General features: G+C 50.4%; 6 protein-coding genes and 2 long non-coding RNA genes across 17 annotated transcripts; 5 read left to right on the forward strand and 3 right to left on the reverse strand.

Moving 5' to 3' along the window:
• Positions 1-16952: 16952 nt before the first annotated feature.
• On the forward strand, positions 16953-58869 carry CD6 (CD6 molecule). 6 transcript variants are annotated; one of them, XM_044750202.2, is made up of 13 exons: positions 16953-17181; positions 45798-45866; positions 46845-47195; positions 48264-48575; positions 49319-49624; positions 50785-50850; positions 52909-53049; positions 53370-53468; positions 54547-54669; positions 56317-56388; positions 56589-56843; positions 57131-57235; positions 57772-58869. In XM_044750202.2, the coding sequence occupies exons 1-13, from the start codon at positions 17121-17123 to the stop codon at positions 57831-57833; spliced, it is 2022 nt and encodes a 673-aa protein (XP_044606137.1). In that variant the 5' UTR covers positions 16953-17120; the 3' UTR covers positions 57834-58869. The 6 variants fall into 6 exon arrangements, with proteins under 6 accessions (XP_044606137.1, XP_044606138.1, XP_044606139.1 ...); XM_044750203.2 differs by having other exon boundaries at positions 57134-57235; XM_044750204.2 differs by lacking the exon at positions 54547-54669.
• A 3182-nt stretch (positions 58870-62051) lies between these two features.
• LOC139040797 (uncharacterized) lies at positions 62052-69640 on the forward strand. Its single transcript, XR_011495116.1, has 3 exons — positions 62052-65302; positions 68696-68863; positions 69504-69640. It is a non-coding gene; the product is annotated as an uncharacterized lncRNA (long non-coding RNA).
• On the reverse strand, positions 65313-120558 carry LOC139040796 (uncharacterized). 2 transcript variants are annotated; one of them, XR_011495115.1, is made up of 3 exons: positions 120469-120558; positions 67361-72096; positions 65313-66680 (listed from the first exon to the last, which is right to left on the reverse strand). It is a non-coding gene; the product is annotated as an uncharacterized lncRNA (long non-coding RNA). The 2 variants fall into 2 exon arrangements; XR_011495114.1 differs by lacking the exon at positions 120469-120558 and adding an exon at positions 106267-107092.
• A 2026-nt stretch (positions 120559-122584) lies between these two features.
• On the forward strand, positions 122585-147307 carry CD5 (CD5 molecule). The gene is made up of 11 exons (XM_014861779.3): positions 122585-122880; positions 135277-135315; positions 137852-138175; positions 138669-138731; positions 139001-139333; positions 141431-141721; positions 142378-142503; positions 143341-143394; positions 144011-144130; positions 144676-144767; positions 145192-147307. The coding sequence occupies exons 1-10, from the start codon at positions 122829-122831 to the stop codon at positions 144762-144764; spliced, it is 1491 nt and encodes a 496-aa protein (XP_014717265.2). The 5' UTR covers positions 122585-122828; the 3' UTR covers positions 144765-144767; positions 145192-147307.
• A 1610-nt stretch (positions 147308-148917) lies between these two features.
• On the reverse strand, positions 148918-176387 carry VPS37C (VPS37C subunit of ESCRT-I). 4 transcript variants are annotated; one of them, XM_070487917.1, is made up of 6 exons: positions 176166-176356; positions 175117-175267; positions 156135-156233; positions 152886-153057; positions 152029-152111; positions 148918-151271 (listed from the first exon to the last, which is right to left on the reverse strand). In XM_070487917.1, exons 3-6 carry the CDS (start codon positions 156225-156227, stop codon positions 150549-150551), a joined length of 1071 nt encoding a protein of 356 aa, XP_070344018.1. In that variant the 5' UTR covers positions 156228-156233; positions 175117-175267; positions 176166-176356; the 3' UTR covers positions 148918-150548. The 4 variants fall into 4 exon arrangements, with proteins under 4 accessions (XP_070344018.1, XP_014717263.3, XP_070344019.1 ...); XM_014861777.3 differs by lacking the exon at positions 175117-175267 and having other exon boundaries at positions 176166-176387; XM_070487918.1 differs by lacking the exons at positions 175117-175267; positions 176166-176356 and adding an exon at positions 156325-156441.
• Positions 176388-193109: 16722 nt separating this feature from the next.
• LOC106844376 (pregnancy-associated glycoprotein) lies at positions 193110-202356 on the forward strand. Its single transcript, XM_014861776.3, has 9 exons — positions 193110-193162; positions 194296-194455; positions 195316-195433; positions 195524-195642; positions 196738-196937; positions 199214-199330; positions 200695-200839; positions 200931-201029; positions 202201-202356. The coding sequence occupies exons 1-9, from the start codon at positions 193110-193112 to the stop codon at positions 202354-202356; spliced, it is 1167 nt and encodes a 388-aa protein (XP_014717262.1).
• An 18849-nt stretch (positions 202357-221205) lies between these two features.
• On the forward strand, positions 221206-230474 carry LOC106844371 (pepsin A). The gene is made up of 9 exons (XM_014861773.3): positions 221206-221297; positions 221754-221913; positions 223931-224048; positions 224931-225049; positions 225759-225958; positions 227511-227627; positions 228773-228917; positions 229010-229108; positions 230176-230474. Exons 1-9 carry the CDS (start codon positions 221242-221244, stop codon positions 230323-230325), a joined length of 1164 nt encoding a protein of 387 aa, XP_014717259.3. The 5' UTR covers positions 221206-221241; the 3' UTR covers positions 230326-230474.
• A 32193-nt stretch (positions 230475-262667) lies between these two features.
• On the reverse strand, positions 262668-272243 carry LOC106844372 (pepsin A-like). The gene is made up of 9 exons (XM_014861775.3): positions 272141-272243; positions 271521-271680; positions 269360-269477; positions 268368-268486; positions 267461-267660; positions 265796-265912; positions 264521-264665; positions 264330-264428; positions 262668-262980 (listed from the first exon to the last, which is right to left on the reverse strand). The coding sequence occupies exons 1-9, from the start codon at positions 272194-272196 to the stop codon at positions 262831-262833; spliced, it is 1164 nt and encodes a 387-aa protein (XP_014717261.3). The 5' UTR covers positions 272197-272243; the 3' UTR covers positions 262668-262830.
• Positions 272244-275140: the final 2897 nt, after the last annotated feature.

Consider the following 275140-nt stretch of genomic DNA (forward strand, 5'->3'; position numbering starts at 1 on the left):
CCCGGCCCCCGATCGCCCCCCTGCCTCCCGGCTCGGTCCCCTCTGGCTCTCCCTCCCGGCTCAGCCTCGGTCCAGCGCTCTGCTTCTTGAGAAACTCCGGGCGTCCCTCGCTTCCCCTTTCACCGCTTCTGTGGCCGGCGCATCACATGATGCCTGTGGGGTGTTTAGGAGAAATGAAAGCCTAGGTCACAGGGTCCCTGCCCGCCCAGCTTTCTAAAAACTGCCCTTCTTCACCGCCTACTAACCCACCCCAATCTCCGCCTGTTTTTCCCGGAGCCTGGAAGAATAAATTTCTCTTTCACTTTCATTTCTCCCTCCATCACACTTTTGCTGCATCCTCTGCCAATCACCGTGCAAAGCTAGGCTGGTAGGACTGGAAAGGCATGTGCATTATTTGGTCCCACTTCACGGATGCAGAGACTGAGGCCCAGTGGAGGGGAGGAAAGGCCTGGGGGGGCTGGCTGGTTCATGGTAACTGAACTAGGGGTATACCGCTGCTCGGGCTCCTGAGTAACAGGGGAACCTCTCAAAATGCATTTCAGATTGTGCAAACGCTATGGTGAGGAAGGAAGTGGGGCACCTTCAAGAAGCATGTGGCGCCATAGAGGGCCCACAAGTGAGTCGAGATTGCAAGGGACCTTGGACTAAATCAAAAACAGGCCTCGGCACTTGGCTCGTCAGAGCCCTGCGGAGCACTTGGATTAAGAGCCAGCCCTCACCCTGACCTAAAAGGCCAGCTAGATCTGGCTCCCGCTCTCCTCCAACCTCACTGTGGCCCCATGTCCACTCCAGTCCAGCCACTCCAACCTTCTTTCTGTTCCCCTCACGTGCCGAGCTCCCTCCTGCCCCAGGGCCTTTGTCTCTGCTGCTTCCTCTGCCAGAACTGCTCTTCCTCCCCATCTTTGCGTGGCTGGCCTCTTCTCTTAATTTACATTTCAGCTGAAATGTCTCTTCGTGGCAGAGACCTTCCCAGACCTTCCTAAGTGGATGCCTATTGGATTCTCAGCACCCTCTCTCTGTCACGCTGTCCTCTTTTAATGTCTTCAGAGCACATAATACTAGCTCGGTTATTTGTTTATTGTCTCCCCCAGTAGAATAGAAGTTCCACTGGGTCAAGGGCCTTGTCTAACTTGTTCTTTGTTTAAGACCTTTCTTTTTAGAGCTGTCCTAGGGTTATAACAAAATTGAGAGGAAGGTACGGAGATTTCCCACATTCGCCCTGCCTCCCACACTTGCATAGCCTCCCCCGTTATCCACATCCCTCACCAAAATGAACCTGCATTGACGCGTCATAATCACCCCAAGTCCATAGCTTACCTCAGGGTTCACTCTTGCTGTGGTACGTGCTATAGGTTGGGACGAATGTGCAATGTATATGTATGTATATCCGTCACTATAGTATCATACAGAGTGTTCTCACTGCCCTAAAAACCGTCTGTGCTCTGTCTGTTCCTCTCCCCACCCCCACTCCCAGCCCTGGCAACCGCTGAGCTTTTTACTGTCTCCTTAGAGAGTATGGAGATTTGCCTTTTCCAGAATGTCATACGGTTGGAATTAAACAGTATGTTGCCTTTTCAGACTGACTTCTTTCACTTAGCAATATGCATTTAAAGTTCCTCCATGTCTTTTCATGACTTGATAGCTCTTTTATTTTTTAAAGATTGGCACCTGAGCTAACATCCGTTGCCAATCTTCTTTTTTTCTTCTTCTTCTTCTCGCCAAAGCCCCCAGTACCTAGTTGTCTATTCTAGTTGTAGGTCCTTCTGGCTCTGCTATGTGGGACGCTGCCTCAGCATGGCTTGATGAGTGGTGCTAGGTCCACACCCAGGATCCAAACCGGCGAAACCCTGGTCCGCCAGAGCAGAGCATGCAAACCCAACCGCTTGGCCACAGGGCCAGCCCTATTAGATCATTTTTTTAAAAAGCACTGAATAATATTCCATTGTCTGGATGGATCACTTTATTTATCCATTCACCTACTGAAGAACATCTTGGATGCTTCTAAGTTTTGGCAATTATGAATAAAGCTGCTATAAACATCGATACACAGGTTTTTGTGTGGACACAAATTTTCAGCTCCTTTGGGTAAATACCAAGGAGCATGATTGCTAGATGGTGTGGTAAGAGTATGTCTAGTTTTTTTCTTTTTTTGAAAGATTGGCACCTGAGCTAACAACTGTTGCCAGTCTTCCTTTTTTTTTTCTTCTGCTTTTTCTCCCCCAATCCCCCCAGTACATGGTTGTATATTTTAGTTGTGGGTCCCTCTAGTTGTGGCATGTGGGACGCTGCCTCAATATGGCCTGATGAGTGGTGCCATGTCTGCGACCAGGATCCGAACCGGCAAAACCCTGGGCCCCTGAAGCAGAGCGCGTGAACTTAACCACTTGGCCACAGGGCGGACCCCAAGAATGTCTAGTTTTGTAATAAACTGCCAAACTGATTTCCAAAGTGGCTGTACCATTTTGTGTTCCCAACAGCAACCAATGAGAGCTCCTGTTGTTCCACACCCTCGCCGGCATTTGGTGTCATTGTTTCGGATTTTGGTCATTCTAATAGGTATGTAGCGGTATCTCCTTGTTTTAATTTGCGTTTCCCTAATGACATGTGACGTGGAGCATCTTTTCGCATGCTTATTTGCTGTCTGCATATCTCCTTTGGTCATGTGCCTGTTAAGGTCTTTGGCCCATTTTCTCATCAGGTCGTTTGTTTTCCTATTGTTGAGTTTTAAGAGCTCTTTGTATATTTTGGATAACAGTCCTCTACCAGATGTGTCTTTTGCAAATATTTTCTCCCGGTGTGTGGCTTATCTACTAATTCTCTTGATGTGGTCTTTCACAGAGCAGAAGTTTTTAATTCTACTGCAGTCCGGTTTATCGACGATTTATTTCGTAGATCGTGTCTTTGGTGTTGTATCTAAAAAGTCATCACCACACCCATGGTCATCCAGGTTTGCCCCCACGTTACCTTCTAGGAGTTTCATAGTTTTCTGTTTTACATTTAGGTCTATGATCCATTTTGAGTTAATTTTTGTGAAGGGTTTAAAGTCTGTGTCTAAGAGTCGTCATTTTGCATGTGGATGCCCAGCTGTCCCGCCTCCATTTGTGGAACAGACTTGTCTGACTTTTCACTGTTTTATTCCCACTGAACGCCCAGTGCTTGGCAAACAGTCGGTGCTCAATAAGCGTTGGTTGAATAAATGAATGGAAAGCGTGTCTCAGGCCAAGATTTGTAAGAAAAGCTGGAAAGCCCACTGCAAACTGGGTTGTTAAAATTTTATATCGGGTAGGAAGCCAAGCCATGATGGATGGACAAGCCTATGCAGGGGTCGGACGCCGTGCAGGGTGATGGAGAGAACAGAGCTCTCCGCCCCGGATTCCGTATCAATCACTGCAGTCAGGGACAAGCACGTTGGATGAGCTAGACAGACACTGGGGTCTCCCAGTCTCTCCCAGGTGCTCCCACTAAGCTGCCTCCACCTCTGCTCCTGGAAGCTTGGGATCACAGGGTGTGGTGACCAAGCACACGCCACATCAGACTCAGCTCTGTCCTCTCCTGGTGAGGTCACTAGGGTGGCAGAAATGACAAATGTCATCACAGAGGGCTGAGCCTTGCAAATGAGAGTGCTCAGCTGCCGCCAGTGACCTTCAGGTGACCGATGAAGGGAGGGGCCCCTCAAAACAGTGTGGCCAGCAGAGAAACACCAGAAAAGAAAGGCATCAAAGAAAAGAGAAGCCAAGTTTCGTTCTTTCTGTCCGGTCTCTGTCCCGAGGTTTAGGGGGGCCAAGAACTAGGATGGGGTGACTGGAGAACGTCCCGGGGACCTGCTGAGAGGGAGAGACAGTAGGGACAATTTGCCTCTTGGAGAGGGTGGAAGTAGCATTGTGAAGATAGATGTGACTGTCACCCAGGCACGAGTCAAACATTGAATTACCAGCGTAACGGGGCTGGAGAGTTGAAGTTTAGGGCTGAAGAGACCAGGGCTGGAGACCTCTGACCACAACCCACAGACATATGTGGTTTGGCCCCAAGAGCGTTTGTCCACATGGTGCGACATTTTTGTTCTTGCTTTTGTCATTGTTTTTTAATTTAAAAAATTGTCTAAATTTAGTTGTCTCCTTAAAAAGTCAGAAATGTTCCCATGAAATGTTCCCAGATTTCTGGCTGCTCTTGAAATCAGGGAGGGTCTGGCCACACTGGGCCAGCGTGTTCACAAGGGACAAGCGGCAGCTGCTCCGTTTAGTGCGGTAAGGCGCTGCGTGGCCCCGGGCGTGCCTCGGTTGGAGGCTGGTGAAATGAGCCTTTTCATCCACACCCTGAGCAGCAGCTACAGGTGAGTGTGCGAAACAAAAAGGCTGCACGGTAGAGGGATCCGGCTGGGGATGTTTGGCGGAAGTGACTTCTCCCAGACGCTCCTGACAGCCCTCTGCCAGGCCAGGCAGTGGGAAGTTCCAAAGTGGGGCTTACTGAGCCTCTTAGGCCCCCAGCCCCACCCGTTAAAACCCAGCATGATTACTTTTTCTGGCTGAAAAAAGGAAGCAGCGACACCTAGATCTGACTTCTAGCTTCCAGGTGCATACGGTTTCTTAGTCACCCCAGATCCGTCCGGCTCCATCGCCCACGGGTCCCACAGTCACTGTAAGCATCCTCTGTGCACAGCCGCCCTGCAACTCTGAAGGATGGCCAGGATGTGGCCCACGCAGTGGGGCCAAGCCTGTCTCCCAGGCCTACCCAAGGCCTGCCACACATGTGCAGGACAATTTGGGTTTCTCTGATACCTGGCCAACCGACTTCCTGTACCTGTAGGGGATCCTGGGCTTAAGGATGGACGGAAGCCAAAAAATCAGGCCACCTGGAGGAAAGCATAATAGCCTTGGAGTGAGGAGGGACAGAGCAACAGAAGGACAGTGACAGCGCTGGGCAGTTCCTGGAGTGCTGTGCAGGCGTCCGTCCACAGGGGTGGCCAATCCCAGCGTGTGCTGGTGCGTAGCAGGAATGGCATGCAACCTGCAGCTGAAATGTCCATGCCAGACTCCCATGCTCCATGAGGTGGCAAGAAGCACACGAATGCCATCGATCAGCAAGATAAGGTTGAGAACTGCTGCCTTATTCCACTCCCATGACCACCAGGAGAGCAGGTGCCTTTAAAGGAGTGGAACAGAGCAGACGCTTTTCCACGCCCATCGGGCCAGAATGAATGAGCAGGACATTCTGAGGGCCACGGCTGAAGGTGCGGTGTGGATTGTGGACTGGTGTGTGGAAGGCCGTGGCCCGCAGGGGCAGAAGGCAGTAGAGAATGCATCCTCACATTGTCTTCCCTGTCCACTCAGCCCCCATGAGTGAGAATGACCACAAGTTGGGGTTTGGGTGGGGCGGCAACGTGTCACCAACGATAGTTATTACCTATTATTCTTTTTATTAAATGTCCATTCTCACTAACATTTTAGAAAACTGATTGGCTTGGCATGCCTGCCTTCTCTTTCAGATGTCCCCAAGGATCTTGCTCCCAAGTCCCATTGATTTTGCTTGGCAGCTCTCTTGGGTCCACCCCTGTCTCTCCTATCCCATGGTGCTTGCCTTATTCCGGCAACCCTCCTTCCCTGCTTGGACAATTGCAGTAGCACCATTCAGTTCATATTCAGCACTTCAAGGGCTCCCCACTTGTCCAGATCCCTTAGTCCGACTTTGAGGGCCCTCCAGGGTTAGCCCCTCCCCTTCCAACTCCTGACCTTCATTGCTTGCAGTGCCCTCTCGGTACCCCCTGCCCGCATGCTGCCACTCAGCTAATCAGCTTCCAGTCCTGTCTCTCATCTGGGACTTGGCACACTGTGCTCCCCCAGCCTGGAACCTTGCATGGCTAATAAATCCTGGTCCCTGAGGACTTGACCAAGATGTCACCTCTTCCAGGAAGTCTCTCCTGATTTCCCAAGGTTGGGTTAGCTCTCAGAGCCCCCTGCAGTGACTCATGTCATGACTGCCTGCTTCCTTGCCTGTTTATTCCATTGGAGTAGAGGCTTTTTTTTTTTTTTTTGAGGAAGATTAGCCCTGGGCTAACATCTGCTGCCAATCCTCCTCTTTTTTGTTGAGGAAGACTGGCCCTGAGCTAACATCTGTGTCCATCTTCCACTACTTTATATGTGGGACGCCTGCCACAGCATGGCATGCCAAGCGGTGCGTAGGTCCACACCCGGGGTGTGAATCAGCGAACCCTGGGCTGCTGAAGTGGAATGTGCAAACTTAACTGCTGTGCCATTGGGCTGGCCCCTAGACTAGAGACTTTCTGAGGACAGGGCTTGTGTCTTCTTCATCTCTGTGTTCCAGGGCCTGGCACGTAGGAGGCACAGCCTCTCCAAGGGAGTAAACTCTGGGGTTCGACGTCTGAGAAAAGGCCCTGTCATGACCTCTTAAGAGCTGTGCGATCTTCGGCAAGTTATTGAACCTCTTCAGTTTCTTTGACTGAAAAATGGAGAATAATAATATTCACTTTACAGGTTTTTTGCTGAGTATCAAAATGAGAAAACCCGGCACTGTGGCTGGCATGTAATAAGAGCTCAAGAAAAGTCTGCACTTTAATTAACTGATAAATAAATTAAATAGGTTTAGAGGTTGCTTACTATGTGCTGGGCACTGTGCTAGGTGCTGAGGATGCAACAGTGGACAGATGGACACAAATGTCCCCTCACTGAGCTGACAGCCTAGTGGGTGGAGGAGACAGATGATAAACAAATGAGCAGAAGAGAAGAGAGTAAAATAGACGAGAAGAAGATGTTTTTAATGTCACATGTAACAAAGGCTATAATGAAAAATAAAGATGGATAAAGAGATGGAGGTGACAGTGGAGGCTTTTAGGTAGGGTACAAGATAATAATAATTTATTATAAATCTGGGTTTCTCAACCTTGACACTACTGACACTTTGAACCGGAAGTTCTTTGTTGTGGGGGGCCGTCCTGTGCATTATGGGGTATTTAGCAGAATCTCTGGCCTCCATCAACAAGAGACTAGCTGCACCCCTCCCCCTCAGGTGTGACTACCAAAATGTCTCCAGCCATTACCGAATGTCCCCCGGGGGCAAGATCACCCCTAGTTGAGAACTGTTGCTATAAATAAACGTCTGTTGTAAGGGGTGTAGTGGGCTGAATGGCAACCCCCCAAAAGATACAGCCACTTCCTCATCCCTGGAACCTATGAATATTATCTGATACGGCAAAAGACGTGGTTAACTTAAGGGTCGTGAGAGGAGGCACTTATGCTGGGTTATCCTGGTGGGCCCTAAATGCCATCACAAGTGTCCTTAATAGAGGAAGGCAAGTGCTGGTGAGGAGGTAGAGAAAGGGGACCCCAGCACACTGTCGATGGGCTGTAAATTGGTGCAGCCACTGTGGAAAACAGGATGGAGGGTCCTCAAAAAATTACCACGTGACCCAACAGATGCACTTCTGGATATTTATTTGAAGGAAATAAAACCACGCTGTTGAAGAGATATCTGTACCCCCATGTTCATTGCCACACTATTTATAATAACCGAGACATGGAAACAACCTATGTGTCCATTGATGGATGAATAAATAAGGAAAATGTGGCATATAGATATAGATATATGGATATACACACACATATGTATACACATACACCGTGAGGTATTATTCAGCCATAAAAAGATGGAAATCCTGCCATTTGTGACAACATGGATGGACCGTGAGGGTATTACGCAAAGTGAAATAAGTTAGAGAGAGAAAGACAAATACTACATGATTTCACTTATACGTGGATCTAAAAATACTGAAGTCATAGAAACAGAGAACAAATTGGTGGTTGCCAGAGGTGGGAGAAATGGGTGAAGGTGGTCAATGAGAAAAAAAAGAGAGAAAGGCAGAGGGAGATCAGACAGACCCACATAGAAGAGAAGCACCGTGAAGACAGAAGCAAAGATCGGAGTGATGCGGTCCCACGCCACGGAATGCTGAGGAACTCCTGTCACCACAAGAAGGTGGAAGAAGCAAGAGACAGATCCTTGCCTGGAGCCTCTGGAGGGAGTGTGGCCTTGCCGACACCTTGATGTCAGACTTCTGGCCTCTGGAACTGTGAGAGAATAAATTTCTGTTGTCTAAGTCACCAAATTTGTGGTAATTTGTTACAGAAGCCACAGGAAACTAATACAGAAGAGTTACATCATCAGTGGGTGTGGTTTCACTATTGAATATTATGATCCAAGATTCAGATTCCCATAGGAGAATTTACAAAGCAAACCGTTGACGTGGCTGAGAGTGACCCCATTCGCAGATTACACATAGCTGGATAGGTTCATAAAAACTTTGGCCAATGTACTCCAGACGCCAGAAGATGTCCACAGGGCAGCCCTATATGGATAAAACAGACAGATCTGAAGGTCAGACCTTCTTCTTGGGGCCCTCAGACTCAACTGGAAAGGACCAGGATGACGTGGCTTAGCAGTAGCAGGACAAAATAAGCCTGGGGGATTTTCATTAATGGTAAATTTAGAGTGAGTCAACATTGTTTGGGGCCACCTGAGGCCACAACAGAACAGTGTTTGTCAAGGTGATGAGATTAGAGTGATGTTTTTCTTTTCCTGATTTTCCAGAGTTCCTCTAATGTGGTTCTGAGCCTTCAATTATTACACAAAGCTCAAAGTTGGTATCGGGAGTATCACTCTTGTTGACTCCAGGCCGATCAGAAAGGGTCCCCACGACCCTTCCAGAGACATATGAGGTCAAAACTATTTTCATAATGATATTAAGACATACTTTGCCCTTTTACTGACATAATTTACCTGGTTCACAAGCAATGATGGATAGAACAGCTAGTGCCCTAGTATGGATGAAAACAGGGGCATTAAATTGTATTAGTAGCTGTCGAATTCTTTTTTAATTTTAATTGTATTGAAGTCACAGTGGTTTATAACATTAAGTAAATTTCAGGTGTACATTGTTATATTTCAGTTCCTTTACAGACTGCATTGTGTTCACCACCAAAAGTCTAGTTTCCATCCATCACCATACACATGTGCCCTTTGACCCCTTTTAACCTCCTCCAACCGCTTTCCCCTCTGGTAGCCACCAATCTGTTCTCCTTATCTATGTATTTATCTTCCACATATGAACAGAATCATATGGTGTTTGTCTTTCTCTGTCTGACTTATTTTGCTTAGCCTAATACCCTCAAGGTCCATCCACGTTGTCACAAATGAGATGATTTCATCTTTTTCATGGCCGAGTAGTATTCCATTGTACTTATAGACCATATCTTCTCTATCCATTCATCTATTGATAGGCACTTGGGTTGCTTCCAAATCTTGGCTATTGTGAATAATGCCGCAGTGAACGTGCGGGTGCATCTATCTTTTTGAACTAGTGTTTTCACGTTCTTTCCATAAATACCTGGAAGTGGAGTAGCTGGATCATGTGGTATTTCTATTTTTCGTTTTTTAAGAAATCTCCAAACTGTTTTCCATAGTCCGCCATTGAATTCTTCACCCCCATGCACTCACAGTAAAAATACGAAAAAAAATTGCTGGTTTCACTGAAGTGTGTCCTCAATGAAAGAGTTAAAATTATTAATATTATTAAATCATAGTCCTTGCATACGTGTCTTTTTAATATTCTATGTGACAAAATGAGAAGTATGCACAGAGCACGTCTGCTGAATACCGCAGCACGGCTTGCCTCCGGGCAGGACATTTGGCTATTGTTTGATTTGCCAGCTGAACTAGCTGGGTTGTGTTTTTTTTTTCATGGAACACCATCTTTACTTGAAACTGTGGTTATCCAGACTTGAGGTTTTGGCAGACAGTTTTTGAAAATGAACGACGTGAGCCCGTCACTTCAAAGAAAACAACTAACAGTATTTGCTGCCAATGATGAAACTGAAGCTTTTAAGTGAAAATTTGAACTTTAGAAAGCTCGTGTCTGCCGCCGTGATCTTGACAGCTTCCCATTACTTAAAGTTTTCTGATGAGATCAGAGAGGATATGAATGAATGTCACTTTTTGATATTGTGTAATGAAATATGTCAATATTTGGAAGATCTGCATAACTCCATGAACAAGAATGTTCCAGAATGGCTGATACATGTTGTTATAAAATGATGCACAGATAAGAGATCTATTCAAAGTCCAAGATAGACCAATGAATTTTAACTTAGTGTATTAGAGTTCACTGACGATTTCAGATCCCATATGGTAACTAACCCTTAGAAACTATCACTTGTCAAGCTTCGTTGTGGTATCAGAGAAGAATATCTAAAATTATCTAAAAAGGCTCCTCCTTTTTCAAATTGCATATCACGAGGCCAGATTTTTTCTGTATCCTTCAACTAAAACAACATATCTCAACAGATTGAATGAAGAAGCAGAATAGAGAATCCAAGTGTCTTCTACAAAGCCAGACATGAAAGCGATTTGCAAATGTGTAAAACCATGCTTCTCTTCCCAATCATTTTTTTGGGGTTTGGAATATACAGTAATTTTTCATAAAAAGTATAATTTACTTTGACATGAAATGAGTTTATCGTTGCTGTTTTTAAATGAATTAAATAAATATTTTAAATTTCTCAGTTTAGTTTCTAATATGATAAGCATCGATAGATATAACCCACGTGAACAAAAGTTCTTGGGTCCTTGATAATCTTTAAGAATATGCAGGAGTCTTGAGACCAAAACGGCTGAGAATTGCTGCCCACTATGTGCTAAAAGGCAGGAGACAAACCCCACTAAGATTTAGGTGGCTGCCATCTGGGGGACAATTTTGGGGACCCAAAGGCCTGGGGCATGCTGGGACACTGCATCCAGGGGAAAGAGCGAGCCTTTGCAATTTGCATCCCTTACCACCAAGAACAGGTCACAGTGTGTGTGGGGCCTCTTCGGAGCATATACCATCCTTGGGAATTCTGTTCCGACCCACTGATCGTGTGACTTCGGGGGCTGCCAGTTCTGAGCGGGGCCCAGAGCAAGAGAAGACTCTGTAGCAGGTCCAGGCAGTGGTGCACGCAGCTGTGCCGCCCTAGCCATAAGACCCATGCAGTCGAATCCTGCCAGAGGCACCAAGGTGGATAAGGATGCTGTGTGTGGTCTGCAGGAGGCTCTCATGGGGGAGAATTTGCAGCATAAACTTCTAGGGTCCTGGAGCAGAGCCATGACTCTTGCAACAGGGAACCACTTGTCATTTGAAAATCGTCTCCTGGGGGCCCGCCCCATGGGCAGCGATTAAGTTTGCACATTCCACTTCTTGGCGGCCCGGGGTTCCCTGGTTCGGATCCTGGGTGTGGACATGGCACCACTTGGCAAAAGCCATGCTGTGGTAGGCGTCCCACGTATAAAGGAGAGGAAGATGGGCACAGATGTTAGCTCAGGGCCAGTCTTCCTCAGCAAAAAGAGGAGGATTGGCAATAGTTAGCTAAGGGCTAATCTTCCTCAAAAAAAAAAAAAAGAGAGAAAGAAAAAAGAAAATCGTCTCCTGGGATGCTCCTGGGCCTTGATAGAGACTTGTGCCTGAGGTCACCAATGGCTAGGTGACCTGAGAGCCCGTCATAAGCTGGGTGTTACCGTACATGCCACGTTGTAAGATCTACACAGAGGGCAGCAGCGATTCATTGTACAACAGCTTCAGGCCCAAACGGGCCCAGAAGGTGCCAGTAAGTTGCATGAACAGATGCTCCCCAGCTCCGCTGCATCCCTGCTTCTCTTTTAACTCATACCTCTGGCCTCAAGGGGGCTGCCCTTGTTGAAGGAGGAAACCCTCAGGCCTGGTTCACCAATGGGACAGCATAATAGGTTGTTACTAACTAGAAATGAACAGAAGCTGCATTACAGCCTCACTCAGAGGTGGCCCTAAAGGATAAGAGTGAAGGGAAACCTCCCAGGGTACGGGGATGGGAGAGGACATTTAGGCGTCCACTGTACGTGGAAGGAAAAGTGGCTGGAGATATGGGTACCCATGGACTCCTGGGCAGAAGCCCAGAAGGAGCAAGACTGGGAAATCAGAGACAAGGATATTAGAGGCTGTAGATGCGTCTGTGGGAGTGGGCAGAAAGCAGGCAGCTCTTTCTGTCTTGTATTGGTGCCCATCGGAGAAGGTCGACCGCAGGGAGGCCTGCAACAGTCAAGTGGAAGGATGTGGTTTCCTGTGGGTGTTAGCCGGCTTCTCGCCTTTGGCCCCCCCAGTGCCGGTGCAATGGGTGGCAGGAATGCAGGCTATCCACGGGGTGGACAGTTCTGAGAACTTCATAAGTCTGAGATGGAGCGCGTTGCACACAGTGTGGCCGACTCCAAGATGCATCCTTTACTGACTCTCCTTCTTTCTCTATTTTCCTCTCTCTCTTCTCTGGGACAACATACCTGAATAACATCTGCAAACGGGGCTCTATTTGGGAAGAGTGGGCAGGCTGCGATACCACCCTATTTAAAACTGTAGCACCTTCCTGGCTCTCTTGATCCCCCTTACTCAGCTTTGTTTCTTTTCTCCATGTAATTTACTTCTTTATCACGTCTATTCTTTCTTATGTGACTCTCCCACTAAAACGTGAGCTCTGTTAGAACAGGCAGATTTGTCTGTCTTTGTCCTGTGCTGTGCCCCCAGCGCCCAGAACATGTGATGTTGTGTTCAGTGAGTGACTAAGTGATTAGAGCTAGGGTATGTATATTTCATGCTGAATATTTAGACTGTGTTCGAAAACTCTGGACCTCGGGAAAGACGAGGGTTGGCTGTGGCTGGTTTGGGGATTGTGGTCAGGACTAAGGAGTTTCAAGCAGACTGAGGAGTGGGCTTGACTTGGGCTGGGGGCAGGGCTGGTCCAAAATTTAGAGTCTCATAGAGCCAGAGCCTTTCCTGGCAGAAGTGCTGTGTTTCACCCAAAACCTTTATGCTTCCGCATATTCACCTCTCCGCCCTAAAAGGCTGATTTGCCCGTGGTTAAGAGCTCAGGTCTTGGACCAGACAGGCCTGCATTCAGAGCCTAGCATCACTGCTTCTTAGCTGTGGGTCTCGAGCAAACGCCCTGTCTACCTTCGCTTTCCTTGTCTGCACGCCTGTGTTAAGAATGGTACCTATTTAGTTCGGTTGTTGTGATAACTGAGCGGGGAGAAACCCCACGTAAAGTGTTTGGCATCATAGGGAGCGCTCACTAAGCCTCAGTCAGCACTAAAATTTCCCCTATGCCACACGGCAGGGGGATGCAGTGCGAGGCCCTCCCCTCCTTCCTGTCAGAGAATCGATAATGTTGCTTACGCCACGTGGCTGGGCCAAGGGCAGGAGAGAGAGACAGTCTGCATGACAAATGCCAGGGCTCTCCACAGGATGGGGAAGCACTAGGGGTCTTTGCAAATTGAGTTCAAAAGGGCCTGGCTCCAAGAGTTATAAATAAAGATGAGCTTATTGATTTGGGCGCCCAGCTGGGTATGTCTTCCAGCTTCCTGTTCAGAGCTTCTTGTCCATGAAATGTGGGCTGTTTGCGGTATATCACACCAATGCCCAGGGATGCTCCCACTGTGCTCTCCTGCCTCTACTCACCCTGTGCCCTCTGCCAGGAGCACCCTGCCTGCTGGAACCTACCCATCCTTCAGTTTGTCCTGCCTCTCGTATTTCCCTTCCTTTCCTTTCCTTTCTTAGCTTTATAGCGAGTTTCCCCCTCATTCCATTGCATCGCTCTGCTAGTTTAACATGCACATTTAATTTAACAAAGCTGAGAGTTAGTCAATATTTTGTGCTCCTAACAAATAATAGACCTCTCTGACTCTGATTACTCTTTACCTATTCATTTGTTATTGTTTTCTGGTTCTGTCTTTCGTTCTTTTTTCACTGGCCCTGAGCTAACATCTGTTGCCAATCTTTTTTCTTCTTCTTCTTCTTCTTCTCCTTCTTTTTCTTCTTCTCCCCAAAGCCCCCAGTACATAGTTGTATATTCTAGTTGTGGGTCCTTCTGGTTGTGCTATGTGGGATGCTGCCACAGCATGGCTTGACGAGTGGTGTGTAGGTCCGTGCCTGGGATCCAAACCGTGAACCTCAGACCACGAAAGCGGAGCACGTGAACTTAACCACTATGCCACCCAGCTGGCTGCCAATATCTAGTTTTTCAGGGTGTGAGTCTCCTGGGTACTGCTCTGTGCAATTCTTCCTTAAAGTGCTTTGTTGTGATGGTGAATGGTATGTGTCAACTTGACTGGGTCGTAGGGTGCCCAGATATTTGGTGAAATGTTATTCTGGGTACTTCTGTGTGGGTGTTTCTAGATAAGATTAGCATTTGAATCTGTAAAGCAGATTATGTTCCCCAGTGGGGGAGGGGGGCCTCGTCCAATCCACTGAAGGCCTCAATGGAATAAAAGGCTGAGCAAGAGACAACTGTCTCTCTCTGCCCGTCTTCGAGCTGGGACACTGCTCTTCTCCTGTCTTTGGTCTTGGACTCGAACTAGAACTTAGACCAATGGCTCTCCTGGGTCTCAGGCCTTCGGACTTAGACCAGAACTACACCCCAGCTCTCCTGAGTCTGTAGCTTGCTCACTGACGTCTTGGGACTTCTTAGCCTCCAAAATGATGTGAGCCAATTCCTTATCATAAATCTCTTATATACGTCCTATTAATTCGATTTCTCTGGAGAATCCTGACTAATAAATTGTGTCCTATGTTTCATGATTTTTCTTTTCTTTTTTTTTTTTTTTGGCATGGGAGCTCACGTTCCTGGCAACTTTTTCTATGGGAATTCTTTAAGGCCTGAGTTTATGGCGAGATACCCCAGAGAGGACTTTTGCATTCGTCTCTGCTGAGTGCCTAGGGCATTCCTATCTATTTTTCTTTAAATTCTCCTGTCGTTTTTGTGTTTGTCATTTTTGCTACGCAGCTACTGTGAATTCCACCTGCAGACCCATTCTGGGCTGATTTGTGGTTCGGAGCATTCAGGATTGACTTTCCTTTGTCTTCCACTCTGAGTCAATGCTGAGTCCAGCAAGTTCTGGGTCCCCTCCCTTTGAGAGGTTTTCCTCTGCTTGTTCATATGTTGTGGGGGTTGTTTTTCATTCTTTTGCTTTAGGTGGGCGATTTCTGATTTTTTTTCACTTTGCTCTGGCTTTAGGTTTTGTCAGCGCCCCCTTAAACTGAAGTCCTTGACCACCTGGGGTTGGCAGGTACCTCAGGGAAACCCGTGTTTCTGGTCTCAATTCTCTTTTTGGATTTGCCTTTCTTGTCATTTTGGCCGCTGATAATTATCCTTAGTTTCTTGCCACCCCAGCCATGCATTTCTAAAGATGTTTTTTTTTTTTTTTTTTTTTTTGCAGGGGAAGATTCACCCTTTGCTAACATCTGTTGCCAATCTTCCTCCTTTGTGCTCCCTCCCAAAGCCCCAATACATGGTTGTGTATAGTTTTAAGTCCTTCTAGTTCTTCTATGTGAGCTGCTGCCACAGCATGGCTACTGACAGACGAGTGATGTGGTTCCACACTGGGGAACTGAACCTGAGCCGCTGAAGTGGAGCGTGCTAAACTTTAACCGCTGGGCCATCAAGGCTGGCTCTAGGATGTCTTAGAATATTTTTATCCAGACTTTTTTTTTTGCTGTTCTGTTTTAAGGGAACTTTCAGCATATACCATCTGCCATATGGCCAGAAACAGAAGTCTAGCCATCCTTCCTGGCCCGTTCAGACATGTGTCCCTTAGGACACTGCTCATCTGCAGGAGACCTCTCACCGAGTTCATCTTACCCTGGCCTGTGGCTTGGTTCCTGTGTTTGTGACTACACGCTCCTTGAGGACAGGAATGTGGCTTCCTCTCCTCGCCTTCCACTGAGCCCATTCCAGAATTCCCGCTACTGAAGTCTCTTAAGTGTCATTTGAATGGAACTGAATGTGGGAGCTGGAGGTACCCGTGCGCCACCTGTGCTACCGGCGACCTTCCACAAGAGGGCAGCCTCAGCTGGTGCCAGAGCCCCATCCACCCCTTAGGGCTGGGCGGGTTTCACGGTGGGAGAGGCCTGGCTCCCTGTGGCTCCCAAACCTACGACATCAAATACCCCCTCGGGACTGGGACCCAGCGGAGGCATCCTCCCCATTCCCCAGGTGGGGAAATGAAGACAAGTGGGATGAGGGAAGTGTCAGGCCAGGGCAGGGGAATCTGAGATGGGGTCATATGGGGAAGGACCAGGACGGAACCAGTCTCCTCTGGACTCAATTTCTTCAAGGGTTTTGCTTACACAACCACATTAAATGAACTATTCCTTCGTTCAGTCAACAACATTTGTTCAGCATCGACTGGAGGCCCTGCAGGGAGTCCTTTGGTCAATGAAGCACACTTGGTCCCTGCCTCCTTCCCACAGTGTCCTCTGCAGTCCAGCTGGACAGCTCAGCATCTCCCGAGAAGCCCCGGGCTTCCTGCCTCTTCCCCTCGCTCCTGCTGCTCCTTCTGGTCCAGAGGCCTCCTGCCATCAGCATCTACTGCAGGGCTGCTCATCCGTCTAGACCCAGCCTGGGACCCAGAGGTGGAGGGCTCTGGACCCTCCCGTGCCACCTCAGGGGACGGCTCCAACCTGTAGAAGGAGGTGAGGGACAAACCATAGCTCAGGCCCTGCCCAAGGCTCTTCCCTCTCAAAAGTAGACGACCGTGCCCTCCTTCTTCCCACCCATCATTGCACCCAAAGACCAGGTAGACCTTGGGAGTTAATCCCAGGATTCCACAGAGCAGGACAGACCGTGGGTCACTCATTCACTCGGCAAACATGTATTAATTGAGTATGTACTTTGTGCCAGGTATCTAGAAACGAGGTGTGCCCCTTCTGCTTTCCTTTTTCTTAGGAGACCCTTGAGTGTGTATGCGTGTGTCTTGCTCCGTGACCCTTGGGGTTCAGCCAGGCCTGGGGGGCTTGTGGCAGAGGCAGCTTGGCTCTCCCCAGCAGCCCCCATAATACCAACCTGACTTCCTGGAGACCAAAACCGCAAGTCGAGCACAGAGGCGTGAGAGACACTCGCAGGCTGGGGTTGGTCGCATGCGTGCAAGAGAGAGCAGCGGAGGGAAAGATACAAACAGGAGCAGCAAAGAGCAGAGCGGGCACGGGGGGCACTCTGCGGCCGTGCCCACCTCCTGGCCTTAGGATGTTGCTTCCTGCCGGCAGGCACGCGTAGCAGTCCGAGATGGCTCCAGACATGTGGTTCTTCCTCGTGATCGCTGGATGGCTGATGCCAACCCTCGCAGGTAACCCCTTATCCTGCTTCTCGTGCTGCTGCTGGAGGACCTGGGTCGTGCTCTCTTGGGCCCCTGTCTGGTTCTTTTCTCTCGCTCACCTTTCTGAAGCCTTTTAGCCAAGACTGTACTCGGGTACCAGGCAGGTGCCAGCTGTGCCAACAGCCATTGGGTTTCAGGGAGGGTACAGGAACCATCTTCGGGGGCTGGGGCCCTGCCTGGACAGTGCCAGGAGGACCCCCGAGGGTGAGATGGTGTGGGCAGGATGTGTGGTGTCTTACTAACGGGCTTCCAGGCTCTGAGGATGGTGATGTCTCCCACCCATGGGCTCAGGAACTCCCGCATCCCCATTTCTTGCCAACTCTCAGGAAGGAATGGCTCACCTTCCAGAGAAGTAGGACCATGGGTGATTGTATTTTCAACCCCAAAGCTGAGGTTCTGGGCTTGCCAGGCTTGGACCTGAGACAGAACTCTGGAAGCCAAGGGGAGTGAGGACAGCTGGTCACTGGTGGGTCCGGAAAAACCCGTTGAAGTAGTTTAGGGCACAAATGAACAGGAAGACTCTTGAGGGCCACCTGTCCCCCATCCTGAGCCCCCCTGGGTGCCAGGGCACCCTTGTGACCTGGGCTGGGACATCAGGTGGCCAGAAGTTCTGGACACTGGGTTGCGCTCATCAGATGCTGTTGGCCCCTGCTGAGGGCAGGGTCTAAGCTGGCAGGAGCTGGAGGTTGGGGGGCACCCAGAGATGCAAGAGATTCTGCTGCGGTTGGGCCCTCGCATTTGGGGGATGGAGGGGCTGGTCTGAAAACAGAATTCTTGGCCAGGGGAGTCTGGGTCCACCTGGCAGTGGAGATGCCAAATGCCTTCAGTTTGGTGTGAAGGAGACCCCGGAAGGCCCCATCAGGAGGGGCATCTGAGCCAGCTAGGAGGACTGGGAGCATTGGGGAGCTATACTGGGGCACCTCTTCTCTCTGCCTGGATCTAGAGGCATGTGCTCTGAGCCTCCCGACCTCACCCTGGTGCAGGGAGAGCCAGTTAGCTCCGGAGCAGGGATGCGCGTGCCTCCGGCCCCGTGTGGGTCAGCTTTGCCTCTCTGGCTCTTCCAGGAGCACCTGGAGCTCAGCCAGCTTCTGCGCCTGAGCTGAGACGGACAGATGGTCAGAGACAGGTTCTTTCTCTCCCTGTCCCCATCGCCGCCACCCTCTGTTCTCCACAAGGCCTCGCCACCTGCCTAGGTTCAGAATTCAGTCTGGGGCTGAAAGGTCTGCTGGCCAGCCCCTGGCATGGCAGGCTGCCTGTCCTCCTGCCCCTTCCAGGGCTTCTGATGAGCTGCTTCCATGGCCTCTGGGCAGGAATGAGAGCCAGAGGCTAATCTGGATGCTGGGTGCCCTCGGGGCTAGAGCCGACGCTCAGCCAGCCCAGGGGCTGGGGAACTGACCTTGGATGGTGCCCAAAGGGAGGTAGGAGAACCCAGGGCCTGGACAGAGCTCAGGAAGGTGGAGGGACAGGGCCCTGGAGCCCGGGTCCCTGCACTTCAGTTCTCACGTCGTGCCCTGACACCCCCCCCCGCCCCACTCCACTCCCAGCACGGTTAGCTACTCCGTGTTTTCAAAACTGCATTTATATTTGGTTGACTCACTTGTTCTTAATACAGGTTTAGTTTGAAAGGAAACTTTATGTCACTCTTGCAAATGGAAAACTGACATCCTGTGCCATAAATAAAAGGTAGACGCAGGCTTGAAAAGAAATAGTGGTGAAAACCAGTGTTTAGTACGTGCCAGCAAAAGGGGAAAAGGATGGAAGGGCCCCATGAGCGGGAGCCCCGGCCTGCCCTCCCAAGGACGGGATGCTGAGGGGGGTGATAAAGACCTGCCGGCTCCCCGTTGTTATTTTCTTCTTGACTGAAAACACTTTGAGCAGAGAATGTCTCCTCGCTATGCGATTTAATGGCAGTGAATGTTGCTTCCTTAACCCCTCCTGAGGGTCCCTGGTGGTGTGTGTCCGACCGCTGAGAAATATGGCCTGGCAGGAAGGGTGTTCCAGGCAGAAAGAAATATGAGCCAAAGTCCCCCAGGAGCCAAGGGCGTGGAGGCAGAGCCAGCCTCTCGTGGGGCCAGGCTGTTCCGGGCCTGCCTGAGCAGCTCTCTTTCTCGCCGCCGTGGTCCAGTGGCCCAAACCCCAGCAGGGCGCTCCCCCTGAGAGGGCAAGAGGGACCCAGATCTGTTTGCGGGGTTCTCCCGGGCCAAATCTGTGCACTGAGCAGAACAGGATGGGGAAAGGAGATGAGGGCCTCCAAGGAGAAAAAGAAAAGGAAAGAAAGGAAAACAAGGGGGAGAAACAAGGGAGCGGGGAGAATGAGGCCAGGAGGAAGCTCCAGGGCCTCCATGCCGAGGGCTGCGTGTGAAGCCTGCTGGGGTGACCAGGCGGTGCCCCGGGACCACAGGCGGGTGGAGTCGGGCCTTCCTGGGCCCAGTAGACCCGGCCATGGCTCTTCCGTGCTGGGCAGGCCTCCCTTCTCCTGCTCCCCTGTCCATCCCAGCTCTAGGCTTCCATCCTGGGCCTCACACAGCTGCTTTGCTGGCCCGGGCTCTGAGCTGGCCTCTGGTCAGGGCTTGGTTTGTGTTACTGAAGGACCAGGGCAAAGACTGAAGCTTAGGGACCTATGCTTTCCAGTTCTCTGCTGGTGCTCCCTGGACGTCTGAGTCCACGACCAGTTTGTCCACCTCCTCTGCAGTTCTGTGCCTTGGTTGTCTGATGGGGATGAAGAAGCAGAAAGAAGGAACTAGAAGCCCTTGACTGGGGAGGCTGGGCTGGGGTCGGGAGACGGGAGCATCGTCCGAGCTGGCCTTGAATCCACCATGCGCTCCTCGCCCCCTCTGGACGTCCATTGTCTTGTCCGAGGAACGGGGCGCTTTGGGCAGACCACCCCGAGGGCTCTGTCTGATCTGAAAGGCTGCCTGCGATGCAGTAACCAAGAACCAGGCCTTTCCCGCCAGGGCAGCGCCGAGGTTGCTGGCTCTAACTCCATCTGGACTGTGGTCGGCGAGGTCCTAAGGGCTGCTGCTGTGCACTGATAAAGCTATTTGTGGTTACTTAAAAAAAAAAGTTTCCTAAATTAACAAATTTAAAAAATCTTTTTCTTAACTCGTAAGTTCAATATACACACCTCATTTTCTTTATAAGTCAAGGAATTTTTTACAATGACTCTCAAGGGGTCTTTGATTAATATTTCAACAAATCAGGTTGAACGGAGGGAGTTCCTTAAATGATAAATACCACTTACAAATGTAGTTAATTAAATTCCCTTCGAACTTTGACGTCCAACACAGGAGCTACTAGAATGTGTGTCAGAAATGTGGTAGTCCAACTTGAGATGTGTTGGAAAGGTAAAATACACAGCAGATCTTGAAGATGCATTCAAAAAAAGAATTTAAAATATCTCGTTAATAACTTTTATGTGAATTACATGTCAAAGGATAATATTTGGGATAAGTTGGGTTAAATAAATTTTATTATTACAATTAAGTTTGCCTATTACTTTTGACTTTTTAAAAATATGGCTACTAGAAAATTTAAAATGACATATGTAGCTTGCATTACATTTGGATCAACCTGCCTTAGAATTCTTCACTGCATTTAGAAATTTAATAAATTTGATTTTCTTATAAATGCTTCAAATACCTCTAAGAAACAAAGCCTTCCCAAGGATTTCAAAGAAGGCTTACAGATCTAAAAACCTAAGTTGTAAACAAAGAGAGCATTAAGTTCTCATAAATGGTCTACTAATGTTTAAAGACATTGTCAAATTCTCTTAAATTTTCAACTTAAAATTTCAGCTAAGGTCAATGACTCGCTCACAAACACAAGAAACTCTAGGGGCCAAATGTTCTTAAACCTCACAAATACAGGACTTTATAAACCAACACAGAACTTGACCCATCTTAACGCAAATGTACAAATACTATGGGTTTTTGTTTATTTCATCATCTCTTACTTTTTAAATTCTAATCTTCCTGGGCTTAAAAGCCACGTACCAAGGAGAAAAGAATTGTACCATTGCGAGTAACTTGGGTTATCCAGAGCGGGTCGGATTTCCATCTCCGTGGACTGAGATGAGGTCTGCCTGTTTTTTCTTTTGCCAAAATATAAGATATGGTTTTGTTGTGCTGCTGACCACATGCAGGGCCCTCTTTGGTCGCCCACGGCCTCTGATGGGGCTGGTCCCTCGACCCCCGGCCTCTGGGTCCTAGTCATGCAAACATAATCCTCTGTCTCCTCCCAACCCAGGGGGCTTCCCCACTTGATTAGATTAAATCAAACAAACGCGTTTACTACTCTATTCCTCTTCTTCCTTTTCTTTTTAGATTGGCACCTGAGCTAACATCTGTTGCCAATCTTCTTTTTTTTCCTTCTTCTTTTCCCCAAAGGACCCCCAGTACTTAGTTGCATATTCTAGTTGTGAGCGCCTCTGGTTGTGCTGTGTGGGACGCCGCCTCAGCATGGCCTGATGAGAGGTGCCATGTCCGCCCCCAGGATCCGAACCAGTGAAACCCCGGGCCGTCTAAGTGGAGCGTGAGAACTTAACCACATGGCTACGGGGCTGGCCCTTCCTCTTTTTTCTTTTTTTTCACATTCTTCTTTCCTGGCAAGACTATAACTCATAAGATGTATAAGTAATATACGACAGGCATCTGCATTTTTCTCTTGGCTTAATCTAGCTCCCTGGTCACAGGGCAGTGATTGGAGGGGACATTTAGCATGGCTGTCACCGTAGTGGTCATGTGGGACAAAGCAGCTCCTAGGGCGCTGGGACTGTCATTCACATAGATGATTACAGAGGGATCTAGAAGGAGTGAGAAACGATGCCCACGGCCTCTCTCATTCAGCCTGCGCTTATCAAGGCCGGCTTCGCTCTAGCTTCATTTTCTTATAGGAAAGCTCAGGAATTAAATTGGGCCCCTAGCCGTCAGATTCTGAGGCTGAAGAATCAGCCTTCTCCTTGAGACAAGGAGGAACGTTCAGGTGGCTCCAGCTGAGACTTTGGGACAGGGGCTTAGAGGAAAAGACCCCTCCCACCCCAACCCCGCCTGGACCACAGCCGTGAAACCACCAACTAACTCCCACGCCTGGTGCTCAGCCCTGTGCTGAGCAGACCGCGGTCTGTTTCCCAAGGCCCAGGGTTCCCCAGACCCTCCATCCCACCCTCAGCACCTGTCCACCCCCCAGTCCCCCCCAGCCAGGTCGGGGCAAAGCGAGTTACCCAGAGTTGAACTTCCCAGCATCCCTCATTCCTGTCCCTTCCCAGTGTTTGCTAAAGCTGCCATCTACCTGACAACTGACCGCATCCTCTTTCTAGCTTTTTTTTTTTTTGAGGAAGATTAGCCCTGAGCTAACATCCGTGCCCATCTTCCTCTACTTTATACGTGGGACGCCTACCACAGCATGGCTTGCCAAGCAGTGCCATGTCCGCACCCGCGATCCGAACCTGTGAACCCCAGGTTGCCGAAGCGGAACGTGTGCACTTAATCTCTGCGCCACCGGGCCGGCCCCTCTTAATTGATTTTTTAAAGTGTAAATACATTATTTTTAGAAAAGACTTTATATTGCTCCCTTAAAGGGAAACCATTATAAATCACCGTAATGATAATAATGGTGAAAATAAACCTAATGGAAAGAAAACAATATCATTCCATTCTAGCCCGATGCTCGCTGCTTCCTCTGTGCCCAGATGGGAGGGTTGTAGGTGCGTGAGGACCAGCCCCCTGGGAGATTCCTCCTCCAAGTAATCCAGGAGCCTGAAAGGGGAGTGGAGTGGCACAATTTTTGTCGTGTAACTTGGTGCCATGTCAGTGACCACCTGAGTGGTTTCTCGAACCTTTGGGTGTGTGCTCCACACTCTGGAAACACTGATCCAGAGGGAGGACAATGGGGGTGGACAGTCTGCCCTCCTTACGGGACACAGCTTGGGGAAGCCACCTGCTCCCCTTCTGTGGGGACGACCTGGACCTGAGGGCTGTGTATCAGGCTATCCCCAGGCCCCCTGAGCAGCCCCTGGATTTTCCTGAGCCTTCAAGTCGGGGATGGTGCCCAAACTCATGTCCCCCGCTTCAGCTGTGGGAACGGAGCCCCTGCATTGCGGGCAGGAGAAGGAACCCCGAGGAGAGGCGAGGTGGGGAAGGATTTTCAGGACTCGCTCTGGCTCTAGCTTGCTGGGTGATCTTGGGCAGCGTCTTTCCTTTCTCTGGCCGTCGTTTCTTCACGGGAAAAATGGGCGAATTGAACACTAAAGAGCCAGGCTTTGTCATCTCGGTATGCTCCTCGAGACTTGACTGGTTGTGGTGTGGGACAGCCGGCTGGGAGGAGCCGAGAGCCAGCTGTTAGAAAATAGCCCTGGATGCGCACAACATGGTAACCCAGCTGGTGTCCTGCTGTGTGGAATCATGGACCTTGGCATCAGGCGGACTTGGGTTCCAATCCCGGCTCTGTGTGACCCAGGGCTTGTTTCTCAGCTTCTCTGTGCCTGCATGCTAGAGATAAAAACACCCAGCTCACCAAGTTCTGGAAATTAATTAGACAACGCATCTGAAAATGCCCGAACATAGCAGCGCTCAAAATGTTAGCTTATAAATGTTGCACAGCGAGGACAAAGATCTCGTCTGTGTGAATACAGGATTTCGTGGTTAACATATGGCTGTTTGCACAATGAGCTCGTTTACCCACATGATGACCCCATTGTATAGATGAGAAAACCCAGGGTTAGCAAGGCTGAGAGACCTGTCAAAGTGTGCGGCTAGTTAGTGCCAAGCTTTGAGCTTAGGTCTCCTGACTGGCAGCTCAGTGCTCTTTCTACCAGAAAAAAAGTGGCCTGGCTCGTCTCCTGGCTGGCTGCCCTCGGGGCTCCATTCACACATGGGGCATCTCCAGATGTTACACCCTCTGGGCTTGCAGCCTCACCACTGCCTCCAGGGACGGCTCTGAGGGGCCTCTGGGTCCTGGGGCCGCTGGGAGACTTCTCAGAGACAGAGGGCATTCAATGTGGCCCAGTCTTCATGGGGTTGGCCCTGCACTTACCCTGCCCACCCAGGCTAGGAGTCAACGAGGGTGCAGTTAAAGAGGCCCCATGAGCCACAGAAAAGCTGGCCTGGCAGGGGGCTCCATCTAGTCACATTTATTCAGCACCTGCTGTATGCCAGGCCCTGTGAACAGAGATATGAGACATAAAGGTGAAGAAGGTGGTGAAACCCTACGAGTCAGCCTGGGATGGGCGTGACAACAGATGCAATCTGATGACAACCACAGCCACCATCCATCGCAGGGGACTCGCCATTTGCCGAGCATCAGCTATGCTCATCCTGTCCCACTCCGACATTAGGGCAATTGACCCCATTTTACAGGTGGGGCAACTGAAGCTCTGTATTTTGTCCCAGGCTGGCGGCCGATGCTGAGTGTGAATCCGTATGTGCAGGTCTCCAAAACCCATATTCCCCATCCCTGGGCTGCACTCCCTCTGGAGCTGGGAGTCAAAGGAGAGTGAGCTTGAGTTTCTTGAAGAGGGGGCGTCGCTGTCTCAGAGGGGCTGGACATGGAGGACGAGAGGCTTTGCCTACAGAGAAGGACAGCAGAAACGTCCTAGGCACCAAGACATTTAAAAAAAAATGAGCGTATGCAAAACTGGGAAGATAGTCTACTGGTGATGTGCCCATATCAACTTCCCGGTTTTGGTCATTTACTCTGGTTACATAAGAAGTCACCATCAGGGGAAGCTGGGTGCACGGGACTTCCCTGTGCTATTTTTGCAATTTCTCGTCGTCTATAATTTCCAAATAAAAAGCAAAGGGAAAAAAAAGGCATTTCAGGCAAAAGGACCCATCTGAGCAGAAGTCTGGAGATGAGACAGGCAAGGTGCAAGCCCCAGAGGGGCTGGCTGCCGGGAAGTGCTGACCAGCCATTCCACGCCCGCCCACCCAGGGCATGTTGGGTGGGTGGGGCCACAATTCCCAAAGGAGCTGAGGTCCAGGCTGTTTTCTTTTCCTGACTCATCCAGACTGTGGCATCAGGAGGATTCGAGGAGCTTATAGGAAAATGTCAAGCACAGCAACTGGCCTGAAGAAGGTGTGCACACAAAACATCATTTACAAATGTTAGCTGGGCAGTCACAAGGAGAATGGCCTCCCGGGCAGCACCACGTGAACTCATAAACCTGCCTTTTCCTCATCGCAGCCCTATGAAGTGCAAATTATGACCCCCATTTTCCTGATTGAGCCACTGAGGCTTGGAGAGGCAAAGTGACTTTTCCTAGATTGACCAGCTAATAGACACACAGCTCATAGAGCTCTACTTTGGTCTTAGGAGTCCAAATCCATTGAAAATGGGCAGAGTGTGGACCCCACCCACCTCAAGATTTCTGCAGGAAAGGTCTGCCCATTCTCTGGGAACTTTTCACCTCGCCCATCATCAGCAGGGCTGTCGTGGAACCCGGGGGAAAAAATCTCAAAGGTGCTCCGGGGTCGGAAGCCACTTTCTGCCCAAGCATGCACTCGGAGCCTCAGTTTCCCCAGCTGTAAAGCAGGGTCAATGGTAACCTCCAGAGCCCAGGGTTGGGATGAGGCGCCATGAGATGTTGTCTGTGAAGTACTCGGGGAGATACAGGCCTTCTTAGGGTGCTAAACAGCTCCTTGGCCACAACTACTGCTGGGTTTGGGGCCGAGGCAGGAGCTCACGGGGACAGCAGAAGGAAAAGAAAAGAAACCTAGGCTTCCGCCCGCCATTTTGTGGACTCCTGTGGCCCGACTGCCTTCAGCCTCAAAATGGCAGCTGAGAGAGCCTCCGGGAGGCCATCCTGGGCAGGGAGGCAGGGCTGATGGGCTGAAGAGGAAGCTGTGGTGCCCTTCAGAGATGCTGGACTGAAGCCCCATCTTGGGAAATTGATCTCTTTGCTTTGCCCTGTGACGAGGGTGCCCCTGGGTCTCCACTGTGCACTGGCAGGGCAGGGTAGACGGTCCAACCTATGAATTCCCACGCCACCCCCCCACCCCTCCTCCATGACCTTGAGCCAGGCTGGGCTCTTTGGGCAATGCCAGCAGATGCCCAGGGAGTCTGTGCATGGGGCCGGGGACCAGGGCAGTGTGGGGACACAGGCTGTGTGAGACAGGAGGAGCCTCAGAGCTGGGCGCTTCTCAAGGTGTCTTGGGGATCCCATCTGAGCACTCTGCTCCCAACTTGGAAGTCACCTACTGAGCCCTGAGCCCGGGAGGAGGAAGAGATGAAGTCCCTGTGTCCTCACAGCCCCGCACAGAGCCAGGCATGGCTCTGTCCATTTTACAGAAGGGCAAACTGATGCTCAGAGAGCTTGAGCCGAGCAGCCAGTTGCTGGCAAAACTGAGACCAGAGTCATCTCCTGGTCCAACTCACCCCCACCAGCTGCCTCTTTCTGAATGCAGTTTGGGCGGAGGATTTTATCTACGCTTCAGTATACTCTTTTGCTAAGATGTTCCTGTTCTGGGAACGGTACCTGGAAACTGAGCTTGGCCAGGGACAGAGGTGGGGGTGGGGGGGGGGGCATTCCTTGGATGGGGAGGAGGTCCAGGCACCACTCTGCTCTGTAAGACTTGTTTTCTCTCCTTCCTGTGGCTAAACTAAACTAAACACACTGGCCAAATGAATTAAGCTCCTTGGAGAAATGTGTTGCACTCCCCAGAGAAGATTCTAAAAATATCATGACAGTATTTATCTGATAAATACTGGAAGAAACCGCAGAGAGCTGCTGGTCACCTGCTCCTACTTTTCAGAGGAAGAAACTGAGGTGCAGAGTGGGGAGGGGGATGCCCAAGGTCACAAAGAGGGGTGAGAAGCCGCATCTGCAGACCGTGCCCAGGGTGTCTTTTTGCACGACCCAAAAGGGCGTGGAGGGGCCCCTGTGCAAGCCAGGTGTGTCCTCAGCTCCCCGCAGCAATGGGGAGATGGCAGCGGAGGGCTGTGGTCTGATGTGACCTGAGGTGACCACAGGTGACCCTGATTGGTCTCTGAAATGTCAGCTTAGTGAGAGAAGGAGCTGGCTTCCAGCAGCCACGCTGCCTGCACCGTCTCTGCAGCTCCCGGGTCCTCAGCTGCTGCCTTCCTTTTCTCTGCTTTTTTTTTTTTTTCAACATTTTATTTCAACATCATTTCAGACTTACTGAGAAGTTGCAAGTCCCATATGCTCTTCACTCAGCTTCCCCAATGCTAACAGGTTACCCCAATTGCTGTATCATTTTCTTTGTTTTTCTATTACTTTTTTCCTGAATTGTTTGCAAGTGGGTTGTAGACATAATGTCTCTTTCCTCTAAATACTTCATTGTGTCTTTTTCAAAACACCGAAGGTCATTCTCTTACAGAACCACAGTAGGCTTATCAAAATCAGGTAATTAACACCGACACAATACCATTAGGTAATCTACAGGCCTTTTCCTGATTTTGCCAGTTTCAATAACGTCCTTTAAGGCAAAAGAAAATTCCACTTAGGGGCTGGCCCCGTGGTCGAGTGCCCTGTAGTCGAGTGGTTAAGTTCCCACGCTCCGCTTCGGCGGCCCAGGGTGTCTCCAGTTCGGATCCTGGGCGCGGACGTGGCACCGCTTCTCAGGACATGCTGGAGTGGCGTCCCACATAGAGGAACTAGAAGGAGTACAACTATGTCCTGGGGGGCTTTGGGGAGAAGAAGACAAAAAAAGAAGATTGGCAACAGATGTTAGCTCAGGTGCCAATCTTTGAGAAACAAAAGGCCGGTGGGGTCAGCCTCCCCATCACTAGTGGTCTAACCTTGATTGCTCGGCTAAGGTGATTTTTGCGGGGTAAAGTCACTCTTTCTCTTTTGAATCAATATTTACCTCGGGGGAGATTCTTTGAGAATTTGTAAATATTTTGGTCCCCTTTGAAGCTTTACCCACTAGTTGTAACATTATTGCTGATTCTGGACTCAATCAGTTATATTGACGGGCTCTAATGAGGATGTTAGAACTCCATCGTTCCTCCTACGCCTGTGCTTGCTGACTTGGCTTTCTCTGCCGGCTCAGTGGGTGAGAGCCAGTTGGCTCAGTGCCTGGAATGCTGGGGCTGATGAGGCCGAGGCGGGAGCTCCCTCGGGCTGAGCCTCTGAGGGCCGCCATCTTGCTTCGTCTCAGATGTTGGAGCTTGGTTCAGCTCCTCTCTGCTGCAGGGCCCGTTTTCCCTCTGCCGTGACAGTTCTTGCCATTCATCTGTTGAGCTCCTCCTGCATGTTGGGCACTGTTTTCAGCCACTGAGGATATGAGACCAAGCCCCGGATTTCAAAGAGTTTAGATTCTCATGAGGAAAATAGACAAATGAGTAAATACATTTTTAAAATATCAGAAAGGAATATGTGCAACGAGGGCAATAAAGCAAAGAATACCCAGAGTGACCAGGATGGGGACCCAGGCAGGGCCTCTGAGAGCATCTGAGCCGAGATCTAAATGCCAAGATGATCTGGAAATGCTGAGATCAGGGAAAAGAACATTCCAGGCCAGGGAACAGCAGGTGCAAAGGCCCTGAGGCAGGAATGAGGTTGACCTGCTGGAGGAGATTACCGAGAGAGGGGGAATGTGGAGGAGCTGGAGCTGGAGAGGTTGGCAGTTGTCAGGAAACACAGATCACATAAGGGCTTGGAATTAACCCAAGGGAAATGAGAAATCATCGGAGAGTTTTAAGTATAAAAGGATGTGATCTGATTTGCCCTTTATGCACATATGACTTTTTAACAAATATTTTTTGCAATCAACTCCAGATTTAAACCTAAGTAAGTTTATTTTAACCTAGAAATCGTCTATCACTATCGTATATCTCAAACCAATATTACTTCAATAAATAGCACATATCCATGTAAACGAATAGGACGCTGAGGACAGAGGTGTCACTAACCAGCCAGCCACCCAAGCTGGAGTCAGCTCTCCCCTGGATAAAAAGTGCTAGGTTTTCAAGGCTGAGCAAGGCCACAATGAGACTTGGAATCCCAAGGACGGGAGAATTGGAAAAGGACTAATTTGCTTCCCGAGTGATTCAATGCTGTCTAATCTTGAATCTTAAATTGTCGGGTTTGGGAAACAGTGTGTTAACTGGTGGGAGGATGAGTTGGGGGGGGCAGTGGGCCCAGTGGGGGGCTGTGCCGTGAGGGAGGGAGGCACTGTCTAGCCAGCATCCTAGAAGCAGAGGCGGTCAGAGGCAACGGAGCCCCCCTCTTCCTCTCTGGCAGTCAGACCCCAACTGGCCCAACCCACCCCCTTTACCATGGAGAAACTGAGACCCTAAAAAGGGGCAGGGGCTTACCCAAGGTCATAGTCGTGGCCGGTCTCAATTCTACCATCTCTCTTTGTTCCTCCCACCCGATTCCAGCTGAAAATTCAGACACGATGTAAACATTAGTCATCCTTATCGTAAAAACGTTAGAACGACCACATTAAAAGCCATCTCGCCCGGCACCCTCACACAACACGGCCTTTCATTCTTGAAGGAGGGAGTTTGTGCGTCTCTGGGGTACCACGGGGGTCTAGTCTCATTGGCACGAAGGTGGGTGTGTGGCCGGGCATTGTGTTGGTTTTGGTGAATATTTGTCAGTGCAGCTGGGAGAACGTGGACTTGGGGGTCCGAGGGATCAGCGTTCGCTTCCAGGCTCCAGCACTTCCTGTGCAATCTTGGGCAAGTTCTCGAACCTCTCTGAGGGGAAATGAGTAGGACCCAATTGTCAGCTCCTCAATTCTACCCTCTAGATGGACTCTAAAGCCCTCCATGAAGACCCTTCTAGATAATTTTTAGTCCCCTGCATCTGGTGGGGGTGCTGTCTTTGTTCTAGTCACGTCAACACAGCCTCAAAACTCGGTCCCATGAAGTTAGACTCTGGCAATCTGGATGTGAAGGAAGCGCGTATCCACCATCTTGCGGGTTCCCTTCCTCCCTCCCAGAATTCTCTAGAAGCTCCCGTGGGCTCGCCCCAGCTCTTGCCTCCTGGAGGCACCCTTTGTTGCAAATATGAGTGTGACTTCCTTTCCTCCGGCTGCCATAGCAAAGTACCACAAACGGTTGCACGCTCAACAGAAATTTATCATCTCACAGTTCTGGAGGCGAAGTTCTACATCAAGCTGTCAGTGGAGTTGGTTCCTTCTGAGGGCTGTGAGGAAGCATTTGTTCCGTGCCTCTCTCCCTTCTGGGGGTTTGCTGGCAATCTTTGGTGTTCCTTGGCTGGTAGAAACATCCTCCCCATCTCTGCCTTCCTGTTAACACCGCTTTCTCCTGTGTGCACATGTTTGCGTCCAAATTGCCCCTTTTTACGAGGACACCAGTCCTATTGGATCAGGGCCCACTCTAATGACTTCCTTTTAACCCAACTACCTCTGTAAAGACCCTCTCTCCAAATCAGGTCACATTCTGAGACAGTGGGAGGCTAGGAGTCCAGCATATCGTTTTTGGTGGCACACAGTTCAACCCACACCAATGTGTGTGTGTGTGCGTGTGCGTGATTCAGGAGTGGAATTTCTGGGTCACGACTCTGGAAATATTTTCTAAATTTTTTGGGTCAACTTCCTTCCCCCCAGCAATGCTCAGAGCCCCTGTCGATCCCCATTGGCACCAACACTCAGCATTCCCGCACTTCTTGACTGTCGGCAACGTAGTGGGGGTAGCATAGTATCTCCCTGTGGCCTTTCTTTGCTTTTCTCTAATCACTGTGAGGCTGGATGCTTTTCATACGTTATGGGTCCCGTGTGTTTCCTGCTCTGCGAGGGGCCTGTTCTGGCCTTTCGTCCATAATTCTACCGCTTGTCTTTTCCTTTTTGATTTCTAGAAGAGATTCTTTTCTGAGGAGGGTTTCCATTAGGGACGGTGAGGAGAGAGGAAGATGAAAGGCAGTGTTTCTGGCCTCAGATTTTGAGAACTGGCCCACATACCTACTTCTTCATGGCAAATACAGAAAACCATTTCAGGCCCTTAATCTCTTTCTGGAGTCTGTGGGGCTGGGTGTAATTCAGAAACTGGAATGGTCGGATTTTAGACAGGTGACTTGGCACATATATTGTGTATTGTGTAATGTCTCAGCAGGGGCCTGGTCAGCCCCTGGAATCAAAGTCTTGAACATTTCTGCAGCAAAACATATGATTTTTTGATACCACATGGAATAAACAAAGACCGTGAACAGCCTCATATCAGTTCAGGTCTTGCCACCAACCAAGTTTGAAAACACTTTCAGTTTGGGGGTATCTGGGGCTTCAGAACCACAGTAAGGAATTGTGCAAGGGTGTTGCCAGAATGACTATTGAGAGGCAGGTCCTGTGGTGCTCATTTTCCTTTGCAATCTCCCAAGATCCCCAAGAGGTGGGTATTAACATCACCGTTTCTGTGGACAAAGTCACAGAGGCTCAGAGAGGTTAAGAAATCCAGATCCTGGCACTAAGAGGAAGAGATGAGATTCGAATCCACATCAATCTGATGTCACAGCCCACAGGCTTCCAGCTGTGCCGTGCTGTCCCCAGCCCTAGGGAGGTGGCTTCTTGGCTTCTCTGCTCCCCAGGACTCTGGAGTTTAGAAACAAAGTCACCAGCCTGACAAGTGGATTGAGAGGGTGGGATGAGGCTAGGAGTGAGCAGGTGCAAGGTCAGTTGGTTGAGCCATACTCTCATCCCAGAGCAGTGGGTACTGGTTTCCAGAGCCTGGAATGACCCCCTCAGACCTCTGCAGAACTTCTCAAGGGCCCATCATCCTATGACATTGACCAAACACTCAGCCCCAGTTTGAAGGCCTAAAGACTTGGCACCGTGGGGAGAGGCACTGGCCAGAGATCTTAGCCATCCTGGGGGTTCAGGGGCTGAAAAAGCACCAATGTCTTCCCAGCGTTAAGTCAGAGCTGAAGTATCTTTGCAAAGAAGGCTGGGGAAGCTCTGTGATGCCAGCCCCTGGCAGGGAGAAAGGGGATGTACAGAGAGTGGTAGGTCACTGCCCTGCATGATCTGTCCTCCCAGCCCACTCACCTCCTGAGAAGGTGCAAGTTAGATCTCCTGGGTTGTTTGGCGAAGGCTGGGCTATCGTCTCTCCATCACTTTCTCATCCCAGAGAACTCCTACTCATCCTCTAAAACCCGTCCCAATTGTCCCTTGCTCTTTGGAGTCGGTTATTCCTTCCCACCTCTATTCCTCAGGGTGCTTTGTTCTGACCCCAGGGTTAGCACTTACACCTGATCATAATCACATCTGCATCCTACACTAGGGTGTGGGGCCCGGCTGAGAGTGAGGAGTGAATGAATGACACCGCCTTGACTAAGGGTCAAGATGAGCAGGAACATAAGAGGACTTTGAGCCACCTCAGAAGCACCCTAGATGTGGCCTATGCTGGAGCATATGGGGCAACCATAAGGCCTGATGGCTAAGAATGTGGGCTTGCACTTAGAGAAAGCTGAAGTCACCCAAAATCCTATTCTGGCTCCGCCTCTAAGTCACTGTGACTTTGGGCAAGTCATCTCCTCCCTCTGAGCCTCAGTTTTCTCATCTGGAAAACTGAGACTTCCTGGGCACTGAGGGAGATCAATAAGAGAATGCGTGCTGTGTGTATAAAGCAGGGCAGAGCGTAGGCATTCAGATGCCACTTCTTTTCAAGGGGACCCAAATTTATTTCCTGAACTTGAACCCATGGGTCCAGTTTGTCCAGTTGGCCACGTGGCCATTGGCCGCTGCCAACCTCCAGCTGTTAGTGACACCAGGTGGCCATGGAGAGTCAGGCTGAGCATCCCCAGTGCCTTCCCAGATTCCCCTTTGAACCTGGACTGGGGCCTGGATTTGTTTAAATGGATGAGGTGGGTGGTGGGTGGAGAGGGGACCCTCAGATCGTGGAGCCGATGGGCACAGGGACGTGCCTGGGTGCGTCAGGGCTGTCCCCGCTGCCCCCAGGAGATGTTCTCGTCCCAGCCTGAAGCTTCACCTGCTTGGGAAGGGGGAAGGGCTGTGTTACCTTCCTAAGAGGGATGTGATGACTTCCAACGGCTTCTGGATGCCTGACATCAAGGGGGCCCTTCTCAGAAGGGGGCTTTAGGCCACCTCAGAAAGGTGTCAGCATCGCCCCCAGGGGTCAGGGGGAATTTCATCCCTTGCCCACACTCAGGCTTCATTCACCCAGAAACTGCTGCTCCAGCAGCTCTTGGAGACTTGAACCAGAGTCCCTCCCAAGAGCCGGTGGGTGGGGACAGGCCCCCCGGAAAATCCTGCGCAGCCCAGCAGAGTTTCGGCCTCCTCTGAAACCCAGAAACCCAGCCCTGCCCTTTGCACAGAGGGCCACACACTGGGGGATTTTATTCTTGAATTTCACATATTTAGGTCTCTAGCTTAACACATCGGGTCCTGTTCTGCCTCCAGGCCTTTGCTCACGCCGTGCCCCCCACCCAGAATGCCCTTCTGCTTCCTCTCACTCGGGCAGCCGCCTAATCCGGTGGAAAGAGTGAGTCTGAAGAGCAAACTTGGATTTGAATTCGGGCTCTGTCAGCTCCAAGCTCTGTGCCCTTAGGCTGGTAACCTAATTTCTCTGAGCCTCTCTGTCAGTAAAACGGGTTTCATCTCAGCATCTCCTCACAGGGTTGTGATGAGTGTTCTGTACGACAATGTGTATGAAGAACTCTGCACAGAGGAAGTCCTGCGTAAACGGGGACCTGCGGCCCGCCCCCCCCCCCCGCCCCCCGCCCCGGGGAAATGCTCCTGACCGTCAAGGCCCGGCCCCAAGGTCACCTCCCCTGGGGTAACTTCCTGGACGCTTCCGCCTCCGGCTTCCTCAGGCCCACTGTTCATGCTTCTCTCTGCACCTAGCACAGAGAGACGGGATTCAGGTCAGCCCTTGGCACCTGGGTGGACGCTGGGCTGAAGGCAGGCCTGGGGCTCCCCCGCCTCCACCTTCCCGTGGCCAAGCCCAGAGCGAGCCTGGCCATGGGCACGGCCCCGGAAATGTCGGTGGAGGTGAGGGGAGCAACAGAGACGTCCATTAATAATAATAACGTGAACTAGGATTTGTTGAGCTTTACTATGGGCCCCAAGGTGTTCCTCAGGTGGTAATTAAGGGGCCCCAGGAAGCCCTCTATCTGGGTTCAAATCCCTGCTTGCCCTACTGTTCTGGAAAGTTCCTTTCCCTCTCGGGTCCTATATTTCCCCATCTGCAAAGTGGGAATAATGAAAATACCTTCCTCTGAGCATTGTGAAGGAGATTAAAGAATTTAAAACTGTTAAAAACTCGTGGAAGCACATGAGAATCATTGGCAGGGGGCGCTGAGGTGATTCCAGCAATTTACAATGTTTTTCATGTATGTTCTCGTTTAAAAAACTGTCATTTTTATTTTCATCACTACCATTATATAAAGTACAACTGTTACAGAATTTAGAAAATACAGAAAAACAGAAAAAATCTTACCAGTAATGCTACCTTCCAGGATAATTGCTGTTACTACCTTGTTATGGAATCTTCTAGACAGTTTGTCAGAGAGAAACACTGTAAACACACAGAAATGTATTGAGAGTATTTTAACAACCTCTAGGCAGCCCCACCACCCAGATTTAAGAAATATTGACAGTTTTGCCACATTTGCTCGGATCTATATGAATAAGAAAGAAAACCATACAGATGCTGTTGAAATGTTTCCTTGTTCCTCCCTCCTCAGAGCACTCATGCTCCAAGGGTGGCATGTGTACCCTTCTCTTCCACCTGTTTATGTTTTTATTACACAAAATGTATCAAGACCCAACAGATGGTATTGGTACCTATGCTCTATTGTATATAAGTTGTATCACGTTGGACATATCATATTGTTGTACTTTTCTCCCTCCATATATTATGTTTTCAACATCTATCCAGTGGACAGATATGGATCTTGTTCATTCTTTTAACTAAATAATCTGGTCTGTGAATATAACACAGTACCTTTAATTATTGCCTGCTGGCAGGCTGTTAGATTGCTTCTAATTTTCTTCTATTATAAACATTGCAATATATGTCTGCATATGAACATGCTGGAGAATTTTTTTCTAGGATATATATGGAAAGGTATGGTTTGGGGATCCAGGTATGAGCATCTTCAACTTTATAAGGCATCACTGGCCATTTTTCTATGCATTATATTTATAAGGATAAGATCATCTTGTATATTTGGTTTAGAATTGCTTTTTCCACCGACTATACACACATGCCCACACGCCTATCACATATATGTGTTCGTACTCGTTGATTCTGCCTGATGTTCTTGGGTACTGACTGTGGGCCGGGTGATGGTTTTTCTTGTGGTCTCACTTTAGTTCTGTGAGGTTTTTATACCTGTGAGGTGAGGGAGGCAAGTCGGGCATATGAAGAGATTTGCCCAAGGTCCCCATAGTAAGGAGGAAGCTGGTTTCCAAACCCAGGCTTGTTCGGTTCCAGTCCAATGCTATTTCTGCTGCCCAAGACCTCTTAGATGGTCCCACTCAAATCAGATTCAAGGGCCCCATGCAAGACCAACTGAATTGGAAATCTAGAGGGACCTGGACATCCACCTTTTTTTTTTTTTTTTTAAAGATTGGCACCTGAGCTAACAACTGTTGCCAACCTTTTTTTTTTTTTTCTGCTTTATCTACCCAACCTCCCCCCCCCCCCCGCCCCCCATACACAGTTGTATATCTTAGTTGCAGGTCCTTCCAGTTGTGGGACGTGGGACGCCGGCTCAATGTGGCCTGATGAGTGGTGCCATGTCCGCGCCCAGGATCCAAACCTTGGGCCACCGCAGCGGAGTGCGCGAACTTAACCACTCAGCCACGGAGCCGGCCCCCCACCTTTTGTATTCAGTGGTCTGAATTCTTATGGGGGAACAAGCAGATGGGGCCTGTGAAAGGCCAGTGTCTCTGGCTGGGCTCTCGTGGAGTCACATCCTTCTGTTATCTCTTGGGATTTTTATGGAGCAGCTCAAGACCCTCTCTGCTTGCTGGTGTCTCATCTTGCCATCTGGTAGCTGCAAAGAATCTATAGCCTGGCAGGGGAGGCTGCACAAGCCTTGGAGCCAGGATGACAGGAACCTTTACTTTTAGAGGCGCTGCTGTTACCGTGGCAACTGCACTCCGCCTCTCATCTCTGGGAACCCTGGACGCCAGCTTTAGGGAGCCAGGGAAGGCAGCAGCAAGGTGTGAGCGTGGGGCAGCTCTGATAAGGTTCGGAAGGAAGACGGGGAGGGAGGGGAAAAGAACACAGCTTTTGGGGAACCAGAATTGTGCCTTTGCTGAGAAGAAGGCTGAGGGCCCTCAGAGCCATCTCTATGCCTGGGACAGGACGTATAGTTGGTGGCCAGCTGCCCTCCCATGTCCACTCAGGACAAGACAAGAGAAAGCAGTCGAAAGCCTCAGCACGGGGGATAATAATGACAGATGCCATATACCATGTCCTAAGCATTTTACATTTATTATCCATGCACCCTTCAAAGCAATCTGATGTGACCCGTGTATTATGCCCAGTGCCAGGCTAACACCGAAGTCCAGCAGGGCTCGGTGACTTTCCCAAGGCCACACAACTGGTGATTGGCAGAGATAGATTCGGATCACTGTTCCATCTGTCCCCAAAGTCCCCATTCTAAATCGTGAAAAAAGAATTCCCCAAGAACGGCGACTGTTGAGCAGATGGCTTGGTTCCCCTCCCTGGGGAAGGTTCTGGACTCTTGCCTCCCAGGATCATCCCGCCGACACTTCTCTCTTTCGTACCTGCTCCAGTCCCCAGCACGGGGCGCACATTCAGCAAATGTTCGTGGAATTGAAGGCAGGCCGGCAATAGACTCATTTCTCAGCTTTCAGGATAATGTCGCTCACACGCCCTCACTTCATTGAGCACGAGAGACAGAAGGGGAGTTGCAGAAATCGAACATGCCCCAAAGCCCGGTGGTGTTTCGTGATCTGATCTTTGAGTTTCTTTTCAGTGGAGATCGTGAACTGCTGTTGTCCCTCGCTTCCCTTGGATTCAGTGGTGGAGACAGGGGAATTGGATCCGGGCATGCAGGAAGGATGTCATGCAGGTGAACATCCTCCATTGTGTGACACGGTGACGGATTTCTCTGACCTGAGGGACTGGAGTCCTTTGGGGCTGAGATCTTGAAGGCTTGGCCATCACTTCTCTTTGTCAATCATGTGCAGCCAAATACCGGGTGGCTTAATCGATAAACATTTGTTTCTCGCAGTTCTGGAGCCTGGAAAGTCCCAGATCGAGGTGCCGGTGGAGTCGGTGTCCCGGGAGGGCCCTCTCCCGCGTTTGCAGATGGTAGCCTTCTTGCTGTGTCCTCATACGTCAGAGAGACAGATAGCTGGTCTCTGGCTCTCTTTTCCTATCGGGACGGCCTCATCCTAAGGACCTCCTCTGATCCTGATTATCTCCTAGAGGCCCCCCCTCCTAACACCATCCCAGTGGGGACAGGGCTTCCCTGTGTGAATTGAGAGGAACACAGACGCTCAGTTCACAGCACGTGCCCTGAGTTTTCTTTGCGTCCTCAGGGCCTTCCTACGTGCGATGGAGAGCATGCAAATAAACAGAAAGCTTGTCAAATGAGTGAAATGAGACTAACACACTGAGTTGCTGGCTTTCCCTTGGGTTTCGAGGTTTCCCCCAACCTCCCTGGGCTTGGAGAGCCCCACTGGGCACAGTGTGGTCTGTTCACCATGGTCACCCGATGCCCGTCACCTCTGTGAGCGAGGACCACACCGTCCAACTGAGCCCAGAGGACAGCCTCAGTCTCTGTGACCAAGTAAACTCAGCCCACTTGGGTGTCACACCTCTCCAAGTCCCTTCAAAGACAGAACATAGCTTCCTCCTCTGAATCAAGTTAGGAGTTACTGTGTGAGCCAGCACTATGCTTCTTTACAATTTTAATAGAATGAGAGTTTGTTTCTTTTTTTTTTTTTTTTGCCAGTTTGTTTGTTGATTGCTCCCCAGTAACAATATCAAGGGTTTCCTTTTTTTTTTTTTTCTTTTTGCTGTGGAAGATTCACCCTGAGCTAACATCTGTGCCAATCTTCCTCTATTTTGTATGTTGGTTGCCGCAGTGCAGCCACCAATGAGTGGTGTAGGTCCGCACCTGGAATCTGAACTTGGGCTGCCCGAATAGAGCAGCTGAACTTAACCACAGGGCCGGCCGCCAAGGAATTTTTTCAAGGAAAATATTCACTATAGTCCCACCACCCTCCCTCAGGGCTCTTCCCCCTGGACTCTTTGGTTCTATTCGTCGTCTTTAACCCTCCTTTTCCAATTGCCTGTTTCTCCTCTGGCCTCAGAATGGAAACAAGGGGCTTCAGACAGCATTGGAGCCCCCGGTGTTGGCGAGCTGGTGGGGAAGGGGCGAGCGCAGCTCGTGGTTAGGCGGCCAGACCTCATCTAGTTCATACTGAGGAGGCCGTGGGACAAATGCCATTCCAGGCGCCCTGCCCTGCGGAAGGATGCTGTCCTCACTGCTGCTCATCCGTGGAGTGCGGCCCTTCTGGAAACTGGTCCTGGGCCTGAGTGCCGAGTTGTATCACCATTGCTGGTGGGCTCTCATTTCTGAGTCCATGGCTGGTTGAGCACTGCAGACTTCAAAGAAGTTAGGAAGACCACCTGGGTTGTCAGGGCCCCCTGCACCTCGCCCTTGGCCTGGCCCCTGAAGCAGAAGCCAGGGTGCTGGATTCCAACCTGGTGGAGGAGCGTAGTTAAGAGAGCAGGCTTTGAAACCAGACAGCGTGGGTTCAAATCCCAGCTCTGCCATTTTCTAGCCGTGTCGTCTTGGGCAAATGACTAAATGTCTTTGTACCTCAGTTTCCCGACTTTGTGGGCTTGCTGTGAGAATTAAATTGGTTACTTCATCTAAAGTATTAAAAAAGGACTGAATAAATGACAGCTACATCGCTGAGCTGGGCCAGGAGGTTGTGGCAGGTCCTTGGCGTGTCTTGGGGCCTTGCCTTGCCCCATCAGAGCAATGGGAAGAACCCCAACGTCCTTTCCTTATCTTCCCATATTTTGGACCCAGGATGCCCAAGATGGATGACTGATCCCATCAGCGTGGCTTGGAAATAGAACACTGGGTCCCCGTCTGGCTGTCCCCCAAATGGCCACTTGCAAACTGAGACCGGCAGTCCAGCTGCCCCCCCGCCCCCAGTGAAACTTGGAGCCAGGGGCCAGTGGATGTTTCTGGACAGCTCCCTGATCCAGCGCCGCCCCCCTTGAATATCTGAGCCCTGAGCGAGGGCCTCGGGAGGCAGGCCAGGCAGGGTGCTCGCAGCATTTGTCACCTTGCTCGGGACACAGAAGGCTGGTTTGCATAAACAAGATTCACAGTGGTCTCCAGGCCAGCAGGGCCCATGTCTCCCCCAAAGTTTGGGGGCACTGCAGAGCCAGGGGTCTGGTGCTTGTCCTGGAGAGGGGCACACCCCACCCCCACTCTAGCAGTGCCCCAGAGCAGCAGCTGGGCTAACTGGGGAGAGCACTGCACTGGGAGTCCATGGGCCTTGGGGTACACGGGTGATGCTTAGAATGTGGTGGGACCGATGGCTATTAAACAGCTCATAACTGCATGTGGCTGGGGCCACAGTGCTAAAGCCCAGGGTGCTAGGAGAGCACAGAATGGGGGGGGGTTGAACGTGGGCTCTCTCTGGGTCTTAGAAGACGTTCAGAAGCTTAAAACCAGGCCAGAGTGGGGGCGAGGGCAGGAGAAGAGAGAGAATTTCGTATTCTGCTTCCATCACTTAACATCGCTTCCTAAGCTTTCCCCCACGTCGCTGAAAATTCTTCATAAATATTTTTTTGCAAATATTTTTAACGTGCTGTGTTTTCCTAACTAACCCTCCAATCGCCTTGAGACAATTCAGTTGTCTCCGGTTTGGGGTTTGTTTCACTATTAGAATGAGGTGGCCGGAAGGTTTTCATCTCAAACACCGCGGCAGCTCGGAGTCCTCCGTGACATCAGTGGCCTTGGGCATGTCCCCTCACGACAGGGCTGCAACGGGGGTCCTTATTGTTCCTGTTTTACAGAGGGGGCACTCAAGGCTCAGAGAAGCTAAAGGATCCGCCCAAGTCACACAGCTAGGAAGGGGCTCAACTGGAAAAAGAATCTAGAACTTTCCACCTCCCACGCTTGGGCTCTAATCGCTGTGGAGGGTGCTATTCTGGATTGTTTCTGTAGGATGCGCTCCCAGAAGTGCAAGAAGTGGATCAAAAGGGTTTGGTGTGCTGTTGTTGTTGTTTTGAAGCCTGTTGACATTTGTACTCACAAACATTTTATGTGGATGTTAAAAAGAAAAAAAGTGCTTCCAGCAGGGGACGCGTGCCACGCTCTCGACACAGGGCTTTTTTGGGGGTTCCTTCCTCCATGTTTCTGTGGTCCCCATCTCCGCCCAGCCTTCCCCCTCTCTATAGCATCTCTTCATCCATCCTCCACTCAGTAAGCATTTACTATGGACTTACGTGTTTCTCAGCACTTCTGATGGAGCTGGGGGCCGTAGGTGCTCTCAGCTGACGCTGGCGTTTATCTCACCCCATATGGGTGTGCCCGGGCGTGCCCTGGTGGCATTCCATTGAGGCCCTGAAGGGACCAGAAGTTCTTTCCGCTGGTCCTCCTCTGACGCTGGGCTGGCCAGCTGGGGCCCCGGCTGGGAAAACACCTCCTCTACCTTCAATGTCTATGCCTTCTCCCTCCCCGTGTCCCCCACCTCTTGGAAGCCATGGGGAATCCCATGGGCTGTGGTGACACAAGAAGAGAACCCATGTCCTATTTCTCAGGATCAAGGCAAGATGGCTCTCTGTGCTTTCACGTTTCCCGTCCTCATCTCCTTCATCGCATCCTTCCTTGGCATCTTCCTTGGCTACCTCTCTCGAGGCCTTGTCCCCGGTGGGGCCTTTCTGCTTGGGACTGGCCTGAAAAAGGTGCCCCTTCCCGGGCTAGGGTAGCTCTCCCAACCTCTTTCTTCTCCCACTCGGAAAGCCTGCCCTCCATCTCTTATCCTTCTTGGTCCACAACTTTCCAGAACGTGGGGCACAACTCAAGATGATTTTGTGGGGCATACAGGATAATTTCAAGTGAACTTAGCATTAAATACCACTGAACCACATGGTAAGAAAAGTATTTAATGGGGCCAGCCCAGTGGCACAGCAATTAAGTGCACTCGTTCTGCTTTGACAGCCCAGGGTCTGCCGGTTCGGATCCCGGGTGCGGACATGGCACCACTTGACAAGCCATGCTGTGGTAGGCGTCCCACATATAAAGTAGAGGAAGATGGGCATGGATGTTAGCTCAGGGCCAGGCTTCCTCAGCGAAAAGAGGAGGATTGGCAGCAGATGTAAGCTCAGGGCTAATCTTCCTCAGAAAAGAAAAGAAAAGAAAAGTAATTATTTTATTTTCAATGCTCTGTTCTTGTTTCTGATCCTATCAAAGAGACAGTCTCTATTTGATGATGATGTGTCTTTTAACATTTCTAACAATTATTTATTTTTAATATACTCATTTTTTTATGTACGTGTGAGGAAGATTGGCCCTGAGCTAACATCTGTGCCAATCTTCCTCTATTTTATATGTGGGATGCTACCACAGCATGGCTTAATGAGCAGTGTGTAGGTCTGCACCCAGGATTCGAACCTGTGAACCCTGGGCCCCTGAAGTAGAATGCATGAACCTAACCACTATGCCACCGGACTGGCCCCTTAGTATACTCATTTATTTTTACTGTTGCCTTCTTTTTCTTTTTTTTTTTTTTAAAGATTGGCAGCTGAGCTAACATCTGTTGCCAATCTTCCTTTTCCTTTTTTTCCTTCTTCTCCCCAAATCCCCCCAGTACATAGCTGTATATTCCAGTTGTAGGTCCTTCTGGCTCTGCTATGTGGGATGCTGCCTCAGCATGGCCTGATGAGCGGTGCCAGGTCCGCACCCAGGACCCGAATTGGTGAAACCCCTGGCCGACAAAGCAGAGTTTGCGAACTTAAACACTCAGCCATGGGGCCGGCCCCAACTATTGCCTTCTATTTTAGGCAAGCAACACAAAAAGCCCATTTATGTTTTTATACTTTCTAATTTTTTTGCATGTCTACCTATGTACCTAATTTTTTGTAAATGGAATCATATCGTGTGTGATTTTTTTAAGTACAGCCTTTTATCTTTTTCTCTCATTGCCTGCTTTCTCTCTCTCCCTCTTCTCTTCTCCCACTGGCATGACTCGGTCCCAGGACCGGCCACATAATTTGTAGGGTCCAGTGCAATAGGAAAATGCAGGGCCCTTTGTTCAAAAATGATTAAGAATTTCGGGGCCAGCCCCATGGCCGAGTGGTTAAGTTTGCGCTCCACTTTGGCGGCCCAGGGTTTCCACCAGTTCGGATGCTGGGCACAGACATGACACTGCTCATCAAGCCATGCTGAGGTGGCATTCCACATGCCACGACTAGAAGGACCCACAGCTAACAATGCACAACTATGTACCAGGGGGCTTTGGGGAGAAAAAGGAAAAATAAAAAAATCTAAAAAAAAAAATAATTAAGAATTTCAAGAGGAAACAGCAGAGCATTAAACCAAGTCTGAGGCCCTTCTAAGCCTGGGGCTCTGTGACTACACAGGTCACATGCCCATGAAGCTGGCCCTGCTCTGTTCTTCCCCGGAAGCCACCTTTTTAATGTACCCATTTTAATAATCTGGTGTAAGTTCTTCCATACTTTTCCTCATGCTCATATAATCCTAATAGTTCATAAGAGGGTTTTATTTTGGCCATTGTTTTACAAAAGTTGTATCATATTATATTTTCTTCTCTGCGTCTTGCTTACTTACTCAACCCAGCGTGGAAATCCCTCCAACTGCTAGGAGTCTATCTCATTCTTTTTTTTTTTTTTTTTTTTGGTGAGGAAGATTGGCCCTGAGCTAACATATGTTGCCAATCTTCCTTTTTTTTCTCTCTCCCCAAAGCCCCAGTACACAGTTGTGTATCTTAGTTGTAGGTCATTCTGGTTCTGCTATGTGGGATGCCAGCACAGCACGACTTGATGTGCAGTGTGTGGGTCTGTGCCCAGGATCTGAACTGGCGAAACCCAGGCCGCTGAAGCAGAGTGCGCAGACTTAACCACTCGGCCACGGGGCCAGCCCGTCTATCTCATTCTTTATAAAGACTGCATGAAATGCTATGCTGTAAATGGACCATATTTATTCAGCAGTTTTTCCAGTAGATGGGCATTCACTCTGTTTCCAATTGTTTGCTGTTCAAAAAACTGCAATGAGTATTTTTATATTCAAGCAACCTACTGCTGTAAAACAAATTCACAGGAAAGGGTAAACGCTCCTTTTCAGATAAATTTATTGCAGCAAACAAGTGAATCAAATTTAAAGAAACGTTTGAAGCCCAGGGCCGGGCAAAGGCAGGAAGGATTTCTGAGAACCACCGATCCTGCATTCAATCAACAAACACTGCGTTGGGCACCCTATGGGACACAGGGCTGATTCAGCCTTGGACTGTGCCCTCCCAAGGCTATCTGGTCTAGCAGAAAACATGTGTGCCTTTGTGCACGAGAAAGGGGTTTCCGAGACCCAGAGAGAGACGATGCAGACTGAGACAGAGCCATCCACATACACACACGTGGTCTCACACACTCACACATACACGTGGACATATTCGAACACAATGGTACACACATGGTCACAACCACAGACTCACACACCACAATCACACACATGTACTGCAGCCAGCATTGCAATCCCCCCAAACCTCCCAGCACACACAGAAATATCGAACACTAGACTGGAGCATGGGGACCGTTGCTGTGGGAACCGGGATGCTGAAATCCTAATGCGCGGGCATCTGAATTCTTGCTCTGAATATTACATTAGCCGTGGAGTTTGTGCTCTGAATCCTGAGTCATTTCCCCTTCAGGGGGTCAGGCTGGGCGGCCCACCAGGGAGTTGGTGAGGACAGACAATTAAAGGCCTGATTACTTTCTGTCTGAGTGATGGAGTGGCCCAGAAAGATGCCTGCGGGAGAGCTGTGTCTGCGGGGGTGTGCGCACACGCGTGTGTGCTCATCTGGATGTGAGTCCGTAGAAGGTTCTCAGACTAGGCTGAGAATGTGCAGCAGCCATGCCCGAGTCTGCAGCCCCTGGATCTGTCGGGCCAGGCCGGGCCAGGCTGCGGCAACGAGTCCATCCCAAAATCTGCATGGCTTAACAATGAAGATTCACTTCTTACGTAAGATTAGAGTTAGGTCAACATCCCTCTCCATCGTGTAGTTGCCTCTGGTACCCAGGGCCTCTGATGCGGCTACAGCAGAGAAGAAAGAGATGGAGGAGCCTCATGCCTCTTCCCTACCTTGTGGGCACTCACCCTTCTGCCTAGATGTCAAGGGCCCCAGTCTAAGCGCAGGAGAGACCCAGAAACGTAGAGGAGCTCCTTTGGGAGTCCCTGCACAGCCTCCCTTTGTGCTTCTGCAAACCAGAATGTCCTCGCCCATGAAAGGAGCGATGACCTTCAGATGAGGGACGTGTCCTGCCCATAGGATCTCACTGAGAGGAAGCAGAGAGAATAAACCCCACAGCTTCACTCTCCTCCCTCCCTCCTGTCTCTGCTGGGGCTCCCCATTGGCTGAGCCGAACAGAAGCCAAAGGGCCCAGGAAGATGCTGATTTAGTCCAAACAGGTAGGCCTCCCAAGGCTAAGTGGACAGAAGCTCTGGAGGGACAAATGGACACTATCTGGTATAGGCAATCGATTTTTTTTTTAATGCTTTTTGGTAAGGAAGATTGGCCCTGAGCTAATATCTGTTGCCGATCTTCCTCTTTTATTTTTTTCTCCCCAAAGCCCCAGTACATAATTGGATATCCTAGTTGTAGGTCATTCTAGTTCTTCTACGTGGGCATGGCTTGATGAGCAGTGTGTGGGTCCACGTCTGGGATCTGAACCAGTGAACCTCAGGCCGCCAAAGCAGAGCACGTGAACTTAACCCCTCGGCCACGAGGCCGACCCCACATTCCATTTCTATTCTTTGAGTCTCCCTTTCCCAATTCGTAAAAAAAAGGATGCTAATACCGACCTCACTATGTGGTTGGAAGTCAACGGAATAATACACGCAACGACCTGGCATATAATCGTCCTTAGGCAAATGTTATTTTCTCGGTGTCTAAAAGCATTTTTTAGTCCAATGGCTCCCAGCCCAGGATGCGCCAAGTACCCTAAAGTCTGGTATGAATTTCTCAAACAAATGTTCTTAACAAAACTGTTTTTCCCATTTTTGAGCTTCTTCTGTATGTCAGGTATTTTGCAGGTATTGTCTCTGTTCTCCCCACCATACTTTCCTAAGTGTTATTGCCATCAGTGCTCTGGTGCAGAGAGGTTAGGAATCCATCCACAATCACTCAGCCAGTAAGTTGGCCTGGTCCCAAAGCCCACAGTCATTCTTCCGGCTCTACTCTGATTTCTGAGGATGGGTGTACAATTAATAGATGAAGTGGGGGATTCTGCAACTCCAAAGCTTGAGAATTTCCCTATGCACCCAAGGTCCAGCACGGTGTCTTTCCAAAAGCGCCGTATAGCCACAGCAGGCTCCAGACAGTGCCCCCTGCCCTTCAAGGGACCTCTGTGCCCTCCATGCCTCAGCTCACTCACCCACCTCGGCTGTTGCTGGTCAATTGCAGGTGACCCGTCTCCAACTCCATCTGGCCTGCCCAACACCAGCAGTGCACAGAGCCAGACCTTGGAGCCAGGTGAGCAAATAATCTTTCTGGGGTCTGCGGTCAGCTTTCTGAGATCAAGCAGGTGGTGGCCCGCAGTGATCGGAAAGGGAAACGGACTTTTAGGGTACCAGGGAGGCTCCCTAACTTCAGACAACACTTCTCCTTGCTGACCCAATGCCTGAACCTTTGAGTTCACTTTGAGATCTTAGAACCTCTGTCTTTGAGAGGCCACTGATAAAAAGGCACATACCCGTGGGCCAGATATTTAGTGAGCCTTTTATGGAGATTTGTTGAGAACAAGCCAAGGAACTCTTGGTGGAGGTGGCAGGGTTCCACCAGGTGGGTCCTTAATGAACTCAACTGATAGGTATTAAGGACCTGCTCTGTGCAAAGACGTGGGCCAGCACCGGGGATGCAATCCTGGGCAAAAATAGGCAAGGTTCCCCAAGGAGGGGCTCTGGGGAAGGGGGAACCACCAGCCGCTGAGTCAGCCCATCTTCCACCCCAGCACCACAGTGGTCCTCCAAGGTTCCAGGTCACTGTGGCAGACGCCATGTTGGTATCCTCAGGGGCCTGGGAGGGAAGCGTGGCACCCACAGTACCAAGGAGGGCCTCTGAACCCAGAACTCAGTCCTTCTATCACGCAAGGGTGCCCTGGAGACAAGGGCAAGAGAGGAGGGTGTGTGGGGACTAGACAGGTGGTTCTCTGTCCCCCGAGAACTAACCCATCCTAATCTCTAGTCACCCTCAGCCCCACCTTCTCCTAACGCTAAGGAGAACCAGAGAGTCAGGCCTCATAGGGGGCTCGGAGATGCAGTAGCCCAGCCCCATCTTTCAGACTGGAAGTCTGAGGCCCAGAGCCCGGTAGGGCGGTAGGGTTTGGTCCCAGGTCACGCAGCACGTCGATGGTGGAGCCCCTGGCAGCTACCCGCCCCCACCCCCATCCTCATCCCTGGGGCGTTCAGAGGCCGCATCCACCGAGGGCTCAGCTCAGTCTCGCGCTTCCAGGGGCGCTGCTCCGGGTCCGCCTGGCGAACGGGAGCAGCCGCTGCAGCGGGACGGTGGAGGTGCGGCTCGGGGCGGCCTGGGAGCCCGCGTGCGGGGCGCCCTGGGACCGGCGCGCCGCCGAGGCCGTGTGCCGCGCGCTGGGCTGCGGCCGCCCGGGCGCGACCGTGCAGCCCGCAACGCTCCCCCCGGAGCTGACGCCAGGTCCCGCCGCGGGCAACGCCAGCGGGGCCCCGAACGCCACGCAGGCCCCGGCGCCCGCCGTCCTGTGCAACGGCACCGAGTGGAGGCTCTGCGAGGTGGTGGAGGGAGCGTGCAGCAGCGACGCGAGACCGGCCCAGGTCACCTGCTCAGGTACGAGGGGACCGCCGCGCGCCCGCCCTGCCTGCCACCACCTCCCTCCGCCCCGCCCCCATCTCGGTCTTTCAGCCACTGCCTCTCCCTTCTGTCCCCAGCCCTGGACACTGGACCCAAACTTCACCTTCCGGACTTCCCCTCCGCCCCACCCCCAACACAAACACAGCTGGTTCCCACACTCCGGGACCGCAGTATCTTATCATTTCCAGAGCTGAGCATTTTTTTTTTTTATTTTTTTTTTATTTTTTTTTTAAAGATTTTATTTTTTCCTTTTTCTCCCCAAAGCCCCCCGGTACATAGTTGTGTATTCTTCGTTGTGGGTTCTTCTAGTTGTGGCATGTGGGACGCTGCCTCAGCGTGGTTTGATGAGCAGTGCCATGTCCGCGCCCAGGATTCGAACTAACGAAACACTGGGCCGCCTGCAGCGGAGCGCGCGAACTTAACCACTCGGCCACGGGGCCAGCCCCCAGAGCTGAGCATTTTCTCAGACCTGGCCTCCAGATCCTTACCCCTAGTTGATCTTCAGTTCGCCCACTTGGTCCCCAGCCCGACCCCTTACCCGGGTCTCTAGCCCTTACTTTATTGGTCTCGCCCCGCTCTAGCTTTGCACCTCTATGTCTGTACACGTACTCTCCATGTACGTAACAGGCCGGGTTCCCAGGGTCCCGTGGCGTTGCAGCCCAGCCCCAAGGCCTACTCTTTAAGCCCCGCCCACAAGGTGTCTAGCTCCACCCACTAGTCTGCAGCCTCTCCTACCTAGTCTGCAGCCCCAGAGGATGCCCCAGTCCCATCCTCCAAGTCACTAGCCCCTCCCACCGGCTCCACAGCCCCGCCCATAAGGCATCCAGCCCTGCTTCCGGGTCCAGCTCTGAACAGTCCACCTCCTCTGTCCAGCAGGTGCCCAGCCCGAACAGGGTTCCCCAGTCCTGCCCATTGGGTTACCAGCCCCTCCCACTGGGTTCACAGCCCTGCCCACGACTACCCTGCCCAGACCTGACCACCCTCCCCCCCCCCTTCCTCGCCCTCTTCCCCTTACCCACAAACCCCTTCCTCTCTCACCCCCAGAGAACCCTGAGCTGCGGTTAGTGGACGGTGGCAGCCCGTGTGCAGGCCGCGTGGAGATGCTGGAGGATGGCCAATGGGGTTCGGTGTGCGATGACACGTGGGACCTGGAGGATGCCCACGTGGTGTGCCGGCAACTAAGTTGCGGCTGGGCTATCCAGGCCCTGCCTGGCCTGCACTTCCCCCCTGGCCAAGGACCCATCCACCGGGACCAGGTGAACTGCTCCGGGGCCGAGAGTTACCTGCAGGACTGCCCGGGGCAGCCAGGACACGGCTACTGTGGCCACAAGGAGGATGCTGGCGTGGTGTGCTCAGGTCAGTGGGCTACCCTGCTGGAGCCCATCCTCCAGCAACGTTCACTGTAGGCCTGCTGGGCACCAGGCCTGGAGGCAGTGCTGGAGTGATGGTCCCTGCCCATGCAAGGGCGTCGTCCAGGAGGGAAGACGAGACCCAGACAGACAAGATCCAGGCAGAGAGCAATCAATGCCCTAAGACAGGAAGCTGGGTGGAGTAGAGAGGCAGCAGGCAATCCCCAGCCGGAGGGATAAGCTGCCCACCCTCCGGAGTAGGTGACATTGGAGATGAGGCTCTTCCTCAGTAGGGGTTGGTCACCTGGTTCAGAGCAGTAAGGGGAGATGGAGGCAAGAGGCCCCTGAGGAGGCTGCTCAAAGGCCAGGGAAGCCAGGAAGCTCCAGTCCAGCCAGTTCTTCTCTTTCATGTGCACGGGAATCGGGGCAGGGGGGAGACTTGTTAAATATAATTCTGATTCAGTGCCTCTGGGACAGGGCTCAAGCTTCTGAATTTCTGACAAGTTCCCGGGTGACACTGATTTTGCTGGTCCGCGGACCACACTTTGAGTAGCAAGGATGTAGAGTATGGCAGCAGAGTCGGCCAGAGCAGACGGGGCAGATGAGAGGGGGATGCAGATGCGAGAGGGAGAGTACACAAGAGCTGGAGACCTATTGGCTGTGGGGCGTTTGCCTTTGTGGGTCTGTGCCGGTGGGGATTTGGGCCCAAAGGATCCTGACCTGACTCTGCACCGCCCCCCTCCCCCGCAGAGCACCAGTCCTGGCGCCTGACCGGGGGCACTGACTCCTGCGAGGGGCAGGTGGAGGTCCACTTCCGCGGGGTCTGGAACACAGTGTGTGACAGTGAGTGGTACTCAGAGGAGGCCACAGTGCTCTGCCGGGCCTTGGGCTGTGGGACCGCGGCGGCCAGAGTGCCCAAGGGGCTGCCTCACTCGCTGTCGGGCAGGATGTACTACTCGTGCGAGGGCACGGAGCCCACCCTCTCCGACTGTTTCTGGCGGTTCAACAACTCCAACCTCTGCAGGCAGTCGCAGGCAGCCAGGGTCCTCTGCTCAGGTATCCCCGTGCCGCGCCCCACCCCCTGCAATTTGGACCAGGAATTCCACCTGAATCCATAGCCTAAGAACTTGCAGCCCAAGGACCACAGCTTGGACTAGATCGGGAATGGCAAATACTGGCATTCGAGAGCCCATTGCCCCTACTATGCTAATAAGTCAGGACATCCTTCTCCACAGATCCCCGACTCAGCCCCAGAGGCACGAATCGAATATTTATTAAGGCATTATTATATGCTAAGCAGTAGGTCTCTGTTAACTGGAAGGGGCTCAGGAGATGAAACCAACTTGCCATCCCAGGGCCAATCATCATAGCAAAAATAATGTTGAGACACTAATAATACCAGCGACGGGGTCTGGAGCCCTGATAGTGCGCCAGGCCTTGTCAAGCCCTCGGTGTGTCATTTCAGCGAAGCCTCACATCCATTCTGTGAACTGGGTTCTACCGTATTTCACCAAATCTAAGATGGCATTGCTGTATCCACCATTATTCCCATATCAAGGACAAAAGTGTTGCCAAAATTAACTCTTGACGTGTCATCCATTATAGTGATGGATGCCATTGCCCCGATTTCAGCGGTGCTCAAATGGGAGAAAGCCAGCGCATTAGAATTAACGTGGTGCTGGCATCCCTGTGGGGTTCAGACACGTGGCTGTGAATTCCGGCTCTGCCGTTTGCCGGCAGCGGGCTTCAGTCTGGACAATATGCGGATGCTGATTCTAGCCGCTTCACGGGGTGGCTAGGAAATCAGATACTTTCCACCGAGGGACTTTGTAAGCTCCATCCCCTACCTGTCAAATGGTTATGATTAATGGTGATAATATCGGCTTCCCACCCCCTGAGGCTGCTGTGAAGAGTAAACCCAAGACTGAATGGAAAAGGGATTCACGGTCTGCGGCAGATTGTACAGAAGGAAGGGACAATGCTTTTACCAGCCCCTTATTCCAACCAAAGTACCCTTCCCAGCATTTAATCCATGAACTCCTCCTTATTTTGGGGGTGGGAGGGCAGATTGCCTTAGCCGTGGGCCCCCATGGGAACACCCTCCTCCCCCCGGTTCCAGGTCATTTGTCTGTCTTGTTCAGTTTCTGGCACGAGGCCAGGCACACAGTAGGTGCTTGGTCATACATGCCAAGTGAGTGAGCACTGCTTTCTGACAGGTTCCCGGAGTTTGCTCAATCTGTCCTCTTCTGAGGCCCCTACGAGTGTTCAGCCGCTCACTGTAGGTGAGTGTCACTGGGGGTGCGGTTTCTCAGAGGGGCAGGTACGTGCGTGTGTGCCTGTGTGCCTGAAAGGGACCTGTTGGTATGTCCCCCATCTCCCTCCTCCAGCCGACTCTCTTACTTCCCCCGCCCTCTCTGGGCACTTTGCGTGCCTCCCGCCTCCCCTCTTTCCATGTCATCTCCACAGCTCCCTGAATCCTAACACTTCGTGGACAGGAGTCCGCTCCTCACTCTCCTGTGGTCTCCTGTAGGGCAGGAGGATAGAGCTGGCAAGAGCTAGAGCTGGTCGGACTCCAGCCAGGTGGTGGGGATGCCGAGGGTAACAGCCCGTGGGTTTATAATGTTCAGACACTGGCTCAGAGCTTCCCAGTCATTATTTCCCACCCCGTAATCCTCCCGTAGCCCCATGGGGGAGGTCTCGTTACAACCTTCACATAGGGGAAGGAGTTCTGGCTAAAGGGTGAAGTGGCAGCCCGTGGGGGTTGGCCAGAATTCGCACCCAAGGCTTGGAACTCCAGATCCGTGCTCGGTCTTTCGGCCGGCTGGGTGTAGGTCGGCCAGCTTCAGTGCAGACTCCTGGGGCTCCGGTCCCAGCTGTGCCCCTCCCCAGCTGTGTAATGTTGGGCTATTCTTAACCTCTCTGAGCCTCAATCCCTTGACTATAAAAGATAAAAACTCTCTCCTGGCGTTGCTGTGTGTCTCCAGTGAATTAATTTTTATAAAATATTTTGTAAGAATAACTGGTGCCCAGGGGCCGGCCCGGTGGAGCAGCAGTTAAGCGCGCATGTTCCGCTTCTGCGGCCTGGGGTTCGCCAGTTCGGATCCCAGGTGCAGACATGGCACCGCTTGGCAAGCCATGCTGTGGTAGGCATCCCATATATAAAGTAGGGGAAGATGGGTACGGATGTTAGCTCAGGGCCAGTCTTCTTCAGCAAAAAGAGGAGGATCGGCGGCAGTTAGCTCAGGGCTAATCTTCCTCAAAAAAAAAAAAAAGAATAACTGATGCCCAGACAGTGCTTACTAGTGTACTGGATCATTTAGTCCAGACGTAGAGCCTCTTAGCAGCCCTGGGACACCCACAGGGGCCAGCCCAGATTCATGGGTCCCCCCTTAGCCCCCAGAGCCCAGCCTCCCCATTGCATGGCTTCCTTCTGCTAAAGCCAGTTCCCACTCTGGCCCCGATCTCCCAGGGGGAGCAGACACTGCCCCCAGCCAGGGGGTCAGTTCGACCTCATCCCCCAGCGCCTGGTGGTGGTGAAGCTACCCTTCATCCAGCCCTGTGGTCTGCACACCCAGGCCTTATGCCCTGATCGGGAGGTGTTTCCTGTGTCTCTAAGGTTGAGGGCTCCAAGCTCTTGCCCCATCACAGCCTCTTTCCATTCTCCTGCTGTGGGTTCTTTTAAGCAGGGGTGAGGCCTGAGAGGCAGGGGCAGGCAGGAAGTCACACCAGAGCTGCAGAGCTGGGAGGTGCGGAATCGCAGCCCTTACCCCTGCCCTCAGAGTGCACGTCTGGTAGGAAGGATGCGTCTGGGGCCCAGAAAGGAGAGCTAGCTCTCCTGAAGGTCTGTTCGCTGCCAGGGGTGGCGCAGAGTCACCTTCTCTGGGAAGCCAGCCTTGGTCTTCATAGAGAATTAGGCGCCCCTCGTAGGGCCTCATGCCCCCCAGGTCACTGTCCCTACCTCCATCACAGCAGGCATGTCACCATATTGGATTGAGTTGACTCCATCTCCGCACTAGACAGAGACCCTCAAGATGTGTGATGCTGTTGTTGTGTTTGTTTCCCCAGGGCCTAGTGTCTGGCACACAGTGGGCACTCAATAATTGTTGAGCAGAGAGAGATCCCTGTGGGCTGGTGGCCCGGAGAAAGTTTCATTCAGTCAATTAATCATTCAATATGCATTTCTTAAACATCTACTGTATACCAGGCAAAGGAAGGGACGGGGAGGAAAGGTCCAAAAGGGAAGTGAGTCAGCTGCAGAGAGGATGGAGAGGAGAGAACAAGGGCAAGGAGAAGTCTATGTCCATTCCTCGTTCTCCCTGATTTGGGGTTCTTGCTTCCAGAATCTTCTGTGATGATGAACACAGAGGACTGGGAATCTCGGGAGCTAATGCTCCTCATCCTCTGCATCGTTCTGGGAGTTCTCCTTCTTGGCTCATTCATCACCATAGCCTTCATCTTCTTGAAAGTTAAAGGAAAATATGGTAGGTGCAGAGTTCTGGGAGCCACGGGGAAGGCCCAGGGATGGGAAAAAGCAGGCCCTGAGGTGTGGCCCTCCCAGGGGGACCCGAGCAAGCATGGCAGTAATCCAGCTGTGGCCAGCCAGCCCTGGCTCTGGGGAGTACCTCCCGATGGGAAGGATTTTCCCAGCATGCCCAGCAGAAGTGGTCCATGGGAGGACCAGTCTATTGTGTGTATGTTTGGGAAGGGGGTTGAGGAGGGAGATGTCTCAATGGGAAAAGTACCAGGTAGACCGGGAGAGGGCAAAAAATGCCTTGTAGAATCTCTGCGTCTCCTCCCTCAGCCCTCCCCGTTATGGCGAACCATGAGCATCTACCCACCACCACCCCAGCCGGGATCAATAGTTATCAAGATGTCCCCATCACCATCTCCACCAAAGAAGGTAGGACATCACCCATCCCGGGGGTGGGGAGGGCTGGGGAGGACACTCAGGTGATATTTTCTCGAGGTGATGGGGCTTGTTTAAGTCAAAGGACGGCCCCCGCTGGAGATGAGATTGGCCACTCCACAACCACTCGTGGCTGTGGGACCTTGAGCATGTCAGGTCTCAGTCTGGGCCTTGATGACCGTCCAGTGCATCATTCTAGGCCTCTAGGCCTTCGAGTTCTGGACCCATACAGGCCCAGGGCATTGTGGATCTTGGCTGTCACTGGGAAGCCCCACTCTGCTAATTGGCCAGTAGGTTTGTGGCACCATCTGCTCTTTCAACGACGTGCTCCTCGGACCCCCTGCCGAGCCCCTTCAAGACTTTCCTGGAACATAATTTTATTTCATATTTTCTGAAAGAAAAAAATTGGATCAGTCCATCATCTTTTATGACATACGGATTTACACCTCTTGAAAGTCTTGTAAAGGAGTTCAGGTTTAATCATGGTGCACGATGAATATATTAAATCACCTTTATTTGAAAGCGTTCAATGACACAAAAACCAATACAGAGCAGCCAAATATTATAAATATTCTCTGCGCACCGTATCCATCTAGCTGAGAAGAGAATATGAATGCAGAACCTGGTGCAAGTTAGGCACAGAGCATTCACTCACTGAGTTGATGGCCTAGAGGTTCAGAGCCACGTGGCCTGCTCCTCTGGGCAAGGTGAAAAACCTCTTTGTGCCTCAGTTTCCTCAGCTGTAAAGTGGGTATAACAACGTACCTCTTCACAGAGCTGTTAGGAAAATTAAATGAGATAATATTTATAAACGTTAGACTAGTGCCTGGCATGTAGTTTAACACACACTGTGTGAGTGTATGTTAAATAAATAAATGTTATTTAATTCCCCATGTTGGAGATAGGTCGGGGGAGCTTGGAAAACCCAGGCCAGATGGCCTTGTACGGGATGGGCTGCCTGGCGCTCTTCCTGCCACTGTCTGCGGTCCCCGCCATCCATGCACTCTGCCGTCTCTCTCTGCGCCTCTCTGCCCACCTCTTTGCCATGTGCCCCACTCTGTTCTCTCCCCAGTTCCCAATCTGCCCGTCCAGGTCCAGAACCCGCCCCCCGAGGACTCGGACTCCAGCTTGGACTCAGACTATGAACCCTATGACTTCAGCGCCCAGCCTCCCGTGGCCCTGACTACCTTCTACAGTGAGTGCTTGGGCCCGGGCTCCCAAGGGCCCCCCCTGCCCGGACCTGGGAGAGGAGGTGGAAGTCCCCTCGTTATTACCCGCTAGATTGACTGTAAATGGTCCTCACTGAAGTTTTCAACGTGCTTTGCCACCCTGGAGACATCTCGATGTCTCGAGGCAATTCCACACCGACCTTCTCTCCCATGTTCATCTCTGGCCGCTTAGTGTTTTAAGACCAGTTCTCGACATCCACCTAAAGATGGCTGGGTCTGTGTAAGACACAAGGGAGTCCAGGCGGGAGACACAGATGGCTTCCCGCATACTCACGCCCCTTCTGTGTCCCCTGCTGCCCCATCAACCTCACCATCCCCCCCGCCCCTCTACTGTGAGCCCTGCTTGCTCCTCTTAGCCCGCTTTTCCAGCTCTTCTCTGCCCGCTGGGGATGGGAGGAGGAAAGACAGTGCTTAAGGCAGGGCCCATGCAATGCCGGGGTGGGGGTGGGTGAGAGTGCAAAATCCCACACCTATCGTGGAATCCCCTGGGAGCTTCTCCAAAATTCCTGAGTCCCACGTGGGACCCACCATATAAGTTAGAATTTGGCTGCGTGTGACAGAGACCCCCAAATGACAGTGTCCTGAGAAGCCGGAGGGGGTCCAGGCTCCTTCTTCCTTGCTGCTCTGCAGTGCCTGAGATGCTGCCCTCATCGAACGGCTCACTCCCACGTGCACATCCTAGTTGGCGGGAAGGGAAGGGAAGGGAAGGGAAGGAAAGGAAAGGGGCATGTGCTTTACTCTCCAAGGCAGGATGCGGGAGGTGCTCACCCGGCTCCCACTCCCGTTCTGCCAACCAGAACTTATGCCCACTAGCTGCCCGAGAACCAGGGAGATAAAGCCTCTGTCCTGGGTAGCCGTGTGTTCCGATAAAGGCCGGAGGGTCTTCTACGACGGGAGGGGAGAGTGCATGTCAGGGCCAGCTAGCCATCTCTGCCCCGCCTGCTGAATCAGGGCCTCTGGGTGGGACACTGATGACTCCACTTCTTCTGGTCCACGGACCAGCATGTGGGAGCCACCGGGATGAGGGGTCCTTAGAACCTGGGATTCTGAGCCTAGGCGTGGAAGATGCAGGACAGAGAGTCCAACATCCTACGACATTGAGACTCAGTCAGTGGCACCAGGGTCGACAGCCCTGCCTCCAAGATTTCAGACACTCAAGCCCCTAAGACCCTATGAATCGACATCTCTCTGATTCTGAAATGAGGGTCCCACACAGCCTGGGACGCAGATTCAGACCCTCTGGCTTCGGCTCTGGGAAGGCTGCTCGAAGGGGCAGTGTCAGCCCTTTTTCTGCCCAGGAGAGAAGCCAGGATGCTCCATATTTCCTTAAGAAGCAGGAGGGGCAGCTGGGGGCCGTGGGGGCAGGACACTAGGCTCTCTGGCCAGAAGCAGCCTGTCCCCATGCTGGTTTCAGATTGCAGTTCAGGGCCTGCATGGACCAGGATGGGGGCCTGGGATCTGATGGGACAGTCTAAGCCCGCAGTCTCCCTGGGGCTGTCCTCCTGCCCTGTTCAGCCTCACCTCAGGGGCACCCTCCCGAGCCCCGAGGCACGCCAGCCCCTCCTCCAGGCTCCCAGGACAAGGAGGTTGACCTTTCACCCCTCCCCATCTAGACTCCCAGCGGCACCGGCCCACAGATGAGGAGATCCAGCAGAGCAGGTTCCAGATGCCCCCCTTGGAGGAAGGTGAGCCGGGCTGGGGGTGAGGGGGGTGCCAGCCCTGCCTCCAGACTTCACCGCCCAGCTCACCTTGAAAAGCACCGACAGCAACCTCCCTCCTGGCTTTGACAGTTCCTGTTGGCAGTAAATTCTCTCTCGAGTCTAACTGAAAGCCCTCTTGCTTCATTGCTTCCTCCGACCTCACTGTTCTCCCTTTCTTGGCCCAGGACTTGAAGAGATGCATGCCTCCCAGGTCCCCCCTGCCAACCCTGGACACTGCATCGCTGACGCCCCCTCCCTGGGCCCTCAGCACCACCCGAGGACCAAGAGCGGGTCCAGCACATCCTCCGGGGAGGGCTACTGCAATAACCCCAGCGGCAGGCTGCCTCTATGGAACCCTCAGGCATTTTCTGCAGAGAAGACACCCTTCCTGGAGCCGCCCCCCAACTTGGAGCTGGCGGGCTCCCAGACTACTTTTTCGGGTGAGTTGGGCCCAGGAGGATTCTATGTGTCCCCAAAGTTCCCATCCTGTGGCCGGTCTGGCTGGAGGAAGCATAAAGCTGGGAGCCCTGAACCGGGCTGAGTTCAGGATTCTAGTCTCAGCCATTTGCTATGTGACCTTTAATGAGTCTCCTCCCCTCTCTGGGCCTTCATTTCCTCATTGGTCAAGCTAGGGACTTAACTCTGCTGGGTCATGAGGGCCTCCCAGCTCTAGCGGTGGGTGAACCGGCTGTCTCCTGGCAGAGGGTGATCAGCTCTGGGGTTTCAGCAGGGCGCTCGGCGGATGACAGCTCCAGCACCTCCTCCGGGGAGTGGTACCAGAACTTCCAGCCGCCGCCCCAGCCCCCTCCCGAGGAGCAGTTGGAGTATCCAGGTGCCCGTGGCTGGGGATGGGGTCTGGGGGTGGGGGACAGAGAGGGACTGGGAAGTGGATGCGTGGGGGAGCTCTGGATCCACTGGATCCGTCACCAAGGGGAAAAGAAGAGAGATAAAGAGATTTTGTATTTTAGCAAATAAGAATATGAGGAGGCAGGGAAAATGGATGTGGATGGGATGGAGAGGGATTCAAAGAGGATGCTTAGAGAGGAAGTGAGCTCCCCATTAGTGGAGGCATTCAAGCAGAGCAGCCAGATGGCCCCTTGGGGGAGATTGTGGTAGCAGAGGAGCCCCCAGCCCTCGCTTGTCCATCGTGTTCCGTGGCAGCAGCGTGGGGATGGCAGCCCTGAATTAGACAGGGGGCTCTTCCCTCTGGGCTGGCATCCTAGCCAGGGAGATGGTAGTGAGCCAGGTGATAAGATGGTTTCACACAGCATCACGGGGTGGGGGGCCCCAGACCCACTCAGTCGGTCCCCTGGGGCAGCAGGGGCGATGACTGGGCCTGTCACTGACCTGAGCCTCCCGGCCGCACAGCTCCCCCCAGTCCCCAGTCTGAATCCACCAGCGAAGACTACGATGACATCGGAGCAGCCTAGACGGGGCCCAGCGAGGCAGCGGGGAGCTCCTTCCCACTGGACTGCACCTCTCCCACTCCCTTCTCCCACCCCATCCTCCCAGACGCCCCCCAGGGGCTGAGAGGCCTCCCCCGGAGAGAGGAAGCTCCACACGCTGTATGACCTCAGCCTCCATCCGTCAGACAGAACCTCCTGGCCCAGCCTCTGACCCCTGCCCCGCACAGCAGCCCCGAGGTGGAGGGGGCTGCCTCGGAGAAGGAGTGAGCTCCCTGTCTCAGGGACGAACAAGCCGAGTCTGGGCCACTTCTCAGCAGGCTGCAAGGAGGAATCAGACTGGATGACCCCCGCGGCCCTTCTGACCCTCCCTCGGGCGTCTGGTGCTTTGATTCCCTGAGACTCAGAGAGCTCAGGGCCCAGAGGTACCACGAGGGGCAGAAATGCCCTGTGCTGCCAGTGCTGCCCGGGAGGCCCCGCCTGCAGAGACTGATGCTGCTTTCGCTCTGACGGGGATGCTGGGGCTGAGAGTGGCCCACCAGCCGACCCCGGCTCTGCTCAGGTTGGTAACCACACCTGGACAGGGAGTCCAGCCTCCCCAGGCACAGCCAGCCGACAGTGGGAGGGATGCTGCCCCTCCCCACCACCAAGGGCCTGGGGCCCGAGGCCAGCCTCACCTCTAGAGACCCTCGGAGCCCACCAGGGGCACAGCCCTGTTCTGCAGAGACTGCCCCTGGACCGCAGATCCTTATTCTGAGCTTCCTACGGTTTGCAAAGATTGTCCCATCCAGGCCCCTCACAGACCCAGAATGGGGTCCAGTCCCTGTCGCGGCAGAAGCACAGCGATGTCTGCAGGAGGGGCCCAGAGTCTCCACTAGGCTCCGAGGCCCCATCCGCCTGCTTGGGTCCGTGGGAGCCTCCCAGCCAAACGCGTGAAGATGCCATGTTGTACCTGGAGGCGGAAACCTGTCCGGGCCGCCTCCAGAGAGAGGCCCAGGGCTCAGGGCCAGCTTCCGGTGTCCTGTTCTCAGCATCCGGGGATTAAACTAATTGCTGAATGAGACCAGGCGTGGAGTGATGAGTCCTTGAACCCGCAGAGCCCAGGCTGCGCGTGTGTGCATGTGCGTGAGTGTCTGTGTGTGTGTTGGGGGGGGTGTGCATCTATCCATCGAGGTGGAATGGTTTGGGGAAACTGGAAAACCTACTGTGGTCTGGCACTGGGAAAATGCTGGGGATGCAGAGACAAGAAGATGCAGGCCTGCCCTCCTGGAGGAGGTGGACGCCAAGACAGATGCAGTGAGCTGAGCGCACACGGGCCGGGGTTCTGCACTGACTGAGTCCGACCTGGGTCTCCAGAAGCTTCCGGGGCAGGGTGATTCCAGGCGATCTTACGCTCAGAGCTGCCCGGCAAAAGAATTGACCCCAGGCCCAGGAGGAGTAGGAGATGAGGCTGGCGGATGTGGACGGGACTCATCCACAGGCTGGCACGTTGTCCAGCCGCAGTGGCCAGTGCCCGGCCATGCCAGGTCTCCTGGCCTGGGAGTCAGGTTTCCTTTCAGCTGTGAGTCCTGCCCCACGGGGCTGAGCAGGGCCTGCTTTCTGTTCACCTGTCCCAGAAAAAGCTGGCACTCCCCAGGGGCAACCGTCACAGGATGTGGTTGCCGCTATGATGGGGCCCCCTCCTCGGGGCCCTCTGAACCCTCCCAGCCCATGGGGGATTCCTAGGGGAGGAGCCAGCGCTGGAGTAGGTGGGGACAGACTCCCAGGGCAGTTTGTGAAAGCCTTTTTAGTCAGACAGCCTAGATTCGAATCCCGGCTCTACCCCATCCTGGCTGTGCGGCCTCCCGCAAGCTGCTCAACGTCTCTGAGCCTTTGACGTAAAGTTTGTCTGTAAAGTGCACAAGGCAGTAGAGGCATCACATAGGTGGTAGCAAAGGTTAGAGGCTTGGCCATAAATGTCCCGTCTCATTGGTAGATTGACCCATAGAGGTGAGAGATCTCCTTAAAAGGAGAAAGGAGAGGAACAGAGAAAACAGCAGTTCATGGGGTCTTGGGGCTGGAGGAGGTGTGGAGAACGTCTTGTCCGTCCCACTTTCATTTTACAGATGAGGGCGCTGAGGCCTGGAGGGGAAAGGACTGGTTCAAGGTCACTCAGAGAGTTAGCCAAGTCACAATCCGCCCCCCTCCCCCTGGGGCTCGGACAGGGAGATGGTGACATCCTCTGAGCTGTTCCTCCTTTCTCTCCAGAGCCACTTCCCGCATCCATGGCCCCTCCCCCAGGGGACTTTCTGAGGGCTGGTGTCCAGAACCACAAGCCCCTTGTCTGAGCAGAGAAGGCCTCCTGGGGAGGGCATGCCTGAGATGGGTCGTAAAGGATGAGTAGGAGTTGGCTATGGGAGTGGAGAGGGAAGGGCATTGCACATTGATGGAAAGGCATGAGCAAAGACAGTAAGAAACTGATGGCTCAAGAGGTAAAGGGGGGTCCAGCCTGAGAAGAGAAGAGGCTGAGGACAGTCGATGCCCACACCAACTCTGTTTCATAGGTGGGAAAACTGAGGCCCAGAGAGATTAAGGAAAACGCCCAAGTCACACAGCTAAAAATGGACAGCACTGGGATTTCAATATGCACCGTCTAGCTTCAGATTCTGAGTGTTCACCACAGTGCTTCCAAGGGAAACCCGTTCCTGTCCCTGTGCCCACTGGAGCCACACTGCTGGACACGGCCAGAGCCCCAGCTCAGCCCTGAGATCTGGAGACACCAGCCTGTCTGTCCACCCACAGCACAGGCACCTGCTGGGTGCTGGGTGCTCGGCTCAGGGATGGAGAAGAACTCATTGCCTGGGCACTGTGTGCAGCCAGGCTCGATGGTGGCCCTGGGGCACAGAGAGGCATGAAACCCGGCCCTTCCCTTGGGCAGTTTAAAGTCTCTGGGGGAGACACAGAGACCAGTAACTGCAGTATATCACCATGGATGGGGAGCAGGCTGGCGGTGGTGACGACAATGGTGGGTGGCGTTCACTATGTGCCAGGCATATGTTATTTCATATAATCCGCATAAGAGCTCTCTAAGAAGGTATCATCCTCCCTAATTTATAAATAAGGAAACTGAGGCCCAGAGAGGTTAAGTGACTAGCCACAGGTCACACAGCCTGGTACAAATTTTCTACCTAACTCCATAGCCCCAATGTGAAACTACCACACTGCCTGGTTGGGGTGCATCCTGGGCCTATTTAACCCACATGAACTGAAGTGAAGTTTCTCAGCAGCGAAAGAGAAAGAAAAAGAACGACTGAGCCCACCGTCCCCCTCAGTGAACAAAAGCTAGGGAGGGAGGAGAGGGGTGGCAGCCAGGACCCTCTGTTCCCTCAGGTCCCAAGAACTGTTCCCTGCGTGGGTGGGCATGTTGCCTCCCTGGAGGGGATCTTAATGATTAAAATTCACATTTTTCGTAGTGGTGGGCCTGAAACCCAGCCCATCGCTTCATCTGGGTCATCAAAGGCTGGAGGGAGAAACATCCAGGCTACAGGCAGCTCAGGACAGAGTCAAACACGGGCTTGCAGAGGGAGCTCGCCTTCTCTGTCTTTCCCTCCCTCCCTTCCTCTCTTTTTCTTTCTTTTAAATAGTAAACACATTCACTTGGTTCAAGACTGCAAACAACACGTGAACGCAGCTCATGAAAAGCTCGTTACCCCCCGCCCCCCGCCTGTCCCGTCCCTATTCTCTCCCCCAGGCGAACACCGCTGTTTCTCTGATGCAGACACGAGCAAACGTGAATACGTTTTGCTCCACCCCCGCCCCCCGTCTCCTCATACGAAAAAGGGCCTTCCATCCCCACTCCCGGGCACCTTGCTTCTCTTCGCTCCTCAAGGCTCACCAGAGAACTTCCCTAAGGGATTTTCGAAAGTGACGTTTGGAGCTGGCCCCGTGGCTGAGTGGTTGGGTTCGTGTGCTCCGCTTTGGCGCCCGGCGTTCGCTGGTTCAGATCCTGGGCGCGGACCTACACACTGCTCGTCAGGCCATGCTGTGGCAGCATCCCACATAGAAAAACTAGAATGACCTAAAACAGTTTTGTGCTGGGGCTTTGGGGAGGAAAAAAAAAAGAGGAAGATTGACAACAGATGTTAGCTCAGGGCCAATCTTCCTCACACACACACACAAAGTAATATTGGCCATATTTGAGCTTATTAAGTTTGTTCCATGTGCTACCCAAGCACACAACCTCTGCCTCAAATGGGGCCCCAACAAACTGCTAAAGAGGGCTGTGTGGACAGAGGGGAAGAAGCCGCTAACTGTGCTGGAGTTTCTTGGGGAAAGCATGACAAAAGAGGGAACAAATGAGTCGGCCACTGAAGGATGTGTAGGAGTTCGAGGGACAGAAAAGAGAGTGAAGGCCATTTCCAGCAGCAACATGTGCAAGTGTGGTGCACTGTGGCTGATGCCCGGGGCCGGGAGAGCGCAAGAGGGAAAGACCATTGGTGGACATCTCGGAGGGTCTGGGTACCTTGCCCAGGGGTTTGGTCATTGTCCTGGAGGCACTGGGGAGTCACAAGTAGTTTCCAAGGCAGGGGAGTGACCTAGTGAGATGGATGATCTGGAAAGGTCACTGCTGTGAGTGGAGGTGGGTTTGCGGGAGGCCAGTTGGGAGGCGACCATAGAGCACTGGGGGCCAGGACTTGCGGATGGAGGATTCCAGGATCTGGAGCGCGATGGCTTATGTGGGCAACGATCCTCCAGCACGGCAGCCTCCAGCCACGATGAGAACACGACAGCGACATTCCTGACCACAGCTTCCACTCCCGCACACTTACTCGCGTCGGGTACCGTTCTGCGTGTATTACAGGGACTGACTCACTGATGCTCCCAACAGCCCCATGGGATGATGGTAGTTTCTCCATCTTACGGTTGAGGAAACAGAGGCTCGGGAAGATCCAGAGCTTTCCCAGGGCTGTGAGCTCGTCACGGTGTGGCCGGGTCCCCACTACCTCTCCGCAGAGGCTCCTGAGGTGTAAGGTCCCCCGCTCAAGGCTCCTTTCTGTGCTCAGTGATCTGAATGCCCAGCCAGAGCATCACACTGCTCTTCAGGCCCCACAATTCATTTGCATCCTGCAGACGTCTAGGAAAGCCTGAGGGATGAGGCCAGGGGGAGGCTGGCAGGATGATCCCCCCAGGGTCCCTGTCTCCTGTCTGCTTTCTGGGCCACATCAATGTGGCTTCAAGGCTCTGAGGCCGTTTCCGGAGGCACAGGCTCGGCTGTCCTGCCCTGGCTGGGCATCGTCTGCTGGTACCCAGCCCTTCCCTCTGGAAACCTCACCTCTGGGGCACATCTGCCAAGCTGCCACTCAGCTCCCCATCCCTCCCCATCTCCCCACCTGCAGTTTCACTTCCGCCCCTCCCTGAGACCCTCTTGACAGTTCTGGAGATGGGCAGAGGGTGCTGGAGTCCCGGGTGGCCGCTCTGCGTGGACCCCGCTTGGCCGCGGCCCAGGCCTCCATCCTGGCTTCGAGAAGATGGGATGAAGTCTCGAAAGTGGGGAGGAGCAGGGAAGACCCAGCAAGGAAGGGATGAGTTCAAAATAGCCTCAGTGGAAAGTTCATCTCCCACCACATCCTTCAGCTGTTTACCAGTTTGACGGGGTTCTGGCATCCTGACATGAAAAGAGGCTCACCCCTCACCACCGCCGACGAGGAAGGACAGAAATAGCAACAGAGGAAGACAAAGAAGAGAGAGACAAAGGCAGGGAGGAGAGAGAGAGAGTGCGCAAGGAGACAGAGAGGACAATAAGAAGGCGGCGATGCGGGCCCGGAGCGGTGGAACAGACTGCGAGGCCCAGCGAAGCTGCCTGTTTATCGTCCCTTCCTCTGAGCCGGGCACTGTGGCCTCACTTAATCCTCAAACCCTCCCAAGGGCAGTAAGGTACCCTAATTTCCATTGTCTTCCAAGGAAGAAAAATGAAGCCCAGAGAAGTCACGGAACTTGTCCAAGGTCACCCAGCAAGGACTCAGGGGAGCGGGATTCACAGGCAGTCGGCAGGGGTCCCGCACGGCAGGGAAGAAGGAGAAAAAGAAAGAAAATGGGAAGATAAAGGCTGCAGAGCCCGAGGGGGTGGGTTGGAGGCCGAGGGAGGATCCGGACGCATCCTTTCGTGGGCAAGGATTGCCCCCTCCCAGGACCCCAGCCCCATCCTGGTTGAAGGCAGTTGCCCCTTTCCGGCCGTTTCAGCCTGGCCACACCCCAAGTGCAGAAGGAAGGAGGGGGTCACCCCCCAGGGCTATGGGCTCTGCCTGAGTTTCAGTTTCCTTCTGAGAGACCCATTACAAGTACCCCCTCTGCCTGTGGGGTCTCCGACCCTCGCTGCCATTGCTGACCTGGGGCCAGGCCCACACCTGTCTCCCCCTCCTAAATGATCCACGTCCGCACGCTCAGAAACACCTATCTCCCATGGGCCTCCAGGCCGCACTCCGCTCTCCACTCTCTGCTCTTCTGTCATTGATGATGGAAGCCACCATCATGAACCGGGGTTCCGCTTCCCTCCCACAGCCTCCCCTCCGGGGCACGGCCGTCTCTCCCGGGACCCTGGCTCAGACTCCCCAGACTGGCATCAAGGGAGTGGAGCTGCTTTCATCTGAGGGTGGGAGGCTGAAATGACTGGAGACCAGCAACCCCCTGACTCTTCTGCACGGCTGAGACACGGTGACCCCCTTTGTCCCGTGACTGTGACGGTCACCCTCTTTCTTCTCCCCCAAGCCTGTGGCCGCTCCTGTGGCAGTGCCCCGACTTCCCGCAGTTTGCTCCATTTCCTGCTCTCGCCCTCCCTCCTCCCACTCTCTCGGGAACCTGGCGAGTGGGTGAGCGCGTCCTGCAGCAGCAGGAGACTCGGCACGCGTTACAGGCGTGCAGCAGCCCCAAGACTTAGGTCTGGCCCCTGCAGGACCACCAGCTCCTGCCCACACTCACCCTCCGGCAAGAACAACCCATCCCTTGTGGGCTGTAGGGTCAGGCAAGGCTCTCGTGGCCTTCTGTCCCCAGGCCACCTACCCTGGGGATAGTTAGCACAGGGCCAGAGGTCGCCAGGTCATTCTGCACCTCAGGCTGTGCGGAACGCCCCGGAGTGTGGGGCTGATGGCCATCCCACTGACTCTGGAGCTTTGTCAAGTAAAGGTGCTGAGACCCCCTCCCTCCCTTCCGGTTCCAGGAAACTCGCCTCTTCTCCAGGCCATCCTTGAGGCTTCGGGATGCTTTGTGAGCTTTCTTCTCCATTCCTTATGGCCGGTTCTTTCCATGACCGCCCAAAGCGTGCCTTTCTGCTGGCTGCTCACCAGCACCCGCCTCCCTTCCCCCTGAGGGTGAGCTCCCACTGGAGGCTGGAACAGCCCTTGCCTCATCGCTTTCTCTGCATCCTTAACCCGGCGTCCCAGCCTGACCACCCAGTGGGAGGAGGACCCGGGGACAGAATGCAGTTGATTTCAGCCAACACCTCTCAAACCTCACTTTTCCACGTAAGTTTTCGTGGTTTTGCTTTTTCTGTGGACATTTTGTTCTCTTGCTTACTTAAGAGTTTTTCTTTAAATGGATTCACGTTTTTTCAAAACTTTATTTTTAAAGGACTCTTCAGCCATTTTACAAAATATCTGGCACGTACTTTTCAAAAATGCTAAGATGGCAAAATACCAAGACTCGAGAACTGTTGCCAGTTAAAGGAGCTAAAGAGACGCGGCAACCGAATGCAAAGTGTGAGCTGGGGTTTTACTGGGACGGAGGGTGAAATCAGGATGAGGTCTCCAGATTAGGTAACAGTACTGTGTCTGTGTCAACTCCCTGATTTTGACAAGCGTACTGTAGTTATGTAAGAAAATGTTCCTGCTTTTAGGAAATATACACTAAAGTATTGATTTTTTTTTTTTTGGGTGAGGAAGATTGGCCCTGAGCTAACATCCGTGCCCATCTTCCTCTATTTTGTATGTGAGAGGCCACCACGGCGTGGCTTGATGAGCTGTGCGCAGGTCCACACGAGGGAGCCGAACCTGCAAACCCCAGGCCACCAAAGTAGAGTGGGCAACCTGACCACTCCATCACCGGGCTGGCCCCAAGAAAACCTGTTTTTAGATGGTTCAGAAAAAAATAATCTCTGTGCATGTGTGCGTGTGGGTAGGTAGTGGGGAGAAAAAGAGAGAGAGAGAGAAAGTAGAAAAATGTTAATACTAGGGAATCTGGATAAAGGATATCCAGGAATTCTTTGTATGACTTTTGCAACTTTTCTCTAAGTCTGAAATTGTTTTAAAATTTAAAACACATTTAAAAGAAACTTTACGTTGCTGTTATAAGCGGGAAACCAGCACCGCTTGCTCAGAATTGAAGGTGATTCTAAAATGAAGCAATGCTCTTACTCTTGCTGGTACACTGGTCTGCTAGGTCTGGGCCCTAGACCGCCTGTTCTTGGCTCTGGGTGCGGATGGGCGAGGGCGGGGAGGCGTCAAGACGTCCTGGCGCCAGCCCAAGATGTTCTCCTTGATGTCATGAGAAAGACTGGCACGGAGTAGAAAAGGCCATCGCTTTCTCATGATGTGATCCGATGATATTTAGAGTCCTGTCCTATGGGTACGAGCTCAGGGACATTCATTTCATGTCAGTTTAACGGGCACCCTGGGGCCAGGCACGTTATGGAGCCCTGGCACCCAGAGAGGACGAGGTCTCCGCCCTCAGGAAGCTCACGAGCTGGGCAGAGACACTTATGGGCAGGACTGGGGTGGATGTGTGTCCAGGTAGAGCTCGCTTCTCCGAATCCCGACGCTCCTGGGGTCCCTTGGAGTCCAGAGGTGATGACCCTGGGGCTAGCAGGTGGCCCGGGAGCAGGCACACAGCAGGAACAGCTCAGAGCTGGCAAAGAAAAGAGAACATTATCAGTGTGTGAGAAATGAGGCGGCAGGACCCAGCCCCACAGCCGTTCACATCTGGACGATGGAACAGCCTGAGCCAACGTGGTCTTCAGTGTCCCTTCTGATGCCTCCCGGTACCCACACTCGTCCTGCTCCCTGCTTGAACTGCAAGCCAGGCTTTCTCCCTCATCTTTCTTTTTTTTTTTTTGTTTGAGGAAGATTAGCCCTGAGCTAACTGCTGCCAATCCTCCTCTTTTTGCTGAGGAAGACTGGCCCTGAGCTAACATCCATGCCCATCTTCCTCTACTTTATATGTGGGACACCTACCACAGCATGGAGTGCCAAGCAGTGCCATGTCCACACCCGGGATCCGAACCGGCGAACCCCGGGCTGCCGAGAAGCGGAACGTGCGCACTTAACCGCTGCACCACCGGGCCGGCCCCTCTTCCCCATCTTTCTTGTGGTACATTTCATTTTTGAAAATTAACTTTTTATTTTAGAATAGTTTAGATTTATAGAAGAATTACATAGATCATACAGACTTCTCCTACACCCCACACTGTGTCCCCTGTTATTAACACCTTACATTAGCGTGGCAAATTTATCACAATTAATGAGCCGATATTGATATATTACTGTTAGCAGAAGTCCATATGCTATTCAGATCTCTTTCATTTTTACCTCGTGTCCCTTTTCTGTTCCAGGATCCCATCTAGGATACCTCTTACGACGTGTAATCAGTATGTCTCTTTACACTCGTTTAGGCCTTCAGTGTTTCTCAAACTTTTGCTGTTTTTTTTCGATAACAATGACAACTTTGAGAAGTACTTGTCCGGGATTCTGTAAAATGATCCTCATTGATGCTTTGTCTGATGTTTTTCTTGTACGTAGGCTGGGGTTATGGGTTTCGGGTTACCACAGAGGTAAAGGGCCGGTCTCGTGACATCCTGTCAATGGTCCATCCCTCAACATGACTGCCCACCGCTGATGCTGACCTTGGTCACCTGGCTGAGTCAGTATTTGTCACGTTTCTCCACTACCAAGTTACTCTTTTCCTTCTCTTTCCAACCTGTACTCTTTGAAAGGAAGTTTCCAGGTACAACCCACACTTAAGAAATGGGGAGCTATGCTCCCCCTCCTTGAGGACAGAGTATTTACCTAAACTATTTGGAATTTTTCTGCGTGGGAGATTTATCTATTTTCCTCTATTTATTCAATCATTTATTTATATCAATAGGGGCTTGTGGGTTTCAACCTTGGATTATAATCCAACTCTATTTTGTTGCTCAGGTTGTCCAGCTTCGGCCATTGGGAGCTCTTCCCGTTGGCTCTGGTGACCACCTCACATGGTCCATCGTTGTGGGTGTGTCTGGCTTTGTTTACGGAGCGCTTCCTCACTTTCTGCCACTCCAGGATGCTCCAGGCTCCTCTGGAGTATCCCCTGCTCCAGCCCTGGGATCAGCCATGTCTCCAAGGAGCCCTGGGTCCTCTTGTTGGAGAATAATCTTAGAAACCAAGATCTGAGTACGGGATGTGCTGGTTGCTACTGGAGCGTGGTTGTTTCTAGGCCCCCTCAGCTGACAGAGCAGGGAAATAGATGTGTACATGCTAACTTGTGCATATACACAAATCCAGAAATACTTCGTGTCTATATTAGGGTGAACATGAGCTCATACTCGGGCCTCCTACTCTAATCCAGTAGCACGCGGCTCGTTCTAGCCTTCTCTTGTCTGTCTGCAACCTCCCCCTCCAACAGCGAGAAACCTAGCTCTGCCATCTGCCATCTGTTTACTTAATTGTTCGATTCTATATATTATTTTTTCTTCTTGTCTTTTTCGTTTTTTATCCATTCAGATTATAAGTCTTCAAGGGCAAGGCCTGAGCTTGTTTTTTTTCTTTCTGTTCCACTTCCCACCCCAACCCCCACCAATGTCTAATAGAATATCCTTAAGAAAAACAATATAACTAATATTTTCTGAGTGTCTACTATGGGTCATTTTCTTTGCTCTTCTCTAGGCACGCAAAGATGGGCAAGGCGTGGTGCTAACTCCTTATTTCCTCATTGCTCCCAGTGCCAACAAATATTGTTGAACGCTAGATGAAGGATCTCGTCACCCGCTGGGAATGACAAGATTTACACATCCCAAGCAGAGGACCACATAGAAAGGAGAGGCAGACTGGAAGGTCAGCTCCTGTGGAAAGGGCTTTTTGCCTACTTTGTTCAATGTTGTATCCCCAGGACCCAGAACAGAGTCTGGCATGTAGTAGATGCTCCATAAATGTTTGTAGGGGAAGGATGGATACAGGGAGGGAGGGATGCGGGGAGGGATACAGGGAGGGAGTGATGCAGGAAGGGATGGATACAGGGAGGAAAGATGCAGGGAGGGAGGGATACGGGGAGGGAGGGATGTGGGGGGAGAGAAGGATACGGGGAGGGAGGGATGCAGAGAGGGAGGGATGGATACAGAAAGGGAGGGATGCAGGGAGGGAGGGATGCAGGGAGGGAGGGATATGGGGAGGGATACAGGGAGGAAAGGAAGCAGGGAGGGAGGGATACAGGGAGGGAGAGATGCAGGGAGGGAGGGATATGGGGAGGGAGGGATGCAGGGAGGGAGGGATGGATACAGAGAGGGAGGGATGCAGAGAGGGAGGGATGCAGGGAGGGAGGGATGCAGGGAGGGATGGATACAGGGAGGAAAGGAAGCAGAGAGGGAGGGATGGATACAGAGAGGAAGGGATGCAGGGAGGGAAGGAGAAAGGAGCAGTCCTCACTTTTTGTCCGAATACCTGTCAGGCCCCTTGTCCTTTTGCTCCTCTCACACAGACGCCTCTAAACATCCCCTTGATGCTGACTGAATCACCCACATGAGCGGATACAGGAGCGCTCAAGCTACCACTGCCTGCCACCCACCTTCCTAGCAGGTGTGCTTGTGCTGTTACTTTGCTGCTTGATAAAGCATTGTTCTATCAGGATGACCGGGAAGTAGAAACACAAAGGGCCGGTTGCCACGAGCAGAAGGTGGGTCTCACTCATGGAATACAGGTAAGGCAACGTGGAAATCCCTGACCCCTTTGCTCTGGGAAGCTCTCAGGAAAATCTTTGAAATTGGTCCTGAGGTCCCCCTTGCCACCTCAGGGCATGGTTTTTCCTGTTGCTGGGAAAGGATGGAATGAAGAGGCCCCGAGTGGCTTTTGAGTCAGGTACAACCGCCATACGTGCCCTGGGAGAACCAGATTCTACAGCTTTTATGCAGCATCGGAAGGTCTTTGGCTAATTGTCTCTGTGTTTGAGGAGTACGCTTGCTTGTTCCTTTAACGTGTGCTCCTATAAATAGATTCTGCTGCCACCTGAACATCTGTGTCCCAAAAAGGGCTTTTTTTAAGTTGTAAATGGTTGTCACCATCATCCCTCATTTCTGCCCCAATTTAAAACAACGAAGGCACTCAGCTTTGCTCCTCCCCCCACCCCCCTGCTGCAGCACATCCGCCGTCCCCCCATCACGCCCCCAGTAGGACCTGCTCAGGATTTCTGAAGGTCCCAGATGCATCCTGGGGTTGTTCTTGGCTTGTCAATGAGCCCCCTGCTCTAGGAGCCAAGCCCCCCTTGAGGGGACTGATTAAGAGACCCCCTCCATGAGGCACAGAGCCTACGAGAGATGAGAGTGGCACCTCTGCACACCATAGTCCCTCAGGATACTCCTTTTTAATTAAGCAAGATGAAAAGATGAAACCGCATTAAAAAGCAAGGCTTTGGGACCTGGTGGTGGGCATCCTAACATGTTCCAAAGGCAGAGAGAAACCATTTTCGCTCCATCTGAGGTCTAGAATGAATGTTCCTCCTCAGTCACTCATTTGTTTCCATCCCATTGGCAAATATTTATCCTGCTCCCACTCCACCGGCCCTCGTGTTGCATGCTGCTCTGTGCCAGGCACTTTACACACATGATCCCACTGAATCCTAACAGCTCCACGTGGTACCTATGGTCATGATCTCCTCTCTACGGATGGAAAAATAGGAGCTTGGGGAACCACAAAGGACCAGTGGCAGAACGGAATTCAAACCCAGAGCGTGGGGTCCGAGGCCTGCGATCTGCCACCACACACCCCGGGCTCCCGTGACTGGCCCGTGATGGGGGCTGCAGGCTTTCCTTGGGATGGCCTCATGCTGGTCACGCCGCCCACCGAAGCGAAGGGACAGTGGACCCAGCTCTCACATTGATTCAAGGACATCTAATTTTCCTCTAAGGCGAAAACGCCCACACGAAACCCAGAAAGCAGTCTGGGGCGTCACGTGACAAGGTTATCGCGCCATCTCAGCAGCCGCCCCCTCCCCAGGATCTCAATCAGTGGGATCTCGCGCGTCTCCGGTCTGAGAGGTTTCCTTGGGTGGGTGGGGGGCCGCAGGATGGGCCCCTGGCGGCGCCTACAAGGGCAGAATGAGGTTGCCAGTCAGCACCTTACCCACGTAAGTCTGGCCCTCGCTTCCAGAAGCAACGAGACACAGAGCGGTGGGCAGAACCTCAAACCCACCAGGTCACCAGCCCCAACTTCCCTTCTCTTGTCATCCAGAACACTGCCAAGTCTTGAGGTCAGGAAAGGAAGGACGTCCATGTGTGAAGCCCTCCCTGGAAGGGATAGTGAGCCTCATGACCTGCCTGCGATGTCCGGGACCACGATCCCACTGTGGAGATGAGAGAACTTATGCTCAGAGGCCTCGGGGCTATGCCCACAGGCCGCACTGTCGCTGACAGAGCTGAGACGCCAGTCCAGACTCCTGAGTCCAAAGTTTAGGTGTTTCCCTCTCAAAGGTCTCAAACTGGCAGCTCCGGGGCCAAATTAGACCTGTCGATGTGCTTTTGGAGGCCAGCTCGATGCTTTTAATTTTTTTGAAATGAACGGCCAACATTTGAAAATCAGATTTCACATAGACTTCCAGATTTCTGGTTTCATTTGACAAACTGGAAACTTTGACAACCCCAGGCCTGGAACCTCAACAATTGGCTGCAATCGGTTGGGGATGGAGCCAGAAGAGGCGACCCTCTGAGCATTGAATGATGCTGGGACGGGGCCCCTTCAGCAGCATCACCACCATCCACCCATGGCCGATGCCTGAAATCCTGCTGTTAGCACGTCATCTCTTTGGTTAAGGAGTTGCCTCTTCAGGGGTCATTTTCAAAGGCGAGTACTCCTGGAAGGTATCAACCATTCACACTTGAGTATGAATTGCTTTCCCAGCCTTCCCAAATTTTTACAGATGCTTGAGAACTGAGACACTTTGTCCAAGCAGCACACTTTTTTCAGATAAAAAGTCTGAAACCGGAGAGGTGAAATGCTTTGTTTGTGATTAGGAGCGGAGCTGGAGCCAGAATGTGGCTTCCCTGAGTCTGTGGCCTAGGGCAGCGGTCAGCAAACCTTTCCTGTAAATGGTCAGAGAGTAAATATTTCAGAATTTGCTGGCCAGATGGTCTCTATTGCAACTACCCCATTCTGCAGCAGTGCTGTGAAAGCAGCCATAGACAATATGAAATGAATGAGCATGGATGTGTTCCAATCAAATTCTATTTATGGTGCTAAAAGTTGAATTTCATATAATTTTTGTATGTCATGAAATATCCTTCTTTTGGCTTTTTTTCAACCATTTAAAAATGCAAAAACCATTCTCAGTCTGCAGGCCACACAAAACCAAACCCCGAGCCAGACTGAGCCCGAGGGCTGGAGCCCATTTACCCAGGCCTAGAGCAATGGTTTCGAGAAAACTGCACCATAGGCCCTCTCCCACTTTTAAGTTGTTTCTAAAGTGTTTTCTCAAAAGTCTGATGAAGCGGGATGTGATTCAGAATTTGTATTCAATGTCATATTTTAAATACTGACATTTTAAAAGAAAACTGTTACATCACCCTTTTAAATGAACATAGTGGAAGAGAATTTTGACATCCACCATCATCCTTTTTCTTTTTCAATTTTTTTATTGTGGTAAAACGCACACGATACAAAATTTACTGTCTTAGCCATTTTTAAGTGTCCAGGTCCGTGGTATTAAATATGTTCATAACGCTGTGCAACCATCACCACCATCATTCTCCATAGCTCTTTTCATCTTGTAAAACGGAAACTCTGTCCCCATTAAATACTAACTTCCCATTCCCCCCTCCCCCTAGCCCCTGGAGGCCACCATTCTACTTTCTGTCTCTAGGATTTTGACTACCCTAAGTATCTCATGTAAGTGGAATTGTACAGTATTTGTCTTTTTGGGACTGGCTTATTTCACTTAGCATCATGTCCTTGGAGTCTAGCCATGTCGTAGCATGTGGCAGAATCTCCCTCCTTTTTAAGAGTGCATAATATTCCATTATGTGAATAGACTGCATTTTCTTACCCATTCGCGTCTGTCAATGGACCGCTTCCATATTTCAGTTACTGTGAACAACGCTGCTATGAACACAGATGTTGAAGCCCGCCCCAAAATATGCCACTTAAGGCATAAGGATTATTTTCAGTTAAAGGCACTTGAAATAACAGCAAATACAAGAAAAACGCTTTGACCTTCCTTCTTTTTCTTAAGAGCAGGAGATGAAATTCCCATAGGAAAGATGTCGTCCCTACCCCAGAAGGAAAGGATATTATTTCCTGCTAAAATGAGTCAGGCATTAGCATCCTATTTTTCATTTTTATAGACGTGAGCGCTGACTGGATGGGACTAGAAAGAATTTTTTTTACAGTGACGCCACTCAATCTTTCAACTGTGACCAAGTGATGAGCCAGACATCACAAAGTCACCTAGCATCAAATTGCTTTTTAATTTTTAAGATTCGGTGGCAAGCAAAAGCTGGAAACCAGCTGACTTGCAAAAGGATTTGTTATCTCAGAGTCACTAACTTCCTTGTCACCAGCGCCTACACTTCGAATGGTCCCTTTGTCGGTGCCCAGTAGGATGGGGGATGGGTTAGGCCTGCATCCTTTTGGTCCAGTGAAAGAGCTATTAGGGAAGGTGTGGATGGGGAGGGGTCCAGAAGGACGGCGAGGATCCCTGGGAATCGAGTCCCTTAAGACCACCCGGGCCCTTCCCATCTGAAGACCACCAGCCCAGTGCAAAGAGGGAGGAGGAAAATCCTGTGCCAAGAAGTCCAAAAACGCTTCCCATGAACTATTCAGTGCAAACCCCTACACCAGGCTCTAATGTGACTTCTAGCAGCCTAAGGCCACACCCTGGGATGACCCAGCCCCCTCGAGCTCCTGTCTGGAAAAGCGCAACGCGGCCAAATGAATTTACTGTTTGTTCCAGCCAACACCTGAGGACAGCCCCCTGACCTCCATAGAACATTTACTTTAAAAACTTGCCATCCTAGGGCCTGTCCCAGTAGCTGAGTGGTTAACATTCTACGTGATCCATTTTGGCGGCCCAGGTTCACAGGGTCGGATCCCGGGTGCCGACCTCCTCCACTAACCAGCCTCACTGTGGAGGTGTCCCACATACAAAAAATAGGAAGATTGGCCTAGATGTTAGCCCAGGGCGAATCTTCCTCAGCAAAAAAAAAAAAAAAAAAAAAAAGGGGATTGGCAATAGATGTTAGCTCAGGGCAATCTACCTCAGCAAAAAAAAAAAATAAAATAAATTAAAAAACAAAAACTTGCCACTGTAAGTCCTTTCTCTATCCCTTTGAGATGTACACATGTTTCTTACACCCAGGGCTGTCTCTCTCAGGGCCCCGAGGGCCATTCCTTCAAATATAGTCATGGGAAAGATGGGGCCTCTGTCTCCACGGGAGGGCAGAAGCCCGCCTTTGACAAACGCCGTGCCGGTTAGCAGACACAGATGGCCTAACCATGCTGACACTAACCAACCTCTTACCAGCTTTTGGTAATTTTTCACCTTCCTGCTTCTGCTCCAGCCCCGCCACTCCCCCTTGTTATCCCCCATTCTCTCTTTAAGTCACTCAGTCCCCCCCTGTGAATCAAAGTGGAGCTCCGTTGACCCTGGACGCTCCTCCCCCGTGCAGTGGTTGCCCCCAAACACGATCTGTCCATATGGCCTTGAGTGCCCGGCCGTGCTGACCGTCGACAGTGGAGGTATCCCCTCCCCTGGCAGAACCACTGATGGACTACAGTGCTTTCTTCCGAGGGACCCGCGGCCAGATGGCGTCTGAGTTCCCTTCTCCAGCGTGCTCGAGGCTCTCGCTAACGTCTTATGCAGCCAAGAAAAAAGAGCAGGTTTCCTGGGTCAGCCGCCATCGCTCCCACGGGAAGCCCACCGCCTCCCCCTCGGCCCGTGTTCTCCTTGCAGGAGAGTTATTTGCTGTGCCCCGGGGCGCTCAGGGCGGACTCCCCAGCAGGACAGATGGAAGTCCTTCCGAGCTGAGGAAAGCAGCTCCTATTATGGAGGGGGCCTGGAAGAAATCTTAAAGACCCTTCGAGTCATCCAGCTCCAAGATGGCATTATATAGCAAAAGTGGAAGCCGAGGGGAGCAGGGGACTTTCCTGAGGCCTCAAAGCTGGTCCAGGGCCATCACTCACTTTCACTTCAAACAACCTGAACAGCTGTGGACGGTGCTGTGTGGCCTGACGTGTGACAGATGCCCAATAAGTGTCTGCCTGAGTGACAGAGGGTGATCCCGAGTCCCTCAGGCTGCACAGATCAGTTCAGCTGGGTCCACTCTGCAGCCAGCGCAGGCAGCCCAGGCGACTGTTCCGGGCGTGGGGGACCAACGTCAAGCTGTATGTGGCAAAAATATAAGTGGAAACTTCCCTTCTTTTGAGGTGTGGTGGTGTCCCTTTCCTCTGTGGACGTAAGGCTGTCTCTTGGTAGATTCTGGACATCCTGAGGCCCGGAACCCTCCACAGAGCACAGGGCTGAGGGGGACGCGGGGAACCGTTAGTGACAAGCCCACCTGGGACAGGGATGTGGACTCCTTGACCCCGAGGAACCCCGGTGCAGCCTCCCCTTCTGGCCCGTGGGCTTCCTTCAAGGCCTCTGGAGCAACAAGGCACGACTCAGGTACAAGGGGCCAGGTCCCTGGGGCCCCTGGAGGGGCAGTGATGGCAGGAACCTCTGAGCTAAACAAAGTAGATTATAGAGACCGACCCACTCTGTTTAGTGCTCAAGAAGAAAAGCAGGCAGGAAGGAAAATGAGAAGGGCAAGCAACCTTTACGCACAGTCAGAGCTGGTGCCTGGGGGAGGGCAGGCTGCTGGGAAAAGGCCTAGAAATTTCTGTGGTACAGAGTCCCAGACCGTGCGGGGGCTGTGTGTTGATACTTGTGAAAAAATGGAAAACATCCTAAAGCGCTGTCAAAAGGAGACTGCTTGGGGCCAGCCCGGTGGTATAGTGGTTAAGCTTGAGCGCTTGGCTTTGGTGGCCTTGGGTTCACAGGTTCGGAATTTGGGTGCAGACCTACATACCGCTCATCAAGCCACACTGTGCCAGTGTCCCACATACAAAGTAGAGGAAGATGGGCATGGATGTTAGCTCAGGGACCATCTTCCTCAAGCAAAAAGAGGAAGATTGGCAATAGGTGTTAGTTAGGGCCAATCTTCCTCACTAAAAAAAAAAAAAAAAGGAGACTGCTTAATCATTTATGGCATACCCCACAGTGGAATGCTCTGTGAAGAGTGATGTTGGGATGTTGGACTAGATTTATTGGCTTGGAGAGATGATCTCAGCATAATATTAGTTAAAAAGTGAATTTAAGAACAGTGTTAGTGGTGAGATCCCACACATGTAGTGTAACACACACACACACAGTATCTGAAGGTATCTGAAAAGTCAGGAAATAGAATCGGGGCCAGCTTCATGGGTGTAGGACCTGTGCAGGGCCCCACACCTGAAAGTGCCCTCAGCGTGGTTTAATGCTCCGCTGCCAGCTTAATTCTTAATTATATAGCTGGTCCTGCATAAAATAAACTCACTTAAAAAAAATCAACTTTGCTGAGGTATAATTTGCACACAACCAAACAGACCCATTTTAAGTGCACAGTTGAATGAGTTTTGACCAATGCCTATACCCTTGTAACCATCACCACAAGCAAGACCCAGAAGACCTCCACCACCCCAGAATGCTCCCTGGTGGCCCGTGCTGTCACGCCCCCGACGCCAGCCCCAGGCAAGCACTGAGCGGCTTCGGTCACTGTGGCTTAGTTTTGTCATTTCCAGAATTCTACAAAAATGGAATTGTACAGCATGCACCCTCGTTTCTGCCTCCTTCCCTCAGTGCTGTGTTCTGAGCTTCATCGTGTTGTCATGTTATCAGTTGCGTGTTCTTTTTTATTGCTGCAAAATATGGATTGTCCACAGTTTGTGTGTTTCTCCGTTGATGGCTATTTGGGTGATGTCCCATTTGGGGCCACAATGAGCAGCGCTGCTATGAACACTCGTGGCCTAGCTGTGTGTGGACATACACTTTCGTTTCTCTTGGGTGAATACCTAGAAGGGGGATTATCACGTTGCATGGCAGGTGCACGTTCAACTGCGTAAGAAACTGTTAAACCCTTTTCCAAAATGGTTGTGCTGTGTTTATATTCCCACCAGCTAAGCTGAATTTTGAACAGCATGTTCAATTTTCCCATACCATGCTTGGGATGTTTTTCTGCATCTTCCAGTGCACGAAATATATTACAGTGTCCAAAAAGGCTGGAAATACGTGTGAAATAGAGATGATTTATTACGCTTTTGTTCAGCTTAACGATTGGACACATTGCTTCAAATTTAGAGGTATTTCATATGAAAAAGTGCCTAGAAGTTGAAGAAAGATTGGAAATGAAACTAACAATGGTTTAAGATGTGTTTAAACTGTTTCCTGAGTTTTTGGACATCCTGGGCACACGAAAATGACCTAGAAGGGTCACCTAGACATTTTAGGCATTTTATAATAATGGTTGTGGTTTACTTCTTGGCTATAAAAGCTACACTTATTTGCTATAGAAAATCTAGAAAATATGGACAAAAGTAAAAATAGAGTTCAAAAGCCTAATCATCATAACACTAGTGTTTTATTGGGCAGTTGTGTGTGTTTAATGATGTTACTTTTCTGTTTTTGAGGAAGATTAGCCCTGAGCTTACATCTGCTGCCAATCCTTCTCTTTTTGCTGAGGAAGACTGGCCCTGAGCTAACATCTGTGCCCATCTTCCTCTACTTTATATGTGGGATGCCTCCCACAGCATGGCTTGCCAAGTGGTGCCATGTCCGCACCCGGGATCCAAACTGACAAACCCTGGGCTGCCGAAGCGAAACACACACACTTAACCACTGCACCACCGGGCTGGCCCCATATTAGATTTTTTTGTACTTTTTATCTTATGTTAACTTCCTACAATATCTCCTTATTTACAAAAGCATTGCTTCCCCATAGCAGAAATTAAAAAATAAAATACTGCTTGCAAAACAGAAATGAGGCTCCTCCCCAAAGTCAACAACGTGCTGTGCATCTTTCTGAAATTTTTTCACAACTGTTCAGTCCTTTGCTTTTTATTTATTTATTTATTTTTTGCAGGGAAGATTGGCCCTGAGCAAACATCTGTTGCCAATCTTCCTCTTTTTTTTTCTTCTCCTCCCGAAAGCTCCAGTGCATGGCTGTGTATCCTGGTTGTAAGTCCTTCTAGTTTTCCGTGCGATCCACCACACAGCATGGCAACTGACAGACGGGTGGTGTGGTTCCGCGACCAGGAAACAAACCCAGGTTGCTGAAGCGGTGAGAGCGCTGAAGTTTAACCACCAGGCCATCAGGGCTGGCTCTGTCTAGTCCTTTAAATATGTACCTATACAGGAACACTGCATGCTTTTAAACACGTATAATTTCAAATTTCATAGAGTTTTGTGTCCTACTGTTTCTCACCTAGTAACATGTCATTAAATATTCTTAAACAACAAAGTTTTTAATGTCTACATAATATTCCATGTATAGGGGCTGGCCCCATGGCTGAGTGGTTAAGTTCACATGCTCTGCTTCAGTGGCCCAAGGGTTCTCCAGTTTGGATCCTGGGCGGGGACCTTGCACCGCTCGTCAAGCCATGCTGAGGTGCCATCCCACATAGCAGAGCTAGAATGACTACAACTAGGATACGCAACTATGTACGGGGGCTTTGGGGAGGAGAAAAAAGAGGAAGATTGGCAACAGATGTTAGTTCAGAGCCAATCTTCCACACCAAAAAAAAGCAAAACAAAAGCTTCATATAAAAAAAAAATTCCATGTATAAATACACCTTAATTATTAAGCTATTACTCAAATGTTGAGCACCTTGAGTCCATTTGCGTGTGTGTGTGTGTGTGGGTAATGAAGCTGTAATAAGCATCCGTGTCAGTAAAGCTTAGCTGCACCTCTGTTTCATTGCTTACAACAAAGTCCTCGAGCTAGAATTTCTAGATCAAATTACACATATTTTTAATAACTAAAAAAACTATTAGCAACTTATTTCAAAAATGTTTTAACCAATTTACCCTTCGATCGGTCAAAACTCAGTTGAACTGTTCTAAAATGTTTGAACTATTTTAAAGAGAAAAATTATTTCTCATCGTTGAATTAACTTGCACGCTCAAGATTATTAGAGAGATTGGGGTTTTTTTTAATATGCTTATTGGCCATTTCTGTCTTTTCTTGTGTCAATTGCTTATATTTTATCCTACTTTTCCATCAGGGTCTTATCTTTTACTTATGGAAATATAAAGGTATTTAATATATTTATGAATCCCCAGCATTTATAACAGTGCCTCAACCATTGTAAGCACTCAATAAACTAAGGAATAAATACTAGAGATAGTCATCTTTTCTCCTATAGGTTACAAATACGTGCTCTGAGTATCCAATGGCTTAAATTTTTGCTCATGGGGCTTTTTATTTACAGAATTTTAAAATCTACTTCTATTTTCCTTTTGTGGCTTCCCTCATTATTTTGTATTTAGTAAGTCTTTCCTTCAACCTTAAATCAGACAAACATTGGCCTATATTATCTTTCAGTTTTATACAGAACTTAATATCTGGAAGAGCAGGTTTTCTTTCACCACGCCTACTTTTCAAAAATTTCTTGGTATTTCTCATCAGTTTGTTAGGTGAACTTTAAAATCGGTTAAACTCCCCTCCCCACCGTGCATGGACACCGACACACACACGCACACCCCCTAACGCCATTTGGGCTTAGGGACCATTGCCTGTACCTCTAAGTTAGGATACTTGGTCTTTCACCCAATACTTGGGGACGTCTTTGTGCCAAACCTCCCTTCACGTCCCCTCGATGTTTGTTCGATTGAGCGGGAAGGGACGCAAGACCTTGCGAAGCCGACTTCAGACGACACCCACAGCACCCTGGCTCTCTGCACCGGCCTCCTGATTTTCAGCCTGACATATCGCTAACAGCTCAGAGATGATTAGTTAATTCAGTAAACATTTTTAAAAGACAATTGCCGCATCGAAGAGATTGGGGTCAAAGAGGCACTCTCCCATACTTGGGGCTGGAATGTAAATGGATAGACAGTTTCCTAAAGCAGCTGGGAGATCTGCACCGAGGCTGCGTCAAGGCCTGTGCTTCTGATCAGGAGACCCACGCTGGAACGGCGAGGAGCACAGTGCGGACGAACCAAAGGCCCGAGGACGTCCTTAACCACATGCATCATAGAACCAGCCGTCCAACACCCGGGAAAACCATTTAGTAAATTCTGGCATGTAGATCAGACAGAATGGTGAGCAGTTTTCAGAAGAGATTCTTTCTATAAATCCCAGGAGGACGGACAGCAAAGGAACCAAACAGTTGTCCGTGAGATGCTAGATGGTAGGACTGGATGGGATTTTCTTTTTTCTTTCTAGTTTTAAAAAATAGTTTTCCAAGTTTTCTACCATGAACACGGGTTTCTTTGATAATTTTTTAAACCTTTTTTTTTTTTTGTGAAGAAGATTGGCCCTGAGCTAACTTCTATTGCCAATCTTCCTTGTTTTGCTTGAGGAAGATTGGCCCTGAGCTAACATCTATGCCAATCTCCCTCTATTTTATATGTGGGATGCTGCCACAGCATGGCTTGGTGAGTGGTGTCCAGGTCCACACTCAGGATCCGAACATGCCAACCCTGGGCTGCCGGAGTGGAGCGTGTAAACTTACCCACTATGCCACTGGGCTGGTCCCTTTAAACTATTTTTAATGAGAAAATAACAGTTCTCAAAACCAACATAGCTTTTTATTATAACAAATCCATATTCATTGAAAGAAAAAGGCTAAATACTGCACAAAACTTATAGAAGAAAATAAAACTAATCTAAAATCCTACCACTTGGAGAGAATCTCCTCCAACATTTATTGTGCAACAACAGATATATATGTATGTTATAAATACACACACACACACACACGTAGACATAGCCACATAAAAATGCTGTTTGCCAACTGCTTCTTTCACTCATCAATATGTCATGGACATCCTTCCACATCGATAAAAGTCCATTTACCTCATTTTTTTTTAATGGTCTGCTTTCAAATATTTCCACTCATACATCTTGTCTTATGGACGTACCATTATTTATTTAACCCATCCCCTATCAATGCACATCGAGGTTATTTGCAATATTTCACTTAGTGATTAATGTCTCAGTAAGTGAGCTGGACTGGCAGCCAGCCTCCAGGCTAGTTGTCACATCTACTGTAATTCTCTATCCCCATTGGGGACTCAGTTTCCCCTTTTGTAAGATGAGGACATCAGGTGAGCCCTGAGGTGCCACCTGCTATAGCATTTCCTGATTTCTTGAGGTGGCAGCCAAATTTTAAAGAATATGAAGTGTTTGGCGTCATTTAGAACAAATGACCCAGCTAAGAACTGTGTTTCTCTCAAAAGACACTGTGACAGCCCTCAAACACCCGCCAGGCTTAAATGGTATCCATTTCCCCATCAGGAGGGTGACTGGAAGGTGACTGCCAATGTCACCTTGGGCTATAAACACGTTGGAACGCAGCTCTGCCCTCAGCCAGGCCAGCGTCATGGAAGAAGTCGGGCTGTAGGGTCACCGCCTCTTAGTCACTGAGTTCCCTTTTCTACACGCTGCTTTCAGAGACCCACCCTTTCCTTGAACCTCAAACACACACACCTGAGGACACCTTGAGTTCCATGTCTGCCCTGCAGCAAATCTCTCAGTAATCCACCTGCTAGCAACCCCATTCCCCCCTCAAATGCTCTGAAAACGGGCTCGTTCTTAGCAAAGAGCTTTCTGGATGTTGTGTAGCAAGTTCGGGAGAGGGCTTCAGCCACGCACGCTCTCTGTAACCCCACAGCGGCAGCAACAGACCGACCTGAGATGCCCACTAGGCACCAGGCGGTGCTCTGAACACGTTCCACGCACCGCTTCCTTTCTGACGACTGGATTTGTGAAAGGACTGAGGGAAAACCCTCAGCAGGAGCCCCAGCTCTCGACAGCGTCTCTGACTCTAGAAACCGGGCTTAGAAAGGCCCAATGTTGTGTCTGTGACATAAATCCTTGCTGTGACAATAACGAATGCCTCTTTCGCAGGCATTAATTCGCTTTGGCCCCTGAAGAATTGCTTTCACTGAACTGTGCTTTGGGGCCGACCTTGCGGCATTGAGGGATTTCACAAGAACCCTCCGTGAAACCTGCTGGGGCTTGCTCACGTTGACGATGAGAGTGTCTTTCAAGACAGTCGAGTGGGTCCTCAGGCCGCTGGGTTGACCTCTTTGCTTTGGCCACCAAGAAGGTCAAAAGCAAACGGGTGCCCCACCACCCAACAGAAGGACAGCCCTTTTGGTCTTTTGGTCGGATGCATCATGTGGACAACCTTCCCCCCAAATTCATCTTATTTTCAACCCTTATTGTGCCGTCACCCAGACTTTTCTTATTAATTTTTATCCTGTTCCCTTTTTGGCACTGCTGCCTCATATCTTCAGTGGAATAGGAAAGCATCATCTTTGACCACTCCATGTTTTGTTTTTAACCATCAAAACAGACCAGTTCTGGGGCCAGGCCCCGTGGCCGAGTGGTTAAGTTTGCACGCTCTGCATCAGCCACCTGGGGTCCGCCAGTTCGGATCCTGGGCACGGACCTGCACACCGCTCATCAAGCTGTGCTGTGGCAGCATCCCACATAGAAAAACTAGAATGAGTTACAACTAGGATATACAACTATGTACTGGGGCTTTGGAGAGAAAAAAAAAAAAAGAGGAAAATTGGCAACAGATGTTAGCTCAGGGCCAATCCTCCTCACCAAAATAAAAGCATACCTAAAAAAACAAACCAAAAAATCAAAAACAGACCGGTTCTCTTCTTGCCCACCAGGTAAAGGAGACATAGTCAGTTAATTAAAATTGCCCTTGAAAGGCCATCGCCTGTGGATCCAGAGCTCAAAAAGAGTGGTCTACCAGGTTCAAAGGTGACTGAGAGAAAGTCTGAACTAAAAAACAAAACAGAGAAACAAAAAACCTCCCCATCTATAGCTCCCACACTCCCGCACAGGCAGAGGTGAGAAACTCATGTCAGGGACACACCCGCGCTAGACTGCAGAAACACCGCCTTCCTTCTGGTCACTAAGCTCCCGTGCTGTGACCTCCCTGGGTCCACCCACCAGGTAAGGCCCCAGGGAGCCGCTCCTTCCCCACGAACACTTCTCGCCGCATCCAGGCCCTGTGGGTCCTCTGTTTCCTCCAGCCTGTTCCACCTGTTGCGAGCTCAGCACAGTTTCAAAGCCCATTGCTTCCAATCCCCGACCCCACCTCCAGGCCAGGCCCCCCATGGGAGCCCAGCGCTGCCTGTTCTTGAAATGCTGGCCTGGTTTCAAGCGACGTCACCGAAAGCTATCTGCTTGCCCTTATGCCACCTTTCCTTTTTAAGTAAATTTCAGCCCAAGCTGCCATTAAGACCCGGCCTTGGCAAAGAGCGGTGGTAAATTCACCACGCGGCAGTGTCTAGAAGGGGTTCCAATTAAGACCAACCCTGATGCCCAGACAAGCATTGCAAAGCAATGCCTCTAAAGAAACGCTACTAAATACGACGTATACCCAGCAACCTACTGATTCACTCATTCCACCGACGTTTACTGCGAAGAAACCTGTGACCCTGAGTCAGTTACTTAGCCTGCCTTAGCTTCTAATTTCTTATTCGGTGAAATGGAGCTAATCGTAGCACCCACCTCGCCCCGCTAAGCTGTTTACTTCCCTTCTCTGTGTCTCAATTTCCTCGTCTCCCTGGGTGGTTGTGATTCTCAGTGAGCTGTGGCATGAAAAGCACTTAGCCCGGAGCTTGCACACTCCAGATGCCAGCTACCAACGGTGACCCCATTCTCACCATTGTCCCCATCAAATTATTGTGACAGCCTGGTGACAGCCGTGGACACTCCCGGCTCAGTGGTCGGCATACAGTAAGCGCTCCCCAGTCCTAGCTGCTGACGCCCTGTGGTTGTTACTACCGCCAAGTTCTCAAAGCCCTTGATTTCGATTTTTCACACAGCATCTCGGCACGTTCAACTCGGTTCTGTTTTCTTTGTAAAACCAACCGCTGTAGTTTCATCACTGTGGGAAGAGGATCCTTTTCTTTTCTAGTCTTTTTTAAAATTTTCTAATGAAACAGAGCTTTGTGATGGAAAATCATTTGTTTAGTTTGATTTTCTTTGTTTTTCTTCTTAAAATGAATTGACTGCTTTTTGCCCTTGGCTCCTGCGGGTGTTATAACGGCGTGAGCGAGACATCGGCTGCAGGAGGCCGAAGCAGAGCGAAGCCGCCCGCAGCCTCATCTGTGTCCCTCACAGATGGCTGTGCCCTGAGCCTGGCCCCCTCTGCTCCTGCTCCGTGTGACTCTGTTTCCCCAGGTGGCCTCACCGGGTTCTGCCTTATGTCACATCCCAGGACCTTCCTGGGCTTCTCTACCACCTCCTGGCCTGTCGATTTTAATGGCTGCTTAATCTGAGTGGCTTTTCGGTCCTTCCCTTGTCACATCTTAGGTGGGACAACGGTTTCCTATCCAATAGGTAAGTCCCCAGTGGACATGTAAACGCACAGGTCTTTCTCCTTTAAACTGTGTCCTTAAAGTGAGTACTTTTAAAACAAGAAAAGAAATCACATTTTTCCTGATATAAATGTAACAGACAGTTAAAAGAGATCGGAGTGTGCCACCCAAAATAGGCCACTTTGGCATAAGGAGTGTTTTGAGCTAAACACAATTAACTCTCTTCCCTCCTATTTTCTATCTAAAAGCAGGGCAGACAGTTCCCTTCATAGAGGTACCATACATTCCCACTTGTAAAGATGCTTCCCTTTCTCACACCAGCAAGAGGCGGATGACTCCATCCCTGGAAATCACTGTACCAGTGGAGAAGGCACAAACTTGAGGCTGCATAACAAACTTTGCTGAATAACCCTTCTCTTCCATTAGCTTCCCCGGTATATTTACTTTCCCCCAATTTCCCTTCCCTAGAAGCCCAACCCTCTCCCCTTTGTCCTCGTACTTTTCCACAATTTATCACCTTTGTTAAAATGGTATATAAGCTCCCGGGTCTAACCCTTTCTTTGGGTTTTCACTTCTTTCCTGTGAAGTTCCTGTATGTATGCAAAATAAACCCCTCCTCCTCTTAATCTCTCTTTTATCAGCTTGATTCGCAGGCCCCAGGCACTGAACCTAAGAGGGTAAAGAAAAAGTTGTTTTTATCTCCCCTACACAGTCATGTGTTAACATTTCTGAAAATGCACAAACATCTAAAAAAATTTTTTAAATTGCCCATAAGCAACTTCTCCACCCCGAGACAATCAATACTCCCATTTAGGCATTGTTTTTTCTAGTCTTCCCACCTGGCCTTCTGCATTCCACATACGAAGTGTGTGTCTATAGAACAGGGAAGTGAGTATTCTACAGAACAGCATAAAGAGCAGGGGGGACGGATTCTCAGAGACCCGGGTACTGTTTTGGCCACTTCACCTCAAGCCACGTGACCACAGACATGTCATTTAACCCTCCTCGGCCTCATTCCTCATCTGTGAAATGGAGAGAAGTGGATTCGCCTCACCAGGTTGTGGGGAGGACTCTATAAGATAAGACACAGCCAGGGCTGTTCCTCTCACCTGGAACCCAGCAAGCGCCCACTAAGGGGGAGCTATTTAAGCACAAACATTCATTTTAGTAAAGAATTAGTAACCAACATTTTTAAAGTTAGAATTTTATTTATACATTATATGATGTGGATCAAGGCTGCTCCAAGTTGAGAAGCCCAAAGCCTCCTGGCCCACATGCCGCTCTATATGACCCGATACATGTCTAAAGTTATACGACCACGCAATAACCAGACCCCATCTGCACCGATACCATTTAATGACTTTTTACATCATCTTTCCTTTGTCTAGCAAAAATGAGTCACGTACCCATGCCTTAAAAATTTAGCCCTAACCCTCAACATATTGCAGCTCTGACTGCCCGTGGGTCCTGTCCCCATGCTATTCCACACTATTCTCTGAATAAAAGAGCACTACTGCCAGACCTTGAGAGTGCAAGAGATCTTTCTTCTGACTCCTTGGCTCACCGAGACCCCATCATTATATATCTAGTGTTTTATAAAATTAAAATACAAAGTTATAAATTACACCTTAAAATATATGATGTAGAGGACCGGCCCTGTGGCACAGCGGTTAAGTTCTCACGTTCCACTTTTCGGCGGCCTAGGGTTCGCCGGTTCGGATCCCGGGTTCGGACATGGCACCACTCGGCAAGCCATGCTGTGGTAGGCATCCCACGTATAAAGTAGAGGAAGATGGGCACGGATGTTAGCTCAGGGCCAGTCTTCCTCAGCAAAAAGAAGAGGATTGGCGGCAGATGTTAGCTCAGGGCTAATCTTCCTCAATAAATAAATAAATTAATTAATTAATTAAAAAAATGTATGATGCAGTCGTGATTACACGGTAAATCTACACGTCTAGCCTGAGGGTGTCTCCTCACACGATATCCATAGTTATTTCCACTTGTTACAAACTGTTATGTGGGTTTTAATGGCTGCATTATATTCCCTCCACAGTATGTTCTATTTTTAAGAGAACTAGCTGCTCATCTCGAAGCCCTAGGCACAGCCAGGAGAGGAGAATCACCGAGATTCCTTGTTCCAGTCCCTAAAAAGGCCACTTCCCACCCCTGGCTCCCTTCGGCTTCACCAAAATCTTTATGGAAGTGGAATTCTGCGCATTTGGGCCTTCGATTTTTAATCACCAGCTACGATGAAAAAGTCATCTCTGGAGGAAATTAAATAGCGAGCATTTCAAGTCCAAGTGCTCGGCCAGAAGTACACCCCTCCTCTGGGCCCTGCAGATGCCCACAGTTACTATTTTCTGGGGCCCTGGAAGGAGTCCAGAAAAATGACGGGTCCAAGCAGGCCGAGCTGTAGCCATGGGACCGCCCAGGCTTGAGTCACAGCTTGCCTTTTCCTGCCCTATAGATGCTGGAGACACGCTCAGCAGGAAGCAGGGCTGGTGTGTGGCCCCCATTCCATGTGTTGACACTGAGGTTCAGAAAGGCCGAGTATCTGGACCTGGTCACGTGGGCAGGGACAGAGCCAGGATCCCAGCAGTTCTGGCCGAGTCCCTGTCCATGCCCTCCCCTCACCCCATGTTGCCCCTGAGAAGAGATGAGTGTCCCCCCAGGAGAGCAGCTTTGAGACAGGAGCCCAGAGCAGCTAATGCATGGAGGTCGCAGGTACGGGGTCCTCCATCACACCACACTTCCATTTCTGACCTGTGTCACCCCACCCCAGGCCTGGAGAACCCAGTGCTCATACATGCCAACTGGAACCTCACGCGGGACTAGATAGCATCCTGGGTGGCTCCAGGTGGGCCCTTGTTTCCACCCGGCCCTGCCTCCCTGAAGCAGATCTTCCAAACCTGGGGCAGCAAGGTGAACCCAGCCTTTGCCCCCCAGGACCACAGGAAGCTATGCTGGGCGGTGGGCCTACTGGTGGGGGCCCCTGCCTTGCCCCCATCTCCCCAGCCATATCTTGATTCCTGGACCCTGGAGGGGTCCTGCCTTGGGGGCCAGAGACCTGGATAGATAGATGTCCTAGGCGGTGCTATGAACAGTCAGTCCCCAGAGCGGCCAGCACTGTCTCCGCAACACCGTGGAAGGGGAAGCAGAGACCAAAAAATCCTATCTGTGTGCCCTGGAGCAGCTCATTTCTGGGTCTAGTTTCTCGGCACCTGGGAGCTTTTTAAATTATCACGGAAGTGCCACGGCTTGCAGCACACTCCCCCAAATGACACTTCACTGTCCCCCTTCCCCTTCTTCGGAGGGAGGGAGCCACAACTCCATTGAAACTGACTTCCAGGCTGCGGGAGCCCCGGGAAGCCCTTCATGCGGGTGGTGGCTGGCGGGCAGTGGCTGCCCCTGCGTGGGAAAGCTGGACGAGCCGCAGGAGGAGAGATGCCTGAAAGCACGTGGGTGAACGGCTGCCCAGGCTCGTAGCCAAAGCCAGGGGCTCTAGGGGACCACAGAACAGGTTTGGAATTGGGCTGATGGGGTTCGGGGTTCGAGTCTGGCTCTGACACTTCCTAGCAGATTTACCAGCAAGACCTGCTGTAAAATGGAGACAACATCCAGGACTCAGTTTCTTCAGCTGTAAAATGTCACAGTAACCGTATGAATGGCAGGACGGAGACAACCCAAGTGCCCATCAACTGCTGAACGGATAAAGAGAAAGTGGTGCATCCACACAATGGAACACTAGCCAGCAGTAAACAAGAATGGGGTACTGGCAGCTGTGACAATATGACGAACCTCAAAAACGTACTGCTAAAGTGAAAGAGCCAGGCACAAAAGACCACGTATTTTATGATTCATTTACATGAAATATCCGGAAAAGGCAAAACGGTAGAGACAGAAAGTCAATTGGTGGCTTCCTGGAGCTGGAGTAGGAATGGAGAGTAGGTGCAAGAGATCTTTCTGGGGTGACGAGACGTTGTAAAATTACATTATGATGATGGCGGCACAGTTTTGTAAATTGACTAAAGATGATTCAATTGTACAATGAAAACGTCTAAATTTTTAGTATGTAAATAATACTTTGATAAAGCTGTTTTTAAAAAGTACCTGGTGAATAGCGTTCATTGTAAGGGTCAATTCAGATACTGTGAGCAAAGGTGTTCTGAAAGTTGTAATGTGCTATGAGCTGCGAGTCCTCATTATTAATAAGCCTGCAGCAGAGAGCGGTGTAACCGCGCCAACAGACCTGGAACCAACTCTGGTGCTTCCTGGGTGGGCCTCCGCTCCCCCATCTCCAGGATGGAGAAAGTAACAGTCTGATGTGAAGAGGGAATGAGTTAAAGAGGTAAGTTGCTTGGGACCCGCCTTGCAAATGGCCATGTGCTCAGTGACTGGCGTCTCTTACTATCCTCCTCATCCTATACTGTTATCCAAGCAGCTCGGAGGAGGCCCCCAAGACCAAGAGGAGGGCTGGAGACGCGTGCCCTTCATCCCAGTGCCCCTTCTGCAGCTCACGGCCGTTTGTCACCGTCCCTTGGGCTTCGGTTAGACTCAGTCATTCATCCTAATCTTCCTCACATCCCCCACGCCAGCCCAGAGCTGGGCTCTGCCCATCACACAGCTGATTCCTGTTCCAGAAGTGCCGGCCGTGATGTAGGGTCAGCCTGAAAGCCCAGGCAGGGAAGGGTGGGGCCCGTGGGAGGGGGCCAGGGATGGGGGGCTGAGGCCAGGACGGGCTCTGGGATCAGGGAGAAGCCACAGGGTGAACATCCTGGAGCCCAGTCAAGCACAAAGAAATGGAAAAACACTGACTGATGCATACTAAGCCCCGCATTGGCTCCTGGCTTCACCATCAAGGACACTGAGGCCCAGAGGGATGGAGCGCCTGTCCTGCGTCTCACAGCTGTCAGCAGCAGAGCAAGAGTCCAGCCTGGTCCATTCTTGCCAAAGCCCAAGGAGGGGTGTTAAGTGAAGGGGTCCGGATAAATGAGAGAGGAAGGGAGGGGGCTCTGTCGTCCCTCCGCCATACACACACACACACACACACTGGGCTGTGGAAATCATTCAGACAACAGTTGAAGACACTTGTGAAAACGCAGATTCCTGGATCCCACCCCAAGACCAATGGAAACAGGGAAGCTGCCTTTCAAAAAGCATCCCCAGGTCATTCTTAAGAAGTTTGAGAACCACCGGCCCCCAATATCGCAGGGAACTAGAAATGCAAATAGAGATCCAGCTGTCAGAGCAGATCATTAGTTTGCTGTGTCAGAGAGTAATAAAAACGAGAAGACGCGCAGCTTCAAAGGCGCACAGCTCAGATGCTGCAAAGTGCATCGTCGAGCAGAAGCTGACTTTTCACAGCAGCCCCACGCTGGCAAGCACACAGCTCCCCAAGCACAAGGGAGGAAACTGAGGCCTGGAGGGGGGAAGTCACGTGGCTGGTGGCTGACAGAGCTGGCTCGCCAACCCATAGCTTCGGACCACACGGAGCCAGTCACCACCCCACTGCCTGCAATTCTGGTCAGCGCAGACCCCAGATCAGCATCGTGAAGACCCCAAACGCGCTTTTCCTCATCTAGTCAATGCTCCATTACTCCTGTGCGTGACCGGAAGAGGATGAATTGATGGTTATGCCCCCGCGCCTGCATGGCCCCCGATGGCTTACAATGTGCTCTTCCAGCATGATTGCCATTTGCTCACAATGTGAATTAGTAGTCAATGTAACAAATGGGTCTGAGCCTAATTTGCAGAATGCGAGCTGAGCCCTGAGCACGCGGAATCCTGTTGTTCGCAGCCGCCCCAGGAATCCTGACTTAATTGGTCTGGGAGGCAGTCTGAAGAGGGAATATTTTTTAAGCTCCCCAGATGATTCTAAAGCACTGGCAGAGTTGAGGGCCGCTGGGCCCTCTAGAGAGCCAGGCTGACGTCAGGCTCCTCCACGGTGTGGTCATGTCTGGGCACTGTCCCCTGCGCTGCTGGCAGAAGGCCGTCAAACCGGGGTGTCCCACGGGCCCGTGGCAAACTCACCTGCTTCAAGGCTTCCTTGCCCCCAGTCCTGTCCGTGTCCTGAAAGCCACGGCAGCTCTTGGGCAAATACATCTTAGCCGGATCCCCATGCACCCCAGCCAACCCGCCACCCACCCACTCTAGAAACTCAACTCTAAACCCACCTCTTTGGGTGAGACAAGTGCAGAGTCACAAGATTGCAGAGGGCCCCTCAGGGGGGCCCCCTCACTCCCCACCCCACCCCACGGAGCTCCCACGTGGCCTGGGCTCGTGGCACCAGCACCCCAAGCATGTGGGTCAGTGCTGGGCTTTACGTCCTGAAAGCAGGTCCGGCCCTTACTTGTTAACACTGGTCAAGGTGGTGGCTTTGAATTGCCTCAAATGTCTTCAAATGTGACATTTTCCCCACTGGGACCCAAGATTAACCAATTCCAAACCCCCGTCAGCCCCACGGTGATTCCTGATGTCGACGCGAGCCGTGTGCTAGGCGGTTCCCACGCGCTCTCTCAGCAAATCCTCAGACCCAGGCTACGAAGTGGCTGTTATTATTACCCGCATTTTACAGATATTGGAACTGAGGTTCAGAGAAGTGGAGTAACTTACGAGGGTAAGTGGCAGCGTCTGATTTGAACCCGGGTCAGGCAGACCCCAGAGCCTGTGCTGTTAACAGCTGCACGGCTCCCCCTGTCCCAAGGGTCCACGTAAGCTCCCACATCGCTGCTCTTCTCGTAAGGAGAGAACAGTAGATGGGACTCAGTGCTGCTGGGCCGTGAACTAGCTGTGTGGCCTCAGAAGGTCAGGGAAAGTGGCCACATCCAACGCCCACAGGGAGCTTGTAGCTAGTGTGGCCTGTCACTTATCCCTGGAGCCAGGGCATTCGGGGCATAAAGGGGGCTATCAATAACGAGGTTGGGACAACAGCGTAAATCAGGACTGTCCAGGGCAAGCAGAACCTATGGTCACCCGGGGCCGGCCCTGTGGCCGAGTGGTTAAGTTCCCGTGCTCCACTTTGGCGGCCTGGGGTTTCACCGGTTTGGATCCTGGGCGTGGACCTAGCACGGCTCATCAAGCCATGCTGAGGCGGCGTCCCACATAGAAGAACTGGAATGACCTGCAACTGGGATACACAACTATGCACTGGGGCTTTGGGAAGGGGGAAAAAAAAGAAGAAGATTGGCAACAGATGTCAGCTCTAATCTCAGGGCTAATCTTTAAAAAAAAAACTGACGGTCACCCAACAGGGAATTGAAGTTGGCTAAACTCTCTGAACCCCAATCTTCTCCTATTTAAACTGAGGCTATGATGAGGACCCACTTAAATAATTTGCGTGACCACACAATAAACTCTAAAAGCTTATATGCAAATGAAGGTGTTTGGGGTTTTCTTTTGTTCGTTCTTTAAATTTCCAATGGTGAACAACACTGAGACTCATGAATTTACTGGGAAGCCCCTGCCACCAGGACCTCGTTTCTCCAGGGGGCGTAATGAAGGGGTCCGGCCACATTCGAGGCGTAGACTGACAGCACGTGGGCCAAATGTGCCCAGTGTGACAAGTTTTGTCTGGTCAGCATCGACGTTTGGAGCTTTTGAATTTGAAGACCACAGGCCTGCCACTCCCTGCTGTCTCCTCCCTGGCCTGAGTCCCGCGGCGTGCTGACCTGCCCGGCCCCTGCAGGCACCTGAATTTGCAACCCCTGAGCTAAACACATCCAGCAGCACCTTCCGGTCCTGACGTTCTGGGGGTCCTCTTAGCCTGGGTCTCCAGCACTGACGTACACCCCAGCCGAAGCAGTCTAGGTAGGTGAGTTGTAGTTAATGTGCAACATTAACCTGTTAGACAGGTAATGCTCAGCAATCATCAAAGCACGAGAAACTCTCCCCTCACTCCATACCAAACGTCTAAGTCAGCAGTCAGCCGGGAAAATCAGAGTCGCCAAATCAAAGCGTCATCACATCTCAAGTGGACATTTTGGTTTTCCGCAAGTTGAACCATTGCCAACCTCTTCTGTGTGAGCCTCAGTTGCCTCTTCTGTAAATCCCGGAGAGTAATGTGCACCTGGCTGGACTGAGCAGCCTCGGTCACTCCGCTGAGCACAGAGCCCAGCGCACCGACCCCTTCCAGGCCCTTTCGATGTCACCGACCCACAGGAGGTAGAGTTGAAGCGGGGTCGCTCTCCATAAAGAGCAAATACTGGTCAGCAAATCCACCCTGGTCTTTCTCGTGTGGGAGTTTCAATGACTTGCACTTGAATCCTGGCTGTGCCTCTGAGCGGCTGTGTGACCTTGAAAGAGCTCCTTGACCTTTCAGGGTCTGTTTTTGCATCTGCTAAAAGGGAATAATAATGACCCATCCTGCCCACCTTGCGGGTAGCTGTCAGCACATTGAAACCCTAATGAGAGATCTCGTAGGGGACCATGTATGCATTAACTGTCACTGTCAGCTGAGACACAGCTCCGTAAGGACCAGGCCCTTCACACTGACTACTTTCTCCGCCATTGAAGCCAACGCACATGACTATCACATGGGACCTTTTCTTTTCCATCAAGGACCAGCCATACTTATTATCTTCACAGATTGACTGGTTCCCAATGGTATGATTCTTATTTGGGGTATTAAGTAAATACTTTTCATGACAATTACAAACAAGATGAACAAATGTCAATAACTGGACCCTCTACAGATGAAGCCAAGATTCCAGCACTTAATCAACAGAACTGGTTCTCCATTGTTTGTGATACACGATCACCGATGCATCCAGGTATTTTGGGGCCAAAAGCTTATATAATTGGGGGGCCGTCTTTAAAAAGAATCCAGGAGTACACAAATAAAACTAGATAAGGGGTCACGGAAGGATTCATGCAAGTGTGGCCTTGAGGTTGACCTTTTCTAGCTTCAAGGTCAATCTGCCTGGAGCATGGGGATGGGCGCGGGAGGCGTCAATGAGAGCAACCATTTTCAGCCCACTTTGTCCCAGGACCCATCTGCACATCGTTCCTTTAACTCTTCCCCACCCATCCTGTATCACAAATGTATTATTAAAGATGAGGACTCGGGGCTCAGAGAGGTATAGGGACGTGTGTGACCAAGTTGTCCAGGAAGGACCAAGACCAGTTGACTCCAAATCCCATATTCTTCCGGCCATACCTCACATCTCTTGAACACGTTACGCATGATGAGAGTAACTGGTAATAATAAATGGAACACAGATTTGGGGCAAGTTTCAGGTTCACCCCATCCGCACCCCACCCAACTCCCACCAGAACTCCTGAGTATCGCAAACATTCCACCAGGATCCCACACAAAAAGTCCCGGGTCATAACCGTATTAGAGTAATGGAAAATGAGAAAGTGGAAAAAAAAACCCTCCACCATTCCCAGTGAAGACTTGACAGCGCCCTCACGAAGCTGCACCCTGTTCCCACTGCAGCAGCTTCCGGCAACTGCCTGTTTGTACAACCAGCGAGAAACAGAACTCATGCTGATCTGAATTTCTTACCCCCACTCGCTTGGTTCTCTTATGATAACAGGCAGCTCGGTCGAGTTTCACAGCATCCCCAAAACGTGCCGGAGTGGGCTGGGTGAGACTCTCGGGGCTCAGTGTCTATCATCACATCTTGGTTGCGACCACAGAGGGTTTTTGTGTTTTTTTTTTTTTTCAACACCAGCTCAAGGGCAGAAGAATTAGTCAAGGCTCAGAGGTTCAGGAAGGCTACTGTAAGGGACCGTAACATCACTGTAAGGCCCCACGGCTCAACCACCAACCTCAGTCGCAGCAGAGAAAACTCCCAGGTACTTTACCAGACCCAGATGGCGGCACCCTGGTTGGGACCCAGTCATTTGGCGCTCCAGGTTCTCAACCTATAGTAACAGTGCTTCATGCTTTTGAAACTGAATCCAAAAAAAGTCTCAATGACACACCATGACTCACGCCCCCTGCCCCTCTCAAGGGGCTCCGGCCCTTTCATTCACAGCTGGAGTGAAACTGGCTTGGTCAGTGTCTGTCAATTTCACTTCCTGTGTCCCCGCTTCCATCAGCGAGGCAGCTGTGGGGAGGGATGGACGTCACACCACAGTGGGGCCAGACGAGCCCACCCCCTTGAGCTTCAAGAAGGAGCACATCCCTGGCCTGGCTTGAAATAGCCAGTTGATCAGGCTACCAGCCCACCATTCACTCAAGGTCCATCCATTCAGTAAGCCTCTGCAGGGACCTCTGCCAGGCCTGGGGTTGTTAGAAGTGGCGTATGGAGAGAAAGACACAGATCCTCTCCTCGAGGGGCTCACAGTCCTGGGGAGACTGAGAAGCCAACAGACAGCCAACACAGTGAGGCGGGCGCTGGGATGGTGGGTACGCAGGGGACACAGGATGGGGAGCAGTCTGACTGCAAGGAGTCTGGGAAGGCTTCTCGGAGGAGGTGACCACCAAGAGTAGAAGGATGATAATGATCATGTGACAGTGATGATGTTAGCTGACACTGGCTTAGCATCTGTAATATACCAGGCACTTTCTAACACTTTACATTCACTAACTCGTGTCATCTTCCCTGTCACCCTCTGAAGTAGGTGCCATTATCATCTTCACCTTACAGAGGAGGGAACTGAGTCATCAAGCTGTCCCCTCATCCGGCCCAAAGTCACACCAGTGGTATGAACACAACATGAGTTGAGCTGCCAAGAAAGCGTAGGGATCAAGACGTGGGAAGCCGCAGAGATGCAGGGACGTGGCAGAGAACTGCTAGCACTTGAGAGCATAGAGCAGAGGGCAAAGGTCACAGCATGCGGGTATGGGGCCCGCAGAAATGCTTTGTTGGTGACCCACGTGGTGCTTTTTTAAAAAGCATAAACCAAGGGCCGGCCCGGTAGCTGAGTGGTTAAGCTCAAGAGTTCTGCTCCGGTGGCCTGGGGTTCACCAGTTCGGATCCAGGTGCAGACCTACACACCACTCATCAAGCCATGCTGTGGTGGCGTCCCACATAGAACAGCTAGAAGGACCCATAACTAGGAGGTACAACTAGGTACTGGGGCTTTGGGGAGTTAAAAAAAAGAGGAGATTGGCAAGAGATGTTAGCTCAGGGCCAATATTCCTCACCAAAAAGTATACCTTTAAAATATATATACATACATATATATATATAAACCAACAACATTTGAAAATTGGGAGATTTCATATAAAAACCAAGATTTCCCAGGTTGTATTGAAAAATCAGGCTCTGGGAACATGAGCCTATATTCTTCTAGAGGGATGGTTCTCTCTAGGTGGGGTGTAGCCACCCCTCCCCCAGTTCGCTGCAGCCCCCACCACTCCCTGATGTCTCCTCTGTCTGGTCTAATTAGTTCACTGGCATCACCTGCCTGGTGTGGGTATGATGGAGGGAAGGGCTGAAGAGCCTGGAATAAAGGGTTTTAAGTGGGGGAGGGCAATGGCGCCTAGCCTAGATTTCTGTTTTATGGAGACCACACCGGCGACTGCCTGGGAGAAGGATTGGGTGGACCATAATCCCGGAGATGGGAAGCCACTTGGGGGACCAGGACTATCTATGCAGGATCCAAATTTGGAGTTGGTTTTGCAGGAAATCTTTGCTCTGTTTTCTCCCTTGGGGCTCGGGAGATAAGCCTCACTCAGACAGCAGTCTATTTTCATATGGGAGCCTGAGGTGCACAGAGAAGCTGCCGGAATAACTCAGAGAGAGTCAAATGGAAAATTAAAGAAGATGGTCTCAGGAGCGGACATTGAGGCACACGACACTTGGCCACTTCAGAGCCAAAGCAAGCCAACCGCAGAGGCTGGGTGGATGGCCTGCTCGGCACCCCCGAACCCCAAACCGCCCCTGTCTGCTCTGTTTTCAGCTTGAAGCAGCACGTCGCCAAGCAGCACCGTGAAGAAGGCTGGGGGTGCACGGAGGGGAGAACCCAAAGTCATTTCCCACAAGGAGAGGAGATGGGGCCCCGTGAAACTGCCATTGAGAAAGACAGATTCTGTCTCCATTTTACAGAAGCCGTTAATGCGCTCAGTTCCAGGGCAGCCGGTAAAGACAGGCTGACAGAGGGCTCAAGTAAGAAATAGAAAAAGAATTCAAGGACACCTCACTTCGCAACAGAAAGATCAAGGGCATTGGGGTCACATGAGACGATCTGGGCCATTCTTAGCTGTGTGGCCCTGCATACATCGCTGAACATCTCTGTGTCTGCTTCCTCATCTTTAAAATGAGGATAATGATGTTTCTCAGGGTGGAAGGATTAAAGAAGTAAATGTCTGTGAGAGCAGTTTGTAAACTGTAGAGTGACCTACAGGCGTGAGAGGCGTGTTGCTGTTGTGTTGTTGTCATTATTGCAATTGTCTGTTTTTGAATCCTGGGCTGGCTCCAACCCAAAAGGAGAAGTCAGCCCAGAGGGTCAAACCCTCCATCTCTCCTTTGCTCCCTTTCATAGCTCTGATGTCCCAAGACCCTTTCCCAGGCTGTAAAACCCACACTCAAGATTCAGAAAAGGACTGGCCCGGTGGAGCAGTGGTTAAGCGTGCACTTTCCACTTTAGCAGCCTGTGGTTTGCCAGTTTGGATTCCGGGTGTGGACATGGCACCGCTGTGGTAGGCGTCCCACATATAAAGCAGAGGAAGATGGGCACGGATGTTAGCTCAGGGCCAGTCTTCCTCAGCAAAAAGAGGAGGATAGGCAGTAGATGTTAGTTCTGGGCTAATCTTCCTCAAAAAAAATAAAAAATAAAAAAAAAAAAGATTCGGAAAGATCCTCCCATTGCCTAGTTTTAAAAGAGTACCCAAGGGGCCGGCCTGGCGGCACAGCAGTTAAGTTTGTGCACTCCGCTTCGGCAGCCCAGGGTTCACCGGTTCAGGTCCCGGGTGCAGACCTATGCACCGCTCATCAAGCCATGCTGAGGCAGCATCCCACATATAAAATAGAGGAAGATGGGCACAGATATTACCTCAGAGCCACTCTTCCTCAGCAAAAAGAGGGGGATTGGCTGTGGATGTTGGCTCAGGGCTAATCTTCCTCAAAAAAGAAAAAAAGAGGTACCATAAGGAATGACTCTCTAAGAGTGGTGTGTCAGGAGGCATTGGGTGGTCGTTTCTAGAGCTCTTAAATTCTACCTAGTGAGAATCTACATTAAGTCAAGCCAAAGACCTGTCTAAAAGCGAGAAAAAACTCAGCCAACAGGCAGAAGTTTCCAGGTTTCCATACTGCTTGACTCTGTACAGACCAGAGTTAACAGATCTAAACTCAGACACCAGATCTGATGGTGTGAAACACTGTTCACACTGAGCATAAATCTGAGCTGCATCTGAACTCAGCTGAAATGAATTCTGTAATTGATTAGTGATGTCTGTCAGGAACACAGGAATGGAGTGGGCATATGTGTGTCATACATTTGCTACCAGTGTAGACAAAATATGGAGCCTCCTTTCATTTGGATTTACCCAGAGGTTTAGACTGTGTAGACCCAGCCTCGACGTATGAAGGCAGAAGATCCAGGGTCTGTTGGAGGAGCGTTTCTCCCCACAGAAAGCCTGGCTTTAACATTTCCAACTAATGTTTACTCCATCACCCATCTCACTTTGTGTTTTTTGAAAGCACCCTGTCATCTTTTACCTTTCCACTCAGGAAACAGCAACCACGGAACAGAAGACAATCAAGATCCCATTTGCCTTGATGGATTCATTTCGATACAACTTTACTCAAGAGCCAGCCGCTTCCTGATTTCATATTTCACCATCAAAGGTGAGGGCCAGGGTGGGACTGGGGGGAGCCGTCTGCTTGGCAGCGTGCCTGGCCGAGCAACTGCTTTCCGCCTGGAGAAGCGATTCTGGGAGGGCAGCTTTGGACCCCATCCACCCAGCCCAGCAGCCACCAGAGGAGGGACATTCTGAAACGTACCCCACTTGTCCCGTCCCACAGGCTCCCACAGCTGACTGTGGCCACGGTGCACAGAAGTCCTGAGAGAACCTGAAATGCGGCAACGTCAGACTAATCTGTACAGACCAGGGAAGCAATGCCCAGAGAGGGTAGTGGTGTGGTCACAGTCACACAGCAAGCCTCTAGCATGCAGTCTCTTCACTCTGGCTTGGGCGTGTCACCATTGCTTCAGGCTATTGGATGGAGGCATGCTCCCATCCCTTTCCCCAAGGTGGGGACCGAGGGGTCACATCTGGGGCTCAAGCAACTTCAGAAGCAGAATTGTAATGAGGTGATGGTCTGCTATGTCCTGACGGAGGAGGGGACACGCCCTCCACAGAGCATCGGGAAGGACAAGGACTGTAAACTCGGGTCCACCCCAGAGGTTTTCATGAGCAACTACTCGGCCCTGGAGAGATAGTCCCAGCATGACCGACAGGCAGTCCACAAATGTGATGGCTGTGCACTGTGTGGCTCGAATCCGGCCCTGGCGAATGTCCACTGAAGGGAAGAGCAAAGATTCATTCATTTATTGGACAAACTATGTGCCGGGCTCCTGCCGGGCTCTGTGGATATGATGCCGAAAGAGACACAGCGTCTAGGTCTGCATGTTACTTGGAGCAAAGTCATGATCACTAAACAAAATGCAGGATTCATACAATGAAAGACAACACAGCAACAGAAAAGGGCAAACAGCTGCTACCCCAAAAGCGTCAACGAACTTCACAGGCACAGGATGAGGGAAGGTAGTCGGTCTAGTGGCTGAGATTCAGTGCTCTCACGGCCGTGGCCCCGGGTTCGTTTCCCAGTCACGGAACCACACCGCCCGACTGTCGGTTGTCACACTGTGGCATCTGCATGTTGCTGTCACGCTGAGAGCTTTGCCACCGGGATTTCAAGTCCCGGCAGGGTGACCCATGGTGGACGGGTTTCAGAGCAGCTTCCAGACCAAGACAGGTCTGGTCACCCAGCTCTGACAAAACGGGCCGTGCAAACCCGATGAATCGCGGCAGAGCGTTGTCTGGTACAGCACTGGAAGGTGAGAGGATGGGCAGAGGTCCGCTCTGCTGTACCCAGGGGGGCTGGGAGTCAGAATCACCTCGATGGTGCTAACGACAAACGAGTGAAAGAAACCAGACAGAGGAGAGCACATAATCTGACCCCATTTATGTGACGCTAGATGAGGCAAAACTAACAAAAATGGTGGAAGTCAGAAGAGGGCTTGGCTCGTGGTGGGAGGGGAGCTCTCCACGGGCAGAGGCATTAAGGATGCTTCTGGGGGGGTGGAAACGTTCTGTATCTCTAGCTGGGCAGTGGTAACACGGGTGTGTGTGTGTTTGAGACTTCAATAAAAGTTTTTTTCAATCCTTAACACTGTCTGTTTACACATCTGTTTCAGAGCTAAGCCTATATATACTTGATCAAAAGATGAAAAGGCTCAGCCAAACACAGTTTTGCCTGAGTCTGAATCCGTCCTGTGACATGTAAGACGGCTGGCTCTGCAAACCCATTCGTGTTTCCTGGTGCTCACGGGGCACACCGCTCCTGGTCAGCATGGGGAGCAAGTCTGTCGGTGGAAACGCGATGAGCACAAGGCCCCTCTCCGCGGCCCGGGCTTGGAACCCGCAAAGGAGTCGGCCGTTTTGCATTCTGAGCTCCAACAGAGGACCAGTGTGGCGATCAGAGCCGTGTGCAGCCCCGATGGCACCCACCGGGAGCAGGGATCAATGCCGAGTCTAGGATCAATAACAGATGTGGCTGGAGAGCAGGGCGCGGAGGCCCCTGGGCTCCAGGGTGACCTAGTTTTGTTTCTTGCTGGGGCTGGCGTTGGTGGCCTCCAAAGCTTTTTCTTCTGCTCAGTGAGGGGCAGAGGAAGCCCAAAATAGCAACCCCCTCCCACAACCCACACGTAGATGGCAGGTGACTGAGAAAGGAAGACAGGAGAGGGGGTGGGGAGGGAATGGCTGACAGCAAAGTGCCGGGGCGGGGGGGGGGGGGTGGGGGGTGCTCCTGGGGAACCGACTGGCTCTCTTGTCTGCGGCACGACTGAGGGACACAGAAAGGCAGAGCGATGACTTCCCACAACTCTGCTGCCACCATCACTGTCCCTCCCGTGTCCACAGTGATGACGCCAACATGTCCCCAGGCTGGACCTCCCTCAGGGGCCCCAGACTTACATCTCACTGCCCTCTGCCCACTCAGCATCCACACTTGGATGTGCAACGGCATCTTAAGCATAATATGGCCCAAAGCAGACTCTCAGAGTCCCCATCTCAGGACAAGGACCTCCATCCTTCCAGGTGCTCTGGCCGAAAACCGTGGTGTCGCCCCCTGACACCTCTTTCTCTCACATCCCAAGTGCAATCCATCCAGAAAGCCTGCTGGTTCCACCTTAACACATAGCCAGCCTCTGACCACTTCCACCACCTCCACGGCAACCACCCTGTTTGGTGCTCTGGGCCACCATCGTTTCTTACCTCTTAGTTGGTCTCTCTGCTTTCCGCCCTGCTCCCTTCAGTGCATTCTCCATGCTGCATGCAGTGTGATCCTATAAAAGGGCCCTGTGAGCTCTCCAATCTCTTATCTTACTGCTCTATCCTGCTCGCACTGCTTCCACCATCAGACACTAGCCAGCTGCTCCCTCAGGGCCTTTGCACTGCCTGGTCCCTCTGCCTAGAAAGCTCTTCTTCCAGATATCCACCTGACTCCCTCCCTCACCTTAGGTGGGCCCTTCGCGGACGACTCTTTTTAAAACTGCCACTCCTCCTTCCAGCTGCCCTCCAACGCATTTATCACCACCTGACACACTATCACCTTTTACTTATTTATGTTGTTCATTGTCTGTCTCCCCAAATTAGAATGCTAGAAGCATGGGGGCAGGGCTGTTTTGTTCTTCGCTGTATCCCCCACACCAAGAACAGTGTCTAGCTCGTAGCAGGCACTCAATAAATTGTTGAATTAATGAATGAGACCAGGTTCAGCGACCTCCCTCTGGGGCCACTGCCTCGGCAGCAAAGCTTTTCCCGTTCCTTGTGGCTCCTCAGCGCCCACACTCAGGGCAGGATGGAAGGCGCCCAGTGTCCCCAGCAGGTCCCTGTGTCCCCTCCGAGGTGGGGAGAAGGGACCCCTCAGTTCCCATGGTTCTCCCGACTCCCCTCGTTCGACCTCTAAGATGGCCCTTGCCTCCTTGTCCCCCTCACGATGTCCTGCCTTTTACAATTTACAAAGAGTCTTGCCACCGAGCTCTCAGTGTAACCCTCATGTCAGTTCGGAGCAAGGGTTTCAGCATCCTTTCTGCACAGGCCCAGAGACCCAGGCTGAGGCCCAGCCACACACATCAGAAAAAGGAGGAGAACCTCCGATCCTAACCCCAAGCTTGGCTCTCACTCGGTTTCACCCTGTTTCTACCACCGGGTCCCCAACTCTCTCTCCATGATGACGCTGACCGTGCTGGACAGAGGACAGACAAACCAGCAAGGCTCTGGAACAGGGAAAAGTGAGTCAGCCAGAAACCAGGACGCTGGGGCTGGGGAGGGGGTGCGGAAGAGATTAGGGGGTTTAAGAGGGTTTGAGAAGACAGCAGGGAACTGGGTCCCCACCTCCCCACAACCCAAAGCAGATCCTAATTAAAACACAGGAAGCAATACTGTCGGCCTTTTAAATGTACGTCCCTGTGACCCCAGGATCCCACACCTAGAGGTTTATTCCAGGGCGACAGTTGAAGGCGTGCACACAGGGACAGTTCAGGGACGTGCATCTGAGCATTGCAGGTAAGAGAAAAACAACGGAGACCATCCGAGTGCCCACCAAGAGGGGAATGGGAGGAATAAACCATGAGTTCCTTGGAAAAAATGAGTGTGATCTATGTTTCCTAACTCGGAAAGACAACTACGATGTTAGACATAAAACCATGTGTTGTAGGAGCCCATTCATGTTTTTTTTCAAAAGGTGTGTATGTTTGCACAGAAGCATCTAGAAAGATGTGTATCGGAAACCTCAACAGGGGTCCTCTCTAGTTAGTGAGCCCAGGGGTAAGCTACTGCCTTTTTTGTGCTTTTCTGTGTCCCACGAATAATTTTACAATTAGCACATATCAATATTCTTAATAAATAGAACAGAAAAGGTGGATCCATTTTAGAAAAAAAAATTAAAAACTCTGAAGTGTCTGCAGCCAGACCTTGGCGCCCTCTGGTCCGGAGCAAGAACAGACTGAGCCCCCGGCCCTGCAGCCCGGGCTCCCTCCTCCGTGGCGTCAAGCCTGTGTGTGACCCAAGAGGGGGAAACAGAGAGAACAGAACCACTTCCTGCGGAGCTGGTGGCGGTGGCGGCTCTGGGGTAGGAAGGTCGCCCACCCGAGGCGAGAACCAAAGGCTCCTTCAGCTAACACCTAACGCAACTCTGGGGGCCGCCCTGATTGTTGGGGCCGTGTGGCCCTCTGTGTGGCTGCCCGGGGTTGACCACAGGCCAACCAGGTCAGAAGTGAGATGGCGCCCAGTGGGGCTCTGGGGCTGTGGGGACGCCGAGCCTCGCTCTGCTTTAGGGAATATGGTCTGAAGCAAGAGCGAGCACAAGGCCACAGGACACGGAATCACCTGCTGGTCTCCAGAGTCACTTCCCTGTCAAAGCTTCTAGGTGGGATCCCATCCCTCTCCATGGGACATCTGAGCTTCTCCCCAGCAGCCTGGGGGAAGCTTACCAACCCGCCCACTGCCACCACCAAGGGAAAAGCTCTCATTCAGTAGAATCAGAATCCATGAATTTGACTGGGATCCATCCATCTTTGTATGCAGGGTGTGCAGCACAGGGCAGGCGCTCAGTGCGTGCTTGTTCAGTGAAGGTACGAATGAATGACGGAAGGAAGGCAGGGACAAGCCATCCACAAAGATGACCCATCCCACTGCTTACAAATAAACACCTCAGTTTACGAGCTAGGGCTTCTCCGGGGCTGCAAGCACATCCCCATGTCCTCAAGAGAGGAGCTGTTTTTAAAGAGAGAAAAAGGCAGGCCCCAGACCTGGAGTCAAGGGGCCCAGTTACAAGAACGGCACCAGAGGACCCCACCCCTCCCACTGTGCAGGGGGAGGGGAGTCTGCTTCTGGGAAGAAGCGGGGCCTCACCTGGGGCAGTCCCAGAGGAGGGAGGTGACGGTGGCGGTGCAGGGCCTCAGTTTCCTGCCTTTAGAGGGCGAGTCCACACGGGTTTGGGATAATTAGGCCGAAGTCTCATTCTCTGTAGGCGTCCACCTACCGATGGAGACGCTCGTCAGGGAGCTCCTCTGCTTAGACTGAGTGACTTGGGGGGCTGTCAAGCTCTCCGTGGGCCTTAGCCTGGGGCAGGAGGGGACACGGATGGCCTACAGGTGGTTTCGCCCTGCGCGGGGAATCAGAGAGGCAGAATCCAGAGAGCTTGGTGCCGGCAGGGGAATGGGCCACAGGGAGAATCAAGATGGCTTCACAGTGAGTGTGAACTTCCTTCAACACACTGGGGTCTACTTCGGTCATTGCCCACCGTCACCCCCCAACACATACCCTGACTGTCGTCCCACTCAGGCCAGAAGGATGGACACATAGACCCTTGGACCCAACCTATGGCCAAGATGCTAAAGATGCTCAGGATCCCAGAGGAGGGACTTAGAAACCATCTGCTCGGGCTGCTCTCCTCCAGGCCCAGAGAGATAGGACTTGCTCAAGTCAGAATGGGATCCAGGATCAGAAGCCAGGGCCCCGGGCCCCACGGGTGGTGCACCGTGGGGAGTTTTCAAGATGAAAGTCAGGGCTTCCCAGGAGGCCTGAATCAGCAGGATGTGGTATCAACTGGCCCCATGGCGGGCAGTCCCCACTCTCCACCCTCCACTGCTCACTCATCCACTTGCTCCACAGACCCTCCGACTACCCAGCCTGGAGGTGGGGTGGGCAGGGTTGCAGCTGCCCCCGACTGAGGAGAGTTTTCCCTCCAGAAACTTCGAGGCAAACAGGATAAACCACAAGGCACCCACCTTCTGGAGTTCTCCTGGCTCCGATTTGTTGTGTGACTTTGGGCAAGTCCCTTTGCCTCTCAGGGACCCATTTTCCTGGTCTACACAATAAAGGGTTTGGTCTCTGAGATGCCATCTGACCCTAAGAAGTCGTGAGCGTCCAAGTCTGGACACATTCTTACTGTTCCGGAGAAAAACAACCAGTCACAAACTAGCTGGTTACTAAAAACAGAGAGGAGCCCCCAAAGATGGGCTGTCATCTGGGAATTTAGATACAGGCACCATTGTTCGTTTTTTTCACCGAAAATTTCACTAAAGATAGTGAACGTTTGTGCTACCTGTTAAGCATTCCCAAAGATGCTTTTTGGCCCGGCTCACAGCTACAGCTCCCTCCATCTGTTTATTTCTTGTTTTCTTTTATCTGTTTTTACCCATGAGTCTGGAACACACTGATTGGGCCTTTGGGCCAAGATTTTGTGTACATGTTGAATTTCTCCTTTGATGAAAAGCTCCTGGATGACCAGAATTTTGTCCTCTATCTCTTTGCGCCCTAGTGCCCAGCATGGCGCTGTAGGTCCTATAAGGACTATTATTATTACTATATTATTATTATAATAACTATACAATAACTAGAAAAACTATTATTATAGTTGTTATCTTCAATTATAGAGCCTGAAGGGCATTTCACATCTAACCCAACTGTCTCTCTTTACAAACTGGGACACGGAGCCCAGAGCATAAATTTTATCCAGTCTAATACCAGATCCTCGATGGCAAGGTTCAATATTGTAATCATGTTAATTCTGCTCCAAATCAATCCACATATTCGTTGGAATTTAAATCTAATGGGATTTTCAGGGGTGGGAGATTTGACAAATTTATTTGCAAATGAGTGAGCATAACTAAGAAATGTTTGAGGAAAAAGAATGCCCTTCCACATATCGAAAGTATAGTTAAATCGAGAGATTTACAGAAATTAAAACTGGCTGCCCCATTTTGGGAATAGATGAATGTAAAAGAAGAGAGAGTCCAGAAAAAGAACCTGCCCTAAACCCAGATATTTGAGGAAATTCAATAATGTGGCAGTATTTCTAATCATTGGAGGAAAACGTGGAGTTTTCAAATAGTGGTGTTGAAGCAACTGCTCTCCTTTTGGAGAAAAACCTTTAAAAACAAAAACTTCAAAGATGATTTTAAGTAATTAAAACAAGTCACATCTCACACCACACTCAAAAAAATTACAGGTGAATTAAAGACGTCTGTGTAAGAAAATAAAACAACACAAATAGAAGAAGAAAATATAGGGGGAAATTTTTATAACTTCAGTGTGGAAAAGATCTTTCTAAACATAATATAAAAACCAGAAGTCATACAGGGAAAGAAAAAGAATCTTGACCACATAAATTATCTAAACCTTATGAATAGTGAAAGACACCATAAAAATAAATCATTGCAAACAAAATGGCAGGTTGGGACAAAATATTTGTAACACACATAATTGACAAAGAATTAATATCCCCTATACGTAAAGAGCTTCCATAAATCAATAGGAAGGGACAAATAACCCAAAAGAAAAACAGGCAAAGAATATGAATAGATAATTAAGCAATGAAGAAATATAAATTCCACAAAACATACGAAAAAATGTTCAACTTCTCTGACAGTTAAAGACATAAAAATTTAAAACACAATTAGATATTTTATTATACCCATCATATTGGTAAAAGTTAAAACTATTGGTAACATCCATAATTGAGGAGGTGGGGGGCAATCAGCACCTTCCTACCTTGACAGTAATCTTGTCCACTGGCTCAGCTTTCTTAAAAGAACCAATTCAGCATTCTTTCAAAATTTTAAAAGCTCAGATGCACAAAGCAACACATCTGGAAATCCATCTTAAAAGAGACTAAACACACGATCCTAAAGACATATTTGCCGTGCTCTCCTTGTAACAGGGGGAGCAGACTAAATCACGCTGAAGAGAAGGATGAAATAAATGATGGCACATTCAGATTTTGGATGACTGTGCAGACGTTAAAAAGAATGACATAAATTCACACATACTAACACAGAAAGTCACAATTTATCGGAAAGTGAAAAAAAAGGAAGCAATTTTATCGTGCATAAATAACAAGTCTAATACGATCCCATTTTGTAAAATAAGCAAATATATAAAGATTCAGACCAAAGTTTTAGTCGTGGCTACATCTGGGGAGTGGGAAATGATAGAGATAAGGGACACTGCTTTTTACAAACTTATGCTGCTGTTCTTTCAATGTTGTTTCCATGATATGTGTGATTTTGGACATATGTACATTCTGTGTGTGTGCACGCACGCACGTGTGTGTAATTAACAACAAAACAATATATCCTCATAGGCCCCACACAAAGTTGTTATTATTTTTATTTTAGAGATGAAAAAACAGCCCTGGGTTATATGGCTCGATGAGACACTCACATGCTGGGCCCCAGGCAAATCCAGCCTCAGCTTGCCTGGACCAAAAGCCAGGCAGGACCCTTCCCCATCACAGCCCACCTGCCCTAAGCCCAGAGCTTGGCTGCGTGAGTTGCTGACCTGGTGGATGACGGCTGCAGCAGCTACAGGTAGCAAGCCATCACGCGGCATTGTTTCTGCAAGCGCTGTGTTTAATATTTCTGATCATCAAAGTACTGTGGTCGACTGGGGGAGTATAGAAATGTCAAGAAGCAGGGAAAAAAAAAAACCCCAACTACTCAGAGACAATGACTATTAATATTTTGGAATATTTCTTCTAATATTTTCACTGCTTTTTTAAAATAGTTGATATTACGTTGTAGGTATGGTTTTGTATCTTTCCCTGAAAATAACATTGTATCAGAGTCATTTTCTGCTGTATTGAAATCTTCGTAAACATCACAATTTTAAAACACATCAATGTTTCGAGGAGTAGTATTTAATTTTACCCTGCTTATACATCCCCCCCTCCACCCACCCAACCTAACCTACAGGCACCAGAGTCCCTCTGAGATAAAATGTATTGGGCACATATTCGACTCCAGACACAGAGATGACTAAGACACGCCGTAGCTCATACCACACAGCAAAATTAATTCTGGGTGGATTAAAGGGTTAAAGGAAAAAAAAAAATCACAGAAAGACTCGAATAAAGTTGATGAGAGTATTTATCAAACCTCTCTGAGGGGGAGGATTTTCTAAGCCTAAGGCTATGGGAGAAACCACAAAAGAAAAGATCACAAGATTTGGCTACCTAACATTTTGATGCTCTGTAAACAACGTGAACAAAAAAGTAAAGGTCAAATAGCAACCTGGGGAACATATCTGCACAAAGGTGGCAAATGCTTAATAGCTGTAATATATAAAGAGCTCATGTGAATCAATACAAAACATCCACTGAGACACCAATACACAACTGGGGAAAGGCTTTAAGACCTGTGCTATCTGATATGGTAGCCACTAAATCTTAAATTTAGATTTAAATTAAAACTTAAATTAAATTAAATCTAAGTATAAAATTCAGTTTCTCAGTCAACCAAGCCACATTTCAAGTGCTCAACAGCCACATTTAGCTAGTAGTTATCCTACCAGACAGTGTAGATAGAGACCGTTTCTATCATCATAGAAACTTTGCTTGGAAAGCACTTAGATGATTCATACAAGATGATTTACAAGTGACTAACAAGCATGTTAAAAAATTTGACTTCATTAGGAATAAAAGGAATGCAAATTAAACCAAGGTAATATTTCATCTTCATCTAACTAGGAGTAAAGTGGATGCTGCTGACTGAAGGATGAAGAGCTCCGACCCTCTGTAAAATCATTTGGCAAAAGAAATCAAGAGCTAGAAAATCCTTCAGCCCAGTAAATTCAGTTTCTGGGAATACATCCTAAAAACAGAGTGAGAAATACAGAAGCAGTTTTAACGCAGAAAGTTATTTATCCCTGAATTATTTATAAATTCAGAACCGGAACCCAGCCTGCAAGGCCAGCCTCCAAGAAATGATTATACTCACTAAAGATCCTGTACTCAATGCACTGATAAACCATCAATGAAAATTATGTTTTTCCAATAGTTTAATGACTTTGGAAATACCTATGATATTAGCTTTGTTTTTGTTTTTTGTGGTTTTTTTGAGGAAGATTAGCCCTGAGCTAACTGCTGCCAATCCTCCTCTTTTTGCTGAGGAAGACTGGCCCTGAGCTAACATCCGTGCCCATCTTCCTCTACTTTACATGTGGGACGCCTACCACAGCATGGCATGCCAAGCAGTGCCATGTCCGCACCCAGGATCCAAACCTGCGAACCCCGGGCCAGCGAAGCGAAACATGCACACTTAACCACTGTGCCACCAGGCCGACCCTGATATTAGATTTTTTTAAAAAAATCATTCAAAACAGGATAATATCAACAATAAAAATATGGGGACTATACAGGCACAAAACGTTGTCAAACATCAGAAATAAACATCATGGGGTGACAGGATTCTGAATATTCTTTACGCTGTTCGGTAATTTCGGAATTGTTAACAACGGTTGTTTGCTGCTTTTACAGAGAACTAGAAAAGTCATTAAAAATTCAGAGGAGGAGACGTAACCTAGTGATTAAGAGCAGGGACCGTGGAGCCAGGCGGGCTGGCTCTCCGCCCTCAGACACGGTCACCTCAGTTTCTCATCTGTGAAATTAACAAAAGCCCCCGCCTCAGAAGATGGTGAGAAAATTAAGTGAGATGCTGCCTGCAAGGTGCTGGCCATCGTCTGAGCACATAACAGACCACACACGAGAGCCGCTGTTATTATTAACATGAGAAACCTTTATTCACACCGTTGCCAGAATCCTCTATCCGATAAGCTCTCAATTGTGGAAACATACACTTTAAACACGTCCATCAGGACGAGAAGGAGCTAGTCCAAACTAACAGCGGTCACCTCAGGGAGGTAGGATAATATATCTCCTTTCTTTGCTCAAAGAAGCAAGAAAATGTCTTTCTGCGCTTCCCAAATTTTCTTCAGTGAGCCTGCGAGCTTTACAATAAAAATGTTTTAAGAACAAAGAACAATGCTGGAAATAAAGAAATAAGTTTAACTGGCTGTGCTAAGGAGGTCAGATTAAGCCTGGGTGGTGAGGGGACGTAAGTGAGAGCCTTAGGGGGAGGTGGCCACAGCTGGAGGGGACCGTGGGGGATCTCTAGGTGATGGGGTTCTGGGGGGTGATTGAATTTTTTCTCCCGTACACTTTATGAATGTTCCAATCTTTGTAAAAGGGTAGTGAATGGGTATTATTTTTTTCTAATAAAAAGAAAGGTAGTTAAGAAAAGAAAATCAGACTCTCTTACCTCGGAATGGGGAGGGAAACTGAGTCAGACAGAGACAAGCACTGAGAGATGGGGGTTGAGCGAGGAGGCTGGAGGCGCAGGGACCACCGACACCCACAGAGGGGCCCACCCAGCCGGGCCTGCAGGTGGGGGCTGGACGAGAAGGCCTCCCCTTGTCCACCCTGGAACTCAGGCTCAGCACGGCTGCACACACCCCCAGGTGATAGAGGCAGCTTCCTATTTTCAATTTTCTAAGCTTCCCATAAAACATCTGTGAATTTTTCACCGTCAGAGCACACAGGAGAGGAACTTGTGTTTCACAGTTCACATAGCTGATAACAGATCTATCACATTTCTGCCACTTATAGATTTCTTTTCCCCTAAGAACCTGGGAGTGGCCGTCCCCACCTGGCCCCCACGAGACCCCCCGAAGCTAGGCCTGTCAGTCCAAGCGCTCCCAAACTCACAGGTCCCAGGCCATCCAGCTGGGGAATAAAAAAGAAACTGAACCTCAAAAAGGCCCATGACCATAATGGGGAACAGACACTTTCTCCAAGGGTGAGGTTGGGCCACTCACTCTCTATCAGGCCGTGCACGATTGTGTCTGACCCCCCTCCGGATCCCTGGGCTCCCCAAATTCCCCAGGGCCTCAGACAACGCACGGGAAGGCTCTCTGTCAACCAAAAGCAGGGGACCGCTGGGGCTCGGTGTCAGATCAGCTCAGCCCAGCATACTTGGGTGGTGCTACATTTAGAATTTTGCTTGAAATGAGTGGGCTGTGGACTAGAGTGTGAGAAGCCCGTGGCGATGAAAACGGGAGGAGACAGCACGGTTTTGTGGGACATGCAGGGGCTCTGGGGTCAGACGACAGGATCGCCACCTGATCATCCGTCCATGCTGGCCAGTGACCATACCATGGGGACAAGATCCCGGGCTTGTCGGGTTGTAGTGAGGCATCAGTGAAACGACTGATGCATGGAAAGTACCAGTAAATGTTAACTCCCTCCAGCCGCTCGTCTCTTGTTGCCATGGCAACAGGGAGAGCCAGGAAGTTGGGGAACAACAGGATGAAAGGACCCAGGACCCAGAACGGGAAGTCCCAGGTGCCATTCTGGACTGGTCCCTGTGCCGGTCACTTGACCGTGGGGGGCCCTCACTTCCCTTCTCTGTACAATGGAGTCATTTCACCTCTGGGCCCCAGGAGCCAGCACCAGCCTCCTCATCACAGGACTGGGGGAGGTGACGCAAACGCGTGCGAGCTGTCATCTCCTGCAGAACAATCAATTGCACACGGAGCCCAGCAATAGAGACAAAAGCACAGAGCTGGGTCCCCAAATGGCGGTTTCCTAAGTGGGGAGAAGGTGTGTTCTCTGCAGCGAAACCCAGCAAACCAACAAAACACGGAACCACGCTTCCACACTGCATGGCCTCGTCCTGCCCCTCGGGTCCCAGAGCTTTCTGGGGTGTGGGGGAAACACAGCAACTTGCACTAATGGCCTGGGCCTTCTCCCCAGAAAAATGCACAGATGCATACACATGACATCAGGCAGGTCGTGGAGCCCTAAGTGCAAACCTGGACCCCGAGGTCGGGACCCCTGCCCCACCCTGGGCTCCAGGTGAGTCTAGACAACCTCCCATGCCAGAGGCAGCCCCCGGAGGAAGCAGGAACTAGGCTGCAGGCCCAGCAGCCCTGGGTGATTTCCCCAGGCATGGAGCTCTTGGGGCCTGACCACCCATCCTGGTTCGGTCCCTCCTCCCAGGGCCCCCAAAGCCTTTGGCAGAACAAAGGGAGCTCCTCAGCTGGGCCCCGAAGGCCCCCTGTTTAGATTCACTCACAACTGGGGGTCAATGGGTAACAGGAGTCAAAAAGAAGTAGCTCTCTGTCTCAGGGTCTTGGAGTGTCCATTGGGCTGAAAGACCCCAGCGTGGCAGGGGACATCCCTCTGCTCCCTGACCTCAACCCCAGCATCAGTCTCCCTCTTCGGGGATCCAGGCGCCAGAAGGACACCAAGGCGAGCAGGGGACCCCTCGTGAGAAATCCTCATTCGTGTTTTAAATAGTCCATTCCCTCCACAAACTCTATTATCAGGATTCGACCTGAAACTTCTCAGTACAACCTGTGGCCTCTCTGGCTCTATCTTTAGCAGAGCCTGGAGAAGAAGCAGCTCTCAGGATGACAGAATTTTAGACTTTTACCTTTTCTGTCTCCCCTCTTCCGTAAGAGAGGGAAAGTCAGAAGGGAGCTTAGAGGAGAAAAAAAGACGGAGGGAGATGGGGCAGGCCACACCTCACTGCAGAATGGGAACCAAGGAGAGCTTCCTGGCGGAGGAAGCCTTGAGCCAGGGGGTGGCTGAGGGTGAGAGTGGCTGCAGGATCAGCTCCTTCTTCCTTCCGCCTCCCACGCTCCTCGCACCCCACCCAGATCTCACCCCTGATCGCGTTGCCCCAGCGTCAAGCCCGAGCCTTGCTCCCCAGGGCCTGTCTCATCAAGGCTCCGGGCCAGCGCTGCACAGCGATCAGACCAACCTCAAAGGGCACAGAGGTCAGGCCCCAAGAGTGGCCCCCTCGAGGGCAGGACCCAGCCCCTACGGACACGCAGAACCCAGACACGGGGCTTCCGTGCAGGCCCCTCCCCAGCGAGCCCATGGTGGAGGGGGAGGGCGGGGGAGTGGCTTATAGGCGCACTTTTTATTTTCCAGCCGGATGACCCGAGCAGAGTGGCCTTGTCACAGAACCAAGGGAACAACACTTGATGGTCTCAGTCTATGGGCTGGTTCTGTCTGCTTCTGACGATTGAACTGTATTTCTCATAGTCACAAACCCCTTCCCTTCTGAATATCGGGGAAGGGGCGTGTGTTGGGTCACGCCGCGCCACCCTCATCAGCACCGCTTGTAGGGGAGGCGCCGTCTCACCGTGTGGCCACGTTTAATCCTCAGGACGAGCCAGCGAGGCAGGCACTATTATTATTCCCGTCTTACAGAGGCGATTCCTCAACTGGTGAGGGGCAGAGCTTTCCAGATAATAAAGAGGGGCTCTAGAAGCCATGTAACCCCATCCCCACCAGGGAGGCTGCCCTGGAACCCCTGTCCTGAGGTTCTCTGCTGACCCTCGTCCCCCAGCCTCCCCGCTTGGGCCTCATTGTTGGGATGCAGGAGCTGTCAGCTCTCACCCGGCCTGACTCTTCTTGCTGTGTGTCCTGGGGAAGCCCTGAACATCTCTGAGCCCCCATGTTCCCATATTTCAGACCTCAAGGCCCCAGTGTGGGCTATGTCCTCAAACCAGGCCTCCCCTAGTGGACAGACCAGTGTAGCCTGGAGGAGGGTAGCCTCTTGGGTTGAGAGTTGGGAGTCCTGAGTCCCTGTTGGTTCCTTAACCCACCAAGTGACAATGGGCGGGTCACTTCACCTCTCTGAAAAATGGGGTAAGTGTTATCTGTGCTGCCTTCCTCCGGGCTGGTTATGAGATCGACTACAACAATGAATGTGAAAGTTCATTGCTCAGGGAGGACGGGAGCTGACAGCCAGGGGTTGTTACTGATCACGGCACAGCCCTTCCCCTGGGGGTTGGGGGGGAGTAGGGACCCTCTCCCTGTTTTGCAAACGAAATAAAGTGAAGCTCAAAGGGAGGCAGCTTCTCACTCTGAAAAGCCAGGGATGACTTGTTTTGGCTTTAAATCCCTGTTTTGAGCTTTAAATCTTTCCCAGAAGGTGGCTCAAATACCCAGGCTGTGAGGGTCTTCCCGGCCCAGCAAGCCCCCTGGATTTATCAGGCAGCTGGAAAGAGGTACAAATAGCCAAGAACTTAGTATCAGGAGATCTGAGTTCAGATCCTGGTTCTGTGTCCTTTCTGCCCTGTGGTGTTGGACTCACTTCCTTAGCCTCAGTTTCCTTGTTCACAGCATGGGGATAAGGCATGCCCTACTTGATGGGCTGTGAGATGCTGCTGGGAAAAGTGCTTTTTGAAATACAAAGCCCCCAAAGCAGCATTAAGATTGTCCAAACCACTCACCACCCAGGCTACCTCAAGGTCGCTCTATAATTAGGAAAGTACCGGCCTCTGTAGTTGTGGGTTTGTGTGTTTCACACCCCTCCTTGGTCCCTAGCTTATTAGAGAAAGTCCTGTTCACTCTGTGACCTGCAGGTATCTGTGGGTGGCAGCAGAGCTTCAGGGTTAGAAAACGTGGACTTTGTATGACCCAAAAGCCCATCACAGCAGAATGGGTAAATACATTGTAGAGTCGGCACACAATGGAATACTATACAGCAATGAAGAAGAACAAAGTGCTGCTACACACCACGACATGGATAGATCCCTTGAGAATAATGTTGAGTGAAAAAAAGCCAGACACATAAAAGTACAAACTGTGTGATCCCACGTAGACAAAGTTTAACAAGAGGCAAAGCAATGCATGATGACAGAAATCAGGATGGTGGACACCCAGGGAAGGGGTGATGCCTGGAAGGAGGCACATGAGGGGAGCTTCTGGGTGTGGGTCAAGTTCTGTTTTTTGATCTGGGTGCTGGTTACACAGGTGTGTTCAGTTTGTGACGTCAGTGAAGCTACACATGTACGATAGATGCACTTTTCTGGGAGTATCCTATGTTTAAATAAGACATTTTATAATTAAGCATCTAGATTCAAGTCCCAGCTCTACCACTTGCATACTGTGGGGTCTCAGGCTAATTAAACTCTCAGCCTCCACTCTCTCCTCTGCAAAATAGGGATAATAATGGTATCTGCCTCTGACGGTCCCAAATGTCAACTATTTAATTCCATCTTCATGATATTTGCCTTACCCAAGTACCAAGTATTAATATTTTTCCTTTAAATCAACTCAGCAGTTTTATGTAATTAATCTAAAAATGAAACTTTATATCACTCTCATAAATCATGGGTTTGGTGCGCTAATTATCTATTTTCTAGCATAGTAAATTAATATAAATTGAAACAAACACATAACTATAAAGATAAAGATGTTCGAATGTGAGCCAGTTCAAATCACCCTCCCTATCAGTGATGGTGACATACTCATGCTGGAAAAAACCAAGATACTGAGTTACTTAGAGCCCCTAGCACTGTGCAGGCCCTTAGTAACGGGTAATCCTATCATCATCATCATCATAAACATCAACATCGTCATCATCATCATCACCCTTATTGACATCATCACCATCATCTTCATCATTTTATCACCATCATCATCATTGTCATCCTCATTATCCACATCATCATCACCACCATCAGCATTATAACCCTCACCACCATCATCATCACCATCACCACTCCCATTATCACCACACACAGAGCCATCGATATTTGCTTCAGACCATCTCCTAGGGTCAACGCAACATGGCCCTGCCCTCAGGAGAGCTTCAAGAATTACGGACATGGAACCCATTCTGAAGTTTTGGGGCCTGCCAGGATGCACATCCAGGTGAGGGCTCCACGTGGGTACAGATTGGGTGGAAGGCACTGGGCTGCACCCTCCCACCCTCCATGCCAGACCAGAGCTCGTCTCCCTCCAGATGCCTCTGTTGACCTGTCTCTTCCCCCAGCCAAGGCTGACGCACCTTATCTCTCAGCACTTCGGTCTCCCCATCTCTAAAATGGGACCAGTGGCCTCAGCTCCTCAGAACTCCCACAAGTGGGTCCAGATCACTAATCAAACAAAAACCATCATAGCAGAATGCTGGACGCTCATCAAAAGTGCGTCTTAATGTTATCCCAGATTTGCCCTCTGGGGTGTGCCTGGGCCCCTCCCTCACTGACTGTCAGGGGGTACCTGAGACGTCCACTCGTGCAATTAAAAACCCTCATCCTGGCAGTGGTTGTAAATCTATTCGGGTGTGCCCCTTTTTAAGCAAATCCGGCCACTCAGCATTCAGATTGACTAGAACTAAGTTAAGGTGGAGGACACTGATTCCATCTTTCAAAAGGGCTTTTGGTATTGAAAATGGCCATAACCTTTGGTTCAAATAATTCTACTTAAAGGAGACAAGGATATGAAAAAAAGACGCTTGTGCAAAAAGACTTATCATAGAGTCTTGTTTTGTTTTTTGGTGAGGAACACCGTCCCTGAGCTGACATCGGTTGCTGATCTTCCTCTGTTTTGTATATGGGATGCCGCCACAGCATGGCTGGATGAGCGTATGTAGGTCTGCGCCCAGGAGCCCAACCTGCAAACCCTGGGCTGCCGAAGCCGAGCGCACGAACTTAACCACTATGCCATCCAGCCAGCCCCCAGAGTTATTTTTAACAGAAAAAAAGAGAGAGAGAAAGAGAGAGAAAACCACACAACTGTCCAGTAATAGAGATTAGTTAAACAAAAATCAGGATTTTTATAAATTAGCTATTGTAGAACAATTTAAAAAACAGGTTAAATGGGAAGACACTCAAGATATATTCTAAGAGGAAAAGAAGGTTATAAGGATACACATATGTATCTATTTGTGTGTGTATGTATATTTCTTTATACATCTGGTATATAAATACATATAAATATCTTGTATATATACAGATATATATATCATATATGATACCAATTTTGAAACAAAGTATAATTGTTGGAATTATAAATAGGAAAAAGATAAAAATATCTGCCCTAATATGTTAACAGTGGTCATAATGGATGGTAAGATTGTGGGTGGTTTTATTTTTTCTTTATATTCCACTGTACTTGCTGATTTTTCTCAATAAACATGCATGATTTTTATTGTTAAGGAAAATCATATTATAAAAATGTTATATATCATAGATAATTATACAAAGACATGGGACTTTTTTCTCTAAAAGACTTTCTGCAGATCCCTTTTATGTTATTTTTAAATTTACCATAAAATCAGAATATACATTCTTTGAAAAAAAACTAAACAATACAGAAGTGGATACACTCAAAAGAGAAGTCCAGCCCACCCTCACCCTACCGTCTCTACCGAACCCCGTCCCCACAATTCATCTCTGGAATCCTTCTTTTGATGAATATTCTGCAAAATGTTTCTTCTGTGGATGTAGAAACATTTTATCTAAAGTATTCAATTCACTCATATTTTTGTTTTATGAAAATAAGATTGCGATATACAAATTGCCCTGAAATTTAGTTTTTTCACTGAGCACAATGGCCTTCTCTGCGTGTCAGTGCCTTGTGAACTATGTCCTCCTTCTTGATGGCCGTATCGTATTCCAGAGGGCGTTAGGCGGAACTTACTCGCCCTCTGCCCTGTCTTGTCAGGTTTTCATTATCCTTACGTAGCCTAAACACCCTTCTGTATATCCCTTTGCACCCTGGGGAGTATAAGAAAGCTCTCTAAAAGTAACACTGTGTATGAGCTTTAAAAAAGAATGCTGTGGCTTCTGCCATTTTGTCCTTCAAAAAAAAAGGCTGTATCGATTTTTCAGGTTCTGGGAAATGATGTTCTTTAAATACGATCCCAAATCTCAACTCATAGATTGAGGAGTCTCGGGGGCCACCTGGTGTAGCCCCATTATTTCATAAATAAACAGAGGCCCGGGAGGACACTCAACCCCAGGCACAGAACTGAGTCAGGACTGACCCCTAGGTCCCCCAACTTCTAGACCCTTCCTACTTGTAGTAGCATGGTTGTTGTGCTAATGGGACCCAGAAGCCTTTGCCCTCAGAAAAACCGACTCCACTGCAAACTGGCAAACTCCTACTCACCCTTCAGGCCTCAGCTTGGATGTCACCCCCTCCAGGAAGCCTTCCTTGTCTTCCCCAGAGATTGGATTGGACACACTTCCTCCTGCATGCTCCCCTAGGCCAAGTCCTTCTCACGCTCTGTTCCAGCTGCCTGTCGGTGGTTTCCCCACTAGACTGGAAGCTCAGGGCTGAGGGTTGCTTGTCAGTCTGATTCACATACCCATCCTGAAAGCCTGCCTGTCATTCATTCATTCATTTGTTCAAGAAATAGCTTTGTGTGTCTGGCCCCGTGGCAGAGTGCTCAAGTTCAGTGTGCTCCGCTTCAGCAGCCCAGGTTCGTGGGTTCAGATCCTGGGCGCGGACCTACACCACTCATCCTCTGGCAGCATCCCACATATAAAGTGGAGGAAGATTGGCACAGATGTTAGCTCAGGGCTAATCTTTCACAGCAAAAAAGAAAAGAAAAGAAATGAAAAGAAAAAGAAATAGTCTTGTGGCGGGTGCTGGGGAGAGAAGGCTTGAGTTAACTTGAATAACAAAAGAAAGAAAGGACAGGAGAGCTTCCAGCAAGCGCCCAGGGACTTTAGAAATGCAGCCCACTGCTCTAACAGGCTGGAGACTCGGGTGCTCTGAAGCCTGCTCTGCTGATGATCCACTCTGTGCCTTCTCCGCGCTCAGCCAGTCTCACAGCAACCTTCCAGATAGGTTCTGCTCTGCCTGTTTCACAGAAGGATCTGAGGCACCGAGAGCAGAGGCTGCAGGGACTAGAGAACACACACTGGGTCTGTCCGCCTCCTCGGCCCCCACAATCTCTACTATAACACAGCAAAACCCCTCAAAGGGCAGGGGAAGCAGCAGCCTGAGATGAGAGAGAGAGGCTGTGCCAGGAGAGGGTCGCCCAGATGCCAGGAGACCTGGGGGTCCAGTCCACCTCACTGTCAGTTAGCTGGGCACCTTGGGGAAGTCACCTAACCTCTCTGATCCTGTTACTTCATCTGAAAATGGGCTTGGTTAACACCTGTCCTCCTCTGTCTTCTAGGTGGCTTTATTTTCTCAATCAAAACTTATGCTCTGTGGTCAAACGAGTCCACTCTTGGTTACAGGAGCAACAGAAGAGAAAACACGGGGGCTGGCCCGTGGCCTGAGTGGTTAAATTTGCGTGCTCGGCTTCAGCAGCCTGGGGTTCTCAGGTTCCGATCCTGGGTGCAGACCTGCACACCGCTCATCAAGCCATGCAAAGGCGGGGTCCCACATAGAAGAGCTGGAATGACTACACCTAGGATATACAACTATGTACTGGGGGGCCTTGCGGAGAAGAAAAGAAAAAGAGGAAGATTGGCAACAGATGTTAGCTCAGGGCCAATCTTCCTCAAAAGAAAAAGAGAGAAAACATGACCGCTGAGTCCTTGAGATCCGGGATTTGTATACATCGTGGGGCCTCAGGCTCTGGGATGTGTGTTTCTTGCACGCCCTCCATGGGCCTCATTCAAGAGCCTCTGCCAGGCCTCTGTGCACACAGTGAGGAAGTGTGAAGGGGCCCGAGGAGGCTGGGGGGTGGATGCGGCCGGAGCGGACCAGCCTTCACACTCAAGGGAGCACACTAGGGTTTACAAGCTGTTTGTGTCAGTATAATGGAACCTTCCAGAAGCCCTGCGATGCAAGGATTGTTCCCTATCCCCATCTTATAGAGGAAGGTAATCGGTCTCAGAAACGGGAAATGACTGGCCCAAGGTCACCCAGCTGGTCAGGATGCAAAGCCAGCTTCCGGACCCCCAAACCCCAAACTCCCCACCCTGCAATGACCCTCACAACACAACTGGGGTTCCTGGAGCCCCTCCTAGGAGCCAGGCCTGTGTGGTATGTGCTTTTTACGTGGGTTGCATCTTCGAACCATCACATTTCACAGATGAGGAGCTGAGGTCGCTGGCTTGAGTCATTTTCTCAAGCTCTCACCGCAGGGACGTGAGGCCAGGGTTGTCTGTTAGCAAAACCCGGGCTCCGGGGAGGGGCTGGGAAAGACGGGGGGGAGGGTGGCCTTATCTGTCACTGCAGGCTGCTCAGAGCCTGGAGGGCAGGGCGGCCCCACTCCCACCTGGGACTCGGGAAAAGTGCACACACTGAGCCACCTGACTGAGCCAGCACACCCCTGTCCTGTGTAACCTCCAATCCTTTACCCTCTGCCCTTCCCCAAAACCCCCGGCACTTGACACCCTCTCACTCGAGAGAAAGAGTCAGTCAAACCCTCCAGGTCCGAGAACAGAAAAGTCCCCCGCCTCCAGCTCCTATGGCACAGCGGTGGGTCAGGGCACAGTTTCCTAGAACAAGAGAACTGGGATCATCCAGCCCCATATTTTGCACTCACATCAGCTGAGTCCTGAGTGGCCACATGGCAGTTTGGGGCAGAGATGGGATGAGCCCCTCCACCACACCTGCATGCCCCTCACTGACCATGAGGAGCCCAGCCCTGATCTTCCATCTTATGTCCTTCCTTTTCCCCTCCCCGCCCCCACCTCTGATCTGATTGAGCAGGAGCAAAACTGGGGGAGGGGAGGCACTCTCTGAAATGGGGGAGCGGTGGCCGCTGCAAAGCCTGTTCCCCTCCGTGGGCCCCCCATCTGCGCTGCCAACTCCAGGTTTTCAAGGATTCAGGTCACTGAGTCACTCAACAAACAAATACTTGCAGGGCTCTTCCCGTCCCATCTCAGAGCAGAGGCACCCCCTCTGGCTGCCAGGCCCACCCCGCGGTCTTTGGGAACCATCCCATCAATTAACTCATTCATTCAACAAACACTGAGGTCCTACTACGCACAGGAATCACAATTCTCAGTCTCCTTCCTCTCCTCCCGCGGCCCCTCCCTCCCTCCCAGCGCTCAGCTCCTCCTTCCTTCCCCAAGCATCCCCGGTGGCCCCTTTGCCCCGGCGAAGAGGGCAGATCTTGGGGGCGCTGGGGAGTCACGGAGCCCAGAGGGGCTGCGGCAACGCGGGGCTGACGGACTGACAGACACACGCGCCCCCGTGGTTACCTGGTTGCGGGCCGGGGCAGCGCAGGCAGGCGCCTCTCCGGCGGAGGCCGAGGAGGTTCTGAGCCCGGCCCTGGGGGCTGCCACCCCCTCCCCACCCCCACCTTCGGCCTCCACCCAGGCCGGGGCTGCTGGAAAACCCAGCCCGAGCTCAGGTGACTTCCTCTTGTGTCATGGAAAGTGCGCGTGAGGAGGACAGGAAACTGCCAGCAGGGATCTGGGGTCTGAGAGGGGACAGGGGCCTGGAGGCCAGGAGGCGGGAGGGGAGAGGCACCTAGTCCGGGTGGGCGGCAGGGAGGGAGGGAGGCAGCTATAGGGGTGTGGGGACCCTGTCCACTGGGATGGTGACAGCTGCCACCTGAGGCGCTGAGCTGCTTTCAATTTTCCAAAAGCTAACAGACAGAAAGGAGTCGGAACCATCCCCCTGCCTGTGACAAACACTCCGAAATCAAATAAAAAGTCCAAGTTTGGGTTTGTTTTCTCTGCTTTTGGTAAGCTGGGGGTGGGGGCAGCAGCCAGGGATGTGGAGGGAGAGAAAGGCGGGTTCAAGTCTTAGTTTTGATCTCCGGAGGCCAATGGGTTCCTCTCTGAGCCTCAGTTTCCTCATCTGTGAAATGGGAAACTCCACCCACTTCCCACGATGGATGGGAAGATGAAAAGAGGCCACGCCCCTGGCGCGCGGAAGTGCTTGATAAAAATCCCTTTGCCCTTTCTGGCGGAGTCTGTCAACTGAGTGTGGCGACAGGGGCCGCTTAATACACACATCTGGTGTGACTTGTAAAAGCCGTCTAAACACAGAGGCTTTAAGAGAAAAATATCCAGAGGAGACCTTGGAGTGTAAGCATGTCTGTCTCCTTCATCTCTGCATCCTTGGTGCTTGGCATGCGGCAAAGATTTGTTGAACGAATGATGGAAGGCATGAAAAGTCTGGGATTTCCGGAGTCACGGGATGGGAAGGGTGGCTGTGAAGGCAGGGGCAGGACTGTGTGGCTTCTGGGGAGGGGAGGAGCCACCCCCCCGAATCCGGCATGAGCTGGTGGGTGTGCCCCCCAGTCACACCTATTAGGGAGCCTTCGTTCCTTGACCCAGGCCCCATCCTTCCCTCTGGCAGATGGATTCAGGCACCCCAGGCATCCAAGGCTCAAGTCAGAGGAGACGGGGAGTGTTGAATGCTGGGGAGCTAAGTGGATGCTGTTGGGCAGCTGCTGAGACAATCTGACCAGCCCAGGGAGGGACCCCCCGCAGCCCTGGAGGACCTGGGCGGGGCGGGCGGTGAAGATGGGGGAGGGGTGCGGATGGGAGGCCGGGCTCAGACCCTTATCCTGTGACACGTCACACTCAGCTCTCTGCACATCCCTGAACTGCTTCAGGCCTGCCTGCAATGGCCTGGATTACTTGAAGCGCCAAGGACTGGGTTTGGGCCTCAGTTTACCCTGTGCTGGAGCACAGAGGCTGTGAGGAAGGGACTGAACCCACCCCAGGCTGCGGCCCCTGCCAAGAGCCTGGAGCCCCTCCCGATGACCCAGCCTCCGCCCTCGCCGTTGCAGGTTCCCAGAGGCCCTGCCTCCTCCTCCACAGGCCAAGGGTTGATCCCGTCCCCTCTGGGGGCAACATCGACAACACGGGGCTCTCACACACCTACACGGAGATCATGCCATCGACACAGAGACCTCACACACTGACACGAGATCACACACACACACACACACACACACACACACACGGCCACGACCCCAGCCTGCACGGAAGAGCCATCTCCTGCACTTGTCGGGAAAATATCACCTGTGCACCTCAAATTCCCACCTCACCCCCGTGAGAGCAGATGGAGGGTGTCATTTGGCTTTTCATCACTGAGCCTGCAGCAAGAGCTGGTGTGATGCGCCCCACTTCCCACCTCTCACCGCCCCTCCACCCCACCCCCACACAGCTCAGAGCTCTCTCGGTGGGACCCGAACTTCAGGGACTTGTCCCCTGTGCCCCTCCATCCCCTCGGGCCTGCCCTCAGGGAGGCCAGGCATGCTCCCTCCCGTCAGCCCGGCTCAGGGCTCCCCACACGGTGGCAGCCCTGTCCCAGCGTGGTGTGGTGGGGGCACTGCCCCGGCCCCGGGCACCTCAGGCAGGAAGCTGGCAGAAGCCAGGGCCGCCATTCGAACTGGGGCAGATGGTTTTACAGGGAGGAAGTTGACAGTTCAACTTCAAACACGGGTGACGCAGGCCCCACACTGCCTGCTTCCTCGTCCTGTCCCATCCCTGCCCACGCCCGCCCGCCCCGCCCCTCCTCCCCTAGAGGGAGACACGGAGCCAGACATCCTCACCCACGGGGGCCGCGCTCACTGAGACTGAGGCAGGAGGAGGCCGCACCCATGGGGTCTCAGCAACCGCCGCTGGCTGCCCTGTACCTGCTGGGGGTGCTGGGTGAGTACCCTTCTGGGGCGGCTGCCAAGGGACCTGGGCTAGGGGTGCAAGGAAGGAGATGCCAGTTCTCCCCTTGGTCTGACTCTGGGCCTGCATGTCACCTCTCCAGAGGGTCACGAAAGGTTGGGGCCTCCAGGATCCCTGTCTGCTCCTCCAGCCCCAGCTCAGCTCTCTGCCCTGCTTGTCCCCACTTGTGCCCCAACTCTCTTCTCTTTTGCACTGCGGGAGCCTTGCTGTGCACTTCCAGGGGAGAGCCACCCTAAAACCAGACTCTTAGCCTAGAAATCGTATCGTCCAGCTCCCCTACGACGCAGGCTTCCCTCTGCAGCTTTCCCGACCCCAGGAGCATCCAGCCTTTGTTTGGATGCCTCCAGGGACGGGAAACTCACCATCTCCTGGGCAGTTGGGACAAAGCTCAGGACACAGTGGGCTGAGGCAGGGTGGGGACCACCTCTGAGATGCAGCTGAGCATGTCAAAACCACACGCCTCAGTCCCTGGTTTCTCTGGTTTCATCCCTGAGGGGCCCTGGCCAGGCTTACCAGCCAAGGTGCGAGCCCACGCTGGGTCTGCTCCCACTCCAGGCCCGGAGCGGGGGGCTCCAGAACTTATCGTGTTTCCCCTGCCCCAGGACCACCGTGGAAATGCCCCAGGGTCTCTGGAGAAGCTGGCTGGGGATATGGTTAGGGGTGGGGTGGGTCTGGGGCCTTCGGTTTGCTGGGGAGAAGATGGTGCAAGCTGAGGGCTCTCCATCCCACGGGCCTTGGGACACTGGCTTAGGACCAGAACCCTGCTGCTGGGGCAGTCCCCGACACTGGGAAGGGGTGAGGATGCTGGGCCAGCTGGGGGCAGGGGCTGGGCACGGGGGACAGGGTGCACTGCGGCCTGAGCCCTGGCTTCTAAGCCTGGCCGTGTATGAGCTCGGATGCGTCCCTGTGCCTCTCTGGGCCTTTATCTCCCCATTTATAAAATGCAGAGGTGGGAACTGGGTGAGATCTGACCACTTTTCGGGGTGGGGAAGGTGAGGCAGGGTGACAGAGGGCTTGCCTTCAGGGCGGGACAGGTGGGAGCAGGAGGGGGCCTGTGGCTTCCACTTTGGAAGGAAAGAACTAAGGCCTGAGCAGGGAGCCTCTGTCCCTGCCAGAGAAGCTGGTGTGTAAGTGTGAATATGAGTGTGTGAGTAGATGTGAGTGTGTGTGTAAGTCGGGGTGTGTGTGCTTTCATGGGCCGAATGTGGCCTCCAAATGTAGTCTTCCCTCCCCTGTGCATGTGAGAATGGCACTTGCACACACATGTTCACATGGCTGTTCTTAGATAGACTGCAAGAGGCACAAAATGCCTTCTGTCCCCGGAGCAGAGGCCCAGAGACGGGCTGCCGGATGCCTTCCGGGACCCTCCTGGGGAGCTGCTGTGGCCTCCTTGGCTTGGGGATTCCTAGGACGAGGCCCTTCAACCCCCGACTACCCCTACCTGTGGCCTCTGACCCCACTGGCCAAGGGGGGCTGGCCAAGCTCCCAGCTGGGTGTGGGAGTGGGGATCCCGCTCTATGGGCCCCCCACCTGAATCCCAACATGGGCCGAGGCTCCCGGCAGGACTGGGCAGGTCCCATGGCCCAACAGAGCCCAGTGTCAGGAAAGGTTGGAGGCAGCGTGAGAGAACCATCTGGAACCCTGGGAGCACACGGTTTCGAGTGTGTCTGTGTGAACTGGTGGATAATAAATATTCCCATTGTTCCATGGGTCACAGCTCACCAAATACCTTTAAAGATGTTTTCCTCTGTAAGCTTCACAACAGCCTATGAAGTGAGTGGGCCCATGGCCCCATTTTACAGTGGGGAAAACTGAGGCCTGGAAAAGCCAAGTGGCAAGCCCAGGGCGTAGCAGCTAGTGAGCAGAGCCACCCCCAGCGCAGCCCTCTGCTCTCATGGAGGCCCCTCTGTGCCGTTAGCCAAAAGCAAAGACCCACCAAAGCCACACCCAAGAGTAGGAACACAGCCGCAGGACACAGCTGCTGCCCGCAGACACACAGCCACCAAGGGCTGGGGGTGCCAAGGGCCGGGGCTGGGGCTGGGGGCAAACAGCACAGGCACCCTTTGAGCCATTCCAAGAAGAGATGTCTTGCTGCCAGAGTCCTGGGGACCCTGCGGCCTCCTGGCTGGCCATGGCGGCTGCGCCTGTGGCTTGGGGACCTTTGGGTCATGAAGATGCCCATGGCATGCCTGGGGTGACAGTGACCATGGCTTCCCACAGCTGCTCCTCTCTGCCTCTGCCCTTTGCCCCTGCCTGCCTGGGGCTCACCTCCTTCCAGGTGGGATGGGGAGGCAGCCCTGACCAGCACAGCCAGGTCAAGCCCTGCTGCCTGGACTCCGGAAGCCAGTACTGTGGTCTCTGCCCTTTGAACGCCTGTCTGCCACTTGCCGCTGGGTGACCTTGGACCCGTTCCGTAAGCTTCGATTTCCTCGTCTGCACAATGGGAATAATCGTCGTACCTGCCCCACTATTTGTAAGGATTAAATGAATCAATGAATTTAGAGCTTTAGTAGGAATGTCGGCATATAGTACGGTAAGTGCTCAGTAAACATTAGTAATAACAGTAATAATTGAGCATCTGTTGCGTGTGCAGCTCTGTGCAAAGCAGTCGAGACTAGCAGTGAACGAGGCAGGATCCCTCCCCTCGTGGATCTGGTGCTATGTGCCAGGCTAACAGGGGACCTCTTGGAGGACACAAGTGAATGAGCACCCGAAATACTTGCAAATTTCTAAATATTGTGATAAACGCAACGAAGGAGACGGCAATGCTGAGACTCAGTGACCGAGTCCACGAAGGGCTGTCCAGTGGGCTGGGCAGGCAAGGAGGGCCTCTCTGAGGAGGTGACGTCTCATCTTAGACCCGAGTGATGGAAGGAGCCAGCCAGGCAGAGGGAAGAGGGAAGAGTGTCCCATGCAGAGGGGACATCAAGGACAAAGGCAACTGGCAGGACAGGCCTGAGAGAGGCTGGCGTCCACGATAGAGGAGAGGAGGGCGCTCCGGCCATCCCAGGCTGCAGAGGCTGAGGCCCTTGCTGGCTGGGGGAGTAAAGAGTCAGGCCCCCAGCAGCCCTGAGCTCCCCACCCTCGGGGGAATGGAGGCACCTGGGGGCTCAGGGCTGGCACTGGCCCTTCTGATCGTCACTCTGTCCAGCTCCAGTAGTTTGGAGGTATTTTGCCCACAGCAACCAGGGAGGGACTTCAACTCTACCGGACAAAACTGATTGAACACTTACTCTGTGTGTGAGTGAATGTGTGAGCATGTGTGCGTATGCTGTGTGCATGCATGCTGTGTGCATGCATGCGTGTCGTGTGCACGTGTGAGCATAGATGTGCGTGCTGCGCCTATGCATCATGAGCGCATGTGTGCATGCATGCTACGTGTCATGTGAGCACGTGTGTATGCTATATGCATGCGGGCTGTGCTGTGTGCATGTGTATGCTGTGTGTGTGACAGGCGCCATGAGCGCACGTGTGTGTGTGTGTGTGTGTCCACATACACGCTAAGGCCTGCCGATCTGGGGTTGCTTTCTACCTGGCCACTCACAAATGACAAGATCACCTCTCTGAGACTCAGCCTTCCCCTCTGTAAAGCGGGGATCCCCACAGCGCCCGGCTCACAGGATAATTGCGATCATTAAATCTGGTTCGTTCGTTCATTCAGACAGCAGGTCTTTCTTGAGCGCCTACTGTGTGCCAGGCACTGTTCTAATGCTGGAGACACAGCAGCGAACTAGCAAAACCCCTGCCCCGGTGGATCCGATGTAGCCCTTGGGGTGCGATGGGGACACAGACGAGAGACAGACGAGGCCAGGGACTACAGGTGGGGGCTAGGAGGTTGTGGGTGGGGTGGGGTGGGCCTGGGAGCGCAGTGGGCCGCGCTGTACCGACGGAAGGTGCAGTGGGTCCCGGGAGAAGACAGTATTTGAGCAAATACTTGTAGCACATGAGTGAGCGCGCCGGGCGGGACTGGGGCCAGCGCTCCAGGCAGAGGGCCGGTCAGCACACCGGCTGCTGGCGAGGGGTCCGAAGGCCTCCGTGAGGACTGGGGCTTCTTCTCTGCGGAACTCCAGCCGCGCGAGTGCCGAGCAGAGGAGAAAGTGTGCCGAGTGCCCTTGAGAGAGACGGGTAACTCAGACCTCTCCAGGCCTGTCTCTTGAACCTTGGGCCGGGCGCATTTGGGAATTGGGAAGCTTTCAGACCGTAGAAGGTGATGTGTGTGTGCTGAGTGCCCATAACACGCCCGACGAGGTCTGGGGCAACGCGTTCCCATTTCTGCAGTGAAAGCCGAATTACTCACATCTCCACTACCACCATCATCATCCTTATGTACCCGCGTTACGGGGCTTGACTCCCGCCGTCCCCACAGGGACCCTGGGACACAGCTGGGAGAGATGTGGGGGGAGCAGGACAGAAAATTGGCAGCAGTTGGCAGAAGCGACAAGTGTCCTGTGTACTAGCACAGACTCCCACGGAGGCATCTGGAGTGAGCCCCTCCCTCTCCTCAGCCTCAGTTTCCCCCACCTGTGCGCTGCGGCGAGCAGACTCTGGGGTGTCCCCTGGGGAGTATTAGACTTCCATGGGGCCCCGCCAGGTGATGGAGATAGGGTTTCTGCCCTGACTCTACCACCAGATGGCTGTGTGACCTTGGGCAAGTCACACAGCCTCTCTGAACCTCCATTTCCTGATCTGAAAATGAGGGGTGAGCATGTTCCCTTCCTCACAGGGCTGTGGGTGGAAAGAATGAGCCCCTGTGTGTTCAAGAGCTTTGGGATATGTGAAGCTCTGAACGAAAAGGAGGGCTTGTCACGGTGACAGTGGAGACACACATGTGGCTTGAAACTCATGTGAATCCAATCAGACACACCAGGCCACTAGGGAGAGAGCAGTCACAATTGAGATAGTGAAGGCCATTCTGCCCGTGGTCTGCTGGCGGTCGGCTCATTGGTGCAGGCCCTGGCTGAGCGAGATTAGAGACCTAATCAGTTCTGGCTGAGCTGTTTTTCTGGAGGCCCCATTCCCCAGGCCTCTCCTGCCTCCTTTGTCAGTCCTCCATGATTCTCTTCTTGTTTCGCACATAAACTATTCATAAACTACTATTCATAACTACTACTATTCATAAACTAACCACGTCATCTGGTGCTCGCAACCCGAGAAGCAGAATTTGGGGCCTTTCGTGATCTTTGTTTCCCTGAAGCCCTGATACAGATTCAGGTTGGAGACACCGCTCCACGGATGAGTGTCATTTCAGAAAAGAAGGGTTTCTTTTCTTTCTTTCTTTCTTTTTTTGGTGAGGAAGATTGGCCCTGAGCTAACATCTGTTGCCAATCTTCCTGTTTGTTGTTTTTTCTCCCCAAAGCCCCAGCACATAGTCATATATCCTAGCTGTAGGTCATGCTAGTTCTTCTATGTGGGATGCCACCACAGCATGGCTTGATGAGCGGTGCGTAGGTCTGTGCTTGGGATCCGAATCAGTGAACCCCGTGCCACTGAACTGGAGCGCACGAACTTAACCACTTGGCCACAGGGCTGGCCCTGAAAAGAAGGGTTTCTGAGCTTCCCAGTAGAAGATGAGAAGAAGGAAAACCCAGAAGGCCCCCCCAAGGGCAGTCAGATGTTCTTATTTACTGAGTTTGCTGTAAATTGATGAGAATTGTTAGAGGGAATCATTGTTTATGGAAAAAATGGACTATCTGACTTCCAAACCACACTAAATCAGCCCATTGGTTTCCTGACCTGGGAAACATTGATGAGAGGCCCCTCCACTGAGGCTGTTGGGAAGAAATGGGGTCGCCCGTGAAAAACCTTCGCCTGGGGCTTTGCACAGGTTAAGAGCTTCACACGTGTTTGCGATCACTGGTATTATCATCAGTGATGTCCAGGCCCATCCTTGGGATCCCCGGGGCCCCCTGGACCCTCAGCAGGCCACATGGTTGCCTCCATTTCCCAGTGCACAGGGGCTGCCAGTGCAGATGCTCACGGGTCCAGGCAGGGCCCGTGAGTGAGGCAGAGGTGGGCAGCCTGGACCAAATTCTGGCTCCGCTGAGTACTGTAAAGTGGACCCACAGACAGGTCCACAGACATTTATCTGCAATTCCCAAACCCGGAAAACGTTTGTAAATTTCTGGCAAACGCATTCGGTGCAAATCCAGACCTGAACGAATAGGAGGCTCTTTAAAATCGCCACCCAAATAGAGTGAAAATTCATCGATTTTGCTGCAGAAACCATCCTGTGTTTGAAGCTGGGGCTTCCAGACACAGGGTGACAGCAGGGTGCCTCAGGGATGCTGGCAAACCAGAACAGACAGGCCTCTGCCTGAGGCTCATGGTGATGCAGCCTGGTGTGGCCGGAGCATCCCATTTTTCCAAAACACCTGGATCTTGGGGTTTTTTAAAAAGCGAAACAGAACCAAAAGAAACTTTTAAAAAAGTGGCTGCCTCCCAGACTTTAAACAGTGTGCAGAGCAAATAGAACTCATCCGTGGCCTGATGTGGCCTACGGGGTTGCCGGACAGAGAGCCAAAGGAAGAATCATCTGGAATGTTGGGGGGACGAGGATATAAATGACTCAGAGCTGCCTCCAGGAATTCATTTGCTCCTTGCTGAGACCTCATCAGGACAGGCAAGGTCAAAATGATCGAATCTCTGCAAATGTGGAGAAAAAGAGAGAGGCTTGGGAGAGAGAGGGAAAGGCTCTGACTCTCTCTGGCCTTTTTGGCCTTGAGCTTTGCCCAGGCGCGGCCAGTCTAAGCCCTGAACTGTAGGAGCTCCGAGGGGAGGTTGGCTGGGGAAGGAAGGGGCCTTGGGAGAATTTTCGGTCCCTGCCCCAGCTGCTTGGGGTGTGGTGTGGATGGAGGGTTGGGAAATGGCATGATGCTTCCGTGCCTCATGTCCCTTGGTCTTGGGGGTCTCCAGGCTTCCAGATTCCAGGGCTGCCTGCAGGCGCCGGGCTAAGTTGTAGAGAGAGAGGTGGTGATGGAGGTGATGGTGATAGTGGTGATGGTGATGGTGGTGGTGGTGGTGATGGTGATGGTGGTGGTGGTGGTGATAGTGATGGTGGTGGTGATAGTGATGTTGGTGATGGTGATGGTGGTGATGGTGGTGATTATGATGATGATGATGGTGGTGACAGTGATGGTAGTGATGGTGATGGTGGTGGCAGTGGTGATGGCGATGGTAATGTTGATGGTGGTGACAGTGGTGATTATGATGGTGATGTTGACGGTGGTGATGGTGATGGTAGTGATGGTGATGGTGGTGACGGTGGTGATTATGATGGTGATAGTGATGATGGTGATGGTGGAGGGAAATTCTGTTCAACTGAGGACAGACAGGCACGCAGAGGGCAGGGGTCAGAGAACTGCAGAGCGCAGTCTGCAGGGTGAAAGGGAAGGAGGATGTGGGTCTGACCCCTGTGAGAAGCAGCTCAAAGAAGGAAAATAAGTGGTGGACAATCAAAAACTGAACATACCCCTGGAAGATGGTAAGAATAAGCACCTAGGAAACCTCCCTGTCAGGTGTGCATCTGCCCCCCGCCAGCCACTGAGAGACATCAGGAACTGAAGATTATAGATCACAGAAGTTTGAACCAAGAGTAAGGTGAAGGATTGATCGGGGAATGTAACTTCCTCATTTTCCAGAAGAGGAAACCAAACCCAGAGAGGTTTAGTGACTTGCCAAGATCACACAGGAAGGTCATGGAAAAGTCTTCCCACGCCATGTGCCACTGCCTGAATGGAATCCCAAGTTTGTTCCCTTTCATCAGATTTGCATGCCAGGAACATGCAGGAATCCGTGAAACACAGGGCAAGTCGTCACAGCCTTCCCTCTGAAGGGAAGCTTAGGTGGCGGGGCCCAGTAGAAGGCACAGACTCTGTGCCAGATGGCCTAGCTTAGAGTCCCAGCTCCAGCACTTGCCAGCTGCTTGGGCAAGTTATTCAATCTCTCTCAGTTTCCTTTGCTATAATATGGGGCTCGAAATACTAGGACCCACTTCACAGAGCTGTGGTGAGGATTGAGAGAGTTAATGTATAAAAATGCCAGAGAAAGAGTGAAAACTATAAGAGGTTGATGACAGTGATGGTGATGGCAATGGCAATGACCATGGTGTTGGCTATGATGGTAGTGATGGTGATGGTGATAGTGACGATGGTGGTGATGATGATGGTGGTGGTGATGGCATTGATGGTGATGATGGTGGTGGTGATGGTGGTGGTGATGATGTTGGTGGTGATGGCATTGATGGTGATGATGGTGGTGGTGATGGTGGTGGTGATGATGGTGGTGGTGATGGCATTGATGGTGATGATGGTGGTGGTGATGGTGGTGGTGATGATGTTGGTGGTGATGGTGGTGGTGATGATGGTGGTGGTGGTGATGATGGTGGTGGTGATGGTGATGGTGATGATGGTGGTGGTGATGGTGATGGTGATGATGGTGGTGGTGATGATGGTGGTGGTGGTGATGATGGTGGTGGTGATGGTGGTGGTGATGATGGTGGTGGTGATGATGGTGGTGATGATGGTGGTGGTGATGGCATTGATGGTGATGATGGTGGTGGTGATGGTGGTGGTGATGATGGTGGTGATGATGGTGGTGGTGATGATGGTGGTGGTGATGGCATTGATGGTGATGATGGTGGTGGTGATGGCAGTGAGGGTGATGGTGGTGGTGATGATGATGGTGGTGGTGGTGATGGTGGTGGTGGTAGTGATGGTGGTGGTGGTAGTGATGATGATGGTGGTGGTGGTGATGGTGGTGGTGGTGATGGTGGTGGTGATGATGATGGTGGTGGTGGTAGTGATGGTGGTGGTGATGGTGGTGGTGATGATGATGGTGGTGGTGATGATGGTGGTGATGGTGGTGGTGGTGGTGATGGTGGTGGTGGTAGTGATGGTGGTGGTGATGGTGGTGGTGATGATGATGGTGGTGATGGTGATGGTGGTGATGGTGATGGTGGTGATGGTGGTGGTGATGATGGTGGTGGTGGTGATGATGATGGTGGTGGTGGTGATGGTAGTGATGATGGTGATGGTGGCAATGATGGTGGAGGGTAACGCTGCTCAACTGAAGACAGACAGGCACCTAGAGGGAGGCGAAGCCCTAGAATGCCTAGACGCCTTTTCTCAACACAGCGTTTTCCTTTTTAGAACTTTTCTTGGTTCTCTGGCTGGTTCAGTCTTTCCTGAGAAGCTTCTCTGAGCAGGGCCTGGGCCGTTCTGTGTGAGATCTGGAAGGAGGCTCTTACCCAGTCCCACCCCCAGGGCCCTCAGGGTTTGGCTGCTCGAGCACCTCGGGGTACGGGTCTAAGTCGTGTTCATCTCCGCAGCCCCAAACTTGGCATGTTGGAGGCACAATTGGGTGGCAGAGAGCTTGGGTTCGGAAGTCTGACTCGTGGCTCAAATCTGGGCCCTGAAGTTGCTGGCAGTGTCACCCTGGACAGGACACCTGCACTCTCCCGACATCTCTACCATGAATACACTCAACTCACATTGTGGGGCCACGTGGGAGATTAACGATGACCTCTGTAAGGAAGCTCCCCGCGTGCTGAGTACACAGTAGGCGCTCTATAATTGGCAGCTGCTGTTAGGAACAAATGCTGATTGTGGTGACTTTGGGGATACCAGGGTCCCCAGTGGGAAAGGGACATGATGGCCCTTATGATCTGGCTCTCCCAGCATCCCGGAGGGGGATTCCTCCCGCGGGAAAGCTCCGGGCTGGCCTGCGGTCCTGCCCACACCTGCCCCAGGAACAGCCAGCGCCACACCAGGACCACCAGCTCTGAGAAGTGAACACGGGCCAGGAAGGCAGCGGGCTAAGTCCTTCCCATAGATCACTTCGTCTCCTCCTCACAGTGTCACTATAACGCTGGTCCCATTCTTGTCCGCATGCTGCGGATGAGGAAACAGAGGCTCCGAGCGGCTAAGAGACTTGCTTCCCAGGGCCCACAGGTAGGAAGTGGCAGAGCTGGTCCCAGACCCAGAGAACGTTGTCAGTAGCTGAAAACCCATCCTGCATCGTCTAGCACCAAAAGGTGGATCTTTGCGTCCTCTCTCCCCATAAGTGCCCCTTCCAGCTGCCTCAGCTTTCATGGCTTAGCCAAAGAAATGACTCCCTAATGGTGGACAGCCCCATTCACAATGGGGAGCTGGGACCAAAGGGAGGTGGGAGCGAGAGGTCAGAGGTGAGAGGTGAGGGCAGGACAAAGTGCCCGCTGCCTCCTCATTCTCCATGCTAGCTTGGGCATCTCCACCATGTCCTTCTGAGGCTGCCCTGCCCGCCGCAATAGATCGGTTGCCTAATAGCTGGTCAACCTCCTCCCCCGCTAGGCCAGAGCTCTGGCGACTGCTCTGGGCCCGACACGCCCTCTGCATGAGAAATATCTGCCCCTCTGAGGCCTGTGACTCCCAGGGCAACAGTGATGGGCTCTTACCAAGATGGAGGGAACATCTGGGGCTGGCCTGATTGCATAGTGGTTGGGTTCCTGCACTCTGCTTCGGTGGCCCAGGGTTTGCGGGTTCAGATCCTGGGCACGGACCTAGCACTGCTCATCAAGCCATGCTGGGACAGTGTCCCACATACAAAGTGGAGGAGGACTGGCATAGATGTTAGCTCAGTGACAATCTTCCTTAAGCAAAAAAGAGGAAGATTGGCAACAGATGTTAGCTCAGGGCCAATCTTCCTCACCAAAAAAAAAAAAAAAAAAAAAGATGAAGGGAACATCACAGGGCCTCGACAACTTCTTACAAGGAATCTTGATTGCGGGGAGAGGGAAGGCTGGCAGGGGCACATCTTCCCTTAAAGTTCTACCACCAGTTCAGAACACTCAAGCAAGAACAAGCTTTTAAAAACACACCTCTTTTTTAACACCCAGCAACAATTTCTCAAAAGCAACTTAAACACAACTGCTTGCTATGTAAAGTGGTCTCCCCAACCCAGAGTGTTGCCAGCTCCCCGTCGAGAAGTCCGTCCAGGAGTCAGACAGTTGGCAATCAGACCACCTGCTCCGGGATGGACAAAGCTGGCCGGCGAACGAGGAGGGTGGGCTCTGAGGACACACGGATCTGCCAGTCCATCCCATCCCCACCTAAACCCAACCTCTGCCCTGGCCACGGATGAGTTACCCAGGCCGCTCTGCCACGAGCCCCCGCTCTGCAGTCACATGGGCCTGAGACAAGTCGGAACTTCCCCAATGGCCCACATTCTATCGAATGGGCCCGGGCAGCAGCCGTGCCAGAGGGCAGGCCAGTTCCTACAGACCCACGTCCACAGGGCCTGTGGGCTTGGCTGCCTTGCCCACTGGCTGCCCAACCTTGGCAAGGCCCTTTGAATTGAAGTCTCTTTGAGCTTCGATTTCCTCTTCTGGAAACAGGGAGCTGGTAAGGATAAATGTTGTCATTCTTTTGTCCTGCCTTGGGAATACCAAAAAGGAGCAAACCTTGTCTTCGGTTTGTTTTTGTTTTTCTGTTTTTTAAGGTATGCTTTTTTTGGTAAGGAAGATTGGCCCTGAGCTAACATCTCTTGCCAATCTTCTTTTTTTTTCTCCCCAAAGCCCCAGTACCTAGTTGTATATCCTAGTTGTAAGTGCTGCTTGTCCTTCTATGTGGGACACCACAACAGCATGGCTTGATGAGCGGTGTGTAATTCTTCACCCAGGATCCGAGCCCACAAACCCCAGGCCGCAAAGCACAGAGCGTGAACTTAACTGCTTGGCCCCGGGGCCAGTCGCCTGTCTTGGGTTCTTTTCCTGGCTCATTTCTTGGTTCTCTAGAACTACGGAGTTCAAACCTTTTTTATTGAAAGCAACACACAGGATATTTTTACGTTGCAACCCAACACACAAAAAATGACCCTTATCCTCACAATGCATGGTACATTCGGACATTCTCTATTCTAGTCCATTTCAGTTTTTAAAAAAATGGTGGTCGCATGACTACACATTGTTTTAAAATCGATGGATGCCGTCCTGCGTATTACTACAAAGGGACAGCGTGAGGAAATTTTGGGGGGCGATGGAATTGTCGTATACCTTGATCGCAGTGGTGATTACACAGATCTACGTATGAGTTACTCATAGAATTGTGCACTGAAGGAAAACGAATTTTACTGCGTGTTCATTTCGAAGGTAAAGTTTTCAAACAAGAAAAAGATTGATGGTTGCAACCCACTAAATGGATTTCATGACCCATCTAGGGGTTTCTACGTTTGGTATGAAAATCCTTGCCCCTGAACCCCGCAATGTGGGGGAGGCCGAAAAGGCGCTTGTTGGGGCTGTGGGTGGATGTGAGCGGGCGGCGGGGGTGGGCGTGGGGGAGGGGAGAAGGGAGCTGGAGGGAGACTTCACTTCCTGACCCTCCTCTCTCCTCTCTGCAGTCACTTCCTGCCTCGGAGGGCTCAACTGGGAGGACCCAGGTAAGGACGAACCACAGGGAGGCCCGGGGACGGGGTGAACAGGGCTGCAAGTCCATCCCGCAGGGGGACCTGCCCGTTAAGGAGCTGTCACCTTAGCCAGAGTGAATCCCACCCCACAGAGAGAGAGAGAGCCCTACGACACACACACACACACACGCACTCACACACACACATGCACGCATGCACACACACTAAGATGCCCAATTGCAGGCGGATGCTCTCCATGGCCATAAAAAGATGCCCCGATGCCCTCGACAGCCAGCAACACGCAAATGCTAGTTCTCCTGACAATTAGTATTAGGACCCACTCACCACGCACAGAAAACACACTGGCCCATAAAGGCACCTCGCCAAGTCCTGTTTCCTACCGGGTCCTGCCAGATGCTCCCTGGTCAAAGACATTTGTGGCTGAGGCTGCAGTGAGAGGCTGCCCAGGATTGTAAAGTGGGTCAAGTTTCCTACCTGCAAGGTTGGCCTTTAATCCTAGAGGTTAGTGTTTCCTAAAAAGGGTTCCACAGAACCTGTTGGATGAAGGGTGGGCCACACCGCATCACCCACTGGAGACTGACAGTGTGCACTGGCCTGGTAAAGGCTCTGAGAAGTCCTGCAGCAAAGAAACCTGTTAAACGTTTTTTTAACTCAGCAGTTCCCGGACTCACGTCACCGCAGATCTCTCTTCTTCACATTTCCTGAGAGAACTTGATGCTGAATGTATTTTGGGAGAACTGTGGCTGAAGGTTCTCATAAACCCACTGTGCAACCAGGACCTGGAACCCTACAATGGCATCCTAGCTCCGAGCTCTAGCAAGTTGCTTGGCCTCTCTGAGCCCTGTCTCCCCACTTGTAAAACGGGGAGAAAGTCTCCCTGGTGAGGATTCAGTGAGTCAGCTCGCTGGAGGGGAAAACCTATAAAGGTTCCACCAGTGCCAGGTGTTGGACCAGCCCACTTTCCTCTGACTGGCCAAGTGACCTTGGCAAGCGCCAGCCCTGTGCTCTGGGCCTCAACTGTCCCCATCTGTGGGAAGAAAAATGCAGCCCGACACCAGTTCCCAACCAGAGAAAACCTCTGCTCAGAGTCACTTAGAAGAGCCTCTCATTTCTTTTTTATTAAATTTCTTGACTAGGTAACACAATTGCCTGGCTCAAAACTTAAACAATATGCAAAGATCTGGGGCCGGCCCCATGGCTGAGTGGTTAGGTTCATGCACTCTGCTTTGGTGTCCCGGGGTTCACTAGTTTGGATCCTGGGCTTGCACCTACCATGCTCCCCAAGCCATGCTGAGGTGGTGTCCCACGTAGAAGAACTAGAAGGACCTACAACTATATACTGGGGCTGTGGGGAGAAAAAAAAGAAGAAGATTGGCAACAGATGTTAGCTTAGGGCCAATCTTCCTCACCAAAAAAAAATGAAGAAGAATTTTTTAAAAAGTGAAAAAAATATATAAAAAGATCTACAGTGAAGACTCTCATTTCCATTGCTGTCTTCCATCTGTCCAGTCCTTCCTCAGGCCCCAAAACCCAGGTCATAACCGCATCCATTCATTTCTTCCATATCCTTCCAGAATCTCTTTATGCAAATACAAATATATATTTTTATTTTTCCCTTCATGGAGCTTTATAAAATCGTGCAAGCCACATCCCTACCTATGACCCAGCAATGCCACTCCTTGGTATTTACCCCAGAGAAACGAGAACACGTGCCCACACACAGATGAAGATGGGTCCACGAACGTTCATAGTGGCCAAAACCTGGAAACAGCCCACATGGTGAATGGATAAACAAATTGTGACACATCCACACAATGAAACATGATTTAGCAATCAAAAGGAATGAACGACTGAGACAGGGCACGACAGGAGACACCTCAAACACAGCTGAACGAAAGACCAGACCATGAAACAGGCCACTGGGTTCCACTTATGTGACATTTGAGAACAGGCCAAACGAATCTCTCGCGAGAGAAAGCAGATCGGTGGTTGCCTGAGGCTGGATTCAGGGAAATCGAGGGAACTTTCTGGATGATGGAAATGTCCTATATCTAGTATGTGGGGGTGGCGACAGGCGTGTACACATTTGTCAGATTCCATTAAATAAGTCCCCTTAAAATGAGTACAGTGCATTGTATGTCCATTGGATCTCAATAAAATTGATTTTAAAAGTTAGAGAGAGAGAAAGAAAAAACAAACAGGTGCCAGGCCCTCCCTCGGATCTACTGAAACAGAATTTCTGGGAGTGGGCGATTCTGCTGGACAGTGGGTGCTGGGGACTCCTCGCCCACGGCTCCAGGTTGCACTCGGCTCTGAGATCTTCAGCTCCATCCTCCCGGGCCCAGCCTCTTGGGGCCGCCTGGGTCAGGAGCAGCCCCAGCCTCAGTTTCTGGGAAGTCTCTGCAGTGCCCCAGAGGGACAGAGCTCAGGAGCAAGAGAGGCAGCCCGGGGGCAGAAGGGAGCCTGGTGGGCATGGGGGCCCAGGTAGGGAGGGCCCCTGGGGAGCACCCCTCCCAGCCTCATCCGTCCCCATCTCTTCGACCCCTAGGGTTCCAGGTGAGGCTGGGAGCCTCCAACTCACAGTGCCAGGGCCAGCTGGAGGTGGAAGTCATGGACACGTGGCGCACGGTGCACAGCCAGAGCTGGGGCCGCAGCTGGGGCCGCAGCAGGATCCAGAGCCAGTTCCACTGGGAGGACCTCCAGCAGGCCTCGAAGCTCTGCCGGAAGCTACTCTGTGAGGAGGCTTTAGTTCTGGCCCACATCCCTTCTTTTAACAAACCCAACAGACAGATCACCTGCGTGGGACGGCTGGGATCTTTCTCCAACTGCAGCGAAGCAAACCAGAGGGAACCTCTGGGCCTGATCTGCTCGGGTGGGTAACTAGCTGGCCACACGGGTACCCTGGGCCTGGGCACCAGCCCCGAGGAGGCTGTCCAGGGCCTGTGAGCTGGGGCCTGGGCAGGCAGGTGGAAGGGGATCCCTGACTTACAGCTACCACCAGGCCCCAGCAACATCCCCCGGTGGGGAACTGGAAGGGGAGGGCTGAGGGTTGCTGGCACCCTGCCGGAAGGATGGAAAAGGTCCAGAATTTGGGTCTGCTGATTGCTAGCTTCATTGTCCCCTTCAAACCTCCATTTTCCCAACTGTAAAATGGGCTGGTACTGACCACTTCACAGGAGGCTTAGAGACAACCTGTGGGTCAAGTGGGCCTAATGGATCTCTTGCTACTTACATTATGGGTTCTAGTTCTTTCTTAACAAGGCCAGTTGCCACCAGCCCTCCCCGCACCCCCCGTTCTTCCCTTCTCCCCTCTCTTCCTTCCCTCCCAGGGTCCCCTGCCCCCTCTCACCAGAGTGTCATTGCAGAGCCACGGAAGACGACACCTCGGCCCACGAGCCCCCCGCCCACAACCACCCCGGAGCCCACAGGTAAGGAGATTCTGAGGCCCCTGGGGGTAGGGTGTCAGATTTAGCAAATAGAAATACAGGATGCCCAGGTACAACTGAATTTCAGATAAACGTGAAAAGGTTTAATATAAGTGTGTCATATGCAATATTTGGGACCTCACCACCTCCCAAGGCCTCGGCCAAGGATTCATTTGTCCACATGTTGGGGCCAAAGAGCCAGGAGTAAGGAAGGCCCCACTACCGGGCTGTCAGCACTCAGGCCTCCCCCTGCCCTCTCTCTCTCCCCGCAGCTCCTCCCAGGGTGCAGCTGGTGGCAGGGCCCGGGGGCCTGCGGTGTGCGGGCGTGGTGGAGTTCTATAGCGGCAGCCTGGGTGGCACCATTGGCTATGAGGCCCAGGACAAGATCCAGGGCCTGGGGACCCGCATCTGTGACGCCCTCCAGTGTGGATCCTTCCTAAAGCATCTGCCGGAAGTGGAAGTAGCCACGACACAAGACCCGGGGGAGAGCAGACCCTTGCCAATTCGTTGGGAGATCCAGAATGCGAGCTGTGCCTCCCTGGAGGGGTGCTTCAGAAAAGTCCAGCCCCGGATGGGCGGCCAGGCTCTCGCCCTCGTCTGTTCTGGTGAGTGAGCCCTGGCCAAGACCCACGGGGTGTCCCCAGATGGTCTGTCAACACACGTGCCTGGACACCCCTGCGTGTGGCACAGGGCCCCTAGGCATGATGGAGAATGAGAGGGACATGGAGGCTGATCACTGGCCTCTAAGATGTAGGGTGGCAGCAGGGTGGGCAGGCTGCCCTCACACCCGTGCCTTGGGAATCTCTGCAAAGTAACACTGCCCAGCCCAAATGAGCCACTGGCTGGGCTGCCACACAGTGAGGTGGCATCAGCAAGACTCCCAGGAGGAGGCGAGGTCTCCCGGCAGGTTTTGAAGGAGGAGAGAAGTGCGGGTTTGGTGGAACAAAGGAGAAGAGGATTTTTAGGTGGGACTTGTGGCCTTGGATGGGGCGAGCCTGGCAGGAGGGGAGCTTGTAAATCTCAGCGACAGACGAGGTCGGAATGATGGCGCGAGGTGGGAGGTCCCCAAGGCCCAGCAGGTGGAGAGAGAGACCAGAGCAGATCCCCAGGGGGCTTCCGGCAGAGGCTCCGAGCCACAGCGTGAGCAGACTGGTGACGCTGGTGTGGTTGATGGTGGGAGGCCGATGAGGCCAGTCTGTGGGACCCCAAAACCAGGACCAATGGGGAAGCTGAAGGGGAATGAGCCCAGAGCCCAGAGTTCAAAATAAGGAGGCATACTCATAGCATCCTGGGGAGCAGTGGGCTCCCGTCACCGGGAGGGTTCTGGTGGAGTCCAGACTTGAAGAATCATACTTTCTGAGTGCTTCCGTTGTGCCAAGGAACATTCCAGGGCATTCTTCCATTTTCACAGCCACCTTAGGAGGTGGGTTCTATTATTACACCCACTTTGCAGATGAGGAAACTGAGGCTCAGAGACACTTTGCTCAGTTTCTTGCCCAATATCATAGACCGCTAGCTGGGCTTTCCACTCCAGAGCCTGTTTCCTGAGCCTTCGCTACTCAAAGCAAGGTCCTGGACCAGCAGCATCAGTTTCATCAGTGGCTGGTTAGAAATGTAGGTTCTCAGACCCCACCCAGAGCTACTGAGTCAGGATCTGCATTTCAGCAAGGAACCAGGGACTCCTGTGCACAAAGCTAGGGAGCAATGCCCTGGGTCACTGGGCGACCCTGCAGGAGGGGCTGTCCCCAGCCCCCTGGATACCTGGTGCGAGTTAGTAAAGCGCAGCCCCCTGTAGGCAGAAGCAGCCCCCAGGGTCTCTTGGCCTGGTGAAGGAAAAGGAGCTGGCTCTCAGGGCCCCACTCGCCCCTTGGCTAAGAGCTCTCCTGCAGGCTACAACCTGCAGAACCAGACCCCATTTTTTCTCAATGCAAGATTTATTAGGGCTTTGAAGGTGGACGTTGCTATGGAAACTGACCAACACTGGCCGGATCACAGCTCCACTCTAACTGGAGCACATACAGGCTTCAGCTGTGGATCCCAGCTATGGACCGATCACCCCGCCCCCCCACAGGCCCCACCCTGATGAGCAGAAATGGATTCAGTCTCTGTTGGACCAGGTCCCAGTCGTGAAATCTTGCCCCTCAGGGTGCCGGGCCTGGCCAGCTGGGTTTCTGGGTTCTGCCCCACCTGTGAACTACCAGGACTCAAAGGAGGAGGCAGTTTCCATCCTTGAGCCTCAGTTTCCCGTTTCTGAAAACTCTTCTGCCTTCTAAGGAGCAGCAAGAGAATGAGAGAATGTCTAAGAGGAAAGGGGACCCAGGAGGAGCCCATTTCCCACTGCTGTTCCCTTAGCACCACCTGGGGGTGGGGCGGTGACTCCCTGCTGGTGTCTGCCCAGCGGCATCCAGGCATCGCCACCCTGCCGGCTTCTTCTATGAAGGTGCCCATGCTGTGGCATCTCACGATGGGTGCCAGCAGCTTCCCAGAGGTGCCAGGAGCAGAGCGTGATGGGGGAAGCACTAGAGAGGGTGCCAGAAGGAGGGACAGAAGGGAAGGTGGTCCCACAGGGTACCTAACCCTCGCGAGCTGGGCCCCGCAAGCTTTGCCAGTGGCATGAGGCCCCAGTGCCTGGGCATGCAGGCTTGGGGCCGAGAGAGCTGCCTCCAACCTGTCACCTCACCCCCACTGCTTCCCCTCCCCAGAGTTCCAGCCCAAGGTGCAGAGCCGCCTGGTGGGGGGCAGCAGCCTATGCGAAGGCTCCGTGGAGGTCCGCCAGGGCAAGCAGTGGAAGGCCCTGTGCGACATCCCCTCACCCAAGGGTGCAGTGCGGTGGGAGGAGGTGTGCCAGGAGCAGCAGTGCGGCAAGGTCAACTCCTACGTGCACGAGGCCCCCGAGAAGACCTCCCAGGGGTTCTTCTGTTCCCAGGAGAAGCTGTCCCAGTGCCACCAGCTTCAGGAGAAAAACAGCTACTGCAGGAGAGTGTTTGTCTCATGTGAGTTGGCCACAGCCCACGGCGGGCGGAGGACGGCTCTGGATTTTTCCCTCTAGGAGCCAGTGAGCATGTTTCTGAAGAACTGGCCCCAGGAGCTAGACGGAGAGCCCGAGAACCCTAGAAAAGGATGGAGAGACAGCAAACGGAGGGAACGGGGGCAGGGTGCTCAGACAGCAGTGGGCGTGAACCGTAAAGAGGGGACTGGCCATGATGACTAGGCAGCTAATGAATGATAGAACGAACTCTGCTCTTCCAGACTGGAAGATAGAAAAGTGAGATAGAAGATACATATTGGCTAACTAATGGTAACTGAAATACACATAATAGAGAGAAAGGGATGGATGGACGGCTATTAGTATATGATGGCAAGGTGATCACGTATAAGTAATTGGCCAATGGTAGAAAGTTAAATAGTTGATAATGAGAGCGGCAAGTGATAGCTGGATAGTCAATTGTTAGATGGTAAACGGTGGATGGATGAGTGGGTAGCAGAGAATTCCACCAGAGATGGGTGGAGAGACAGCTGGAAAACAGCCTTCTGCACATGCTGGGGAATTGCTGGGGCGAGCCGGCCAGCCAGCAGCTTCCCTCTGAATAGACAGTTTTGATGGCATCCGGGGGCCAGGACTGACGGGATTCCTCTGCCCCCACCCCAGGCCAGGATCCAAACCCAGCGGGCCTGGCCGCAGGCACTGTGATAAGCATCATCCTGGCCCTGGTGCTCCTGGCGGTGCTGCTGGTCGTGTGCGGCCCTCTCATCTACAAGAAGCTGGTGAAGAGATGTAAGTGCTGGTGCCTGGAACCACCTCCCTTTCAAGCCTCCACCGCAGAGAGGAGATGGCTGCACTCCAGCCTCACGGAGGAGGGTCCCGACACCAGAGAGCCAGCTGAGGACCCCTCTGCCTCACCACCCAGCCCCTACCCTCTCCTGCCCACTAGCCTTTCTCTGCCCAAAGTAACAGAATCATAAAGTCAGGAACATCGGGTTTGCTGATTCGCCCACATCTGGGGCCCAGCTGAGACCCACTCCAGGCCCAAGGGAGGGTGTGGCCATCCTTTAGACTGTGGGGAGCCCAGAGGGTCGTCAACACGGCCTCTGACCTCAGGAGACACACGTTCCAGGTCGGGTTCCGCCACTCACCAGCTGCAGGAGATGCTGACTGAGCACTTCCTCTCTGAGCCTCGGTCTCCTCATCCCCCAAATGGGCAACTGTGCACCTTGTGGATGGAGGAGGGTGGGACCCTTGCCTTGCAGAACTCGGGGAACATTATTCAGAGACAAGGAAGTGAGACAAGAGAGGCTGAAAAGAGAAGGCCCAGCAGTGGGCGGTGTCAGATGGGTCCCTAGCACCCTCCCAGGTCTTAATTTTGGTTCTGAGCACCTGCGGTCCTTTCTCCTGGCGAGCCAGCCTCCTCAGCCCGCGCACCCTTTAGCACTAGGTGGTGAGGACCCTTCAGAGCAAGTCAGAAAACCGAGGCCCCAAAAGACTTCAGGGGGCGGAGTCCAGCAGTCCCTCCTTCGGCCACACCTGCCACCTCCTCCCTCCCTCCCCGGCTCCCTCACCCTCCGTCTACCCCCTCCACGCCCTGCCCTGATGTGCCTTTCCTGTGTTGCCCAGTCCGCCAGAAGAAGCAGCGCCAATGGATTGGCCCCACGGGAATGAACCAGAACAGTAAGTGTCCCCGGAGGCAGGGTCCTCCCTTGGCCTCAGTCGAGTGTTATCATGGAACAACTTTAAAAGGCCAATGTTATAACATTTTGATGCAGCCGGCCCAACCCCCAGCCCCGGGCTTCATCCTCTCTCCTTCAGTCCACAGCCAGGGCCACCCTCATGGATGAAACCACAGCTCTCCCCCTGCCTCCCTCTCTACATTCTTCCGCCTTTACAAGCAAGGGCTGAATCCTTCCAGAAGGCTCTGTGATGTTGAGCCTTTTTTCACAAAATAAAGGCCCTCAGCTCCAGGGCGGCAGGGAGTATATCTGCCCTATCAAATGTATTCCAATTCCCTGCTGAATACCTGCTTGATGACTGACTAACTGACCCACAGAAGGCCCACCCCGCCAATCGGCTTCCTGGCCAACCCAAAGCTGCTCCAAAAGTCTGACCCCTGGTAGTATGAAATGCCCCAGGAAGAAAGGAAAAGAGGGCTGTGTTGAAGGAGCTGTGGGTGCCTCTGCCTCTCCCCCATTACACAATGCGAACAGGAAATTAAGGTTCTGGGCTGGTTGGGAAGGAGGAGGAAGACAGAGCAGCAAGTCTAATGACACCATCTCCTGCACCTGCTCAGTGTCTTTCCATCGCAACCACACGGCGACCGTCCGGTCCCAGGTTGAGAACCGGCCAGCCTCACACGTGGAGAACGAATACAGCCAGCCTCCCAGGAACTCCCACATCTCGGCTTATCCAGGTAAGCCCCTAGGATCCTGGGGATGGTGCAGGGCTGGAGTGGAGGTCACGTGATTGCCCAAAGCGAGAAGGGAGGCGGCAGGGGAGAGGGGGATCAAACTGCCCCTTTGACAGCCGGGCACAGCAGGATGGAAAGTATACAGCCTTCAGAGGCCACTCAACTAGACAGAAGAATGCGCTGGGATGCCATTAACTCCAGCATTGCTGTGACCTAACGGGCTGTTTCTCTGCAGGGCCTTGTGGGCAGGATGGTAAATGAGGCCCCTCAGATTCCTTCGAGGCAGAACAGAGCCATCCGGTGGCCTGCAGGAGCCCTGTATTGAATGCTCCCTGACTGGCACTGACAATTAAGCCACAGGGAGCCTGGCGTTCAGCCTCATTAGTGGACACTGGCTGATTTGATCAAAACAGCTATGGGCTATCGAGCCACCAGCTCATAAAGCCCCTGTGATCTTCCGACCCCGCGGGGCTCTCGGCTCTGAGGGGCTCTCTCTGTGTCCCCTGGAGGAATAACCCCACTTCAAATGGCCTCCTTTCTTTCCGCAGCTCTGGAAGGGGCCCTGCATCGCGTTTCCACCCAGCCTGATAACTCCTCTGATAGCGACTATGATCTGCACGGGGCTCAGAGGCTGTAAGAGGTGAGCCCCCGGGACCTGTGCACAGCCCTGGGGATGAGCACCAGCCGCTGGGTTGCTCCCCTCCTGCCACCCTGCCCATCCGTGAATAGGGATTGGGGTATCTTGACACATATAAAGGGAAAGAATAAGCATCAGCCATCTAGGGGATGGCAGGTGATTTGGCCGTCAGAACAGAGGAATCATCAACCTTAAAAGCATCTCTTAAACTCCATCCCAGAAGACCACCCCAAAGGGCCCCCAAGAGTTTCCTGATGGACTACACCCCTCCCTACAAGCTGCCCACAGAGACGAGAAGCCCCTCACCCAGAGGGACAGCGCTGTCTCTGACATTGAGCCCAGGGCTGGGGGCCCATCCCCCACTTCCCTGAACCATCTCCAGGGTGTGTGGTTTCCTCCTCTGACACGTGTCCTTCTCACCCCGCAGATCCGGGAACCAGGGACGGAACATCAAGGCCAGATCTTTGATCCTGACAATACTCTGTGTCCGTTGCTTGGAAATGATGTCCTGATTCCTGCCCCAGCCAGAACGTGGACAGAGGCGAGATGCCCTTCAAATGTGTCCTCCTGCTCAGCATCACAGCCAGCTCTGCCGTCTCCCCGCGGGCGCCTGGCCCAGGTGAAGACGCCCAGCATAGCTCGGCAGCCTCTCCGAGGGTGGCAGCTGTGAAGGAGCAGAGCCCACAAACAAGGAGCCCTCCCAAGCTGAGACCTGTGGGGGCCAGCCCCCGCCAGCCCCTCCCCTGTCTGTGGGAAGCAGCAGCCAAGTGGAATCGGCTCTCAATTCAGACTCTGACCCTAGTGAGGACAGACAAGGAAGCTGACCCCTGGGTTTGGGGGGTGGGGGGTATTTCTCTAGTGTATTTTTTATATGTTCTTTGTAAATAATGCTTTTTCTCCTTCCTGAGGGCTAGAGTGGCTGGCCTCCTCAATCCAGGGTCCACCTGCTGGATCCCTCTGGAGATGCTCACAGGAGGGGGTGCCTGCGGGAGCCACTCTGCAGCCCTGTGGTGAGAGGGCTGCACATCTGACACAGAGACAGCTTAGCACATCACAGCAGCTGCCAGCAAAGGGCCGTGTGGGTGCCCAGGATTCAGTTGGCTGCCTCACTCAGAGCCCCATCACCTCCCCTCCATCCTTTGACCCCCCCCACAGCCCCTCAATGAAAGATAGCTTCATACCAGAGAGCAGGGGCTGCTGGCTGTCAAGCCCAAGGGCACCGGTGCCACCCCAGGGCCCTGCACAATGAGCGTGTCTAGTGAATCCCAGCCCATTTGCGTTTTTGTTTCGCACAGCTGTTAAAGGTCAAAACTAAAGGAGTTGCAGCCAGTTACGGTTAACCTTCTAACTCAAGAGTCAGAGAATGCGGCCGAACATTCTTTTGGGTTAAATAATTGCCTCAATGGAAATAGTCTTTTCTCCTCCTCGGAGAGCTAGACACATGCTAGTCCTGGGCGCCTGGGTTTCCTAACGACGAGCAAGAGGAGAGCATCTACCTAGGAACTCAGGGGGCTGGTGGTAGAAGAGGCTGTGCCGGGCCCCACCGAGCCCGTAGGCATCAGACAGGTCTGGAAGGAGATGAAGAAGCAGGGTAACATGTCTTGGTGGGGAGCCTCTCTCCACACGATTTGTCACTGTATCTGCTGGGAGCGACAGAGCTCAATGGTCCAAGCCACAGAAGCCAACTCTGGAAGAGCAAAAGGAAGTTACTAGAAGGATATAGCAGGCGAGAGGGTGGCTCTAGCACGTCAGAAGAGTCTGGTCGGCACTCTGCCCCAGCCAACACCCTCCAGTCGGGCCTCTGCCCTCCCCTTGTTCAGGATCAGAGTCCCGAGGGAGCCCTGACCCCCCTGGGAATCCAGAAAAGGGACACCCGGTCACCCACCTATGTGTGGCAGGGGGAGGGGCTCCTCAAAGGAACTGAGCGGCTGGCCTCAGGGAGGAGCCACAGATGTGAGGCACCAAGCTCTCCCACCAGCACCTTTCTTGATCAAAGCTATTTAATCTCTAGCTGAGCCACCGTAGTGTGGCCTCAAAGCCACCATGGCCTCCTTTAACAACAAACGTCCCCCCAAAATGAGCTGCCTTGAGGCAAAAAGTCTCTTTAGAAAACTGTTTTCCAAGTGGTGGCAGGCTTGGGTGATGCGTTTCTGGAAAGTTCCGTGTGGTTAACCAACTGAATAGGAAGCATCTCAGCCTTGGAGGTGCCTTTGTGAAGTTCCAGCCTTGGCGGGTAGACACAGCCCACGGGCTGTGGGGTCAGCGCTGTTCCTCCTAAAGCAACTCCCGCAGCCTCTCCCTCAGCTGCAGAGGGTGCCCCTGGGCCACCTCCGAGTCCACATTCCTGCCAGAGCCGAGCAGGGCCACCCTTCAACCAGAGAGGGCTAGACTCACCTGTGTATCCCCCACACCCCAGTTCACTCCCCTAAATCATGTTACCCACCTGACCCTCCACCTTTGGAGGCATTTGAGTGTGCAACCTGATTCTAGCACATTCTTCTCATGTCAAGGAAACTGAGGACACAAAAGGAAAGCTCACTTTGACTACCGAGCGCCAAGTCTAGCTTCGAGGTGGTCACGCTTCTCGAATCTGAGAGTGCCGAGTGGAACTAACCTGGCAGCTGAAAGGACATTTCAAATGGCCTCGCCCACGAACACAGCTGAGTGTCCTCACCGAGCTAGGAATCTCTTTGAGGCTCTAAATGTGATACTTGGGGGTCTGTCCCAGTCTGTGCAGCCAGCTCTGCAGCCAGAGGCCCACTGTGGTCTGGCAAAGGGCACCCAGTGATTTCATGTGGCAGATGCTGGATGAGGAGGGGGGCTGGGGGGTGCCTATGAGCCCGAATGTGTTAGATCTAAGGAGTGGAGGGCCTGGGGAGAAGGGAGAGCAGGGAGCAGGGGCACTATGCACTGAGGGACCAGCTGAGGCAGCTCTGGACCAAGCCCTTTCTTAGCAAGTGATGCCTCGTCTCTTCAGCCCTTCGGTGCACCCCGCCACCACTCTGGGACCAACCCAAAGCAGGTGACTTGATTGCTCCTGCTCTGCCCCCCCACCCCCACCCCCCACGGTGAGAATTTTAGCTTCTTCCTCTAAAACCAAGTCGTCTTCTAGCTCCCCCTGGTGGCCTGAGTCCTCAGCCCCGCACACTTGCAAAGCAGGGCTAGAATTCAGGAGGGGGCAAAGGGCAGTAAGCGTTTGATGGGAGCCCAGGGGACTGTCAGCCGTGGGCTTAGATTTCCCAAGCTTTTCTCGGGACTGTGACCCCGCGAAGCCTGACCACTTCTGGTGCCACAAAGGCATCCCCGAGGGGCCCCTGCAGCCAGGTCTGACAGAGCCGGGGGCGAGCCCCACCCCTCCAGGCTGTGCGACCTGGTCACTGGACCAACCACCCTGCAGTCTCCTCCACTTGTTTAAACTTGGGGATCAAACGTTGTTGAGAGGACCCCACGAGATAATGTATATCAAAGGTTAACAGGGGGTGTGGCCCTGTTGACTATCCAATACTGGAGATTCTCTGCATCGTCCACAGGCAGCCTGCCCTTGTCACGTTGCAGAGAAGGAAAAGCAGAAGGGCCGACTTGAGGGTCCCCGGGTTCTGCTGAAAGCAGAAGACGCCCTCCGAGGCCTCCTGAAAACCAGTTGAGCTCAGGGGGAGCTGGAGGGGGCGGCAGGCTGGGCAAAGGCAGATCAATGGCTCCACAGCCAGGTGGGTGGCCCGCTGCCCCTCCATCCCAGTTTACAAATTGGGTGGACTCCAGCTGGGGTCCTGATGGGCAGACAGCAGGCGGTCCTGTCAGCCCAGCAGGTGGCAGGAATGTGCACCCCTCCCAAGCCAGGCTGAGGCCCGCGCGCGCCCCCTAGTGGCCTTGTGGCCTAGGGACCCCATGGCCTTGTATGACTCGAGCGCTCCACCCAGGACAAGGCGATCCTGGCGTGCACACGATGGAAAACCAGTGCAGCTGAGGAAGGGGAAATTCTGGAAGAGCCAGGCCCCAGGGGAAGCAGCTCAAGAGATGACACCCAGATAGATGAGGCTTTGTGGACACGAATCCAAGAGGCCTTTCGTTAGAGCGGATCCTAAAGGCTGTGCAGGAAACCAACGCCCCCCAAGCAGCCGCATCTTCACGTCTCAAACCCACCGGAGGCACAACACGACTTGTAACTCATCAAAGTTTATTATGGCAATTAATTATACAAACAGACGGGCGATCCTTCATCCAGTTCAAAAGCGCTCGAGCCAGTAGAGTCCATTAGTGATTTCTCTTTATAAATAACTTACGAGAAGCAACAAAATTGGCAAGGAACCGACAGCGCTAATGGAGCATCTTGTCACGCGCACACACACCCACTGATGGCACACGGGCCGGGGAGGGGGCAGGCACCAGAAGGTCGAGTTTCCTCGTTGGCCCCCAACACCCCAGGCCCACCTGGTGCTGGGTACTCAAATAGTGGACATTTCAAGGCACATATGACTTCTAACCAATAGCAGCTCCAGGGTCTGCCCTTGAGACCTGGTTCACGCCTGGAACCACCAAGTTAATGCTTCGCTCATCACACCCCCTTTGGTCTATTGTCATTTTTATAAGTGAACACGCTTAACCCCCCAACGTGCTGGGGGCTACACGTGTCATGGAGTCACAATCCCTGCCCTTTACATTCTGAAGACAAGAGAGATGCAAAGAAATGGACTCCAACAGAGTGATGGTGTTCTGGAAAGCACCACTGGGAGGTCACTGTTAGGGCATCTTTAGATGTCTGTCTTAGGAGAGACACTGGGGGCAGGGAGAGTTACATCAAGGGAGCCAGAGGAAGGGGATGAGGGAGGGGACTGCTGTGAATGAGACACAAGGCACTAAAGGAGTGGACGGAGGGGGCTGGCCTCAAAGAAGTCAACCGGAAGCGGAGGGCCCCAGAGAAGAGAGGGTGGCAGGGAGGTGACTGCCCTCCGCTCCTAAATGAGCCCCAGTGTGGCCACAATCTCCTGGGCCAGAGTTGCTCCCTCCTCTCCAGCCAGAGGGTCCTCAGTGGCCCCCCGGATTCTCCAACTGGCGCCAGCCAGGTGTGGGGCCCACCTTCTCAGTCCCCGCCTTCTCCCTGTGCTGGCTCTGCTGCTCTCGTTCAAACCAGCACACAGGACAAGTTTATCCGACAGCAGCCTATGAGAGTTCAATTATGGCTTTACATGACTTCGAAGTCATTAAGTGTTTTTCCTAACTCTGCTTTCTCCCTTTGATCCAACCCCAGCCATGGCGTGCGGGGCAGGCCACCCCTGAATGGACCAGATAGACACGAAGGGCTGCATTCCTTGGCATGGGCACCATGCGGAATCTGCCAAATCCTGGGGAGAGAGAGGGGTGAACAGGATCCGGAGACCCGGCCACCGCACCGCAGAGACAATGCTACATTTGGCTCAGATGCCCGTGAGCGCAGGCACGAGATGTCCACAAACACACATACTGGCTCGCTCACACCCACAGGAGGTCCCGGACGCCGCGCCTGGCCAGCACTGGAAAGGCAAAAGCCAGTCACTGAAAGGAGGCATTCCCTTCCCGGGGGAGGCCAGTATGGGCCGTGACATCTGGTGCAGCCGAGCCAGTCACACTGCCCGGGGCCTTTCTGGGCCTGCGTGCTCCCAGCCAGGTCCTCCCAAGGCCCCCGTATGCCGACACAAGTCCACAGCGAGGGCCAACTCCACTTCCAATTTAACCTCGAATCTCAGCGGTGGGCGAGCCAAACCTTGTGGTACAGGTGGAAGTGTGGAGGGGCCCAGGGCCAGTACCTGCCTAGTACCCAGGCCAGGCAGGACCCTGAGGTGGGGGAAACCCATAGGGAGGGGCGGGCCCGGGGGGATAGGGTGGCTGAGAGGGGCCTGAGGGCCGGGGCTGGCCTGGGAAGCTCGGGAGTGGGGGCTGCGTTGGGTAAGGAGGTCTCCCTCCTGTTGAGAGGTAGGGGGTCTGTTGAGGATAACCAGGACTGGGGACCTGGCTCCCCGCCACCGGGTACCCGGGGCCAGCGGCACCAGAGGGGCCCACGGGATACCCTGGCCGGGGCGGCGTGCTCCTCTGTGGGGACCAGGAGTAGCCGGCAGCAGCCCTGGGTCCTGGCTGGGCTGATGGGTATGGGGGCACACTGAAGGAGAAGGAGGGCTGTGACACCACAGGGAAGGGGGCCGGTGGGAGCGCACCTTGGGCGGTGGGGCCCCCGGGCAGGCCAGGAGACGGGCTGTAGGGCAAAGGGTAGGGAGGCACGGCAGATGGCTGCAGTGGCGGTGGCAGGTGCTCTTCGGCCAGAGGGGGTGTCGCCTGGGGGACGGGGCGAGGTGGGGGCGGCGGGCGGGGAGGAGGGGCGTCCCCAGAGGGCTCCTGGGAAGCTCTGGGCTTCCTCAACACTTCCTGGAGCTTCTCCACGCGAACCCGGCGCAGATGAGACAGCATCCTCATGGATGAAAAGTTCTCCAGGAACGTTTCCAGGGGCACCTCGCCCTCCAGGAACTTCTCAGCCATGGCCTGGAAGACATAAGGTCTGGTGACACCAGGGGCCTGCTAGGATCAAGCCCACCCATGTCCCCTGGATCAAAGATCAGCTGCGCCCTCCCCCATCCTCTCGCCTCAGGTGCTCCCTGCCTTCTCTGGCCCCCATTTGGGAACTTCTCTTTGCAGCCTGTATTACTGCTGACATATACAGGCTCGTTTATTTATTCTGTCTCCCTCACCAGAACGTCAGCTCCTGCAGGGCAGGCACTGTCTGTCATGGTCACTGCTGTCCCCCACCCCTGGCATCGGGCCAGGCCCACCGGGGCTACTGCACGCACGTGCTGAATAACCGGAGGAGCGCAGGCCAGCCCAGGGCTGGGAGGACCTGCACGTTTCTTCCACCCAGAGCACAGAGAAGTAGAGAGGGCCAGTCTGTCCAGAGACCGAGGAGATGCCCAGAGGGAAGCAGGAAAGAGCCCAGGCAGTCCCAGGAGCGGAGGGGGCTGGGGGCTGGCTTCAGGCCTCGAGGGCTGCCACACTGCCCTGCACCCAGGTCTGCCAGCTGCCTGTAGCCATGCCCTCAGCTGTTGATTTCTGCTTTAGCTGGTAAGACCGGCTTCCGGTCATCTGCTTCCCAAAGGGCCTCCCATGGGACTAAAAGCGTCATTCATCTCTGCCATTTCCCAAAGTGCCCTTGTCTCACACTTCGTGACACACAGTGCTCACGACAGGCTCCTGCTCCAGCGGCTGACACTACTCCAAGAAGAGGGCATGTCAACGGCCGTCTCACCTCCGACTCTTCTTCAATCTTCATGCCCTCGATCTGCAGAAGGTCCAACAAGGTCGCCGGCTGCAGTGCTGACGAAAATTTCTCTGGAAGGGAGGCCAGAAAGGGGGACATTTCACAAGTGCCTCTCAACTCAGGGCTGGGGGCCGAGGTCTCACCCAAGGCTCTTGGGGGGTTCCTCTGTGCACTGAGGCCCTGGGGGCTGCTGCAGAGCCCCCTTTGGCCCAGTTCCCTCAGGTCACCTTCCTGAGCAGACAGGAGCCCAGCCCAGGCCTTGGCTAACCCGTCTGCCCGACAGCGGCCTGGGAGGCTGAAGAGGACTCAGGCTTCGGAGCCCACAGACCAACCCCGACCCTGTTCTGCCTCACGGGGAAAGTTACTTCCCTAGTCAGAGCATCAAGTTCTCACCGTCAAGACCAGGACAGCCCTCCCACCTCCACAGACGGCCGGTCCTGGACACAGAGGGCCCAGAGTAGCTCTGTCAAGAGCAGAAGCCGAGCTGGCCGAGGTGACACGAGGCTCTTGGATTCAGATCCCAGCTCCACCTCCATCTAGCTGTGTAACCCAGGCCAAGTTCTTGAATCTCTCTGAGCCTCACTTTTCTCATCCATGAAATGAGATGAGCAACAGTGCCAACCCTTATCTGTCTGTTGTGAAAAAATGTACATAGAGCACTTAGCACAGGGCTGGGTACAAGGTGACCCTCAGGAACTGCTGGCCCTGTCCTGTCCCGGGGAATGGAGAGGGAATCTGTCCTTCCATGCCGTTCCAGCAGCTCTCCCAAGTCCAACCTTGAATGCAGACCCTGACTGAACAGAGGAGCCCCTCAGAGCACACTCCCGGGGGCCGGCCAGCCCTACCTAGCTTTGCCTTCTGCTCCTGGCACCGCTCCACGAGCTTCCGGAGCTCCTGGTACTTGTCCGAGAGGTTTGAGCGGCTGATCTCCAGGGGACCCTGGAACTCCAGGTTCTGCTCGGCCAGGCTCCGGTTGGTGGCCAGTGCCATCTCCCGTTCCAGCTGCAGGTCCTGGACCTAAAAGAGCAGGACACTTACTGTAAGAACCACCTCATGGCGGGCTGGACCAGGGGCTTCTGGGATTCATAGCTCCCCATAGTGGGACCAGGTAATACTCAGCCTCAGCTGGAGTCAGATAGACCTGCATTCAAACTCTGAGCAAAGCCCTCTAACCCAGGCACCCCCCCCAATCAGTCCAAGAGCCTGTGTGGTTCACAGGTTGCCCAAGGCCACATGATGAGCAGGGGCCGGGCCCACCAGGGGCTGTGCAGAGAATCAGATGCTGTCTAGGAGAAAAGTGACCAAAAGTCCCAACCACTTCTCCCCAAGACTCAGAGTTGTGAGGCCTACTCTGAGGTGGACTAAGGCAGCCCAGCCAGACCACAGGCCAGACGCACAGTGAGGCGCCAAACAAAGTTACTCTGAGTGGGGAGAAAGCCAGGGCCAGATCGTGAGGCTGACTCGGGAGAGACGTGTCCCTGCCTCCCAGGCCACATGTGTGTCCTGCAGAGAAGCTGTGCAGATGAGCCAACGGAGGGGTCCCCAAGAACTGGAGGGCAGTCCCCACGGTCGGCAGAGGACTCCCAGCAACACAGGTGATCTGTGGCCACCAGAAGCCCTAACGCCAGTCCTCACGCCTGGACACACCCACGGAAAGCACCTCCCCCAGCTGAGCAGCACTTTGCCCTCAGCTGGGCCCTTTGTTGTCATCACTGGTGAGGCGGCAGCCACGGGAATCCTTCCCCACCTGCTAGGACCTGAAGGCCCATCCACGTGCCAGGGAGGGTCAGACCCACCACCCTGAGACAGTGGGGACACTATACCAACAGCACCATGTGGCAGAGGAGAGGACCCAGCAGCCACGGCAGGGCATGGGGCATAGCCCAGCATGACCAGCTTCCATGCAGGAGCCACCAGGCAGCCTCTCCACCATGGGCAGCACGCAACGACTGGCTTGTCCCTAACTAGACACAGACTGGGCATCCCGGAGGAAGGGGCTTTGGGGAGGCCTGCCCCCGTGCAGATCCCCAGTCACAGGGTCCCGAGCCTGCACTTCATGCTCCAGGCTGGGAAGACGGATGCCCCAGCTACCTCCTCCCCAGACAGAGCTGCTGGCCACACACACCCTCTGCAGCCACTCAGCAAGCGCACTGACTCAGGGATGTCAACACCGGGGACTCTCGATCTCATGTTTATTAGCAAGAAAGCTCTTCTTCTCTCATGTGGCTGCCACAGAGGGGGAGGTCTGAGGGCCTCAGCTGCCCGTTGGGGGCCCCACGGCTCCCCAGTGGGCGTAGCCTCTTCATACACCCACTGCCTTTTCCCTGGGTCTTAACCAATAAACCTACGCTCTTTCACTTTCCCCTATACCTTGTCCTACCCATTTCTGCTCCATCTCCCGACAGCCTCCCCAGTCTTTCTCCACTAGGGCCTCACTATGAAGCCATCCATCAGTCATTTACAAGAGGTCCACAAGAGAGTTCTAACACCCCACCTGCCTGCCTCGACCCCACCATCCACTCTCCTACATGGAGAGATGTTCCCACTAACTCTTTCCTCCAAAGAATGCCCACATCCCAAACTAATGAGCTCCCGTCCCGCCTCGGAGTCCCGCAGAGACTTGATGCCTCCCAGCCACGGGGGACCCTTTTCCACGGGGTTCTAGGTCTAAGCAGCTCACCCTACTTCACTTCCTCTGGTCCCAGGCATGTTTTTCCCCTCAGAGAACTCAAATCCATCAGTCAGGCACAGCTGCTCAGCACAGAATTCAAGCTGCCTTTTGCCCGAGCGGTCGTTCCTGCTTATGTTTCCCAAAATCCTGTGCTTTGCCACAGATCCGATCAGCCTGCTCAGCTTGGAAGTCCACTAACTAAATTATGTCAAGGCTTGCTTCTGCAAAGTGTTGTGCACTCAAGAGCAGACCTTGGAAGATTCAAGAAGCACTCGGTGCTTCCTATGTGACAGACGCAGAACGGAAGATGAAGGAGCGAGGACGTGTGCTGAGCCAGGCCCCGGCAGGGCTCAAGGCCTAATTAACCATTTCAGTCGGCCTTGGAGCTTAACCAAGACAAGCTTTGCGTCATGTCCTTGCTGAACGAGCTCAGGGCGGCAGGACAGGCCACACTGAGTCCCTGGGCCTCCCTCACGCCCTTGCCCCACGCTCCATCCCCCGCAGCCCCAGCACAGACTGCTCATTTGGGCGGAGGGACGGCGCGGGGCAGAGAGAACACGAGCAGGGGAGCGCATGCACGCTGTGCATGCCCGTCAGAGAGAGGGACGTGCTCTGGGAAGCAGGAGGAACTGGGTGGGGTGGCCTCCTTTTTTTGGTAGCATATTGTAAATGCACAAAAGAGACACACCATAGCTGTTCATCAGCAGAAATAAAAACGTATTCCAAATGGGAATCAAATGAGCTTGGCATTATTTGGGTTTGAGTTTCTCCCTAGCCTAGGGGCCGCAGGCGGCAGCTTCCAGGGCAGCGGCCACGCGGCAGCCACTCAAGGCGTGACTGTGGGTCCAGCCAGCTCTGTGGCCACATCCAGTTTCCTGACCTCTCCTAGCTCGCAGGGGAGTCGCAGTTTGAGGAGACGTGGAGGCAGGGAAAGCCCTTTATAGTAAAGCTCTGTACGTTCAGGAGGGTTATGCCACTCCAGGAGGACTATGATGAGGAGCTGAGATGATCAGGGGCCAGTTATGATGGGAAACGGGATCAAACAGGAGATGAGCCTGTATCCCAGCCCAAGAATGGCCCTCCTGGAGATGCAGGGCCAGATGAGGCCCCTGGGGACAGTACCAGTGCTTTTAGGAAGGGCCTCCAGATTCAAGCCGGGACAACTCATGGGGGCTCCCTGGGAGGCACCAGGAGCCTGAGTTCACGTGGGGGCACAGACGCTCTAGCACTGCCCCCTGGAACTCCCAGAGGGCCCAGGAACTGGACTGAGACCTCGGGGATTCCTCTGGCTGGATCCAGGGTCAAGGCCACAGAAAAAGGAGATGAAGTTGGCCCCAAGTCCCAACAAGCCAGTGTCCTTAAGAAGGACATCTTCAGTCCCATCTGCTGGCCTTTCTTTGGCCCAATGACAGCCTTCCTCTACCTCTGGGGACTCCTGGGCAAGCCGGTCAATGGCCTCCGGGTCATTCTGCATTTCCTCCAGCTCCTCCAGGGTCTTATCTTTCAGCGTCTCCATCTTTCCCTGTGAACAGAGAATGACACTGAGGTGAGGAAGAGGCAGCTCGGCGAGAAGGGACCCCCAAGTCCAAATATTCTATCTGTCAAAGACAAACTTGAGTTTTCTGTCGATGCTTCCACTCCACAGGGAGGCTCAAGGAGGGACAAGAGTCCCACTGAGCACATTCCGGCCACCCCGCCCATGCCCTGTCCCCAGGGAGACCAAGGAGCGGCTCCTTCTCCCCAAACCACGAAAGCAGGATATGTGAAAGCACTTGACAGCCAGAGGCAAAACCGAGATCCCTTGCAGTGCTAGATGAAGCTCCCCAAGGAGCAGACAGGAAAGGGCAGGAGGCGAGCGCCAGGCCCAGGGACAGAGACTAAGTCTGGCCCGAGGCCGCCTCCCAGCTCTGATGCCAGCACACCCTCTGGTAGGCATCTATTTCTGTCTGAACCAGAAATACACCCGAGCTTCGCACATGGGCTCTGCGGCTCCAACATCCCAGGCTCAAGCGTGTCGCCGATTGCTATGTTTAGTGCACTGACCACTGCGGGTTTCCCTTAAGAATTCTCTGCACCGTAGTCCTCTCCACAGGCCACAAACACGGACTGTCACATGCATGGCTCCTTGCCAGAGAACAAAAAAAAATCACCAAACTGGCCCTTCAGGCGATCAGAAGAAATTGACTGACCCGAATAGAAGGTCTGCTCTGACAGAAGAGCTGGTTTCAGCATTCCTTTCCCTGTCACCCTGCCCAGAGGGACATCGATCCATCATCTGCGTGACAGAAGGGTCACAGCCAGGCCTCAGGAGGCAGCCCCAGGGACCGAGAAGAGGCAGCACAAACAAACCCAGGACTCACTTCCTTTCTGCTGGCAGGATGCAATGTTTTTATCTTTTCTAGATGTGCGTTTTATAGCCTTAATGTAGGTTTTTCTCATTATCAAGGTCACGTTAGTTCTTAAAAGATTCCAACACTACAGAAATCTGGAGTACCCTATGCTCCCCGCATCAGTGCTCTGCTTGAGTGAGCTGGCACCAATGACTCAGCCAAGATGGCACTGTGGAATCAAGGACCAGGGTTAGAGCTGTGTGGCCAGAAGCAACCTTCTCCGGGTCTCCGTTTCCCCATCTGTAATCAAAAGGGAAGGGCATCTTCTAGAGTCATCAGAAAGATGAAAAGAGAACGGATAAATAGTGACCACAAGCCCCCATTTTCCAGGAAAGTCCTAGTTTACTCCTCAGGTCCCAGTGTGGCTACTAATGGTGCCCCTTTTCATGCTCAAAAGTGTCCCAGTTCAGGGGTCTGCCTGGTGGCACAGCGGTTAAGCTCGAATGTTCCACTTCGGCAGCCTGGGTTTCGCCGGTTCGGATCCCTGGTACAGACCTGTGCACCACTTGTCTAGCCATGCTGTGGTAGGCAGCCCACATAAAAAGTAGAGGAAGATGGGCACGGATGTTGGCTCAGGGCCAGTCTTCCTCAGCAAAAAGAGGAAGATCGGTGGCAGATGTTAGCTCAGGGCTAATCTTCCTCAAAAAGAAAAAAAAAAAAAACCAGAAAAGTGTCCCAGTTCAGGCAAGAAATTATATGGTCCCCTTACTGATAAAGAACTATCCAAACAGGGTCACCACCACTATCTGTTATTTTCTGAGGGTTGAATGTACCCCCAACCTCTAAGGCTAGGAATGTCCAGCTCTGGTATGCGCCGGGGTGGGGGGGGGGGGCATGTGCTGAAAACGCAGGTGCCCCAACCCCACCCATAGAGCTCTGCGGCAGGGAGCCAGGGTGTGGCCCAGAAATCCACAGTCTCCTGGAGACGCTGATGCAGCTGATCTGGGCCAGATGCTGAGAAAGATGACAGCTCCTTGTTAGTCCCATGCTTGAGCATGGCAGGGTGCGTTTTACACATGCTGTCTGTCCTAATCCTGCAAGGGGACCACGATCTGGGGATCAGAAAGGTTAGCAAATGGCAATCAAAATTCAAACCTGCACTCTGTCCACACCTCACCCTGCTGCGGCTGGGGAAGAGCAGACTGCACAGGCCCTGGGAAGGAGAAGAACCCCAGAGGCAAATCAAGTGAGCTGGTCACGAGCCGACGAGCAGCAGGAACACAGCAACACTCTGAAGATGTGAAACATGTTAGGGCATGCACTCGGTCAGAAAGACCTAGTCTGAGCCCCCAGCCCTACCACTTACCAGCTCTGGGACCTCACACAAGTGGAACCTCCCTGAGCCTCAGGCTCTTCATCTATGAAACGGGTTGGTGCAAGCTTCAATGAGATAACGCAGGCCAAGCATTGGCTTAGCTTGAGGCCTGGCCCAGAACAAACGCTGGCAGAAAACTCCAACACCACAGAAATTCCTTGTTACTAAGGCCTCCAGTACAGCTCAGCTGAGAACTTGCTGGGCCTCAGCAGTAGCAGTGCCCAGCCCGGCTGCGCCCAGGGAGGGACCTGCCACAGAGCAGGGTGCCTGCTCGCTCCTGCGTTAGGGCTGTACACAGAGATACCCCTGGGCTGAGGATGGACGGTCCAGCGTGGGCAGCTGGCTGACTATGCACAAACAGCACAGTTGGCAGTGCCATCTGCGAAGGCCCCGGCAGGTCCAGATGTGCCTCTCACTCGGGAGGTTTCCCTGCACTCCCCGGGAGAGCCCTGAGCTGATCCCCGATCCCCTAGGACAGGCACCACCTCTCTGCACAACGACTCACCAGGGGTGGCATCGCGCTCCATGCTCCACCAGTACCCTGTTGGAGGCAGCACAGCCTCGAGAGCAGGTGGCAGGGATTTTGGGCTCAGGACACCTTTCACTCCTAACATTACTGACGACCCCAAAGAGTTTTCCCTTATGTGGATGTTAGCTATCGCTATTTACCGTATTAGAAATTAAAGTGGGAAATTTTTAAAACACAAGAATAACCAAGCACACGCACTAGCCTCCAGAATGATGTGCTTTGTAGCCTCTGAAAACTCCCTGGGACACTCGTTCGAGAAAGAGTCAAAAAGGAAAATAATGTGTTAGATTGTGAAAATCGTTCTGACCTCAGCGATGGCCTGAAAGGGTCTCAGACACCCCCAGGGGTCCCTGGAACGCACTTTGAGAGTCACTGGCCTAGATGTTAGGAGAATGGACTCTGGGGCTGGACTGCCTGGGTTTGAATCCTGGCTCTGCCACTTACTGGCTGTGTTAGTTAATCTCTTTGTGCCTCAGTTTCTCCATCTATAAAACAAAACACTACGTATTTGCCGTGATGAAGACCCTCACAACTACCTTACACAGGGTCGCTATTGTCCCACCTCACAGAGGAGGCTGAGAGAGGCGCCAAGGTCACGGGCTAGGAGGTGGCAGTGCCTTAACCAGTCCAGGGGCTTTCTCACTGCATGCACCAGAATCACTGGAGTCCTTGTTCAAAGCCAGGGTCCTACATCCTCCTCCAGATCCAGAACTTCAGTCTCCAGGGTTCTTCGTGTAACTTCTAATCAAGCTTCATTTTAACCAAGCTACCAGGGTCAGGCTAGCTTGGCACCTATTCTCTTACTCTGCCCTTCCTCCTGCACTCTGGGGCAACTCAGGTGGGAGCGGCCTCATCAGAAAGAGGAAAAGCAAAGACCCCAGGAGAGGAAGGGATCTGACAACCAGTGCCTGCAGAGGCAGCATGAGAGTGCAGGGGCTCTACGCCCTAGTGTGGTCCTCACTTAGTAAGTCACTGCCAGGACCCTGAATGTATGTCCCTCTGGATGCCTATGGCTTGGCTTGTGTAGGCACAGTGGGACAGAGGCCTTTCTCTCCCCGATTCAAGCTCCAGATCTGCAGCCCCACATCAATGCGCACGACCAAGTGAGGCAGCGTCAGAGGTGGCCAGCACAGTGACAAGACCAAAGAGCAGAACATCGAGCCTACAGCTCCGGAGAAGACAGCCCAAGCCCTGGCCAAGGCCACGGGGAGATTGACACGAAGGGCATGAATGCTACGTCAGCCTTCTAACAGGCCAGGAGGCCCACACGCCACAAGACGGACGGAGCCAGGGTCAGGCTGAGGGTCAGCCCCGCGGCCCAGAAGGCACTGGGAGCTTACCTGAGCAGGACCCACCCTACAGGCAACTGAGACAGCTTCCCTAACAGGCTTGCCCTCACCGCCCACTTTTTTTTTCCCTAAAAAGGGAAACTTTTTGATTACAGGAAATTCACCAAGAGAAAATCTTTGTGAAACATTCATGTAGTTTACAACACTCTGAATCGTCGTCCCGCTGGGGCTGACAAAGGGTACTGCTGACACCTCTGTGGACCTCGTGTGCATGTCCATCTTTCTTGAACTTGTAGTGAACGTGGGTGTTCAATGGATGAGTCTGTGAAAGCCAAGTTGCCCCGGCCCCTCCCCACGGGCAGGAAAGCCCCAGGTCGCACAGAGCGGGGGGCCGATGTTGCTAAAAGCTGCATGAGGCGGCTGCTGCTTTCCCAGGGGACAGGGACAGTAGCACACCAAGGAGGTAAAGGTAACTTGGGTAACTTGCCATCAAAGTTTGGTAATAAGGGACTGTAGATATTTAGCAAGAAAGGAGACTTTCCTGTGTTTCATAAAGAATGGCAGCCAATCAAAATGCAAATAAGCAAGTGAGCTCCCCAGATAACTCTAGGGTGCACTGAAGCGTGTGGCCCCACTGCACCATCACACAAGGCCTCCTCAGATCTGTTCCCCTCCAACCGTTCTCCCAAACGATGACCTCCCTCTGGATCCTAAAGCCCCACACCTGGCTCTGTCTGATGGCCTTGAACTCCCTGTGGCAAAAATCCCTGTAATATCTCCCTGGTGACCCAAATAATCACACTGTCTTCTAGACAGCAAGAATTTTCCCCAAAGTGGCCAATGAATGAATCACACAGCTCTCCTAATTAGACCCCCTCTCCCTGGCATCAGGCCCCCAGAACATGGTCCTGGCTGGGGCACAGGATTCCATTCTTCGTGGGAACGTGCAGGCCAGTCTTGGGCGGCATGTGCTTAGATGCTGAGGTCACCCCCCAACCTCCCTCGGAGGCCTGGCGCCCACGAAAGTCTTCTGGAACACGGGAGATGGAAGGGACAGGAAAAGGGCATACTAGGTACGAAACACTTCCACGTCATAGACACGTCAGCCATCAGAGTGAGCTCTCAGGTTGCCTGCGTACATATGCGGATGCCCTCAATAACACTGGAAACGGGCCTCTTTTCACGCAGCAAGTTTTGAGCTGAAATGTAATTGGCCACGGTGAGCTGTGGGCTGTGGCATTTTTCTTCTAACTCTACCTTTTCCGGTTTCTAATTCAACATCCCCCTCAGTTCTACCGTGCCCACTGCACAGGTGGTGAAGTTAAGGCACAGTGGCATGTAACTTGCCTCTGGGGACAGAAGATGGGCCCAGACCCAGGAGCCCCAACCCCGGCCTGCTGCTCCTTCCACCAGGCTCCACCCACCCAGCCGCCCAGCCGCCTCCTCTCACGCCTTCACAAGGAGCTGCTGGCCCACGTAAGGGCCACACGTGTCCGTTTCTTCCAGAACGAGGTGTGCTCAGGATCCCAGCCCAAATGTGCTGAACATTTTTTTGAGGGACTCAATTTTCCTAACCTGTAAAATGGGTAAACAATCTCTAATGGTCACATGGCTTCTTTCTTCTGCAATGAAAGCCCTTTGCAAACTCTCCCATTAATTTATATAATCACTCTAGTAAGTAAAGTGAACACAGGGCTTAATTACCCCTATTGCAGAGATGAAATGAAGCCCAGAAAGAAACAGCAAGGGTATTGCCCAAGGGCCTGTAAGCTGTTGGGGTCAAACCCCAGAGGCCTGAGTCCCTTCTCATCTCTGCTGATTTAATTTCACCAGCACCTCTGGCCCACCTGCTCTGCCCAGCACCAGGGAGCGATGAGCGTGGGTCAGTCATGAGGTTGTCCAGATGCAGAGACTGTGAGCCCACACAAGCAAGAGGATAGTCCCAGTCCCTCGGTCCCTGGCTCCCCGCTGGATGTGGCTCACATCCTCACCCTTGGACATCTCAGGCCGGGACCGGCAAGTGCTGTCTTGTGAGATTTATCACGGCATCACCCACCCCTGGAAGTTACTATTGCCTTCCTTTCAGAAGTCACGGAGATGTCACCTGATCCAGAGCCACCCAGTGAGGCTGAAAACAAGCACTTCTCTGGGTCCGTAATTTGGAAAAGGAGGGGAGAACAGGACAATACTGTGCCCAAGGCCTACAAAGCAGGTGCCCCCGAAGTCTGGGCATCTGCCACCATCACTGTTCTGTCTCCCGGTCACCTGGTGAGGCAGAAAAATCCAAACCAGCGCTTCTCAAAGTGGTCACAACCACCAGGGACGTCACACTGCAGACAACTGGGGGTCACTGAGAAGTCATTTGGGGACTCCGAGTCCATGGACTTTGTTCCTGGAAGGCCTGAGAAGTCCAATGTCTCACCTCTCAGCACCTGGGCCCCAACCCAGACCCCCTTCCTCTTACCAAGATGCCCAGGAGGATGCTGGGTACGTCTGGGGGGTGTCTGCTGTTCGTGGGGAGGGGACAGGAGAGAAGAGCTGAGGTGAGAAAGGTAGGCCCCTTGAAGGCCAGGAGCATGCCTTGTCCCCCACATACTCTGGCACGCAGACAGCTCACAGGAATGTTGGTGGAAAATGGACAAAGGCGGGAGGGAAAGAAGCAGGCGGCCAGCTGAGGACAAGTCATCAAGCCACAGGAATGTGAGAAAAGGGCTTCCTCCACGTCTCCACGCCTCCATTCACTTCTTCACACCTTCACTGAAGACATGTTTCATGAACAACGACTACATGCCAAGAACTGAAGCAGGCCCCAGATAAAGGGAGGGAGATAAATGGGGGCAGAGGGGATAAATAAATATTCACTGAGTTCTCACTATGTGCCAGACAGAGCCTTATCATATAAAAACGGATGTTAAATGTCTAGGAACTCTGGTTTTAAAAGGCAAAAAACTTCACAAATCATGGTGAAGACAGATGAGAGGGGCCGTAACAGAGCTGGGGACAGGGGAGTAAGGACGGGGAGGTGGACAGCTGTGGGAGCAAGGCTTGCTCGCGCTGGGACAAGTCAGAGGGCCTGGGGCAGGTGATAGCAGGGCCCGCATGGAGCCACTGCGTTATCGGTGGCGGAAGACGGGAGGGGAAGGCTGGCAGGCAGGCACCTGCACAGCATTCACAGGTACAGCCAGACAACACCTCTTTTTGGGGGCGATACCATCAACTCACAGGAGATCAGACAAGGTGGGAAGGCAGCGCATGCGCTAATCATGTTCCCCCCATCAAGACGAGTGTGTCACAGCTTCCATGCTAACAACCCCTAAAAGGGAAAAAGCTTTCCGTCTTGTTGTTTTCTCGTCTTGTCTCCTCTGCAGCTTTCACCTCCACCACAGGTGACAAACTCGGAAGCCTTCAAGGGCCAAGCAGGTGCATCAGAGCCCCAGCTGCTGGTCATCCAAGGGAGTGTGTCCCCCAGTGCAGCTCATGCACTTCCTGCAGGTAGGAGGGCTGCCCAGCTTTGCCGCACCTGCCAGGTCTCCAAGGAAGCTAGAAGTCCAGATCGATGTGCCATCGCCCCATCTTTACATTTTGGTAGCCAATTCAAAGTTGGAAAGAACACTGGGCGGGCTGTAGTTTGTAACCTGAAATCAATACTGCATCCTCCACGAGAGACATGTGCTGTGCGGCAGGACAGATGCCACAGGAAAGGCTGGAGGGCAGAGGGGCGAGGTGACAAAGACACTTTACAGGAGCCCTGGAGCCCACCTTCTGCCACAGAGCACTGAGCGTGGGGGCTGACAGAGCTGGCACAGCACCAACCAGACCCAAGAAAGCAGGTTTCCGTGTGGCCCCCGGGCCTTTGCAATCTACATAATATGGTGCTGGGAAAAGGAGGCCTTGGGCCACTGGCCCCTGCTGCTTGCATCTCTAGGTCTCAACTTGTTTCCACTACTTTCTATCTTGATCTTGATGAAATCGATCTCACATGCCTGAAACATGGGGAACAAGATCTAGCGGGAGATAGTGAGGCCGAAAGGCAACCACTCTCCACCCCGGTGGGTTTAGGTCAGAGGCGTTGCCCTTTCCCGCCACTCCCCAGGGGGAGGCTGCAGAATGTCACCGGGGAGAGGGGACGTCAGGAAGGGCTCCAACTTAGAGCAGCCCTCAGATGGGTCCTTAATCAGCAAAAAAAAAAAATTTTTCAAAAAGCAACATATCGATGGCTCTTGTTCAATGAGAATCTCTGCCAGGACGGTTCAGCCCCAAAACAAACAGTTTCCACTGACACCAGCTCCTTTGCAAGGATAAACTTGGGAAAAAAAAAAAAAAAAGAAAAGACAGAGAGCAAAATGCAGCATTTTCTAAGCATGAGGGGGCTCAGATCAGAGTAAGGCATGCTGGTCTTAGAGACGGCCTGTGGCGCCCCTCGGCCCCTGCCTTCGTCTGCATAGTTAATGCCAGCTCTCTCCCACAGGGCACAGAGGAGAAAAGCACAGTCTGGGGACAGATGCCCCGGGTTTGCACTTTGGCTCCACAGCTCTTTAGCTTGTGACTTTGATCACAACCTGTCTTAACCTGTCTCCTTATCTGGAAAATGGGCACCAGGCTGATAATCCCACCTTGGGGACTGTGGGCCTCTCAGAGAGGGCTTTGCAAGCTCCTGAGCACTGAGCAAATATTAATTATTCTGCCTGTTGGAGGGTAATCATATGATTACAGGTGACTCTTGACACCCCTGGGGCTCAATATTGAGTCAAGCAAAATGCATGCTGCTGTCATTGAATCATAACAGGGAACTGTTAGGGACCGGGCAGGCTGCTTCCATCACTCCCCTCACTGTTACCAGCCAACACTGCCTTGGCAGCTACTTCACGCCTGAAATCACACGGCAAGAAGAGTCTTAAAGGCCTTCAGTTTCCTACATCCACCTATGATAGCATAAGCAGTTGTTACCATAGCAACCTGCACGTGTTATGTGGAACTCCATCCCACCCCTCCTGTTGCCTTAGAAACTTTCCTAACCCTGCTGCTTAATGAGGAAATATTTGCTGACTTGATTGAATTTTCTTTTCCCAGAATGATTCTGGCGGTGCAACCAAGTCATCAGCCTGTTCCATCACCTGACTTGCCCCAGGAGTTAATGAAAACAAATCAAAGCATCATGCATTTCTCACCTGGCCCAGAACAGCAAACTACCTGTCCCACAACTTGAAAAGTCAGTGTGTAAGCCCCAGAAGGGGCACTATTTTAGTTTCCATTCTTTCTCAGGAATTTCTGGGGGTGGGTGGAGATCCCTGCGGAGCCCCAAAGGTAGCAGAAAGAGTTCACAGCTTTAGAGCCAAATGCTCCTGGATTCAAATCCCAGTTTGACCTTTTCCTAGCTATAGGACCTTGGGGAAATTATGCAGCCTTTCTGATTCTGTTTCTTATTGGTAAAATGGGAATAATACTACCCACATCATGGGGGTGTGTAAGGATTTAATGAGAATTCAACAAGATAACCTCTGGAGGTGATAGAAAAACGCACACACACATTCACACCTTATTGCGGGAAAATGCTGCCTGGCAACCTCGCCAGGCCCCCAGTGAGGCTCTGTGTGGGTGGGCTCTGCAAGTGCAGGTCCCGGAGGGAATGCAAAGGGGTGGCTTTCTGCAACAGGCTCCAAACCCATCTGAACAAGGCCCTCAAATATTGGGACGCCCATATATCTATAGAAGGAATGTCCAACCTCTCAGGACAAGGCTTTTTGAAGGAAACTGTCATCTTTACATAAATATTTACTTCACGACTGAATGCTCCTCCAGTCCACTGAATAACTCCATCTCACCCCTCTTCGCCCGGAGGCAGGCCCCCAAATGAGACGACCCAGGAACGGGAGCCCACTTACTCTGCCAAAGGCAGGAGGCATGCTCATCACCTATTTTTCTCCCCAAACTAGATGCCCCTCCCAAACCCCATTTCCAACAGCACCCTGAGCTTCCACCCTCCTTTCTAATCCTCCAGGCCATCTCAGATGTGTGGGTCTCCCTCATCTCTGATGTCCAACCACCAGGTTTTATCTAGTCATTTCTCTAAAGTCTTTTCTTTCACATTTACAGGGTACTATTGCTATTATTTCCTATATTTTGCGTATATTTTGAAACTTGTTTACAGTGAGAATGTATGTTTTACATTGTTTTATTGAGGTCGCATTGGTTTATAACACTGTGTAAATTTCAGGTGTACATCATCATATTTCAGCTTCCGTACGGATTGCATCGTGTTCACCCCCGAAAGTCTAGTTTCCATCTGTCACCCCAAAGTCTTTTCAGTGCGTCCATCCCTGTCCTTCTACAGACTCCCAATGGGTCTTCCCACCTCTAGTGTCTCTTCCTTACAACCGTCTGGATTAAATTTTTTTTAAACACTGTTGCCCACTCTCTCCGCCTTCCCTCAACTAGTCATCTCTCCCCCACTCGTCCCTCCCTCCCTGTCCCCTTATCTCCCTGCAGCCAACTACGTGCTGTCAGGACATGCGGGCCCCCACCCCCTCTTCCTACTAGCCTGCGGTGCCTGCCTCTGTTGTTTTCCTACACCTTTTCAGCTTTTTTTTTAAAGGAGAACATTTTTGGGTTTTTTCCAAATGAAACATTGCCCCAAACCCCCAGTGCACAGAACAGAGCACAGAGGCCATGTTCTGGGCGCAGGGGCACAGGAAGAGAGATCTGCTCTCACAGCTCAGCCTCCCCCAGGCCTCAAGTGGCCCCGAGGCACCTTCCAGGAACACAGTTGAACACCACAGCCCTAACCCCTCACCTCGGCTGATCCCAACCCCTCCGCCCCGCCAGCCCCCTCCTCCACTCTTTCAGCTGCGACAGGGCCCAGAGGGAGGGAGGGCTCTGCGGGGTAACTGCTGCATGGCACTCAGAGCGCACACGGGAGGGCAGGATGAAGCCTTCGGGAGAAGGAGGAAGGAAAGCGGCACAGAGGAGCTGACATTTGAAGGATGGAGAAGATACAGCAAGAGAATTCCAGGCAGAGGCAGGGGCAGTAGAGCTGGGGAGTGCTTGAGGGCAAGGGGACCCGGGCTTTCCCACCTACCGCTCAGTTCCCTGCTAAGCCTCACTGTCCCACTGGTACAAGAGGGGTGATGATAGTCACCACGGCTAACATGGAGAGCATGTTCTAGGCACTCCTCCTGCAGCAGCTCAGCCCATGCTCACAGGGGCCTTCGCCGCTGTAGAGCCTCCGCCTTTCCTCAGTTTACAGCCGAGAAAACTGGGTGGAGGAGAAGCCTGGTGCCAGCCCATAGTCTCCTTGCAAGGAAACGGCACAGCCTGAGTTTCACCTGAGGTGTCCAGCCTTGGGGTCACGCTCTTCACCACGGCACCACGCTGCCGCTCAGTCAAGGCCACGTCCAGGAAACACAGTGCCTCACTCTGGATACAAACTTACTAAGTGGTCGTTATCACTGATATCTTTCAAGCAGACTCCTAAAGAATAGGGCCTGTTTATGTTCAGAAGCCAGCATAACACTGTCCTAGACGCTCTCCTTTACCAGCCCTCAGGAGAAAGGACACGCTCCTCGGCTGTGCGCATACGGACCTGGAGCCCCAGGTCTCCCCATGGCACCAGGAACAGTGCCTCCTTCCGATTCAGCCCTGCAGGAGAAGCCCAAGGATCACAGGCTCAGAGTCTGGAAGGCAGACAGCCCTGAGCTCTCGGTCGCCACTGGCTAGGGAGCAGGTGACGATCTCTCCACACCTCGGTTTCTTCTATAACACAGGGCTTTCGCAAGGATGAAATGAGTTAGTGCCTGGAAAATCCAATGCCTGGCTCTCAGGGCGGGCTCAATAAATGGTCATGATTTTCCTCACGCACTCAGTCCACTCCTCCCTCTGCGACTCAAGCACTTCCCATGGGGACACTAAGGGGAGGGAACGTAGATTCCTTCTCAGACCACACGAGTCAACAGAGCGACACAACTCCAAGGGCTGGACGTAACTCAGATCAATAGCTTTCAGCTTCCAATTGACATGATGGCCAAGAAACAGGTTACTTAATAAGCAGACCATTTTTGAAACTTCCTGACAGTAAAACACACCCAGCCTGTTAGCAAAGCCTCTTCCTTCTCTGGCCCATGGCTCTGACTTGAAAAGAAAACCATGCTAAGCTACTTCACACCAAACTTTCATTTGTTTCTCCTTTGTCCCAACTGTTGCAATGATGGGAGGGATCTCTGGGGCGGGCCCGGTGACATAGCAGTTAAGTTAGCATGCTCCACTTCAGTGGCCCTGGGTTCGCTGGTTCGGATGCTGGGTGCAGACCTACACACCACTCATCAAGCCATGCTGTGTGGCGTCCCACATAGAAGAATTAAAATGACCTACAACCAGGATATACAACCATATCCTGGGTCTTTGGGGAGGAAAACAACAACAAAAAGGAAAGGATCTCTATCTGCAGCTGACAGCCCCAACCCCCACCCCACACCTTCTAATCTGCCCTGAGCAAGCTGAGCTGGCAGCTTCAACCATCCCTTTAGGAAGGATCAAGATTAAGGTCAAGGCCAAGACTCACTCAGGACAAATATCCAGGAGTCTGTCTGGGGTCACTCAAGGTGTATCTATTCAAAGTCCAAAGGATGGGACTCAGTGTTCTCGCTGATGTGGAGCTATCCTAGGCTGGTACGTGGTGGGGTAGCTGTAGACCCTACTCCTGCCAGTGATGTCTGACCCCATGCACTTCGGGGTCCAGTAGACGCAGGCGGGTGTGTTGAGGGCAACAGCGTACCACAGAAAAAGAGAAATCAGGCCAGAGGCTTCTCCAGTCTGCTCTTGACTCAGGCAGGAACCCACGAAGGCCATTATCAACCAGGTAGAAGGTGGCAGCGCTGTTATCAGCAGCTGCACTGAGCTCTGGACTCATTTTCACGCTGCTGTATAATGTCTGCTCTGAATCAGCCTCTCCAGCAGCTGCCCACCTCATTCCAACCCTCTTCCACACAGCCCAGTAATCTCTAGAGAACACGGTCAGAGCTCGCACGTCCCTGCTTAAAACTTTCCATAGCTCCCCAGTGCTTTGGTATGACATTCAAAATCTTGCATTTCTTGCCTTGGCATTCAAGGCCCTGTACCAGCTGACCCCAAACCTCCCTTTCCAGCTAGATCTCCCTCCGCTCCTCCATGAGCTGTTCACTCTACCCTGATGCTTTCTGTTCTAACTACTATTCCCAGAACAAACACACTTCTGATCACTCGGCAAATTCTCCGCATCTATGTAAAGATCAACACGACAGGGATCCTGCCCTCAAGGAGGCCCCAGCTCTGCTGCTCTGCCTTTGCTCTTGCTGTTCCCTCTGCCCAGAATACTCTTCCCTACGCCTTCTCCAGCTTGAAAAAGCCAGCCTGTCCTGCAATTACCAGCTCCTCTGGGAAGCGTCCCCTGCTCCTTCTCTCAAAGAATTCATCCTGCCCTCCCCTGGCGCTCTGTAAGCACCCCTAGCATGTACTATGTAGGAATCACATGTACCTCTGGCAAGGACGTGAGCTCCTCAAGGGCACAGCACACATCCGGCTGAGTCTGCACCCCAGCACCCAGGTCAGTGCCCAGCACACACAAGGCACTCAATGAGCATCCCGACAGCGACTTCTGCTCCCAGCCAACACAGAGAAGCAGGGCCCAGATTTACTCTCCTGCCTCAACCAACCAAAGATCCAGACAAAATAAATGAAACAACAGTTTCAGACATCAGACAGCACAGGAGAGATTCCTGAGGAGGGGGAACAAACACGGTAAGCTCTATAATTGCCCCAGAATACTGCCCAGAGGGAGCTTCCAGGCCATGGCATAGGGAAGGGGTATGCAGGCGGAGGCCGACAGCCTCCCCAAGTTGGGGAGAGCGAGTTGGGAGGCCAAGGCAGCCAGAGTTCACAGGGCCAAACACCAGAGAGGAGAGAGCCACACAAAGAGAGAACGCTGGAAATCTGCAGAGGGCCCCCTCCCATTTTCAGCTGAGAGTTGACAGTACTGATCAGGAGTAGAGACACAATCCTTGGACCTCAAATTGAACCAAGAACAATTTGTGTCTCCACTAGGCAGAGCAGAAAAGCCTCATAATTCACAGGACATCAGGAGAGCAGTGAAGAAGGTATTGCCTTACAAGCGGGGAAAAATTAACCCTGGTCTAAAAGCTGTTCTGATCCCAACTAACAAAGCTTAAGGGCGAGCCTTTAAAGGATCAAATTGTTTCGAAGTAACTTAACAGTGTCCCAAAACAATGCTAAGATTATTTACAGAAATACAAAATATCCAGCACCCAACAGGGAAAAATTTGCAACATTTGACGTCCTATCAAAAATTATCAGACACACAAAGAAGCAAGAAAATATGACCCATTATGAGGAAGAAAACCAATCAACAAAAACAGACTCAGAAATATAGATAAGAGAATTAGCAGGCAATGACATTAAAATGGTTACTACAACCATATTCCATGTATTCAAGAAGCTAAAGGAAAGACTGAGCATGGAAAATATAAAAAAATACCCCAATCATAGAGAAATGAGTGGATGTGGAACAACTTCAAGCATCCTAATATATGTGTAATGGAGTCCCCAAAGAAGAGAAAAAACATCTGAAGAATTACTTGCTGAAAAATTTCCAAATTTGATGACAGCTATAAACCCACAGAACTCAATTAACCCAAGCACAAGAAACACAAAGAAAACTACATCAGGCACATCATAATTAAATTGTTTGAAACCAGTGATAAAAGCAGCCATAAGGAAAAAAGACACTTTACAAACAGAAGAACAAAAGTGACAGCAGATGACTTGAACGAAACAATGTAAGCCAGAAGATACTGGAACCACATCCTAAATAGTTGAAAGAAAAATTAGTCAACCTAGAATTCGACAGCCAGGGAAAATACCTTTCAATAACAAAGGCACAACAGACTTTCTCAGACATTCAAAAGCTGAAAGAATTCATCGCCAACAGACTAGCACTACAAGAAATGTTAAAAAGAAAAAAAAAGTCCTCAAGGCAGAAAGAGCACAAAACAAAGTGGAAATCTGGATCCACATGGAGGAATGAAGAGCACCAGAAATGGGAAACACGTAAGTAACTAGGAAACATCTTTTCTTTTCTTTTCAATCTCTACACAAAATAATTGAGTAATTAAAGCAAAAATAACAACAATGCATTATGGGATCTATAACATACGTAGAAGTGAAATGTGTGACAACACACAAAGGCCAGGAGGGAGGAAATGGAAATATACTATTATTAGGTTCTTATACTATATCTAAAGTGGTATAATATCACTTGGTGACAGACTCTGACAAGTTAAAGATACATACTATGAATCTTAAAGCAACCACTAAAAAAAAAATGAGTTATAGCTAGTAAACTAAGAAAAGAAACAAAACGGAATCATAAAAATTAGTCAGTCCCAAAGAGATGAGGAAAAAATGGAAATGGGAAGAAAGAACATGGTACAGATTGAAAATAAACTGCAAGATGACAGAGTTAAACCCAGCTGCAGTCACGCACTGCATAAGGTGTTCTGGTCAACAACAAACCACAGATACAACAGTGGTCCCACACAATTAGTACCACACAGCCTAGGTGTGTGGTAGGCTATACCATCTAGGTTTGTATAAGTGCACTCTATGATGTTCACACAACAACAGAACCACCTATTTCTAAGAACATATCCCCGCTGTTAAGCAACGCATGACTGTACACTCATAATCATATTAAACGTAAATGGTCTAAACATCACAATTAAAAGGCAGAGATTAGAGGACTGAACTTTACAAAATGCAAAACCCATCTATATGCTACCTATAAGAAATCCACTTTAAATATAAACACACAAATAGTTTAAAAGAATGTAAAAAGAGGGGCTGGCCCCGTGGCCAAGTGGTTAAGTTCGCGCGCTCCGCTACAGGCAGCCCAGTGTTTCATTGGTTCGGATCCTGGGCGCGGACATGGCACTGCTCATCAAACCACGCTGAGGCAGCGTCCCACATGCCACAACTAGAAGGACCCACAACGAAGAATATACAACTATGTACTGGGGGGCTTTGGGGAGAAAAAAGAAAAAAAATAAAATCTCAAAACAATTCATCTTTTAAAAAAAAAAAAGAATGTAAAAAGATACACCATGCTAATGCTAATTTTTTAAATCCCTATCCATTTTTTTAATTGTAGTATGAGGCAAACATACATAAAATTTACCATTTTAACCATTGTTAAGTGTACAGTTTTGTGACATTAAGTATATTTACACTGTTGTACAACCATCACCACTGTCCACCTCCAGAATTTTCTTATCATCCCAAAATGAAACTCTGTACCCATTAAACATTAACTCCCCACTCCTCCCTACCCCCAGCCCCTGGCAATCACCATTCTTCTTCCTGTGTCTATGAATTTAACTACTCTAGGAACCTTATATAAAAGGAATCATGCAATATTTGTCCTCTTGAGGCTGGCTTGTTTCACTTAGCATTATTTCTTCAATTTTCATCCATGTTGTAGCATATGTCAAAATTTTCTTCCTTTTAAAGCTAAATACTCTATAGCATGTATGCACCACATTTTGTTTATCCATTCATCCATCAATGGACACTTGGGTTGCTTTCACCTTTTGGCTCTTGTGAATAATGCTGCCATGAACATGGGTGTACAAATACATGTTTGAGTCTTTGCTTATACTTCTTCAGGGCATATACTCTGAACTGGAATTCCTGGATCATACGGTGATTCTATGTTTAATTTTTGGAGGAACTGCGATACTGTTTTCCATAGCAGCTGTGCATTTTACATTCCAACAGTTCTAATTTCCACACATTCTTGCCAGCACTTCTGGTTTTTTCCATAATGGCCATCCTAACAGGTGTGAAGTGGAATCTCATTGTCATTTTGATTCACACTTCCCCAATGACTAGCCATGTTGAATATCTTCACGTGCTGATTGGTCATTTGTGTATCTTCTCTGGAGAAATGTCTAGTCAAGTCCTTTGGCCATTTTAATCATGTTGTTTGTTTTTTGTTATTGAGTTGTAGGAGTTCTTTATATATTCCAGCTAACAATCCACTAACACTAATTTTTTACAAGTTGGATTGGCTATATTAATATGAGACAAAGCAGATTTCAGAGCAAAACATATTACCAGAGATTAAAAGGGTCATTTCATGGTAAAGAAGGTCAATTTATCCTAAGAACATAACACTCCAAAATGCTTATGTATTAATAACAGAGCTTCAAAACACATACAGCAAAACCTGATAAAACTACAAGGAGAAGTGGACAAATCCACAATTATAGTCAGAAGTTTCAATGCCCCTCTTTCAATTACTGATGGAACAAGTAGATAGAAAAGCAGTAAGGACACAGAAGACTCAAACAGCACTGCCAACCAACTTGACCTGATTGACATTTATAGAACTCTCCACTCAACAACAGCAGAAAACATTATTCTCAAGGGCTCGCAGAACATTCACCAAGGTAGACCGTATCCTGGGCCATAAAACAATTCTCAATAAATTAAAACAATTCAAAGCACACAAAGTACACCCTCTGTTTACAAAGAGATTAAATTAGAAACCAATCTTTACTGGACAGAAAGAGAATAAAGTCATACTATATTGCTGACTTGGCCTCTTTTACTACTTGTAATCCTGCTGAGGGGGGAGCAGATAAACTAGCAGTGGTTCCGAGAGTACTTATATGTCTTCAGTGCTTGGCATAACCTGCTGCAGGTTGTCTGTTTGATGTTCATGTCTGAGTCTCCTTCTCTCTCCTCTCTGGTCCATCCTAAGCCCCAGGGGCTCCACTTGCCAGCCCCAGCTAAATCATGACAAACCTGTTTGGTATTTGCTCAAGTCTTTCACATAAACTAGTCAAGGGGAGAGAAATGCAATGGAGGGAGCACCTGCTAAGTCAACATGCCTTTAAAGCTCCCCAAACCTCAAGAATAGTTGCCATTACAGAGATCTCTCTGTTATGGGGCAACTATCCAGGCACAATCTGGAACCTTCTGAAAACTCCAGACTCTGAGCAGAAACGACCAGAATTTCTGAACAACAGAGATCTAATCGGATTAAAATCAGGTCTCCAATGACTTGATTATGTCAGTCTGGAAAAACCCAGCTAGTACTGGCCAACAGCGTCCACCAATGATTCACATGGCTAGTTACCCCTGTGCCCTTTTAATGGCACATTTATGTCAGATTAGCATATTTCACAGCAACAAGCAAAAAGAAAATAAGAATCCTCGGAAATAATCTCACTTCCAAGCTCAGGAAATCCACAAATTCCTAAGGCAGTGCTTCCCAAACTTGCCTTACAATAAGAATCACTCAGGGCATGTGTTAAAAATACAGATCCCTGGGACCCCTCCAGGCAGTCTAAGCAAAACTCTCCAGAGGTGTGGATCAGCATCACAGATGATTCTTAAGGTCCAGCAAGTACATGAGCTTTGAAATGAGACTACTGGGTTAAAAATCCCGACTTGGCCACTCCCTGGCCATGTGACCCTAGCCAAATTATCTAACATCTCCACCACTATCTTTTCACCTGTGAAACGGGATCCCCACCTACCTTGACGTGTTCTCTGATTTCAGTATGTTCACTAAGCCCCTTGCACACGGCAGCCAAACAAGAAATCAGAGCCATCACTCCCCCAAAAACAGCCACCAGAAGCTGCCCAGAAGAAGTCTACAGCGAAAATTTTCTACCTAATGGAAGTTACAAAGGCACCACGCCAGATTCCTGAGATAATCTAGGAAAAAAGCTTTTCTGGGCACTCTGACTGTCAAGGACAAAGATTCTCACTTCAGGGTCCAGTACTTCACCCCACGTCCTCACTTCCATCCAGACACAAAGAGTTCGGACCTGTGCAGAGTTCCGCTTTGGACAAGAGCCAAAGAAAAGTCTTTCCTTCCGGAATCCCCCAGTCACCACCACCTCCAGCTCTAGGGCCGATGGTCACAGACCTGAGAGTCAGGTGGCAGCATCTTGGGTGCACCAGTAGGGACCGGAACTCCTGGATGAGAGGCAGGGAGGCAATGAAGGGGGTGGAAAAGGCCTGAGTCAGCAAGAGGATTACTGGGATACTGCTGAAGCAACGGGAAGTGAGTCTGTGAAGTTTCCAGAGCTAAAGGTGGACATTTCTAGGGTGAGTGAGCCCTGACACTGTGGAGCTGAAAAAACACTGAGGTGTTTACAGTCAATTCTTCCAGAAATTCACAGCATAGCCCCAGGTAACTCCTTCCCCCAGCCATAAAGAGGGGAAATAAGCACCTCACCAGCTGCGGGGAGGAAATGAGAAGGACGGGCATATACAGGACACATATCTATACACGCACACACACACACCAATGCCCTTTGTACCCAGCAGGTCCAGGGATAGGGAACGCTCAGTGATACTGGGCAGCCCAAGCCTGGGTTCAGTAAAAAGGATAAGAACAGAGCAAAGGCTGACAGCCCCATCCTCTCACTGCCTGGGGAAAGGGCACAGGCCAGGGAGTCAAGACCAGAGTCTCTGCAACATTCCTCTGCTACAAGCCCCCTGTGCCCCTTGCAAGACAGCGTCCACTCTTAAGCCAGTTTCCCCATCTGTACAACGGGCAAACGGGCTCTAACGTCACTCGAACTATGACCAGCAGGACACTCAGGTGCTGGAGGTTGGAGGGTGGCGGTGAGGGGTGAGGCGTGGCTGGAGTCGAGCCCGGCGGGGCGGCCCCGCCAGCGCCTCGCGCCCTCCGCTCCCTCCCTCCCTCCCACCACCAGCGGCAGGGGCGCCGGCCCCAGGCGGGAGTCACGCGCCCCTCGCGCCCAATCACCGGCCTCCGCCGGGGGGAGGCGGGCAGGAGGGGGCGCGCCGGGAGCCCGCGCCAGCGCCACCCCGGCCCGGCCTCGCCCCTCCCCGGGCCCCCGCTCACCTGCCCCGGCCGCCGCCGCCGCCACCTCGCCGCGGGCTCAACCACAGCCCGCGCCCACACTTCCGGGTCCGCGAGGCCCGCCCCCTCCCGCCGGATGTGACCCCCTCCAACGTCCGGGCGCGAGGCGAGGCCCGCCCCACGCGGGGCGCCCGGCGGGCCTGAGTCACCACGACACCGACCACCCCCGCAACACACACGCTCGCGGCCTCCTGGGACCACACCCGCGGGAGGGCCCACGGGACCCCTCCCGCGCTGTGGACGCCCGGCCCCGCCCCCAGGCCTCTGGCCCCGCCCCCTGGAGGGCACCGCCCACTGGGCGGAGACCACGCCTCCCGGGCGAGTGCGCCTGCGCGGGCATCCCGCCGCTTCCCTGGAGGTCAATAACAGCGGCCCAGAAGGGACCCGAGAGGATGCGAATGGGATCCCAGCATCTAGGGGCCGCCCTAGATGGTCTGAACTCAGGCTGCAGCCCCCGCCCCCTTGCCAACCAAACACTCACTTCCATGACACCGTTTGGCCCCTGGACTGGCGTGACCCAGACCTAAGTGTCTGCTGGCAAAGAGCAGTGCCTGTCAGTCTGGAAGTGACTGGCAGGCTCCTCCAAACCACTCCGAGTAGTTTCTCCGAAAGTACCCTGTTTCCCAAGGCCCTAGATTACACTTTAGTTCATTCGCTGTGGGTGGTGCTTTGTAAATTACAGACGGCCTTATAGGTCCTCACTTGTCCGGAATCTTGAGGTTGATGACAGGTGAAGCAGATCCCCGGTTCTCGCCTTCTCTTCTCTGGGAAGCATTTCGTGGACAACCGGGCCTGGAGGTGAATCCCATTCCCTGCTTTGCCTCTCAGCAGAGACCCTAATTGTAGCTTTGCAAAAATGAGACCTGAGGAGGAGAGCATCTTAGACCGAGGAAACCGTGCCGCCCAAGATGCAAAACCCTATCAGACGTTGAATTAAGACCATTGTTGCTAGCGACAGAAACCCAATCAAAGCAACTTCTGCAAAATGGGAACTACTGGGACACGTAGCCGTAAAGTCCAGGGACGGTGGTAGTGTCAGCCACAGCCGTATTCAAGGTCTCATCGTCCTTACTTTGTTCTTTCTCTTTTGTGTTAGTAGCCTTTCCTTTTGGTAGAGAGTCTCAAATTTTCTATTTCAAATTCTAGAGAGAATGGATCTGATTGGCTGAATAATGACCATTGCCCCTATCGGACAGAGCTTACTCTTTCTTGCCACCTCATAGGCTGCCAGGTAGCCTATGAATTAACAACCTTTGGGTCAGGTGATCGCCATTCTCCAATCAGCAGCCACCCTTTGGAGCACAGCGGCATCAATGAGTAAGGCGGTCTCAGCTATTGACTCTCCCAAGACACCCACGTCTAACTTGAGGGATGCTGTGGTTGGTTTTGCAAACGTTTCGCTTTGAACACAATGACAGAATGGCTCCCATTGACAGCAGCTTCCAGAAAGCTGGGTTAAAACTGTTTCTGATAGATGGGGAGGGCTAGGGCACATGACCTTACAGTTTTGACATAAGCCCTTTTGTGCTATATAATTTTTAATCCTGTGCATGCATTACTTTGGGAGTAAAAAATTAGAAAACACTACTGGTGGATTTGCTTTGAGTTTACCTTTACTAATTCTTTCACTCATTGGTGCTGTGTGGGAATGTAGAATGTGGGCGTGATGGCTGGAGCTAGAGCAGTCATCTTGAACTGTGAGGTGACCATGTGAATGGAGGCCATACCTGGCGGCACAAGAAAACAGAAGGAGCCTGAGTCCTGACACCGTGGGGCGCGGTGATACTGCTGGATGCCCACCTCTGGACTTTCACAGGAGAGGGAAATAAACCACCTAGTGTAAGCCCCTGTTGTTTTGGGTTTTCTGTCACTCACACCCTTTAGGTCTCAGACTTCACTTCTGGAAAGTCCCTTTTGTACCCACAAGACTGGGTAAGTGTCCCCCTTGCCTGTTCTTCAAACACCCCACACTGTTTCCTTTCTTGGCACTTAGTACATTTTTCTGTAATTGACCATTCAGCGCCCCCACCATGATAACGTCTGTAAGGACAGGCAGACACTATTTTATGCATCATTTTACACAGACGCTGGAAACCTAAAACAATGACGATAGGAACTTGCAAATGTGACAGACTCAATGATTCCACCGAGGGTGTTGAGGGGAAATGACAAACTGCTATGTACTCTCTGCACTAACTGGGTCATTGCCAAGTCATCTTGGGGGGCCAGGGCAGGCTGGCCCTTCTGATTTAGGGCAAAGGAGGGCAGGAGAGAAAGTGGCAGGAAATTTGAGTCATCTGAGGCAGGTGGCATTGGGAAAGGGTGCTCTCCCTACCTTGTTTCCGTCTATTTTCCACTTCTGGCTCTTTTCAACCTCCCCCCACCCCACACCCCTGCTCTTGCCCCACTCCCTTGGGTCCTGGTCCCCTGTTGCTTGCAACTATGTCCCCACGTCCCATGCCTCAATTGTACCCAACTTCATTCCTATTCAGACTGCGCCTGATCCATGCAAAAAAAGAGAGAAAGAGAAAGAGAGAGAGAAGGCAGCTCCTTAACTCTTCTCTTGTTCATTCCTTCCACCTGCATTCACTAAATCCTGTACCGCTGAGACCGGTGGACACAAAGATGAGCAGACACCATCTCCAGCCTCAGGGAGGTCCATTCTCCATTGGGATTTGAGAAGAAAGAGGACATCTCCCTATTCCAAGACATCTCAGTCCTTCAGATGACCTTGATTAGGAGCAAAACTTATTAAAGTAGAAATAGTCCTTGTGTTTCCTTTCTACCACCTTCTAAAAATTGTGTGTGTGTTGAGTTCCTCAGCACTGGATCTTTTTATACTGGTCAACCAGATGGAGAAGTGATGGAAACAGAAGTGAGGAGGGCCAGACGGGAGGTCAGAGTTTGAGGTAACAAAGGCAAGATGTTTGAGAAGCTGAGATATTGAAAGAGCTTTGGGAAATGGGTTGGAAAAGCAGTTTTTAAAGGAAGCTTTGCCATGTGGTCTATGTAATTCCCAATTCGATCTTCAAGAGATCTTCTGTGAAAACTTTGTCCTTTTTTGCTCTTTCTGGGGTTGGAAGTCCGATCTGTCTGGCTGGTTTCTCACTCCTGCTCCTTCTCCTGGTTCCCACACTGTGCACAACAGTTTAGTTTACACAATCCAGAAAGGCAGTGTGCCTCTGAGGCAGGGACTGGTAGCTACTTATCCATTCTCTGGTTTTCCTTAAAACCAGAGTATATTTTATGATATAGCAATGTGCCTAGTGCTAAAAGACTGCATTTCCCAACTTCCTTTGCTGTTACTTATGACTGGGTGACTTTGTGATTGAAGTATTGAGAGGAATTTCCTGGAAGGCTGCTTTAAAAGAGCTGATTCAGCAGGAAGGTGAGTCTTTTTGCCTTCCCCACTCTTCTTAACTTCTATCTAGATTTCACATGTGATGGCTGGAACTCCTGCAGTCATATTGGACCAGGAGGTGAACTTGGAAATGGAAACCATTCAAACTCAGGATGGCCTATGTCCAGATTTGTCTTAAGTGGGAGAAAAAAATTAAGTTTTAACTTATTTAAGTTATGATTCTTTTAGAGTTTTTGTCATGTACACCCAAACTTGAAACTACTATGTGGTTAATATGGTACAGCCTTATTATTATTATTTTGGTGAGTTTGGTCAATGAATTTATATTAAAGAAAATTTCTTTCCTTTATTATTTTGTTAAATTTACGCATAAACCACACATACTCCTGAGTAAATGCAAAATTGTGATTGTAAACATGCCTTCTTAAAGTATAGGTTTGGGGTTTTTTTTCCTTTTCATCTGTTTTTGCTTAGTTTCACCACTAATGAATAGCCTGGTATTTGTCCTCTCATATAATCTCATCCCAATCGGTATCTACTGGCCGAAAGAGGTTGAGGGGCAGGGTGGGGAGGACGAAAGACGAGTAAAGTGCAGACATGTGAAGGGAGGGTGGTGGCCATTGTTGTTTGTCGTAATATTCTGTAGCAAAATCACACATCCCCCCGCCATGCGCCTCCACCCTAGGTTTGCCATGACCTTGGAATTTACTCGGTCACTGGAATGTGAGGTCTCTTCCAGGTGGAAGGCTTTCAGAGCCAGAGTTCAGTTTGCCACATCCTCTTCCCCTGCATCAAGAGGGAGCTTCCATCAGCTTTTCTCCCTGAGCCACAGTGATGAGCGGGGCTCCCTGCCCACCCATGCTGGATGCGAATGAGCAATAAACCTTAGTTGTGCTGAACCGATGAGGTTTGGGGGTTTTATGTCTTCACAGTGTGACAGCTTATCTTCACTGAAACAGGAGGGTATAACAAGGACTGCTAATTGTCTCCTTCCTCCTTTAGTAACCAAACTGCTAGTTTAAGGCCACCCAGCTAAAGGGTACATTCCCAGCTTATCTTCCCACCTAAAAGTGCCCCTGAGACTTTCTTATAGCCAATGAGATATGAGTGGAAGAAATATTTACAATTTCTGGTTATGCCCCTGCAGGAAAGGGGCATATCCTGCTTCCCCTTCTCTATTTCCTGCTAGGTGGAATGCAGATGTAATGACAGGAGCTGGAGCAGCCACCTTTGACCAGGAGATGAAGACCACATGTTGAAGACGGCAAGGCAATCAGACAGAGTTTGGGTCTCCATCATGGTGGAGCCACCCAGACAGTTACATGAAAGAGAAATGAAATTGTGTTTTGTTTAAGCCTCTTATTTGGATTTTGGTTATATCCGTTGAATCAGAGGGCTTGTAACCTGAATCAGAGGGCTTTCCTACGTGTTAACCTTGTTTTGACAATTAGAGTATGGTGGATAGAGACCACATCTACTTCCGTGGACTTATGAATGAGTCAGGTAAGATCCCTGCCCTTTGGAACATGTGGTCTAGCAGGGGCTTCAGAAAATCCGCAAGGGCAAAGCCACACGGCAGGGAAAGCTTCAAGGTGCTCCAGGAACACTTGGGAGGGGAACCTCAACCATCCAGATGCCAGAAGAGGGGCACCATCATAGGTCAGAAGTAGCCTGTGAGATGAGGTTTTATGTGTAAGTGATTGATTTCAAAGTTGCTCCCAGAGAAACCAGTGAGGGAGCAGAGGAAGGACAAGGCATGGGGACGAAGCCAAACCTGGGTGTGACTTCCTGCAAGTCCTGCAGAAGGAAGCCCCGGCCTGCTCCCATGGGGAATATAAGTTGTGCCTCGAAAGTGCCCCAAGCCAAGAGGAGGGGGCGGGGCTTTCAGCGACATCAGCTAAGGGCCACCCGTGCCCATGGGCCATTGTATTAGATGCTCAAAAGACAAGTCACAGGTTGCACGGGAAGCAAAAGCACACAAAGGCAGGGAAAATGCGAGCCCAGATCACGCTGAGGTGTTCCACACCCTCTGCTCTCTCCAGCATCATCTCAGGAGTCCCCCCAGGGAGAAGAGCCCCTTCCAGCCTCTAAGTAAGCCACTTCTGAGGAACCAGGGAGGAGCCACCAGCTGGAGCAGGAGTACATTTCCCCACAGCATTTAGACCCCCACTCCTCTCACACACACACACACACACACACTTTTTTTTTTTTTTTTTTTGGTGAGGAAGATTGGCCCTGAGCTAACTCTGTTGCCAATCTTCCTCTTTTTCCTTGAGGAAGATTCTCGCTGAGCTAACCCCTGTGCCAGTCTTCCTCTATTTTGTATGTGGGATGCCTTCACAGCATGGCTTGATAAGCCATGTATAGGTCCATACCCAGGATCTGAACCAGTGAACCCCAGGCCGCTGAAGTGGAGTGTATAAACTTAACCACTACGCCACCAGGCCAGCCCTCACACATACATATTTTAAGAGCAAGACGCAGGGAGTGGTGTGATTGTTGATAAAGTGCTCAGCTAAGACAGGTCAGGCTCCATCTCTCCCTGGGAGCCTGGAGCTCCCAGGGACTTTGAGCCTTTGGTGTGACACTGCAGCTCCCACACGTTCATCCTCACTGGCCTTGGTGTCTGCATTAATAGGGCCCCAGGAAGTCAGACAAACCTCTCCCAACCCTCAGGCCAACTGGACGTCATAGGAAAGGCCAGCCTCTCCTCAGGGTGGGCGGCAGCCCCCGGACCAGCTGCAGGTCAGACAGCCCCTGGTTCTCCCACGCAGGCCTGAGGCCCCCAAGGCACCCATTCATCCCCCAGCTGAACAGCCCCACACAGCCAAGGCCACCCAGCTAGTGAGAGACTGACTCAGGACTCAAACTGGGGGCTCTCCCACTCTTGACTTCCAGTCCCTGTCTTGTCACTAAGTTACCTGGGTCCAGGGCAACCTTGACCAAGTCCCTTCTGCACTCTGGGCCTCGATTCCCCATCTGTAAAGCCAGAGACAGGACTAGATGGGCCCTTAATGGTCATTATGTTACACTAACAGGCAGCTCCCTCTTAACCCCTAAATCATGGACACACTCCCCCCACACGGCAGGAATACCAGGTGTGAATTTGGGTGCAAAACACATGATTGATTTTATATAATATTTAGAGCACTTACCACGAGTCTAAGCACCCTACACATATCAACTCATTGGGTTCCCTTATTATTCTCCATTTGAAGATGGGGAACATGAGGCACAGAGAGGATAAGTAACTCGTCCAAAGTCACACAGCGAGTAAATGGCCAAGCTAGGATTTGAACCCAGCACTTTGTTCTTAAGTACCGTGCTACACTCCCTCTCATTTTGTAAGCAATGTCACATACCTGTATTTCTTTAACTCAAGTTTAATCTCTCCCCTCCAGGCCAGAGAGAACCTATACCCCACACTTCCTCCCCCTCCGTAGAATCCTGAGAGGAGAACCACCCTGAGCCACACGTGGAGGCCACCACAGCTCTGTCCCCCAGGGAGGAACTTCCTCTTTCTTTCCCGGCTGGCGCTTGCTCGTCTTCCCACCTCCCCACTTGTGAACGCTCTCATTTAACTTCACCTTCACACACTGGCTGGGGGGGGAGTGTCCCTCAGCCTGAACACCACAGGCGTCCAGTAGTTCCAGGACACCGCCAAGCTGGTAACTACCACCTCTCATCCCGGCCTAGACTACGACCGTTTCATCCTTTCTCTCCTGTGGCTGTGAGAACAGGAAGGAAAGGAGCGTTTGCAAATAGTCCACACAAGCACCTGTGTCTGCAAATAATTCAGATCACAATAGTGAGTGGATAACAGAAGTTGTTATCAAATGCAGGCTCAGTCGGCCTTCCTACCATTCCTAACCTTTGCCCCTGTTCAACTCTGGAAACTCGCTATGGAGGAAGTCTGGTCCCTTGCTTTTGTGAAAATCATCTAGAGATTTGAGGGTGGTCCTTATGCCCCACTGAAGTCTGGATTCTCCAGTGTAAACAGCCCCCCACAATGTCAGTCCGCCCTCTGTCTTCCCCATCACCCCCCGACACACACACACTCTCCCCCTTTCCAGTGAAAGGGAGGATTGGAAGCTGGAGAGCCTGACGTTCACTTGGCGCCCAATGGCCCCTCCCCATTTCTTCAGCTTCCCTCTCTCTGTTTCATGTCCTCCCTTCCTCTTACCTTCTTTCATCTCTTGCATCCTTCTCATGTTTTAGCCTCATTTTCCTTTTTTCTCCTCCGTTCTCCACAGTCTAGCATCTCACTCACCCACTCCAAGCCCCACATCACCCGCAGGATCAATTCCACGCTCTTGACCATGACGTTCAAGGTCGACCCGTGACCCGCTCCTTGCCCTCCTTTTCCACATCATCCCGAGTATCATTCATGCTGTTCTTCAGATTTTTCTAGTCTTCGTTCTAAACTCAGGCTGGGTTATACTACCATTCTCCCTTAAAATTCAGTGTGGCCATGCCACTTGTTTGGACCAATGAAATGTGAGCAGTATGACACGTGTCACCCTTGGCAAACACTTTGATAGCCCGTGCATGAGCTGGTGTGTGTCCTTCCCCCGCCACGGCAACAGTGACACTGCAGCTGGTGAAGACTCCATCAGTCTGCATCCCCGAGTGAGGATGCCTCCAGTCAGAGCCCCAGATGACCTGCAAGGGACAGACAAGAAGAGCAAGAGAGAAACCTCGTTATGTTTAATTTGGGTGTTGCTTGTTACTGGCCGTACTGCCCATTCTGACTAACACAATGTATCACTTAGGCCCACGTCCCTTGCAATCTAACCTTGCCAGGCAACTCCCAGTCCTTCGAGTCCATTAAGACACCAGTGCTGCCCTTTTTGACGGACATTCTCTCCTCCCCATGCCCACTCAGCAAAGTCTTCCCATCAGCAGTGATTCAGCACAGTTGCCACCTCCACTAGGAAGCCTTCCTAACGTTCCACCCACGGCAGCATAAAGCAGCCCCTCCCCAGGATGCCTGGAGCATGCCTCCGTTACAGCCCAGTACACTTCTTTTCTAACTTTTTGTCTCCTGGACTACAGGGCCACTGCTGGCCCGTTGGGACAAGGCTGGCCCCTCCACGGGGATGAGCTCCCCAGCGGCCTGGCTCAGCACTGGATCATGGAACAGACCTGAGGCCACCATCCCCCTGGCCTGGCAGCTGTGCTCTGGGCACAGACTGCACACTGTCCCCACCCACCGGGCTCTCCTCCACACAGCAAGCATTTTGCAGAATTGGCTTAGAGCATCTTCAAGAAGTGTTCCCTGAAAGAATGAATATTTTCTAGTAGATGAGACTCCCTTCTCTGTTATCCCCTCCATCTCCCGTCCCCTCCTCTCCTCTGCATCGTTTCCTGGTCCCCCAAGCCCAGCAGTAACCAGCAGCAGAGTGGTCAAGGCGTGGAATTTGCAGTCAGACAGACCTGAGTTCAAATCTTGGCTCTATCCCTCTCCAGCCACATGCCCTCGAGGGACTTATGTGACTCCTCCAAGCCTCCGTTTCCTCATCTGGAAATTGGAGATGCTCTCAACTTCACGGGGCTCCCATGAAAAGCACATGGAAAAATCATTCACCATCTATAAATGATGGGAGACCAGAGTGGCCAGGGAAAGCCTCACTGAGGAAGGGACAATTGAGATGATAGCCGAACATGGAGAAGGAGCCAACCATGCAAAGAGCTCGAAGAACATTCCAGACGAGAAGAATAGAAATTGCAAAGATCCAACGTAACCAAGCTCAAAAAATGGCTGCTTTTCCACCTCTGGTCTTCCTTCCCCACTTGGACACACCACCGTCCACCAGGGGACATCTAGGCCACAAGTCACCTCCCATGATCTCTCACACAGTTCGCTTGTGAGTTGCTGGCAATGAGCCATCACCCTCCTTTCCAGAATGACAACCCCGGGGCTGCGTGCAACGTGAGGCAGGAAGAACAGGCCTATCAATAGAGCTGGGTTTGTTCTGGGCCCCAGGCTGTGTGAATAAGCTGGTTATCGCCAGCGGCACCGGGTCCCGGGAGCACAGTGGACGTCACTGCCACCACCAATGACTCTGACCCTCCTGGGTTGCTTGTCCTCCTGGGTGGAACCTCCAGCATACCAATAGGGCCAACAGGAAAGTAAGCAAACACACTTGTCTAATCTTCCCCTCTGGGATCAGGAGGCCCCCGGAGGTGGCAACTCCCTCTGCAGGATCTAGTTCCTCCATTCCTTCTCGAAAGGCGGCCATGGGGCATCAGCATCGGCACCTGACCCTGCGGCCTGGTGGCTGGAACCCAACTTGCAATCACTTGGGACCCAGGGAATGCCCAGCTTTTCCCCATGGGTCCGCCTTCGTCTGCCCTTTTTCTCCACCCAGATCCACATAGCAAAGTCCCCATAGAGCGTGAGTGGTTTTACCCCCCATCAGGGCGTTCAAAGCTCCAAGGTCTTTCTTGAGCATCAAAGAGGCAACAAGTCCATTGAATCCAGGCTCGCCTGAGCCTCTTGACTCAGCCAGGTATTCCCTGAAGAACAGATATGACATTGTGTCTAAGGGCCGAAGGCTGAGCAGAGAAAACTCATTGCTCTAAATGCAGGCCGGTGCCCTGCAATCCCATGAGGGTCCGTGTTGTAGGAATGAGGAGGGGGAGCCGTGGGGCTGCCGAGCTGAGCACAAGTCAAGCACTATCTGTACAACTACCTCCTGCCTCCTAGTGCCGCTCCAGCTGGGGCTGCCCCCGCTGTGCCTGGCACCTGGGAGAGCCAGCTCTCAATCTTGCTTTCCTGCTGCCACGAGATGGCAGGTCTGGCAAGAGAAGTGGGCCAGACCGGAGGAGGGAGGGGAAAGGACTTCAGCTCTGGCACCTGCGGCCTCTGAGTGTTGCCCGTGGAAGCTGGCCGCGGTGCATACAATTGAGCCTTCTCCAACCTTTCCCTTCTCAGAGCTCTCCCAGCCTGAGAACCAGAGGCCCCAGCTCCCAGCACTTCAGTAACTTACCAGGAACCATGGTGAGTTACACGGCCCAGCCCTCAGTTTCCCCCTCTCTAGGATGGGGAGACTGGACTTCTTCAAGAATAGCACTCATTGCAGAATGAGAGGCAACGACAATTAGTGGAACAAGGGGCCAAGGGGTGCATTGTTGATCAGGATGCTGAAGCCACGTCTGGTGATCACAGGTGCCGTGATTGCTTGGCGATGTCTGCCCTGGACTCACAATGGGGAGTGGCAGACCAGGTGTCACATAACTGCCATCCATGAGCTGGAGGACCTTTGGGTCTTTCCAGTGGAACATTCTACCACGCGGGTTCACCGGCCTGAGGTCAGGTAATTATAAGGCAGAAGTTACTCATCAGGAAGGTTGTGGATTCTTCACCTCTCCTGAAGGAACGATGACCAGCGAAAGGAATCTGGGTACAAGATGTGCCAGGAAGGTTAGATCAATTAGGCAATATTTTAAGGGATTTGGAGGACTTGCCTTTTGCTGTCCAACTTGAGATCATGCCAACAGCTAGAGAGTTACCAGAGGGCCACGGGATGTGGCCGTCCCTCTTTGCCATGTCTCACCAGCAGTGCGTATCAGCTCCATGCCAGGAGCAGAAATTCCAGCAGGAAGGATGCAACCTCCAGCGCAGTTTACCAGAAGACCCAGTTGGGACTGGAGCCCTGGTAGGTACCTCCTTTCCCAGGGCGTCTTCCACATCCTACATCCTGGATCCTACACAGGGTGCCCTCGTTTCTATTACTCTGTTGTGAATTCCTCTTCCCTTCCTTTCAGAATATCCCCGTCGCCTCACTCTTTGCTCCCTCCCCATCCAGACCCTGCACTTTGCTCTGTAGATGGCACTAAAGAGGAAGCCAGGGAGGGGGTCCCCAGTTTGTTTTTCCTAAAATTGTCCCTTCCACCTCCAGGCCTTGACATGGCTCCTCAACGTCTCAAGATGGATGGTCAAGCAGCCGTGGGGTGTGAAGATGGCAGTTCGCCACAGAAGAGCTAGAATAACGAGGAGGAGAGGCTCCAGTGACTCAGCCAGTGGGGCTCTACCAAAATCTGCTTTTCTTGGACCCCTCGGGGTATCACCAAGGGCAGAAACTTCAAAATGAAAGTTTTTAAAACTGCTTATTACAAAAAAATCTCAAACATCACAAAAGTAGGAAAGAATAGTATCATGAACCCTGTATTCCATCACTCAACAACAAGAGGTCAACTGAGGGAAAATCCACTACGATTCAAACAGTAAATATTTCTTTGGGAAATTAGAATTACAATTCAGGAGACACAGATTCAGGTAGAAACCCAAAATGTGTTCTGAGGAAGACAAAGGAGGCAGAGGTTTATAAAAGCAAAAGATGCAGGCCCATAAAGGTTGACATTGAATAGCTAATAATTGGTTCTGGCAGGTTGAGTTGACTTGTCAGTTGGTCTTTGGGTGGCATTCAAGCAGATCGTCCTTGGAATGAGGAAATGTGTCACGATGTGACCTCTACTGTCAGCTAGTGTTGAAAAGTTCAGATAATATCTGACGGTGGACGTGGAGTGCTTGCAGAAGCCCCACTTCCTTAACGGCCTCCCGTCTTCATAGTGGAAGCCTTGACATATGCTACTGCATTTTGTTATCGCTCTTCACAAAGATTTACAACATTATCATCTTAGTTGGCCCAGGTTGCCATGGATTGGAGGCTGGAAGTCCAAGATCAAGGTGCCGGTCGATTCAGTTCCTGGCTTGCAGACAGCCGTCTTCTCACTGTGTCCTCACGTGGCAGAGAGAGAGACAGACAGACAGACAGAGTTTTCTGGTGGCTTTTCTTATAAAGGCACTAATTCTATCACGTCAGCCCCATCCTCCTGATCTTATCTAAACCTGATTACCTCCCAATAGCCCCATCTCCAAATATCATCATACTGGGGACTAGGGTTCCAAGCAGGAATTTTGAAGGGGACGTAATTCAGTTCAAAACAATCACACAAATCTTTGTTTTATCTAGATCCTCGTTTTTAAAACTTTTATTATTTATTTATTTTTGCTGGAGTATTTTAAGACAGAAATTACCATTTCACGTTAACACTTATTGTACATCTCTAGAAGAGAAGGATGTTTACAATGTATATAACCACAATGCTGTTTCATTCCAAACAAAATTAACAATAACTTTAATATCTTGTAATATCCAATCCATGTTCAAATATCTCTGATTCTCTCAAAAATTTCTTTTTAATAGTTTATTTGAATCAGGAATTAAGATCCAGAGAAGGTATACGTATATGGCATTCCGTTGTTGTCTCTCAAGACTTTTAACAAATAACAGTCCCCCCTTCTTTTTACGTCATTTATTTGTTTAAAAAGTGGGAGGGGTCATTTGTCCTCTAGAATGGGTCAAGTATTGGCTTTGGGTGGTTGCTTCCTTATTCCTTTATCTACGCATTTTCTGAAAACTGGTAGTTAGATCTAGACTTGAGTTCAAATTTTTATTGGAATACCTTCTAGGTACTTCCACGTACTTCTTATCGCATCACTTCAAGAAGCACATAATTTCCTTTTGCCCCACTTTTACGGATGCTAAGATTGGTCAGTGGGTCCTGATGTTGTCAGCCTCATCCATCCATTATGAACCTCCCCTCCCACCTTTCACCTTATGGTTTTAGCATCCATTGACGATTTTCGCCTAGCTCCATCGTTTCTCTAGGAGTTGCAAAACAGTGATTTCCTAATTTTGACATTCCTTCTGAATTTCATTGTTGGAATTCTTTCAAAAGGAACTTTCCTTCATCAACTATGTATAATTACCTGAAATATATGTCAGACAGAAAGAAATGGCATAAATATTGATGATTATTTCCCCTTCTCTCTCAACGATTAGAATAATGAGTTGGTGCTCCAGCCATCTCCCATGGTGACAAATTGGATGTTGTATAATATCATATGGAACTCATGGATTTTTATACATTTAATTTGTTTCAATCAATTTGATGTGAGGCTCAAACTCTCTCACTTTTGGCCGGTGGAGGCCTCTTCATATTGATTCCTCGTTCCTGATTCCTTTTCTCAGCCCCCCAGTGGTCTTTGAAGACCCTCAACTGCCTAGTCCCTCAGGATGTCCCGGGCTCATCTTGTGCATTTCTCGGCCCAGCCCTGGAATCAGCTATCTCTTCAAGAATCTCTCAATCCTCTAGTGGGAAATGGTATTTAGAGGCCACAAGCTAGGCCTCAGGATATTCAGTGTTGTCACGTTAGCATTGCTTCTAGGCTTTTCAGCGCCCAGAGCTGGAAAATACTTATTTTCTTAGAAAAAGAAAACTAATTAATTCATGCAAACTTATACTTCCAATTCAAGTTTTAAGATTGCAGGGTTTAAACTTATAGAAAAAGAGATCAGACTTGCGGTTACTGGAGGCAGAGGGTGGGGGCGGCGGGGCAGCCGGAGGAAGGTAGCTGAAACACACAAACTTGCAGTTATAAGATAGAAAGGTCCTGGGGATGTAACGTACAACACGATGACCATGGTTGACACTGCTTTACAATATATGTGAAAGGTGTTAAGAGAGTAAATCTTAAGAGTTATCACCAGGAGAACATTTTTCTTTCCTTTTTCTTCTTTCTTTTCCTTTTAGTGTATCTACGTGAGGAGATGGATGTTAGCTGAACCTATTGTGATGATCATTTCACCTTATATGTGAATCAATCCAGCATACCATACACCTTAACATATACGGTGATGTATGTCAATTATTTCTCAATAAACCTGGAAAATAAAAGATTGCAGGGTTTTACTTAAGCTTTTTCATTTTATACTTACATCTCTTTTCCACTGAAAGTCTTGCTTCATAACAACATTAGCATAATTACTTACTTGCTTTTACCCATAACATACATATAATAGTCTCAAAATAATAGTGGCAGTATCACCAACAGTAAAGTTATTGGATTCAGCTTCCAATTTCTTTTTTTCTTTTCTTTTTTTGTGCCTAGAAAATGTCCCATGTGTGAATGTAGAGGCAGAATTCTGCATTTTATAGTCACTTAAACTAACGCTTTGTGCCGTGTGACTTTGTCACCAGCTTGATGCAATTTAGACTCATTTGTTTTAGTTTATTCTCAATTTTGAGAGATGTGTTTATTTTTTTTTTTTAATTCTGTCAAACATTTACATGGTCGCAAAGTCAAATGACAAAGCAAGTAAAATCTCACTTCCATCCCTGCCCTTCCCTCATAAATAACTATTTTTATTAGTTTTTGGTTTATTCTTCCACTGTTTCTTTTTGCAAATATACACAGAGGTGTATGGAAAAGCAGCAAACTATCAACACTACTCCCTCTTTTTTTTTTTTAAAGAATTTGTTCATGTATTTTTTTTTTTTTGAGGAAGATTAGCCCTGAGCTAACTACTGCCAGTCCTCCTCTTTTTGCTGAGGAAGCCTGGCCCTGAGCTAACATCGTGCCCATCTTTCTCTACTTTTTTTATATGTGGGATACCTACCACAGCATGGCGTGCCAAGCGGTGCCATGTCCGCACCCGGCATCCGAACCGGCGAATCCCGGGCCGCTGAGAAGTGGAGCGTGCGAACTTAACCACTGCGCCACCAGGCCAGCCCCCCTCTTTTTTTTAAAACTAAACAATGCAGCCTGGAGATCTCACCCATTCCGTTCCTCTTTGCATCTCTTGCATCTTTGCCTCTTTCTGTTCCTCTTCGGCATTATACCCAGTTGTGGGGATCCATCCTAGCTTGTTTAACGCTCCCTTCTTGAAGGCCACTGTGGGTAGGTTTCCAATATTTGCAAATAAAGTACCATTGCAGAGCGTAGCTTGTGCAGGCATCTTTTTGCATCTTTGTCAGTGTCTCTTTAGGATAGATTCCTAGAAGAAGAAATTGCTGTGTTATAGGGCACATGTGTGTATAATCTGCTTTGTCAAATCCCCTCCATGCGATTGAACCACCAAAACTGAATTTTAACAGTGTGCAAAAATGAGGAGTAGGACGCAGAGCTCCCACTCCATGCCGCCCGAGCCTGGAGACCAGGCAGCCTCCCATTGTCCTCCGCAAGGGACAGGCATGAACAGATCTCAATCAGGAGCACCAAGGCTTTAGGGGGTTTCAGAGGGAGCTGTAAAATTCCATTCTCTTTACTTTGGCTGGAATAATACCAGTTTAATGAGGCAGCCCTGTTCATCTCAGGCTGAGCAGAAGCTCCAATGGGTGCATTCTTTGATTGCTAAGACACTTAAAAGTAATTATTTCTTTCTGTGTTTGGTTTGCCAGACAAAATGTTTCAAGGTATGGATCCTGTTGAGGAATTCTATCAAGTGCTGGGCAAGGGAGAGTTATTCTTAAGTTCATTTATCTGACCTTGGTGGTCTGTCTTTACAAATGGAAGGGAAATTAACATGGTTAGGATGCATTCAGTCTCTTATTCATTCAATCAATACAAATTGAACACGCCCTCAGTCCCCTCTCTACTCCTACCTCTAGGACAGAAACAAAAATCTGCACAGCCTGCAGGCCGAACCCTGCCTGCTGTTACTTGAGGTTTGGTTCACACTATGTTCTTTGAAAAATAACTAGCAGCTAACATTTAAAAATCAAGGGATTTCACGTAACTATCTAGACTCCCCACTTCTCTCGAAAACGTGGCCAATCTGGCATCACCAGCCCACTTTCGAGCATGGCAGCTGCTGGTTGGAGCTGCAGAAAGGCTGCCCCCTTGAGGTGGGGCATGTGCTGCCCTGTGCCCGGAAGTTCCTCATGTCCAGCCCTTATATTCATTCCCTTGCCTCCTGGGCCTTGAGTTAGTGAGCCCTGCCCTAAACTTTAAGGCTTGAAGACAAGGACCACCCGTGTCTTATTTGACTTTGACTTTCCAGCATCTAGCCCACACCCAGCACACAGTGGGTCTTCAATAAATGATTCTTAGATGAATAAAATATCTTTCAGATGTGTGCATCACATTTCTTCCAATATTAAAATTGTGCAATTGTCATCCTGCTCTAGCCTAGATCTTTGAAACAGATCCACATCATAAGTGCCCCCGATGTATGTCATCGGTCCCACTATCTAAAGCCACTCGTATGTCAGTGGGCTGCCCCCAACGTCTTCACTCTGTCATTTGATCGCTCTTCATCCTAGCAATCTCCTCTCCAAACGGGGACAGCAATGCACACCTCGTGGGGTCCCTGGGAAGACTGCATGAGACCACAAATGTCAAGCATGGCACCTGGCACTTATTTTTATCACATTATTAGCAGTGCTTTATCTCCAAGATAGCAAGAGTCTCCCCACTCTTTGTTAGACTGTGTGGTTTTGGTTTGTTTTCTTTTTTTTCAGCCAAGCCTCAAGAAAGAGATTACAATAGAAATCTCTGTTTTCTGAGAATTTCTAAGTCTCCTCCTCATAAACGCTGATGGGGCTAAAGATCTTATCAGGGAACTTTGTATTTCTTATCGGTCCATTAGTGGCCCTCAAGGGAATGGATGATTAGGACAAGTCAGAACATATATAACGAGCAGCTCATGCAGACCATTGCATGCTCAGAACTCATTCTTTTGTGAATAGCGAAGCGTGGAAAGAAGAACAGAAGCATGAAGTGGTTTGGGGTCCTAGGGCTGGTGGCCCTCTCAGAGTGCTTAGTCACGTAAGTACGGGGACTGCAGGTGGCATCGGCTTTCTCTCTGGGCTCTTTCTCATCGCCCTCCTATTCTTCCACCCATCCAGAGGTAGAGAAGGGAATGCAATCATTCCCCAGCTGTCTTAAAGTTCAAGTCTCTGTTGATGAGTAGTTTGCCATATGCGTTGTGGAGCTCAGGGGTTTTGGGACAGGCCTGCAGGGTTGCACAACTCCAGGGGTGAAAGACACATCATGGGCTATGTGAATGGCGCTCCCGAGAATTGTTCAGTGCACAACCTGTGCAGCTGTAGACATCGTCCCATCTAGGTACAGCATTTCTCCTGCATGTGCTTCTAGGTGTTCTCCTTGCTCTCCCTCCATGTCTGTGTGTGTGTGTGTGTGTGTGTCTATGTTTGTTCATCTCTGTGTGTCTCTCTTTTATTTCTCCATCTCTTTGGATGTCTCTGTGCATGTCTCTGTTTTTCTCTATTTTGATCCTTTCTCATCTCTCTACCCTCATATTTTATTATTAATTAATACTCTTCTCAGGGCTTCTTCGAGAAAGATACAGTGAGATGACAGTAGCAATAGAGGGTTGTCATTGTTGAGACCTCCTGTATGTCAGGTGTATTATATCCATCATCTCACTTAATACTCAGAACATGCTATGTGAGGGGGTATTATCATGTTGTCTTTTTACAGATGGGGAAACTAAAGCTCAGAAAGGCCATATGGCTTACCCAAGATTACACGAGAGAACCTGTATTCAAACCGACGTCTATAGTCACAGTCTTTGTGTTGTGTCCTGATAACAAGATGACCCTCATAGGGGCAGGCCCAGTGGCATAGTTAAGTTTGCACGCTCCGCTTCAGGAGCCCAGGGTTTGCAGGTTCATATCCCGGGCACAGACCTATACACTGCTCATCAAACTGTGCTCTGGCAGCATCCCACGTACAAAAAATAGAGGAAGATTGGCACAGGTGTTAGCTCAGGGCCAATTGTCCTCGCCAAAAAAAAAAAAAAAAAAAGGATGACCCTCATAAATATGTTTGGAAACTCCAGAGTGCAATTATAATGCAAGGTGTGGCAGTTACACTGTGACACGGGGTCGCTGCTGGCTGTCACTTATTTGTTTCCCTTTCCCAACGCACGGTGAAAGAATCCCTCTTGTGAAGATCAAGTCTCTTCGAGAAAACCTCAGGGAGAAAGATATGTTGAAAGAATATCTGGAGAAGTATCCCTTCCGTCTGACCCACAAGCTTCTCCACAAACATGCGGACTCAGGAGTAGCTTTTGAACCCATGAGGAACTACCTGGACGTAAGTGTTGGGTGGACGCTGGCGCTCCACAGCACCCCCTAGTGCTCTGGCCGGGCACTGGTTCATCCGGAGGTGTGAGCCAGGATGTTGGGGCTGGGGCGACGTCTGGCAGAAATTCTGGGGAACAGGGACCCCATCCTCAGACGAGAAGGCACTCCCGCCCTCAGCTCTTGGTCTGTGGCGTCTGGGCCCAGCAACGACCAGGTGGCAGGTCAACATGCATTTCTTTGCCAAAGATGTGTCACTGGGCACCCAGGACCCACACGCCTGGTCTGAGGGAGTCATCCTTTCTGAACTCAGCGAACCCTTGAGTTCGAGTTGAAGGCTGAGCCGCGTCTGATCAAACCACAAAACCAACTGCAGATTGAGTTTGATACCCCAGGCGGAGGAAGTTCTGCCTCCACAGCCCCGAGAAGGATGCGAGTGAAAAGTTGTGGCTCCCCTATGGCGCATGCCGCTCAAAACTTAACCCTACGGTTGTTGTTCTTGATAACAAAAGGTCTCGTGTCCTCTTTAAGAACGCACAGCCCAGTCGGAGAGACAGGCAAAGAGTAAATAAAAGGGCCAGCTGTGTAATATGGATATCCCATGTTTTGAGTCTAGAGAAAGTGGCCCAGGCTGACCCAGGAGGGCTGCCTGGAGGAAAAAGCTCTCAAGGTGGGCCTTGAAGGCTGAAAGGATTTAGAGAGCTGCCAGGGGTACTGGAGGGCTTTGCAAATGAAGGCACTGGGCTGAGCAGAGGCTGTGAGGTGGGGCAGGGGAAGTCATCTTAGGTGATATGTGACATCCCAGCAGAGGCAGGAATCGGGCTTGGCTGGGACAGCCAGGCCTGCCCTGACCACCCCACTTGGCCCCGGCAGATAGCCTACATGGGCATCATCAGCGTTGGAACCCCCCCTCAGGAATTCCAGGTCATCTTCGACACGGGCTCGGCTGACCTGTGGGTGCCCTCCATCTACTGCTCCAGCCCGGCCTGTTGTGAGTGCCCCCCACCCCTGGTCTTGTGCCCCCATTAGCTACTCCTCGGTCCTTGGTGGGCTGACGGATGCTCACCCTCTGTGTCCGCAGCTAACCACAATACCTTCAACCCTCTGCGGTCCTCCACGTTCGTGGCCTCGGGCCAGCCCATCAAACTCATCTACGGCACTGGGAAGATGTCAGGATTTGTCGGCTATGACACCATTAAGGTAACGTGGAAACCAGAGGCTGAGGCAGGGCTGGCCCTGGGAGCGATGGCTGCTTACACGACCGGATGAAGGGTCGGCCCGGAGCACCTGTCTTTCCCAAAGTGCTCCAGCTGTACCCCTGCTGACACATTAACCCCCAGAATGACTAACCCAGAGAGTGGGTCATCCTGGGGAGGGGCCTCGGGGCGTGGATTTGCAGCTCCTTAGCTTGAGGTTGGTTTTGCTGGGATCAAGGAGAGGTGGAGAAAAACTACCCATCTTTTGTATTCTCAGACTGTGCTGGCACTTTCATTGTAACTTGTGATCCTGCTACAACCTCAGGGACCATCATTATGCCCATTATACAGGTGAGGGAACTGAGGAACAGAGGGAGCGAGGGCCTTGCCAAGGTCACACACCTCGTAGGTGCGAGTCAGGACTCATCCAAGTGTGGGGTATTTGCTGGGCGAGAGCAGAACCGACCTGGGGACTCTGGGGGCAGCCGAGGGCTCCCGGCACCCAGGCAGGGACAGCAAGGGGCCAGAGATGCGAGAGGGCCCTGATAAATGGGTTCCTACTTTTGAGGGGGCCTTTGAGACTCTGCTAAAAACCATGGACTGCCTCCCCAAAAGCATCCGCGTCCAAACACACACACACACACACATCCAGGAGTATGTTTCCTGGGCAGAATTTTTACAAGAAGCCTGGCAGCGACATGGTATAAAGAGCTTCTGTCTCTCTGGTGGATGCAGGATCCACAAGGAATTGCGATGAATTCACTCCATTTCTGTCACCAGATCCTAGTGATGTCAAAATGAAGACTGTCCTGCTCTTTCCTCATTTTGTCCTCAAGTGGGAACCATTTGGTCCCCTTCTGAGTCTCAGTTTCTGTACAAAACGGATGAGACCTATTAGACAGACTTCAAATGATGTTAGCGGGAGGAGCTCCGGGGTCGGATAAATGGACTCCACATGCCTGTTCTGGCTTCTTATAAGCGTGTGAGGTCAGCCCAGGGTGCAGCCAGGCCTCAGGTCTTCTCTGGGCTCACCTCTGCTCTGGCCCAGCGCAGCCACCCTTCCCACACCTGTACACAGGAATACCCTCCTCTCCCACAGATTTCAAGCCTTGTCGACAGGAACCAAGCATTTGGCCTTAGTGTGGAGGAACCTGACAAGATCTTGGAACTCGCGACCTTCGACGGCATCCTGGGCCTCAGCTACCCTAGCCTGAGTGTCAAAGGGGTCACCCCTGTCTTCGACAACCTGTGGAACCAAGGCCTCCTTTCTCAGAAGCTCTTCGCTTTCTACTTGAGCAGGTAAGTCTGGGCTGGACCAGCCCTTTCTCCAAATCAGCTGTAAGATGCTTCTAGTGGCATGAAAAGTTACAGAATGCTTGATCCGGAAGTTTCCTGAGAGAGAGTCTAGTCCAGGGGTCAGCCAACTCTGGCCAGGGGCCACATCTGGCCCGCCACTTGTTTTTGTAAACAAAGTTTTATCGGAACACAGCCATGCTCATTCATGTACAGCTTGTCTGGGGCTGCTTTTCCTTTACAACGGCAGCACTGAGCAGTTGTAACCAAGATCACGCAGCCTGCAAAGCTTAAAATAATGGTGATCTGGGTTTTTTTTTTTAAAGATTTTTTATTTTTTCCTTTTTCTCCCCAAAGCCCCCCCGGTACATAGTTGTGTATTCTTCGTTGTGGGTTCTTCTAGTTGTGGCATGTGGGACGCTGCCTCAGCGTGGTCTGATGAGCAGTGCCATGTCCGCACCCAGGATTCAAACTAACGAAACACTGGGCCGCCTGCAGCGGAGCGCGCGAACTTAACCACTCGGCCATGGGGCCAGCCCTGTGATCTGGGTTTTTACAGGAAAACCTTGCTGACCTCTATAGTCCAAGTCGCTCGTTTGTCAGGTGGGGGAACTGAGGCTCAGAGAGGAGCTTGGCACAAGATTGCCCGGTCAGGTACTAGTGGCAGAACTCGAACTCAGCCAACAGGACGCCCCCCACGGTGGGTGGTCAAGCCATCAGCAGGTCTCCCATCACTGGAGCTGCTGACAGGAAAAACTGAGTCCCCTGGCTGGTGGAGGGTCTGGTGGAGGGTGTCAGGAAGGGAGAAGCAGAGACTAGAGGGGGACCTCTGTGGACAGGTTGTCTTCCCACCAAAGGCTGAGGTTGACCCCATCGATCCGTGCAGGAGGCCCAGAGTGCGGTTGAGGCTGTGGGTTCTGGGGGGATGTGAGTTCAAATCCCGGCTCTATAGCATGAACTGAAGCGAGCTGTTTAACCTCTCTAATTCTCCGGAATACTTGTACCCGATCAAAGGAGATGATTCATTCGACGAATATTATTCAGCATGTCCTGGGGGCCGGGTGCTGCTCTGTGCACGTGAAGGAGATAGATAAGAGGGAGAAAAGGAAGACAGGAAATAAGCAAATAAATAAGGCAAACAGACAACTACAGATAGTAACTGGTTCTGTGAAAGCGATGGATGGTGACGGGAATGTGGTTTTAGATGGACAGTGGGGAAGGCCCCTCTGAGCTGAGAGTCCACGAGGAGAGACAGCCAGGCTTGAGAAGCAAAGTTCCAGGGTTGGGGGGCAGGGGAGAGCGAGGGCAAAGGCCCCAAGGAGCACTTGAAGACCAGTAAGGAGGTCAGTGTGGCTGGAGCCCTGGGAGGGAGGGGGAGGGGATGAAGTCGGGGAGAGCAAGGGACGAGCAAGGATCCGATTCACATTCTTGAAAACTCACCCTGGGTGTGGGCTGGAGAATGACAGAACAGAGTGGAGGCAGGGAGGCCAGGGAAGAAGCTGTCACAGCCTCTTTAGGAGACAGAGGGTGGCGGTTTGGTCCAGGAAGGTGGAGGGAATAGGCTGCGCAGTGGATGGGGTCAGGGTATATGCCGGAGGAAAAGGCAACAGGATTTGCCGATTGATTCGATGGAGAAGGAAGGGGAGGGGTCCTCAGGGATGTCTCCTCCCTCCCTGAGATCTTACCGTGAGCCCAGGGTCAGCTGCATCCTCTGCAGGAGCCGGTGCAAAATGAAAATGGGAGACCCTGTGTTCAAAAAGGATTAGGAATTTCAAGACAGGAACAGCAGAGGTGTGGGGCCCTGTGGACAGCACAGGTGCAGGCCGTGAAGCCGACCCTGTGGGAGCCTGAACACATGGCCCTTAGCACCCCTGCGGCCTCAGCTGTTCTGAAAAATGACAGGCCAGACGAGGTGGTGGCCAGAGCCCACCGTCACAGCATCCTCCAACTGCATCCCCGAGAGCTCTGATTGCTGGGGGCACCCGGCCCTCTTCAGGACAGCAGGTAGTGGGAGGCCAGCCAGAATGTCCAAGTTGGAACCTCGGCTTCACCCTTCCTTAGCCATGTGACCCACCCTGGGCAGGTACTCAACCCCCTCCGTGCCTCAGTTTCCCCATCTGTAAAGTGGAGATGATAGCAGTGCCTACTCCACGGGGCTGTGTGATGTATGCAGGAGAGAGTACGCACGGCCCTTAAGATAGGGCCTGGCACGCGGCTGAGCTTGCGAAAAGCCCCCCGCTATTCTACCCTCACCATGATGCCTTCCTCCCCCTCCCCCTCAGCAAGGGAAAGAAGGGCAGTGTGGTAATGTTTGGTGGCGTGGACCCCTCCTACTACACCGGAGAGCTGCACTGGGTGCCTGTGTCCAAACCCCTCTACTGGCAAATATCGATGGACAGGTAAGCCCCTCCCTCTGGGGACCGTCCCAAGAGATGCCCCCAGCCCCCCCGCAAGCATGCACGCACAGACACGCACACAGACCCAAGCGCACACACTCATAGGTACAGCCCCTGGGTTCGTAATCACCCCAGGCCTCCTGACCAGCGTCCTGACCAGAGAAGAGTGATCAGGCCTGAGAAGGGGGCCCCACAGGCCTGGGGACCTGAGCTGTCTCCAGGACGAGTCTCATGCACGTGGGGCGGCTGCGGTGAGAAGGGGATCAGGGAGAATTCCACCGATCTGAATGGGGTCATGATAAGGGGTCGACCAGCCCAGGTCACCTGGGGCCAGGGGTTCCCAGTATACAGGCCCACCAATTTGAAAACAGGCAAAGTCCTGGGCAAGCCAGGTAGGCTGGTCACTCTAGGGAGAAGCTCCCCAGCCATGGGGAGAGGTTGGCTTCATCCTGGAGACCCGGAAGCAAATCATACAAAGGGATGCCAGCCCCTGCCCCGCCCCCATCCCAGCCACACGGTGGGCAGCGGCTGTGACAGAATCAGGAAGCTGGGAATCCCAGAGTGGCCTGAGAACAAGGGGCAATAATTGATGGGATTCTGTGTGATGCCATCAGACAAAAGCTTAAAATGTCCTTTGGAGGCCTGCGTCCTGGCCGCTGGGCTAGCTCAGCTTTTGCCTGGCTAGGGGCCTCAGCATCTGAGCTGGAGTCTGCAGGGGAGGCAGCCTCTTCTGGAGCAGCCTGCAGCTCCCTTCCTGCCACTCTGAGCATCTGCTGCCCAGGAGAGCCTGCATCTTCAGCATGTGGCCCCCATCATTGGTCAGACACCATACATGTCTCCTGTTGTCCCTCATTCATTTGTTTGTTCATTCGTTCATTCAACAAACATATGTTGGGCGTCCGCTGCGTGCTGGGCACTTAAGGGAGGCACTGAGGATACAAGTTGTTACAGACCTCACCATCTCATAGGGCAGATGTACATGAAACAACAAGTCACACAAATAATGAATTACCACTTAGATACATTCTAGAAGTGAGGAAGGATATACCAAGTGCCACCAAGAGGGGAGCCTAATCTAGTCTAGGGGGCAGACGTCCCTGAAAAGGTGACAATGAAGCTGGAACCTGGAGGATGAAGAGAAATTACCCAGACAAAAGGGGTGGGAGCAGTTCTAGGAAGGGCCACCAGCATGTGCAAAGGCCCTGAGGCATGAAAGAGCTTGGTGCATTCAAGAACTGGGAGGAAGTCAGAGAAAGTCAGTGTGACCAAAGCAAAGGGAAATAGAGGGGGCTGTTCTGGAGACAGTCAGGGAGGGGGCAGTGGCAGGGAAGTGACCCTTGTGCCTGCTTTGTTCCCCTGTCTCTCAGCATCTCCATAAATGGGAAGGTTATTGCTTGTGATGGTGGCTGCCAGGCCATTGTGGATACCGGGACCTCATTGCTGCTTGGCCCACAAGACGCTGTCCTCAACATCCAGGAGATCATCCAGGCCAGGCGCTCCACCAGTGGCGAGGTGAAGGGTCATGCCATAGGGTCACTCTGGGGCCTTCCACACTCAGGTAGATTCGCTGGGCCGACCTTCTCTCTCCCTCCTTCTCTGACAGTACTTCATCGACTGTGACGCCGTCAACACCCTGCCCGACATCCTCTTCACCATCGATGGCATCGGCTACCCAGTGCCGGCCAATGCCTACATCCAGAAGGTGAGGGGCCAACCCGGGGGGGCTGCTCCTCAAATCTGAGACTTTCGGTAACTGCCGGGCTGCAGCTGGGAGGAAGAGGCCTCCAGGGGGCCAAGCTGCGCCATTGCAGATGCTGTCGCCCCCTCCTGGCTGGGCGGGGGCCTCCCACAAAACGAACTTCTGGATAGCAAAAGGCAGTGTGGGACAAGCATCCTCAAATAAATATGGAGCCACCACCCCATGCCGGCATGGTGCTAGATACAAGGAGAGGGGAACACCGCGGGCCTCTGCTCTCAAGGAGCTTCAGTTAGACCAGGGTGCTGGGATGAACATGGAAAGTCAGCTACAGCAATCTCTGAAATAGGCCAAAGGAACAGTGACAGGAGGGCTTGGCTGGGGACAGTCCCAGTGTGTTATTACACCATAATTAACAGTGCTCCTTTCCCATCTCAAAAGTGTCCTGGTTTGGATGATAAATTATGTGGTTACCCTAGTCCTAGGCGGCAACTTCCTCTTGCTAAGCCCCAGTTGCCCCTTTGTGAAATGGGGCACCAGCCGCCGCCCCCCTTCGTGGGATGTTTAGATGCCGACATGAATAAAGGATGCTCAGGGACCACAGAGCACCTGGTATAAATGTCAGCTCCCCATGAGAGTTCAGAGGAAGTGGAATGGGTTTGAAGAAGCCTTTGAGGAAGAGAGGGAATTTAAATAATTCTAAGCCCCCAGCCTCAAGGAGGTCTGCCCGGGTGGAGGAAGGTCTGCACGGGGGTCCATGTAATTGGAACCGCAGGGAACCCCAAAGGGGTGCCTGGGGCAGATCCGGCGTAATGAGGGCTGCAGACACGGGGAGCAGCAGGAAAACCACCCAAGTGAGCCTGGAGTGGCCGAGGAGGGTGAGTGTGGGTCCAGGAGGCGGCCGGGCAGGGCTGAGCTCACTCTTAAAGAAAGAGTGAGGGGAAGGGTGAAAGAAAGGCATTTTCCGCAGAGGGAACAACCCAACCGCAGCACAGTGTGAGGGGAATTGCGGGTGGTTCTGGTGCCTAGGTGGGCACCCCATTCTGCAGCTGTGGAAAGAGCCACTTGGCTCAGATGAAATCAAGGTAAATAAAGCTGAGAAGCTGGCGGCCCTGGACAGTGAAGGGGTTGGCGGATGAGGGCTCAGGCCGACTATGTGTGTTTCTATCTTCTCCAGGATGCTGCTTTGGGTATCTGCTTCAGCAGCTTTGAAGGCAACGAGGACATCTCGAACAACTCGGAGGAGTGGATCCTGGGCGATGTCTTCCTGAGGCTGTATTTCACCGTTTTCGATCGGGAAAACGATAGGATTGGACTGGCTACCGCGGTATAAATGCAGAGGCCACCCCAGGAAGTAACCAGGCCGCCCCAAACACACACCCCCCACACACATTTGGGGCATTCCCACCCGGAGGTGCTGGCCCCAACTGTCTTTGGTGGCCTGCAGAGCCCTATTCTTGGTAGAGAATAAAGATCTTATTTCCAATGGTGCTAATACGAGTGCATGCCTCTCTTTGCGTCTGGGAGGTGCCTCAGAATCAGGCAGAACTCTAGAATGGAGTCTGGACCACACGTGAGAGGAGCCCAACTTCAACTGGCTTAAACCAAAAGGGAGACTTATCAAAAGGATACTGGGGATCCAGGATGCAGGAGCCAGAGCAGGTCCAAAGATCTCCGTGACCGGACCCAAGAAATCAAAACCCATCAGCTTTCTTTCTCTCCCTCTCTCTTTCCCACCTCTCATCTCTGATTCTCTTTGCCTGACAGCTTTTTTCTCTCAGGCTTCCACACATGGAGAAGGACTTTCCTGCTTCCTGACCCAGGGCTTTACATTCTTAAGGCACCTAAAGGGAAAGGAAAGAGGCTCAGAAAATCTCAGGGTACCAGGGAGGACCCTGATTGGTCCACCTCAGGTCATGTGTCCAGGCCTGGACCAATCATCATGACCAGGGTATAGGGTACTCTGATTGGCTCTCCTTGGTCAGGTGGCCTTCTCTGTGATGTCAACATGACTGACAGTTTTCTCCAGAACGATGTGACTGGAACTGGGGAGGAGCAGTCCCTGAAAGGACACCCGAGAGGGATGTTCTAGGCAGATGGGAGAGTTTGTGACTACCCCACCAACATCCACAACCTCCTCATTCAGAGGAATAGTAAAAAAGGATAAAGAAAATAGACTCGATTCTTTCCATCTCGAAGGACCTTTGGCAGTGGCCATCTGCTCCAAGGAGGCTCTGGGTGAGGCCCTTAAAATTGGGATGTTCCACTCTGGTCCCCCCAAAACAAGGCAGGCAAAGATCCCAGTCACTAGCTTTCTGCCACCCACACTTGCAATGTCCTTTCCAGTCCTGCTGCCCGACTGATGGCCCATGCAGATGCCTGAGCCATCCCCACCCCTCAGATGCCCAGTGAGGCCCTTCCCTTGGCCTCCAAGACTGTCTTGGGGAGGCAGACTCTCCTATAAAGGGAGACCCCTCCTGGGCGTGCCATCCTGCGCCTCCTCCAGGGGAGGAGCTGCCATGGTTTGGGATGTGGGTGTCACTTCTTCCCACCTGGGCAGAGGCCCGCCCGGGATAGGGGCAGCAGGGGTCAGAAGGCAGAGGGAGGGAGGCCCAGATGGAAGAAGGAACAGGAAAGAATAAATAAGGTGGGAAACGGTGCCCGTCTCAATGCACAGTACTGCCCTTCACTCAGGTGAGACAAATGTCAGCCATGTGATGTCCTCCTTCCTTCGTCATCCTTTCATTCGGTCCCTATTTACTGAGCACCTGCTGTGTGCTGGGCACTGTGGTGGACCCCTGGGATAGAGAGCTGGATTCAGAACCCACTGCTGAGTCAAGGAGAAACAAAAAGAGACAAATTATAGGATCCAATGGGGAGTGCCCAATACAGGAAGCAACAGAGGTGTGGGTGGGAGGCCAGAAGAGAATGAGCTTTCTCTTCATGGAACAAGGAAAGGCTTCTGGAGGGGTGAAATCGACCTCAATCTCGCCACCCCACTGTGAAACACCCGCCCCCCCCAAACCCTGCAGTTACCGTCTGTGTGCAAATGCACTGTGCGTCCGTGGTCACAGGCACCCAGTCCCTTTGGGATGACATAGGATTATAGTCGCATAAGGGGAGGCAAAAGAAGAGCAGATGCAGAGCTGATAAAGGGCAGGGAAAAGGTGGGACCACAATCAGTGTTGCTTTTAAATAAACAGTAAATATCATGAAGTGGGCTTAATGGAGACTCAAGTGAAATGTTTGCAAAACTCATTTTCCAAGTATGTCTTCATGGAACCCTAAGCAAGCTCTCTCTTGGTCAGAAACCACCAATAAGAGTAAGAAGCATGGGGCTGGCCTGGTGGTGCAGCGGTTAAGTGCACACGTTCTGCTTCAGCGGCCCAGGGTTCGTGGGTTCGGATCCCGGGTGCAGACGTGGCACTGCTTGGCATGCCATGCTGTGGTAGGCGTCCCACATATAAAGTAGAGGAAGACGGGCACGGATGTTAGCTCAGGGCCAGTCTTCCTCAGCAAAAAAAAAGAGGAGGATTGGCAGCAGATGTTGGCTCAGGGCTAATCTTCCTCAAAAAAAAAAAAAAAGAGTAAGAACCATAGCTCCAGCGGGTGACAGATGCTATCTCACCGTCTCTCCATGACCACGTGCAAGGCAGATAACATTGCCCTCATTGACAGATGAAGGACATCTCCCCCCATCTTCTGGCTCCAGCACCCTGTGCCAGCACACAGTGGGCCTTCAGTAAATACATGTCGAATAAATAACCGGATCAATCAGTGTTCCCACTAGAGCACACCGCTGTGTCTATGGCAGGAGACACACATGGTGTCAGCCTGGCTTACCGCCATTGTATTGACCGCTAAAGGTCAGGTTTTGTTCCCCTAAATGAGCATAAGGCCAGGGCTGGAGCTGGTGGCTATTAACGAGCTAACGTTATGAGTCAACGTTATTGAGGTTCCATATTTGTGGTTGTGCCACCTACATGAGGATAAATTCTGATCTTCAAAGCAAAAATCTCCCCCTATCCTCCACTTTTATGCTTTACCAACCTCAGACCAAAGAGATTTATAGCCTTTGGTGAGACAGAATGTGAAGAAAAAGGAAAAAGCTAGCTCTTGAACACTTCTTGTAAACGTGTCAACTGGTACAATCTTTTTGGAGATGACTCGTCCTTAAAATATGTATGGTTTTTGTCCAAGCATTTTTGCTTCTAAGATTTATGCTAAAGCGATGATCAGAAGTGCCTGAAAACAGGAATGGGCAAGGATGTAACCCTCAGTGTCTCTTACAGAAGGGAAAGTCTGGAACATTCGGATGTGCGTTAAACATAGTGTCCACAGCATAGACCATCACGCAACCACCTTAAAATAAGGTTCTAAAAGAATGTTTAATGTCAGGAGAAATGATTCCAATATAATGCTAACAGGAAAGAACAGAACACAGAGCAGCTTGATCCCAGGTTTGCTCAGCATACGGAAGACAGCGCAGCCTACTGACCTGGCATGCGCGTCCTGTGGCTTTTCTGCCGGGGTTCAGATCCCAGCTCTGACACGTACCAGTCATGTGACCTTAGGTAAATTCATCTCTGGACCTCAGTTTCCTATTCTGTAATGTGCGATAAGAATGGTTCTTCCCTCACTAGTCATCAGGGAAATGCAAATCAAAACCACAATGAGGGGCCGGCCTGGTGGCACAGCGGTTAAGCGCACACGTTCCGCTTGTCGGCGGCCTGGGGTTGGTTGGTTTGGATCCCGGGTTCGGACATGGCACCGCTTGGCAAGCCATGCTGTGGCAGGCATCCCACATATAAAGTAGAGGAAGATGGGCACGGACGTTAGCTCAGGGCCAGTCTTCCTCAGCATAAAGAGGAGGATTGGCAGCAGTTAGCTCAGGGCTAATCTCCCTCAAAAAAACCCCACAATGAGATATCACCTCACACCTGTTAGCATGGCCATTCCCCAAAACACAAAAAGCGTTGGCGAGGACTTGCAGCCCGCTACACCGTCGCTGGGAACGTTAACTGGTGCAGCCACTGTGGAAAACAGCATGGAGATTCCTCAAAAAATTAAAAATAGAGTGACCATAGGATTCAGCAATCCCGCTTCTGAATACTTATCCGAAGAATTAAAATCAGGATCTCGAAGAGACATCGTGAGGTCCTGTTCATTACAGCATCACTCACAATAGCCAAAAGGTAGAAGCCATCTAAATGCCCATCACTGGATGAATGGCTAAAGAAAACGTGGTCTATCCATACAAGGAAATGTCATTGAGCCCTAAAAAAGAAGGAAACCCTGCCATTTGTGACAGCTTGGAGGAAACTTGAGGACATTGTGTTAAGTGAACTGTCAGTCACAGAAGAGTGAATACTGTATGAGTTCACCTACATGAGGTAACTACATTGTCGAACTTCTACGAGCACAGAGTGGAATGGTGGTGGCCGGAGCCGGGAGGAGGGGAGGGGGGAGTTTTTCTCTTCAACGGCCATGAAATTTCCGTTGTGAAGGATGAATATGTCCCAGAGGTCTGCTGTACAGTTTAGTGCCTATAATTAAAGATACCGCATTGTGCATTTAAAATTTTGTTGAGAGAGTAGATCTCACGTTAAATGTTCTTACTACAATAAAAAATGAATTAATAATATTTTAATTTTATTTTTGAGGAAGATTAGCCCTGAGCTGACATCTGCTGCCAATCCTCCTCTTTTTGCTGAGGAAGACTGGCCCTGAGCTAACATCCGTGCCCATCTTCCTCTACTTTATATGTGGGACGCCTACCACAGCATGGCTTGCCACGTGGTGCCATGTCCACACCTGGGATCCGAACCGGCGAACCCCAGGCTGCCAAAGCAGAACTGCGAACTTAACCACTGCACCACTGGGCCAGTCCCAAATAATTAGTAATATTTAAAAAAGAATATTCCCTTCTAGTTGGGGAGAAGGTCAGGAATGGGAATCGGGTTTGATGGCTGATGGGTATGAGATTTCTTCAGGGGTATTGAAAACATTCTAAAATTAAATCATGGGCCAGCCCAGTGGCACAGCGGTTAAGTGCGCACATTCTGTTTCGGCGGCCCAGGTTCACTGGTTCGGAGCCCAGGTGCAGACACGGCACCGCTTGGCAAGCCATACTGTGGTAGGCATCCCACATACAAAGTAGAGGAAGTGGGCACGGATGTTAGCTGAGGGTCAGTCTTCCTCAGCAAAAAAAAAGAAGAGGATTGGCAGCAGATGTTAGCTCAGGGCTAATCTTCCTGAAAAAAAAATTTTTTAAAAAATAAAATTAAAGCATGATGGCTGTGCGAATTCATGAATATACTGAAAAGTGCTAAACTCTACACCTTAAATGGTAGAATTTATGCTACGTGAAATATATCTCCATCAGGCTGTACAAACATACAACTAAAATAATAACGGGAAAAAATAGTCCCTACCTTCTAGGTCTATAGTGAGGATGAGATGAATTAATCTGTAGAAAACCTCTAGGAAGGAGCCTGTCACATGGTAGCGTGAGCTTTGAGTGTTTCACACATACACCAGAAAAAGATCAAAAGTGTGGAACAGTGGTTATATCCAGGAGGCAGCACGATGCACAGTTTTTCCTCTCGTCTTACGCTTTTCTTAGTTTTTTCAGTGGTGGCTTTTATGACGGGGGAAAAGCTAAGTATTATTCTATGAAGGACAGGGGCTTCCAACAGAGAAAGGACGGTATCTTGGCTGGGGTTGCCTGCTGGAGGAAATCGATTCCCATAGAAAAAGCCGACCAGGGACTGATGGTGAAGCGCTGACACCTAGTGGCCAAGATGGGTATTACACACGCAGTCCTCAAGGTCTCGCACGTGGTGGACCTGCTCTTTGGTTCCATTGATTTAAACGTTAAAAAAATAAACAAAAATAAATAAATAAATGGCTATTTAGCGGCATGAAAACACGGTCACATCAACTCTCCTACATTTAGACCAGCTAATCCCACTTTGACAAATAGACTCCAAAAATATATATATATATTTCTCTATAAATTATTTATTAGCTGTAAATATTTCCCCTGGAAATCTATCTATACCAGGGAAAGTTGGAAAGCACCCTGGCCTCCAACAGCAAGGAAGTTGTCACCAGGGAGATGTCTGCTCCTGGCTCTTAAATTGATGAGCGTGGACTACGTCCTGCAAAGAAAAACTCAGCCGGAATGGCGGGTCCCAAGCACACGCGCCCCCTTGCTCGGCTCCCTCAGGTCTGTACTCAAGCGACGTTTCTTCGGTGGAGCCGTCAGTTGCCTCTCTATCCAAATGTCGGCCCTCACCGACACTCCCTGTCCCCTTCTTTGCTTTCACTCCCCTCCAGCATGACATTCACGTACTATATAATTCATTTATTTAGTCATATCTTTAAGGCCCTATCTCAAAATCTAGTCACCTTCTGAGGTACTGGGGGTTAGGACTGCAAAATATGAATTTTGGAGGAACACAATTCAGCCCATTGCACCGATAAATACAAAGAATGCTCGGATGTGTCAAAAGAATACAGGGGTCACCTTAAAGGACTCCCATGGACCAAATCCAGGATAATTTAAGCATGAAAATAAATAATCATAATAATGGATTATAACTCATCAACTAAAACAAGAATCTATAAGTCCATGCTGATCAGTAAAGACAAATGAATAAATAAATACATAGGATGAAAGGAAAGCTCCTTTTCCTCATAGATCACTAATTAAAGAACGTAAAAGAGGGGCCAGTCCTGTGGCACAGTGGTTAAGTTTGGTGTGCTCTGCTTCAGCAGCCTGGGTTCACAGGTTCGGATCCTGGGTGCGGACCTACACCACTCATCAGCCATGCTGTGGTGGCGACCCATATATACAGTGGAGGAAGATTGGTAAAGATGTTAGCTCAGGGCTAATCTTCCTCAGCAAAGAAAAAAAAAAGTAAAAGAAATGATAGAGTTAGAAAATTAGCTCTCTAAAGCCATCATTTCTGTAATTGATTCAGGCACAAATCTTCCATGGATGCTTAAAGTTTGGGTGAACATTTGATGGGGAACAGGTCATTTATAGTCTTAAAATATCTCCCTGCAGAATATCTTAAGAATCACAACAAAATCACCACAGTGGAGAATCTGGCAGCAGACAGGACCTTAACCAAGTGATCAGAGTCCACATGGCCACTAATGGGACAAACCAACAGCACGTGCCTCCTGATACGATGCACCAAGAAGGACACAGCATCACTTCTGGGATATTCCTGCTGACAAACACGTAACCTGAATCTGACCATAAGAAAACATCAAACGAACCCCGATCGAGGGACATTGGGCAAAGCTGGTCTGCGTGCTTCACAACGTCAATGTCAGGAACGACAACGGCCGCTGTTCCAGACTGAAGGGGCGGGAAGAGACCAGGCGGCCAAAATTAACGCGCGATCCTGGAGCGAATCCTGGGTCAGAAAAAAAAAAAAAAAAACCGCTAACACGGACCATCTTAGGACAACTGGTGAAATTTGAGTATACGCTATGGATTAGATAATAGTATTGATCAGTGTGAAATTTCCTGAGTGTGATCTTTGCACTGTGGTTGCGGAAACCAATGTCTTCGTTCTTTGGAGACACACATGAAAGATTTAGCAGTAAAGGGTCATGACGCCTTCAGTTGACTCAAGTCATTCAACTGAAATAATAAGTGTGTGTATGTGTGTGTAGTGAGAGTGAATAAGGCAAAATGTCAATAACGGGTGAATCTGGGTGAAGTATATATGGGAGCTTGTGCACTATTGCCATTTTTCTGTAGATATGAAACAATTTCAAAGTAAAAAGTTAGAAAATTTTTAAAGGGTCTCATGCCAACAAAAAGATTGGAATGATTCTTCAAAAAGGAAAATGCTTACACTAGGAAGGGGAATCTATGAGTGATTTCATTTCTCGTGAAGTTGTCATAGGCCTTTGACAATAAACAAGGTCCCATTTCTTTCCTCCCCATAAAAGAAGTGAGGAGAGAAGGATCTTACATTTTTCTGTTGCCTACAATGGACCTATTTTATTCTGTAAATGACCCAACAGGTTAATATTGTTGCCAGGTTTTTAAAATGAGGATATTGAGGCTTACAGAAAGGTCACTCACGGTCACTATTGGGAGTCAAGGGTTGAACCCAGGCCTGACTCTGACTCCCATTTATCTGCTCTTCTCACCGTTTTTTAAAAAATGTTTTTGGTGATGAAGATTGGCCCTGAGCTAACATCTGTTGCCAACCTTCCTCTTTTTTTTTTTTACTTGAGGAAGATTGTCACTGAGCTAACATCTGTGGCAATCTTCCTCCATTTTGTGTGGGATGCTACCAACAGTGTGGCTTGACGAGAGGTGCTAGGTTCACACCCAACCTGGGATCCAAACCTGCGAACCACAGGCTGCCGAAGCAGAGCGTGTGAACTTAACCGCTTCTCCACAGGGCTGGCGCCTCTTCTCACCATTTTTACTCACTGAGTTCTCTGTGCTCCAGGCCAGGGTAGGTGCTGGAGTGAAGGTATGAGTAAGACTCTGTCCCTGTCCCGGGCTCACAGTCCACTGCTTGGCGCTGGGGACAAGACAGCCTCAGGACGGAAGAGGAAGGGGTGGTGCTGAGTCCTGAACGTAGACAGGAGCTACCAGGGGGCTCCCTTCTTCCTCAGCCTTCCAGATTCCTTCTGGGGGATCCGCCTGCATGGAGCCCAGGGGGCTGACCACAGGCCTCTGCCTGCAAGCTGGGGTGGGCCTTCGAGGCCCAAGCAGAGATCAGAAGGTTGGGAGGATGCGCGCCCTCACTCCCTGCCCTGCCTGCTCCCCACAACCGCATCCCTCAGCCTTCATCCTTGGCTCAAGCCAGGCTCTGGTGGTACTGCCTCCTCCCCGGCCCCCTTCCACTTCCCACTGCCGCTGGCTCCTGTGCCTCAGTGTCCCTTTCGGGGTCCTTTACCCTGCCCACCTGTCTGTACACAGCCCCTCTGCTAATCTCTTCAATCAGACCTCTGGGTGGCCGCCTGTTTCCTGCAAGGACTCTGACCGAGACACCAGGCGATGAGAAAGCAGTGCGTTCCAAGGGACCAGGGTGTGCCCAGGCCCAGAGGCAAGGGAGGGCATGGCCCACTGGAGAATTCAAATGGCCCGGGGTGGCCAGAGGACAGGCAGGCAAGCTGTTTCAGCCCGAGTCACAGCTCCCAGCACCGAATTTGGGAAGTGTGACACCCCCCTCCCTACATCCGCCATCACTGGCAAAGGCCTGCCTGCAGCCTTCCCTGATCTAGCCGCAGGAGGGGACTGGGGCAGAGAGGCAGCCCGGGTCCATCCCCCATGACACAGGCACGCCTCCTGCTGAGAAGAGAACCTGCCCCTGGTGTTGCCCTCCACCAGCAGCGTGGTTTTGGAGCCTCCAGCCAGGCTCAGAGGCCCCTACCTACCCCAGCAACCAAACGCTCATTCCAGAGGGTCAGCAGGGGTGCTCAATGCTCGACCCTTCGCTCAACACCCACCCTGGGCCGGGTTCAGGTCCTTGCAACAAGATGACTCCCTCTGGGAAGTGGGAACACGCTCCTGGGCTGATTTCAACTTCCAGTCGAAATACCATCAGGACGGCTCAATGCCTCCTCCTCCAGGACAGCCTCCCAGATTTCCCCTGGAGGTGAGCTCCTTTTTCTAAATGACCCATAACACTTGTCTCTCCCCAGTCTCCTGCTCTGGTTAACTCTCATTTTCTGCCTTATATCACAGTGATTTAAGTATGAGTCTTATTCCTCCAGCTCAGATGTGGACCCACTCAGGGAAAAATTCACGGCTGATGCATCTCCATCGAGCCTACAGCCCGGCATGTGGAATGAATGAATGAATGAGCAGATGAATGAGGCAAAGGCCCCATGAGGGGTCTGGGTACTCAGGAACCCAGTCGAGGTGAAGTAAGGCAGGAAGTCGGGCATAAGAAGATGGCAAAGGCTTCTGCTCGGATTTGCAGCCTCAATGCCCACCCCAGGCACGCAGACCCCAAAGCTGCTGCTGGTGCTGGTTTTCTGGGCAGGGAGCGCTCAGTGCCCCAGCTGCTGCCACCACGGCTTTGTCCCTCTGCAGCGGGAGGCTCCAGGACAAGGGTTTTAAATGCCTTCCGGCCACACCTCCCTCTCTCCCCTGTAACCAAACGTGATAAAGTCACAGGTCAGAAGCCCAGACCCGGGTCACCACCTAAGCAACAGGACTTAGATCAAATCAGATGGGATCAGAAAGGCATAGAGGATCAGGTCCAGAGCTGCGCGTGGCAGGATGTAAAGTGGTGTTACAGATACGGAGCACAAAGGAGCTGGGGCCCCGTGGGACGGGACCCATTATCGGCAGGACCTTGCTCTCTGTCCCCAAAAGGGCTTCACCCCAGGTCACCAGCTCCAATAAGTTTGTGATCCGGCCCCAGGCGGGTCCAGCTCAGGGGAGCTGCCATGAGGAGGAGCAAGGTGCTGTGAGGGGCAGAGGGGCCTTCTGAGAATCCCTTTGTCCCTGCTGTGGGACTTCAGGACAATTCCTTGGTTCCGCTCCAGTTCCTGGGAATTTTCCAAACCCTGGTTAACATTTCCGGCCTCGACCAGCCCACTCCCAGGTTTCGAACGTTTCCTTGTCTGTTTCCAGTTAAATCCCTGCTCTGCCCAGTTCTGAATCGCCACCTCCCCCAAGCCCTTCTCTTGCATCTTTCCCAAAGCAAGTGTCAGAGTCCTTACTGAGGGCTGAACAGTGGGGTCGTGGGAGGTTGGGTTAGGGTTAGGAAAGTAAATGGGCTCCTGCCATCCCCAGGGCAACTCATTCGTTCATTCATTCATTCATTCACTTATATAACTTGCCTGGCATGTCTGTTCTGCACCAGCTACCAGAGAGCATCCCAGCTTCTGCTTACATACCTCCCATGGAGAAGAGCTCACTACCTGTAAGTTACAGCACTATTTGCTAGAGCAGACCTTCTTCTCCTGGCTGGGCCCCAAGGGTGGGCTTTGGGAGCTCTGAGACTGGGTGTGTGCCTGTGTGTGTGTCTTCCTGGGAAGGGGGCCCTCAGCTTTCACCACGTTCTAAGAGGCAATAAATGCTTGCAACTGTCGGCTCAGGATCCAGACAGCCTGGGTTCGAACCCCAGCTCTGCCCCCTGCCAGCTGCAGAAGCTTGAACCAGTTACGGGACCTCTCTGCAGCCCGTCAGCGAATCGTGAATGAGAGGAACGCCTACCTCACAGGGTTGTTGAAATGAGACAGTTCACGTACACAATTGGCTTTATGCACGTGAGCCATTCTCATGCTCGGGCATCGATGCCTTCCTGACCTTGGCCCCCATCTGCCTCCTTGTCCCAAGGCTCACACGGACGGGGTTTCTGCCCAGGGTGGCGGCTGGCCCTGGTGATCTGCCAGGGTGGAAGAAGCTTTGTTAGGACTGTAATAGGATAGGCACTCTTTCTTCCACCCGCCACTTGCCAGCCCTCGGAGGTCTGGAAGCCAGACCCGATTAGAAATTCACTCCCCTAGGAGGAGCCAGAGCCAGGACAAAGGGATGACCTGCCCTTTCATTTTTTCGGTTATGAAGCATAACATGCAAAAATATGCTTAAACCATAAGTATACAATTTAACACATTATTGTAAAGCGAACAAGTATCCCCACCCAGGCCAAGAGATGGGATGTGCCAGCCCCCCGAGCACTCTCACATGTCTCCTTTCAAGAGAACTTTCACCCCCTTTTCTTCCAAGAATCTCTTAGGCCCAGTAGGGCAAGCTCAGTCAGCATCATGACCCTCTGAGCAGAGGGGGAGTCAAGGATGCCATCTTTGGCTCTCTCTGCTCTGCATTCTAGGCAAGCTGCTGAACCTCTCTGAGCCTCAGTTTGCCAGTTATCAATCTGTAAAATGGTGCCATAGAGTCCTGTATCTATCTCAGGAGGAAGGACCATGTGGGTACCTGGCATGACACATGTAAGTGCTCGACACCTGCAGGCAATCACGTTTTTTCCTTTTTTTGGTCAGGAAGATTGGCCCTGAGCTAACATCCATTGCCAATCTTCCTCTTCTAGCTTGAGGAAGATTGTCACTGAGTTAACATTGGAGACAATCTTCCTCTATTTTGTATGTGGGATGCCACCACAGCATGGCTTGATGAGCAGTATATAGGTCCATGCCTGGGATCCGAACCTGCAAACCCCAGGCTGCCGAAGCCGAGTGTGCAAACTTAACCACTATGCCACCAGGCCAGCCCTGCAATTGCTATTATCAATTGGGTGGGAACAGCACAGGGGAAAGATTTTCTGGGGGAGATTCTAGGAAGTCTCTCATCTCTGCTCCCCAAAATTCCAAAATTGCAAAGGAGATAAAGACACAGGGTGTGAGCGTTTGAAGAACATCTATGTTGAGCATTTTTCAAACTGTGTTCCTTTGAATCCCAGGGGTTCCATAGAAATGTCTTGTGGGGCTGGTGGGTCTTCATCCCCTCTGCCGCCTGAGCAACTCAGCTGTTCACATTTTTCTATGATGGCATCACCTGCATGTAAAGTTTCGTGCAAAGAAATTTTGCTCCTAAAAAAAATCACTGATGTAAAACTCCTACATATTGTAATAAAAGACAACATAGTTTTTCTTAATGAGCTAAAGACTTGAGCAGGCACTTCCTAAGAGAAGGTACGCAAATGGCCAGTAAGCACGTGAAAAGGTGCTCAATGTTATTATTCATAAAGAGATGCAAATTAAAACTACCAGAGGGTACCTCCTCCCACCCCCTAGAATGGCTAAGATTAAAATGACTGACATACCAATTGTTGACGAAGATGTGGAGCCACTGGAACTCTCATCCACTCCTGGTGGGAGCACAAAATAATGCAATGACTTTGGATAAATGTTTATCAGCCTCTACTAAAGCTGAACATACGCCTACCCCATGATCCACAATTCCACTCAGGGTCTATACCCAACAGAAATGCATACACATGTTCACCAGAAGGGACGAACTGGAATGTTCAGAGCAGTGTTGTTGCTCTGAATCCCACGCTGGAAGCTATGCCAATGCTCATCGGCCGTGAGAAGAGATACATAAAATGTATATTTATGCAATGGAATAGTATACAGCAATGAAAATAACACACAATACCAGGTGAATCCCACAATCACAGTTTTGAGAAAAGATGGTCGACACGGGAGCAGGCTTGTTATATGGTGCCATTTATCTAAAGCACAAATATAGGCCCAATTAATCTTTGCTGTTTGAAGTTCGGGCAGGGATTGCGCTCATTTTGGGGGCATGGTTCATGACTGGAAGGGAGCCTGAGGAGTTTTGGGGGGACTTATAACCCTCTATTTTTGGATCTGGGTAGTGGTTGCATGGATATGTTCAGTTTGTGAAAATTCATGAGGCTAGTCCCCATGACATGCATCTTTCTGTGTGTGTATAATATTTCAAGCAAACTTTAAAAATGGTGATGTTGACTTACATCACTTGGAAAATACACGAACACTGAATTTTTCTTCTAAAAGTGAGTTGCAAAAAAAGGTGTACTGCACGGTATGGCCCCATTTTTGTAAGTCAATAGATATATTCATCGACAACATTAACAGTAGGTCATTCTGGGTAGTGGGTTTAGACGTTTAAAAATTTTTATTCACCTATAAATAATCTACAATGACCGTGCATTATTTGTCTACTTGGGCCAAAGGATGTTACCATAAATTTAACTTTTAAAAACCTGTGCCCATCTCTGGGAAAACTCTGCAGGTCTGGAACTGGAGTGGAAAAGTGTTCTCTGTGTTGCTGGAAGATGGTGCCTGGGGTGAAACCATGATTGAACGTTCCTAGGGGACCAGCTGTCCCAAGCGTTATAAGATAACACTTATCGTGTTGAATTGTTCCGTCTTGGTCTTGCCATGAACGAGTTCTTTATATTTTATTCCAGTGCTTGACTTGATACATTCATGGAACATTTCTGAACACCTCACTTCTTGGCAGGGGGTGCCCTGCATTAGCAATGCAGCGCCCCTAAAATCCTGGCGCCAGGCAGGGCTAATGACAAAGTAAATGTTGTTGTCTAATCTTTCTGCCAGGTCAGTCTGGCACGGTGAGATTACGTGGCTTCCCTGCTGCAAGCCACAGGTCGGCCCTGGCTGAGGATCAGACCTCATGGAGAACACGTGGCCCTGGAGTCAGGACACGACTTTGCTTCCCAAGAGGTCCTCTGGGGACAGGATAGAATGGCTTCTCTGAGTGTCCCTGGATGGAGGCTGTGGCCCTCATGAAGTGTCCAACTCAACTCCAACCAATGGACAGAAACCAGGTGGGCATGTGTGAGAACAGAGCCTGGCCCGGGACAAGAGCATCTCAAGACCAAAGCCTTCTGGGACCCAGCTTCTAGTTCCTCCCATGTCACTATGTAGTTATGTGAACCTGAGCTGATCACTTGACTCTTCTGAACTGTGTCAAGGGGGACAATGCAGGAATAATACGTCTTTAAGAGATCACACATCTCAAAGCACTCAGAAAACATGAAGAGGCACGGAAACGCAATCCTTGTTGTGTGGAGGGAGGTTTGCAGAGAAGCAGGGCAGTGATGTCAACACCCTCCTTCTCAGATCACTCACGTGGCCTGAGCAGAAGGCCACCTTGTGGGTCACAGAAATGGACCCCAAACGGAGAAGAGCAGGACCTATCCAGGTGGATTTTTGTAGGGTTTTCTAGAAGTTTCTAGCCCTGTATTAGTTTTCTACTGCTGGTGACAAAATAAAAGAAATTTAGCCACTTAACACAATTCACATGTATTATCTCAGGGTTTTTGTGGGTCAGGAATCCACCTTGGCTGGGTCCTCTGTTTCAGGACCTCTCACGAGGCTACAGTCAAGGTGTCAGCCAGGGATGTGGTCTCATCTGAGACTCGACTAGAGGAGGGTCTGCTTCCAAGCTCACGTGGTTGTTGACAGGATTCAGGTCCTGGCAGATTGTCAGACCGGCGTCCTCCATGCCTCGCTGGCTGTTGGCTGGAGGCCACCCTCTGTTCCTTGCCACATGAGCCTTTCTATGGGGTCGCTTGCTTCATCAGAGCCAGCAAGAGAGTCCATACAAAGAGTCTGCTGTTAAGACAGAAACAACAATCTCATGTAACGTAATCAGAAAAATAGCATCCCATCTGCTTTGCAATATCCTATTGGTGAGAAGCAAGTCACGGGTTCTTCACATGTTCAAGGGGAGATCACAAGGGGCATGGATATCAAGAGGAAAAGATAATTGGGGGTCATTGTAGAGTCTGCCATAAGCCTGGAATGGGAGCCACCAAGCATATCAGCCTCCCCCAGTGTGTTAAAATCTCCAGTATGGGAAGACAATTATCTTCACCAATCCTAGAGCTTCCCATTAGTGAGACCCAGATCCCCATCTGAGATTTATAAAAAGAGCCCTCCCCCTCTGCCCTCTCTTGAACTGACCATAAACTCCTTGAAGGCACGGCCCATTTCCGTCTTGCTCATGGTTGTGCTCCCAGCAACCAGAGCATGCCTACTACCCAGCAGGTAGAAGATGCATAATAAAAACGTGGTGAATGAATGTGTGAATGGGTCCTGCAAGTTACTGCCTGAGGAGTCTTCCTTCTGTTTCCCAAACATATTTCTTGTCTGTTCAATTTCCCATGTGGGTGCAACAGACAAGTTCTGGCCCCAAAGTCGATGTCCGTCTTTGGGCTCCGAGTCCTGCAAACCAGCTCCAGGATGCACAGGGGAGCGTGGACACTCTCTACACCTGCTAGATGGACTCTGGCCACCACACCCGCACCCTCAGGATGCCATCAAAGAGCCTGTCTGGAGGTCTCAGCACCCAGGGCATCTGAGAAATGTTCACAGTCAACACTCGGCTCCCCGGAGCTTCACTTCACCTTCCAACTTCGTCATACCAACTACTCCACGTGGAGGAGAAAAGCAGACCATGGACAGATTTTACTCCTGGATCCAAAGGACCAAAATGGAAGCAGGGATGATGAGTGGGTGTTCTCTTCTTCTTCATTTCCTTTGATGCCATCACAGCATTTCACTTGAAATGAACCCGTGTGTCCCCTCCAAGGAGCCTCCACAGGCAGAGCCTGGTATCCATTCCCTTCACCCCCACCAAGTGGCCGTCACTGGCTGAGCCCGTCACCTGCTGTGAAGTCAGGGGCATCAGGTCTCTTGTCACAGAGTAAACTTTGCCTTTTCAGTGTACAATCTAGAGATAGAATCTTTCCATCACCCAGAAAAGTTCCCCTGTGCCCCTTGGCATCAGTGTCTTCCCGTGGCCTCTGACCTGTGTTTGGGTCTCACTATTTTCCTTTTCCAGATGCCACACAAACAGAATCTTACAAGTGTCCCCTTTTGAGTTTGGCCTCCTTCACTCAGCACAACGCTCGTGAGATTCACCCGGCAGCTCCTCCGTCTCTACTGCTGACGGCTCGTCCCCCATGTGGCTGCACCACTGCTTGCTCATCCAGGGACAAGTTGAAGGACAGTCCAGTTGTTTCCAGTTTTGGGCAATTATGAAAAAGCTGTTATAAACATTTGTGTGCAGGTCTCTGTGGGGACACTTGTTTTTCATTTTTTTTCAGTAAATACTCAGGAGCAGGATGGCTGAGTCTAAGTGCATGTTTATAAGAAACTGCTCAACTGTTTTCCAAAGTGGCTGTGCCATCTCCCCTCCCACCTGCACTGTAGGAAAGTCCCACGTGTTCAGCATCCTCGTCGGCACTTGGTGTTGACAGTTGTTTTCATTTTAGCCGCTCTGTGTGTGTGCCTGGTTAACACTCTATGTTTAATCCTCAAGCAATCCTATGAAATTGGTGGTACTATTATCCCCATTTCACAGATGAGGAAACTGAGTCTCAGAGAGACTGGATCACCAGTCCCGGGTCTTACAGCTGTTCAGAGACAGGGCTGGGATTCAAACCCAGACTCGGGAGCCAGGGCTTTTCATAAGATTCTTCCTCGGCCCCCAGTAAACCCCAGGCCGTGGAGTAAGGGAGAAGGCACGGGGAGTAACAGAGACCTGGACTCGAGCTCCCGCTCAGTCACTTCTTACCTGTGTCACCTCAGGTAAGTGGCATAATGTCTCTGTGCCTCAGTTTCCTCATGCGTAAAATGGGGATAATAATATTACTTACCAGAATGAGCTCAGAATCAGGAGTCAGTAAATCTATGTTTTCTCCTATAACTGCCAAGGAAGAGAAACACACGAACGATATTGCCCTGTGGAAGTTACCAGAACGGCTGACAGATGGCAAAAACAGCTAATTATGGAATCGTGACCCTACTCTGAGCCACATTCCCAAGCTGCTCTTAAGGATGCCAAGCTTCCCGGGATTAATTAAACACTGTGTTAAACACTTCCATGCACCATATAATCCATGGAGAGAGACAAATGATGAATAAAACATGTGTCATGTTCTTCAGGGTTGATTCCCCACATCTCAATCCTGAGGGTCCCTGACTCACCCTGTACCCCCAACCACTCTTCCCTTCATTTCCAACTTGAGAGCTACACACAAAAGGCTCTGTCCTTTTTTCTTTCTAGGAAAAAATATGATGAATGTTTTCAGATATGCAGGACATATACATACAGCACACAGGACAATGATGAGCCCCCACGTACCCACGCCCAGCACAAGACACCAATGACCTTTGAAGACCCTGATGCCTGCCCCCCAGCAAATGCCCCTCCTTCCCTCCCACCCAGTGGTGGCCTGGAGCCAGGGGTCTCAATCTAGTGCTTCCAGGACTTAAGCAGTCATTTTAAGGACCATTGGCTCCTCCCTAGAGGAGTTGAGATCAACCCAAAGGTGAGAGTGTAGATGAAGGAGAAACGCTCAAGGAGGGAGAAAAATAGAGGAAGGAAGCAGGCACCAAAAGATGTGAAGGTGGAAAATACAGGGCAAGGATCCAGATTTCAGGCACAATGATCTCTTAACGGGTGAGTTTGAAATGCAAATGTGCTTTGTACTAACCACCACTGGTCCTGAACTTGATCTACACTGCCCACCCCTCCATGCTCACCCAGAGTGCTGGGGGAAATTTGGAGCTTTTATAAAATCTGTGTCTCCTGATGTTGGAAAAACCAGGGACGGCCCAGGGAATCTGATTTCAGAACAAGACCTGCAGATACGGCTGGCTACCTCCTGGTGACCTCCCTCCCATCTATTCCCCTCCTGCACAATTCTCAATCAGTTTTCAATCCGCTTTCTTCAATGAATGAACTCCATACAATAGAGAATCCATTGGCTTGGTAAGCATCTTCTTTTAAGAAGACAACCTTTCTAAGTCATTCACCCACTCGTGTGAATTTGCCCAGATTGCTTTGCTCCATTGCAGTTGATTCAGTCAGGTTTTAAACATGGAGCCCCTGGGAGAGTCAGACCCAGCTGGAGTCTTCAAGGTGGAGGCTTCCAGACACCTGAGAGCATGGGAGAGGAGCAGCAGGAAGAGAAGGGGTGCAGAAAGTGAGGGGCACAGATTCCAAGGACAAACCCAGCCTCTTTCAAGTGTGCTTCCCCCAGGAAAGGAAGGCAGCATTCTTCCACTTGCTTCGCTCCCTCCTCTTCCTCTGTACTGCATGCACCACTGTCCCAAGACTCGGCCCATTGTAATGAGCACAATGTTATGCAAGAGCATAATAAGGCCCGTAGGCTAGTTAGACACCCAACAACCCACAAAATGATATTTCTGTGGGGAAATGTGTCCAGAGTCACAAACCACTGACCTACAAATGGCCTCTGTGTTAGAAGGTACAGGAACGTGGCCCATGGCTAAGTGGGGAGACTCTCTCCAAGACGCCCAGCATCTGTCCCACCAGGACAAATCGGGGTACACTGAGCTCCTTTCACATCTTTTCAATGTTTCGTGCATGTTAGACCAATTTCGCCAAAATATTCAGCTTGTCAAGTTTCCATGCAGGCCCTTTTCATTATTTGAGAAATAAGCCACCACTCCATGGCTTGTTCTCTGCAGGTGCATCCTAACCATGGGATGTGGTTACAATGGAAAGCTGTTCAGCTGGAGATTTCTCAGAACATGGTGCAGGAGCAGGGACAATGTTATCAGGAACCTTTCTGTTTGGGGTTAGGATAATGGGTGACGTTTGGAGGCTGATATGTAGGTTCCCGAGAACTTGTGCTGCATATAAGGAGCAGCTCCTGCCTCTGCTGTACGCCTTCCACCCGTCTTCCCTTCTCTGGAGACTTGGGACCCAGGAAGAACCATGAAGTGGCTGCTGCTGCTCAGCTTGGTGGCGCTCTCTGAGTGCCTTATCTACAAGTGAGTCTGGGGGACAAAAGGCGCGAAGAACAGCTTCCAAGGGGCTGCTTCCCTTCACTGCCTGTCACACTGTCTTCCTCTCCTCCCTAACTTTTTCTTCCTCTCCTTCTTCCTTCTTACAACTCCTCACTCTCTTCCACTGTCTTGCGTCTCCTTCCTTGTCTGTCCTTTTTGGAGGCTGCACTGCAGACGTGGTTAACAGCCCCAGTCCTCAAGTCCAGTGCAGCTTTGGTTCCCAGCTCCATCACTGGGCCAGGCGACTTTGGGCAACCACTGAACCTCTTTGAAACAGGGTAGAAAAAAGAGGAGCACCTGCCCTCTTGACTTCCTTCCTTCTTTCTCTCTTGGACAAGCTTCCTTTACCTTCGGGCCCTTCCACAGCACCCCATGAGTGGACTCCTTCCCCAATTACACTTCCTCCTCCAAACCATCCTGTTTGCAAATGCTCTGCCACAGGGTTCCACTTGTCAAAAAGAAGTCCTTGAAGAAGAATCTAATTGAGAATGGCCTGCTGGAGGACTTCCTCAAGCAGCATACCCCCAACCCAGCCAGCAAGTACTTCCCCAAGGAGGCCGCCACCTTGGCAGCCACCCAGCCCCTGGAGAACTACATGGATGTGAGTGCAGCTCCAAGGGCTTGGCCCAGAGGAGAGAGGGGGTCCAGGGATGTTTGGAAATTGGATCAGGGCCCTGAACCCCCAGGCGGTAACTCAGGGGTCTGCTCCCTGGATCTCAAAGGCACAAGAAAGGCAGGAAAACTAACAGTCAGAGATGTTGCTCTCATTCCTTTGTTCATTCATTCATTCATTCATTCAGTGTTTATGGATGCGGAGCACCTCCTTATGTGGCTGGAACTGTGCTGGGCCTGGGGAAGCAGCAGGGAACAAAACCAGGCACAGCCCCTGCCCTCATGGGGCTCACAGTCTAGTAGGGAGAGACCATCATCACTGAGCCTCATCATCAATGAAAAGTACAGCCAGACTGAGGGCTATGCAGCGAAGGTGACACTGTGAGAGGGTGGCAGGTGGCGGGCAGGGACACCTCCCTTGGGCAATGAAGGGGAAGCGGAGGTCAAGAAGGACAAGAGATGGTCCTGAGAGCAGGACAGCTTCTGCCAGCCCCTGGGACGGCAGGGAGCAGATTGCATTTGAGGAAAGGAGGCCAGTGTTCAGGGAGAGCAGACAGGGAGGGAGGGGGAGCAGAGTGAGGACTCAGGGTCGGTGGGTGGAGCCAGACCGGAGTCTCTGATGAGGGTCTGTGTCCTCACTGCCACTGAATCATCTTAACCAGGGGGTTGCCATGATCGGTGTGGAGTTTTAGGAAGATGGCTCACTGTTCCATTTGGGACCCAACAGCAATGCCCTGCCTTTCAGTAGATATTGTGTGTGCCCTGTGTGAATGAAACAAGGCCAAAGGTAAAAAGCAATGCGGCCTCTTGTTAAGAGCTTACACTGTGAAATCTGCCAGACCTGGTGCAAATCTGTTCCCTAATGGTTCCGAGCCACGTGACCTTGGGCAAGTCATTTAAATTCTCTGATCATGCTTCAGTTTCCTCGTCTGTCAAACAGAACCAGGAATTTCCACTACCAGAGGGTTGTTGCAAGTAATTAACACAATAATGTTTTTTGGAGGCTTAGCACAAGGCCTGGCTCTTGGTAAGAGCTTGGTAAAGTCAGCCCATTTATTCACTTAACAAATATTTATGAAGCATCTATTATGTGTCAGAGGCTCTGTGCATGGGGCTGAGGAAACTGTGATGAAGAAACAAAGTTCCTGGAGCTTTTATTCTGGAGGAGAAGGCAAGTAGGAGACAAATAAATAAGTATGCAAGATAACTCCATGTAATGAGAAGTGATGCAAATAAAAATCAATTAATTAGAGTAATGGGAAGAAGAAGAATGGGGGAAGGGCACATTTAGATGAAGTTGTCAGGGAGGGCCTCTTGGTGGAGGTGATGTGTGACTAGAGCTCTGAATGATTGAGAAGGAGCAGGCCGAGGAAAGATCCAGAAGAAACATTTTCCTAGCAGGAGGTAATGTAAGCACAAAGGCCCTGGGATGGGAATGAGTTTGTCATCGTCAAAGAAGAGCCAGACCAGTGTGGCCAGAACTGCTGGCAAGGGAGACAGGGCTGCTGCTGCAAAGAATAAAAATCCTGACAACGGCCTTTCTCAAAACCCACTGTACACAGCTCGATTTAGGACCAAGATATCTCCAGGGGTTTCCATCTTTAGGTGACTTCTTTATCTCCCAATCAGCAATTTACTGAATGAGCCTTTGAGCATTTATTCTGCTGGCTGCTATCAGGTTACCTACTGTCGTCTGAGATGGTGAATTCTCTAGGGTGGCACGACTAAGACATTCAGGAGGAGAGCTGAAGAGGGGACAGCAGACTCTTATTAGCTGTTGCTGGTGCTTAGAAGAAACAGACAGAGGGTAACAGGGATGCGATCAGGGAAGACATCAAGGAGGAGGAGGGGTGGTCAGGCAAGGCCTTGAAGGATGGCTGCATTGGACAGGGAGAGAAAGGAAGGGAGAGCAGTGAGGGTGGGGAGCTGAGGAGGAGCCCCAGGAGGCCCTGCTCCCTGGGGGGCTCCCAGGATGGGGAGTGACCTGTGCTGTCCCCGCCCCACAGGAGGAGTACTTCGGCACCATCAGCATCGGAACTCCCCCTCAGGAGTTCACCGTCATCTTTGACACCGGCTCCTCCAACCTGTGGGTGCCCTCGACCTACTGCTCCAGTCTCGCCTGCTGTGAGTGCCTGGCCCTGCCCGGGACCCCAGCACCCACGGACCTGGGAACCCTGAACACTCAGGGGCTTCAAATAGGTCCAATTTCAAGCCTGCTGGAGTCCCTCAGGGATTCTCTCAGCGGGCGTTTCCCGAGCACCTATGTGTCCAGCAAGGGCTTAAGCACCCTGGGGACAGAGGGTGAATCACACATGGTCCCTGCCCCCCAAGGGTTCAGTCCAATGGCAGAGAGCAGCTCTCCTGAACAACCACACAGCCCAGGGAACTAAGGGTGGGGGGCCCCAAAGGGAACAGGAGCTAAAGGGCTACAGGAGAGCCCGCTGGGACAAGAGCTTGACATGAGAAAGTGACTCAAAGCATGAATGAGCAGTGATCTCACTTCTAAAAAAATCATTGGTTTGCTAAGGAAGACAGTTTGTCATTGGGAGTCATGGGCAGCGTTTCAAGTTCCTTCCTCTTGCAGCTTTTTAACCTGACTTTTAATTCAGAGGAGGAGACCATGGAATCCTGCCCTTCATAATTTGGACTATAACATTGTAAGGCTGTGACCGTGACAGTGTAGCTGTGTCGTGGGCTGGTCACAGTGCTCTGTGAAGGGCTCGTCGCCATGGGCAGCGGTGGACCTGCTCTGCTCAGTGTTTGCCTGGGGTCCTTGGGAGGACTGTGGGGTTGGCTGGGGACCTTCGATCAGGGAGATGGTCGCAACTGGTCCAAGCAGGCAGGAATGGAAACTGGGGATGTTTGGGGCCCAACGTTTGGGGAAAAGGTCACTTTTTTCCTCCAAAGCCCCATCTGGAAGCAAGGCAGCCCACCCTAGAACGTCATCCCCAGCCCCGATTCTTGCTCCGGTTTTGAGGTTGATGATGTCACTTCTTATCTTCCCAGCCAACCACAACCGCTTCAACCCTGAGGATTCTTCCACCTACGAGGCCACCAGTGAGTCGGTCTCCATCACCTACGGCACAGGGAGCATGACAGGCGTCCTCGGATACGACACTGTCAGGGTGAGAACCTGCGGCCCCAATGGCTCATCCTGCCTAGTCCTATTGCCAGCTTCTGGGGACCCTGGAGGCCACAGTGAACCCCCAGAATCAGCTCATTCAGGCAACATGGGTCTCAGTGACTCCAAAGTAACCTGATTAGGGGAGGGGGATGAGGAAGTGACAGAGATGTCATAGACATTTCTAGGTGGGACAGTAGGGGGTAAGGGGTGGGATGCCTGGAGCCATCAGCCAACCTTAGCCCCACCCATGCTGAGTGCTATGGAGTAGGAGGAGAAGGTAGGAAAAGGCTCATTTCTCTTTTAGCACCTCCTCCTCTTTCTCTTTCCTCCACCTGCAGCCCCCATCCAGTCACAAAATCTCTGCGTTCATCCCCACTTCCAAGGTGTGGCAGGGGTCAAGGACTCTGATTTACCTGTGTTCAGCTTTGCATCCAATCATCAGAAACAGGAACACACAGATCCTATCTGCACTGCAGCAAATTCTCACACCAAAGCATAGACTGTGTCCATCTGGAGATCAGCTGCAATGGTTACTTCCAGCGGAATAACAAGCATTCCCAGACACCATCCCTCTCCCCTCCTTCCAGCCTGATGCCCCAGAAGCCAAGTCCCACATGAGATGAACCAGGGATGCTCAGGGCCTGGGGCTAGCACCCGCAGGGCTCAGTTAACACAAGCTGGTTGTGAACATCTTGGTTCCCCCCACTCAGGTCGGAGGCATCGAGGACACCAACCAGATCTTCGGCCTGAGCGAGTCGGAGCCCGGCTCCTTCCTGTATTATGCTCCCTTTGACGGCATCCTGGGTCTCGCCTACCCCAGCATCTCTGCCTCTGGGGCCACTCCCGTCTTTGACAACATGTGGGACCAGGGTCTGGTTTCTCAAGACCTCTTCTCTGTCTACCTGAGCTCGTAAGTCGGGCAGGGAGGTCATGGTCACCTGGCCCAGCAGAGGGCTATACGGCGCTGGGTGGGAAAGAGAGGGTCTGAGCCAGCAAGGGACCTGAAAGGTCCGTGTCTAAGGCTGAGAGGTGTAGCTTTGTAGAGAATGGGGCCAAATCTCTAACTGATGAACTGTCTTCCTTCATCTCATTTACCATCTGAGTCTTTCTCACCCTGAACTTACACAACTCAAATGTCATTAGCCATTTGCTCTCTAGCCCCAGTCCCCTCATCGTTGGCCCCAAAAGACTACCATTTAAAATGAGTCCACTAAAAACAGGGGCAAAATTCCATAGCAATGAGAAGAAGATTTGATCGGGACTTATATCTTTAACAATGAAACTTTTAAACAACAAACGCAGGTTTATGTCATTCGTCAACAAAATCTAGGTTCCAGCTGTAACTATGAGTTAACTCGAAGAATGAATAAAGAATACCGCAAGTGTTGGTTTTGGTTGAGTCGAGGTTTATGCAGGAATATCCGAGGGTGTCATCAGTTTTCCTGAGACACTCAACTTTCCTCTGACGCTCTCATCCTTCTCTTTTGAAGCCATTTGTCATTGTTGATGTTTTTCTTCAATTGTTAACTGTTTTGCTATAATTTCACTGTGTCGTGTTTAACTGTCAGATGTTTACAGGAAAGTTGATGTGGGGAGAGGTGATGCTTGGCCAGGTCTTTGTTAATTAATTTCTTATCATCATCCACGCTTGATTCCCTATCTAACTCGAAACTACACAGATTCAGAAAATGAATATTGTGGTAAGAAGGAGGAAACTTACAACAGGAGTAATCTACAACAGGAGGGCCCTTGTCTCATCTTGGTTACTTAATATTCAAGTTGGCTCCTAAACATCTCTGCCTTTACTGGACTTAGAGATTTCATGGGGCCATCTTACGTCCTCAATTAGATCAGGGTTTCTCAGTCTCAGTGCTATGGACATTTTGGACACACAATGCCTTGCTGTTGGGGCCTGTCCTGTGCATTGTAGGATGTTGAGCAGGCTGCATGGCCTCTATGTACTAGACACCAGTGACACTTCCTACCCCCACCCAATCATGACAACGAAAAATGTCTCAGACATTGGCAAATGTCCCCTGTGAGCAAAACTGCCCCTGGCCGAGAACCAGGGAACTCTACCATCAAGTTCTTAAGAGCAAACTCTGTCATGCATTCACTTCTCTTGAGGTCCCCACATCAACGACAGTGAGGATATGGCAGAACCACAATTCTGGAACCAGAAAACCCTGGGTTCTCATCTTGGTTCTGGCACTCCCTGGCTGTGGGACCTTGGGGAAGTCATCCAACTTCTCTGAGCCTGAGTTTCCTCCCTGAAAAGTGGAAATAATAATAATAGTGACCGTTGTTTGGGTGTTGGTGTGAGGATTAAGAAACACTGTCCGTCACACTCAGCACGCCTCCTGGCACTGGCAAGAGCCCAGTCAAGGGGAGCTCTTAGGACCAACACAGCGGATGTTCAGCTGAATGAGTGAATTCCTGTCTTTCCCCCCCACTTTCAACAGCGATGACGAGAGTGGCAGTGTGGTGATGTTTGGTGGCATCGATTCCTCTTACTATTCTGGAAGCCTGAACTGGGTGCCTGTTTCTAATGAGGGTTACTGGCAAATCACCGTGGATAGGTGAGATCTCCATGGATGGGCACTGTCCTGACATGGGCCTCAGACCTCATTTCTTTATAGACTCCTAGTTAAATAAGCTTTCCAGAAACCCCCTGGAAGAGCCAGTCAGGGAAACGTACCACAGGAGGAGAAGGTAGAAGTTGGCTAAGCCAGAGAGACCCCATGAAAGACCCCTCCCTGGAGGAGAAGAGCTTCCTGGGACCCCACATGCTCTGCAAGGATGAGACAGCCGCTTTCCTTCTGTTCACAGAGATAGGATACCAGCATCCCTGAGGAGAGCTGGAGGACCCACCAATCCACATGTCTTGGCATTTAGAGGATCTGTGAACTGGCACATGCCCATCCCACTCTAGGAAAAGTGTCACTATCAGTCTAGAGACAGGGCAAATGGCTGAGAAGTTGTTTCAACCCACTGCTTCCCCAATTCCACTTATGGGCCCGCCCCTCAACCATGCAAACTCCTTCCCAGCTGTTCCTCCCCCGGCTGGCCTGCTAGGGTGACTCCACATTTGCCCAGGTGTCAGCAGTTTCCTGGGACTCAAGACTTTCAGTTCTAAAACCAGGACAGTCCTGGGCAAACTGAGACGCTCGGTCCCCTCATGTCTGCCCCAGCAGTGCTAAAACTTCCTGAGTTCCTCCCACTCCAGCCCCTGCTCCTCTCCTCTCCATCCCTCCTTGCATGCCTTCCCCTCTGCCTGGGACGTCCTCCTCCCAGCTCGTCAGTTCCTTGGCCACATTGGGCTGTCTGCTTCCCTGGTAAGCCCTCCCTGGTTGCTCCTCACCTCCAACACCCTCACCCTGGATTGTGTTTCTGTTCCCCTGGCCTGTGCCCCGCTCATGCGGCTCTTCCTTTGTCATAACTCATCATTCCAGCTAGACTGTGAGCTCTCTGCAGCCAAAAACTGTGCAACTGCCTCGTTTGGCATTTCATCTCCCAGGCCTAGCACAGAATAGTCACTCAGTAAAGATATGCTGATTAAATAAATGAAAGAATGAATGAGGGCGTGAAGGAGAGGAGCTGAAATTTTATGTAATTGGCCAACAGATGGGGAAGAGGGACCCTCTGGTATCACCTGGCTCCTCCTTGGGGAGATTTACCCCCTGGGGCCTCAGCTGAAAGCCCCTTACTCGCATCTCACTTTCAGCATCACCATGAATGGAGAGTCCATCGCTTGCAGCGGGGGCTGCCAGGCCATTGTTGACACCGGCACCTCTCTGCTGGCTGGCCCACTCTCTGCCATTGACAATATCCAGAGCTACATTGGAGCCAGTGAGGACTCCTCTGGCGAGGTAAGTCCAGCCTTGCTGCCTCGTCCTAGATCGAGGTGGTGGGACAGCCATGCAGAAGGAAGGCAATCCCTTCCAACCCTTGCTCTTTCCAGGCGGTGATCAGCTGCTCATCCATCGACAGCCTGCCCGACATCGTCTTCACCCTCAACGGTGTTGAGTTCCCTCTGAGTCCCAGTGCCTACATCCTACAGGTAAGGGGCCTCTGGGCCTCCCACCTACATGTTCCGCCATAGAATGTGGCCACACACTCCCCCTTTGCACTAAGGAAAGTGCACTTCCACAAGCTGAAGGTGACATCTGCTCTGGACAGCCATCGGAGAAAAAGAATACTTTCAAAATAAATGCATGAATGAGAATTTGGAAGCAGTTTCCCCAAGGGGACAAGGGAGGCAAACACTGGTGGCATGAAAAGAAGATTTCTTGTTGGACTCCTGAGTCCAAGATCTGGGTCTCAATTATTAGCCCCTTGATTCTGAGCCAGTTGCAACCTCCTTCAGCCTCAGTTTCCTCATCTGAGATCCACAGCTTTCCCCACGCTCAGAGTGTGGTTAGGGTAGTCACGTGATTTTGACCACATCAACACTACAAAGGGTTGGGAAAATGGTGATCCTAACTTCCATAGGGTCAGGGCTTATGACACCTCACTGTCTCTACCAAGGGACACGTCTTTTGTCAAATGAACCACAGGCCAACTCCTTCCTTCTATGATAGCACAGGTGGAACACTCATTTTGCCCAGTGGGAATGTTATTCAGCAAGAAGGACTGATGCTCAGCTATATCCTGAGCGATGCTGATTAATTAGTAGGGGGTCAGGCCTGTCCAATGCGGGTGGCTGCAAAGCTCCCCAGGAGATTCTAATGTGCTTCTAATGCTGTGGGCCAGTGACCTAGTGAATGAAAAGAACTGACAGCTCGCCACCGAAAGGGGTCAGCATAATGAGAAAAGGGTGTGTCACCAGGGCTCCCAAAATCCTCCCAGCAGCTGAGCTCCCTAAAGCCCTTAGCTCCAGTGCTGACGTCAGCGTTTGGGCATCTGCCAGAAACACTGGACAATGTCTACGGGTCTCTGGAACCAAGTGCAGTGAACAGCTCATACAGGCAGACCCCACGCTAAGAAGACCCGAAGCCCCACACACGAGACAGGAATCTCCTCCTTGCATGTGCCTTGCAGTGGACGATGGCCCTTGACATTGACCCCTCAGCACCTGTCACCGCTGAGTCTGTTTCCCATCTCTGGTTTTATCCTCCTTTTCTCCAGGAGGATGACAGCTGCATCAGTGGCTTTGAGGGCATGGACGTCGACACCAGCAGCGGAGAGCTCTGGATCCTGGGTGACGTCTTCATCCGCCAGTACTTTACCGTCTTCGACAGAGCCAACAACCAGGTCGGCCTGGCTCCTGTGGCCTAAGCCTGAGTCTTTCAGTCCACTTCGCAGGAAGATCTGGCCTCTGTTCTGTGCCCCTCTATATGTACATAATTCTCCTCATCGTTCTTCCTATGGAATCGTGCAGGTGGAATCTTGGCTCTGTTCCTTCTCATACCAATAAATAGAATAAAAGCACAATCTTCTGAAACATGTTTTGTGGACTTGCTTCTCTTTGTCGATATTTCTCCTTCACTTCACCAGGCTCAGAACACCAGGGCAGGCGGTGGGGCGTGCAGAAATGACCAGTAGGACTGCACCAAACACAGTGACAGTGGCAGCACACACTTCACAATAGAGGGAGGAAGGCAAATGGGCCTCAGTAGGTGTGGCTGCGAACGTCACTGCCAGGCCTGTTGCCTCCTCACAGAATAGAGCCTCTGAGGTCCTGGTTGAGGGAGACAACTTCTTATTTCTCCCAAAGCCAATTAGAGATAATGAGAAAAGGAAAGAGATGAGGGGAGGTGGCCACTCATGGTGACATTCCTAAGTGGGCCAGGCAGGCACTATTGTCTATAAGACATGGGCTACAGAGGTAACAGAAGCTGACACCCCAAAATCTACCCAGCTACTCTCTGTCATTACCTGGTTGATCCAGACTAACACCTGAGACTTCTCAACAGTCTGGATGCAAGACACTGAACTGACCCGTCTCCCCATCAGTTATTAAGGAGGATGGTTTTCCAGTTCCTGAGCATTGTGAGATGTGAGGAAGGAACTGAGCGTGCCCATTAGTGAACAGGGACTATTTAGAGCAGAGTTTCTCAGAGTGAGTTTGGTAACATAATGTTCAGTGGAAAACAAAGTTTCAAAGTAAGCATGGAGCATGCTGCACTCTAGGCCCTTCTTCAATGTTCACAAGGCACCTTTCCAAGCAAAGGCTCTGAGAAGTCCTGCCGCAAAGTGCTCTGGTTCACTGTAACTCAGCTTGGCTGGATCCCAGTCCCTCACTTGCTAGTAAACCCATCACAGTCCTGCGCTCCTCGACACCCACAGTGGGAGGTGTTCCCATAGCTCCTGCCTCTGCCGACAGCTGGACCCCAGACTGCCCTCTGGAGACACTGGCCTGAGGGCTGCAGCTGGGCCCCCCTGCTGAGAGGGAGAGACTTTGAGGAGCTCAGAACAAGATGGCTTTGGAAACTCTTGTGACATCATCCCCAATTTGTCATGTATTGCTCACACAAGTATAAGGTGTGAGGCTCTAGAATGGGTGGGGTGAGCTCCACCACCCCATGCGCCAGGTCTCCCAGTGTCGCTCAACTATAGCAGCTGATTTTTTAAGTTGATTTTGTACTCTGCAACTTTGCTTTAGTTGTTGATTATTTCTAATAGTTTTTTGATTCATTCTCTATGGTTTTCTATACAAAGAATCATGTAATCAGCAAACAGCGAGAATTTCTCTTCTTCCTTTCCTATTTGGATTCCTTTTATACCTTTCTGTTGCCTAATTGCTGTGATGAAAACCTCCAGTGCTGTGTTGCATAGGAGGGTGAGAGTGGACACCCTTGTCTCGTTTCTGTTCTCAGAGGGTTGGCTTTCAGTTTTTCCCCACTGAGTATGATGTCGGCTGTGGGTTTGTTGTATATGGCCTTTATTATGTTAGGGTACTTTCCTTCTATACCCATTTTCTTGAGAGTTTTTAATCAAAAACGGATGTCAGATGTTGTCAAATGCATTCTCTGCTTTTATTGAAATGATCATGTGATTTTTTTTCACTCCTTTTGTTAGGCTGGTGCATCACATTGACTTATGGATGTTGAACCATCCCTGCATCCCTGGTATAAATCCCACTTGATCATGGCGTATGATCCTTTGGATGTATTGCTGTATTCGGTTGGCCAATATTTTGTTGAGAATTTTTGCATCTATAGTCATCAACGACGTTAGCCTCTAATTTTCCTTCTTTGTCATGTCCTTGCCTGCTTTTGGGATCAGGGTGATGTTGTCTCATAGAATGAGTTCGGGAGCGTTCCATCTTCCTTAATTTTTTGCAATAGTTGGAGAAGGTTAGGTACTAAATCTTCTTTGAGTGTTTGGTAGAATTCTCCAGAGAAACCGTCTGGTCCTGGACTTTTGTTTTTTGGGAGGTTTTTGATTACTGTTTCAATCTCTTTCTTGTGAGTGGTTAATTCAGATTCTCATTTCTTCTTAATTCAATTTTTGGAGGTTGTATGAGTCTAGGAACTTATCCCTTCCTCTTAGGTTATCCAATTGGTTGGCATATAGTTTTTCATAGTATTCCCTTATTATCCTTTGCATTTTTGTGGTATCCACTGTAATTTCTCCTCTTTAATTTCTAATTTTGTTTATTTGAGGCTCCTCTTTTTTTCTTAGTGAGTCTGGCTAAGGATTTCTCAGTTTTGTTTATCGTCTCAAAGAACCAGCTCTTCGTTTCATTGATCCTTTCTACTTTTTTTTTTTTTTTGGTTTCTATTTCATTTATCTTGCTCTAATTTTTATTATTTCCCTCCTTCTGCTGACTTTGGTCTTTGTTTGTTCTTCTTTTTGTAGTTCTCTTAGATGTAGTTTAAGGTTACTTATTTGAGATTGTTCTTGTTTGTTGCGGTGGGCCTGTATTGCTGTGAATTTCCCTCTTAGAACTGCTTTTGCTACATCCTATAGAATTCAGTATGATGTATTTTCATTTTCCTTTGTCTCCAGATTCTTTTTTATTTGTCCTTTGATTTCTTCATTGATCCAATAGTTATTCAGTAGCATGTTGTTTAGTCTCCCCATATTTGTGACACTCCCAGCTTTTTTCTTATAGTCAATTTCTGGTTTCATGGTATTATGATGAGAAAAGATGCTTGATAGGATTTCAATCTTCTTACATTTATTGAGACTTGCCTTGCTTCCCCAAATATAGGCTATCTTTGAGAATGTTCTATGTTCACTAGAGAAGAATGCATATTCTGCTGTTTTTGAATGGAATATTCTATATTTATCTGTTTAGTCCATCTTGTCTAGTTTTTATTTAATTCACTATTTCCTTATTGACTTTCTGTCTGGATGATCCATCCACTGATGTAAGTGGGGTGTTGAGGTCCCCTATTATTATTGTGTTGCTGCTAATTCCTCTCTTTAGGTCTGTTAGTAGTTGCTTGATAGACTTCGGTGTTCCTGTCTTAGGTATGTTTATATTCAGAAGTGTTACGTCCCCCTGGTGCAATGTCCCTTTTATCACTATATACTGCCCCTCTTTGACTCTCACTGCCTTTCTTATCTTGAAGTCTGCTTTGTCCGATAGAAGTATGGCAACACCTGCTTTCTTTGTTTGCCATTAGCTTGCAGTATCATCTTCCATCCCTTCACTCTGAGCCTGTGTTTGTCTTTAGAGCTGTGATGTGTTTCCTGGAGGCAGCATATTGTTGAGTCTTGTTTTTCAATCCACCCCGCCACTTTGTGTCTTTTGATTCGAGAATTCAATCCATTCACTTTTAGAGTGATTACTGATATACGTGGGCCCATTACTGCCATTTTATCTCATTTTTCCATTGTTGTATACTACCCTGCTTCTCTTCCCAAGTATTTCTGACTGCCATCTAAGCTTGGTGATTTTCTATGATAGATTTCTAAATTTTGTTTTTATTTATCATTTGTGTCTCTTTTCTGATTTTTTTTGTTTAGTGGTTACAATGAGGCTTGTATAAAAGATCTCATAAAGGAGATTGTCCATTTTCTGATAGCCTCTTATCTCCATTAGCCTAAGCAAGTTCCATGCCTTTCTTCTTCCCTGTCTAAGTTATTGTTCTCACAAATTATTCCATTTTGTGTCGTGAGTTTGTGATTAAGATGGTGTGTTTATAATTATTTTTGATACTTTGTTTTATCTTTAATGTTCTAATTGAGTGATTGCTAACTTGTTCTGATAGAGAGCTGTACTTTTCTGATTTTGCCTGTCTATTTATCTCCTTGCTCAAGGCTTTGTAAACCCTTTCCTTTTTGTTTCAGGTGTGAGGGCATCCTTGATCATTTCTTGTGAGTGAGGGGGTCTTGTGACAATGAGATCCCTCAACTTTTGTTTATCTGGGAAAGTTTTTATTTCTCCATCTTATCTGAAAGATTGTTTCATTGGATAGACTACCCTAGGCTGAAAGTTTTTGTCTTTCAGTATTTTAAGTATATCATTCCACTCTCTCCTAGCCTGTAAGGTTTCTGCTGAGAAGTCTGCTGAATGCCTGATAGGGTTGCTGTGTAGATTCTTCTCTTCTGCCTTGCTGCCCTTTACTTTTTTCTTTCTCATTGACTTTTGCCAGTTTTAATAATATCTGCCTTGGAGAAGGTCTTTTCGCATTGATGTTACTAGGAGTTCTATTGCTTTCACATACTTGTAAGTCTGGTGCCTCCCCCAAGTTTGGGGAGTTCTCAGCTATTATTTCTTTAACAAGCTCCTTGCCCCTTTCTCCCTCCCTTCTACCTCTTGAATACCTATGGTTATTATGTTGCATTTCCTAATTGAGTTGGATATTATTTGGAGTACATCTTCATTTTTTTTTTGTCTTAGCTCTCTCTCCTCCTCCACTTGAAGCATTTCTATATTTCTGTCCTCTAAATTACTAATTCTGCATTCCATAATATCAGCTCTGCTTTTTAAGGCGTCTAGTTTGTTTTATATCTCATTCATTGTGTTCTTCACCTCCAGCATTTGTGTTTGTTTGTTTTTTTTTTTTAGAGCTTCAATCTGTTTTCTGAATAATTCCTTATGCTCATTAATATTATTCCTGAGTTCACTGCACTGCATTTCTGAGTTTTCTTGTAACTCATTTAGTTTCTTTATGGTAACTATTTTGAATTCTATGTCATTTAGATGTAAATTTCTGTGAGTTGAGGATTGGTTTCTGGAGACATGTCATCTACCATCTGATCTTGAGTATTAATGTATTTCTTCATGGCGTTTGATGTGGTGGATCTTTCCTGGTGCATAGTGGTAGTATCTTGCCACAGATTCCATCTGCCACCAGTGGGGGGTGGACAGGAGACTTTTTCTGAACCCGCTATGTCTGCAGGAAGTTGTGCCCATCTGTTGGAAGCTGTGCGGACAGGGCCCATCTGCATCTTCCTACCAGCCGTCGCTACTCAGTAGGTCACTCATGAAGGCGCAGGTGCTCTGGCATGGATCCTTTCCTTTGGCTGACTGGCCCTGCTGCTGTGCCATGTGGGAGGGCTTGGGAGGGGACACTCACTTGCACCTGAAAGCCAGCTCTGCCCTCACTCGTGGTCCACCTGGGTTGCGGGGCTTGTTGGGGGTGTCCACAGGGTGGCTGGAGCACCTCCATATGGAGCACCCCACAGGTTGTGCCAAAACCCCAAAAGAGAAAGCATTTGCATGGAGCCCCACCCACTCCCCATCCTCCTCCGAGAGTCATGCACCAGCAGCTCTGTGGACCTGCAACCTAGATCACTAGATACATCCGAAGGTGGGTGTACTGGATCCCCAGGTAGCAGTGGAAGGAGGTGAGTGGATCTCCTCCCCTACCTCAGCATTCTATTGTGCTGTGTGGGTATCCTCTGTTCATTAATGAATGCCTTTTTGGTTGTATCTTAGTGGTGGAGAGTATAAGGGAACAACTCACTCCACCATGATGCTGACATCTCTCCAAAATCTATTTTTATTTATAGATCTTCCTTAAGATCTACTCTCTCAGCAACTTTCAAATATACAAAACAGTATTATTCTTTTTTTTTTTTTTGGAGGAAGATTAGCCCTGAGCTAACTACTGCCAATTCTCCTCTTTTTGCTGAGGAAGACCAGCCCTAAGCTAACAGCCATGCCCATCTCCCTCTACTTTATATGTGGGATGCCTACCACAGCATGGCTTGCCAAGTGGTGCCATGTCCACATCCGGGATCCAAATCGGTGAACCTCGGGCTGCCAAAGTGGAACATGCGCACTTAACCGTGGCACCACCAGGCCAACCCCTACAATACAGTATTATTAACTATAATCACCTAGTTATACTCTACATCTCCATATCCCCATGACTTCTTTATTTTATAATTGGACGACTGTACCTTTTGACTCTTTACTCTTTTTGCCTGCCCCCAGCCCTGCCACCTCTGGCAACCACCAATGTGTAACCTGTATCTGTGAGATGAGCATTATTGTTTTTTTTAGATTCCGCATATAAGTGAGAACATATAGTATTTGTCTTTCTCTGTCTGACTTATTTCACTTAGCATAAGACCCTCAAGGTCCATCCATATTATTGAAAATGGCAAGATTTCTTTCTTTTTTGTGGCTGAATAGTGTTTTGCTGTGTGTGTGTGTGCGTGTGTGCATCACATTTTCTTTATCCATTCATCCTTCAATGGACACTCAGGTTGTTTCCATATGTTGGCTACTATAAATAATGCTGCAATGAACATGGCAGTGCAGATGCCTTTTGAGTAAGTATTTTCATTTTCTTCAGGTAAATAACCAGAAGTGGGATTGCTAGATCATATGACAGTCACAAAAATACTTGTAATTTTTTTGAGGAAGCTCCACAGCATTTTCCATAGTGTCTGTACCAATTTAGATTCTCCCCAACAGGGCACATGGGTTCCCTTTTCTCTACCTCCTCACCAACACTTGTTATTTCTTGTCTTTTTGATAGTCGCCATTCTAATGAGTGTGAAGTGATGTCTTCTCATGGTTTTGATTTGCATTTCCCTGATGATTTGTGATGTTGAGCACCTTTTTGGGTAGCTATTGGCCCTCTGTTATGTCTTCATATGCCTTATTTCATTCCCTTTTCACTGAAACTCTTTGAGATAGCTACTATTATCATCCCAATTTCCAGGTGATGAAACTGAGGCACAGAGGGGCAAAGAGAGGTGCTCAAGGTCACACAGCTAATTGGCAGCAGAGTCAGGGTTTGAGCCCACAGTCCATGCTTTTAGCTGTTATGCTGCATTGACTCCTGAAAAGTATTCTCATCTCTTGGTCTTTCTCTATTGTGTTTGCCAATATGGACCTTTTTGCAGAGGTATAAAGAGGACACAGACAACTTACCATAACACATGGTTTCAAAGTGCTGAAGTGTCCCAACACTGGCCCTTTAAAAAAGCTCCCAAATATTCTGGTTTGCTTACCCCCTGCCTTTTGGGTGATATCTAACTGGTTTCTTTCTTCTTTTTCATTTCTATCCATAATGGGCCTACTATGAAAAATCTTTGGTCAGACAACTTTTTTCAAAATTTGTGACTTGTGTTCACACCCTGCGGTCAGTAGGTGAAGTGAGTGAGTGGCTTGGTAACTCCTACAACGTGACAGTACTTTACCAGACGGGGGTGCAAGGAAAGAGGAAACTGCAGTGATGCAGCTGGTTCCACATATTCCTACCAACTCTACACTATATTTTTTGAATTTAATTTTTCCAATTTAACATTTCCATAACGTACCTTAAATGGGGCTATTTTAGGTTTTTTAAACTTCCAGGAAGACAGTGTATTTTTCCACTGATTTTGTGGCCCGGATTTCCTCTTGTGCCAAATATCTGTTTCACTCCTTTGACCTTTTGAAGAGAATGTTGTCTATTGAGGGCAGCCCCTCAGATCTGTGGATGAATCGCTGCTGCCAGGACTGGTGGGGCTGAAACATCCTGAGCCCATGAGGCCGCTGTGTTGGGAACTGCTGAGAGCCTTACAGATCTTCTCCACTTTAACCTCCACAAACTCCTCTGGAAGCTGAGAGACAGTATTCCCCCTGCTTTCTACAGACTCCTTGATTCACACACTACAAGTATACGATTCAGTGGTTTTAGGTATAGTCACAGAGTAGTGCAACTGTCCTTTTGATGATTTTTAAAATTAATATTTTCAGTTTCTTTGTCTGTTCGCAACATCCATCTCCCCCTGGTCACACTTGTTGTCTTTGCTGCCTTCTGCCTGCCTTGCCTTGTTCTCCTCCATGTGTTAAGGACGTAGGATGTGTTGGGCTCCAGGCTGACACTTTTTTGTTGGTTTTGCTGAGGAGATTAGCCCAGAGCTAACATCTGTGCCAATCTTCCTCCAATTTATATGTGGGTCACCACCACAGCATGGCCCACGAGTGGTGTAGGACCCCGTCTGGGATCCAAGCCCACAAGCCCGGGATGCTGAAGCAGAGCATGCCAATCCCAACCACTATGCTACAGGGCCAGCCTCCCAGACTGACACTTTAAAAAAAAAAATCTTTCTTTTAATAGACTTTATTTTTTAGAGAAGTTTTAGGTTCACACAAATTGAGCAGAAGGTACAGAGAGCTCCCATACACCACCTGAGTTCCCCCACATGTAGTCTCCCCCACTATCACCATCCCACACTGGAGGGTGTATCTGTTACAATCGATGAACCTACACTGACACACGATTATTACCCAAAGTCCACATTTGGGTTTAGGTTGAAGCTTAGCATGCATGGCTTCATTCCATCCTCAGAGTGTCCCTGGGCAGTCATTAGTAATATGCCCATTTTACAGATGAGGAAATGGAGGCCCAGGGGAGTATGTGCCTCGCACAAGGTCACACAGCCAATGCCCAGCAGAGCCACTTTGGTGACTATCATCCTCTGCTCATGGTTCCTTTGGGTCTTCTCTCCCTGGAGGCAGGAGCCACCTTGTCCTCGCCAGGTGTGTGAGGCCCCTCAGAGGACGAGCTTGGGCAGGTGTCCCCAGTGCAACTTGTCCCAGAGCTGCTGAGCCATCGGGGAGAACCACTGTGCATCCTGTTTCCCCATCTCTCTCTAGATTCCATGGAAGAAAGGTGGGGGATCCCCACTCTTGGAGACGTGCAGTTCAGCAAAGCAGCTCGTAGCCCCCATGGAGATACAGAGGTCCCCGTCAACTGCAGCTCCTGCCCGAGGCCCCCAGCAGCATTGCCTCAGAAGCCAGAACTCCATCTCCTTCAGCTCCTCTTAAGAACAAACCTGTCTAACACACAGACTTTACTCATGAGCCTCTTGGGAGCCCCAGGCTTGCCCTCACTCCCTTTGGGGTCGTGGGGCACATTCGCAGGGGAGCCTGGGGCCTCCCAGCCCCCTCGCCCCTCCCCAGGGCCTTTGACCCCTCCAAGAGCCTCCACTCTACCTGCAGCCTCTCCTATGGCATCTGAGCCACCTCTTGTTACTCCAGAGCCCTCATCCTCAGCCTCCATGGACCACATTGCATCCAGACCACTTTCTCTGGCTGCTGCCATCCTGACTGAAGCTCCAACCTTTTCCACGGCCCACTCCAGCCCCACACAGACCCCTGTCACCTTCCTCAGGCCTCACAGACTCTCTCTCACCTGCTCCAGACTCTCTGCAGGCCTGGCTGATGCCTCTGGCCCCGGCCCCCAGCAACCCACAGTGGGGACTTCTAGGGAGGAGGAGTCCACTGGCTGAGCAGGCCTCAACTTCAGGATCGTGCCTGAGAGACAGCGGACAGAGGACCCTCTGCCAGTGGTCCTGGGACTGTACATGGAGGCTCCAGGGGCCAGTGAGGCTGCTGATGCTGGAGGCTCACTGCTTCAGGGCTCCTGAAGGGGATGGAGAATCCTCAGGGTCGGATGGAACCTTGTTCTCAAGAAGCATTTTGGATGTGCTGTGAGAATGGGGCAAATGCATTCTCCACGGGCAGCATCCTCCCTGGACAACCTGGCCGACTTGTCTCTGGAGAAATGTGGGGATGCTGAGCTCCTGCTCTGGAGGAAGAGAGCAGGGAGGCCCTGGGATTCCAGCAGGATTGTGCCACCAGTCATCCTGCATCCTTCCCTGTGGTTTCCTGATTAAAGGCTGTCTCAGTCCCCCAGGCTGCCTGCTCATTCACTCTCACTGTTGGAAAGGTGGGAGAACTTCACTCCAAGCCCACAGCGGGTAAACTGCTACCTCGCCTCAAACCCCCAGCTTGGGAGCAAAGCCTGGACCATCAGGCTGGGTTGGGAGGGGTTTTATGGAAGCACCTGGTGGCCTTTGATGCTGGGAGACTTCCAAGTGAGAGGCAAAAAGATTTATGGAGAGGGCTCTGCAGGTTGGGTTCTGGGGAGGGAACCTCTGAGCTGGAACAACAGGCGGGCAGCGTCCAGGCATGCGCTCGGCATTAGTGCCTGTGGGCGAGAGGGAAGGAAGCAGGAGAAGAAGTCGGGCTGCCCTGCGGTCCCAAGGCCTCAGCCAACTCCCCTCCTCCTCGTAGGAGCTCTGAGCCTAGGATGGCCCTTCAGAGTGGTCCTGAGTTGTCCAAGGGGACAGGGCTTTGTGCCCCCATGTTGACCAGTCATTCTGTCTGGGCTGCCCCAGGAAAGGGATGTGACCTTGGACAAGGCAGCTCCCTTCAGTCAAGGCAATTCCTTTTCGGGGCTGATGACCAAGAGCTGTCAGCCAACAGCCTTTCCAGCAGCTGGTGGAATAAATTTGACAGTACTGAAGGGGGATCTGGATGGGTGAGCCCAGGTTGCATGACAGATGGACAGAGCACAGTGCTGTCATTAATGGGGAAAAGTGAGATGGGGATGGAAGACAGAGCTATGCTGTCACCAGGTCACCAACTTGCTACCACAGAAACCCAGTTCATGCTGCAGCCCCCTCTGCACAGACTCACCCACATTTGACCAGACCATGCTCCTCTTGGCTCTTCTCTGACCTGCTGCTCACCCCATATCCCAGGGTGAAGTGTCTGCAGTGGTATCTGGGGTATGCAGCCGAGACGTTAGTGTAATAGGTTCCTAATCTGAGTATGGCGGCAGAAATAATGAATTTGCATTTAGGGGTATGGAAACCAAAGACTTCAGAGACGCAAAAGACTTTGAGATCGTTTTGTCCAGTAAGCCACAAAGGGTGGTGGTGAAGTGTGAGGTCTGGGTGCCATGAAACACAAGTTTGAGCCCTACTAAGCTGTGACTAGCTGTGGTCTTCAGTCTTAGTGCCCTCATTAGTATATGATCATAATGATCCTACCTCATAGAGTTGTGATGATGATGATGGCATGCAGTAATGCCTCCATCTGTCTCAGTGGTTTGTGCCTGTGACCCTGTGCAACCCGCCCAGCTACACTATCCACCTGGGATCTAGTTTCAGGATGAAAGTGCAAAAGCTTGGCTGCTTCCACTTTGCGACTTCTCACCAAGCCAGCTGTCAACACATCAGGGCCTGAAAGGCAGTGCCAATTTTCTCATCGCTGTCCCTCTATGCTGTAAAGCATAAGATTCAAGTTTTAATACTTGTCTCCTCTCGCCATAGAACTCAAGGAAATGGAGTTCATTATGAACGTAAAAAGAAGCTGGGCAATAGTGGAGGTGGGAGGACAGCTGTAAACATTTGCCCCAAGTTTAAAAACAGGCTTATCTGGGGGCCACCCCCTCCATTTACAGCTGAGACCACAGAGGCCCAGAGAAGTTAGGAGAGTGTCCTAAGCTTGCACAGATAATGGAGGCTGAGCTGGGAGGTGAGCTCTGTTCCTCCGACTCCTAATCTGGGCTTTTTTCCTTCACATCCCACCTGGTTGTGTCTTTCTTGTTGGAGTGTCAGAGAGACAGCTGACATCCACAGTATATGGTGGGCGCTATGAACATCTTATCTTAGTTTGAGCTCCTCCAGGAGAAGAACCAGAGATAAATATCTGGATGAGAGTCACTGTTCTGCAAAGTGGCTTCAGGGAGCACAGACAGGGATGGGGAAGGGAGACTGAGAAGAGAAGAAAACCGATTGAGTTGCATTTAAGAGTGAGACACTGCTACGGGTGATCGGCACCCAGTCCTTCTGTGGACCCTCTCAGAGATCATGTAGCATAAGCCTCAGAATTGTGCCCCTGAGGGCCTGAGGATGCCTCCCTTGTCCCTCTCTTGCTCCTGGCCTGTTGACTCTGCAGCGCACCCGCTGACCTGAACACAAGGGTCAAGCCTGCGTCCCGTCTGCTCACTCCTTGGCACAAGAAGGCCCATGGGTAAAAAGGGCAGAAACCGTCTACAGATGACCTCCAGGCTGGACCAGTGTTGTCGCTGCCTGACACTGTGGCCAACACAGTGCCTTCTCAGGACTCCTGGGGGGCTCAGAGTTGTCCTCTTTCCCACCATGGGCAGGCTTTGTCGATGTGACGTGGTGGGAGGCCCCAGCAGGATCTGACTTGGTAGGTAGACGTTCTGCCCACAATAAGGCCCAGCAGGCATGGCCCCTGTCCAGGGCTGCCTCCAGGAGGCTGAAGGATCACCTTTGAGACCCTAGATGGGCACATAGTGCTGTTAACAAACAAGATGAGCTGGTCTGAGTCTCAACTGCCTGGGCTCCAACAAGCAGGGGGATGTTTGTTCTCGAGGGAATACACCTTGCATTTTCCCTACCTCAGGTTCCACATTTAGGGTCTGAGAAGCAGTGGAGGATGGGGAGAGTGTGGAGAAGGCTAGTCCCTCCTGCGAGCTTCACTGGACTTGGGAATTTCCCCAAGGACCAAACCATCAGACCTGGCTCCAGAGACCTGATTTTGGAAGTTAGTAAATGAAAAGGCCTGAAGTGAAACCACAGTAGGTTTCTAATTAGGATAAATTTTCATTGGTTTAAAAGCACCATTCAGTAAGTTATTTTGAATGTGTAGCACATCCATCATATCATTAGGTATAAAACATGTAATATTGTACTCAGTGAGTCATCTCCCCATCCCACATCTATCCAGTACCCCTTTTCTTCTCTACGAGTTCTGGTTCTTGAGCGTTTCCTTCTCAGAGCCTTGATGTACATGCAGGCACATCTTATTTTCTCTCTTCATAATCCAAAGATAGCATAGTATAGGTCCTCTTGTCACCTGTTTTTGTTTCTGTTTTCCTCCCCAAAGCCCCCATCCATGCTTGTATATCCGAGTTTTAAGTTGTTCAAGTACTTGTTTGTGAGCCGATGCCACAGTATGACAACTGACAGGTGGTGTGGTTCTGCAACTTGGAAGTGAACCCAAGGCAACAAAGTGGTGAGCACCAATTTTTAACCCCTAGGCCATCAGAGCTGGCTCTTGTCACCTGTTTGCTTTTTGTATTTTTTTCAACCAACAATCTCTTCTCAAGATCTTTCCACTCCAAGAACCTGGAGCGCATACTCATTTTTTCCCTTTTAAAGCTGCATAGTGGCTCCTCACATGCACACACCATAAGCTGAATAACCATACTCTGTGAGTGGACATATGGGTCATTACAAATCTTTCTCTTCTGAAAAGACGCTGCAAAGAATAATCTCGTACTTATATCACTTGTACGTGTGCAAGTGTATCTTTAAGATAAATTCCCAGAGGTGAAGTTACGGGCCAAAAGGTATATGCATTTGTAATTTGATAGATATTGCCAAATGGTGCTCCTTAGGGGTTGTACCGGTTTAAGCTCCCACCAGCAACGTGCGAGAATCCTCATTCAGTGAGGGTCTGGGTTCCATGGATGAGTGGAGCAGACAACTCTGAGATGAAAATAACACTCCTGGACAAGTGTGAGTGGAAAGGATGGAGGAGCTGAGCTTAGACCCTGAGGTCCTGACAAAATGGAGAAAGATGGATGGATAGGAGACCTGAGACTGTAGAGGGGGAACATGAATCCATCTTACCTTGTGGAGCAAAGCAGGAAGTGTCAGAGCAGATATGTTAGCACAGGTGTTTCCAGTCCAAATGGTCTGTCGAGTGGGGAGCTTTGTAGATTCTGTTTGGATCCAGGAATCCCAGGGTGAGGGAGTCGAAGAGGGGCTGGGAAGGAGAGTCTGAGCTGCAACTTTGGGGAAGAAGGGGGAGGAAGGTCAGGTGAGGCCAGGAAAAGGAGGACAGGAAGATCTGTCTGCACCCCCAGGGTCTGACACACAGCCTGGGGCATGGAGGCGCTCAGGAAATGTCAGAAACACAAATCCAGCAAAGGAGCCAGGACATCCTCAGATTCTTCCTCAGAAACCTGAGAATTTCACCTGTTTGTCCCAGGACCAGATATGACAGGGACAGAATGTTGGTGGGGGCAGGAGCAGATCCATCTGTTGTCTTAAGCACAGCCTCAGTCAAATCAGATCCACTCTCTCGTCTTATCCATCTTTCTTTTAAAAAGTTATCTCAGAGTAGTGATGTCAGCAACATGGCAGAGTGAGCTCTTCCATTTTTCTCTCCTCCTGAGAACTACAGCTAAATGGACATTCATTGATCAGCGGAGGATACCCACGCAGCACATCAGGATGCCTGTGACCCATGCAGCTATATACCTGGAGGTAGAGGGACTACCTCTTGGGAGGTGGTGGAGACAGGTGAGCATTCTTGGCCCCCAGTCAGCCCAGTACATGGGTGTGACTGCTCTCCCAACTGGTGTACTCACAGTGTGGCTCCACGAGGCCACAACATGCCTTGGCGTGAATGTGGGAACAGGTGACAGCAGCCCTGAGGCTCCAGGTGATTGCTCCCTCATGCTCTTGGAGAGCCCACAATGCCATGTGGTCCATAGGGAGCAACTCTGGCTTGCACCCAGTGGGGAGGCCCTGCCCACTAAGCTCAATGGCTGGTGCAACTTAAGAGCAGACCTGGGAGCAGACACCAGCAGATCTGCATACCCAGGTGAATCCCTGGCTTTTGCAAATGCTCATAATCCCACTATGGCCCTGAAAGAGGGCGCACAACTTGGAGGGACTGTGGGAGCAGGTGGCAGCACCCCGGAGCCCTCATGTGATTTCTCTCTCATTCAGCGGGAGAGCCTACAGGCCCACCATGGTCCCAGGGAGTGGCTCTGGTTGGGACCTAGTGGGGATGCCACACCCACCATGCACAACAGCTGGTGCAACCTAGGAGGAGACATTGGTGGATCTGCACCCCTGGGCAAATGAGCTTCCAGCTGCCACGAAAGCCCACAGTAATGCTGCAGTTCCAAAGGGGGGAGCACATCTCAGCAGGACTGTGGGAGCAGGTGACAGCAGCCCTGAGCCCATGCATAATTGCTTTCCCATTTGGTGAGAGCCCACAAGGCTTCTGCACTCCTAAGACATGGCCTAGGCTTGGATAGGCACAGCTAACAGGGATCACAGCAGCCTCACAATACACAGCTACTGCGCCAACCCCTCATGGTGGCCAGTGGAACCTGCAACCAGATACTATCACTATGAGACAGCACAAATCCACTCCATCAAGTAGTAGGAAGAAATATGTTAATACTCCAGACAAGAAGGAAAAAGGCAAACACCCAGAAATCAATCCTAAAGGCACAGAAATCTACAAACTAAATGACAGAGAATTCAAAATAGTTATCGTAAGAAAATTCAAAGGGTTGCAAGACAATTCAGAAAGACAGTTAAATAAAATCAGGGACAAAATTAACAAACACAGGGAATTCTTCACAAAAGAGATTGAAACTATAAAGGGAAACCAACCAGAAATGTTGGTGATGAAAAACACAATGGATGAGATAAAGAAAAATCTAGAGTTCTTAAATAACTGAGCTGATACTATGGAGGATGGAATTAGCAATCTAGACTATAGGAATACAGAAGTGTTTCATATGGAGGAGGAGAGAGAACTAAGACTAAAAAGAAATGAAGAAATTCTCCAAGAAATATGCAACTAAATTAGAAATGCAACATATGGATTATAAGAAATCTAGAGGGAGAAGAGGAGAAAGGAGGAGAGAGCTTGTTCAAAGAAATAGTAGCTAAGAACTTCCCAAACCTGAAGAAGGTGCTAGAATTGCAAGTACATGAAGCCAACAGAACTCCTAGTTACATCAATGCAAAAAGACCTTCTCCAAGGCAGATTTTAGTAAAACTGGCAAGAGTCAATGACAAAGAAAAAATATAAAGAGCAGCAAAGCAGAAGAGAATAGTCTACAAAGGAACCCTATCAAGATTTCAGTGGACTTCTCAGCAGAAACCTTACAGGCTAAGAGAGAGTGGAATAATATATTCAAAGTACTGAAAGACAAAAACTTTCAGCCAAGAGACTCTATCCAGCTAAACTATCCTTCAGATACAGTGGAGAAATAAAAACTTTCCCAGATACACAAAAGCTGAGGGAGCTCATTGCCACAAGAGCTCCCTATAAGAAACAATCAGGAGTGCTCTCATACCTGAAACAAAAAGGAAGGGGTTTACAAAGCCTTGAGCAAGGAGACAAATAGACGGACAAAATCAATCAAGAACCAATAATATGCTGCCTGGGGGAAGTACATCCCAGCTCCAAAGACAAACACAGGCTCACAGTGGAGGGATGGAAAATGATACTCCAAGCTAACAGCAAACAAAAGAAAGCAGGTGCTGTCATACTTACATCAGACAAAGTAGACTTCAAGAAAAAACAGGTAAAGAGAGACAAAGCGGGGTGGTATATAATGATCAAAGGGACACTTCACCAAGAAGACATAACACGTGTAAATATTTATGCACCCAACACAGGAGCACCAAAATACATAAAGCAACTAGTAATTGCCCTAAAAGGAGATATTAACAACAATGCAACAATAGTAGGGGACCTCAACACCCCATTTACATCAATGGATAGATCATCCAGACAAAAAGCGAACAAGTAAATAGTGGAATTAAATGAAATCTAGACCAGATGACCTTACAGATATATGTAGAACACTCCATCCACAAACAGAATAATACACAATCTTCTCAAGTGTGTGTGGAACATTCTAAAAAATAGACCAAATGTTGGGAAACAAAGCAAGCCTCAATAAATTTAAGAAGATAGAAAACATATCAAGCATCTTTTCAGAAAATAATGCCATGAAACTAGAAATAAACTACGAGAAAAAAGCTAGGAAAGTCACAAATATGTGGAGACTAAACAATATTCTACTGAACAGCCATTAGACCAATGAAGAAATCAAAAGACAAATCAAAAAATATCTGGAGATAAATGAAACTGAAAACAGACCATACCAACTCATATGGGATGAAGCAAAAGTGGAATTAGGAGGGAAATTCATAGCAATATAGGGCCATGCTAAACAAGAAAAATCTAAAATAAATAGTATTAAACTACAACTAACAGAATTAGAAACAGAAGACCAAACAAAGCACAAACTCAGCAGAAGGAGGGAAATAGTAAAAATTAGAGCAGAAATAAATGAAATTGAAACAAAAAAGACAGTAGAAAGGATCAATGAAACAAGGAGCTGGTTCTTTGAGAAGATAAGAAAATTGACAAACTCTTAGCCAGACTCACTAAGAAAAAAAGGGAGAATGCTCAAATAAATAAAATTAGAAATAAAAGAGGAGAAATTACAATAGATACCACAGAAATACAAAAGATTGTAAGAGAAGACTGTGAAAAACTATATGCCAACACATTGGACAATCTAGAAGAAGTGGATAAATTCTTAAACTCTTACAACCTCCCCAAACTAAATCAAGAAGAAATAGAGACTTTGAATAGACTGGTCACAAGTAAAATATTGAAGAAGTAATAAAAAACCTCCCCCAAAACAAGTGCAGGACCAGATGAATTCTCTGGAGAATTCTACCAAACATTCAAAGAAGATTTATTACCTTTCCTTCTCAAAATATTCCAAAAAATTTGAGGAAGATGGAATGCTTCCTAACACATTCTATGAGGCCAACATCACCCTGATACCAAAGCCAGAGAAGGACAACACAAAGAAGGAAAATTACAGGCCAATATCCCTGATGAACATAGATGCAAAATTCCTCAACAAAATATTGGCAAACTGAATACAAAAATACATTAAAAAGATTATATACCATGATCAGGAAGGATTTATACCAGGGACACAGGGATGGTTCAACAGTCTTGAATCAATCAATGTGATACATCGCATTAACAAAATGAGGAATAAAAACCACATGATAATCTTAATAGATGTACAGAGAGCACTTGATAAGATCTAACATCCATTTATGATAAAAACTCTCAATAGAATGGGTATAAAAGGAAAGTACCTCTACATAATAAGGGCCATAAATGACAAACACACAGCCAACATCATTCCCAATGGGGAAAAACTGAAAGCCATCCTTCTGAGAACAGGAACAAGACGAGGCTGCCCACTCTCACCACTCCTATTCAAGATAGTACTGGAGGTTTTGGCCAGAGCAATTAAGCAAGAAAAAGAGATAAAAAGAATCCAAATAGACAATGAAAGAGTGAAACTCTCACTGTTTGCAGACAATATGATTTTATATATAGAAAACTCTAAAGAATCCATCAGAAAACTATTAGAAATAATCAACAACTACAGCAAAGTTGCAGGATACAAAATCAACTTACAAAAATCAGTTGCATTTCAATACTCCAATAATGAATTAGCAGAAAGAGAGCTCAAGAATACAATCCCATTTAGAATCACAACAAAAAAAATAAAATATCAAGTAATAGATTTAACCAAGGAGGTGTAAGACCTATACACTGAAAATTATTAACGTTATGTAATGAAATCAATGATGGAAGTGGAAAGATATTCCATGCACATGGACTGGAAGAATAAACATAGTCAAAATGCCCATACTACCTAAAGCAATCTACAGATTCAATGCAATCCTAATCAGAAGCCCAATGACATTCTTCACGGAAATAGAACAAAGAATCCTAAAATTTTTACATGGAACAACAAAAGACCCTGAATAGTGAAAGCAATCTTGAGAAAAAAAGAACAAAGCTGGAGGCATCACAATCCCTGACTTCAAAATATACTACAAAGCTAATAAAACAGCATGGTACTGGGAGGAAAACAGACACACAGAGCAATGGAACAGAATTGAAAGCCCAGAAATAAAACCACACATCTGCGGATAGCTAATATTTGACTAAGGAGCTAAGAACATACAACGGAGAAAGGAAAGTCTCTTCAATAAATGGTGTTGGGAAAACTGGAGAGCCACTTGTAAAAGAAAGTAGACCGTTATCTTTTGCCATACATAAAATAAACTCAGAATGGAACAAAGACTTGAAGGTAGAAACTGAACCATAAAACTTCTAGAAGAAACTACAGGCAGTGCACTCTTTGACATCGGTCTTAAAAGGATCTTTTCAAACACATGTCTTCTCAGAAAAGGGAAACAAAAGAAAAAACAAACAAGTGGGACTTCATCAGACTAAAGAGTTCCTGCAAGGCAAAGGAAACCAGGATCAAAATGAAAAGACAACACATCAACTGGGAGAAAATATTTGCAGATCACATATCTGCCAAAGGGCTAATCTCCATAATATATAAATAACTCACACAACTGAACAACAAAAACACAAATAACTCAATCATAAAGTGGGCAGAGGATATGAACAGACATTTTTCCAAAGAAGATATATAGATGGCCAACAGGCACATGAAAAGATGTTCAACATCACTAATCATCAGGGAAATGCAAATCAGAACTACACTGAACTATCACCTTACACCCATTAGAATGACTATAATGACCAAGAAAAAAATAGCAAATGTTGGAGAGGACGTGGAGAAAAGGGAACCCTCATACACTGCTGGAGGGGATGCAAAGCGGTGCAGCCACCTCAGAAAAAAGTATGGGCATTTCTCAAAAAGTTAAAAACAGAAATTCCATGTGACCTGGTTATTCCACTACTGGGTATTTATCCAAAGAACTTGAAATCAACAATTCAAAGAGACTTATGCACCCCTGTGTTCATTGCAGCACTATTCACAATGGCCAAGATGTGGAAGCAACCCAACTGCCCACCAACTGATGATTGGATAAAGAAGATGTGGCATATATACAATGGAGTAGTACTCAGCCATAAAAAAGACAAAAATGTCCCATTTGCAACCACATGGATGGACCTTGAGGGTATTATCTTAAGCAAAATTAGCCAGACAAAGACAAACATTGTATGATTTCACTCTCATGTGGAAGATAAACAAACAGACAAAGAGAACAGTTTAGTGGTTACCGGGGGTCGGGGGTTGGGAGGTGGGCCTAAGGGGTGAAGGGGCACATTTATGTGATGACTGGTAAATAATAATGTCAAGTGAAATTCCACAATGTTATAAACTATTATAACCTCAATAAAAAAAAGGAAGGATACACGTAACACACACAGGGGTCACTCCTGGAACATTTGGAACTGGTGAGCAGAGGGAAGAACACTGCTGGGCCTCATAAAGTATCTCTTACATAAGCCCACCTCTCCAAGATCAGGAGACATAGATGACTCGCCTAGTACATAGACATAAGCACAGAGAAAGAGGCAAAATGAGTAGACAAAGGAATACATTTCCAGTAAGGAAACAGGACAAAGACCTAGAAAAATAACTAAATGAAACAGAAATAAACAATCTACCTGACATAAAGTTCAAACAAGGACGTTCACTGATCTTAGGAGAAGAATGAATGAACTCAGTGAGAACTTCAACAAAGAACTGGAAAATATAAAAAAGAATCAACCAGAAATGAAGAATAAAACACTTAAATGAAAAATTCGCTAGAGGGACTCAGTAGGAGAGTAGACAATACAGAAAAACGAATCAGCGAGCTGGACGAAAGACTAGTGGAAATCACGCAAGCTGAACAGATAAAAGAACAAAGAATGTAAAAGAACAAGGACAATCTCAGGGACTCTGGTTGAACATCAAGCACACTAACATCCATATGACAGGTGTCCCAGAGGGAGACAAAGGGGCAGAGAATCTGTTTGAAGAAATAGTAGCTGTAAACTTTTCTAACCTAAGGAAGGAAATGGAGAGCACCAAACAAGCTAAACCCAAAGAGGACCACACCAAGACACATTATACTTAAAATGTCAAGAATTAAAGATAAAGAGAGAATCCTAAAAGCTTCAAGAGAAAGGCAACAAGTTACATACAGAGGAAACCCCATAAGGCTATCAGCTGTCTTCTCAACAGAAACTACAACCTAGAAGGGAGGGGCATGATATGTTCAAATTACTGAAAGGAAAAAACCTACAGCCAAGAATACTCTACCTGGCAAGGTTATCATTCAGAATGGAAGGAGAGGTAAAGAGTTGCCCAGACAAGCAAAAACTAAAGGAGTTTATCACCAAGAAATCAATTTTATGAGAAATTCTAAAGGACCTTATTTAAGTGGAAAAGAGAAGACCACAGATAGGAATCAGAAAATTATTTTAAAAAAAAAAACAATAAAATCACTAGTAAAAGCAAATATACAGTAAAGGTAGCAGATCAACCACCTATGGAGGCCAAATGACAAAAGTACTAAAATTTTCTACTTCCATGATAAGAGGGTAACGGATGCACATACACAAAAAAAGAGATTAGATATATCGAAAACATAAAATGTGGGAGTAGAGGTGTAAAAGAGTAGAGCTCTTAGTATGATGTCAAACTAAAGAGACCATCAACTTAATATAGATTGCTATATACTTAGGTTATTATATATGAACCTCATGGTAATCACAAACAAGAAACCTATAATAAATACACAAAAAATTAAGAGAAAGGAACCCAAACATAACAATAAAGAAAGCCCTCAAACCACAAGGGAAGAGAGCAAAAGAAGAACGGAACAGAGAAAAACTACTAAAACACCCAGAAAAAAAGTAACAAAATGGAATAAAGTACATTCTTGTTAATGGCTACTTTTAACAGCAGGGGACTCAATGCTCCAAGCAAAAGGCATAGAGTAGCCAACTAGAAAAATAAAAACAAGACCCACATATGTGCTGCACACAAGAGACACACTTCAGACCTAAAGATACTCACAAATTGAAAGTGAAGGGATGGAAAAAGACACTCCATTCAAATGGCAAAGAAAAGAAAGCTGAGGGCACAAACTTACATCGGACAAAGTAGACTTTAAAACAAAAACTGTAACAAGAGACAGAGAAGAGCACTACATAATGATAAAGGAATAATCCAACAAGAGGATATAATACTTGTAAACATCTGCGCACTCAACATAGGAGCACCTAAATATATAAAGCAGTTATTAACAACATAAAGGAAGAAATAGACAGCAACACAATAACAGTAGGGGACTTGAACACTCCACTGACATCAGTGGAGAGATCATCCAAACAACAGATCAATAAGGAAACATTGGCCTTGACTGACGTCTTGGGGCTGAGGATGAGGTGGTCAGAGTCCATCTAGGAGGGGTAGGTATTGTCTAGGGTCCCCTGTGCATCCTGGAGCTGGCTTGCAGGGCTTGGAGCCCAAGGATGGGCATTGATTTGGGGGCCAGAATTTGTCTGTGGCACCCACACGGGAATTTTGAACAGACGAGAAATATGTTTGGGAAGCAGAAGGAAGCTTCTCAGGCAGTAACCTTCAGGACCCATTAGCACATTCATTCAACAGGTTTTTATTATTCACCTGCTACCTGCTGGGTAGCAGGCATGTTCTTGTTGCTGGTAGCACATCCATGAGCAAGATGGAAAGAGGTCATGGATCCAAGGAACGAGTGGTCAGCTCAAGAGAGGGCAGACTTGGAGGTCTCTTTCCTTCCCACACAGATGGGGCTTTGGATTTCACTAATGGGAAGCTCTTAGATTGGTAAAGATAATTAAGTATTCTCCCATTAGAGATTTAACACAGTGGGGGAGGCTGGTATGCTTGGTGGCACCCATTCAAGGCTTATGAAAGACTCTGCAATGGCCTCAATTATCCTCGTATCCTACTATTGATACCCCTTATAATCTCCTCCCTTTGAACAGGTGCAGAAGCTGTGACTTACTTCTAACCAATAGGATATGGCAAAGCTGATGGGAAGTCACTTTTCTGATTACAATACATGAGACTGTCACTTCCGTCTTGCCAGCTGACTCTTTGTATAGACTTTCCCTCTTGCTGGCTCTGAGGAAGCAAGCAACCCCATAGAGAGGCCCACATGGCAAGGAACAGAGGGTGGCCTCCAGCCAACAGCAGGTGAGGAACTGAGGATCATAGTATGACAATTTGCCAGGAACTGCATCCCGCAAACAACCATGTGAGCTTGGAAGCAGACCCTCCTCCAGTCGAGCCTCAGATGAGACCATATCCCTGACTGACACATTGACTGCAGCCTTGTGAGAGGTCCTGAAACAGAGGACCCAGCCAAACTGGATTCCTGACCCACAAAAACTGTGAGATAATACATGTGAGTTGTTTTAAGTTGACAAATTTGTGTTATTTTGGCATCAGCAGTAGAAAACTAATACAGGGCTAGAAACCTCTAGAATTCTCCACAAAGATCAATGTGAATGCCTCTCACTCTTCTCCATTGGGGACAATTTCAGTGCCCTTGAAGGTAGGCTTCTTTTCAGGCCATGTGAGTCATCTGAGAAGGAGGGTGTTGACATCACTGCTCTAATTTTCTGCAAACCTCCATTCACACAAGGATTGCATTTCTGTGGCTCTTCATGCTTTTCTGAGTGCTTTGAGCTACATGGTCTCTTAAAAAAGCATTATCCCCATTGACACAGTTCAGAAGAGTCAAGTGATCAGCTCAGGTTCCCTTAACTACATAGTGACATGGGAGGGACTAGAAGCTGGGTCCCAGATGGCTCTGGCCTTGAGATGCTCTTGTTCTGGGCGAGGCTCTGTTCTCCCACTTGTCCACCAGGTTTCTGTCCATTGGTTGGAGCATGAGGTGGACATTTCATGATGGCTGCAGCCTCCACCCCAGGGGGACTCAGAGAAGCCATTCTACCCTGTTGCCAGAGGACCTCTGAGGAGGGAAAGCAGAGTCCTGATTCGAGAGACACGTGTTCTACACAAGTTCTGATTGTCAGCCAGTGCTGACCCATGGCTGCCATCAGGGAAGCAATGAAGTTAAATGAAATGAGCCAGACAGAGAAAGGCTTAACATCGTACCATCAAGGTCCATCCATGTTGTTGCCAAGGGACAATTTTGTCTTTTTTATAGCTGAATAGTATTCCCTCATATACATATATCTATACCACATTTTCTTTATCCATTCGTCAATTGATGGTCACTTGGGCTGCTTGCATGTCTCGGCTATTGTGAATGATGCTGCAGTGAACATAGGGGTGCATAAGTCTCTTTGGATTGTTGATTTCAAGTTCTTTGGGTAAATACCCAGTAGTGGGATGGCTGGGTCATATGGTATTCCTATTTTTAATTTTTTGAGAAATCTCCATACTGTTTTCCATAGTGGCTGCACCAGTTTTCTCTCCCACCAGCAACGTAAGAGGGTTCCCTTTACTCCACACCCTCGCCAACATTTCTTAGTTTTTGTCTTGGTAATTATAGCCATTCTAACAGGTTTAAGGTGATATCTCATTATATTTTGATTTGCATTTCCCTAATGATTAGTGATGAATATATTTTCATATGCCTCTTGGCCATCTGTATATCTTCTTTGGAAAAATGTCTGTTCATACCCTCTTCCCATTTTGTGATTGGGTTGTTTGGTTTTTTGTTGTTGAGTTCTATGAGTTCTTTTGGAAATTAACTCCTTGTCGGATATATGATTTGCAAATATTTTCTCCTGGTCGGTGGGTTGTCTTTTCATTTTCTTTCTAGTTTGCTTTGCCTTTAGAAGCTCTTTAGTCTGATGTAGTCCCATTTGTTTATTTTTTCTTTTGTTTCCCATGCCTGAGTAGACATACTATTCAAAAAGATGCTGCTAAGACCAATGTCAAAGAGTGTACTGCCTATATTTTCTTCTACGAGTTCTACAGTTTCAGGTCTTACCTTCAAGTCTTTGGTCCATTTTGAGTTAGGTGTAAGGTCCATTTTTGTGTATGGTGTAAGATAATGACTGACTTGCCTTCTTTTGAGGCTGTCCAGTTTTCCCAGCATCATTTATTGAAGAGACTTTCCTTTCTCCATTGTATGTTCTTGGCTGATTTGTCTAAGATTAGCTGTCCACAGATGGGTGGCTTTCTGTCTGGTCTTCAATTCTGTTCCATTATCCTGTGTGTCTTTTTTGTGCCAGAACCATGCTGTTTTGATTACTATAGCTTTGTAGTATATTTTGAAGTCAGGGGTTGTGATGCATCTAGCTTTGTTCATTTCCTCAGGATTCCTTTGGCTTTTCCATGTCCTTAGTTGTTCCATATAAATTTTAGGATCCTTTGTTCTATTTCCATGAAGAATGTCATTGGGATTCTGATTGGGATTGCATTGAATCTGTAGATTTCTTTAGGTAATATAGATGTTTTAAGTATATTTATTCTTCCAATTTATTTGCATAGATATCTTTCTATTTCTTTATGTCATCATCCATTTCTTTCAATAACATTTTATAGTTTTCAGCATATAGGTCTTTCACTTACTTGGTTAAATTCATTCCCTGTATGTTATTCTTTTTATTATGATTATAAAAGGGATTGTATTCTTGAGTTCTCTTTCCTCTAGTTCATTATTAGATTATAGAAATCCAACTGATTTTTGTAAGTTAATTTTTTACCCAGCAAGTTTGCTGTACTTGTTGATTATTTCTTATAGTTTTCTGATGGATTCTTTAGGGTTTTGTATAAATAGAATCATGTCATCTGCAAACAGTCAGAGTTTCACTTCTTCCGTTCTGATTTGGAGATTGTTTATTTCTTTTTCTTGCCTAATTGCTCTAGCCAATACCTCCAGTAGTATGTTGAATAGGAGGGGCAAGAGTGGGCAAACTTGTCTTGTTCCTGTCCTCAGAGGGATGGCTTTCAGTATTTTACCATTGAGTATGATGTTGGCTGTGGGTTTTTCATATATGGCCCTTATTATATTGAGGCACTTTCCTTGTGTACTCATTTTATTGAGAGGTTTTTTCAAAAATAGATTATTGGATCTTGTCAAATGCTTTCCCTGCATCTATTGAGATGTTCATGTGATTTCTATTTTTCATTTTGTTATTTTGGTGTGTCACACTGATTGATTTGAGAGTGTTGAAGTGTCCCTGTGTCCCTGGTATAAATCTCACTTGATCATGGTGTATGATCCTCTTAAAGTACTGCTGTATTCATATTGCCAATATGCTATGGATGATTTTTGCATCATGTTCATCAGTGATATTGGCCTGTAATTTTTCTTCTTTTTATTGTCCTTGTCTGGTTTTGGGATCAGGGTGATGTTGGTCTCATAGAATGAGTTAGGAAGCATTCCATCTTCCTCAATGTTTTGGAATAGTTTGAGAAGGATGGGTATTAGATCTTCTTTGAATGTTTGGTAGATTTCTCCAGAGAAGCCATCTGGTCCTGGACTTTTGTTTTCTGGGAGTTTCCTGAATCCAGCTTCAATCACTTTACTTGCAATTGGTCTCTGTAGATTCTCTATTTCTTCTTGATTCAGTTTTGGGAGGTTGTATGAGGCTGAGAATTTATCGACATCTTCTAGGTTATCCAACTTGTTCGCATATAGTTTTTCATAGTATTCTCTTATAATCCTTCGTATTTCTGTGATATCTTTCTAATTTCTCCTAATTCATTTCTAATTTTATTTCTTTGAGCCTTCTCTCTTTTTTTCTTAGTGAGTCTGGCAAGGTGTTTTTTCAATTTTGTTTATCTTCTCAAAGAACCAGCTCTTAGTTTCATTGATCCTTTCACTGGTTTTTTGGTTTCTGTTTCATTTTTGTCTCCTATGATTTTTATTATTTCCTTTCTTCTGCTTACTTTGGGCTTTGTTTATTCTTCCTTTTCTAGTTCTGTTATGTCTAGTTTAAGATTACTTATTTGAGATTGTTCTTGTTTGTTGAGGTGGGCCTGTATTGCTATGAATTTCCTTCTTAGGACCAATTTCCTGCAACCCATATGAGTTGATGTGATGATTTTAATTTTCCTTTGTCTCCAGATTCTTTTTCGTTTGTCCTTTGATTTCTTCATTGGTCCAGTGGTTGTTCAGGATCATGTTGTTTAATCTCCATATACTTGTGGTTTTTCCAGGTTTTTTCTTGTTGTTGTTTCTAGTTTCATAACATTATGGTCAGAAAAGAAGGTTGATATGATTTCTATCTTCTTAAATTTATTGAGGCTTTGCTTGTTTCCCAACATATGGTCTGTCTTTGAGAATGTTCCATGTTCACTTGAGAAGAATGTGTATTCTGCTGATTTTAGATGGAGGATTCTATTCATATCTATTAAGTCCATCTGACCTAGTTTTTTGTTTAGCTCCACTATTTTCTTGTTGACTTTCTTCTGGTTGATCTATCCACTAATGAAAGAGGGGTGTTAAGGTCCTCTACTGTTACTATGTTGCTGTTTCATCTCCTTTTATGTCAATTAATAGTTGCTTTATGTGCTTTGTGCTCCTGTGTTAGATGCATATGTATTTACATGTGTTATGTCCCCTTGGTTGAGTGTCCCTTTTATCATTATATCCTGCCCCTCTTTAACTCTCATTGCCTTTTTTATCTTGAAGCCCACTTTGATAGAAGTATGGTGACACATGCTTTCTTTTGTTTACCGCTAGCTTGGAGTATCATCTTCCATTCCTTCACTTTAAGTCTGTGTTTGTCTTTAGTGCTGAGATGTGTTTTCTGGAGGCAGCATATTGTTGGGTCTTGTTTTTTGATCCATCCAGCCAATTTGTGTCTTTGGATCGGGGAATTCAATCCATTTGCATTTAGAGTGATTATTGACATGTGAGGGCTTAATGCTGCCATTTTATCACTTGTTTTCCAGTTGTTCTGTATTTCCTTTGTTTCTCATCCCATATATTTCAGACTACCTCCTCAGTTTGGTGGCTCTCTATGATGGTTTTCTCAGTTTTCTCTTTATTTGTCATTTGTGCCTCTGTTCTGATTTTTTGTTTATTGGTTACTGTGAGGTTTGTATAAAAGATCTCAAAGATGAGATAATCCATTTTCTGATAGATTCTTATTTGCTTAGTCTAAGCAGATTCCATCCCTTTCCTCTTCCCTGTCTAAGTTATTTTTATCACAACTTATCCCATTTTTTTGGTGTGAGTTTGTGGTTAAAATGAAGTGATTATATTTATTCTTGATGTTTTCCTTCCCTTATCTTTAATCTTATAATTAAGTGATTGCTAATCTGTTTTGATAGAGTTGGTATTTTCTGATTTTGTCCACCAATTTATCTCCTTGCTCTAGGCTTTGCAAACACTTTCTTTTTTTTCAGGTATGAAAGCCTTCTTGATCACATTTGGTAGGGTGGGTCTTGTTACAATGAATTCTCTCAGCTTTTGTTTATCAGGGAAAATTTTTATTTCTTCTTCATATCTGAGGGATATTTTTGTTGGATAGAGTATTTCTGGCTGAAAATTTTGTTCTTCAGAATTTTGAATATTTCATTCAAAAAGATCTCTCCTAGCCTTGAAAGTTTCTGCTGAGAAATCTGCTGAAAGCCTGTTAAGAGTTCCTTTGAAGATTATTTTCTTCTGCCTTGCTTCTCTTAATGTTTTTTCTTTGCCATTTACTTTTGCAATTTTTACTAAAATATGCCTTGGAGAAGGTCTTTTTACAATGACATAATTAGGAGTTCTATTAGCTTCTTTGACTTGTAACTCCAACTCCCTCCCCAAGTTTGGGAAGTTCTCAGCCATTATTTTGTTGAACAAGCTCTCTACTTCTTTCTCCCCAGTTTTCCCTCATGAATACCTATAATTATTATGCTGCATTTCCTAATTGAGTGGGATAGTTCTTGAAGAATTTCTTCATTTCTTTTTAGTCTTAGTTTTCTCTCCTCCTCCATCTGAAGCATTTCTATATTCCTGTCCTCTAAATTGCTATTCTTTCCTCCATTATATCAGCTTTATTATTGAAAGACTTCAGATTTTTCTTTATTTCAATCATTGTGTTTTTCATCTCCAACATTTCTGATTGGGTTCTCTTTATAGTTTCAATCTCTTTTGTTAAGATTTCCCTCTGTTCATTAATTTTGTTCCTGATTTCATTGAACTGTCTTTTTGATTTCCCTCATAACTTGCTGCGTTTTTTTCTGATAGTTATTTTGAATTCTGTCATTTAGTTTGCAAATTTCTGCACCTTCTGGATTGATTTCTGGTTGTTTGTCTTTTTCATTCTGGTCTGGAGCATTAATATACTTCATACTATTTGATGGGATGGATTTGTGCTTTTGCATGGTGATAGCAGATTCCGCCTGCAGCAACTGGGGACGCAGGGACAGGAGCTACATATTTTGAGCCCACCATGATTCCTATCAGCTGTGCCTGTCTGAGCCTGAAACCCTCCCTGTGGGCTCTCCCACTGAATGGGAAGGCAATCACACAGGGAGTTCAGGCCTGATGCTGCCTGATCCCACATTCCCGCCAACATGTACTATCCCCTTTGGGGCTGCAGAAGTACAATGGGCACTGGCGGAAGCCAGGAACTTGTTTGCCTGGTTATGCTGATTTGCTGCTGTCCACTCCTAGGTCACACCAGCCATTGTGTTTGGTGGGTGGGGCCTCCCCATTGGGTCAGAGCATGGGCCACTCCTCAGGGACCATGACGGTACTGTGGACTCTCCCGCTGGATAAGAAGGTGATGACATGGGGACTCAGGGCTGCCACCACCTGTACCCACAGTTACACCTAGAAGCACTCCCACCATCAGGGCCAAAACAGTGCTGGGGGCCTTCAGGCAGGAGAGCAGTCACAGAAGTGCACAAGGCTGCCAGTGGGCTGAAGAGTGCTCACCTATCTCTATCACCTTTCCGGGGGGCGGGGGGGTGGTGGTATTCCACTCACCTTCAGATGTAAAGCTGCAAGGGTCTCAGGCATACTGATGTGCTGTGTGGGTATCTTCCACTGTCCAATTAGTTGGAGTTCGAAGGGGGAGAGACAAAGGGAACAGTTCACTCTATCTTGTTGCTGATGTCACTCTTGTTTTGTGTTTTTTCACCTAATGAACTCTTCTCAAGATCTTTCCCTCCCAAGCACCTGGTGAGCATAATCAGTTTTTCCCTTTTACAGCTCATAGCATGTCCTTGCATGCATGCACCATAAGCTGTTTGACCATTCCCTGTGAATGGACATTTGGATCATTTCAAATCTTGCTCTTATAAAAGATACTACAAAGAATAACCTCGAACTTACATCATTTTGCATGTATGCAGGTGTATCTTTAAGATAAATTCCCAGACGTAAAGTTATCAGGCCAAAACGACATGCATTTGTAATTTTGATACATATTGCCAAATGGAGCTCCTTAGGGGTTGTGCCAGTTTACAGTCTCACCAGCAATGTAGGACAATCTGCACTAGGGGACAGTCTGGGTTCCACAGATGAATGGAGCAGAGAACTGTGAGATGAAAATAACACTCCTGGACAAGTGTGAATGGAAAGGACGGAGGAGCTGAGCTTAGACCTAGAGGCCTGGAGGAAATGGAGAAAGATGGATGGAGAGGAGGCCTGAGACTGTAGAGGAGGATTGTGAATCCATCTTACCTTGTGGAGCAAAGCATGAAGTATAAGAGTAGATATGTTAGCACAGAGTTTTCCTGTCAAAATAACCTGTTGATTGGGGAGCCTTTTTAGGTTCTGTCTGGATCCAGGAATCCCAGGGTGTGAGGTAGCAGGAGAGGGGCTGGGAGGGAGAGTATGAGCTGCAGCTGTAGGGGGAGAAGAGGGAAGAAGGAAGAGTGTGGCCAGGACCAGGTGCACAGGAAGGGTCCAGGAAGACCTGTCTGCATCCCCAGGGCCTCACACACTGCCTGAGGCATGGGAGGTGCTCAGGAAATGTCAGAAACACCAACCAAGCAAAGGAGCCAGGACACCATGAAATTCCTCTCCAGAAAACTGAGGCGTGCACCTGTTTGTCCCAGGGCCAAAAATGACTGGGCAGAACATCAGTGTGGGTGGGAGTGGACCCATCTATTGTCTAAAGCATGGTCTGAGTCAAATCAGATCCACTCTCTTGTCTTATCCTAGCTCTTTCCTTTTAAAAAGTCATCTCCAATCCATCACTCAGCCAACAAATATTTATTGTGCATCTGCTATGTGACAGGCCCTGGTCTGTTGCAGGGGCTCCAAGAGCTAAATGATCACAGTCGCTGCCCTAGAGGATCTGAAACAAGTGCTCCTATGAATACATGAATACCAGTGTACCAAGTGCCATGAAAGAAAGGAGGGCTGGGCTCTGTGAGAGAGTGGACAGGGAGGCCTCACAGGGAGGTGACATTTAAGCTGAGATCTTCAGGATGGTAGAAAAAGGGAACAGCAACCCAAAGGGAACAGTGTGTGCAAAGATCTTGAGGAGGAAAGGTAGTTTAGGTATTTGAGGTAGAAGAAGACCAGTGTGGTGGGAGCTCAGGGTGAGAGGGATCAAGATGAGGCAGGGAAGGTAAGTAGGGACCAGAGGATGCAGTGCTGGGAAGCCACACCAAAGATTGATTGTTTTATTCCAAGCACCATTGGAAGGCATTAATTAAAGGTTTTAAGCAAGGGAGGGATGTGATCAAATTTATGTTTCAAAAAGATCGTACAACTGGGGAAAATGGGCCAGAGAGGTCATGAGTGACATTGGGAGACCTGGGGCACGGGGTGCTGGAGCTCACCCCACCCCTTCTCGACCCCAACATCTCATATTTGTATGAGTGATACATGACAACTTGGGAGATGATGTCACAGGATTTCCAAGGCCATCTTGTTCTGAGTGCCCCAAAGTGACTCCCTCTCAGCGTGGGGGCCCAGCTGCAGCCCTCAGGCCTGTGTCTCCAGAGGGCAGCCTGGGATCCAGCTGTCGGCAGAGGCAGGAGCTATGGGAAGTTTCCCACTGTGGCCGCTGAGGAGCTCAGGACTGTAATAGATTTAGTAGCACATGAGGAACTGGGATCCACCTGGGCTGAGTTACAGTGAACCAGATCACTTTGCAGCAGGACTTCTCAGAGCCTTTGGTTGGAAAGGTGCCTTGTGAGCCTTGAGGAAGGGCCTAGAATGCAGCGTGCTCCATGCTTATTTTGAAACTCTATTTTCCATTGAACATTTTGTTACCAAACTCACTCTGAGAAACTCTGCTCTAAATCGTTCCTGTTTGCTAATGGACACACTCAGTTCCTTCCTCACATCTCACAACCCTCAGGGACTGGAAAACCATCCTCTTTAATTACCAACAGGGAAATAGATCAGCTCAGTGTCTTGCACCCAGAGTGTTGACAGGGTCTCAGGTGTTAGTCTGGATCAACCAGGTAACCACAGAGGGCAGCCCAGCAACTGTAGGGCGTCAGCTTCTGTCACCTCTGTTGCCCATGTTTTACAGACAGCAGCACCTGCATAGCCTACTCTGGATGTCACCGTCAATGGCCATGTCAGTTGATCTCTTTCCTTTTCTCATTATCTCTTATTGGCTTTGGAAGAAATGAGAAGTTGACTTCTTCAACCAAGAGCTTAGGGGCCCTATTCTATGAGGAGGCAACGGGCCTGGCATTTCTGGTCCCCAAGTCTTTATACGATGCTCACAGCCAGACCTGCTGAGGCCCATTTGTCTTCCTGGCTCTACTCTGAAGTGTGTGCTGCCACTGTCAGTGTTTTGTGCTGTCCAAGTGGTCATTTCTGCCCCCACAAAGTGGTGTTCTGACCCTGATGATGTGAAGGAGAAATACGGACAAAGAGAAGTAACCCTACAAACATGCTTCAGAAGATTGTGCTTTTATTCTATGTTATTGGTATGAGAGGGAACAGAGCCAAAATTCCACCTCCATGATCCCACAGGAAGAACAATCAGGAGAGTTATGCACATTTGAAGGGGGAAACTGAGGACAGATCTTCCTTTGAAGTGGCCAGAAAGACTCAGGCTTAGGCCACAGAAGCCAGGCCGATCTGGTTGTTGGCTCTGTCGAAGACGGTAAAGTACTGGCGGATGAAGACGTCACCCAGGATCCAGAGCTCTCCGCTGCTGGTGTCGAGGTCCATGCCCTCGAAGCCGCTGATGCAGCTGTCATCCTCCTGGAGAAAAGGAGGATAAAAACAGAGATGGGAAACAGACTCAGCGGTAACAGGAGCTGAGGTATCCGCATCAAGGACCATCGTCGACTTCATGGCACACAAGCAAGGAGGAGCTTCCTGGCTTGTGTGTGAGGACTCAGCTCTTCTTTGCCTGGGGTCTGCCTGTATGAGTTGTTCACTGCGCTTGGTTCCAGGGACCACTAGACATTGTCCAGTGTTTCTGACAGATGCACAAACCCTGACGTCAGCATGAGCTAAGGGGTTTAGGGGAACTCGCTGCTGGGAGGATTTTGGAAGCCCTGGTGACACAGCCTTTTCTGATTATTCTGATCCCTTCCAGTGGCGAGCTGTCAGTTCTTTTCATTCACTAGGTCACTGGCCCACAACCTTGGCTGCACATTAGAATCTCCTGGGGAGCTTTGCACCCACCACCCCAAACCACATTGGTCAGGGCTGACCCCCTACAAATTAATCAGCTTCTTTGAGGGGGGGATAGCTCGACATCAGTACTACTTCCTGAATAATATTGACCCACTGAGCAAGAGGAGTTTTCTACTTGCATTATCATAGAAAGAAGGAGTTGGCCTGTGGCTCATTTGACTAAAGATTTGTCACTTGGTAGAGACAGCAGGGGTGCCATAAGCCCTGACCCTATGGACGTTAGGATCACCATTTAACCAACCATTTGTAGCATTGATGGTCAATATCATGTGACTACCCCAACCACACTCTGAGCATGAGGAAAACTGCATATCAGACTAAGAAACTGTGGCTAAAACAGGTTACAACTGAGGCCGGCTTGGTGGCACAGTTGTTAATTTCGCACATTCTGCTTCGGTGCCTGCATTTTGCCCGTTAGGATCCTGGGTGTAGACCTACGTACTGCTTGTGAAGCCATGCTGTGGCGGGCATCCTACATATAAAGTAGAGGAAGATGGGCATGGATTTTAGCTCTGGGCCTGTCTTCCTCAGCAAAAAGAGGAGGATTGGTGACAGACGTTAGCTCAGGGCTAATCTTCCTCAAAAAAAAAAAAAAAGAAAGAAAAAAAACAGGTTGCAACTGGCTCAGAATCAATGGGCTGGTAATTGAGAAACAAAGCAAGGATGCAGCGGTGCAACTAGAAATCTTATTTTCACGTCACCACTGTTTGTCACACTTTTCCCCTTGGGGACGCTGCATCCAAAGTCTCATTCACACGTTTAATTTGAACGTATTCTTTTCTCCAGCAGCTGTCCAGAGCAGATGTCAGCTTCAGCTTGTGGAAGTGCACTTTCCCTTATGCAAAGGGGGAATATGTGTCCAAATTCTATGGGGGCACATGTAGGTGGGAGGCCCAGAGGCCCCTTACCTCTAGGATGTAGGCACTGGGACGCAGAGGAAACTCAACGCCGTTGAGGGTAAAAACGATGTCAGGCAGGCTGTAGATGGATGAGCAGCTGATCACCCCCTGGAAAGAGTGAGGGTTGGAAGGGATTGCCTTCCTTCTGCATGGCGGACCCACCACCTCGGTCTATAATGGGGCAGTCAAGTCTCACTTACCTCACCAGAGGAGTCCTCGCTGAACCCAAGGTAGCTCTGGATAGTGTCAATGGCAGAGGTTGGGCCAGCCAGCAGAGAGGTGCCAGTGTCAACAATGGCCTGGCAGCCCCCGCTGCAAGCGATGGACTCTCTGTTCACAGTGACGCTGAAAGCAAGATGCAAGAGAGGGTCCCCTGAGCCTCCAGGGAAAACATCTGCCCAGGGAGGAACCAAGTCACCCCAGAGGGTCCCTCTTCCCCATCTGTTGGCCAATAGATAAAATTTCAGCTTCTCTCCTTCACGCCCTCATTCATTCATTTACTCAACAGATCTTCACTGAGTGTCTACTCTGTGCTAGGCCTGGGAGATGAAATTCCAGATGAGGCAACCTCACAGTTTCTGGTTGCAGAGAGCTCACAGTCTATATGGGAAGATAAATTATGACAGAAGAAGAGCCGCATGAGCAGGGTACAGGACAGGGGAACAGAAACACAATCCAGGGTGAGGGTGCTGGAGGTAAGGAGCAACCAGGGAGGGCTTCCCAGGGAAGCAAACAGCCCAATGTGGCCAAGGAGATGAAGAGCTGGAGGAGGACGCACAAGGCAGAGGGGAAGGCATGCAAGGAGGGATGGAGAGGAGAGGAGCAGGGGTGGAAGTGGGAGGAACTGAGGAAGTTTTAGCACGGCTGGGGCAGACGTGAGCGGACCGAGTGTCCCAGTTTGCCCAGGACTGTCCTGGTTTTAGAACTGAAAGTCTTGAGTCCCAGGAAACTGCTGACACCTGGGAAACCTGGAGTCACCCTAGCAGGCCAGCCGGGGGAGGAACAGCGGGGAAATGAAGCTGCATGGAGGAGGGGTATCCCAGAAGGCGAAGAGGGTAAGGAAGGGGCTGAAACAACTTCTTAGCCATTTTTCCCTGTCCCTAGACTGAAAGTGACATTTTTCCTGGAGTGGGAGGAGCGTGTGCCAGTTCTTAGTTCCTCTAAATGCCAAGACGTGTGGACTGTTGAGTCTCCAGCTGTCCTCAGGGATGCTGGTATCCCGTGTCCATGAGCAGAAGGAGAGTGGCTGTCTCATCCTTGCAGAGCATCTGGGGTTCCAGACAGCTCTCCTCCTCCAGGGAGGGACCTTTCTCAGCGTCTCTCTGGCTTGGCCAACTTCCACCTTCTCCTCCTGGGGTACGTTTCCCTGGCTGGTTGTTCCAGGGGGATTCTGGAAAGCTTAGTTAACTAGGAGTCTATAAGGAAATGAGATCTGAGGCCCACGCCAGGACAGTGCCCATCCACGGCCATCTCACCTGTCCATGGTGATCTGCCAGTAACCCTCGTTAGAAACAGGCACCCAGTGCAGGCTTCCAGTGTAGTAGGAAGGATCGATGCCACCGAACATCACCACACTGCCACTCTCGTCATCGCTGTTGAAAGTTGGGGGAAAAGACAGGAATTCACTTATTCAACTGAACATCTGCTGTGGGCGTCCTAAGAGATCCCCTTCACTGGGCTCTTGCCAGTGCCAGGAGCTGTGCTGAGTGTGACGGACAGGGTTTCATTCAATCCTCACATCAACACCCAAACAGTGGACACTATTATTCTTGGTTCCACTAGACAGTGAGGAATCTCAGGCTCATAGAAGTGAGGCGATGTGCCCAAGGTCACACAGCCTTGGGGTGCAAGAACCAAGATGAGAACCCAGGTCTTTCTGGTTCCAGTGTTGTGGTTCCACCACACCCTCACTCTCGTTGCTGTGGGGACCTCAAGAGAAGTGAATGTGGGACAGCGTTTGCTCTTGAGAACTTGATAGTAGAGTTCTCTGGTTCTCAGCCAGGGGCAGCTTTGCCCCCAGGGGACATTTGCCAAGGTCTGGGGACATTTTTCATTGCCATGATTGGGTTGGGGTAGGAAGTGCCACTGGTGTCTAGTATGTAGAGGCCATGCAGCCTGCTCAACATCCTACAATGCACAGGACAGCCCCCCACAGCAAGGAGTTGTGTGTCCAAAATGTCCACAGTGCTGAGATCGAGAAGCCCTGATCTAGTTGGGGAGAGAAGATGGCCCCAAGAAGTCTCTAAGTCCCATAAGGGCAGAGGATGTTTAGGAGCTGACTTGAATGTTAAGAGACCAAGAGGATAAAAGAGTCCACATGTTTTAGATTTCCTCCTTGTTACCGGAATATTCAGTGTCTGAATCTCTGCAGATTCTGGTTAGATAGGGAGGCAAATGTGGATGATAATAAGAAATGAATCATCAAAGTACTGGCCACAGAAAAATCATTTTGCTCACCTCAGCCTACATCAACTTTCCTGTAAACATCTGACAGTATAATGCAACACAATGAGTGTAGAGCACAAGAGTTCACAATTGAAGAATAATATCAACAATGACCATGGCTTCAAAAGAGAAGGATGAGAGCCTCAGAGGAAAGCTGAGTGCCTCGGGAAACTGACGACACCCTCAGATATTCCTGCATAACCTCGACTCAACCAAAACCAACACTGGTTTATTCTTTATTCATTCTTAGAATTAACTCATAGTCACAACTGTAACCTAGGTTTTGTTAACAAATGACATAAACTTGCGTTCATCATTTAAGTTTCATTGCTTAAGATATATGTCTCCATCAAATCTTCTTTTCATCACTATGGAATTTTGGCCCCTGTTTTTAGTAGATTCATTTTAAATTGTGGTCTTTGGGGGGCCAATGATGAGGGGACTGGGGCTAGAGAGCAAATGACTAGTGACATTTGAGTTGTGTAAGTTAAGGTGACAAAGACTCAGCTGGTAAATGAGATGAATGAAGATGCTTCATCAGAGAGAGATTTGGCCCCATTCTCTCCAAAGCTACACCTCTCAAGCCTTAGACACTGACCTTTCAAATCCCATGCTGACTGAGACCCTCTCTCCCCACCCAGCGCCATACAGCCCTCTGCTGGGTCAGGTGACCGTGACCTCCCTGCCCGACTTACGAGCTCAGGTAGACGGAGAAGAGGTCTTGGGAAACCAGACCCTGGTCCCATATGTTGTCAAAGACGGGAGTGGCCCCGGAGGCGGAGATGCTGGGGTAGGCGAGACCCAGGATGCCGTCAAAGGGAGCGTAGTACAGGAAGGAGCCGGGCTCTGTCTCGCTCAGGCCGAAGATCTGGTTGGTGTCCTCGATGCCTCCGACCTGAGTCGGGGGGACCAAGATGTCCACAGTCAGCTTGTGTTGACTGAGCCCTGCAGGGCACCAGCCCTGGGCACAGAGTGTCCCTGGTTCATCTCATGTAGGACTTGTCTTCTTGGGCATAGGGCTGGAAGGAGGGGAGAGGGATGGTCTCTGGGAATGCTTCTTATTCTGCTGAAAGTAACCACTGTGGCTGATCTCCAGATGGACACAGTCTGCGAATTGGTGTGAGAATTTGCTGCAGAAAACACGGGTCCTTTGTGTTCCTGTGTCTAATGATGGGATACAAAGCAGACCACAGGCAAATTAGAGCCCTTGATCACAGCCACACCGAAGAGGGGGTGTGGCTTTGAAGCTTTTGAAGTGGGAGGGGCAGCAGGCCAAAGGCAAAGAAAGAGAAGGAGGTGCTTAAAGAGAACTAAGCCTTTTCCTACCTCGCTCCCCAATCCATAGTATTCAGCTTGGGTCGGGCTGAGGACAGCTAATAGCTCCAGGTGTAGCACCTCCTTACCCACTACTATCACACCTAGAAATGTCTGTGACATCTCTGCCACCTCTTCACCTTCCTCCCCCAGCCAGATTACTTTGGTGTCACTGAGATCCATATTGATGGAATGAGCCTATTCTGGGGGTGCATTGTGGCCCCCAGGGTCCCCAGAAGCTGGCCCTAGGGCTGAGCAGGAAGAGGTGGTGTGCCAGCAGGCACCCACCCTGACAGTGTCGTATCCAAGGACGCCTGTCATGCTCCCGGTGCCGTAGGTGATGGAGACCGACTCACTGGTAGCCCGGTAGGTGGAGGAATCCTCAGGATTGAAGCGGTTGTGGTCGGCTGGGAGGACAAGAAGTGACATCATCAACCTCAAAACCCAAGCAAGAATCGTGGCCAGTGATGTCTTTCTGGGGGTGCTGCCTTGGTTTGGGGTGGGGCTTTGGAGTGGAAAGGTGCCCTTTCCCCATATGTTGGAGCCCAAACATCTCCAGGTTCTGTTCCTGCCTGGTTGGACCAGTTGGCACCGAGTGCCTGATGGAAGGTCCCCAGCCAACCCCACAGTCCTCCTAAGGACCCCAGGAAAACACTGAGCAGAGCGAGCCCACGGCTGCCCATGGCAGGAGCCCATTCACAGCACACTGCGAACAGCCCATGACACAGCTACAATGTCACGGTCACAGCTTTACAATGCTACAGCTCAAATTATGAAGGGGAGGATTCCAGGGGCCCCTCCACTGAATTAAAAGTCAGGTTAAAAAGCTGACAGAGGAAGGAACTGGAAACACTGTCCATGACTCCCAATGACAAACTCTCTTCCTTAGAAAAGCAATGATTTTTCTTTTAAAAGTGAGATCATGGTTCTCCTCAGTCATGCTTTTGAATCACTTTGTTTGTGAAGCTCTTGACCCTGCTGTCTCTCCTGTAGCCCTTTAGCCCCAAGACCCTTTGGGTCCCCTGGGCTGTGGTTGTTCAGGAGAGCTGCTATCTGCCATTGGACTGAATCCCTTTGGGGGCAGGGACGATGTGTGATTCACCCTCTATCCCCAGGGCACCTAATCCCAGTGCTGGGCATGTAGCTACTCAGGATATGCTTGCAGAGAGAATCCCTGAGGGACTCCAGCAGGCTTGAAATTGGACCTATTAGAAGCCCCTGAGTGTTCAGTGCTCCCAGGTGAGCGGGCCCTGGGGTCCCGGGCAGGGCCAGGCACTCACAGCAGGCAAGACTGGAGCAGTAGATTGAGGGCACCCACAGGTTGGAGGAGCCGGTGTCAAAGATGACGGTGAACTCCTGAGCGGGAGTTCCGATGCTGATGGTGCCGAAGTACTCCTCCTGCGGGGTGGGGACAGCACAGGTCACTCCCCATCCTGGGAGCCCCCCAGGGAGCAGGACCTTGTGGGGCTTCCCCTCAGCTCCCCACCCTCACTGCTCTCCTTGCCTTTCTCTCCCTGTCCAGTGCATCCATCCTTCAAAGCACAGCCTCGCCTCCCCTCCTCCTTGACGTCTTCCCTGATTGCATCCCTGTTACCCTCTGTCTGTTTCTTCTAAGCACCATCAACAGCTAATAAGAATCTGCTGTCCCCTCTTCAGCTCTCCTCCTGAATGTCTTAGTCGTGCCATTCCAGAGAACACACCATCTCAGAGGACAATAGGTAACCTGATAGCAGCCAGCAGAGTAAATGCTGAAATGCTGATTCAGTAAAATGTCGATCAGGAGGTAAAGAAGTCAGGTAAAGATGGAAACCGCTGGAGATATCTTGTTCCTAAATCAAGGTGTGTACAGTGGGTTTTGAGAAAGGGCTTTTTTTTTTTTTTTTTTGTCAGGATTTTTATTCTTAGTGGCAGCCCTGTCTCCCTTGCCAGCAGTTCTAGCCACGCTGGTCTGGCTCTTCTTTGATGATAACAAGCTCGTTCCCATCCCAGGGCCTTTGCACTTGCTATGCCTGCACAAGGAAAATCTTTCTTCTGGACCTTTCCTTGGTCTGCTCCTTCTCTTTAATCATTCAGAGCTCTAGTCAAAGATCACCTCCACCAAGAGGCCCTCCCTGACCACTTCATCTAAATTTGCCCTTCCTCAATTCTTCTTCTTTCCGTTAGTCTAACTAATTGAGTTTTCTTTTCATCTCTTGTCATTACATGACATTATCTTGCATACTTATTTATTTGTGTCTTATTTGCCTTCTCTTCTATAATAAAGCTCCAGGAACTTGGCTTCTTCATCACTGTTTCCTTACCTCCGTGCACAGAGCCTCTGGCACATAGGAGATGCTTCATAAATATTTGTTAAGTGAATAAATGGACTGACTTTACCAGGCTCTTACCAAGAGCCAGGCCCTGTGCTAAGCCTCCAAAAAGCCATTACTTTGTTAGTTACTCACAACAACCCTCTGGTGGTAGATATCTGGGGTGCTGTTTGACAGACGAGCAAACTGGGGCTCGCTCTAAGAATTTAAATGACTTGCTGAAGGTCACGTGGCTCGGAACCATTAGAGTCCAGATTCGCACCAGGTCTGGCAGATTTCACAGGCTAAGTTCTTAACCACAGGCAACAGTGCTTCCTATTGTTGACCCTGTGCCCTCACACAGGTGACACACAATATCTACCACAGGGCAGGGTGTTGCCATTGGGTCCCAAATGGAAGAGTCAGCCAGCTTCCTGAAACTCCACACTGATCGTGTCAACCCCCCTGGTTAAGATGATTCAGTGGCCATGAGAACACAGACCTCATCAGAGACTCTGGTCTGGCTCCACCCACCGACCCCACAGGCCTCACTCTGCGCCTCCCTCCCTCTCTGTTCTCCCTGAACACTGGCCTCCTTTCTTCAAATGCACTCTGCTCCCTGCTGTCCCAGGGGCTGGCAGAAGCTGTCCTACTCTCTGGGACTCTCTTCTGTCCTCTCCAACCCCTGCTTCTCCTTCATTGCCCCAGAGAGGTGTCCCTGCCCGCCACCTGCCACCCTCTCACAGTGTCACCTTCACTGCATAGCCCTCAGTCTGGCTGTACTTTGCATTGATGGTGATGCTCAGTGATGATGGTCTCTCCCTACTAGACTGGGAGCCCCATAGGGTAAGGGCTGTGCCTGGTTTTGTTCCCTGCTGCTTTCCCAGGGCCCAGCACGGTGCCTGGCACATAAGAAGGTGCTCTTCATCTATAAACACTGAATGAATGAATGAACAAACAAATGAAAGAGAGCAACGTCTCTGACTGTCAGATTTCCTGCCTTTCCTGTGCCTCTGAGATCCAGGGAGCAGACCCCTGGGTTACTTCCTTGGGGCTTAGAGCCTGGTCAAGCTTCCATGACCCCTGACACCTCCTCTCTCCTCTGAGCCAAGTCCTCGGAGCTGCACCCCCACACCACCTGCCCTGCACTCACATCCATGTAGTTCTCCAGGGGCTGGGTGTCCGCCAAGGTGGCGGCCTCCTTGGGGAAGTACTTGCTGGCTGGGTTGCGGGGATGCTGCTTGAGGAACTCCTCCAGCAGGCCATTCTCGCGCAGGTTCTGCCTCAAGGACTTCTTTTTGACAAGTGGAACCCTGTGGCAGAGCATTTGCAAATGGGATGGTTTGGAGGAGGAAGTATAATTGGGGAAGGAGCCTACTCATGGGGTGCTGTGGAAGGCCCTGAAGGTAAAGGAAGCTTGTCCAAGAGAGAAAGAAGGAAGGAAGTCAAGAGGGCAGATGCTCCCTTTTCTACCCTGTTTCAAAGAGGTTCAGTGGTTGCCCAAAGTCGCCTGGCCCAGTGATGGAGCTGGGAACCAAAGCCGCACTGGACTTGAGGACTGGGGCTGTTAACCACATCTACAGGACTGCCTCCACAAAAGGGCAGAGAGAGAGACAAGAAAGGAGACTCAAGTCGAGGGAACACAGGAAGCAGTTGTATGAAGGAAGAATGGAAGAAGAAAAATAAGGGAGGAAAGGAAGACAGGGTGACAGGCAGTGAAGGGAAGCAGCTCCTTGGAAGCTGTTCTTCATGCCTTTTGTCCCCCAGACTCACTTGTAGATAAGGCACTCAGAGAGCGCCACCAAGCTGAGCAGCAGCAGCCACTTCATGGTTCTTCCTGGGTCCCAAGTCTCCAGAGAAGGGAAGAAGGGTGGAAGGCGTATAGCAGAGGAAGGAGCTGCTCCTTATATACAGCACAAGTCCTCGGGAAACCTGCCTTATCAGCCTCCAAACGTCACCCATTATCCTAACCCCAAACAGAAAGGTTACCGATAAGATTGTCCCTGCCCCTGAGCCATGTTCTGAGAAGTTTCCATTTGGGCAGCTTTCCATTGTAACCACATCCCACGATTAGGATGCACCTGCAGAGAACAAGAAATGGAGAGTTGGCTTATTTCTCAAATAATGAAAAGAGGCTGCATGGAAGCTTGTCAAGCTGAATATTTTGACAAAGTTGGTCTAAGGTGCACTTAACCTTGAACAGATGTCAAAGGAGCTCAGTGTACCCTGATTTCTCCTGGTGAGACAGATGCTGGGATTCTTGGTGAGCCAACCCCACTTAGCAATGGGCCACTTTCCTGTAGCTGCTAACCCAGAGCACATTTGTGGGTCAGTGGTTTGGGGAATCAGGACCGACCTCCCCACAGAAATGTCATTATGTGGGGTTCTTGGGTGTCTAACTAGCCTATGGGCCTTATTATGCTCTTGCATAATATTATGCTTATGACAATGGGGCCGAGTCCTGGGACAGTGGTGCGTGCAGTACAGAGGAAGAGGAGGGAGCGAAACAAGTGGAAGAATGCTGCGTTCCTTTCCTGGAGGAAGCACACTTAAAAGAGGCCAGGTTTGTCTTTGGAATCTGTGCCCCTCACTTTCTGTACCCCTTCTCTTCCTACTGCTCTTCTCCCACGCTCTCAGGTTGCTGGAAGCCTCCACCTTTGAGATTCCACCTGGGTCTGACTCTCCCAGGAGCCCCATGCTTAAAACTTGCCTGAATCAGCTGCAATGGAGCAAAGCAACCTGGGAAAATTCATACTAGTGGGTGAATGACTTAGAAAGCTTGTCTTCTTAAAAGAAAATGCCTCCCAACCAATGGATTCTCTATTTTGTGGGATTTATCCAGTGGAGTGAAAACCAATTGAAGAATTGTGGAGGAGGGAGATCACCAGTCATTAGCTAGCCATATCTGGGGATGGGGTTCTGAAATCAGATTCTTATGAAGAGCTCTGGCTCCAGGGTCAGAGTTTGAATCCCAGCCCTGACTCTGAATAGCTGTAAGACCCGGGACTGGTGATCCAGTCTCCCTGAAACTCAGGTTCCTCATCTGTGAAGTGGGATTAATAGTACCACTAATTTCATAGGTTTGTACGAGGACTAAATATAAAGTGCTGACGAGCCACACACACAGAGCAGATGAAATGAAAACAACAGTCAACACCAAGTGCTGACGAGGATGCTGAGCACGTGGGACTTTCCTACAGTGCAGGTAGGAGGGGAGAGGGCATAGCCGCTGTGGAAAACAGCTGAGCAGTTTCTTATAAACGTGCAGTTACACTCAGCCATCTTGCTCCTGGCTATTTACTGAAAAGAAATGAAAAATATATGTCCCCACAAAGACCTGCAAGCAAATGTTTATAACAACTTTTTTCATAACTGCCCCAAACTCGAAACAACACGACTGTCCTTCAGCTTGTCCCTGGATGAGCAAGTGGTGGTGCAGCCGCATGGGGGACGAGCCGTCAGCAGTAGAGACAGAGGAGCTGCCGGGTGAATCTCACGAGTGTTGTGCTGAGTGAAGGAGGCCAAACCCCAAAGGCAACACTTGTAAGATTCTGTTTATGTGGCATCTGGAAAAGGCAAAATACTAAGAACGTAAAACAAGTCTGAGACCGAGGGAAGAGGCTGACTACAATGGGGCACAGGGGAAATTTTTTGGGTGGGGGAAATTTTTTGGGTGGTGGAAATGTTCTATCTCTAGATTGTACACTTAAAAGGGCAAATTTTATTCTGTGACAAGAGACCTGATGCCCCTAACTTCACAGCAGGTGACAGGCTCAGCCAGTGACGGCCACACGGTGGGGTGAAGGGAATGGATACCAGGCTCTGCCTGTGGAGGCTCCTTGGAGGGGACAAACGTGTTCATTTCAAATGAAATGTGATACCATCAAAGGAAATGAAGAAGAAGAGAACACCCACTCATCATCTCTGCTTCCATTTTGGTCCTTTGGATCCAGGAGTAAAATCTGTCCACAGTCTTCTTTTCTCTTCCTTTTTGGGAGACGGGAGTGACGAATTTGGAAGGTGAGACGAAGCTCCGAGGAGCTGAGTGAGGACTGTGAACATTTCTCAGACCCCCTGGGTGCTGAGCCCTCCAGACAGGCTCTTTGCTGTCATCCTGGGGGTGAGGGTGGGGTGGCCAGAGTCAAACTAGGAGGGGTAGATAGTGTCCACGCTCCACTGTGCACCCTGGAGCTGCTTATAGGCTTGGAGCCCAAGAATGGGCATAGATTTGGGGGCATATGTTGTCTGTGGGATCCATACAGGAATTTTGAACAGAGGAGAAATATTTTTGGGAAGCAGAAGGAAGACTGCCCAGGCAGGAACCTGCAGGACCCATTCACCCATTCATCCAACACATTTCTATTATACACCTGCTACCTGCTAGGTAGTAGGCATGTTCTAGTCACTGGGAGCACATCCATGAGCAAGATGGAAATAAGCTATGCCTTCAAGGACTTTGTTGTTAGCTCAAGAGAGGGCAGAGAGGGGAGGGTTCTCTTCTTTCCACTCAGATGGGGCTTCAGGTAACACTACTGGGAAACTCTGGGATTGGTGAAGATAATTGTCTTCCCATATGAGAGATTTTAACACACTGAGGGAGACTGACATGTTTGGTGACACCAATTCCAGGCTTTTGACAGACTCTACAATGGTCCCATTTACCCTTGTCTCCTGATATCCATGTCCCTTGTAATCTCCTCCCCTTGAACATGTGCAGGACCTGTGATTTGCTTCTAACCAGTAGGATATGGCAAAGCAGAGGGGATGTCACTC

The sequence above is a fragment of the Equus asinus genome, chromosome 17 (genome assembly GCF_041296235.1).
Source record: "Equus asinus isolate D_3611 breed Donkey chromosome 17, EquAss-T2T_v2, whole genome shotgun sequence".
Classification (NCBI taxonomy): Eukaryota; Metazoa; Chordata; class Mammalia; order Perissodactyla; family Equidae; genus Equus; species Equus asinus.

What these genes read in the sequence shown, in the direction of transcription:
- LOC106844372 (XM_014861775.3), bottom strand. Translation starts at nt 272,196, where the DNA reads ATGAAGTGGCTGCTGCTGCTCAGCTTGGTGGCGCTCTCTGAGTGCCTT. An exon ending in CTGCTCCAGTCTTGCCTGCT is followed by an intron (nt 268,487 to 269,359) that starts GTGAGTGCCTGG and finishes TTGTCCTCCCAG; the next exon opens with CCGACCACAACCGCTTCAAT. An exon ending in TTGGATACGACACTGTCAGG is followed by an intron (nt 267,661 to 268,367) that starts GTGGGTGCCTGC and finishes CCCCCGACTCAG; the next exon opens with GTCGGAGGCATCGAGGACAC.
- LOC106844376 (XM_014861776.3), top strand. Translation starts at nt 193,110, where the DNA reads ATGAAGTGGTTTGGGGTCCTAGGGCTGGTGGCCCTCTCAGAGTGCTTA. An exon ending in CCATGAGGAACTACCTGGAC is followed by an intron (nt 194,456 to 195,315) that starts GTAAGTGTTGGG and finishes TGGCCCCGGCAG; the next exon opens with ATAGCCTACATGGGCATCAT. An exon ending in CTGCTCCAGCCCGGCCTGTT is followed by an intron (nt 195,434 to 195,523) that starts GTGAGTGCCCCC and finishes CTGTGTCCGCAG; the next exon opens with CTAACCACAATACCTTCAAC.
- VPS37C (XM_014861777.3), bottom strand. Translation starts at nt 156,227, where the DNA reads ATGGAGACGCTGAAAGATAAGACCCTGGAGGAGCTGGAGGAAATGCAG. An exon ending in GGAGCAGAAGGCAAAGCTAG is followed by an intron (nt 152,112 to 152,885) that starts GTAGGGCTGGCC and finishes CCTCCCTTCCAG; the next exon opens with AGAAATTTTCGTCAGCACTG. An exon ending in AGATTGAAGAAGAGTCGGAG is followed by an intron (nt 151,272 to 152,028) that starts GTGAGACGGCCG and finishes TATGTCTTCCAG; the next exon opens with GCCATGGCTGAGAAGTTCCT.
- CD6 (XM_044750202.2), top strand. Translation starts at nt 17,121, where the DNA reads ATGGCTCCAGACATGTGGTTCTTCCTCGTGATCGCTGGATGGCTGATG. An exon ending in GCTGATGCCAACCCTCGCAG is followed by an intron (nt 17,182 to 45,797) that starts GTAACCCCTTAT and finishes GGTCAATTGCAG; the next exon opens with GTGACCCGTCTCCAACTCCA. An exon ending in GAGCCAGACCTTGGAGCCAG is followed by an intron (nt 45,867 to 46,844) that starts GTGAGCAAATAA and finishes TCGCGCTTCCAG; the next exon opens with GGGCGCTGCTCCGGGTCCGC.
- LOC106844371 (XM_014861773.3), top strand. Translation starts at nt 221,242, where the DNA reads ATGAAGTGGCTGCTGCTGCTCAGCTTGGTGGCGCTCTCTGAGTGCCTT. An exon ending in TCTGAGTGCCTTATCTACAA is followed by an intron (nt 221,298 to 221,753) that starts GTGAGTCTGGGG and finishes GCTCTGCCACAG; the next exon opens with GGTTCCACTTGTCAAAAAGA. An exon ending in CCAGTGCCTACATCCTACAG is followed by an intron (nt 229,109 to 230,175) that starts GTAAGGGGCCTC and finishes CCTTTTCTCCAG; the next exon opens with GAGGATGACAGCTGCATCAG.
- CD5 (XM_014861779.3), top strand. Translation starts at nt 122,829, where the DNA reads ATGGGGTCTCAGCAACCGCCGCTGGCTGCCCTGTACCTGCTGGGGGTG. An exon ending in TCTGGGCCTGATCTGCTCGG is followed by an intron (nt 138,176 to 138,668) that starts GTGGGTAACTAG and finishes GTGTCATTGCAG; the next exon opens with AGCCACGGAAGACGACACCT. An exon ending in CAGGAGAGTGTTTGTCTCAT is followed by an intron (nt 141,722 to 142,377) that starts GTGAGTTGGCCA and finishes CCCCCACCCCAG; the next exon opens with GCCAGGATCCAAACCCAGCG.